This window comes from Bubalus bubalis, chromosome 7 (genome assembly GCF_019923935.1).
Source record: "Bubalus bubalis isolate 160015118507 breed Murrah chromosome 7, NDDB_SH_1, whole genome shotgun sequence".
NCBI lineage: Eukaryota > Metazoa > Chordata > Mammalia > Artiodactyla > Bovidae > Bubalus > Bubalus bubalis.
The window spans coordinates 59,352,633-59,640,990 of NC_059163.1; the positions used below are offsets into that span (position 1 = coordinate 59,352,633).

Consider the following 288,358-nt stretch of genomic DNA (forward strand, 5'->3'; position numbering starts at 1 on the left):
CTGGACAACATATTAAAAAGCAGAGACATTACATTGTTTGCCAACAAAGATCCATTTAGTCAAAGCTATGGTTTTTGCAGTAGTCATGTATAAATGTGAGAGTTGGACCATAAAGAAGGCTGAGTACCGAAGAACTGATACTTTTGAGCTGTGGTGTTGGAGAAGGCTTTTGAGAGTCCCTTGGACTGCAAGGAGATCAAACCAGTCAATCCTAAAGGAAATCAATCCTGAATATTCATTGGAAAGACTGATGCTGAAGCTGAAGCTCCAATACTTTGGCCACCTGATGCAAAGAGCCGACTCATTAGAGAAGACACTACTGCTGGGAAAGATTGAAGGCAGAAGGAGAAGGGGACGTCAGAGGATGAGATGATTGGATGGCATCACTCACTCATTCAATATGAGTTTGAGAAAGTTCTGGGAGATGGTAAAGGACAGGGAAGCTTGGCGTGCTGCAGTCCATGGGGTTGCAAGAGTCAGACATGACTGAACGACTGAACAACAACAAAAAATACTCATTTACATATTTTACTTCATTTATTATCTCGTGTTTGAGATATTACTTCATTTATGTCTTGTAACTGCTCTGTGAGGTAAGTTCTAGTATTATCACCCTGATTTTACAGATGAGAAAGGTAAGGCACACAGAGGTTTAATGATCTACCCAGTCACACAGCAACGGCAGAACAGGGTTTGAACCTAGACCGTCTAAACTCTAGAATCCACACTCTTTGCCTTTCATTACTCTCATGCAGTTGAATCTTCGTAAAACAAGAAAAAGAGCCATCTAGCCAAGGGGAGAAGAGGTGCTCCAAAAGCCCCCCCCCGGAGACCCCAGGCTCTGAACTCAAGGTCCCAGATTTCTAGCTTTCCCTTTCCAGCAGGGGGCGCCCATAGTTCACATATTCTGGGTTCCCTCTTAAAGCCTGATGCCTCCGCATTGAGAACCACAACTCATGACCCTTCCGCCGAAGCCCTGATTTCAATGTTGTGTATCATTCTCGAAGTATTTATAGTGCATTAATCAAGGCAATGACCCAATACGTGGAAGTAATCAAGGGAATGATCCAGTGTATTTCTTGGAGGACCTGCAATGGGCATTACTGTTGTTATTTAGTCCTTGAGTCGAGTCTGACTCTTTGCGACCCCAGGGACCGTAGCCACCAGGCTCCGCTGTCAATGGGGATTTCCCAGGCAAGAACACTGGAGGCTTCTCAGTCTAGAGACAGCAACAGGGCTGATGGCCCTGGGGATGGAAGTTTCTCCAACATCCTGCATATTCTCCAGTGCCCGGAGGAGCCCTTGCCGGTTTCAGGGGGACCCTCCTCAGCTCTGCCAAGTCATCCTTTTTCTGTGTATACTTTGATATTAGAAATCTGATTCCAAATTGAATGAGAGAGAAAACACTAGAGAAATCCCCCAGGCCAGCCTCCAGGAAGGTGACTGTCTAACACCTCTGCCTGAGTGACCCTGGACCTTCCCCACCCAGGGATCAAACCCATGTCTTCTGCATTGGCAGGCAGATTCTTTTTTAAAATTATTTTAACTGGAGGGTAATTTCTTTACAATATTGTGGTCGTTTTTGCCACATATCGACATGAATCACCCATGGTGTATATGTGTCCCCCATCCTGAACCCCCCCTCACCTCTCTCCCCACCCCATCTATCTGGGTTGTCCCAGAGCACCGGCTTTGAGTGCCCCGCTTCATACATCGAATTTGCACTGATCACCTATTTTACATATGGTAATATACATGTTTCAGTGCTATTCTCTCAAATCATCCCACCCTCCCCTCCTCCCACATAGTCCAAAAGTCTGTTCTTTACATCTGTGTCTCTATTGCTGTCTTGCATATAGGGTTGTCGTTACTGTCTTTCTAAATTCCATATATATGCTTTAATATACTATATTGGTGTTTCTCTCTCTGACTTACTTCAATCTGCATAATAGGCTCCAGTTTCATCCACTTCATTAGAACTGACTCAAATGCATTCTTTTTCATAGCTGAGTGATATTCCATTGTGTATATGTATCACAACTTCCTTATCCACTCATCTGGCAGGCGGAGTCTTTACCACTGAGCCACCAACGGCCATGTGTGCGTGTTTAGTCACTCAGTCGTGTCCGACTCTTTGGGACCCTGTGGACTATAGCCCACTAGGCTCCTCTGTCCATGGGATTCTCCAGGTAAGAATACTGGAGTGGGTTGCCATTTTCTCCTCCAGGGGCATGGATAACCACAAACCCAGTAAACCTGCAGAAACCCCAAGCAGATAATCCACAAAGACACTTGAGGCAGGGGTTTTTCTTATCACACTCAAAAAACTAGCCCCAGCTCTCAGGGTGGCCTTGACCATGTGAGTCCTACCCCCACTACTTTAGACTGTTATGGTGAGGGGCCATGCTGTGCAGGCTGCCTCGCCCTTGTGAAACTTGTGCCCAGGTGTTTTCTCTCTAGTGACCTTTGTCACATCCTTTGCAAGAAATTAGCTCCAAGGAGCAACTACAGAAAACCAAACTTCAACCTGCACCATAAACAGAAATGCCAGGAGACCAGATTTGGCAGAATTTGTATGTTTCACAGTGTTGGGGAAATAACTCTGAGAGGTCTATCCCCAAGCCAGATGCTCCCTCCACCCTCAAAATAATCTGCAGTAAAGATCAGGTGAGGGGCCTCACCTTAACTGGCGGCTTCTCATCTAGGGACAGCGACAGAGTTAGTGGCCCTGAGATGCATGTTTCTCCAACATCCAACACATTCCCCAGCTGGCCCTGAGGAGCCCTCGCAGGTTTCAGGGGGACCTTCAACAGCCCCTCCAAGTCATCCTTTTCCGTGTATATCTTTGTATTAGAATTCTGATTCAAAATTGAATGAGGAGGGAAAACACAGAGAGAAATCCCCGAGGCCAGCCTCCAGGGAGGTGATGGTCTAACCCAGGAGATTGCCTGGGTTCAGATTCTAGCATCTGCCTCATAGAGGCTGAGCAACCCTAGGGCAGTTTATTTACCCTTTATCTGCACCATGGTTTTCTCATTTGTGAAATGAAGATAATAAAATCCACCTCCTAGGGTCGTTGAGCACCTCCAGTGAGTTAAGGCAGGTAAAGATTAAACACAGTGCTTGGCGCCCAGGAAGCCCTCCATCAATCAGTCTGAGCTGCTGTAATGAAACCTAGTCATGCAGGCAGCTCCGGGCAAGAAAGGGTCTTGTACTCTTTCACAACTGCAAATTTCACTGGGACCAGGGCGGTTTTTTCTGCTCTGAGTGACACTGGGACGCTGCCTGCCTTTCCCCCAGAACTTAACACCCCCTCACCTCCACCAGGCTGCAACCCCCTTCCTTCAAGGTAGTTAACTAGAGGCCACGTGGAAGTTTTCTCTCCTGGAATCGGTTCCTGAGCATTTGTTCTCATGACTAACTGGCTGGGAGCGGAGGTCAGTTGAAGTTCAAGAGGGCCTCTGTTCTGACTTTTACTGCTTATTGATTTGTGGCATTTATAAGCCTGAGCTCTGGGCCTCCAGGGCCAAGACCGCAGGCACAACAATGCCACCCTTCTCCAGTGGCCCTGTTTACCTTCCGGGAGCAGACAGGGTGTGGCCAGAACTTCTGGGGTGGTGAGAGCGCAGCACAGGGTGTGGTGAGGATGCAGGGTGTGGCTGCCCAGGACAGGCCTTGGGGAAGGCAACCGGGGAAACCAGCCAGGGCAGCCCAGGTCTGAGTGCGGAGGCCCTGGGGTTACTGCTCTGTTGTGGAGCAGTTGTGAGGACTCAGGTTCTCTGCTCCTCAAACATGATGACTGCTATAATAATACCTGTGTAGGTTGCTCAGTCGTGTCCTACTCTTTGTGACCCCATGGACTGTAGGTGCCAGGCTTCTTGGTCTGTGGAATTCTCCAGGCAAGAATACTGGAGTGGGTAGCCATTCCCTTCACCAGGGGATCTTCCTGACCCACAGATCCAACCCGGGTCTCCTGCATTAAAGGTAGATTCTTTACTGTGTGAGCCACCGGGGAAGCAATAATAATGGCATCCCTTTTATGAGTACTTCTAGCCACAAGTGGCAGCCTGAAGCTTTCTCTTAATTAAGATTATGGGCTGTGTATGCCTCACAGAATCACTACCACTAGCTGAATGACCCTGGAGACTTGACTTACCTTTTTCTTCCACAGCATCCTCACCTGTATGGTAGGGGGTGGGGGTGGTTAAAGGCACTTTCCTTGAGGGTAGAGCAGAAGGCGCCCAGCTAACATCACAGCCAAGGTGCTGGAGCCTGGTGGTCCCTGGAAGGGGCAGGTGGAATTATATCACACGATATTGGAGGAAAGGGATTTATCTTGGTGACTTTAGGACGCTGGTTCCAAAGGATTTAAAATAAGATTTGATATGAAAGTGCCAACCTTGATCTTGAAATAAATCAATTGGCAATGGCAGACTGAGTCCCGAGCATAGAAAATCAATATCTGACTCACTGAAATCAGTGTGAACAAAGTTGAGATCAACTACATAAAACATTTTATGGACCATAGAAGACTTTCAACCAAGTAAATAAAGTATGTGGGGGAAAAAAGGCACCTTCCTTTTCAGATCGTATGAGGATCAAGTGGAAAGCCCTAGAACAGCCTCTGGCCCCAGAGGCTGTTGAGCAAGCATCAGCAATCACTAATGTAGATTTCACATGTGTGATTTCATGCCATCTCATGGCAATCCTGTGAGGTAGTGCCTTTACTGAGGAGTGGCCCAGGGCATGCAAAAAGAAGCAAGCAAAACTGGGATTTGATTCTGGGATTATCTGACTCTGAATCCCAAACTCTGGGGCCAAATAGTTATGCCTCAGTGCTTTTTGTTTACCAACTCCACGTGAAGAAACACTGGTTGAATGCCTTACTATGAGCCAAGCTGTTGTGACGGTTTTTAATCCACTGAAAGTTCCAATAACTCAATTCATAACCACACACAGAGCTCAGCCAGCTGGGGACTGCGCTGGGTCCTGGATCTACCTCTGTGAGCAGAACCTTGGTCTTGCCCACAAGGAGCTCACAGGCCAATCTGCAAACGAAGAGCCCCTACGTTGGCACATTTACACGTCTAATGACTCTTTCTGCTTGCAACTCCATCTGGACAATTTCTTTTTTATTTTTAAATCTTTTTTTTGACTGTGCTGCATCTTCCTTCCTCTGCATGGGCTTTTCTCTAGTTGTGGCTATTGGGGGCTACTGGACTTCCCTGGTGGCTCAGATGGTAAAGCGTCTGCCTACAATGCGGGAGCCCTGGGTTCAATCCCTGGGTTGGGAAGATTTCTGGAGAAGGTAATGGCAACCCACTCCAGTACTCTTGCCTGGAAAATCCCATGGACGGAGGAACCTGGTAGGCTACAGTCCATGGGGTTGCAAAGAGTCGGACACGACTGAGCGACTTCACTTCACTTCTCCAGTTGCGGTGCAAGGGCTTTTCACTGTGGTGGCTTCTCTTGTTGTGAAGCACAAGCCCTGGGGCTTGCAGGCTTCAGTAGTCACGGCACGTGGGCTCAGTAGTGGCAGCTCCCAGATTCTAGAGCACAGGCTCAATAATTGTGGCGCATGGGCCACAGGTATGCAGGTAGCATGTGGATCTCCACGTGTGAGATCTTCCCAGAACAGGGATGGAGCCCGTGTCTCCTGCACTGGCACATGAATTCTTTACACTGAGCCACCAAGGAAGCCCCGGACAATTTCTTGAGCTCCCTTATCTCTTTTGAGGGCCGTAACTAAACCATCAACCCCTACTTTGCATGAAATTCCCATTTCTAGGTTGAGGTTTTAAATGGACTGTTAAATAGGACAAGGAAAGAAATTAGAAGAGATATTGGTCACCTATTCCTGTCTTCAGTTTATCCTTGAAAGACTAGGAAGATTTGATAAGGGCTTGAGGAAAGGAAAGACCACTGTAGGGTACACACACCTCTGGACATGGGTCTTCTCTAAGTTGTGGGCTTTAGGAAATTGCTTCTAGGTCCTAGAAACGAGGTCAGGAAAATATCACTCACTGAAAAATTAGGAAGAAAGTCATTGATGAGATGGACTATCTGCAAGTGTTCCCCACTCCACAAGATGTGCTGCAGGGGGAGACTTGAAACACCAAGATCAAACGCTTGCCTTTATGAAACAGATATTTACAGAGTACTCTATAGGCACTATGTGAAACAGTGGGGATTTAAGGATGAAGCAAACCCCCAACCCTGCACCCCAGGTGCCTCAGAGTGCTACCTGGAACTGGATGTAAACAAGAAAGGCATAACGTAGTCAACTGAATTAATCTGAGTGGGTAAACCCTTGATGTGACAATAAAAATACACAGCCAGCATGGTGTCCTAGAAAGGAAGCATTCAAGCCCATTCTCTTAGTCTTTATCCAGCCCCCAGGAGGGCCCAAGATCCCATCAGGAGAGGTGTGAGCTGTTTGGGTCAGAGAAAGCTTTTTAGGATTCTCCACACTTGGGTAAATCTGTCGTATTAGTACTTACAGAGGCTTTCTCTGTGCCCTGGGCTGTTCTTAGCACTTGACATCTGATGGTCCATTTAGTCCTTGCAATAGATCTATGGAATAGGTATACCATCCCTCCAACAATTTCAAAATTTGATGCCTTGAGAGGTTTAAGTAACTTACTGAAGGCGACCATACAGCTGGTCAGGTAGCAGAGAAGGGCCACGTGGCATCGGGGCCCCTGCTCTTACCCACAGCACTAGTAGTCCTTCTGTAGGGACAAAAATAGTCGTCTCATGAGTGGTTTGGATTCCTCGGTCACTGGATCTTGGGTGGGTAGCACACAGTGCCTGCAGGCCTCTCATTGTGATTTAATTATGTGGCATTGGGTTTATAGCCTGCTGCTGCTGCTGCTGCTAAGTCGCTTCAGTCGTGTCCGCCTCTGTGCGACCCCATAGACGGCAGCCCACCAGGCTCCCCCTTCCCTGGGATTTTCCAGGCAAGAACACTGGAGTGGGTTGCCATTGCCTTCTCCAATGCATAAAAGTGAAAAGTGAAAGTGAAGTCGCTCAGTCATGTCCGACTCGTCTCATGTAAATATCGGCCCCACATTTCCTGGAGCCTGAAAGCCTCAAGGTGCTCCAAGAAAATAAAATTCTCTCCAAAGGACCAAACCCCAAAGTGAATGGGTCAGGGTGCCCTCAAAGAACTGATGATACTGAAACAGATCAGGACCCTATGGTCCTTTCCCCCATGTCCTCTGCCTGCCTTTTGTCTGTGGAAGACTTTAGTCAATGAATAAGTTTAATCAGAGAAACGAGAACACATGGAAACAAAGGGAAACAGTCAAAGGAGACCAAAAAATAATAACGTAGTCATTAAGCTTAGTCAAGGACCTTTGGTTCTTTCTCAAGGGCTATAGATAATATTCTGAGCCATAGCCTGTGAGCGTCCTATAGAGACTAATACCAGGTGGAAGCAGTTAGCTACACGATAACCACACTGTACCCACAACACAAGCAGCTACAGTTCTGAGAACTGGACTCAGAGATATGGGAACAAACGGACCCTGGAACTGAAGATTAACTGTACCTAAAGCAATCAAGATGATGCTGGTCAGACCACCGATGACCAATTTGAAGATGACTGTCAGAGCTGACTGTGCTGTTCCTGCATATGGCCCCCTCCTTCTGTCTATAACACCTTTTGCCCCACTGGTTGCCAGCTGGGAGGAGTTGGCTTTTGAAAAGATGCCTGCCCTTCTCCCTGAGTTGTTGGCATCTGAAATAAAGCAAACTTTCCTTTCCACCAACCTGGCTGTTTATTGGCTTTTGAGCAGTGAGCAGCCAGATCCACACACCCTTTCAATAACAATACAAGGACACGCAGCAGCAGAACCAGGGGTAGAACTCAGTTGCCTTGGCTTCATCACAGTTCTTTATACTTGGAAAGGAAAAAAAAGGACACAAAATGCATAGGAATCAAGTTCTGAGGATGTCTAAACCAACTTAGAAACATACTTTTAAAGTATCCCACAATTGGGGACTTAAGTATGTGTCACAGAGTGTGTTTCCTATCAGCATCCTTGCTCCCTCAGGGTGGGGACTTTGAGGCCCCTGCAGAGTGAGGGGAAGCCCAGAGCCCAATGAGAATGGAGCCTGGTTTGGAATCTCCAGGTAAGTGCTGAGCCCAGAAGGCGGACTCGAGGAACATACAACCTTTTGTAGAGATTTGGAAGTGGGTTGAGTTAAACAGAAAACGCCTGCTAGGCCACCAGAGTTCTTAGACTTCTCTGTTAGAGTCTTAGGACTGTGTGTGGTCAGGGAGAGAAGGCCTGGGGCCCTAGCAGTGTTGTCCTGGACCTGGCCTGGGATTTTACTAATAGAAAATTGACGGCAAGGCTCCCAACCCCGCCCATTTCCAAGCCCTCGAGATAGTACAGCAGGACCCAGAGGATGCAGTTCTAGTCAGAAAGGATCTTACATTTGACCCTATTGATGAAGTCGTACAAGAATAGGGCCTCCAGGTTTTGGGAAAAAGTCCCTCTGGAATCAAGAAGATCTGAAAGAGCCAGAAAGTATTCACTGTTTTGATTCAACTCAGTTCAACTCAGCTCAACTCAACTGAATTCAACATATTCCACTCAACATTTACTGTGTACCAGGCACTGTGTTGGGGCTGCCTCCATAGCTCAGTTGGTAAAGAATCTGCCTGCAATGCAGGAGACTGGGGTTCATTTCCTGGTCAGGAAGATCCTCTGGAGAAGGAAATGGCAACCCACTCCAAGAGTCTCATGTGGAGAATCCCATGGACAGAGGAGCCTGGTGGGCTACAGTCCATGGGGTCACAAGAGTCAGACATGACTTAGCAACTAAACCACCAACAACCAGGAGCTGTGCTGGGAGCTAAGAATACCACAGGGAAAAGATAGGTGAAACTGCCTGCAAGAAATCATAGTCTAAAGTGGAAAAGAGCTGCCTTTAAGACAGAGTCCTCCTCCTCCGAGGAAGTGACTCTTTCTCTGCAGCTCGTGGGATGAGGGGCCCCTGGGGAGAGTGGCTGCCAATTTAGCCTGCAGTTCTCCTGTCTTCAGAATCAGCACTGCCCAAGACTTATTACTTCATTCAGCCCTCTGACGCTGTTGAATGATTTTTTTTTTTAATCATATCTAGATTTTCCAGTTTTTCCTGGCAGAAGCTTTGGTCTCCTGTAGGCTGCTGCTGCTGCTGCTGCTGCTAAGTCGTTTCAGTCGTGTCCGCCTCTGTGAGACCCTATAGACGGCAGCCCACTAGGCTCCCCCGCCCCTGGGATTCTCCAGGCAAGAACACTGGAGTGGGTCTCCTGTAGGCTACTCTGTTCTAAATGGAAGTGGAAGTCACATGACTTTAACTTTCATGTCCTTTCTCAGTTGTTTTTTGATGATTTAAATGGGAATCCAAGGTCATAGTTACGAATATCAAATCTCTTACCCTCCCACAGTGTAGAAATAAAGGCTTCTTTTTTTTTTTTAAGAAGGAAAACCGTCCTTAGGTTTTAAGGAGCTTCCTTCCTATACGCTGTAGGTGGCTGGCATTGATGTGCTCTCTCACCTCAACTGTCTGGGAGATGTGTGGAGGTTTTATAACAGGAAGGAGACCAAAGGTTTCCAGTTTCTAAGTGGCCAGTCCAAGATTCCAAGCGATAGATTCAGTTCGTGACTTAATGTTTGCCTGGGTAGTAGGAACTTAGAGGAAAATGCAAAGTATGTGTGTGTGTGAGTGTGTGTGTGTGTGTGTGTATGTGTGTGTTGTGGCTTATTTAAAAAGGGTCTAAATATGTTTAGAACAGATTTGTGGTTGCCAGCGTGAGAGAGGGATGGATTGGGAGTTTGGGGTTAGCAGATGCAAACTGTTATGTATAGGATGGATAAACAGCAAGGTTCTACTGTACAGCAAAGGGAACTGTATCCAATACCCTGTGAGAAATCACAGTGGAAAAGAATATGAAAAAGTACATATACGTATAACTCAATTACTTTGCTGTACAACAGAAATGAACACATTGTAAATCAACTATACTTCAATAAAATAAGTTTTTGAAAATGAATAAATGAAAAGGGTCAAAAAGAGAGTAAAAGGAGAAGCAGGTTTGTGGCAGAAAGTCAGTGATAGCAATTTGAAGAAGCTGGTCCTGTCACCATTTTTTGAAAAACGAGGAGACTTTAAAAGATGATAAGTGGCTCATTGGTTGCTGGGACCAGCCCCAGGGTGATTTTTTTTTTTTCATTTAAGATGAGATAATGAGGGCTCAGGGGGTGCTCTCTGTCCTCTCCCCGCTCCCTTCTCCTCGCTGACTTCACCCCACCCCACTTGGCTTACAAAGACACCACTTCCTTTTCCACTCTTGAGAGGCCTTCGAGTCTGTATTCTCTAACCAGGTCTGCAGCTGAACAGGATTGTCAGCCAGGTTTGCAGCCCTACAGAGTCCCAGGTGGATTTGCTGAGAAGCCAAGGAAGTTTCCAGGGCTTCACTAGCATGGGCTCTTCCAAGTTCTCGGGGAATTGTGATGGGGGGAAAGTGGCACCAGTGTCCTGGTCCCTCAACATCTGCTCTTGTGATATTTGCAGAAGTATAATGCTTCAACTAAGGTTGGTCAAGATGGCTGTCTTCTTCCTTTGTGACTTCGACTTAGGTTATAGGATAAGAGCAGCTTTGGATACTTTGGGGATTTGCTGAAAGGACTACTAACTGAGGAATTTCATTTTTGGGGGCTTAAAAGAATGTAATTTCTGGTTTCTTTCTTTCTTTCTTTTTTTTTTTTTTTTTTTGTTACTTTTGTGCTGTGTTGTTGTCAATGTGGGAATAACATCCAGGAATATTTTTATCACCCACAGGGCTGGCTCAACCTGGTGGCTACATGCAGCTGCAGGGCCAGAGGTTGTAGAGCAATAAGAGAAGATCCTTCAGCATCTGGCCCAGATGTGCCAGTGGAAGAGAAGTGAGGTGTGAAATGTACAGGGTCAGAAGCTAACCCAGGGGAAATGCTCCCAGGCATCAGGCGTGCAGAATCCCAGAGATAGGACTCAGTTCTCCTCAATACATGATCCAAAAAAAAGTTCTTTCCTGTCAAGAATCTACTCAATAATGCAACGAGTATCATTCTAAGTGAGGCATAACATGCCTTTTCTTTTTGATGGCATCACATGAAATAGATGTTTTTCAGAATTTTTGTATTTATAGGGCACAAACCTGTAATATTCTTACAAAAGCATGTATATTTGTGTGTGAAGTCATACATACATCCAATGATTAATAATAAAAATCTAATTTTAATCAACCATACCAGAGGAAAGACTGACTTGTCTTTCTGTTCTCACTCTATAAAAAGTTATGAAATTATTATCATAGAAAAAGCTATGCAGCCAAAAACAATGTAGAAAAGCAAGCATTGCTGAAATGGTCAAGATGGTTTGTGAAGAGACGGTATGATATTGTTAGAGATTTTGTAATGTTTAACCTATCTATGAGCCTCTGAAGTTTACTGAGATTTCTTTTATCATTTGATATAAATGTTCACAATCATAACTGATTTCATATTTTAAAATTTTTGTATTTGTGTTCATAGTTTTATGTTTTTTTAAGCCTCTCCCCTCTCAAATATATGTATCTCTACAAAACTGTATCTACTTGAGCCAATTACACTGCATTTCTGAGACTCATTTTCCATATGGCTGCCAGCCCATCCCTCTCTCCCCACCCCTTCCAATAAGGTTGTATTTCTCCCTGACTTTTTTGTCATTCTCACTTGCCAAGATAATCTCTTATTTAATCCCAGCCAACGTGTCTTCCCATGTCTTAAATTCTTGTAAAATCAGCAGCAAAGATCTTTGCAATGCCTGGCAGGCAAAATACTTGTAGGCATATTAAATTTGGTCTAATTAAAAGCTCAAATGCAACCAATTGTTTCACTCCATGTTTTATTAGGGAAGGGAAGCCTTTAAAAGAAATGAGCCAGACGATTCTTCTCATTTCGAACACTCAGTTCAACTATTTCCTTAACTGTTATTTGTAGTAAAAAGAAAGCTCTGGTTAGGAAGGTTCAATGTTTCTGCTGATTGAAAAAAATATGTACAGTAAACCTAGTCTTGGTGGCACAATCGTACATGAGTCTTGGAGGTGGTGCTGGGGAGGGAGCTAATGACTGGTCCATGGGTTGCTAGACTAAACATTTGACAAATGTTTTTTTAGTCTAATTTTTTCTTGCATAGAATTGAGTACTCATGTTTAGACTAGTGCTCTGAGCTGAAGTGTAAGTTGTCTTTCTTTCTTTTCCCCCCTTTTCTCCCTTACTTTCTACTGTCATTCTTCTCCATCCAATATACACACTTTAAGTCATGACTTTAAATACGTCTATATTCATATAAAACATGTCATTTTGTTTTGTGTGCATACGTGCATCTATTTATATGGATGGCATGCGTGAGTGCTGATTTACTTCAGTCGTGTCTGACTCTGTGCAATCCTATGGATTGTAACCTGCCAGGCTCCTCTGTCCATGGGATTCTCCAGACAAGACCACTGGAGTAGGCTGCCATGCGCCCCTCCAGGGGATCTTCCTGACCCCAGTGATTGACCCTGCATCTTTTATGTCTCCTGCGTTAGCAGGCAAGTTCTTTACCACTATTGCCACCTGGGAAGCCCCATATGGATGGCATGCAATATTAATATTGCTTCCTACTTTTCTCACTCAACACTGATTTTGAAGTCTACAATAATGGTTTATATGTTTTTTTGTACAGTTTTTATATAGATACTAGAAGTATCTGTTTTGTTAACTATTGCTAACTTTGTTGAAAGAAATGAATTTTGGTACTGTGAAATCCACTAAAATTTTGCCATATGGTTTATATATTTCCAGTCTCGTTCATAAAATCTCTCCCTACCTGGAGCTCACAATGATGGTCTCCTACACGTTCCTGTTAGCATTTAGCTTTTTTTCTTTTACATCAGACATTTGTTTTTGTATATAAGCAGAAAATCTAGCTTATTTTTCTCTGACTAGTGTTCCTGTTTTTTCTAATCATTTTTTAAATAGCTTTTCACCTCTTGAGAGGTCCATGGTGGCCTAGTGGTTATTCCAGGTTTTCACAGCTGTGGCCTAGGTACAACCCCTGGTCAGGGAATTGAGATCCCACAAGACATGTGAAATGGCCAAAACAAACAGAAACAAAAAAAACCCAAACCTTTTAATGGGTGTTATTATCTTTCTTATGTGTGATATTATCTTTCTTATGTATCAGGTGCATGGGTCCAATGGTGAATTCTAATGGGAACCAAAAGCAGCCTTCATATATATATATATATACATATACATATATATTCCTAATTTTATAAGTAAGTCTCCTACATATAAACCTTCAAGTTGCCAGCTTTCAAAGATGAGCATGGGTGTTTGCATGTCCAATCACGTGAGTCAGCTCCTGTGACTGCGTGCATCATCACGTGTGTGCATCCTCTACAAGGGTTGTGCTTTGTGCCCTTTGCGTGGCTTACTAATGAAGACCTTCTGGGATTGGAGGTCCAGACAAAGGATGAAAAGCAGCAAGAGGAAGAAGAGTAACTGGGGAACCAAAGAGATTCATGATGCAGGAAATGGCAAGGGGATTTTCTTGACTTGAGGAGGCATTATTAGTTTTTGTGGAGAAGGAAATGGCAACCCACTCCAGTATTCTTGCCTGGAAAATCCCATGGACAGAGGAGCCTGGCAGGCTATAGTCCATGGGGTTGCAAAGAGTCGGACACGACTGAGCAACTTCACTTTCACTTAATAGTTTTTGAGGCACAAGACCCAAATCTAGAACTGTACATGAGGGTTGCAGCAGCCATTTAGAATGCAATCCAGGGCTACTGTGTTATCTATGATGAGAAAGAAAGAGATACTAGGCAGACATCACTGGATCGTTTTTTCAAGAGGGTAGATAGAATTGAATCCAGCAAGGAACCAGGAACCATCAATGTCAGGAGTGAGTGAAACTGCAATTTGCCCCCTCCATCTCCTATTACTGACGATCCTTCAGCTCTACCATCGGCCACCTCCTCTCCCTCCTCCAGTGAGTAACTCTTCTTGCCTGTTCACTCAGTGCAAGCCCCTGTATGCCAGCTGTTGTACTGTACGACTGTATTTTTTAAGGTACTGTATTGTATGATTAAGCATGTTTTCTTTATTTTCGTATTTGTTTTTAACCTATTATTTGTGTGAAAAGCATTATAAATTGATTACAGTATAATACTATATGTGTGCTAAGTCACTATACAGTCAGTAGTGTTTGTTGGGTAACTATGCTAACTTTGTTGGATTTATGAACAAATTGGACTTACAAATGTGCTCTTGGAATGGAACTTGTTTGTGTGTAGAAAACTCACTGTATATTAATAGCACATATAGTATGTATGTATGTGTGTATATATATATATATATATATATCATGGCTCCAGGAATCCTTCAGTAACATTAGCCTTGTCTTGCTCTTTACAGGAGATTTTCCACTATGAAAAATACAAACCAATATCAAGAATCTTAAACACAGGGACTTCTCTGGTGGTCTAATGGTTAAGACTTGCCTTCCAATGCACGGGGTGGGGATTCAATCCCTGGTGGGGGAGCTAAACCCATATACCTTGCCGCCAAAAAACCAAAACATAAAATAGAAGCAATATTGTAATAAATTCAATAAACCGCCCCCGCCACACACACACATAAAAGAGTTGTGAGCACAGATCTCTTGACTTTTTGTGTGTTTACACCTACTAGTACCCAAGGGCATGTCCATGTCTTCTACATATTTAAAAGGAAGGTAACAATCTTCATCCCGAGCGCCTCCACTCACCGGTCAGATGGGCCTGATGGTGCGTGCATTACATTATGTGGCTTACCCTGTCTTTGTGCCAAAATTTAGGGAACCCATTTAAAGCAAACAGAAAGAAATTCGTAACTTTAACAATACATTGAAAAAATAAACAAACAAGGGAAGCTGAAAACAAATGTTAGGCAGTTTTCTCAGAAGTTAAAAAATAGCAACACAGCAAACCCAACAAGAAGGAAGGAAGTAACAAAGAAACTAATGGAATCAGATACTAACCAAACTAACACAAGAGTCCCAGAAGATTAATTAACTAAACATATTTGGCTGTTTGAAAAATTGGAATGATAGATTTCTGGCAAGGTTGATCAAGGAAAGAAAAAAAAGACAGAAATACATAAAAAGTAGGGTTATGGAGATGAAAATGGCTGTGAAATACTACCATGATGAACTGTTTCAAGTAAATATGATAACTTAGATGAAGCAGATATGTTTTTGGGAAAGTAAGAAAGGCAAAAATTGGTGGAAGAACAGATAATTTAAATAGTGTAATGATTATTTGGTTATTTAATGACTATTGAAAACAAAGACCTCCACTGTCCAGGATTTGGCCTGGGTAGTTTCTCAGGGGAATTTTCCCAAACTTTCAAGAATCTCTATCTTCTATAAGTTGTTCCAGAAAATTGTAAAAGAAGGAAAGCTGCCAAAGTCAGTGAAGGGTCTAAATATACAAACAGATGATGACCAGATCATATATAAAAATAGAACTCTGACCCGAAATAGGCAATAATTGGCCCAGGAAACTAGTCCATAATCTACAGTAACCAGCCTAGGAAGCTAACTGACTATCTCCAAGTCAGACTTATAGAAAGTTAGACCACTGTCTCCAGCAAACAGTCCAGGAAACCAACAATAACTTTTGCAATCATCAGCTCTGAATAGCCAGGACTTGATTAATAACTAACAGCTTCTCTAATTTTTGTCCCTATTTCTAATTTAGGACCAACAGGAGAAAGCCAAATGTGTACCCCTAACCCATCACACAGAAGGGCCCACTAGTTAGCCCTCCTACAGCCTCCCCGTGTCAACAATCTCCAGGCAGGGCAAACCTTCAGCCTTTCATCTTTTTCACTAAGGCTTTCCCCCTCTTCTGCCTGCCTTTGAGTCTTTCCCAAATGCAAGTGATGGTGGCTGACTCTCTTGCTTCAGCAAGCTCTGGATAATAACCCTGTCTATTCTCATCTGGTTGGTCTTTGTTTATTTCTACACAGTTTAGGAAGTAAATGAAACCTTAAGCAATTATAGGATCATTTCACTTATTGTCACAGATACAAAATCTTAAACACATTTTACATTTTATTAAAATATGCATATTTGTATATCTTGTGCATAAGCAGGATTTATATGAGAAATGTAAGAATGGTTTCACATCAAAGAAATTTATCACTGTAAATTACCATGTTAATCATCTAAAGGAGAAAATCCATAAGGGTATCTAAGTAGATGAAGGAAGAACATTTGTTGAAGTTTAACACCTATTTACATAAAAAATGCTCAGAAAACCAGAAGAGGAAAGGAGCCTCTGTGCCTAGATAAAGGCAAGTATACTAAAAATCCTACAACAGAAATCATGCTTATTGAACAAATTTTTATATATTTCCTTGAAGATAACAATAAATAGGATGCCACAGGGTGCCACTATTACCTACCACGATATTGCAAAATTTGGCCAACATTGTAAGAGGAGAAAAGCATATGAGCTATGAGGATTGAAGGAGAAAACTAATAGTTAGTACTGAAGTTATTATAATTATCTTTACTAAAAAAACAATTCAGTAGTACTTCAGAAAAGGAATAGAACTAGTAAGAAAATTCACCTTGTTTTCCAGATACAAGATCATTTTTATAAAACCAATGATGTTCCTTTAGGACAGAAACTAAAAAATATGACAGAAACTAAAAAATATAACAGAAATAAAGAGGGATTGAGTAGGCCTACTCCAAATATTTGTGGCATCTGGGACAAGAATACAAAATGAAGACACATCAAATATTTAAATATCTAAAATTAAAAATCAAAGCTAGAACATCCCTGGTGGTCCAGTGGTTAAGAATCCTCCCTGCAATTCAGGGGATGCAGATTCAATTCCTGGTGAGGGAGCAAAGATCCCACATGCTGAGGAGCAACTAAGCCTGCACACCACAGCTACTGAAGCCCACGCACGCCAGAGTGCACACGTCACAACTATTGAGCTTGGGTGCCACAACGACTGAGCCTACGCTCCACAGTTAGAGTCTCCACACCACAACAAAAGATTCCACCTGAAGATCTTCTACGGTGAAGATCTGGTGTGCCATAACTAAGACCCGATGCAGACAAATGAATAAATATTAAAAAAGCAAAGCTATTTAAATTAAGTTACATAAAAGACAGGAGTACATTTAACGATATCTACCAGCAAGCTCACCATTCGCTTGTCTCACTACATCACGGTCTGAAAGTGGAGACAGAGGACCAATGTTTCTTTCTGCCATCAGGCCAATGGCACATAGCTGGGTTAGGCTCCTGGGAAATACACTCCAAGACAGAGATTTGCATGTAGGTGGTTTAATGGGGGAACAGAACCTCTAATAGAGAATGGGCCCTGCATGAGAGTGTGGGAAACAGGACTGGGCAGATGGGCAGGTGGAGAAGTTTCATTTAATTTTTAGAAATTACACGAACTATTATTAAATGTTTTCATCAGGAAAACCATTTACAATTCTAGTCTTTATTATTTATCTGGTTGCCAATGTAAAAATTCTGTATTATGTCTCATCCATGTTACGTCTAACCCTGGGTTTTTTGTTTTGTTGGGTTTTCCCCTTTCATTTCAGCAGTTTGATTATGCTGTGTCTGGGTGGGGATTTCTTTGGGTTTATTGTTTTTCAAATTTAATCAGCTACTGGAATCGGGAGTTTGCTTTTTTTTTTTCTCCTTTCTGTCTTGCAACAAAATGGGGAGCTTTTACACTAAAAAGAAACCTGGGTTTGATCCCTGGGTTGGGAAGATCCTTGAAGAAGGGAATGGCAACCCATTCTGTATTCTTGCCTGGAGAATTCCATGGACAGAGGAACCTGGTGGGCTACAGTCCACGGGGTTGCAAAGACACGACTGAGTGGCTGACATGCACATGTTAAATTTTCTCTATCCTCTGTGATCTCTGTAATTGAGCTTATCCAGTGAATATTTTTATTTTGGGTATTGTATTTCTCAGTTCTAAATTTCCATTTGATTTTTTTTTTTTTATATCTTCTATTTCTTTGCTGAGATGTTCTAGTGTTCTGTTTGTTTCCAGAATGTTCATAATTGCTTTTTTGAGAATTTTGATGAAACTTCCTTAAAAATCTTCATCAGACAATTCCAACACTTCCATCTTTGGGCATTAGTATCTGTTGATTTCTTTTCTCACACAAGATGAGAGTGTCCTGGCTTTTACTATACCAAGTAATTTTGGACTGTATTTTAGAAATTCTGTGTATTATGTTATGAGACTCTTGTTCCTCTTTAAATCTTCTATTTTAGCAAGCAGTCAACCCATTTAGATTTAGAACACACATCCTGGCCCACTTTTGTGGGCTGTGGTTTGAATGTTAATTTAACTTTTAAACTTTTGCAGTACTATTCTGGTCTGCCCCACTGTGTACTAGTGAGAGGCCAGTCTGAAACCTGGGTGGTATTCCACACTGTGGTTCAGTTTGCAAAGCTTTTGATGTGTTGATTCAGGTCAGTTTAATGCTTGAGCCACTCAGAGATGAGCCTGGGACTTAGATTAAAAGGTCTTTCTTTTACTCCCTCCTTTCCATAATCCTTTCCTGACTCTAGCTGGGAGGGGAAGGGGATGTTGCCTCTTTGCTGCTTAGTGCTGGGTGAATACTGTTAACAGGGCAATACCCCACCTCTCAGCACCTTGGTTGGTGGGAGGAGAAGTGCTGCTTCTGTGTGTTTATTTAATGCAGAGCAGGGAGCATTGACAGAACTCCTCCCCACTGTCTCTCAGGAAGGGAAGGGGAGCCACTTCTTTGCTTGACCTTCATTTTGTGCAGAGTGGGAATGGTGACGGTGGGCAGCGGGGTGGTGTGGGGGCTTGTTTCACCACTTTTGGTATTTGCCTGGATTAGGTCTGTTAGCGTAAAAAATGTTCCATCCTGTAGTCATCCTCTTGGTCTTTGTTAAGAAAGAGTTGTTTTCTATTTTGTTTTTTTTGGTTTGTACCTGATGGTGGTTCCAGGTAATGGGTTGCTCTAGGTCCCAGGATATATGACAGGATATTAAACAAATAAAAAAACTACTCAAGAAACTTACTGCTGGATTGTCCCTTAAGTCCTAAGTTCTCCAGCTGGTTTACCATCTTCCCACTACCTTTTAGAGTCTACTTATAGTTGCTTTTATGTTTTACTCTAGAGTTCTTGGTTGTAATTAGCAGGAGGAATAGAGTGGAATGCATTTATTCATATCTGACCTGAACCAGAGGCTCCTTTCTCAGGGCTTTGATTAATCCCATTATGTCTGTAAATATACTTATTTTATATTCTTTCTGACAATTCCACCATATGACTTGCTTCTGTTGTATTGTTTGTAGTGACTGCTGACTCTTGCTTGTAGTGGTTGTTCGTTTGACTTATGGACTTAAATAAGTAGGGCTTTCTCTGTGTCATGGGTTAAGGGTATGTTCTTCTAAAAGTGTTTTGCATTTTGCACTTACTCATGTCCATGGATTTATGTAGAAGATCTTGGTTTCAGCTGCTGTAATCAAAATTGTGTGATATTGGTGAAAGGATGGGCATATAGATTAATGAAATACAAAATCCAGAGATTGACTCATGCATATTATAGTTAATTGATTTTTTGACAAATATGCAAAGGCAATTTAATGAAGAAAAAATGGTCTTTGAAAAAATAATGCTGGAACAATTGGATATGTATATTAAAATTTTGATCTTGACTCATACATTATATACATAAATTAATCCCAAATGGATCATAGACCTAAATGTAAAACCTGAAACTATAAAACCTCTAGAAGAAAAAATAAGAAAAAAAACTTTGTAATCTTGGGTTAGGCAAAGATTTTTTGCTGCTAAGTCACTTCAGTCATGTCCGACTCTGTGTGACCCCATAGATGGCAGCCCACCAGGCTTCCCCGTTCCTGGGCTTCTCCAGGCAAGAACACTGGAGTGGGTTGCCATCTCCTTCTCCAATGCATGAAAGTGAAAAGTGAAAGTGAAGTCGCTCAGTCGTGTCTGACTCCTAGCGACCCCATGGACTGCAGCCTACCAGGCTCCTCTGTCCATGGGATTTGCCAGGCAAGGGTACTGGCGTGGGTTACCATTGCCTTCTCTGAAAGATTTTTTAGGACATAAACAAAATATATAGATAATCCATAAAATAAAAAAATTGATCAACTAAGCTTCATCAGTACTGAACACATCACTATTCAAAAGATACTGTTAAGAGAGTGGAAAGACAAGCCACAAGCTGGGAGAAAATATTAGCAAACGGTCTTCAAAGGTCCTCAACGGCCTCCTCTACCACAGAGTTCTTTAGAAGCCAAGTCCTTGGGCTGATGAAGTTCCTGAGTGTGACAGTCAACTTTATGTCACCTTGACTGGGCTGTAGTTGTTGTCGTTGTTCAGTCGCTCAGCCATGTCTGACTCTTTGCAACCCCATGGACTGCAGCATGCCAGGCTTCCCTGTCCTTCACTATCTCTCGGAGTTTGCTCAAACTCATGTGCACTGAGTCGATGATACTATCCAACCATCTCATCCTCTGTTGCCCCCTTTTCCTCCTGCCCTCAATCTTTCCCAGCATCAGGGCCTTTACCTGACTGGGCTGTAGAGTGCTTGGATTAAACAGTGTTTCTGGGTGTGTCTGTGAGAGTGTTTTTTTGTGAGATTAGCATTTGAATCTGTGCACTCAGTAAAGCAGATTTTTTCCCTAATTTGGGTGGGCATCATCCAATCGGGGGCTTGCAGCAAACTAAGAGGTATAAGGAGAAGTTTGCTTCTTTTGCTTCCTGTCTTCACAAGCTGTGACATTGGTCTTCTCCTGCCCCCAGACTGGGATTTTCACCTTTGACTACACTGGTTATGAGGCTTTTGGACTAGAATTAATCATTGGTTTCCCTGAGTCTCTAGCTTGTAAATGGCAGATCATGGGACTTCTCAGCCTCCAATTCAACACTGACAATCTCTTTATATCTACACTTAACATTTCTATATGTCCTATTGTTTCTGTTTCTCCAGAGAGACATGACTAATACACTGAGTCTTGAGAAGAAAGAAACACTGGATATGTTCAGTGTGAAAGAGAGATACAGTCTAGGAACCTGCAGATCCAGTTTCTGTCTTCTAGATCACTCAGGATACCTACAGGGAATGCAAAACCAGAACAAAACAAACAGAACTCAAAGCAATAAGTATGTCTAGATTTGGTGAGAACTTATTCCCCACAAGAAAGGAATAAGCTTAAAAAGAATTCTAATTACTGCATGCATCATTTTAACTTGGGGATCACACTCTGCATATGCAGTCTCATTCAGCCACCAGGTCTGTTATTGGCTCAGATAATAGGAAGTGGTAACAGGTTAAGTTTATATATCTTAAAATAAATGTCAAACCTAAAGGAAATCAACCCTGAATATTCATTAGAAGGACTGATGCTGAAGTTGAAGCTCCAATACCTTTGGCCACTTGATGCAAACAGCCAACTCACTGGAAAAGATGCTGATTCTGGGAAAGACTGAGGGCAGAAGAGGGTGATAGAGGATTAGATGGTTGGATGGCATCACTGAGTCAATGGACATGAGTTTGAGCAAACTCCGGGAGAGAGTGAAGGACAGGGAAGCCTCGTGTGCAGCAGCAGTCCATTGGTCAGAGTCGGACATGACTGAGCCAATGAACAAGAAAATAAATGTACCCTTGAAAGGCAATTTATTGTTTTGTGTGTACACACAGGTCACTTTGGTCTGTTCGTTCAACTCAGACACCTATGCATGTATGCCTGCTCAGCAGCTTTAGTCGTGTCCGACTCTTTGAGATCCTTTGACGGTAGCCCGCCAAGCTCCTCTGTGGGATAATACTGTACAAGGCAAGAATACTGGAATGGGTTGTCATTTACTTATCCAGGGGATCTTCCCAACCCAGGGATCAAACCTGCATCTCCTGCATCTCTTGCATTGCAGGCAGATTCTTTACCCATTGAGCCACCTAGTTGGTGTTTTCACTACTGTCTGAACCCAACCTTTCCTTAACAGAACCACTTCTTTCCTTGAAGGCATACTAGACTTGATAACTTGCCCCCAGCAAGGCTCCTAATCTCTTCCTCAACCTTACAGCATATAAAATATTGGGCAATGGTTGTATATTTGGTGTGTGTGTTAAACATCTTAATTTGTTCAACCATTCCTCAAAGAATTTAGTTTCTCATAAAATCTGTATTTGTCATCATTCTGATCACTCACTCAGGCAGATTTCCTTAGACGACTAGGTCGCATTTTCAACCCAGCAGGTAGTATCATCTATCCCATATGTAGTGGAGGACTGCAACCAATCATTTGGACTAATTCAAGGTGACATCCCATTAGAATGCAATAGTCACATAAAATACTTTTAGAGCTTGCAGTCAACTATCACAATATAAAAGCAGAGAAGTTCCCTGGAGAACGCTGATGGAGAGTACTCGAAGGCTGAATTCAGCCTCTCCCCATCTTCCTTCCCCCATCCAATCCGTGAAGTTGTGACTTGTGACCAGCACCAGTCAGACATTATTTTATGTTCTGCTAAGATGAAGTCTGCTGGAGGAAGCTGTTGAGAGAGCTAAAAAGCCAGCTTCAATTACATTTAGGGGTTCTGAGAGGTTTTGTCTTAGAAACTCTAAATGCGAAGGACACAGCAGTGTCCACAGACATGGCTTATTGAAGGCTTAAAGAAATCATGTTTATCCAGATATAATTCCTGACTCCCCACTGTCCAAGTTATGAATTTTGATCTTTTATTAAAAAATTTAAAGTTCTTACACACATGAAACTGAAAATTCTTTTTGGAGGTAGGTAGGGTCATAATAGGGAGAAGGAAATGGCAACCCACTCCAGTATTCTTGCCTGGAGAATCCCAGGGACAGAGGAGCCTGGTGGGCTGCCATCTATGGGGTCGCACAGAGTCAGACAAGACTAAAGCGACTTTGCAGCAGCAGCAGGATCATAATAAAATATTCCACGAATGCACTAGGTGAGGTTCATACTGGCTTGTCTCCAAGTTTATGGTTTGTACTTAGAAAATTTCTTATCAGAAGACCAGGGACACAGCTTTAAGGTTGAGTTAATGCATATAGTGTATCCCCCAGTTAGAGCTGCTTTTCTTTCCCTCCATTAATGACTGCCTATTAAAAGATGATTTACTTTGAAATTTGTAAGGGTCTCTTTCATGTTACTTGGCTAATAAGTTTTGTTCCTAGTGATCACTGTATATATAGTAACCACATGATCACATTTAATATTCTGATGGTTTTATTAACAAGTATATAATACATATATTGCATACTGTATATAGTATATGAGGACTGTACAGTACAAATTTATGTTCACAGTTTGACATGACAAAATGTCATTACTGAATTCCCATTGGACTACAGAGTAGAAACAGAGAAGGAACATTAAACATTCACATCTTTAGTAAGAAAGATTACCAAAATGTTTCAGTATTTGCAAGTATACTAATGCATGCTAAAAACCTTTACCCATTCAGTCTTATTAGCTTATAAAATATATTACACTTTATTAAAAATTTCTGCATAGTTTATACAAGTATTAAAGTACTGTAAATGTAATAATCCTGCTATATTTGCAGGTATGGTTTAAGAGATGCTAAGCAGAAAGATTATTTTGACCCTCTAACACTAAGTACATAACAGCAAAAAAAAAAGTGCTAGTATTTGTAAAACATAATATTGTTGTAGCCCTCGTTTAATGCATGTAAAATGGCTTTGTAAATGTATTATTTAAGTGAATTGGCAATCATTTAGAAATTGTTAACCTTGACCAAGAAGAGAAGAAAGACCACTCTGAGCAACTTCATGCATGACAGTGATTCCTTCAAGATGACTGTGTATTTTCAAACCAACCAAATTATTTTAAAACCTTAGACCTTTGAGATTGTCTTTTAAACAATCTAATCAGGAATGATGTGCAGATATACAGTATCAGCAATACAGGTTTCCAAATTCCACATTAGTGCAACACTGATAGTGCAGATGGGTGTTTAATAAAATGTACACATACATACAGAGTTCCCCTGTAAATGTTCCAAGGCTCTTGAAACTTCTGCTATTTAGCCATTTCCTTAGTTGAACATAGCTATGCTGCTAACACATTCTCCAAACCAGGTGATTTAGAATGTTAATGCCCATTTATGATGTAGGTTCACATTTTAGAACTCTAAAATTATGATGGTTGCAGATATAATTTTTCTGACTTCTGCCCCAGGATGACACTTGGATAATCACCAAAGAAATTCTATAACCAAGAGAATTTATACAACACCAACTTCATGTTTACAAATCATTCTCATCAATTTAAAATATTAAAAATGAAAATCACCATTGATAGTAACATGGCGTATCATTAAAACCACACGTTCAAGGGTACCTTATCTTGTATTGGAGGTCTTCCACAATAACAGCTAAAAATTACTAAGATACTAAATTTCTCAACTATCATATTAAAATACAAATATATATAAAAAAGGAAAATTTGGTCAACAGCCAATTGGTAACTGAAGTATATAGGCAAGCATGGGAACAGAAAAAGCTTCCTGGGTTGCTTTATTTTCAGAGTTGAAGTGTTTCCTTGTTATGAAGTGTATCTTTGTTACCGTATCTAATCAGGTTGAATACTAATGTAATAAGTCTTTGCAGGGTCCTGCTTGCTTTTTTGAAAAAAATTTAAATATGCTATAGCAAACATAAATTAAATTTCATGAGAACCCATGAAGCTTTCTATCAGCTGGACTTTGACTCAAAGCTAATTATGCAAAGATCAACTTTCTACCCTTTTTTGACTCTTTTCCCATCCTCAAGATGGGTTAGAACATGCACAAACTGGTTAGCTCATTAAAAAAAAAAATGTTCTCTGCACTCCAACTTTATTCTTCGGTGTGTTGTGGAAGAACCATTTCAAGCTATCAACACTTTGGCATGAATGTGACTAAGCATCTACAATATAGACAATACCTACTTTTCCAAGAGCCATTTTTTAAAAAAAATCCCTCAATTCATGTCATAGTTACAGGAAAAAAAAAAAAAAGCCTCATAAGGATGGTTTAATATTCTAAACAAATTTTGCAGTGCTTAAGAAAAAAATAAAGAAAATAAAAACCAAGTGCCACATAACAAATTACTCTGCATTTCTCAACTACATCTCCTTTCAGTTGGATCCGAGGGCTGGTAAGCGGGATCTCTTAGGTGCGCAGTCCCTACAACTCACTTTTATTAACACGGCGCCATCAAAGTAAGCTCCCCACACGATTGCAGGCCTCCAGAATCACTCATGCACTGATGTTTTAAAAACAACTGAACAGTATATTCCTCCCAGTTACGGTTGCGTTGGATCCTGAGTTGTGGCTGGGATGAATCTTCAGGATTCCGACCTTCTCTCTGCTCCTCCTTCCTTTATCGAGGGATGAACGCGCATTTACTTACATGCACCCACATTAGACCACCGTCGCCCACTTTCTTCAAATTTAGGACCAATGGCATTTCTATGCGTAGATTATTTTTATTGGCATTTACACTATAGTGCTCAAAAGCCTGCTTTTGAAAAACTTCCCCTAAAATAATGGTGCTATTAATCTTCAACATAAACACGAGTCATTTTCAGTTTGTTCTTTCCTGATAGGATATTTGATAATGACAGGAGATTGCCAGCTCCGACAGTAAACATTTGGGAATTTGAGCTACATTTATGAATCCCTGAACTGTGGTTTTCCAGATTTTTCAGAAATCAAGAAAGGTATGTGTGCTTCACAACTATTTATATTTACAAATAGTGTCACTCAGGTCTTAGATCGAAGGAATCTATTAAAGCATTAGCAGATGCTTGTTTATGATATGTGTTTTGAACACAGATGACAGCCAATTAGGCACTTTGCAGCTCAAACAGAAAAGTTTCCATATGAAGGTTCCATGATTAATTGGATAGGGGAATACAATTACCACTCAAAGTTTTCCTGTTTGCAAAAAAGCTATTAAATAGGTGGGGTAAAAGAAGGCCATTCATATCCTTACCCAAAAGATTTTTTTTTTTACCATTTCTGGGCAGATATTTTTGTGGCATTCCTATGATCAATGCTTGGTGATCCACATTAAGGACATTGTAGAAACGGAGATAGGTGCATGGAGAAGTCCACTGTATCTGGCTTTGCAATAGGATTCTGCACAGCTGAACATGCATAGAGACTGAAATTCTGGGAATGCTCTGCCCAGCTACAAAATGATGAAGTCTCACCAGAAAGCCCTTGCCCAGCAGGAATAGACGGCTTCCTCCTCTGCCCACCCTGCTCTGCTTCTGTTCCATGCCTCTTTGCTCCAACTCCATGCTAGGCAAATAGAGCATCCATCCCCTCAACTGACAGACATCACCCACCTCAATCAGCAGCTCTGGCTCCCTTCCCAGTGGTGGCAAAGACCTCCCAAGTAGCTGCAGGCACAAAGGAGGTTAAAGGATGTACATTTAGATGAAGTGACAAATCCAAGTTGACAAGCCAGATAGGTGAAGGACAATGGAAGAGCTGACTGTACTAGCCAGACAGCTGGCTGCAAGTCTAGCTAATCTGTGAAAGCTGATGCCCTTCTTTTTGCTGTGGAGCACCAAACATGATCACAGGGCACATAGGTCTGGATGTCTCTGGCAAGGACTAGCAGGCTGGATACTGTACTTCTAATACATTTACTTTGATGTTCTCTTGAGGAATACATGGAGAAACCGACAATTGGTTATGTTAGTTTACATGTTCCCTTGTTTTCATTACATTAAACGTATCTCTAAGAAGGGTTTGCTTAGCATCCCCGGAAAAAAAAAGTGTTCACATTCTTTAGGTCTGACCCGTGGTAAGGAGAGGGAGGATTAGAGGATATTTACTACTGACCATATGGAAGTTTGAATGATATAAATTCAGATTCAGACCAGCTGAATCGAAATTAAAATGTACATGTAAAAAATGAGTTAGCTGATGGGAAGGAGGATAGAGAGAGAGCTGGAGGGTGGGGGGCCACGCTGAGGCGGGCGGCGGAGGTGTTCACACGAGCATGTGGCGCTTCCTGTGCAGAGCAAGGTGGTCGGAGCGGGAGAAGCTGCGGTCACAGTCTGGACACTGGAAAGGTTTGATTCCAGTGTGTTTTCGGAAATGTCTTGTGAGTTCATCAGACCGAGCAAATTTCCATGTGCATCCTTCCCACGTACATTTGTAGGGTTTTTCTCCTGCAGAGAGGTGGGGGAAAGGAGCTTATTTTTTTTTTTTAGTAACAAAAGGATATTAACAATTAAAGACAGCAAATATTTTTGAGGTAAAGCTCTTGACAATGGGGAGGGAGTTTGGGGGAGGAATGCATATGTGTATATGTAAGGCTCAGCACCTTTGCTGTCCATCTGAAACTATTACAACACTCTCAGTAGGCTATGAGCTTAGTCACTCAGTTGTGTCTGACTCTTTGTGACCCCATGGACCACAGCCCACCAAGCTCCTCTGTTCTTGGGATTCTCCAGGTAAGAATACTGGAGTGGGTAATCATTCCCTTCTCCTGGGGATCTTCTCAACCCAGGGATTGAACTCGGGTCTTCTGCATTGCAGACAGATTCTTTACCATCTGAGCTACCAGGGAAGCCCATGTTAACAGGCCGTACTCCAATATAAAATAAAAAGTTAAGAAAAATAGCTCTTGACAAACATTATTTCCAAGATATGATCATACAAGATATCCTCAATAATAGTGCTGTATGAATGAACCACTAGGGGACAGACAAGAAAAAGAAACTGTCTTAATATGTAATTGGCTTTCTGGTCCCCAAAAGGGGGGAAGGGTGGATTTTAAGAGTTCTTAAAGCATATTGCCTGGAGAATCCCAGGGACGGTGGAGCCTGGTGGGCTGCCATCTATGGGGTCGCAGAGTCGGACACGACTGAAGCAACTTAGCAGCAGCAAAGCATATTTATGGCACTGAAATCCACTCTAAGGGGCTACCAAATAATTTTGGGTTTGCCCTCAATATTAGCGACGAACTTGTTCTTAATACACAGTGATCTGTATTTGCCAACCTTCAAGTTGTAAACCTATTTAGAAACTTAGCTACATGAGGCATTATCCATTCAATGAGAAGCCCAAATTCAAAGTCTATGGGATTTTCTTATTCAATAGTTTTCTAAAAATGTAAAGTCCCTTAGTCCCTATGAACTGAAATATTTGTCAGGGATTTCAACATTCTGCTTTTTGATTAGACACCACCACCAATGCCTAAGTATAATGCTTTAATGAAAACAGAGTAATTTCTCCCCACCCTGTCAGGGGATGTCAGGTTTCTGCAACTCTCTCCTGGGCGAGGATAATTCACAAGTGAGAAAAAGAAGACCCTTGTTGGGGAGTCAAAGGCTTAGTTGGTAAAGAATCTGCCTGCAATATGGGAGACCTGGGTTTGATCCCTGGGTCGAGAAGATCCCCTGGAGAAGGGAACGGCTACCTACTCCAGTATTCTGGCCTGGAGAATTCCATGGACTATATATAGTCCATGGGGTCGCAACGAGTTGGACGACTAACCGAGCGCCTTTCACTTACTTACTTACTTGTGGGGAAGTCACAAGGACAGTCAGTATAAAGGTCTTTACTAATAAAAAGGCAGCTAATGGCACTTTTACCTGTTTAAACTAGTAATAATGGGTAATGGGCATCACAGATTCATTTCCATTTACGGTCTCCTCAGTTTTCCAGAAACCTTAAAGGACTGCCATTCCTTAGAATTTCGATGATACTCAGAATTTGTCCTACCTACTTTATTGCACAGAATATACATGTAAGAGATAATTTTTCCTACACCTAAATTGTTATCCAAATACCCAATGTCTTTTTAATCTTATGCTGGCATGTGATAACATCCACCTCTCAGGTCCCATTCATGCCCCTGGGGAGGCATTCCCGAATCTGTTTGGCACTGCCCTTTGGGTGATCCCCTAACCGCAAGGTTGTTGCCCTCAGCTCTCTCCACAGTAACACTGTGAAGAAACCGAAGGACAGTTGTGTGCAGGATGGATTCCTCTGCCTCCTCTGCAGGATGTACTAAAAAACTTCACTTCCACTCTGCCAGACACTTTAGTTCCTTTCTCTTCCGAATCCCAGATTGTTCTTTTTGTAAATATTTCTAACCAGAATGACTCATAAGGCTCCAAAACCCCTACATTCTGTGTAAAGGAAATGTACAGAGAGGCAGATGACTATTATGCTAGATTTTCACATCGAAGACTTTAGGTCATGTCAGATGAGGCCTCCCATAAACATTAATCACCACTGCTAACTGCAATTAATCAGGTTTGTTTAAAATAGTTTTGTACGAATTCCTTAAGATGTTTTGTTCATGAGCCCAGGGGGCAATTTTGTTTTCTTCACCTATTTAACAGTTTTTATAAGATCTGCCTTGCCTGCTCTACATTCAACACCTGGCAAGCTGGAAAATACCCTAGAACAAATATGGCAGACAATGGCATACAAGCTCCCTCACTTTTAGAAGATGATAATTACCAATATTTCTTTACTTTTCTTCCCTTCAATGACTTCCATTTCCATTTGAATTCCATTTCTGTTAACTGTTGCATTTACTTGTTCTGCATGAAGAACTATTCTTTAATGTACAACACTTATTAAATGACAGCCTACATGGAGGCCACGTCTTGGGTAACATAGGCCCATGGTTAAGGGCACTTTCCCCTCTGCTCCCAGTGGAGTTGTCATGCCCTTCTCTCCCTCTTACTACACAGACCACAGAACTGCACGTGGTGAGAGGCCTTGTTGTGTAGATAACCCTGACTATGTTCTATTATAAAAACACATCATCATCATCAGAAACTTCATTCTTCACAACTGACGAGAGACAGCTGTAGCTGACTATGGTAACTTTCAAGATGCCTGAAAAAATCTCTGTAGTCATCTCTCAAAGACAGAACATTTAACACTCCATTCCAGTACTTCTTAAGAAGGTAAATGAAGTGAGTCTCTTAATACCTGTATGTGTTCTTCTGTGTGCTTTCAAGTGAGAGCTTTTAGTGTACACTTTGTTGCATCCGTCATAATCACATCTGTGTATTCTCCGCTTCCTTTGCGTGTCTGGAGATTCCACAGGTAAAGGTCTCTTCCCGGGCTGCACGATGACTGAAGGGTGATTCCTAGGAAAGCCAATGTCAAATGCAAAATGGTGAGCTGCAAGATCCTTGTCTTCAGGCTACCAAAAGCATTAACAACACCGGGCAGAAACAAACAAACAAAAAACCCAACAAAATAAACAGAAAGAAATTAGCTGATCAACCCAAGAAGCACTTTGCTATATTCATTCAACAAACATGGAGTGAGCACCTACCATGAGCCAGGCACTGTGCTTGGCACCGGGACACAAAGATGAATAAAAACAGGGTTCCTGCCCTGGAGGAGCTCACACTCTAGGGGGAGACAGACATGTAGATAAGTAATGACAGTCAGAAGGGTTAGGTGCTATGCTAGAGGGAGGTGCGGAGTGCTGGGAGGGTCTTTCCCTCAAAAGAAATTTGCTTTGCAGAATTTGGTGGTTGGAGGCTAAACACTGTACTGTGTCTTCTCACAGGCAGCTCTGGTTTCTGTTTACTGTTCTTTCAGGGAAAACATGAGGTCAAACTCCTAAGTCTCAGGCAACCACACTGTAGGATGTATCTATATTTTATCCTCTATGTAACTGGCATTTAGTTTGAGTCTCTTAAAGAGGCTTACATTTGATTTTGATCTTCAAAAAAAAAAAAAAAAGTTGGCATGCTGTCTTAACAAACTCAGACCTTTACTGTCACTGGTATTCCTCCTTGGGAGAGAACTTGAGGCAGGGCTAGTGGTCAGGCGAGGGAGCACCTCACCCAGAACCCAGGTGCAGCTCCAGGGCCCTCAGCAGATGCCCGCCATCCTCCCCACCTTCCTGGCTCCTCTCCCACACCCGCCTTTTCCTGTGCCTTCATACCTTTCCGGGGTGGGGGAGGGGTTTGAAATAAAATCCTGCTAAACATCATTACTATGAACTTCCTCTTTTTCAGAAAGGAAGTTGGTGGAGAGAAATGGCAGATGAAGAAGAGCCAGGAAAAATCTGTAGTTTTCTCAGGCTTCTCCTGTTGATTGATGTAAGTAATTAACAAGTTCTAATCCATCCATTCGCTTCCCTAATGACTAATTACTTGATACATTACAAGCTTATGTAGTTGGTCTCTAACTAGGACAAAAGACTTCTTTTTCTTTTAAGTGTGAATCTAAATTTCTTAAAATGTTATACAAGAACATAGGGGGCGGGTGGGGGGAAAGACTGGTGGAAAGGAAAATAAATACTTAGTTCCTGAAATAAAACTTTTTTATCTTGGTAAAAATATATTAATAAATACATCTCTTATCAACAACTTTTTCAGGCACCCAAAGAAGTGACTAGGAAGAGAATAAAAAGGTTCATTTTATCTCGAGTGACCTTACTTATTTCTCAATTATTAGCAAAGAAAACTGTGTTTTTTTCTATTTTTTTTTAAACTGTCAGTTTTGAGTATCACTTAGTACTCTTGCCTGGAAAATCCCATGGACGGAGGAGCCTGGAAGGCTGCAGTCCGTGGGGTCGCTGAGGGTTGGACACGACTGAGCGACTTCACTTCACTTTCACTTTACCTTCCTACCCTGATGCTTAGAGGGATGATACGGAAGAATGATGTTTAGCCAGTTTAGATACATGGAAAAGTGAACATGAACTAGTGGGGGGTGGGGGTGGGGTAGGGAACAAGGACTTCAGTTATATAAATGTATAAGTCACAGAAAATAGATAAGTGAAGAGATTTATGGACAGTTTTTTTTAAATATAAAAGCCCATTATTAGGATCCTTCAATAAAAAAAAGTTTATCAGTTTACTTTAAAATTTCAACTTTAATGTCATGACTCAAAATTTTCATCTTAAGAGAACTTTAGGAAATAAAGTGCTGAAGGAAAAAAATGAACAGTTAAATGTATCTTATGTGCTTCTGGGACACTGGGAGAGAATCCCAGGTGAGTTCAGAAGTCTCTCCCAGTTATTAGATTTTAAAGGTTGGGAATCTAATAGTTTCTGGGTAGTAATTATGATCACTGCTTCAGTTACTCACTTTGTAAAAATGTCAGGCTCAAAAAAGGTACCCTAAAAGGCTGTGAGCTTCAGCTGTAAATCCCAGCTCTACCACTGATGGTAGACCCCAGGCAAGGTAGTTACACTCTCCGTGCCTCAGTTTCCTCTCTGTAAAATGGGTATATTAATTGGATCTCAGAAGGCTGCTGTGAGTGATGCACACAAAGCACTTAACCTTTGGTCCAGATGAAAAATCTGCTCAACGGTAGCTGTTGATATTTCAAGGTTCAGAAATCCACTTGCAAACTTCGTCCTTACAGTTGTCTAGTCTTGAGGAATTTTTGGGGGGATGTCCTAACACCAGACCATGAATCTCTACTCTAGGGTCCAGAGATGCTGGCAGCATCGGAAGGCAGTAATACTCTTGAGAGGGGTCAGCAGTCCATCTTGAAAGGGCCAGACATTGGTGTAGGTTGAGGCTCAGGGTCTTGGGATTTCATTCATCCTTGCTCTCTTCACGGCTTATTTTTAAGGAGGTTGTTTTGAGATCTTTATAAGTAGGAAGTTAGAATACCTAGTAAATACCAGAGACCTGGTCATTGTTCTGAATTAAGCTGATCCCTCTTTTTAATTTTTCCGCTGTTTATTTATGGCTGCACTGGGTCTTCACAGGCTTTCTCCAGTCATAGGAGAATGAGGGCTGCTCTCTAGTTGGGGTGCAAGAGCTTCTCTTTGAGGTGGCTTTTCTCACTTTGGAGCACGGGCTCTAGGGTTCGTGGGCTCAGTAGTTACGGCCCACAGTTGCCATGAAGCATGTGGAATCTTCCTCGACCAGGGATCGAACCTGTGTCCCCTGCATTGGTAGGCAGATTCTTAACCACTGGACCATCAGGGAAGTCCAAGCTCATTCGTGTGAAGTTTGCTACAATTTCATGCACACAACTCAATGGGGAAATCTGATCTTCAAGATTTTGTTCTAAATACACTTTCATACATGTAAATAAGTAACAAAAGGAATCCGAGTGACTTTATAAATATTTCTAAAGCTACAACTTTATGATTAAGCAAAATGGATTTCAAAGCTGTAGTCCTCCCCTGAAAAGGAATGGCTTCCTAAGGCAAATATTGGGGCTGCCTCATTGAAATGGTACCAGGCATTTGGTTTCTAGTGATTCTTTCCTGGCTAGCTGGTTTCCTATGTGGGCTGCTACTGGGCATACTCCAAGACATTACTTAATCACATCTGTGAGAGAATTACTTGAAGAGTACATGTTCCAGTTGTGGCTACTCTGTTCAATTTTCTGAGAGGCAAAATGCATTCTTAGATCAGCATTAGAAGAAGCACATTACTCATTAATCATTAAAAGCCATTTAACTTGAGATCATCAAAAGAACATTACTTAAAAAAAGAGATGCTTTCTTTTCAGCAGCATTCAGAGCACAGAATATTGCCTTCGAATATTCTTCTTCGGAAATGTGTTACATTGTAATTCATAATAACCTAGACTTTGGAATAACCCCTTATAGTCAATGGACCCCTCCCTTTGTGAGCAGCTGGCTTTAGAGCATCTTTTTTATCATCTGTTCACGAACAATTACAAGTGCTAAGCCATGTTACCAGTTACCTTGCAGAGACATACCTCATTCTAAAAAACAGGCAATTCAGCCTCTTTTGGTTTGTTGTTGTTGTTTAGTCACTAAATTTCAGCCTCTTTTGGTTTGTTGTTGTTGTTTAGTCACTAAATTGTGTCTGACTCTTTGCGACCCCATAAATTGTAGCCCACTAGGCTCCTCTGTCCATGGGATTTTCAGGCAAGAGAAGTGGGTTGCTATTTCCTCCTCCAAGGGATCTTCCTGACCCAGGGATCCAACCCATGTCTCCTACATTGCAGGTGGATTCTTTACCACTGAGCCACCAGGGAAGCCCCCCCCATTTTGGTTGGTCTGTTTTTCCTTCCACTCAAGTACAGAAGCAGATGCAACTGGCTAGATATGATCTAAAACTGGCAGGAAGAGCACACATCTGGAACCAGGAGATCAGCCCAGGTCCCTTCTGCTGTTGTTAATGGTGTGATTACAGGAGACTCACTATGTCTTGGCTCATCAGTTCTCTATTTGCTCTAACTCCCACATGCTTGTTTTGGGAAAATGAAATAACTCCTTTGAAAACACTTGGAAAAGTTCCTTTTTTTTTTTTTTAAATTTTGTGGGAAAGGAGTGCTATACAATTGTGAAGGGTAACAATGAAAAGACCATCAGATAGTCTCCCTACTGGTGCAGCTGGGGCAGGAGATTCATTTTCTTCTTCTCATGTATCAGAGAGTGGATGAACTCCCCCACACCCCGCAAAAAAAAAACAAACTGATTTGGTTCAAATGATAATTAACTCATGAGCTATTACGAATGCACCTACTTGGGTTGAATGTAGATACAACCAGAATTTATTTGAAGTTCCAGAAAACAGCTGTTCTAAAACCAGAGAATTCATATTCTGTTACAGAATTTGTTATATAAGGGAGAGAGGAATGCAGAAGATAAAGTAGAAAGGGGGGCAGAAAAGCTGGAGAAAAAGTGATATGGGGAGGAAAGTGACAGAAGGGAGTCTGAGGAGACAATAACCGTTGTACTTCCTCTGTACTAGGCAGCTGGTCCTTAAACCCAATGTTGAAAGGACCATAACATAAGAAAAAATAATTATAACCAATAACGTAAATAAAAAGAGAGCAGGGGCAAAAGACTAAGTGGCTAGGCCAAGGTCACACATATGGCGGAGAGCAGAGCTGGGATCAAAGATGTTGGGCCTAAAGATGATGTCTGTACCTACTGCAAGCTCAGCCCCCAGTGTAAACCCTGGGAGAAGTCAAGGATAGTGCAAACCACAATAATGATGTTATATAGCCTGTGTGTGACGCCCTCATATGACAGCAAGTTAAACCACTGTTCAGGTGCCCGGATACTGATGGATATACAGTGTAAACTTTCTACTGGATGGCATTCTAAAGCAGACTGAACATTCTAGGGCACACACAATGAAAAAGACTGGAGAAGGAGTTCTTTCAAAGCCAAGCTTCTCTGAGCAACATCGTCAACTTTCTGTTGCCATAGGACTGGTTTTGGAGAGTCTTTCCTGGGCTTTGCGGTTGGCCTGAAATTTTTGATCAAAGCCATACCCCATCACAGAAACACTGTGCTTTATGAGAACTGACAATAGGAAGGACAGTGATCCCATAAAGAGTTTTCAGGATCCAACCTTAAGTGGGATATCTAGAACACCAAATTCAATCCACATTGGGATAAAGATGATGGGAGGACTATATACACATAGTCTGGAAGGACAGAAAAGAACAGGATAAAAACGATTTAAGGGGTAAAGTGGCAAAATGAAGGGTGACCGATTCACTGAAAAGTGACACAAGGAGTATAACAGAGCACATTGATTCTGGAGAGATTCCATCTGGCCCAGGGGCTGCCCCAAACGACCAGGCGGTCCTAGCAATCCACACCACATCCCTCGTCGGAAGCTCGGGCTTCCATTCCAGTTCTGAGATGCACGCTGCTATGCAACTGCCGGGTAGACCTCAGTATACTTACTCTTGCAACAATGCTTGCGGGGGGGACACTGAGTTCATTAAAGGGGGTGACATTTCTTCGGGATAATAATCTGTCCTCTGTGGTTCGATCCCAGGTTCTATTTTAATTTTTTTCTGCAATATAGGCTTCTCATATGATTCAATTACAGGTACTAAAAAATAAAAATAGAAAAGTTACTCTATGTACACTTTACCAATGTCAGCCTTTAAAAGTTTATCCCATAGCTTCTAGCTACCACACTCTCGTGTGAGTATCTACCTTTGGCAAAATGACAGCAGAAATGAACCTGGGGGTGGAATTCTTACTTTGTTAGCAACACTATGTAGGAAGTTGGACTTTTAAGACATAGTCCCCAGGGGATTTCTTCCTTACGACTTTTGGTTATCTCCTTTTACAACAACCTGCTGCCTCTGACCAATCAGTAAACAAGCTGGCTTTTAATAGCAATTAGTTATCACATGGTCTAAAGCAGCCATCTCCAATCTTCGTGGCACCAGGGACTGGTTTTGTGGAAGACAGTTTTTCCATGGACTGGGGTGGGGAGTGTGGCGTGTGGGTGAATCAAGCCCGTTACATTTATCATGCACTTTATTTCTATTATTATGTCAGCTCCACCTCAGACCATCAGGCATTAGAGCCTGGAGGCTGGGGAGCCCTGGACTAAAAATAATTCTTAGCAGCCTTTTGCACCTAGAACCATGCTGGCATTCAATAAAGCAAAATGTAAAGTCAAGATTCTTGTTATCCCAAAGTTGACAAGTACATAGTGAAACTAATCGTTTCATGGCATTAAACAACAGACAGCCTGATTCTTGGGAGCTCTTCCAGGATCAACACTTAGAAAAAGGAAATGCCTTAGGCAGTCTCTCAGTCGAATATTTCCTTTTCAGAGTACAGCAGTTCTCCGCCCCTTGCTTCCTCTGCTCCCTCAGACTCCCTGGTAGTAAAGACCTACAAGTCCGGATTAATGCGGGGTGGAGAGCGCGGGGGCGGTAGCAGTGTGGATGAGTTGCAGAACAGAAAGGTACCTTGCATGCTACTACTGGAATTTTCCATCTCCTCCGACAAGGAGACCATGAGCGGCTGCTGGAGGTGGCTGGTGTACATGAAGGGGACAGGCTGCACGACCACGGGCTGGATGACGGGCAGGATGCCCGGGCTCCGGATGCCGTGGCGGGACAGGGCCGCGGCCATCACCGGCGGCATGGACAGCGGCACGCTGAAGGGCTGCACGCCGGGTGGCGGCGGCGAGTACTTCTTCCCCGGCGGGCTGGACGAGGGCAGGCTCAGCCCGGGCGAGGCGCGCCTGTGCGAGGACTGGAACTTCAGGGAGGACGGCGAGTTCCCGGCCGAGGGCGGCGAGCTCCGCTTGTTGACTGTGAGGTCCACCGGCTCCATCTGCATCCCGTGAGACAGGCCTTCCGGCGTCTGGAAGAACTTATCCGACAATGGCGTGGAGTAGATGACGCCGTACTTGTTGGGCTTCATCGACTCCATGTAATTAGACGGGTATGACTATTAGAAAAGACAGAAACGTGTCAACGGACAGGTGTGTTTGCGTGAAACATGAAATAAGATGAAAATACACAACAAGGCACATTCAGTTACATGGACCTTCATAAATGGTTTGGATTTAGATATATGCTTGACACTAAAAAAAAATACCATTAAAGTGTTGGTCTAATAAACGTAGGCACTAAAGTTAAGGTGGTAACTATGTCACACACAAAAAATCTCAAGTTTAATTCTACACACTGCTACCACCCCTGCGCTCTCCACAGTGATGGCCACATCCAATGTTAAGATTGATGATGACGCCTGGAAAAATTCTAAAACAGGTTATAAAAGGCTTATGGGCCTTCTCATTAGGAGTTGGGATTCACCAAGAACCAGCCAAGCCAAGGAACCTTATTGCTTTTCTGATGGGGTTTCTTAACTGGCAGGAAATACCCTCCCTGGCTTTAGTGTGCTCCACCTGAGCATAAAGACATAGAACATTTCCCATATGCTCGTGGATAACATGGACAAACAGAGCCACGTGGTGGTGCCTTGGGATGCTCTCCAGCCACTGACCAATCCATGCTAAGGTGACCACGAATCCTGCTTTAGTGCTAAATGTCTGACATCTGAGGAAATGCCTCAGTATCATGCAACTCAGGATGGCTAGTCACCCCACACACTTATATACAGAAGGCCACCCACACGAAGGTGATCATGTCCTTGGCCCCGACTTGTTCAACAGATTTATTCACAATTTGAGACACTGTAGAAGATAACTTAACCTCCAAATCTGAGGATGACACAAAACTACAAGAAAGAGCAAATATAATAGGACTCAAATAAGGACACATGATATTGGAACAAGCCGAGGCTTTGTCCTCTCTCCTTTCCACCTTGCTACTCCTTCATCAAGAGACTGGGGGACAACCTAACAAGATACTGGAGGTGAGATAAACAGTCCTCTTCTAAATCTAAGATCTTTTCATAACTGACTTAATTTATCTTCAAATATATTCCTTTCTTATAATATCAAGATAATGTAACTCTCATTTACCAGGTTGAAATATTAATCAATTGTAATTGCACACTATGGGTACTGTCCTTGGACATGGAATTCATTAAAATTACTTCTATTTCTTAAGTAAAATTTAAAGTCTGTGGTAGAATGTTTAAAAAAAATTAAACTCAACATAAACCCTTTACTTGCATGCATTTTAGGGGAACATATTTTCAGTGGTAACATGTCAAGTCTGCCTGCAGAGGATTACTTCTATTTGAATGTTTTATAGTAAGGGTGAAAAATAACATACTGTGCCTCTCTCCCGGCTCTAAAGTTCGATGCATTTGTGATTCTGAAGCAACACTAGCTCACAATGCAACTGAGAAAACCCACTAATAGGAACTTATAATTAAACAGCTTAAATGCACTATTAATTTCTGAACCTCCCTGGCCCCTTCGGTGGCCACTAATATGAGTTATTAATAACTGTGGGACAGCAGTGGTTTTGACTGGGATTACTGAGATCACATCCTTTCTTCTCTGGGCCTCATCGGGTGAATCTCCACCTGGCTATGCATCCAACTCATCAGTGCGGCTTTAAAATCCCATTCCTGCACTTTCAAAATAACTATTATATTCAAAAGCAGTTCTATAAAAAAAGGCAAGAAAAATTACTAAATAAATATTAGACATGCAAGTGTCATGAGGATATGTCAAAACTGGATATTCATCTTCTAGGAGGCTGTGATGTTAAGATTAGAATTGGACCCAATGAGATGCCTGTGAGATGAACTTAACACACACAGTGGTCCCAGAGTCTTTTCTTCCTGCTGTATACGACAGGTGTTTACTTCAGTGGGCTTTGATGTTATCAGGTATTCTTCAGACTTTACTAAGCACACAGATTCACCTGGGAATCTTGTTAAAATGCAGATTCTGAGTTACTGGGGAATGACTCAAGATGCCCTAGATTGGCCTTGGACTAGCATGGCTCTAAGTGATTAGATATAGAATAAAAACACCAATTTTTATTTCTAACATTTGGTAAATTATTTAAATGCAATTTAAAGGTGGGGAGGGAGAATTTTCACTAATAATACTGCTTAAAAACAAGGACATGAGGATATAAAATCAGGAAACACAAAACAAATTGTTGTTTTTAAAAATAGTTTTGAATTATGTATCGAAGATCAAATGAAGACTATTTCTACCTTTCTTTAGAATAAGACACACATAGGTGCAACACAAGATGAGAGGCTCAAAATATACAGTAATATGAATATGCAATAGATTGAAACTGAAATATTAAAGGAGGCAAAAGCAAGAGGCACAAGGTTTGTGAACAGAAATTACACATTATGTACAATGAGGGCTTAAGGAAGTAATTAACTACAGGAGGAAAAAAGATTTCTCCTAGTTCTAAAGTTTAGCCAGCTTGATATAATTTTCTAAAGGGCAAAAGTTCTGGTACAAGAAACAAAAACTCCAGGAAATGGGAGGCAGTGTTCATTGTTTCTACTCACAGAAATGTAGCTTCTCCCTTATTTTCAGCCCTAGTCTTCAAAGACATCCCTATGACCTAGATTTTAATACCAAGTTATTGGCAACCACATCGGAAGCGAGACGAGGACAAAGTTTTCTTGCTGTCATTGCTGGATTTTTCTATCTGTGGGGTGAGTTTAAGGAGAGCAGGAATTTAGAACCTGGGGGATTTGCAAATTTAATAACAGTCTCAGGTTTCTCAAGCCATAAAGAAACAGCCACACAGAGCTGAATTTTATAAACATTATGCACAGTTTTGCTGAGAGTCTTCCCTCCCATGAATGCCCCCTGTCCCCTACACTGGACACGTGGTCTTTGGAAGGCTCCGGGGCTAAAAGCAGGGGGGCTGTTTTGTGTGCAGGGGCACACCACTGAGTCCAGTGTTAACTATTTCTGGTCTGCCTGCTTCGCCTGAGGGTGAAGAAATGTGGTTCTTCAAACTGTCTCACTAGCAAACTTCATAGCAACGTTTACCAGAACCTTCTATGAGGCATGTTTACTTTAATCATTTGGGTGGAGCACATAAGCCACTGCAATCAGCTTGCAACAATCTGGTTCTCCACAGCACAAGGACTGACACAGGGCTTGCCTGGGGTGTGTGCTTTGGGTGGATACACACTGGTAATAGTTGCTTCCTCTCTGTTCCAGAGCATTCCTGTGTTCTAATGAAGCAATGCAAATAGGTATGCCTGCACCAGCAAAATCCACATCAGCTGCATGTAGTGATGAAGCAGAAAGGTCCTCTGGCCACTGCTGGGCATCCATGGCCCTACTGACTCCAGCAAAGGTCTCCTCCATTCCTGACCCCCACTAAGGGCAGCAAGGGGGTTACTTTCCCAAAAGGTCTGTTATTAAGAAGGGTTCTTTCCCTCTGTGGTAACATGCATTCAAGTGTTCACAGCTCCATGCCGTGGGTCATTTAAGTGTCAGTGGAGTGGAAGACGATGGTCCAGCCCAAGTGCTCAGAGAACACTGGATGAATGGATGACGTGAATCAACATGCTCTCTGAGCAAGCTTTTACCACTGACTAGGCTCAGCATAACAATTTTTTGATTCTCAAAAAAAAATTTTTTTTTAAGTACGATGAGGAAAAAGGCACAGGGTTTGGATAATTTTCCAATGCTATCACTTCCTATGAAAGTGAGAACTAATAGTTTCTCATTTTATTGGCAATAGGTTTGGTGAAGTTTTCCATTACAAGATGGTTTAAGTGGACGGAGTGACTGCATGAAACGTGGGTGAGTCTCTGTTTCACTATTCATTAATATGAAAAAAAAAAATGCGACCGTCCGTGACAGGGCGATGGCAAGTCAAAGGAATCTTCATACCAAGGGTGGAGTTCCAAGTGCAGGAAGGCGCGGTACATTTATAAACAAACTCTTTGGAAACAGCAAATGTCATGCCCCTCTGTGCAAACAAAAGTAGAAAGCTCTCTTTCTACCAGGCTCAGAAAAGTCATGAAAAGTTTCTGTGAGAACACTGCAGAGGGACTACTGATTTTAAGTACTTCTTAATCTGTAAGGAGTCTGTTAGATGATAATTTTCATTAAAGAAAAAAATACACCTTCTTCAGAAGTATTCTTCCTTTAGGAACAGAAGAATATGAAGGAATACTTTAAAAATTTTTATTTTTTCATTTCCTGAATTAAATTCTAGTTTTCAACCTCTTTGGCAGTATTGGTAAAAACAACTCCTTTACACGTGCATTTTATATACACCTGCCATTTCATGTTTTACATATACGTATCTCCAATTTTATAAATAAGAAAAAAATAGGAGACTCAGGGAGCTGCTGATGGCTTTGCCAGCAATCATTGACAATAAGTAGCAGAGATCTACAGCACAGAATGGGCGGGGGCGTACTCTGCTCCCCGTTCTTGCAAATCTTAATAGGATCGACAATCCAAAGTCTAGTCTGCCTCAAGGCACAAGGTTTAGTGAGCAGTATGAAGGTTTATACTTCAGTAAGAGAAAAATGACATTTCCTCACTTTCTCTAAATTATAGCAAAACACCAACCAGGCAGATTATTTTTACTCTTCTTAACTTTTAGGGAAAAGGGGTGAGAGAGGGGAGTAAATCAGAGTAAAATATTTTTATTCATATGTGGAATTGAAGCAAAAACCAATCTTACATGTTACTGCTTCATGTTTAGAACACTGACCTGAATAAACAAAGACCTCAACCTTTAGGTCAAAGGCAGAATGAAAAAAAGAAAAGGAATAAAGGAACAATAAATCAGATTTCATATACTTCACCTATGAAGGTAGGAAAAATAAAATTTGAAGATTTAAGAGTGGAAACAAAGAAACTTCATTGTAAGGACTGGAACTCTGTTTTGGTGAAACAATATAATTAAATTCTATAAGCATCAGCAGAACCTGAAAACTAGAGCATGAAGGAGAAAAAGACTATTAATTGCAAAAATACTTCCACATATTTTAACTCCATGCATTAATATGTTACAGCATTACAAGTGCAACTATTACAACAAATTCATTTTATTTCCTTTTTTTTTCAGCTAAGTGCATTTCCTTGTATGGTGAAGTTCATTTTAGCTTTAAATTAGGCTCTTGTGACACATTCTCATGCTTGATTAAAAGCTCTGGAAGTATACTGAATAGTAAAATGCATCACTGATGGGCCTACATCATTTACCAAATTAATCATAGTCTCTGGTACTAAAACCCTATTCATATTTCAAGGATACAATTAATGGGAACATTTTATACCTTAATATTCCTCCAGTATGATCATGCAATAGTTGGGGGAAGGGGTTGATGACAAAATGAGTACCATTAGAAGCCAATTTAGCTTTTTGATTAATAAAATTCTTATTGCTCTCTTATTATCATATGGTTATACAGTTGTTAGGCAAGAATGTAAATGCTGTTTCCTTAAAGTCACTCTGACTTAACTTTTCAGCGTACACAGTGGTAAACACTGGCGCAGACATCTCCATGGCAACTCAGTTCCAAGGGCCTTGGAGTGACCCCCATGTCTCGTATAAACAGTTTTGGCAGGAACCTCCATAGCCAGCGCATAAGGATGATCTAATTTTTGCAAGCGTGTCATTACCAACCTTCAGAGACACAGCTCAGGCCAAGTTTTTCCCCTTGTGAGTATTTTCCAAGCCCGAGGAAGAAAAGAGCAAGACAGAGTTGAGAGCGTGGCCGTGTTATTTCATATTCACTAAACCAGATCCCCTCAAGTCTCAACCACTCCCGGCTTTGCAGTTGGACACCTTTCTGTTGTCAGCCCTGTCCAACCTCCACAGTGCTGGTGTTGAACCTCTATAAACAATTGGACTCATTACTCCTTCCCTGGTGGTCGACAAGCATGAAGACCCGGCTAGCTTAGCACTAAAGTTGTTGAAAGAGACGGTGAATGTAATTGTCTCCCAGCCACCACAGACTCTTCTGAGTGAAACAAAATTCTATTCTCAGGGTCAAGTTCTTTCGCTAGTTTCTCCCAAGTCACAGCTCCATGAGGCTGCCTGCTTGGAGTTTAAGCAAATCATTTTATTCTTAGTATATTTTTACATGCAAAATGATCAAAGATTTTTTTTCTCCCAATTTTCATCTTTTTAATGAGTTTTGTGAAGGATATCCTAAGCACTACGTGAGGCAAAATGGAGTCTTTTTTTTTTGGCTTCCAATCCAAAGAAAAAGATTAACATTCACTAACATGTTTAAGAAACTCCTCTATATAGTCTGGGTGGTCATCTTGAGTGAAAAATACCTCTAAGTAAACTCATTCTTGATGAAGATTTCTTGTAGGTACATTTGAAAACTGCTTCCTAATCATGATAAACATTGTGTACAGGTTTTTTTTTTTTTTAACGTTCCAAATGCACATTAATTTTTAAAAACTAGTCTGGTCATTTTTTTTTCTTTTTGCCAAAATCAATAATCTTGAGAGCTCAGACTAAAAAACTGCTAACTAAGGGGTTTCTGTAAAACTATTTCTATTGTGAGCAGATGTACCCGTGGCTCAAGTTCTGTGATGACATCCTGGGGGTGGGTGGGGGACTGGGGCATAGCGTTTAAGAAAACATGGATCCTGTTTAAAAGTTTGCCTATCAAATGCCTGTCAGGTAATGAGTACTTTTAAGGGATAACACAACACACAGTAAAGTTATTACCACTTGGAATAAACAAGAGGTGTTTAGTTTTGGAAAACTTACCACCGAGACAGGGTCCATGGCCTCTTGCTTGACAGGGACTGGGTCAAACATGAGCATTCTTTTAGTTATGCTTTCTAGGGTGCTCTGGTGTTTAGCCTGGAAAACAAAACAAGGTGTCTGTCTAAATCCTGAGGTTACTTTCAATATAAACTATTGAAAAAATTTTTTTCCTCACCCTGCTTCTCTGGTCCTTCCTCTCCCCTGCCCCCAGAATGGCTGGAATTTGTTTTCCTTACCTATGAAAATGCCGTTTTATATAATTAAGACCAGACTCCATGGTCATAACCAGGGGAGAGCCAACTGGCATTTCTAACTCAAATACATAAACCCTGACGTTTCTGGAACAATAGGTACAGCCCTCCTGAGCAGCCAAGCTTGTTTAATAAGATTACTGAGCAGCTCAATAGAAGTTCACATTATATACAAATGTTAAAAAAACCTTCCTTTCCATCTTATGTCATAAAAGAAAAATCAGGCAAAAAGACAACACAGAAACAATTACCACGACTATCTTTGTTTTTATCCCTCCAAACTCTTTTTAAATGGATTGTAATATGCATACTATATAGCACCCAGAATTTCACTTAACAATTACTGGGAAAATGTTTCTTTTCTAGTAAGTATGGTTTCGCACCATCAAGTTCAGTGTGTCACTGTGTGAACCAATCAGATTTTTTTTTGACCGTGCTTAGCAGCTGGTAGGATCTCAGTTCCCCAGCCAAGGATGGACCCCGGGCCCCATGCAGTGGAGTGCAGAGTCCTAACAACTGGAGAACCAGGGAAATCCCCAGATTTTTTAAAAATTCCTCTTACTGGGCAGATTGCTTCTAAATTTTCACTATTACAGACAGCAATGAACATTTTAATATTTACATCTTTGTGCATGTCCTTAATTAATTTTCAAGATAAACTTTATGAAGGGGAGTTCTTGAGTGAAAAGCATGTACATTTTCCAAAGCATCTGCTGTATCATCTAGCAAAGATACTCTGTAACTGCCATCAACAAAACAGAACCTGTTTCCCAACATCTTTACTGGCCATGTGCGTGATCATTTAAGAAAAATTAAAACCCCGCGCCTCTTATTGTTTTCTGAGTACTTTTTTAATATGAAGAATATTAGCTTGTATTCACCCTCAATTTCTCCTTATTAGGAAATAAGCCGATTTTTAGCCTAATGTAAAGACAATGTCCATCCTGACCCTGTTTGATCTTTCTCTTTTTCTTTTCTTATTCATGTGTTATCCCCTTTCTTCTATGTTCTGTACTAGCCTGCTATTAGTACTATATCATTCCAACTGCTTCCTCACAAGACAAAATATTCAGTCTGATGAACATTTATTAATAATTGCATTTCACAGGTTATGGAATAACTGCCCATGTACTACCCAGACCTTCAACAACTTGCTTCAGGCCCCTCTTATCCAAATTTGGTTTAAGTGTTCAGCACTTTGGTTAAAAGTGAGGTCTTTATATATCACCTTTGTTTGGGTGGGAAGGTGAACGAGCTCTAGATTGAGTTCCACCTGAAAAAGGTATAGAAACCCCATGTATTTCAGTATTTAAACTCCCCACCCCCACCTCCCTGATAGCAATCCTGTCGATAGTGATGTCCATGCTCTATGGGTTAAACTAAGATATCGTCACACACAATTATAAAAGTAATACTGTGTAGTTCTTGTGCTTCACTGCTTTGCTGAAGAAGGACTGTCCTCGGTCTCATGACAACACGTGAATATCATCATTAACTTAACATAAGGCCCTGACTTCAAAATTATATTTTCCTACATCACAGGACGTATTATAATCTGCAAACACAATCTGAAACCAGGCTGCTCAAATCAATGGTGCTACCACCCTCTTCTGTGTCCCAGTAAGAACAAACCCCATAGCAAGTGAAAAATGGATGGTTTCATAATGAAGGATGAAAACCCCTTTTGTGTCTTGGGATCTATTATTAACCAGTTCCCAGCCTAGCAGCTGTACAGATGGATATGGTGCTAAGAATTGCTGTCCAGGGCCCCGGAGCAGACCATACACAAAAGATGTGAGATCGCTTGCTTATATCAATGAGGTCAGATGATTCAGCAGCCTCGACCCATGGCCGGTCATCCTCCCCCCAAGCTTTTTAAATTTAATTTACTCTTACAGATTCATCCACTCCACTAGATGCTGCAAATCCTTCTAAATAAAAGCACTCATATTCTCAGGAGTGCAGTGGAAGAGTTCTGATCTTGAAACTCAAGCAGGAGATCTGTACTTGACCCTCTCCATGGGGGAGTGGATGCGGGGAGGCCCTTTTTTACACGCAAAATACAGAGGGCACCTCTTTTGTCTCCTTCCTAAAAGATTTATCTTCAAAGTTTTGGGGAAATTAAATGAGATTAAAAATAATAAAACCAAAAAAAAGAAAAACTTTGTTTATCTGAATATGCACACAATTTTTGAATCTATAATACTATACACACAGTACTAAATTTGTTGATTCTGATCTCTGGAACAATGTCAAGTACCTGCCTCTTTCCTAGAATATTGAGCCTTAGTGGTCAACATCACCCCCTCCCCAACACACACACCCTTAAAAAACTCAGACTAAATTCAGTTTAAAAAGTAATGGCTGCTTTCATCCTGTCTGAGATCTCATGCAGGACCTGTCCCTTGATAATCGCACCATCCCAATAGTTTCCTATTATCTGTACACCTTGCCTTACCTGGAATCCTTTACTACCAGTAGGAGCAGCACAGTGGAATTAAAGATGATGGGGTCTGGAGCTCATTTTGGTTTAAATCCTAACCCCATCATTTAGCTCATAAAGCCCTTTTCAAATGACTTTTTCAAATGTCTACAGCAGTAAGTACTGAACCCATTCAGAAATGAATGATACGTTAACTTGCTATAGTTTGTGTCATTTTAAGACATTAGTGAAATTACTTTGTTAGTTTTTATGTTTTATCTAAATTTAAGGAAATTAGTGCTTTGAAACACTTGTAATCTTAAGAGAAAAATTCATCTAGCATAAAGCATCCCTCCTAACAAAACTGGATTCATTTTTATTAAAAAATAATTGTAAGGGTTGTTTATTCAGAACTGTACCTCCAAGAGTAACTCCCACTGATGAAGGGATACTTCTCATACACAAGGATTTCAGCTAATAAACAAGTAATGATAGAATTTAGAAGACCTCATTCCTAACTAAATAAAGCATCACTTGACAATAAAAGGTCTGTGCAAAATTCAAATGTCACTGTGGGCAGAACCACACTCACTGTCCACTCACGTGTTTAACAGCACTTTGCTCTCAATCTTGTAGCTTCTAAAATGACTGATTATACTTTCAGTGAAAGTCAAAGGCTATGGAGGACATACACACCCTAATCTTTAACAAGGAATTCTTGGGAGAGGTGGGGGCAGATTTACACATATCTGTGTGCCTATTTTTAAATTTATTAATTCTATAGTTAAAACTTTTAATAAAAATAACAGGGAAGCTAGAAGAAATCAAATTTAGGAAGAGACTCAAAAACATTAATGCAAATCAGACTTTTGTTTACTTATCTGCACAAGTCTAGACTCTGTACCTACTGTTTCCATCTCCGAATGGACCACTTTTGCCAATAGCATTGACCTTATCTTTGGGTTCTGATCTAGAATAAGAAGAGTGACTGCAATGTCACTGAGAGGCCTTCCATATAACTCAGCACTGGAAGAAGTGGGGTCTCAAAACTTAGTGGCTTTTGTTATGCATGGGCAACTCTGAGCTCTGGGGCTACTGAAAGTAAACTTAAAATGCTGTAGAAAATCGATTACTACATAACCCTGACAGCAGTTCCAAGTACGACCATTAGGTGGCGCGCTAAAACAAGTATTTAAAGACTAGGACACAGGCAGTAAATCGAGTTTGCCAAAGTCAGGGTCTTTAAATCTAGTGGGTTTTAACTAGGCTCAGGAATTCTTATCACAGAGATTAAAAGGCCCCCAAAAGTGGTTCTGTTTTTCTTACAACTAGTTCCCAAACATTAACAGGTTTTAATCTTAGTTGTGTTAAACTAGCTTAGGAGACATACATTCTAAACTAGTAATCCCAGGATAACAACACTGCATTTACAAGAGGGAAAAAACAGGCGAAACAGGTTTAAAAAAAAAAAAAGTCTAAGTTATCAAAGTGCCTAAAAGCAAAAATATAGGAAATAATACAGGAAATAATCGCCAAAATAATTTTCCATCACGGAACAAACGTCTTCTTCCCCAACTGTTATTTTGCTGGGAAGGGCCAATACAGAATTTTCCTTCAAAAGGAAGAAATAGATTTTCCTTCACACTCTACTTATACTTCTGACTTCTCAGCTGTCATAAGAAGACTCAGATTTTTGTCAAGATGCAGAACTGCATGTTTATGTCTTAAGAAGCTTTGGTGAATCACTTACATGAAGTTTCACAAGCAATATAGTTCCCTCTCACATGGTCCTTTTCAGCCCTCCATGAGGCCTACTTGACAATTGCTTCATGAGGGTACAAATGAGCTGCAGAGCTTAGAAATACACACAGGCCTTAATGTAAGAGGTTACATTAAATGTAATGGCTTGTCTTGAAGCTATGGCATTTTATTACAGAAACCACCTTATAAATAACTGCCCCTTCCTTAGAAGAATGCGGGTGGAGGGGAGAAAGAGAAAGAGGGAGGTGTGTGGCAGGGGATGGAGGGAGTTCTGGAGAGAGAATGTATCTGAAATAAATTTCTTGGCGATCTATCAGGATTTGCTCTGACATTCTCCCTTCTCCTCTCCTGTCTAATGCACTCAAAGGGACCCTGGATTCTTCTCCCCCAGCCCAGCCTGACCCTAAGCTTCCAGACTACCTGCCTCCTTCAAAGCTGATCTTTTGTTTTCTAGCCGACCTCAGCCAGGTGTAAGGAGAAACAGAGGATGGCCAATCAGCACACCATCTGTAAGTGCCCCTTTCAAACCATCCAAGCCTCTGGGCTTTAAAGGAGGACGCATGCTGCCTCCTCTCACCTCTCACTCCCAAAAGGAACTTCAGGGAAAAAAATTAAAGATAAATTAAAAAAAAAAAAAGGTGCGTGGGTGAGTGTGTGTGTGTGTGGGTGTATGTGAGAGAGATTCTCGGTCAGGAGGAGGACCAGGGCGGGCAGGTAACATCCCTAAACTTCCTCTCCAAAGAAACTTTTCTTTCTTTACTTTTGTACCCGAACCTTTCAAGAGCTCCAAGGAGTTGCGTATTTAATGGCAGCTGCTGTGGTCAGAAATCCGAGGGGCCGGGCAACAGATGGAAGTGGACATTTCTAAGTTGGAGCCTCCTTTCAGAACAGCTGAATGCTGGCACCTACCTGGAAAGGCGTCTCGTTTTCATGTCACTCGGTGCTTTTTCTCCTACCTCAGTCTTCTACTGTTGGTGTGAAAGGAAAAAAATTCCGTGGAACACTTCTAAATCTTTGCCCCTCATAAATTAGTTATTTTGCATCAAAATGTTTTGTAAATGGGAAAGAAGTTAATTATTTAGTTTCAGATTAAATATAATGATCCATGAGCAAACAATCCGCCCTCTCTCCTCTCTGGGCTAACAAGCCACCCAATTTTACTTTCCTGCCTCCACCCATCTGCTCCACCCTATGGAGAGTTGCCAAGGCAGTCCAACTTGTCCAAACAGGACATGGCTTCAGATAAGATTCTGCCCACACCCTGTACTTCGGAAAGACCAAGTGAAGCAATTGATTTTGCATGTAAATAAGGACAGGTGCAAAGGTAACAACCAAGCGAAGTCCCTCCACTTTTCCAGACTAGGGCCCAGCACAACAGGGGTGGGGGCGGGGAGACACAAACCCATACCCTTTAGATGAACTCTCAAGTTCAATGCCACTTAGTTAGTGGCCTACCACATCTTTCTTAGAGCAATTTTAGCGAACACTAGTCATTTTCCCTATTAAGGTTATGTATGCAGTTTTCCTCCCCATGCCGACAATTTTTGTTTTTTAGTTTTAAGGGCCAGCGACCCCAACCCGGTTGAAAAGCACCCCTTGTGCGTAGTCCTGCTGTGTATATGGCTTACACAGCCTGCCTTGGCCCTCAGTTTTCTCCTATGATGTGTTATATAATCAAATCCAGAAGGGCTGTGTGAGGCCACTGCCTCTCCACCCGGTGCCCTATCGCTGGAGACCCACCCCACTCCACCCTGAGGGGCCTCCACCCATGGGGCCCCACCCTCGGACTGCGAGGCTGGGAGGGACCAATTGGCTCCAGCCAGCTGCCAGTTCCTGGAAATTCCGGCCTGAGCAGCGGCGGCTGGAACCTTGCAAATAACCAGGAAGAAATGGCACTGCTTCTCCCAGCTCCTGAGGATGCTTCACTAAAAGCTTCACAGAGCCGCAGAACCTCTGCATGCGCACACATGAGCTGTTGCTGACCTCTCCCTTCAGAAGCTAACAAACAGAAAAGCACTCTGAACCACTGCTGTGTAAGAGAATTCAACATGTCCCCAACCCAAATCCTCCTTGTCCCCAAAAGGCTGTGCCCCACAACTGCTTTATCTTCTGGCCACTCACCTCAGAATCCTAGAGGTCATCTTTCAAGCTTTCCTCACCAAGTTTTCTATTTCTATTACTGCCATGGCCAGGCTCTCATACCTCAAGACTGTGTTACTGGGTCTCCCCTCCATGGGTCCTATGCTTGCCCCTTGAACCCTCCAAGCCATTCTGACCATTCCTCCCCCCGACCTGCCACTTGCCACGTATATATCACAAAGCCCTCTTCTCAGCGAGTCTTTTCCAAACTCCCAAACTTTCCTCCAAGGGACATCCCTAGGGCTTGTAGAGCAGATTCAAGCACCATGCTCAGCGCCCCCTTTCCTACCAGCTGCCCCCTGCTCCACCAGGAGCCCTCCACGCTGACTGCCGTTTCCCCCTCCACCCGCCCCCTCTCCCCAAAGCCTTTGTTCATTTTTGGCCCTGATGCTGGGCAACCAGAGTGGAATGCCCATCCCCTTCCGGCTTATCTAAATCCTCCTAATTCTTCAAAGACCAGCTCAAGGCCCTCCCCACTCAGTGCAGCCAGCTGATTGCTCCTGGGCCCATGTGAGGCCGCCTCCTCTTACCTAGATAGGTGGGCCTTTCTACCTTCCAAATAGGCTGTCCAAGACCACCACCGGGACGGGAAGCACCTGAGCACAGGCTTACTTCCTAGTTCCTTAGAGGGGTTCCCTTCCTGCTCCCCAAAGGAGATCAGGCACACCCACTAAGTCAAGGTTTTGCCAGGCATAAGGAATGGATATAAAAGCCCTGAGCTATAGGAGTCTCAGTCACTTCCCTTTCTCTTCAAATGCACTTGAAAATCTCCCTTAAAAAAGTAACAGGAGTGAGGGGACTAGGGGGCCTATCCTAAAGGAAACCTATTAAACGAAACTTCCTCAAAAACCTATTTCTCCTAACCTTAACCCTTTGTTATTTATTACTCACCCAGAGAGCTCTTCTAAACAAGTCTAGTGTCAAGGTCTCGATTTTAAAACCTAAATTAAGGGCGGGGGTGGGGTGGGGTGGAGGACAGTGAGAGAGAAAAGAATGTGGTAACTTGAAGTGTGTGTGCGTGCATGTGTGCATATGTGTGTTAACAAACATTAGGTTCGTTTTGTTTCAATGCTACTTCTATGGACCAAGGAAAACCAGGAGCTCAGTGATGTCACAGGTTTCCTACTGATTATCACCACCTTCACAACTGGCACTCTACAGGTCCCATTCTTTACAAGGACTGTGTCATTTCATGCCTACGATACGGGAGATACTACCTTCTCATTTTACTGCTGAAACAGAGAGGCAAAGTAATCTGCCCAAGATCACACAGCTGTTAGAGGGGTAGAGCTGGGATGCAAACTCAAAGCAGTATGATTTCAGGGCTGGTGGTGACTTGGCTCTCACTTCCACTGCCTCCTGCAACAGGGCATGACCCACAGCTAGAGTGGAATGGAGAGTTCTGCAGGTAGGTCCGTCCATTGTGGATCCGGAGCCAGGGGCAGTGGATGTATGGGAGTGGCGACATCAACTCCTGCCAGCTGGCCCCTGCTGCCTCCCCCTCTCTGAGTGCAGGCTTGGATGCAACATCAAAAGACACAGTCTGAAGGCCCCAATTTAGGCAAACTATTCTTCCTGGGCAATGCACCTGCAATTGGTTCATAAAACTGCTCAGAAAAAATTGGCAGCTTCACCCAAGTAAATACGGAAATCCTCATAATAACTGTACAAAGGTGGAAGGGTCAGGTCCTCATCCCCATTTTAGAAATGAGGAAATGAAGGAACAGAGGTGAAATGACTCGCCCAAATTCGCAGAGCTGGTGGGAGCTGCAGCCAAGAACAGAAGTGTGTCTGCTGCAGACCTAGGCCTCTTTCTGTTCTTCTGCTCCACTCTGTGCTGTGGGACCCACTTTGAAGTCAAACCATCTTATACTTGGGCATCCTCCCAGGGCTGGTGGGGCGTGGGATGTGTGTGCTGCCACACTGGTCCATGGGAGGCAGTGCCATGGGGAAGTTCTGGCTGGCAATTATGATTTCAAAATGGCTTTTCAGGTTAGATCACTTGGGACCTACTCCATCCTTGTGGCATAACTGAGAATAATGACCGCACGCAATCTGAGATTAGCTCTAATGAGTAGGTGCTCAATAAATACTTGTGGGATGAATACATGAATCGATGTCAAACTACCTTTCTCACATGCTAGGATAAAATGAAGGGCAAGCGCCTAAGAGTGACTGTACATCAGGTGTCACACAAGGAAAATCTGCCCAGGGGCCAGTGGAACTAGTCTGAAAATCATCTTCTGAAACACAAAGTAAATGTGAAAACCGTCGCTTGGGAGACAAAACACCTTTGCTTGGAGAACTGGAATAGGAACTTGAACTTACTGATGAAAGCGGTTCTGGGGCTCAAAGCTTTGTAAGGGACCAGGGCGTATAGTGCAAGAACAGATAAAGGAGGGGATTTCAGTGATCAGACTCAGAGAACAGTAGTTAAGAGAACTAGAGCATATGGGCCAAAGGAGAAAAACTCCACACTGGACCACTGGTCGCTCTCCTGGGTAGAAGGCACTGACCTCAGTGTCCGCTAGATCTCTTCTGTCTAGATTTGGCCAAACTCCACTGATCTGGCCTGAGACTAGCTCCAGGCCATCCCTGGAAAGCCCCAGGCCTTCCAGAGATTGGCCACCATCTTGGACATGTCCCAGATTAAGCTGGTCCTCCTGAAAGGGGGCTGCATCTCAAAGGAGCACCCCCTTCCCAGGAGAGGGTAACAGCGAAATCCAGGGTTACATAGAAGCTGAAGGGCCATGTAAGTGACTGCATTTGGTGTCCGGCTCCCCTTAATAATGAGATGGGGAAATGGTAATGTATTCGACCTGCCAACACAATGGAATGAGTTTCCAATCGCTCTAGGAACCTACTTTGCTAGAGAAAGGACCTTACTATTTATTAAATACTCTGACCAACAGACACAAAATATACTAATAGTTTTTTCTAATGTGCCATTAAACTATGGTGACAATCCAGAGAAAGCAGAGCCAGTTTTTGCTTTGGGAGAAAACAGTCTTAGTTCTGGTTGAGAAACCGCGTTTGTAGTATTGTATCTCTTTTATTGCTACTAAATTTCAAGGAAGGAGAGTTGAGGGGGAAGCAGGGCTCCCTCCCTTAGACAATGCCCTCCCTTATCAGGGCAGACTGCAGTCTGGTTTCCTGTCTCCAGCGGCGGCATTACTGTTTCAGATGAGAAACCGGGTCTAATAAGGGGACAGATCAGGCTTGAAAACGAGAATGCTAGAAGTCACCACAATCCTTTCCTTCCAACTTACTCCAACATGAATTCTGGCTGGAATACTACCAGATATCAATTGTTTTATGACTCTAGGGATTTTCTTTTTTAAAGTTAGCACCATAGATACTGAAGCACTTCAGAAAGAAACCCAATTTTCAGAATAATGTAATTCCTGGTATTTAAAGGGCAAGGTTGCTTTTATTTATTTTTCTTAAACACAATCGGGTGTGAAAACAGAGTAAGAAATGCCACTTTAAGATAGCTGTTCATTTTATAGCAAAAATGTTGATTTGCACACACAAAGAAGGCAAATATCTCAAAAAGGGGCTGGAGGTAGATGATTCACTTGGCTTAGAGACTACCTTCTCTATGTAGACCTTCCACCCCCGCCCCACCACTTTTTTTTGGTGATTATAACAACTATCAGATTGGTACAATTTTCCCTAATTGTTTGGCTTACATTTAAAAGCTTGCAGAATACTTCCTGATAGAATAATATTAGATTCTAATCATCTTTATTAACCACCTCCCTCTCCCCATAAATACGGAGGAAAGAATGATTTGAAAGTAAGCCAAATAAAGACTCTATCTACCAAATCTAGTTGGATTGTTAACAACTTTGGAGCTAAAATAAAAAATCTTACTTCAATTTGGGTTACTTATGAATTCAGTTTAAAGATCTGTTGTCCCACAAGCAACTTAATATCGCAAGTCTGATTCCTCCAAAGAAGAAAGGAAAAATCTTATTGAAATTTTCCAAACTGCCATCTTTTTTTCATGGAAGGTTATCAATATCCTACTATTTGACTCTAGCAGCTTTCTTAATATCATACTGTATATTTTCCTTTTTATCCATCAAGGAAAAATGTGATGGGTTGAGATGCTAAAACCAAAACATTATTATTATGATGATTATCACCAATTTGGGGAAAGAATAAGGCCTGATGTGCTGCCTCAGAAACTTTTTCCATTAATTCCATTAGAGAACACTGTAGATAATTCCTCTAGATTTTAGAGAAAATCCCCACATAAGAAGTTTAAGGGAGAAATTTGCCAAAAAACTTTTCTTTTCCAACCATTTTATGCAAACTTTGTTTCTGGAGAACCAAGAGAAAAGAGTTTGTTAAAGTAGGTTTTAAATAGTTAACCCAGAAATCTGCTTACTCACAACTGACAGAATATACCAAAGAAAAAAGGGGGTGGGGTGGGGCGGAGATTATGAGAAAGTTGCTATTGTAAAACAAAAACAAAGAGCATTCTCCTTCTGTTTTCAAAATATTAGGTTAAACATTTCCAAACTATCATTAAGATGAACTTATTCCAGTTCTCCTTTTCTTTGAGCTTTTTATTCTTAAAACAATTTGGAAATCAGATGTAGGATACAGTAAAATCTTTGTCCTTAAAAAGAAATAATCCTGAAGTGCTCTCAATACATCTTATAATTTGTTTCAATACAGTTTCTCCCTTAAAACATAAGCAAGACTTCTTTTAAGTGAGTACAAGCAGTCCAAGACTGCTTGAGTTCTCCGTTCAGTGAAGCCTCCTATGCCTAGTGTCCAGTGGTAGATGCAATATGAGCCACATCCTTCAGATCCTGCTAGATCTTCTGAACTGTAAGGTGTAACCCCATCCAAAACTGACAGCTCCAGGGCAGAATGCCTATCACCAAACCAATACTCAAAACAAGAAGGAAAAACAAACAAAACAACCTTCTTTAGATTTCCAGCCAACACACACACACACACACACACACACACACATTTCTTGAAATCGAACTGATGAACTAAAAAAAAAAGGTAAAATTACTTATTCACCCATATAAACACATTGGAGCAAAGGGTGTACGTAAAAAGGTTAACTGACTTTTGTCATTATGACATAACACAGGCATCTTAGGCAATCCTAAGTGTGTGGAGACATGATAACTCCCTGGGTGGGGACAGGGAGTTTAAGGGCAGGGACCATGGCCTGGTCTGGGCTACTGATCTACCAGAAAACAGCCTGAAACAGGAAAGAGCACACATATGCCACTTGGAATGTATGACGCAAACCCCAGCCTTGAAACAAAGAACAGGAAACAGCTCTGCTGGCTGTGCTGGAGAGAAAGCACAGAGAAACATTTAGCCGGCCCTCCCTGACCCTATATTCATGAGCAGCTGGAGTTTTTTAAGACAACAACAGGGGGGTGGAGGTGTTTGTTCTATGGGTGTGAATAATAACACCAGCTTTATACAGGAGACCTGCCCTATTTACAAATAGGAGCTTCCACATACAGTAAACATCATAAGTGAACATGTGATTTTATCATATTCAAGCAGCAGCAACCTTCCTAATTAACACCAGCCTCCCTGCCAATTTCTTTTGTCTCTTTCTCCCCCATCCCAATGGCTGGTCTCTAGCTACAGTCAAATTCTGAGTTGGGGTAATGCATACTGCACAGTCTCGGAGCATCAGGAGGAAACGGAGAGAGCACTGCAGCTGAGAATTCAGATGACACTGGGTCATCCCACATAACCGAAATGGGACCAATTTTAAGTGTTCCTGAGCCACAGAACTAAATCCCAAGACAAAGAGTGTGGAGACGTATAGAGTCATCCCAAATTTTCAGTCTTTTTCAACTGCAGAGTTACAAAGATATTTGCACACCGCTGCACATCTGTTCTACATGTACACACATCTACAGAAATCCACCTTTTGAGAATACAATTCTGTTCCTGATATTTCATTTAATCCAACTGAAAAATTGTTATACAATCTGTAGAATAGAGTATCGATTTTTATAAGATGTTCTAAAATGTCTATTTTCCTTTAGGTATTTGTAAGATAGCAAAATCCATTCACTAGTCCTCTCCCCATTATTTCTCTTTATTTTGTTAGCCAGTACTGTTTAACTAGGTTCCCATTAGCAGAGATTTAAGAATCTGTGTGTAGATATAACTACAGGTAAAAAGAAAAAAAGAAAAAAAAAAAGGCATCACTGTGTCCATAGCAACCAGAAGGTTGGGTTTTAATTTAGAAACTTTGCAGTGAAAAAAACAATAGCTTTCTCCAAAGCTATGTTGCCATGTTTTACATCTGACAAGGTTCTGTGGTCTAAGCAGTTAGTTTTGTTATCCTCACGTTAGGATTTTCATATTTGCATTTTCCTTCAGGCAGGCAGAATGCTCCTTATAGTCTATTTTCATTGACCTCACCCATGGTACATTAGGCTGCTTTTTTCTAACAGTTCTGCAGCAAACCCCACTGACTGTAGAAATTGAGATATCAGCTTCTTTAGGGAACTGAATGAAATTAATCAAACATCCCATTTAAGGTTTCTGTGAACAGAATAAAGTCAACTTCCATACCCCATGTTTCAAGCCACAGAAAAAACACATCCACTCTTTAAAAAATACTAACTCACAAAATTTTCAAGATATTAGTGTCATAAAATTGTTTTTCAACTAAAAGCAAGTCTTCTCTTGGGTTATGCAGATTATCATCCAGATGAATTTCTCTTTTAAAAATGCTCCTCAAATTCATACATATAAAGCACTCAGAAAAAGACAGCACAAAACTGTTCTGTGAAATAACCTATAATGAACAACTGCCTTATACCTTACTTGATTTTGTTTAATAATTAGACACTAAATCTAAATGAAGTCATAATACCACTTCATACTTTTCTCTATACACCAGACTCTTCTGAGAATATAATCAATGTTTAAAATGTCTTGGATGACCTATCGAAAAATACATTTTGAGTCAGTGAAAAACAGATTCAGTGTACGTTTATTTTAGTGAAATACAAGAAGGTGAGCAATTACCAATTTCCCTTTAACCTGGCTTAGGAAAAAAAAGTCCCCTTCACACGGTCTTCATCTAGTTTTATATACTGCAGTAAAATTTAAAGTAGAATACTGTTCTCGCTTTTATCTGCCAAAGAAATAGCTATGACAATTCCAGGTATTGTCTGCTATCTCCAAAGGTAGGTCCCAAGCGTCCAGGTCCAGAGTTCCCTCCCTCGGCCCCCACCCGGCTCGGGTCCCTAACACTGCAGGCAGTCGCCTAAGGCGTTCTCCGCCTCCAGCCACGCTGCAATCCTTCCTCCAGACACTGCGGCAGGTTCTCTCCTTGCACCCGAGGACGACTCTCCAAACCCGGCCAGCTCTTTCCCCTGCCCTCAGGGATCCAGACGTCCTGGCCAGCTCCAGGACTCCAGGACCGAGAATGGGATGCTCCCTCCACTCCCGATCGCCCCAAGTTTCTTCCCAGAGGGCCCGCCAGGCTGCTCCAAGTTTGCTCCGGCGACGGGTGAGCGGCAGCGCGCCCGGTCCGAGAAGGGGGGCGGCAGGGGGCGCAGGCGGGGGGCGGGGAGGAGGAGGGCGCGGGGGGTGGGGGACGAGGAGGGGGAGGAGCAGGAGCGCGCGGCCTCGGCGCTACCTTTCTCCAAACAACGTTGCCACACGCGGAGAGCACTGAGATTTCTGGGGCTTTGGAGGGAATCGCGAGCGGGCAGGCGGGAGGCGGTCGGGGGACCACACAGGTGAGCCCCCGCCCGCGCCCTATCCCGGGCCCCGGCGGGCGCCGCTGGCCTCGCTCGTCGCTCCCGCAGATCTGCACGGCGGTTCTCCTCAATCCCACACTTTCCACCGCTGAACCCGGGGCCCCCCTCCCCCTCGCCTCCTCTTCCACCCCCGCCCCCGGCTGCGAGGAGCTGTTGCACTTTCCCAAGCCCGGGGGCGCCCCCACCTCCGCGTTGCACCCCCAGCCCATTCACCGCACGTCCCCCCCCACCCGGGGAAAAAAAAAAAAGGAAACTGGACTAGCCGAAAAGGGGGGCAGCGGGAGTCAGGGCGAGAAGGAAAGGTGAGAGAGAGGGGACTTACTTTTCGAGGCGCGGTGCTGAGCGCTGCAGGCGAGAAATAAAGGCCCGGATCCGGGCAGCCTGGAACCCCGCGGATGCAGTGGTGTCAGCGCTCCAGTACGGGCGGCGGCCGCAGGGGACAGGGACGGGGACAGGCGCGCGTGCGGCGGGCGCGGCTCGGCTCGGCGGGCGCTCGCGCTGCGCTCCGGCTCGGGCCCCGGCTCCGCGCGGCTCCGCTCCTGGCTCCCCTCTGGCTCCTGGCACCAACTCCGGGCAGTCACATGACGCCGGCGCCGCTCGCTCTGCGAGCCTCCCAGGGCTGGCGGGGTAAGTAGAGGCTGGGACCTGGGGTGGGAGGGTCAGGGAGGGGAGAGGGAGCCGCCGCGGCCGCCCGGGCTGGGCGGGTCCCCACCCACTTGGGTGGAGGCAGCCGCCGGAGGGGTCGGCCGAGTCACTCGCGCAAACACGCACCCCGCCCTGCGCCCTTCCCCCGCCACCCCCACCTCCCGCGCCGCCTCCGCCCCGCCCCGCCCAGTCACCCGGGGACGGCCTGACAGACACTCATTATTCCCCGGAGCCGGGCGCCGCCCCGCCGGCCCAACCTGTCCCGCGAGGCGCGGCGCGGCCGTGGGGCTGGGCGTGCGCGGCCCCCGCCCTCCGCCTCCCCCTCCCCCTCCCCCCCGGAGTCCCCGCCCGCGCCCCCTCCCGGCGCCCTCCGCCCTCGGCCCTGGAGCCCGCGGCCCCGCCCGGCCCGGCCCCGCCGCCGCGCCGCCGCCCGAGCCCGGGGGGAAGGAAGGGCGGCGCTGGCCGCTCCGGGCGTCACAGGGCAGCAGCCCGCTGCGCCGCTTCCAAGACACACAGCCGGGCTCGCGGGCGAGCCGAGGCGGGGGACCTGGGGCGGTCGGGGCCATCAATCAGACGGCTCCGGCGGGAAGGGCGGCCCCGGGCGCGGTGGGAAGGGCTGGGCCCAGTGGCCAGAGCGGACAACTGTCTTAAAGAAAAACCAGAATAAGACACCGCTGGTGTTGCAGCGGGGGGACCCGGACAGATTCGGGAGAGACAGAGCGGCGAGGAAAGGGAGGGCAGTTGGGGTGACTGCAGCCCTAAAACGGTGCCGCGTCTCCAAGGTCATTCACCATCCTCCAGCGCGCTTTCTTTGTGCCCGGGGCGCCGGGTCCCCCTTGTAGTCCGCCCCGGGGGGTAGGTGCGGCCCGGCCGGTGGCGCCCCCGGCTCCCGGGGACTGCTCCCGGGGACTTTTCTCTGAAGGCCCGGATACCCCCGAGCAAACTTCCCACGGCCGGGCCTGCAGCTGGAGCGAAACGGCGACCGGGCGCAGCGGCGTTTGCTCAGCCGGGCTTGTCGAAAAACTTGGCAAACTTCGGTCCAGATCCTCCCGCTTGGAGGGAGACCTTGGGGCGAGCCGAGGGCTAAGAGTGGCGACATTTCCTTACAAGTCGCCTCCCCAGGACCGAGGGCGAGCGTCCTCAGGGGCCTTCCCAGGAGCCAGGCCCCCGGGAGGACTTTGCAGAGCTTAGTACCCGAGTTGAATGCTTTTTGAATTTCTTTTTAAACAGTATTAATGTAATAAAGAATGCAATAAAAAGAACAAAAGACAAATTGGTTCAATTGTTTTAGTCCTGTGCACTGTTTAAAAACGCCCCTGCTGCAGTCCATGGCTTGTTATTGCTTCAAGATGTTTTAAAGGCCCTTTAAGTTCACCATTTTCACTTTGATGCTTCATCCAGGCATGGTACTACTTAAAACAGAGATACCGTATATTCGGAACTCCAGCGTGTAACTACACAATATTATAAAATTAGTACCGGGAAACCTCAAGTAGTGAAATTGCTTATTGTAAAAAAAAATGCATATACATAAAAGACCACGTGGAAAACACCCAGAACTGACACCAGTTTATGTGCCATCCTACTGTCCCATAAAATTAATCTTTAAAATGTAAAAGGACGAGGGTTTTTGTTTTGTTTTTCTTAGTGAATAAAGACAAGTGCAAGGAAAAAAGTTGGATTTGTGTCAATTACTAATCGCAACTTATTGATCATTGACATCATTAAATGTCTGATCGGATGCCTTAGATTTGTATTAGCTGAAAAAACATTAGTGACGACTGATGAAATTGTTTTGCATTTCCATGCCTGGCTCATAGTAGAGACTCAAAAACACAGGCTTCACTCAAGGGACACAGAATGATGAAAACCTGAAGAGTGAAATAAGTCTAGCTGAAAAAAGCGTTATTCAAGATAAGTAGGGAGTGTCTTTGATGTGAAAGATGCAGGAGGGAAGAGAAAAGTCGTAAAAAAGGTTAGTTAATGAACACACCATGTTCAGTGCCCTGTGGGAGACTGCTCAAACATAACTTGCCCAAAAATGAATCCATCCAGTGAAGGACACCACCATCTCTCCAGGTGCCCAAACCAGAACTGCCTGAAGTCATCCTTAACTCCTCTCCTGCCTTGCTGGTCACAGCCCTGCGGTTCACTCAGTCCCAGACCTCCTCAGTCCCCACCCACTCCTTGGCTACCACCCGGTCCAACCCACTCCCACAGTGTCTTTTTGGTCATCCTGTTTGCAGCGCGGCTGAACTTTAAGTTAGGGATTGGAGCAAAGGATTAAGACTGCGTTTTTCTAAAAGGCAAACCTAAACATGTCAAACCCTTCAGTGGCTTCTCTGCTGATAAAATCTGAATTTAGCCTCCATGTTGACCTGGCCTCCACTTATTATTGTAAACTCATTTCTCCCTGTTCTCCCCTTCCACTCTTTTCTCCAACACTTTCCTTTCTTCCGGCTCTCTCTCTCCACCTCTGGCCCTTTGCACCATGCTCATTTTTTCCTAGATGGACTAGCCTCAGCTTCTCCCGGACTCCTTACCTCCACTCTCATTTCCCTAAATTTCTATTCATCCTCTAAATAAATATTAAATTTATTTAGTTATTTAGTTAAATTTATTATTTAATAAATAAATAAATATTAAATGACATTTTCAATAGCATGTCTTTTCTTACTGCCGTCCCTTTGGACAAGTGGAGGCGGCTCCTTAGTGCTCTGAGAGCACCCAGGCTTCACCTCTTGTTAACACTTTTTATTCTTTCTTGTAATTGACTATTTAACTCTTTATAGCACTGAACTAGAAACTCTGTGAGAGCATGGACCGTCTTTTTAGCAAAATTGTATCCCAATGACTCAGATGCTCGATGAATATTTGTAAAATGAATAAATATGAGGCATGAATTGAGAAGAAGTCATTCAGGCTGAAAAGATGAGAGGCGGCTTCAGGGTGGCAAGTGGCCGTGTACCTCTGAAATAGTAAGGGGGAGGGTAAGGGAAGTAGAGTGAGATGTACAAGTGGTGTCTAAGTCTTCTTTTTATTCCTAACACTAGCACAATGCCTTACGCAAGCTGAGGTGCTGGATGAACCCATAAATCCTAGGTAAATGAAATATCTTGTGCATGGTCCTTGCAGTAACTATTTCACTGTTGCTCTTTGAGGACAGCAGGCCAGTTTGGTTTAGATTTGGGACAGCATGTGCTCAGGGAAGGATACCCCTTCCTAGCCACAGCATCCTTGCTCCCAGCCAATCATTGATGTCTTTTGGGGGAGTGACTGTTCGGAAAGTAGATATGTGATCTTGTTCTAGCCACCAATGGGACCTGAAGGGAAGTATGCTGGGGCTTATGGGAAGTATGTTTCTTCCTGATGAAAGGAAACTCTTGTAAGGATAAACCATCAGACCTACTTTGGAAATTATGTGAGGATGTGATGCTTGAAGCTATGGCACCCATCTTGTATTAATAAGGAAAAGGCATGGTTTCAGATTTCCATACACATAGCTCTTTCTTCAATATTAGTTTTCAGCTCAAATATAACCTCTTTAGGAATGACCACACAATCTAAAATATCCCTCCTTTCCTCATTCAATGTCTAGCTGTCCTTGATTCAAACAAACAAACAAAAAAACAACCCAACTTTTTCCCCATTAGAACCTGGGATCCATGAGAGCAAGGACATTGTCTTCTTCACTTCTGTTTCCCAAACTTCTGGAACAGTTTCTGGCAAATATAAGTTTTCCAAAAGTATTTGTTGATTAATGGATGACAACTAAACAATAACACTATGCTGAGATTGATTCAGAGCCTAATGGATACAAGTCACTATAAACCTCACTTTCTCTTTCAGGGCTTATATCACAGTTCTGTTTCAGGCAATCTCTTTCTGACACACAAACACATATTCTTGAGATTCTTTCTTCCTCCTCTGCTCTCTTTCAGAGCTTTTCCATGTTCCTCCCAGGAAAGTTTCTTCTCCTTGTGTGATGATGGACCAAATTATGAAGGCAGAAAAGTGTCATGTGCTTGTGAAATTATGAGCAACACAGACACATCTACCCTAAAGGAGAACATGTTTTCTTTCTTGTTTCTTTTTATTCCAGCTTTATTGAGATGTTGTTGGTTTATAACACATGTAAGTTTAAGATGTACAGTATGGTGATTAGATAGACATGTATATTGCAAAATGGTACAACAATTACAATAAGTTAGTTAACACCTCCATCCTTTCACACCCTTTTTTGGGAGGTGGTGGTGATGGTGATAACATTTAAAATTTACTCTTAACAACTTTTAAGTATAGAATACAATTTGTTTATTGTCTACACCATGCTGTACCTTTGATCCCCAGACCTTCTTCGTCTTAGAGCTGGAAGTTTGTATCCTTTGAGCAGCATCTCTCCATTTCCCCCATCTCCCAGCTCCAGGCAACCATCACTCTACTGTTTTTATGAGTTTGGCTTTTTCAGGTTTCATTTGTAAGTGAGATCATACAGTATTTGTCTTTCTCTGTCTGACATTTTGCTTAGCATAATGCTCTCGGAATCCATCCATGTTGTTGCAAAAGGCAGAATTTCCTTTTTTTTTTTTTTTTTTTTTTGCCTGCATGGGATCCTAGTTGCAACACACAGGATCTTCTCTGTGTTATGTAGGATCCCCCACTGAGTCGAATAGACTCTCCAGTTGCGGTACATGGGCTTACTTGCTCTGAGGGATGTGGGATCCCAGTTTCCTGACCAGGGATTGAACCTGTGTCTCCTGCATTGCAAGGCAGACTTCCAATCACTGGACCAGTAGTGAAGTCCCCAGGATTTCCTTCTTTTAAAGGGCTGAGTGATATTCGTGTGTGTGTGTGACATTTTCTTTACCCATTCATCTACTGATGGATACTTAAGTTGTTTCTATATCTTGCCTATTATAAATAAAGATGCAATGAACATGGGAGTACAAATATCTCTTTGAGAAAGTGATTTCATTTCCCTTGGATGTATACCCAAAAGTGAGATTACTGAATAATATGGTAGTTCTATCTTTAGCTTTCTGAGAAATTTCCACACTGTTCTTCATAGTGGTTGTGTCAATTTACATCCTCATGAATAGTATACAAGGGTTCTCTTCTCTCCAGTCCTCACCAACACTTGTTATTCTTGTGTTTATTTATAATAACCATTCTGACAGGTGTGGGGTGATACTCACTGTGGTTTTGATTTGTATTTCCCTGATGATTAGCGATGTTGAGCACCTTTTCATGCCCTTGTTGGCTATTTGTGTATCCTTTTTGGAAAAATGTTTACTCAAGTGCTTTGCCCACTTTAAAATTTATTTTTTGTTTGTTTTTTGCTATTGAGTTATGTGAATTCCTTATATAATTTGGATATTAACCCATTATCAAATAGATAGTTTGCAAATGTTTTCTTCCCTTCCATAGGTTGCTGTTTCATTTTGTTGATTGTTTCCTTTGCTGTGAGAATCTTTTTAGTTTGATGCAATCCTTCTTGGGAATTTTTTCTTTTGTTGCTTGTGCTTTTGAGGTCATAGCCAAAAAATTGTTGCCAAGACCAGTGTCAAGGAGTTTTTCCCTTATGTTTTATTCTAGTAGTTTTATGTTTTCATGTCTTATATTTAAGTCTTTAATCCATGTAGAGTTAACTTTTGTGAGGGATATAAAATAGGAGGCCAGGCTATTCTTTTGCATGTATGTATCCAGTTTTTCTAATACTTTTATTTAAGAGACTGTACTTTCTCCACTGAGTGTACTTGACTCCTTTGTCAAATATTACTTGACTGTGTATATGTGAATTTATTTCTGGCTTTTCAATTCTGTTCCATGGTTCTATATATCTGTTTTTATGCCAGTACCATATTGTTTTGATTACTATAGCTCTATAATATACTTTGAAACCAGGAGTTGTGATGCCTCCTACTTTTTTCTTTCTCAAAATCGCAAATCCACATGTTTTGAAGTAAAATTAGAAATGCTAAACTAAGGGCCACTCATCTTGAAAGCATTGCAAAGGTTGCAGAGTTTCTCTTTAGCATCTCTACAAGTTTTCACCTATATTATCCATCCAAACATCCAATTTAGGAATGCCAGGAAATACTGAGGTTGAGTTAGGTGACCATGACTTTTAATAAAGATCAAACTGGACATATGTCCTGGACTCCCACTCCAGGAACTCTCAGCATTTCTTGTGTAGGTGGACAACTGAAATTGTCCTGGATTATGTTTGTCAAAACAATATAATTGAAGGACAGTAGTACCAATGGCAACCCACTCGAGTACTCTTGGCTGGAAAATCCCATGGGCGGAGGAGCCTGGTGGGCTGCAGTCCATGAGGTCGCTAAGAGTCGGAGACGACCGAACGACTTCCCTTTCACTTTTCACTTTAATGCATTGGAGAAGGAAATGGCAACCCACTCCAGTGTTCTTGCCTGGAGAATCCCAGGGACGGCGGAGCCTGGTGGGCTGCCGTCTATGGGGTCGCACAGAGTCGGACACGACTGAAGTGATGCAGCAGCAGCAGTAGCAGTACAAAAATAGTTGAAATGTTGGATCTTGGAATCTAAGTTGGAGAGATAAAACAGGAGGAGACTCTGGAGATCTGGTCAAAGGATCAGTGAACTGAACATTTCAAATAAGTTGAAGAGTGATGTGTTGGGAATAATGAAGTGAATGGTCTGGAAGGTTAGGTGCTAAGTAGCCAGAGAGTGGGGATATGTGAGTTTAACATTTAAAATTGTTGCAGTCCCTGGGGATAGCATGGGTCAGGGTGTGCCGTGGGAATGGAAGGTGAGAAGGGGGTGGAGGATATACCTGGAAATGAGGAGACGAGGGAAAGAATGAACGGGATATTAAACATGGTTCCATGTGGATCTTGAAATTACTCAGAATTGAGGCCAGACTTGGGAATCAAGATCAAGACCCAGGTCCTTGGGCCACATCTTCATTTCCCAAGAGACTGGTGAATGTGAGCAACCAGGAGACAATGATTTGATAGATCATCCATTTCATATAGTTAAATCTACTTTCCTTGAATCATGATTATTCAAGTTAAAAATAATCACTTATATTTGGTTGTTTTTATTAGTTATTGTACTAGTGAAATATGTAAGTAATTTTTCTACCCTTTCTTGCAACATACTATTTCTGCTTCATTGAGAGTTGAACTTGGCTTTGGGAGACTTATCGGGGGTCTTAAACACTATTTATAATATGATTTCCTTCTTTTTAAATATTTATTTATTTGACTGCACCAAGTCTTAGTTGTGACATATGGGATCTTTAATTGTAGCATGTGAATTCTCAGTTGCGGCATGTGGCATATACTTCTGCAACCAGGGATTGAATTTGGGCCCTGTGCATTGGGAGCATGGAATCTTAGCCACTGGACCACCAGGAAAGTCCCTATGATACTATTTCAAAAGGAAATCAATTGTAATTTCCAAATCAGTGACCTACACATACAAAGGTGTAGAATGTAACTTATTTTTATTTTGGGGAATATCTAGATTTCTCTGTTCTAGGAGGCAGAGATTAGAGAATGGGAGACCCACAAAGTAAGATAAACTACTTCCCATTTTTCAGCTTGTTTTGGAATGAGGCTATGTTTCCAGTCCTCTCCTTTGCATTATGGAAATTTTACTGGCCTTTAAATCCTGGATGGAAGTTAGCTTGCTAAGTATTGGTTGAACATTCATGATCTGAGGTGGATGTAGAAGAGTTAGAAATATATATATGATCTCTGTATTCAAGGGATTTGAGATAATATGTATATTTGTTTAATTATTACACAGTGTAGAATATAATGAGTAAAATTTAGAAAAGAATCATGATATGGGCCCTAAAAGGATAAAAAGGTAAATTGCTTCATTCAAAAGCTATGAGTATTCTTGCATGGTTTGGGCCCTGTCTTCAAGGAGGTTTGCAAAAGAAATCACATTGGTCAGGAAATTCCCAAAAATCTGCATGGAGGAGGTGATAACAGTGCTATAACTTCATTACTGGAGTTAGAGGGGGGCTCCACACTGCATTTTAGAGTCTGCAGAGGGGCCGAGGGGCCCAGGGGCCCTGGGGTGGGGTGTGTGGAACACTCAGGTGTGGTGTAAGGCAAGCTAACTAAGGTCAGCTGAGGCTGCACGGGGGTGGGGAAATGCAATGCCAAGTAGATGCAACTTTTTCCAGCAGACTTTGGGAATCCATGGAAGGTTTCTGAACAAGGGAGTTGCATGATAGCATATAAAATGAGATTAAATACAACTCTAATGGAAAGTTCCAACAGTGCAGTGCAGAAGGCAGTAACTATGGGACAAGTACCGTGGGGAGAAATATATACATCAGATCAGATCAGATCAGATCAGTCGCTCAGTCGTGTCCTACTCTTTGCGACCCCATGAATTGCAGCACACCAGGCCTCCCTGTCCATCACCAACTCCAGGAGTTCACTCAGACTCACGTCCATCGAGTCAGCGATGCCATCCAGCCATCTCATCCTCTGTCGTCCCCTTCTCCTGCCCCCAATCCCTCCCAGCATCAGAGTCTTTTCCAATGAGTCAACTCTTCACATGAGGTGGCCAAAGTACTGGAGTTTCAGCTTTAGCATCATTCCTTCCAAAGAAATCCCAGGGCTGATCTCCTTCAGAATGGACTGGTTGGATCTCCTTGCAGTCCAAAGGACTCTCAAGAGTCTTCTCCAACACCACATATATATGTACACCATCTCTGTGTCTCTTACTCTACACACACACACACACACACATGTTTTCTCCCTTCAGTAACCAAGCCAGCAGAGGGATGGTGTGTGAATTATACTCTTGGGAAGAGGCCTTGCCGCCTTCCTTTTTCTGCTGATGCAATTGTGTGTTGCATACTTACAGCCAAACCCTGAACTGTGACATGTGAAGCATTTATCTCCATGTGAAAGCCCAGTTGCACCAGTTTCCCTGGTACTTATTGGGGAAGAAGGTTTCAACTTTGATTCCTTAGTTTCCCAACCTGGCAAGCCTGTCCACACTCACAAATGCTTTAGAAGTTTGCTGATATGTCTAGAAAAATAATAAGCATATGGTGGAACCACATGAAGAGTAGAAAATTCTTCATTGCCCTTGTAATACAAAAAGACTTGCAAACAGCAGATGATATTAAAATCATGATATCATATCAAAGTGATAAGAGTGAGGGTAGTTTTTTTTTTTTTTTTTTTTTTTGCCTTTCAGTGCTCTTCTGTGTTTTTTTCTTTAGTGAGCATGTATTTGTGTGTGTGTGTGTGCTCAATTGCCTCTGACTCTGAGTATGTATTACTTTTGTAATAAGTGTGCTTTTTCAAATAGCTAAGAAAGTAATGTGCACGCTATGTGTAATTAATTAAATGTAGGGCCTGAAGCACAGTTTTACAAAGTGGCCCCTTGAAGGCACCCAGACCCAGAGGTGTGGTTCGGCGCCTTGGAGTTTTAGTGGGGTGGTGGTGGGAGAGGAGGGGCTTTTGGAGGTGAGGCTGTGAGAGAGGGTGACCATCTCCCTTTATGACTCTTTGTCTTTTTAACTACTGCTTGAATAGCTGGACCTGTGCAAGTTCTTGGAACCGAAGTTCTTCCTCAAAATCACATGTATTTACTTTAAAAGACGCTCCAAAGAGCAAAAGTTAAAAAACAAAACCAAACCCCAAAACCAGAAAACCCAGCACACTGGACTGAATAGAGCCGAAGTTCCTATTTCTCAAGAGATAGAAATATACTTCCTGGAGCACAAAGTCCACTCATCCGCTCCCTGTGGTCTTTCACCAGGATCTGTTGATTCAGCGGGAAACAGAAGTGTCAGCAGTTGCGCTGGGTGTGAATATGTGGGAGATTATCTTCACCTCCCCAAGCTCCATTGATACAGGGGGCTGTGCGGTCCCAGCCAGCCGAAGGTAGCTTCTCTTGGGCTTCTTTAAGCTCCGTTTGTTTGTCTGTTATTGTTCTTAAAGTTTTCTGGGTAACTATAAGCAACAGACCTTGTTAGTTCCTCTTGAGATTGCCCACTACTCCCCACCCTTATTTCTCACCTCCTGGCATCCTGTTTGTCTCCCTGACTCTGTCCCCCGCCCCATCCCCACCCCTACTCAGTTACCAACCCTTTTAGCCATGTTTTTCTTCCCTCAGTTAGTTACTTTTGAATTTCTGTTTTTATGTGTTCTCATACCAAAGGAGGCATGCCATACGTTTAATTTTTAATTCATTGCTTTGTACTTTCTTCTATCACGAATACCTCTAAATTATGTCTCAGCGTGTATTCCAAGGTTCATCTCCCCTCACCCCTTTTCTTGAAGACACTGTATTTCCAGGAGGGGATATTCTTGCCTGGAGAATTGCATGGACAGAGGAGCCTGGCAGGCTACAGTTCATAGGGTCGCAAAGAGTGGAGCGTGACTGTAGCAACTTAGCATGCATGCACACGTAGAAGGAAATATGGAGAACTTTGAACTGTGGACAGGACTTTTGGGGTGATCTTTGTCTATTTAAAGTTACTTACTTATGATAGAGGCAAGAAAGATATAAAAATGTATATTGTGTTCATGCTTGTATCAGTATAGTATTTAGTTTGTTACAGTTTAAAGAATATTTCAGCCACTCAGTTTTATATGAACTGCTTAGATTTACATTTCAATTTTGTTCTTTATTGTTGCAAATGGATCTGTTGCTTATTGAACATTATGGATTTGCAGTTGTGTCCGACTCTTTCTGACCCCATGGACTGTAGCCTGCCAGGCTCCTCCGTCCATGGGATTTTCCAGGCAAGAATACTGGAGTGGATTGCCATTTACTTCTCGAGGGGATCTTCCTGACCCAGGGATCGAACTCAGGTCTCCCATACTGCAGGCAGACTCTTTACCGTCTGAGCTACCAGGGAAGCCCAGTATGGAGTCTAGTACTTCTTAAGTTTAGCAGGTTTATCAGAAATATTGAAAAAATTTGAGGGACTTCCTTGGTGGTCCAGTGGTTAAGAACCTGCCTCCCAATGCAGGGGATGCAGTTAGATCCCTGCTCTGGGAAGATTCACTATGCCTCGGGGCAACTAAGCCTATGTGCCACAACTACTGAGCCCATGCTTTAGAGCCCAGGAACCACATCTATTGAGCCCGTGTGCTGCAACTAATGAAGCCCGTGTGCCCTAGAGCCTGTGCTCTGCAACAAGAGAAGTAGAAGTGTTAGTCACTCCGTCGTGTCCAACTCTGTGTGAACCCATGCCAGGCTATTCTGTCCATGGAATTCTCCAGGCAAGAACACTGGAGTGGGTTGTCATTCCCTTCTCCAGGGGATCTTTCTGACCCAGGGATTGAACCTGGGTCTCCTGCAGTGCAGGCAGATTCTTTACTGCCTGAGCTACTGGGGAAACCCATGACTAACGTGTGCAGCAACTGAGAAAGCCCATACGCCCTACAGCCCATGCTCTGCAACAAGAGAAGCCACGACAATGAGAAGCCTGCACACCGCAGCTAGAGAGTAGCCCTTGTTCTCTGCAACTAGAGAAAGCCCTCGTGAAGCAATGAAGACCCAGTGCAGTCAAAAATAAATAAATAAAAATTTAAAAGATTTTATTTGCAATACCATCATAAAGCAAGCCATCAGTACCAGTGAATATATAAGTCTGCCTAGTGGTCACAATATCTTCTAGGAGAGGAAACTCACTTTCTAAAAAAAAGAGGGAAACATTTCAAAACTCATGGAATACAATTTTTGCTACACAGTAATTTATCTAATCAGTTTTCTTTTCTGTGCTGGAGATAAGAAAGATGAAGATTTAAAAGAAACTGAAATTAATAATGGTTGAATCCTAAACTCATTTCCCTTAATATGTTGTGGATTTATGAAAAATTTCTTCCAGAGTCACACAAATTCTTCTCCTTTCCCATATGTTCGTTTATTTGGCAAAATTTTCAAATACAGTTCACTATATTTCACTTAGTCCTGAGAAGATGAGGGCATGTTAAAGAAGTTCCTAGATTCAAGAGGAGACAGAAAAGGTCCTGATGAGGATTTATTTACCATGTTTTAAGGAATCAAGATTGCCGGGAGAAATATCAATAACCTCAGATATGCAGATGACACCACCCTTATGGCAGAAAGTGAAGAGGAACTAAAAAGCCTCTTGATGAAAGTGAAAGAGGAGAGTGAAAAAGTTGGCTTAAAGCTCAACATTCAGAAAAGGAAGATCATGGCATCTGGTCCCATCACTTCATGGGAAATAGATGGGGAAACAGTGGAAACAGTGTCAGACTTTATTTTTTTGGGCTTCAAAAATCACTGCAGATGGTGATTGCCGCCATGAAATTAAAAGATGCTTACTCCTTGGAAGGAAAGTTATGACCAACCTAGGATAGCATATTCAAAAGCAGAGACATTACTTTGCCAACAAAGGTCCGTCTAGTCAAGGCTATGGTTTTTCTAGTAGTCATGTATGGATGTGAGAGTTGGACTGTGAAGAAAGCTGAGTGCCGAAGAATTGATACTTTTGAACTGTGGTGTTGGAGAAGACTCTTGAGAGTCCCTTGGACTGCAAGGAGATCCAACCAGTCCATTCTAAAGGAGATCAGTCCTGGGTGTTCTTTGGAAGGAATGATGCTAAAGCTGAAACTCCAGTACTTTGGCCACCTCATGTGAAGAGTTGGCTCGTTGGAAAAGACTCGATGCTGGGAGGGATTGGGGGCAGGAAGAGAAGGGGATGACAGAAGATGAGATGGCTGGATGGCATCACCGACTCGATGGATGTGAGTTTGAGTGAACTCCAGGAGTTGGTGATGGACAGGGAGGCCTGGTGTGCTGCGATTCATGGGGTCGCAAAGAGTTGGACACGTCTGAGCGACTGAACTGAACTGAAGAGAGATACTTAAAGAGATACTTGTGCTCGGGGCAGGAGCATGGCTGAGAGGAGCTACCCCGGGCCAGAAGTCGGGGGCAGTGGCTGAGACAAGCCACCCCACGTCAGAGGTAAGGAGTGGCGGCTGCCCTTTGCTGGAGCAGCCGTGAAGAGAGACCCCGCCTCCAAGGTAAGTGAAACCCAAGTAAGACAGTAGGCACTGAGAGAGGGGATCAGAGGGCAGACAGACTGAAACTACAATCACAGACAACTAGCCAATCTGATCACATGGACCACAGCCTTGTCTAACTCAATGAAACTAAGCCATGCTGTATGGTGCCACCCAAGACAGCCGGGTCATGGTGCAGAGGTCTGACAGAATGTGGTCCACTGGAGAAGGGAATGGCAAACCATTTCAGTATTCTTGCCTTGAGAACCCCATGAACAGTATGAAAAGGCAAGAAGATAGGGCACTGAAAGATGTACTCCCCAGGTCAGTAGGTGCCCAATATGCTACTGGAGATCAGTGGAGAAGTAACTCCAGAAAGAATGAAGGGATGAAGTCAAAGCAAAAACAACACCCAGTTGTGAATGGGACTGGTGATAGAAGCAAGGTTCGATGCTGTGAAGAGCAATATTACGTAGGAACCTGGAATGTTAGGTCCATGAATCAAGGCAAATTGGAAGTGGTCTAACAGGAGATGACAAGAGTGAACATTGACATTCTAGGAATCAGTGAACTAAGATGGACTGGAATGGGTGAATTTAACTCAGATGACCATTATATCTACTACTGTGGGCAGGAATCCCTTAGAAGAAATGGAGTAGCCATCATAGTCAACAAAAGAGTCCAAAATGCAGTACTTGGATGCAATCTCAAAAACGACAGAATGATCTCTGTTCATTTCCAAGGCAAACCATTCAGTACCACGATAATCCAAGTCTGTGCCCCAACCAGTAACGCTGAAGAAGCTGAACAGTTCTATGAAGACCTACAAGACCTTCTAGAACTAACACCCAAAAAAGATGTCCTTTTCATTATAGGGGACTGGAATGCAAAAGGAGGAAGTCAAGAAACACCTGGAGTAACAAATTTGGCCTTGGAGTACAGAATGAAGCAGAGCAAAGGCTAATAGACTTCTGCCAAGGGAACACACTGGTCATAGCAAACACCTTCTTCCAACAACACAAGAGAAGACTCTACACATGGACATCACCAGATGGTCGACACCGAAATCAGATTGATTGTATTCTTTGCAGCCAAAGATGGAAAAGCTCTATATAGTCAGCAAAAAGAAGACCGGGAGCTGACTGTGGTTCGGATCATGAACTCCTTATTGCCAAATTCAGACTGACATTGAAGAAAGTGGAGAAAACCACTAGACCATTCAGGTATGACCCAAATCAAATCCCTTATGACTATACAGTGGAAGTGAGAAATAGATTTACGGGACTAGATCTGATAGAGTGCCTAATGAACTATGGATGGAGGTTTGTGTCATTGTACAGGAGACAGGAATCAAGACCATCCCCAAGAAAAAGAAATACAAAAAAGCAAAACGGCTGTGTGAGGAGGCCTTACAAATAGCTGTGAAAAGAAGGGAAGCAAAAAGCAAAGGAGAAAAGGAAAGATATACCCATTTGAATGCAGAGTTCCAAAGAATAGCAAAGAGAGATAAGAAAGCTTTCCTCAGTGATCAATGCAAAGAAATAGAGGAAAACAATAAAATGGGAAAGACTAGAGATCTCGTCAAGAAAATTAGAGATACCAACGGAACTTTTCATGCAAAGATGGGCTCGATAAAGGACAGAAATGGTATGGACCTAACAGAAGCAGAAGATATTAAGAAGAGGTGGCAAGAATACACAGAAGAACTGTACAAAAAAGATCTTCAAAACCCAGATAATGACGATGGTGTGATCACTCACCTAGAGCCAGACATGGAATGTGAAGTCAAGTGGGCCTTAGGAAGCATCACTAAAGCTAGTGGAGGTGATGGAATTCCAGTTGAGCTATTTCAAATCCTGAAAGATGATGCTGTGAAAGTGCTGCACTCAGAATGCCAGCAAATTTGGAAAACTCAGCAGTGACCACAGGACTGGAAAAAGTCAGTTTTCATTCCAATCCCAAAGAAAGGCAATGCCAAAGAATGCTCAAACTACTGCACAATTGCACTCATCTCACACGCTAGTAAAGTAATGCTTAAAATTGTCCAAGCCAGGCTTCAGCAATACATGAACTGTGAACTTCGAGATGTTCAAGCTGGTTTTAGAAAAGGCAGAGGAAGCAGAGATCAAATTGCCAACATCCGCTGGATCGTCGAAAAAGCAAGAGAGTTCTAGAAAAGCATCCATTTCTGCTTTATTGACTATGCCAAAACCTTTGACTGTGTGGATCACAATAAAACTGTGGAAAATTCTGAAAGAAATAGGCATATCGGACCACCTGACCTGCCTCTTGAGAAACCTGTATGCAGGTCAGGAAGCAACAGTTAGAACTGGGCATGGAACAACAGATGGGTTCCAAATAGGAAAAGGAGTACATCAAGGCTGTATATTGTCACCCTGCTTATTTAACTTATATGCAGAGTACATCATGAGAAACGCTGGGCTGGAGGAAGTACAAGCTGGAATCAAGATTGCCAGGAGAAATATCAATAAGCTCAGATATGCAGATGACACCACCCTTATGGCAGAAAGTGAAGAAGAACTAAAGAGCCTCTTGATGAAAGTGTAAGAGGAGAGTGAAAAAGTTGGCTTAAAGCTCAACATTTAGAAAACTAAGATCATGGCATCTGGTCCCATCACTTCATGGGAAATCGATGAGGAAACAGTGGAAACAGTGGCTGACTTTATTTTTTGGGGCTCCAAAATCACTGCAGATGGTGACTGCAGCCATGAAATTAAAAAACACCTGCTCCTTGGAAGAAAAGTTATGAACAATCTGCTGCTGCTGCTGCTGCTGCTGCTAAGTCGCTTCAGTCGTGTCCGACTCTGTGCGACCCCATAGACGGCAGCCCACCAGGCTACCCCGTCCCTTGGATTCTCCAGGCAAGAACACTGGAGTGGGTTTCCGTTTCCTTCTCCAATGCATGAAAGTGAAAAGTGAAAGTGAAGTTGCTCAGTCGTCTCTGACTCTTAGCGACCCCATGGACTGCAGCCTACCAGGCTCCTCTGTCCATGGGATTTTCCAGGCAAGAGTACTGGAGTGGGGTGCCATTGAACAACCTAGACAGCATATTAAAAAGCAGAGACATCACTTTGCCAACAAACGTCTGTCTAGTCAAGGCTATGGCTTTTCCAGTGGTTATGTATGGATGTGAGAGTTGGACTATAAAGAAAGCTTAGCACTGAAGAATTGATGCTTTTGAACTGTGGTGTTGGAGAAGACTCTTGAGAGTCCCTTGGACTGCAAGGAGATCCAACCAGTCCCTCCTAAAGGAGATCAGTCCTGGGTGTTCATTTGATGGACTGATGTCGAAGCTGAAACTCCAGTATTTTGGCCACCTGATGAGAAGAGCCGACTCATTTGAAAAGACCCTGATGCTGGGAAAGATTGAGTGCAGGGGGAGAAGGGGATGACAGAGGATGAGATGGTTGGATGGCATCACTGACTTGATGGACGTTGGTTTGGGTGGACTCCAGGAGTTGACGATGGACAGGAAGGCCTGGCGTGCTGCGGTTCATGGGGTCGCACAGAGTCGGTCACGACTGAGCGACTGTACTGAATTGAACTGAACTGAACTGAACTGAAGAGAGATACTGTTGGTAGACTCTGTTTGATTTCCCTCACCAGATATCTCTAGGCATTCCCCATTCTGCTACATTTGAAAGAATTTTTCCAAAGCCCAGCCCTTGGCCCCCTAGTGGTTTTGATTGGGTGGTAGTGCTATTAAATGAGTTGTGCCATTAGCATGACAAAATTTGTTATATATCTTGATGTGTTTCCCTTGTCTTTGTTCTGTAGTTGAAGGAAAAGTACATTTAGATTTTTAAAAGGAAAAAAATTCCAGTTAATTTAATCTAGACCATTTGGTACAGATTACCCAGCAAAATGCATTGTCTGATTCAGACACAGTGATTGCTATGCCCGATGCCCTCCCTAATAATGCTGTTGATTATGTTATTTCAGTTCTAGGTAGCCATCTTTCTATTTCATAGTCTTTAGAAACTAAAGCAGGAAGGCAAAGTTTGTACAGCTTGTTTTAAAGTATACCTTTCCTGTATCATTTTTTTAATGTGTATAATTCAAATTTTCTTTTTGAATCTAAAAAAAAATTTCAATAAATTTTAAAAATTGCTTTTAAAAATGCAATAGAATTTTAAAATTTAAATTAAAAATTAAATTAAAAATTAATTAGTTAATTAAAATTAAAATTAAAAATTAAAATTCTATAGAATTTCCTCCTTTCTTAGCTCCCTGTGCAGTTTATATTTATTTCTAGTTAGCTGGAACTCCAGGAGTTATATGTAGTATTAGGGTAAGGGCTATATCTTTTTATAGTTCCTATTTCAACTCTTTATATTTCATGTTGTCGCTATTCATTCAATAAGTCATGTCTGACTCTTTTTGACCCCATGGACTGCAGCATGCCAGGCTCCTCTGTCCTCCACTGCCTCCCAGAGTTTGCTCAAATTCACGTCCATTGAATCAATATCGTCCTCACTGCCCCCTTCTACTTTTGCCTTCAATCTTTCCCAGCATCAGGTCTTTTCCAATGAGAGGACTCTTCGAATTAGGTGGCCAAAGTACTAGAATTTCAGTCTCAGCATCCGCCCTTCCAATGAATATTCAGGGTTGATTTCTTTTAGGATTGACAGGCTTGATCTCTGCTGTCCAAGGGACTCTTAAGTCTTCTCCAGAACCACAGTTTGAAAGCGTTATACTTAATGCATGCTAAGTTGCTTCAGTCGTGTCTAACTCTTTTCAGTCCTATGGACTGAAGCCCACCAGACTCCTCTGTCTATGGGAATTCTTCAGGCTTGAATACTGGAGGGGGTTGCCATGCCCCCCTCCAGGGGATCTTCCCAACCCAGGGACTGATTTCGAGTCTCTTAACATCTCCTGCATTGGCAGCTCAGTTCAGTTCAGTTGCTCAGTTGTGTCCGACTCTTTGTGACCCCATGGACTGCAGCATGCCAGGCTTCGTTGTTTATCACCAAATTCAGGAGCTTGCTCAAACTCATGTCCATTGAGTTGGTGATGCCATCCAACCATTTCATCCTCTGTCATCCCCTTCTCCTCCTGCCTTCAATCTTTCTCAGCATCAGGGTCTTTTCCAGTGAGTCAGTTCTTTGCATCAGGTGGCCAAAGTATTGGAGCTTCAGTTTCAGCATCAGTCCTTCCAATGAATATTCAGGACTGATCTCCTTTAGGATGGACTGGTTGGATCTCCTTGCAGTTTAAGGGCCTCTCAAGAGTCTTCTCCAACACCACAGTTCAAAAACATCAATTCTTTGGCACTTAGCTTTCTTTATGGTCCAACTCTCATATCCATACATGACTACTGGTAAAACCATAGTTTTGACTAGACAAACCTTTGTTGGCAAAGTACTGTCTCTGCTTTTTAGTATGGCATTGAACAGGTGGGTTCTTTACCATTAGCACCACCCAGGAGTCTCATTATATTTGCTTAGTTGCTCAGTCGTGTCTGATTCTTTGCAATCCCATAGACTGCAATGTCAGAGGAGCCCGCCAGGCTCCTCTGTCCATGGCAATTTCCAAGGCAAGAATACTGGAGTGGGTTGCCATGACCTCCTCCAGCAGATCTTCCCAATCCAGGGATCGAACCCAGGTCTCTCGCACTGCGGGTGCATTCTTTACTGTCTGAGCCACCAGGAAGCCCATTATACTTATCAGAAAATTCTATATTATTCCAACAACTAATTTCCTTGACCATGTAAATGATCTTTTTATGTTTGAATTTATTATCTATAATAGGATGTCAATACTCTGATTTATATGGTATTGATTTTTATTTTGATATTTTATACATTATTGCATATCACTTGCTTTAGTATCTCTGAGTTATACTCCTGAAAATACAAGCTTTACTCAAAATAGTGTTATTAGAGTCTAATTTCCCAAAGAAAATATTGTAATTAAACATTATATTTAAACTATTATCAATAAAAATTCCATTCAGAATGTCCTCTTATATCACATAAAAATGGAGAGAAAGTTAGACTGGGAATTAAGTGAGCAAAACATTAAAATAGTGGAAGATAGTGGCATCCATACTTACCTGTGAGGTTAGGACCCTCCTTTCTCCTATTATCTTTATCATTATTGTCTGGTTCTATTTAAATGAAAGAAGTATAACAGCAGGATTCTGTAAAGGTCATATGAAGACAAGATCAAGTGGTCTGAAAAGAAATTAAGGAATATCACACTCATTTTTCCTAGAGGTTTTGTGTTAAATCAAGAGAAAAGACCTTTCCTTACATTGGGTCATGTTTCATATTAATATCATATCATATCATATTTTCATACCAGAAAAATGACTGATAGTATTTAATTCTATGCAGTGTTTCTTTTGCCTATGATTGCCATAAACACACTCTAGTTGCTTCCCAAGCCCACAGAGGCAGAGATCAACCGTATTTCCACATCATGCTGCTGATTTGGTTATCTAAGGTGTCTAGTTGATCCAAAAAAGACAGTCAGATGAAAGAATAGTAATAATCCTTGGAAAGGAAACTACCAGCATTAATCAAATAGACATTATTAAAAAATAGGGCCTGATCCACGTTTATTAGAGTGGTGTTAATGCTGACATTAATGACACCACCGTTCTCCATTAATAACTGCTGCTGCTGCTGCTGCTAAATTGCTTCAGTCGTGTCCGACTCTGTGCGACCCCATAGAGGGCAGGCCACCAGGCTCCCCCATCCCTGGGATTCTCCAGGCAAGAACACTGGAGTGGGTTGCCATTTCCTTCTCCACCATTAATAACTACAATTCTCCATTTCTCACTTTTAGTAGGACTTGTGCCCAAGTTGTTAAAGAGACTCGGATTTGCCACTGCCTTCTCTGGCTCTTTGTACTCAAGCTTGGGCTTCTGTGTAAGTGCTGACAATGCTGTTTTCCAGTGATTTAACTTAAAAATCTACAATATTTGCTGGACCTCTTCTTAGATAGGGGCAGAATTAAGTAATTTACAACATTCTTGTTTTCAGAGACTTTCAGTCTAAAATGGAAACCAGAAAGGACTCTTCATGCAAAGATAACTGATGGTATGAGGAACTAGATGATGTGTTTTTTTAAAACAGGTAGTCCAAATAAAGAGTGGTATCACTTTGGCTTCATAGGGTCAGAAGAGGTTTCGTGTGTGAGGAGGGGTTTGAACTGAGCGGGGTGTATCTAGAAGGGACGCAGAGAACACAGTTCAGTTCAATTCAGTCACTCAGTCTGACTCTTTGCAACCCCATGGTCTGCATGCAGCACACCAGACCTCCCTGTCCATCACCAACTCCCAGAGTTTACCCACTCATGTCCATTGAGTCGGTGATGCCATCCAACCATCTCATCCTCTGTCGTCTCCTTCTTCTCCTGTCCTCAATCTTTCACAGCATCAGGGTCTTTTCAAATGAGTCAGCTCTTTGCATCAGGTGGCCAAAATATTGGAGTTTCAGCTTCATCAGTCTTTCCAATGAACACAGTTCAGTTCAGTTCAGTTGCTCAGTCGTGTCCGACTCTTTGCGACCCCATGAATCACAGCACACCAGGCCTCCCTGTCCATCACCAACTCCCGGAGTTCACTGAGACTCACGTCCATCGAGTCAGTGATGCCATCCAGCCATCTCATCCTCTGTTGTCCCCTTCTCCTCTTGCCCCCAATCCCTCCCAGGATCAGAGTCTTTTCCAATGAGTCAACTCTTCACATGAGGTGGCCAGAGTACCGGAGTTTCAGCTTCAGCATCATTCCTTCCAAAGAAATCCCAGGGCTGATCTCCTTCAGAATGGACTGGTTGGATCTCCTTGCAGTCCAAGGGACTCTCAAGAGTCTTCTCCAACACCACAGTTCAAAAGCATCAATTTTTCGGTGCTCAGCCTTCTTCACAGTCCAACTCTCACATCCATACATGACTTATAGAAAAACCATAGCCTTGACTAGACGGACCTTTGTTGGCAAAGTAATGTCTCTGCTTTTGAATATGCTATCCAGGTTGGACATAACTTTCCTTCCAAGGAGTAAGCGTCTTTTAATTTCATGGCTGCAGTCACCATCTGCAGTAATTTTGTTGTAACACAGTAGTTACAACAAAATGTGGAAGAAAGAGGTTGGAAAAACAAGTGAGAGCTTTAAGTACAGTACTTCAATTTAGGTCAAGGAGTAGGGGCATCAAACAGTTGGCAACTTACTGAAGCAAAACTAGATTTTCCTAGACCAGCTTGAATTTCATGACATTTGCCCTTTTCAATTGAGGTGATTGTTAAGTGTGATTTCATATTAAACGTTTTACACTGCTTATACAAATATACTTACATAACTTTTTTTTTTTTCAGCCGATGTCCTGGTTTGATCTTTGGGAAATAGAATCATTTATTCAGTCTTCAAATATTTGCTCAATATTTTGTGCCAGGTTCAGGAATGAACATTTGTGTAAAAGTTCAAAAATTACTTATTAGGTGCTTGCTATGTGTCAGGCTCTGTTCTAGGTGCTGAGGGTACATCACTGAACAAATGGAAACGAGAAATCTCTGCTCCCATAGAGCTTTTATTTCAGTGATATGTTAGTTTTCTAGAAGCGCCACAGACTAAGTGTCTGGCATGTGCGTGTGTGTGAGCTCAATCATGTCCGACTCCTTGTGACCCCATGGACTGTAGCCTTCCAGGCTCCTCTGTCCATGGGATTGCCCAGGCAGGAATACTGGAGTGGGTTGCCATTCCCTTCTCTAGAGGATCTTCCCAACTCAGGGATTGAACCCATGTCTCCTGCATTGGCAGGTGGATTCTTTACCACTGTGCCACCTGGGAAGCCTAAGTGTCTTAAACAACAGAAATTTACTTTCTGACATATCTGGAGGCTGGAAGTATGAGATCAAGTGGTCAGTAGAATCCGTTCCTTGTTAGGGCCATGATCTATTCCAGACCTGGATCCTTGTCTTGTAGGATGGTCTCTCCTTATGTCTTAACACTGTCTTCCCTCTTTCCTTGTCTGTGTTTAGATTTCGCCTTCCTATAATGACAATATAAGGATATAATATATAAGGAATATCCTTATATTGGATAAGGGTCCACCCTAATCCTCGTTTTAACTTAATTACTTCATTAAAGATCCCATCTCCTAATATGGTCATATTCTGAAGTAGGACTTCAGCATATGGATTTGGCCAGGGGGATGGCCATGGGACGCAATCTGGGCCATCACAGGTGAGCACGGATGCAGAGCAGTGAATGATGCCTAGAACGCAGGAGTTCCTTATTGCTGTGTGGCAGGCACTGTACCTGGCACAGTCACACACATCATTGCATTAGGTGCTGTAGCAGCCCGTGAAGTGAGTATTGCTAGCCCCACTTTATAGCGAGGAAACTGAGGGCACACCGCATTTAGTTTGCATGGAGGTTTGCTTCAGTGATACTGTGTTTAATGTTTTCACTAGGTTGAAACCTTGGAAATGGAAAGTGAGCCATGGCTAAAAGTATAGAGCATGTATTTATGGCTTTTACAGATGCAGAACTGACAATTTCTGGGTGTGAGTATAGAGAGTGGAAATTGTTTTTTTGTTTTGTCTTTTTATATTGGGTTCTAAGAATGAAACCAAAAATAAGAGCAATCTTTGATAATTATCTTTTTATCTCTGTAGATCGTTCAATAAGTTGTATTATGTAATAACATATTATTACAAATAAATGTAATTATTTATAATATATATAAACACTAGATAATTTTATATATATATATATGTATATATATATCTCCATCCATCCATCCATCATCTATCCACCCAACCTTCACTGAACATCACCCATGTCCTTGGCACTGTTATGCCCTGAATTGCTTACTTTTCTATCTTCTCTCTCCTCTCCTTCTCTCTCCTTTGACTGCCTTAACTTCTGCCCCTTTATTTGATTCTTGGATCTCCAATTTTTGACCCACATCTTCAATATTATGCCCTTCTCAAGTCCTTTCTGTTATTCCCTTCTCTCTGGTTAAACTATCACTTATCTTATTTTCAACAAACAGATTGTTTCCTCCACATTCTTTTGAAAATTTTCTAATCAGGTACAAGAAAATGAGTTTTTTGGGGTATGTGTGTGTGTTGTAGTAAACTGATTATAATTTCATGCCTTAATAAAGAAATGCTGCTAATATAAAACAAAATCTAAATATTTATCTGCATCTATCACCTATCTATATTTTGGATCATTTCTTTCTTTTAATTATAATCTCCTGGAGAAAGTCAGTTTGATCTGTTTAATTTAATATAGCATCTGGCACTTGTGGTAATCACTTCCTAAACTTTTAAAAGAGGCAGTCCTTTTTGGGTCTTCTAATATGTTTGTTGCACCTCTGATATAAATGCAGAAATGAATTCAGAAATGCACAGCTCGAGATTAATGTGATTTCAGATAATGCCTATAAAGTTATCTCTGTCTTTTCTGTCATAAGCTGGATATGAGAAATCCAAGTCAGCAATAATACAGTAAATCATTGACTACTTAGGCAGAGCCATCAGGAAAGGGCTTGTATTTACCCCGCTGTTTCCACACAAGTCACTTCAGTTCAGTTCAGTTCACTCGCTCAGTTGTGTCCGACTCTTTGCAACCCCATAAACTGCAGCATGCCAGGCCTCCCTGTCCATCACCAACTCCCAGAATTTACTCAAACTCATGTCCATTGAGTCGGTGATGCCATCCAACCATCTCATCCTCTGTCATCCCCTTCTCCTGCCCTCAGTCTTTCCCAGCAGCAGGGTCTTTTCAAATGAGTCAGCTCTTCGCATCAGGTGGCCAAAGTATTGGAGTTTCAGCTTCAATATCAGTCCGTCCAATGGACACCCAGGACTGATCTCCTTTAGGATGAACTGGTTGGATCTCCTTGCAGTCCAAGGGACTCTCAAGAGTCTTCTCCAACACCACAGTTCAAAAGCATTAATTCTTCAGTGCTCAGCCTTCTTAATAGTACAACTCTCACATCTGTACATGACTACTGGAAAAACCATAGCTTTGACTAGATGGACCTTTGTTGACAAAGTAATGTCTCTGCTTTTTAAAATGCTGTCGAGGTTGGTCATAACTTTCCTTCCAAGGAGCAGGTGTCTTTTAATTTCATGGCTGCAATCACCATCTGCAGTGATTTTGGAGTCCCCAAAAATAAAGTCAGCCACTGTTTCCACTGTTTCATCTATTTGGCATGAAGTGACGGGACTGGATGTCATCTTAGTTTTCTGAATGTTGAGGTTTAAGCCAACTTTTTCACTCTCCTCTTACACTTTCATCAAGAGGCTCTTTAGTTCTTCTTCACTTTCTGCCATAAGGGTGGTGTCATCTGCATATCTGAGCTTATTGATATTTCTCCTGGAAATCTTGATTCCAGCTGTACTTCCTCCAGCCCAGCGTTTCTCATGATGTACTCTGCATATAAGTTAAATAGGCAGGGTGACAATATACAGCCTTGACGTACTCCTTTTCCTATTTGGAACCAGTCTGTTGTTCCATGTCCAGTTCTGACTGTTGCTTCCTGACCTGCATACAGGTTTCTCAAGAGGCAGGTCAGGTCAGGTGGTCTGGTATTCCCATCTCTTTCAGAATTTTCCACAGTTTGTGGAATTTCCACACAGTCAAATGCTTTGGCATAGTCAATAAAGCAGAAATGGATGCTTTTCTAGAACTCTCTTGCTTTTTCGATGATCCAACAGTTGTTGGCAATTTGATCTCTGGTTCCTCTGCCTTTTCTAAAACCAATTTGAACATCAGGAAGTTCACGGTTCACATATTGCTGAAGACTGGCGTGGAGAAATTTGAGCATTACTTTACTAGCGTGTGAGATGAGTACAATTGTGCAGTGGTTTGAGCATTCTTTGGCATTGCCTTTTTTGGGGATTGGAATGAAAACTGACCTTTCCAGTCCTGTGGCCACTGCTGAGTTTTCCAAATTTGTTGGCATTCTGAGTGCAGCACTTTCACAGCATCATCTTTCAGGATTTGAAATAGCTCAACTGGAATTCCATAACCTCCACTAGCTTTGTTCATAGTGATGCTTCCTAAGGCCCACTTGACTTCACATTCCAGGATGTTTGGCTCTAGGTGAGTGATCACACCATCGTCATTATCTGGGTTTTGAAGATCTTTTTTGTACAGTTCTTCTGTGTATTCTTGCCACCTCTTCTTAATATCTTCTGCTTCTGTTAGGTCCATACCATTTCTGTCCTTTATCGAGCCCATATTTGCATGAAATATTCTCTTGGTATCTCTAATTTTCTTAACGAGATCTCTAGTCTTTCCCATTCTATTGTTTTCCTTTATTTCTTTGCATTGATCGCTGAGGAAGGCTTTCTTATCTCTCTTTGCTATTCTTTGGAACTCTGCATTCAAATGGGTATATCTTTCCTTTTCTCCTTTGCTTTTTGCTTCCCTTCTTTTCACAGCTATTTGTAAGGCCTCCTCAGACAGCCATTTTGGTTTTTTGCATTTCTTTTCCATGGGGATGGTCTTGATCCCTGTCTTCTGTACAATGTCACAAACCTCCGTCCATAGTTCATCAGGCACTCTGTCTACGAGATCTAGCCCCTTAAATCTATTTCTCACTTCCACTGTATAATCATAAGGGATTTGATTTAGGTCATACCTGAATGGTCTAGTGGTTTTTCCCCACTTTCTTCAATTTAAGTCTGAATTTGGTAATAAGGAGTTCATGATCTGAGCCACAGTCAGCTCCCTATCTTGTTTTTGCTAACTGTATAGAGCTTCTCCATCCTTGGCTGCAAAGAATATAATCAGTCTGGTTTTGTTGTTGGCCGTCTGGTGATGTCCATGTGTAGAGTCTTCTCTTGTGTTATTGGAAAAGGGTGTTTGCTATGACCAGTGTGTTCTCTTGGCAGAAGTCTATTAGCCTTTGCCCTGCTTCATTCTGTACTCCAAGGCCAAATTTGCCTGTTCCTCCAGGTGTTTCTTGACTTCCTCCTTTTGCATTCCAGTCCCCTATAATGAAAAGGACATCTTTTTTGGGTGTTAGTTCTAAAAGGTCTTGTAGGTCAGTTACATTCAACAAATGTTCTTTGGAAAGTCTGAAGAGCTAGAGTACACTATCTAGAAGATTCCACTTATCAAAAGATAAGTAGAGGGTTTTCCCTTTCAAGGCATGTTGGAGCAACAAGGACCAGACCTAACTGCTCATCATAAATAATTATGGTTGGATAAAATTTGAAAAGATGGTTTTCAGACATTAGACAACAGTCTGCATAAGACTGTGATCCTTGAGAGAAAAGAAACAAAGTGAACTTGATAATTACCCTGGCTTTCTGCCTGGAAGCAATTTCTAGAGTGTAGATTCAGACAGATCCTGGCAGCCTTGCTGAGTTGATGAGCTGGAGGTCAGAGTTTGGGGAGGCTAAGGTGATTAGAGGTAGTGTGGGATGGAATTCTGGGAAGGAGGGAGCTATGAGAAAAATGTAGTGTCAATATGTAGCGAAGGGCGTCTTTTGCTGAACACCATGAGAGAAATGTATAGAATGGTACTCCACAGGGCTGGACAGAAAAGACTGGTGAACTGCCAGTTGAATAAATCCCAGGGCACACATGAAATGAGAAAATGTTTGTGGCTTCAAGAGCCAAATGGGTAAGTCCTTGTTCATCCTTGGAATATTCAATGGAGACCCTAAAGTAATTATACATTAGTAATGAGTCTGAACTATCCTTGGAGTGAAAGATCCTCTAGACCAGGGAAATATTTTCTTAAATTTACGGATAGCAAATATTTTTGGCTTGTGGGTCATATGGTCTCCATCACAACTACTCAGTTCTGCCATTGTGATGTGAAGGCAGCCACAGGCAGTACATTAGTGAATGGGTGTGACTATGTTCCAGTAAAACTTTATTAACAAAAGTAGATGGCCAACCCGTGGGTTGTAGTTTGACCTCTGCTCTAGACCAGCATTGACCTATAGAAATATAATTAATGCAAGCCACATATGTAAATTAAAATGTCTAGTAACTGTAGTAAAAAATTAATGATAAATAGGTTAAATTAATTTTAATAATATATTCTATTTAACCCAATATATCCAAAATATCAATTGAACATATAATCAATATAAAAATTATTAATGAGAAAGTTTGCATTCTTTTTCTCACATTAAGTTTTCAAAATTTGTGTATTATAGATGAAGCAAAACCTTTATATTTTATACCTATAACACATTTTATTTCAGATTAGTCATAGTTCAATAACCATACAGTAATTGCCATCCTGGATAGCACAATGCCAATCTCTTAAAAACAAGTTTTGATAGAATGAAACTGATGAGCAATTAACTTCACCACCTATCAAAACCAAACCCAAGGCTCTTTAAAAGAAGACAGCACAATGCAGACATTTGTCAATATCAAGACATGCTAAAAAGTGGACCCAAAAAACCCCCAAAACACCAAAAAACAAAAAACAACCCAATAACAAAGAGAAGAACTAGCTAAGATAAAAAGATCTAGAAATGAGAAGATAATATAATTAGCAGACGAGAATATTAAAATAGGCTTTATTATTATGTATAAGTATTTAATGGAAAACATTAAAAGAATCAGAAGAAAAATGAAAAATATAGAAAAGAACTAAATGAGATGAAAAAATACTAGATATAAAAATACTAGAGATAAAAAAAATACTATCTAAGATGAGGATTTCACTGAATGGGATTAATAGCAGATTAGGCATTATAGAAGAAAAGATTAGTAAACCTGCAAACATAGCAATTAATTTGATACAAGGTGAACCACAGAGAGGAAAAAAAAGACTGAACAAAATAAAGGAAAAGAGGTTCACTGATCTGTGGGATAATATAAAATGATCTACCATAAATGGGGAAATGAAAAGGGGGTAGAAAAAATATTTGAAGATATAATGCCTTAAACACTTTAAGGTTTGATGAAAACTATATTTCATAAATCCAAAAGCTTAAGAGCTCATTTAAAAAAAAGAAGTTAAGACACATAATAGTCAAATTACTAAAAACTAGCATTGAAGAGAAACTTAAAAGCAGTTTGAGAAAAGTCCACCTTACACACAGAAGAACCGACATGTACATGACAATAAATTTCAGTTCAGAAACTTTGCCAGCCAGAAGACAATGAAATAACATCCTAAAAGTGCTAAAAAAAAAAAAAAGTCAACTTATAATTCTGTATTGAATGAAAATATCTTGCAGAAACAGAAGTGAAATAAAAACTTTAGCATACAAACAAAATTTCAGGAAATTTGTTGCCATGTAATATATACTATAAGAAGTATTAAAGAAAATCATTCAGGCTAAAACAAAATGATACCAGATGGAAATTTGGAATATAGTGTGCCAAAGGTGCTAAATATGTGGATAAATAGACAATATTTTCTTTAAAAATTTCTTTAAAAAGTTAACCTCACTGTTTAAGGAACAAATAATTACAATGCATTTTTGAGATGTATCAAACAATTAGAAGTAAAATATATGACAGTTGCTTGAAGAACAGGGTGGGGAAAATGGCAATCCATACTCGTAAGGGTTTTACATTATACATGAAGTGGTATAATATTATTTGAACATATATTATGAATTAAAAATACATATTGTAAAGTGTAGAGCAATCACTAAAAATTTAGTAAGTTAAGAAAAAAAATAACACCAAGAGTGCTATGTATAAAGAGAATACTAAGAATATCAATTAACTCAAAAGAACCAAGAAAAAAGGAAAGAGTAACAAGTTGAGACAAATAGAACGCAAATAGTAAATGGCATATTTGAACTTAACCATACTGATAATTATATTAAATGTAAATATTCTAAATAGTTCAATTAAAAATCAGAGATTGTCGGACTAGATTTAAAACAGTAAGTCTATTACATGCTTTGTGTGAGAAAACCACTTTAAATATATAGACAAGATAAGTTTAAATGAACAGGATGGAAAAAGATGTGCTATACAAACACTAATTACAAGAAAGCTGGAGTGGCTATATTAAAATCTTGTTGACGAGCAACATGTTATTATATCCTTTGTTCAGTTCAGTTCAGTCGCTCAGTCGTGTCTGACTCTTGGTGACCTCATGGACTGCAGCACACCAGGCCTCCCTGTCCATCACCAACTCCCAGAATTTACTCAAACTCATGTCCATTGAGTCAGTGATGCCATCCAACCATCTCATCCTCTGTCATCCCCTTCTCCTCCTGCCTTTAATCTTTCCCAGCATCAGGGTCTTTTCTAATGAGTCAATTCTTTGCATCAGATGGCCAAGTATTGGAGTTTCAGCTTCAGCATCAGTCATTCCAATGAACATTCAGGACTGATTTCCTTTAGGATGGACTGGTTGGATCTTCTTGCAGTCCAAGGTACTCTCAAGAGTCTTCTCCAGCACCACAGTTCAAAAGCATCAATTCTTTGGTGCTCAGCTTTCTTTATAGTCCAACTCTCATATCCATACATGACTACTGGAAAAACCATGGCTTTGACTAGATGGATCTTTGTTGGCAAAGTAATGTCTCTGCTTTTTAATATGCTGTCTAGGTTGGTCATAACTTTTCTTCCAAGGAGTAAGTGTCTTTTAACTTCATGACTACAGTCACCATCTGCAGTGATTTTGGAGCCCAAAAAATAAAGTCTGTTACTGTTTCCACTGTTTCCCAATCTATTTTCCATGAAGTGATGGGACCGGATGCCATGATCTTCATTTTCTGAATGTTGAGCTTTAAGCCAACTTTTTCACTCTCCTCTTTCACTTTCACTAAGAGGCTTTTTAGTTCCTCTTCACTTTCTGCCATAAGGGTGGTTTCATCTGCATGTCTGAGGTTGTTGATATTTCTCTCAGTAATCTTGATTCCAGCTTGTGCTTCATCCAGCCAAGCATTTTTCATGATGTACTCTGCATATAAGTTAAATAAGCAGGGTGATAATATACAGCCTTGTCGTACTTCTTTTCCTATTTGGAACCAGTCTGTTGTTCCACATTCAGTTCTAACTGTTGCTTCCTGACCTGCATATAGGTTTATCAAGAGGCAGGTCAGGTGTTCTGGTATTCCCATCTCTTTAAGAATATTCCACAGTTTGTGGTGATCCACACAGTCAAAGACTTTGGCATAGTCAATAAAGCAGAAATAGATGTTTTTCTGGAACTCTCTTGCCTTTTTAACCCAAACGTTATTGACTGCAGTGTTTCAATATCACTTACATAACAAATCACTGACCACAGGCATTAGTTTCTGCAAATCCCCTGGTCAATAATGTTAATATTAGACAAAGCAGACAACGTAAAAAAGAATATTGCAACAAATGAGAAGGGATCTTTCATAATGATAAAGAGATCAGTTCATCAGGAAGATGTGATAATCTTAAATATAATAGTACTTCAAAATACATGAAGCAAAACCTGATAGAATGAGTCAGAGGTCTGGAAATCATTTAAATTCATTGATATTAATCAGTTGTGTGGCACTGGGGAAATTATTTGATCTAGGAGTGAAAGCTTGCTCCCTTATAAAAATGATAGCATGTATATCATGAGAATTTTATGAAAATTAGATAAAAGTACACGTGAAATTTTTTAAAAATCCAACTTGATGAACTAAAGGGAAATTTTAAAATCCACAATTTCAATTGGATTAGTCAACAGTCTTCAGTTAGTAATCAAGAAAGAAGACAGAACATCCACAGGGATATTGAAGACTTGAATGACACCATCCGTGAACTGGATCTAATTGGCATTCATAGAATACTTTGCCCAACAACAGTAAACTGCACCTTCTTTTCAAGGTCACGTGGAACATTAACCAAAATAGACCATATGTTAGTCATAAACAAGTGCTAACGAATTTAAAAGTATTGAAATCATAGAATTTGTCCTCTGACCATAGTGCAATTAAATTTGAAATTAATAAGAACTATTTGGGAAATCTCCCAATATTTAGGAATTAAACAGCACACTTCTAAACCACACACAGTTCAAAGAAGAAATCACAAGGAAATGTAGAAGTATTTTGAATGAAAATGAAAACATATCAAAATTTATGTGATGTTAAAGCAGAATCTAGTCAAGGCTATGGTTTTTCCAGTGGTCATGTATGGATGTGAGAGTTGGACTGTGAAGAAAGCTGAGTGCCAAAGAATTGATGCTTTTGAACTGTGGTGTTGGAGAAGATTCTTGAGAGTCCCTTGGACTTCAAGGAGATCCAACCAGTCCATTCTAAAAGAGATCAGCCCTGGGTGTTCTTTGGAAGGAATGATGCTAAAGCTGAAACTCCAGTACTTTGGCCACCTCATGCGAAGAGCTGACTCATTAGAAAAGACCCTGATGCTGGGAGGGATTGAGGGCAGGAGGAGTAGGGGATGACAGAGGATGAGATGGTTGGATGGCATCACTGACTCGATGGACGTGAGTCTGAGTGAACTCCGGGAGATGGTGATGGACAGGGAGGCCTGGCGTGCTGTGATTCATGGGGTCGCAAAGAGTTGGACACGACTGAGTGACTGAACTGAACTGAAAGCAGAATCTTGAGGGAGCTATATAGTTAAATGTTTATATTGGAAAAAAAGAAAGGCCTAAAATCAATAATCTAAGATTATAACTTTAAAAGAAAGGAAGAACAAATTAAACACAAATAAAGTAGAAGGGAGAAAATAAAGATACAGGCAGAAATTAATAACATATAAGACAAAAATAATAGAGAAACTCAAAGAAATGAAAAGCTGGTTGGTAAATTTCAATAAATGGTATAAACCTCTAGCTAGACTTATTAAGAAAAAAAAACATAGATGACACAAACTGTCAATTCAGGAATGAAAATGGGATGTGCTGCAGATGCTGCAGACATCATAAGGGTGATAAATAAATACATGAATAATTTTATGTAGATAAATTCAACAATTAGAAGAGTGGGAAAATTCCTTAGAAGATACAATTAACCAATATGACTGAAGAAGTAGGAAACCTGAATATCCCAAATCTAGTAAAGAAATGTGTAAATTAAAAAATTTCCCACAAAGAAAATTTTAGGCCCATATGGCTTCACTTGTGAATTCTAGAAAATATTGTAAAAAGAAACATACCAATGTTTCATGAACTCAGAAAATAAGAGGATGGAGTACTTGTGAACTCATTTTAAGAGACCAGTATCACCTTGACAGTAACATCACAAGACAGAGAGAGAGAAAGAAAAACAAGTAGAGACCAATATGCATCATAAACATAACTACAAAAATTCTTAGCAAAATAATAGCAAGTTGAATTCAGCAATCTCTTGAAAAAAATAATGCCTTGTGACCAAAGGGGTAGGGGTTACTTCAGGAACGTAAGAAAGTCTAGAGGAAAACCATTGAAGGTAAGGATGTATGCCAATGGGAAATAAAGATAAAAAGGGAATATCACAAGCTCCAATAGTCTTGATTTCCATTCTTATTTATAGCAGCTGACATTTCCGAACATTTATCACATTCCAGAAAGCATTTTCAGAGTTGTATGTGAATTAATCTCGTTTAATCTTTGCAAGAACCCCATGAGGTAGGCACCGTTTTATAAATAAGTAAACTAAAGCACAGAATGTTAAAACTAACTTCAAAAAACTAAGATCATGGCATCTGGTCCCATCACTTCATGGCAAATACTTGAGGAAACAATGGAAACTGTGACAAACTTTATTTTCTTGGGCTTCAAAATCACTGTGGATGGTGACTGCAGTCATGAAATTAAAAGATGCTTACTCCTTGGAAGAAAAGCAATGACAAACCTAGACAGTGTATTAAAAAGTGGAGACATAACTTTGCCTACAAAGGTCCATATAGTCAAAGCTGTGGTTTTTCCAATAGTCATGTACTAATGTGAGAACTGGACAATAAAAAGGCTGAGTGCTAAAGAATCGATGCCCTCAAACTGTGGTGCTGGAGAAGACGCTTTAGATTCCCTTGGATTGCAAGGAGTTCAAACCAGTCAATCCTAAAGAAATCAACCTTGAATATTCATTAGAAGGACTGATGCTGAAACTAAAGTTCCAATCCTTTGGCCACCTGATGGGAAGAGTCTACTCTGGAAAAGACCCCGAAGCTGGGAAAAATTGAAGACAGGGGGAGAAGGGGAGGACAGAACATGAGATGGTTGGATGGCATCACTGACTCAATGTACATGAGTTTGAGCAAACTCTGGGAGATCGTGAAGGACAGGGAAGCCTGGTGTCCTGCAGTCCATGGGGTCGCAAAGAGTCAGACACAACTGAGTGACTGAACAACAACAAAAAGCACAGAGAAACTTAAAAACTTGTCCATGGTCCCATAACACTTGGACTTATACTGTCTGTCTCCAGATCCCTGTGGCTCAGATGGTAAAGAATCTGTCTGCAATTCGAACCCGGAAGACCTGGGTTCGAATCCCTGGGTCAGGAAGATCCCCTGGAGAAGGGAATGGCTACCCACTCCAGTATTCTTGCCTGGAGAATTCCACGGACAGTCCATGGGGTTGCAAGGAGTCGGACACGACTGAGAGACTAACACACTTTGCTAATGTACTCTTTATACAGAACTGCTCATTTTCTGTGCTTTTGCCTAGCAAGACTGTTTTCATCATTCCCGAAGTGGCTCATCAGTAAAGAATCTGCCTGCCAATGCAAGAGACATATGATATGTGGGTTGGATCCCTCAGTCCAGAAAATCCCCTGGTGGAGGAAATGGCAACCCACTCCAATGTTCTTGCCTAGAGAATTCTATGGACAGAGGAGCCTGGTGGGCTACAGTCCATGGGGTCGCCAAGAGTCAGACATGACTGAATATTCATACAACACAACAAAAACATTTATGACTTTTTCAGCCCATAGTTAAGAACTACTTTCTGAGTCAAAGTATTAAGCAGTTACAAATGCAAAATATATTTTAAAATAAAAGTATGTTTATTAAATTATAAAACTCATGATACTAGAGTGGGAGATATGCTACTTTCAGATCAGATCAGATCAGTCGCTCAATCGTGTCCGACTCTTTGTGACCCCATGAATCGCAGCACGCCAGGCCTCCCTGTCCATCACCATCTCCCAGAGTTCACTCAGACTCATGTCCATCGAGTCAGTGATGCCATCCAGCCATCTCATCCTCTGTCGTCCCCATTTCCTCCTGCCCCCAATCCCTCCCAGCATCAGAGTCTTTTCCAATGAGTCAACTCTTCGCATGAGGTGGCCATAGTACTGGAGTTTCAGCTTTAGCATCATTCCTTCCAAAGAAATCCCACGGCTGATCTCCTTCAGAATGGACTGGTTGGATCTCCTTGCAGTCCAAGGGACTCTCAAGAGTCTTCTCCAACACCACAGTTCAAAAGCATCAATTCTTTGGTGCTCAGCCTTCTTCACAGTCCAACTCTCACATCCATACATGACCACAGGAAAAACCATAGCCTTGACTAGACGGACCTTTGTTGGCAAAGTAATGTCTCTGCTTTTCAATATGCTATCTAGGTTGGTCATAACTTTCCTTCCAAGGAGTAAGCGTCTTTTAATTTCATGGCTGCAGTCACCATCTGCAGTGATTTTGGAGCCCAGAAAAATAAAGTCTGCCACTGTTTCCACTGTTTCCCCATCTATTTCCCATGAAGTGATGGGACCGGATGCCATGATCTTCGTTTTCTGAATGTTGAGCTTTAAGCCAACTTTTTCACTCTCCTCTTTCACTTTCATCAAGAGGCTTTTTAGTTCCTCTTCACTTTCTGCCCTAAGGGTGGTGTCATCTGCATATCTGAGGTTATTGATACCTCCTAAATTTTTATGTGACTACAAATGTTGCCATCTCCAAGAAGTGGAAAAGATACTTTCCCCTTTCTAGGTGTAGAACAAAATGCTTGTGCTTTTCCCCCTGTGTAGACTAGATTTCAGTGCTGGCACTGTGACTTGGGCAAGGTCTTTAAGCCCTGTGGGCTTTAGCTCTCAAATTTGCAAAATGGAATAGGATAGTGTGAGGATGAGGAAGATATCCAGGTATTCTTTTATTCTCTCTGATTCTCCCTAGCTTTTCTCTTCCACAGTGCTTGAATTTCAGAAGTTTGACCTTCTCCAGAAAAGCCTTTTTCAAACTTTTTGGACCATTGTCCACAATAAGAAATAACTTTACTTCACAAACCAGTAGACACATGATGCACATATATATGTAAAATGGAAGTGATCACCTAGTTTTTTGTACACACTAGGAAAATTATTACCTTTGAAAGTAACTGTGCTGCACCTATGGATTGAAGTCAATGGCTTTTCCATGGTTCAAATAAATAGATTATGGCTTGTATGTGTAAGATTGTGACTGCAGCCACAAAATTAAGACACCTGCTACTTGGAAGAAAAGCTATGACAAACACAGTTTATTAAAAAGCAGAGACATCATTTTGCTGACAAAGGTTCGTATAGTCAAATCTATGGTTTTTCCAGTAGTCATGTATGGATATGAGAGCCAGACCATAAAGAAGACTGAGTGCTCAAGAAGTGATGCTTTCAAATTGTGGTGCTGAAGAAGAGTCTTGAGAGCTCTTTGGACATCAAGGAGATCAAACCAGTCAGTCCTAAATATTCACTGGAAGGACTGATGCTAAAGCTGAAGCTCCAATACTTTGGCCACCTGATGCAAAGAGCTGATTCATTGGAAAAGACCCTGATGCTGGGAATGATTGAAGATAGGAAGAGAAATGGGAAACAGAGGATGAGATGGTTGGATGGCATCACCAACTCAATGGACATGAGTTTGAGCAAACTCTGGGAGATCATGAAGGACAGGGAAGCCTTGGCGTGCTGCAGTTCATGGGGTCACAAAGAGTCGGACATGACTTAGCAACTGAACAGCAACAATGAACCAAAATGTAGATAAAGAAGCATCTCTAGTGAACATTCTCTATGATATGTATACAAATATTAGTAAGAAGTAAACCCCATTTACTGTGATCTAGTAGCCCCTATGCAGCCGGGGTGGAGACTTCCGGGGAGGGAAATGAGGGAGTGTTATTGGGAAGGTTGATATTGATGAGGATAAGATAATAAAAGTTGTGTGTGTGTGCACACTTGGGTGTGTGTACATGCACCTAACCAGTCACAGAACCCTGCCATCACTCCTTTCACCTCCTTCCTTCTAGCCCTGCTTTTGTCCTTCCACATGTTCCTCTTAGCCTACAGAGTTTAAGATCAGCGGTTCTTAATATTTCTTGGACCTTATCCTGAGAACAAGGATAAGGATGTATGTAACAAATCCATCACACACAGAAAATTTCATATGTATCAGGGGTTCTGGAACCTTAGATTTAGGAATATCTGACCTGTAGAGTTTGTAAAAAGTTAATTCATAGATAAAACTATATTTAGCCAATAAATATATGAAAGATGGTCAAGCTCACTAGCAATGAGTTAAAGAACTCTATTAGAGAACTCATAAAAAGATCTGTGTTACATATAAATGCTTTTGTATATATTTAGAATATATATGCATTTGCCTATTAAGACATCCTCAGCTGCCTAACACTTATCCTGTCCTTCAAGACTCAGTTTTAGCATCACCTTTCCCAGAACCTTTGGTCCACTAGCCACCTCCAGCCCAGTGGGTAGGGTGCTGCTGAGGGCTCCGTGTTCCAAGGTGTATTTCCCATATTACACCATTTTTTGTGCCCTCCTGCCAGTTTATTTTAGCGTCTGTTTCCTTTAGGTAAGAATACTCTGAAGATAGAAGCAGGGCTTTGTGTCACTGCGTCTCCATTGCATAACCCAGTGCCTGGCCACAGGAGGCTCCCACTAAGTGGCCATCTGAGGGTAAAATGCCCACACTCGCTTTCTGGCATCCTTAAAGAACTATGAGACACTGAATTTTTAAAATTTCTTGCCAATTACCTTTTTGCATAGAACCTAGATTGAAATTTAGAATCACAAGACTACTGTACTTTTTAAGTGAAAATGACTTAGGAGGAGTTGTTTGTTTTCAATTAAGTGTCAATAGACTAGTGCAAATTCTCACACTCAAAGGAAAAATGATAAAAATATGAGCAATGGAGCAGATTTAAAAAAAAATAGGTTAAATGATGCTTTCTTATTCTGATATTATGTTTCCCTTTCATTTTAAGGTTATTTTTTAATTCTATGCTAGTATTTTTTGAAAAGTTCTATTAAATCAAAAATTCTGGAAATTTCCAGCTCTAGTGTCTTTCTGCTCAGAACTAAAATCCAGAGAGATTGTGATTTTGCCCATGGCCAAACCAAGTAGTAAACATTTCAGTCCAGTATCTTTCTGCTATTATGTTTAATGCAATTGTGTACATTTAAAATTTTTACAGATATGTTTGGTGCAATTGGTTTTCTGTTCAGCCTTTTAAATTTAGAAATGAAACGGTCAGTTAATATGTTTGTTGTATTATAGTCAGAAACAGGTTTGCTCTCTGAGAAATATCTATAACCATATGATATTGCTGACTGTCAGTGTTTGGTGAGGTTTTAAGAAATGTCAGAATCTTCAAGTTATATATATATATCTAATATTACTATTGGGGCTTCCCTTGTGGCTCAGATGGTAAAGAATCTGCCTGCAGTGCAGGAGACCTGGGTTTCAGGTCTTGGGTCAGGAAGATCCCCTGGAGAAGGGAGTGGCAACCCACTCCAGTATTCTTGCCTGGGAAATCCCATGGACAGAGGTGCCTGGTGGGCCACAGTCCTTGGGGTTACAAAGAGTCGTACACAACTCAGTGACTAACACTTTAATATTGACTTTGATATGGAATTAAAGACTGTTTCTTTCCATTTTTGGATGTGTCTTAATTTTGAAGGTGTTGTAAGCACTTAAAAAAAGAAGAGATTTTGAATTTGGCTATTGCTTTAATTCTGATTTTAAACATCTGAATACTGTCCATCTAAGAAATTCCACTTCTAGGAGCTCATAGAAAATAATGAGATGTGCAGAAATGCATGCATAAATGTGTTCATTAAAACATTTATGTTAATAAAGATTAGAAAAAAGCATAAATACCCAATAATAAAGAATTGGTTAAATACTTTGATATAGTCATTTTATGGAAAGTGCTTTGGTTATTAAATATGGCTGTATTTTATCTTCTTCTATATACCTGTATTTCCTAATTTTTATCAATCACAAATATTTTATACTTATGTAACTTATTTGAAAAGTTTTAAAATTTGCCCAACTCAATATTTTGTCTGAAATTATGTTCCTTACTTGTTTTTCTTATGCTTTTTTCCAATTTGACATTTTAATTGAATAGCCAAAGTTCAGTGTATGTGGACTCTTAAGTTTTAATTTTTCAATTTTACTTTTACATCTTCTGTGTTTGTGTAGTTTAGCTTAACTTCAGCATCTGACACTGAGCTGCTTATAGAACAGCACAGAATCCAATGAAAAGCTGTCATTTTTGTCTGAACACTATGCTGTCCTGCAAACTCATATCTGAGGCCTGAACATTCTAATTCTTGATAATTTAGTATCAAGAAGGACAAGCACAACCATAAACTCAAAGATCTAGGAAATATTTGAAGATGTAATCAGTTCAAATATTCTTTTTCTCCTTTGTAGTTGGCTGCATCTTAGCTCAGAGTAGAAATTCTGGCTACAGCTTTTTGCCAGGATTGCAGCCTGCTGGCCTAAAAGCCAGTTTGTATAGTATCTTTAGCATTTACAGCTCAAAAGTTGCCTCTTTGAAAGAGGAAGACAAGTGGTTCCTGATTACATCATAGCTAAGTATGCCTGTGTGCGTCTGTGTGCATGTGTGTGTCTGAGAGAGGAGGAGGGGGGCAGGGAGGGGATGGAGGAGAGGGAAGAGAGTGGGATGGTATAAAGGCTTTCTGTTACCTTTGGCACTAGGTTCATTGCCCATGTAAAGTTCTTGTAGACTCCAGTAGTTCTTCTTAGTAGTTGTAATACTTTAATTAATTGTTTAATGTCTGGCTCTCTTTCTAGAAGTCAAGAGATATCAGAGCAGGAACCATGTCTCCACCCACTGCACTCTCTTTTTGCTTAGTTTCCAACACAGTGCTTTTTGCATATGTAGTGAGGATTTATGAATATTAGTTAAGTAAATGCATGCATGGGTCTTAGAAAACTTGATTTGTTTATTTTCTACCGTGTGTAACAGTTTCTATGGTTGCTTTAGCTCCCCCTCCTCCTCTTTCTTCCAGTTGCATCTTAAAGCCATGTTTAGAATGGGGTGGAGCAGGGGCAACCATTGCCTCAGACTGAAGGAGGTGCCTGCTGACACTCCATCCATTTGTGAGCTTCCTAAGGTGAGACCTGGGCTTCAACCCTGTTAGGATCAGTGTTTGTGCTTCCCTTCCTGACTCCAGATAGTGTGATAAAAGCCAAGCATCTGTTTTACCATCTGCAGTAATACAGAGGTGTAGCCTGCATTGGAGAAGGAAATGGCAACCCACTCCAGTGTTCTTGCCTGGAGAATCCCAGGGATGGGGGACCCTGGTGGGCTGCCGTCTATGGGGTCACACAGAGTCAGACACGACTGACGTGACTTACAAGCAGCAGCAGCAGCCTTTTTAGGACAACAGATTTGGATGCCAGTGTGACTATGGGAACTCCAGCCCTCTCATAGACAAAGTATACAATCATCTTTAGTTTGTGCAACATGCTATGCTTTGCCTCAAGAAGGCTTGGTGAAGGTGGCATTTCTGTCTGTGTTGTTCATTGCCCCATCTTCATCCCTAAGGACAGGGCTTGAATGCCCACTCTGTGGGCACTCAGTAAATATTTGTTGAATGAATGATGAATGATGAAATATCCTCATAGCTGATGAATGTCATCTTGTGTTTGATGTGCCATTTTGGCAATAGTTCCAGTTAAGCTGGCTGGTTAGCTCAGTTGGTTAGAGTGTGTACGAATAATGGCAAGGTCGTGGGTTTGATCCCTGTATGGGCCATTAAGTCTACTTTAGGGCTTCCCAGGTGGCGCTAGTACTAAAGAACCTGCCTGCCAGTGCAGGAGATGTAAGAGACACCGATCTGATCCCTGGGTCGGGAGGAGGGCACAGCAATCCACTCCAGTATTCTTGCCTGGAGAATCCCATGAAGAGAGGAGCATGGCAGTCTCCAGTCCATAGGGTCGCACAGAGTAGGACATGATTGAAGTGACTTAGCACACCAGTTAAGAACTTGAAATGTGTGCTCTTTATGAAAAGGCAACCTTTTGCTCACCCTTCCCCCACCCCCGCCCCCACCCATTACTGTTTCCATGCTCCCATACTCTGCTGCATGAGCCTTCCAAACAAGATGTCAATTCTCGCATTTTCCTTTATAGAACAGGCCAAACCATTCATGTTGGCAATCATGTGCTAGTGAGTATGTTGTTACAAAATTTCCAAATCTTCTGATCAACCCACAGACTTTACTAATATAATAAATTCATTTTTTTTGTAAAATGCATTTTCAAATCAATGTTTTCCATAAGAATACTGATTTTTGTTGTGTGGATTCAGAGAACAAATGGTGATAACATATGCTAAAATTAAAATTGGTCTGCCTCCTTTTATAAACCAGAATCTTATCACTTCCCAGTTTACCTTGTCTCTCAGGAAGCTCAGAGGTAGGAGTTATGCCCACTCGTGCTTACCCTCAACTTTCTGAAACAGGGATTTCATCTCTGTTTTCCTTCATTACTTTGTTTCTTGAACATGAAAAATATATATGGTATTATGCTTTGTTGAAAGTAGCCTCAAATTCTTTTTGGTAGATGGGAAATTATAATTAATGAAAAGAAAAATATTTGACTGTTCACAGGTGCTTTTCAAAGCCTGCCTTCCATGATGCTATCAATGCCTCCATCTAACTCACTGGGTATGGACCCTCTTCCGGAGCCCGATTTTTCCAGTGTAGAGGCACTGGGAAATAGAGGTGTTTTATATTAAAACATTAGCATTCAGCAGAAAGAGCCCTGGTTTGAAGTCAGCAGAGCTGGGTTCTTATTACAACTCCATGAACTGCTGGAGTGACCTTGGACAAGTCATTTAACCTGTTTCTCTTCTATACATCGAGTATAAAGTCACACGCTGTACCAACTACCTTGGGTTCTCCTGATGTTGAGGTAAGACATGTTCACATGTTTTGTTAACAGTTACAGTTGTCTACACGTCTGTGTCCCCACAAGTCTATAACATTCTTTAAGATCAGGGACTGCATCTTGTTCATCTTTGTGTCATCAGGGCTTGGCTTGTTGACCTGAAGATGCGGAGGGCATTGAATGTGGGTGACACTAACTTACTCATTGTTTTCTTTCAGCAAAGTTCCTCTGGTGTCTGTTCGTCAATAAACCTTCATTGGTCAGCTGATCTTAACTGAATACTTTCTGCATGCTTTCTACTACCCCTCAGATATTTAACTGTGGAAGAAGCACAGAGGATAAACACAGAAAAATGAAAATGCACACACATGCACACATACACACACACCCCACCCCCATTATAGATTCCTAAATGTCAGAGGTCACAAAATAGTGGCTTAAGGGCTAAGTCTGCCTTTAAATGTGCTTTCTTTGGCTCAAACATGAATTTTTAAAATGTAAACCAATAACTTAAAATCCAGACGTGGATTTTGCTTCTTTGTGAAGTTGTGAACAGCTGGTCACACCAGGCCAGCTGCAGTGTTTGCAGGGACAACTGGCAAGGCAGTGCTGGCCATTACAGGCATTTCCTTGATGGGCCAGCTCAGATACAGCCCTGTCAGTCCCCATTGTCTCTTGAACACCAAGGTAGATAGGAGCTACCATTTTTGATCACATTTATTATGCTTGCACTTGGGTGGCAGCATTTACTGTGTACCAGGCACTATTCTACGCTCTTTGCTTACCTATTCATCTCGACTGTTGTTGTTTAGTTGCACAGTTGTGTCCGACTCTTTGAGACCGCATGGACTGTTGGCCTGCCAGGCTCCTCTGTCCATGGAATTCTCCAGGCAAGAATACTGGACTGCGTTGCCATTTCCTTCTCCAGAGGATCTTCCCGACCCAGGGATCGAACCCACGTCTCCTGCATTGCAGACAGTCTCCTGTGTTACAGGTGGATTCTTTCTGACTGAGCCACTTTATATACCCAAGAATGACAGGTAGGGAAACTGAGGTGCAGTTAGTCTGTGGTGGATAAGGATTCAACCCCAGGCATTGGGCTCCCAGGTTCCGGCTCTTCATTGCTCAGCTAGCTATATAATATCTTGGTGGGGAGGGAAGGATATAAAAAAAAATCATACCTAAGAAGTGATTTTGTAGAGTTTTAAAGGTATAAAGAGTCATGAGTCCAGGCAGGTTAAATGTACCGTGCAGAGCCCTGGCTGGAGATCTGAGCACAGTCTTGGTTAACGCCCAGTGCAAGAGGGTGCAGACAGGAGACAGGCAGGAGGTGATGTGTGGCGGCAGGGGACTGGGAGCTTGGGTCTGACTCCCCAAGGAAGGGGATGGCCCTAGGCCTCTTAGGGTGGCCTGAGCTAAGGTCAAAGTCCTGTGACCCACGTGGTGTGGGATGAGTCGGCATTCTTATAGGAGTTCTGCTGTACTTCATTCATTGCTTTCACAATAGAAGAAAGTCGATTTTGAAACCCAGGTGTCCCTATAATACTGGCCTGACTGTTTACTTCTGCTTCGGTCCCTGAGTATATGAGCAAATACTTCAGGCACTACAACGAGCAGAAACTTGAGACAGAGCTTATCTTGTAATGCTGGGTTTTGCATCATATCCAGGGTGTGGTGTTACTTTAGAAGGCAGGTTCAATAATTACGTGTTTACGGATTGAGCAAACTCTGCATGTGCCTGGGAGGGCTCAGGATTTATACTTTTAGAGCCTAGGGAACTTATTTAGCTGGTCGGCAGGCTTAGTACCTGGATATAACAAATGGTCACAATATATTCAACACATTTATGTGTGTGTATATGTATTTACATTGAATATTTATGTAACACCTGGTATTGAATCATACTTATTTACAAAAGAGCCTAGGGAAGCTTGGAGATAAGTGAATCAATTAAAGCTAATCAGGCAAGCCCTGATCATTGACCCACCTCATGTGTCCTCTCTTGTTACATATGATCTATTAAATAGCACATTTTGTGTTTTTGATGTAGCCTAATGATATAATAAAGGGACAAAAAATGAATGTTAAAAGCATTAGGGTCACCAAAACTGCCTTCTTTAGAAAATAAGGATGGCTATTAAACAGTTACACTCTTTGTTCTCTTGCCCTATTATTATGTCTCTCTTTAGGAGAGAGATTGAAAGCGTGTTTATTGCTCTGTTCTTAACCAGGCTTGTCAACTACTGCCATACAGTACGTGTTTAAAGCATCTGTAATAATGAATTGCAGCCCACACCCCTGCCTCATCTCTGTTTCCCTGCTTTATTGCCCTTTGATAATTTCTTCCATTTCTATTTTTGCATTTTCAAGGACAACACAAGGCAGAATAGTTATATGATTCAGGACTTTTAAACACACTTGAAATATGGCAATCACTTGTTATTCTTGATAACAAACCTAAAGGCAAGCTTTCAAGCACTGACTTGTCTTCTCCCTCCTCATTCCAGCTACTCAGACTTAAAGAGAAGGACTTTGAAATTATCTGCTTAATTGGGTTGCATGTCACTGCTGTTGGTAAAAGTGGCTTTGGGATACCGGTGTTGGTTTTGGGGGGAGGGCTTTGCTGTGGTTTTACATGTCTTGTCTTCATTGCTTTGCTATCTTTGAGGACCAGGCAACATCCTTGGCTTGTTCTATTCCCTTCGAGGTTGATGCCATTTGAGTCTGGCCTTTCGTTGCTCTGGCTGTACAGGTGTTCTGGACTTGATATTCTGCTCCTTTTGGAATGGACATCAGAGGTCCACATACAGGCTTTTGGTGCACTTAGAGTTATGCTAGGAGGAGCATGAAATGACTTCCCAAAGGATGTGGTTCCCGCCCCCTTAAGAACTAAAAAAGGGAAGGTCATGGTTGGACCAGTAACCCATCCTACTTGACTGTCAGTTTCCTTATCTGTAAAGTGTGAGAGTCAGACAAGATCATCTCTAACATCCTTTTCTGCTCAAATATTCTGAGCCAAAGCAGGCTGAGAACACATCTACACTGAGAATTCTGTAATTTTAATACTTTTCTGGAAAAGCACGATGGTGGTACCAGCTAACAAGACTGAGACAGAGTTTGCAGTCAAATGGAATTAAGAATAAACCCAGTTCTGCCAGTTTTGTTTTTTTTTTTTTTTGCTCTGTAACCTTTAGGATATCACTTTTCTTTGAGGCTTATGTTTCTCATCTTTAAATGAAAATACTACTACCTACCTAGCAGAGTTGTTGTACAGATTTAATACATATATTAGCATGCATAGCCGACACATAGGAGTCATTCTGTACATGGTGGAAGTTACTCTAATGACAGTAATCTTATGAGTATGTGGTTTGGGGAATACTTGAGGGTTTGGAATAGGTTCAGTCTAAGGAAGATGGCATATGGAGAAGTCTTTGAAGTTGAATGAGTACTAAGGATGATTTTGAGGGTAGGGTAGCTGCTGAAGGAGATAATGCCAAGGATGTGATAAGAAACAAGTGAAGGGCACTGATGGGCAAGGTCATTCATTCACTTAATTCCAGTACTTGCTACAGGTGTAGGTACTTTCAGTGAGATCATCTCCTCGTGATCAGTGTTGTTTTGTGCCTTGTCCAGTATATTATCTTCCAGACACAGAGTCAACCTTTGTGATTGAAGATGGTGGCACATTGATGACATGTTGTCATCAATGGACATGGACATGTCTGAAAAGACCAACTCAAGATAAAACCCAAATATATTCCAAAACCCAAAGATGGAGACTGTTTTTTATTTTGTAGCTACTGTCAATGCATGTAGAGCCTGTCACTTACTATTTCTGCCGACATCTGGATTCTTGAAAATTTCACTGTACTTTAGATCTTCTTAACCTGGGCTCCTCTAGTCCAGCGGATTTTTGAAGTCCTTGAGATTCTTTGCAGAGCTGCATGTATATGAGCATGTGTGCATTCTGGGAGGGGTCAGACTTGAAAAAGCCAACAAAGCTGCTGAAAGTGACTAAGAAAGAATTAAAATGATTTTACAAGATGAAAAAATGATCTAACACAAACACAGAGAGGTCCCCAAATACTTGCTTGTTTCCACAGCTTTGATAGGTCCACACCTTCTTCTTTCCTCTAACAAACAATGCAATGGGTGAGTCTCTTTGGCAAAGTTTTCACATTTTCCAAGCAGCTCTTTATGACATGATCCGGAGTTGAATGGTTTGGAAGATTTCTGGTGAGTGGATGTGGAGACTTTGTGCTTTCTTCATTGTTCCTAGAAAGAGCAGTAACAATTAAAAAAAAAATTTTTTTTGTTTTTTATATTTCTTTAGGAAGACTAAAGACTCAGAGAATAAAGTTTCCAGGAAAAGAAATGAAAATGATTTTGACACCAGCAACCTAAAAGAGTAAAGTAAAAGTGGCAGGGTAATAAGATTTTTAAAGAAAAAGAAGGAATAGTGCTTGTTATCCAGATTTCGTTTACAAAGAGAGTTAGTCTTTTGTGCCTGGCTTTGCCTCCAGGCCTGCAGGGGCCACAGGGCCACTCCTCAAAGAGGGTTTGGGAACCTTCTCTCTTCCTCCTCCCCTCCTCTCCCCCTCCCTCTCCTCTCTCCCTGTCTTTTCTCTCTCTTTCTGTATTTCTGTCTCCTTCTCTCTCCCCCTCTTTCACACACACACACACACACACACTCATCTTTAAAAGCCGCAGCCTTCATTGTATCACCAGTATTAGGATTTGGAACATCTTAAGGAGATGTTGACCCCCACAAATCTAAATTAGGAAAGGAAGTGAATTTTAGTCGAACCTGCTTTGAAAATACAGAACTTCTCTTTTAAGAAACAAGAGGAAATAAATAACTAGATAGAATTTGTTGAGCCTCTGTGAGTCCAAAGCTCCTGTTGAAGCTTTCTGATAGAGTCAAAAGCCCCAAATTCATCATTCACCAAATCGTTACACAGATACAATGATTCTCTTAGATACTGGCTGTGGAAGTTACTCTTTAGATGTTTACTTTCTAGTCTGGGAGACAAATCTCACAAACATGGAACAATTAAGGAGAATAAAGTAAAGTCAGACTTCTGAGAAGGGAAAGCTTAAGTGGGCTGGAAGAATGCATCAGGTCAGCAAAACACAAAAATTGATGTACTTCAGCAGGGGAATGGGTAAATAAAACTGATGGTTTCAAAAGATGGAATACTATTCAGTAGCCAGAAGTATTGAAATAAATCTATATGAGGCCACATGGATAAGTTTCAAAATATTGCTAAATGAATTTAAAGTAAAAAATAAAGCAATTTGTTTAGGATGTGTATAGCATTATGGGTTTCCCAGCTGGGGCAGCAGTAAAGAATGTACCTGCCAGTGCAGGAGACATGGGAGTCTCTGGTTTGATCCCTGGGTGAGGAAGATCCCCTAGAGAAAGAAATGGCAACCCACTCCAGTCTTCTTGCCTGGGAAGTCCCATGAACAGAGGACCTGGTGGACTACAGTCCATGGGGTCGCAAAAAGGTGGACATGACTGTTCATGCAAACACCAGCATAGCATACCACGTATGAAGAAAAACACATAAAATAACATCATTTATTCTTTGTGTGTGCGTGTGTGTATTACTTTCTAAAGATCTGGAAGGAAACACCTTAACTCAGAATCATGGTTACTTCTTGAGGATGGAGAAGGATGACAGTCAAAGCTCCCTTTAGTTTCATCTGTTTCATGCTGCTTTTGCATTTGGTGATTTCCTCTGTTGACTGGGAGTCTAGAGGCCCAGCTTTCTTCTGTAGGAAGCAGTTGAGGGTTTTGTAAAGGTCTTGCCTTCTCCTAATACACCACATGATTTCCTGGTAGTCAGGGCCTCTCTAGGTCTTTTCCATTTTTTTTTTTTGGAGGTTTCCAGCAAAGTAATAAATGAAGAAATGCCAGAAGAATGTTACAAGCACACTGTACATTTAAACTGTCTATGTTTAGCCGTTAAAGATGTGCGATGATGTTTCTTCAACCCTGTCTGGGTATCTCTTGTAATACCATCAGAAGTCTATATTTTAAGTCTCAATTGTCCCCTTGCTGTGCTCCTCCAAGTGGCCCCAGGGAGCCAGAGAAAGGCCCTGTATGGAGCAGACTGATGGACTGACAGTGGGAGGCCTCTGAAGGCAAACTCCAGGGCCTTCGGTCCTTCCCCAGGCTTAAATTCTCCCTTGCACCTGGCATTTGCATCTAGAGGGAGGTCTTGCCTGCAAAATGGGTTGAGTTTCAGCTCTATGTGTGTGTCCTAGAACATCAGATGGAGAAAATTTCACCTTTCCTATTACTACTGAATCCTGCTCCCACAACACTTCCTCCATTCAAGGCATTTAAGGTCAAACAGGCTTTTGGTACAGATTCTGGGCAACTCAGCCTAACTCTGCATCCCCCCATGTCCAAGGAGAATTGGGGCCAAATGGGGCTTATTACAGTTTCATAGGCTGTAAAATGTCCAATCACTTTATTTTTTAAGTAGGAAATGTTTATCCTAAGAAAAAGTTGCAAAGGGGCATAAAATATTAAAACTTGCATCTATTTCACTTTATAAGATGGATTTCATCTTCAAGTCTTTTCACTTGGTGAAATTCTCATAAAGACTTGGAGAATGTGATAGCCTTAGCCAATTGTGAGCACACTTCTGAGCCCTTTTGTAGAGGTTTGTTCCTCTGGTCTCCCTCTTTTTAATATTCTATGGAGAGTGGATGTCTAATCTAAAGCATTCTCATTATGACAGCGCTACTAATCATTTGAAAGAATACATTCATCTAAACAAATACTACACTCCAAGGAGAACCAAATGCTAATGCACATTTTATTAGACGAAAAGACAAACAATATAATTATACTTGAATTTCAGGGAATCAAAGAGTAAAGCAAAACTGACATCAGAGCCCAGAGCCGGGTTTAGGTTAGCCATACATGCATTCACTTTTCCACGTTTGGAAAGTTTGTTCATTCAAGCTAAGGGCTACTTCACCAGACTAACAAAAAGGAAAATGTCTATCAGTTTTTTCTTTTGTTCTTTTCAGATCCTGTTCAAGTGCACACAGAACCAGCAGGTTCACCAGAAAAGCTATTGAGCGTTTGCTGGAACACATTATGCAGGGTAAATTTCTCCTGGAATGTTGCCAAGGGTTTTTTATGCTTCTGTGGTAGGCATTTCTGGAACATTGTCATTTAGCCAAGCAAAGAACATTTGCTTAAAGGATAGAAAATGTTAAAAAATTCTTGTTTGTTTAAAGGCAGGTTAAATAGCAATATGAGCTTAGGGTAGGGCAGCAAAAAGCACTTATTCCTCTAAGTGATCTGATTAGGTTATTTAATTTGGGGGGGGGGTTGGGGTGGTTAAACAGATTTGTAGCTTCTCCTAAAATAATTACATATTAATATTTTTTTTTCTAGAAAGTGTCTTCCAGTGCTTATTTTTCTTTGATGTGATATAGCTTTTTTTTTTCTTTATTTCAAAACTGAAATTTTACTTTAGTGATTTCTCATGTTTGTGTATATAGGAGCTACTAGTAATAGCTAAAAAAAATTCAAAGTGCAGAGCACATGCTAAATTAGAATTTCTTTTTTTACTTATAATTTCAGAACTAGATCATAAAAAATTAAAAAGGAAAACATGAAAATACCTTTAAATTAGAGCAGATAATATTTTTAAAGGATTACAAATTGGAGTAGAAATCCAAAGTTCCAATTTTTTTTTAATTTAAATTTATTTATTATAATTAGAGGCTAATTACTTTACAATATTGTATTGGTTTTGCCATACATCAACATGAATCCGCCACAGGTGTACACGTGTTCCCAATCCTGAACCTCCCCTCCCACCTCCCTCCCCCAAAGTTCAAATTTTGACACATAAAAAAATATGACATAAACTCTCCCCAGAAATTATTTTCTAATGAGTATTAAAATCTAATCCCAAACCACCTCACTTTAACAAAGTTTCATTAATACCAAAGTTAGCATCAGATTCTCTGCAATACTTACTGATATGTAAGGGCTCTTATTAAATGTGGCAAGGAAATATCCTAAATATAAAAGTTTGAATTTTGTCTCTGCCATTTGCTGGCTGTGTGATCTTGGGTAAGTTACTTAGTGTCTCTGAGATTCAGTGCCCTCTGTGTAAGACAGGAATAATGATACCTATTTCAAGGATCAGAGAGGTGTGAGGATCAGAGGTATTTGTAAGGAGTCTCAACAGTGCCTAGCATCTTGTAAAGGCTTAAAAAAGTATACATTCCTTCCTCATCTTCCCCAATCCATTCCACCAGAATAAATCAATTTGGAGATTAAAATAGTCAAAACTGTGATCTAAGTTAGAATTGTGTTGTTTTAGTGTTAGGATATTTCTGGCTGCTTCTTTTCTACTTGGACCTTAAATATACAAGTGTCAATAAGCATTCTTTAACAAAGTTAATCTGTTTTTATTTTGATAGGGCTGATTCCAATACAATGCTTGGAGAACTAAATGACATGCAGGAGAATTTTGTCTTTATAGGGCTGACTCTGTTAATGAAAATGTACTCGGTGAGAAGTAAATATGGTGCTACTTTCACCTACTTAATGTTGAAATTAATTCCTAAGGAAAAATATGGCAATTCTCCTTTTATAACTAAATCCTATGGGAATCTGCTGACTCCTGTATTCAAGTTCGGGTTATGATCTTAAACTTGGCTCCCTTCAGTTGAGTTTTGTTACATACGTGGCATGTTCCCACAGCTGAACCTCCCATCGGTAACTTGTACCTGCAGTTCACGAGATTCAGCCCAGAGACGTCTGTACTTCCGGGCCACTCAGGTACCTACAAGCTCTGGCTGTGGGCTTTCATGCCAGTTTCTCGGCCAGTTGAGACACTGCAAACATTTGGGCGTTCCAGTTTCTGCAACTTTGCTTTGGTTCTTTAAAAACAGCTCTTCCCCCAGCCCTGGCACATCACCATTTCTCTCCAAGGCACTCTTTGTGAAATGGGAAGGCTGGTGTCTGTCATTTGCATTCCAGATTGAAAAGAACAAAATCTAGACTTTCTGGCTCTCTCTCTCTTTGGAGTCATGACAAACTAAAGAGGATATGAGATGTATTTCTTTTTGTGTAAAATGCAGATGTTCATGTTCAATTTTCCTCATTTGCTTTGAGCTGTTTGTATAAACCATAGCCCCAGTTTTAATCGATACATGGAAGGTATGAATTTGGTGGAGATACTGGGAGGAGAAGATGGTGCTGTGGCAAAACTATTTCTTTCTCATTGCCATAAGACATTTAATTCCTGGAAAGAAAATTTTGTTGTTGTTTAGTTGCTAAGTCATCTCTGACTCTTTTGCAACCCCATTGACTGTAGCCTGCCAGGCTCCTCTGTCCGTGGGATTTCCCAGGTGAGAACACTGGAGTGGGTTACCATTCCCTTCTCCAGGGGATCTTCCTGACCCAGGGATCAAACCCAAATTTCCTGCATTGCATTAGGAGCCATCAGGGAAACCTAGAAAGAACATATATAATGACAAATAGAATGTCTTGGTCTTTGGGCCAGAATCTGTGTTATGGATGTGCAGGTGCTGCACACTTAACAGCTGTCATAGCCTTGGTTTCTGTTGTTCTTCCCCCAGCACAGCACATTCTTTCAAGGTAAAGCAGCTTGATGATGGACCAGGATCTTTGGATAAAGAAGAATAGACACAATAGGCAAATTCATAACAATTTCTTTAATTAAAAAACCCTTAAAAAAAAGAATATTAGGAAAGAGTGCAGCCAAAATGGCACTCTTCCTCAAATGGATTCTGGACTGAGGGATGGAGTTGGAGGCAGATGTGATATGATGTAAATGCAGGTTCTTAAATATTTAAAAAAATTTTGGGGGAGGATAGTACTGAGAATCTATGGGTTAATGTAATGCCTTTTTTTTTTCTTTCTTTTTAATTTTTATTTGAGTACAGTTGCTTTACAATTTTGTTTTGGTTTCTGCTGTATAGCAAAGTGAATCAGTTATCTGTGTACATATATTCCATCTTTTTTAGATTTCCTTCCCACTTAGGTCACCACAGAGCATTGAGTAGAGTTCCCTGAGCTATACAGTGGGTTATCATTAGTTAGTTATTAGTTATCCATTTTATACATCAGTATCAATAGTGTATATATGTCAATCCCAATCTCCCAATTTATCCCACCTTCCTGTTGTCCTCCTTGGTGTCCATACATTTTTTTCTCTATGTCTGTGTCTCTATTTCTGCTTTGCAAATAGGTTTATCTGTACCATTTTTCTAGATTCCACATATATGTGTTAATATATGGTATTTGTTTTTCTCTAACTTACTTCACTCTGCTTTTTAACATTGTAAGTTTTGGTTAAGGTAAACCATTGAAATGTGAAGAGTTTACATTTCCAACATCAGTGGTACTTCCCACCTTCCCTCCCCACACCCCCATCTTCTTCCATTCTTCTCTTCTTGCTTGTAATGGGCAGGAAACTTGCCTTCTTCAAGATGCTCATGATACAGTTAAGAAAGCCTCCAGGAAAAAAAATGCAGATAGGCTAGAGCAGAAAGGGCTCTAGAGAAAAAATATATACCTGCCACACAGGGAATTCAGAAGCATCAATCCAAAAGGTTTTCATGGAGGAGGTATCTTGCAGATGACTAGACACACAGGAAGTGTGGAGGGAGTTGTGGCGATGGGATCCTGTGAAACTAGCTCAGGCAAGGGAAAAGAACAAGTGAACACTAATAATAATGAGTGCCTAGTACTTGAAAGTTTATTCTGTGCAGCCCCCTGCCAACTATTTTTCTTGGATTATCTCTTTGAATTCTCACATATAAGTTTTAGGGTAGATTTTATCCCTGTTTTAATCAAGAGAAAATTGAGGCAGACCAAGGTTATGCTACTTCCCCACAGATACATGCTAGTGAGTGGGAGAGTCGGGAGCTGAACCCCAGAACCCTCGCTCTTATCGTCTTCAGAAAGTTGCTGCTGTTTGGGGAATATTGAGTGACTTGATGGAGGTAGAGTCCAGTCTGTTTCTTGTAGGTGTGGTGGGAGATGATTTCATTGTTATCTGGAGAGTAATATGTTTCCTAATGACTTCCCTGGTGGCTCAGATGGTAAAACATCTGCCTACAATGCAGGAGACCAGGGTTCAATCCCTGGGTCAGGAAGATCTCCTGGAGAAGGAAATAGCAACCCACTCCAATATTCTTGCCTGGAGAATCCCATGGATGGAGGAGCCTGGCAGGCTATAGTCCATGGGGTCACAAAGAGTCGGACACGACTGAGCGACTTCACTCACTCACTCACTCACTCAATGACACATCTGGTCAGAATTTGCAAATGTTTTTTCTTTGGGGGGTGGGGTAGGAGGTGAGGAGTGGGAGGGTGTAGTGAAATTTCAGTTTTTAAAATTAATTCATTTTTATTCTTTTGCTTATATTAGTATGGAAGCAAAAATTTCCTTAAAATGTCCTCCATTTTTCTTCTAGGTATGTGTGTTTGTGAAAGGTAACCTGGAGGTAGCCTGGATGGGGGTGGGATGGTAGGGTGGAGGGGTGGAGGGGGTGGGGGAGGTTAGCATACTTGGAGGCAAGGGAAATGATTAGGAGACCCTTGCCATCTCAGATAAGAGACAGGGGTGATGAAGATGAAGATGACAGTTACTGTTTAACTGAGTACTTACCATGTGCCATTACATCCTCAGTTAATCCTCACAGTGGTCTCATGAGATCATCGTACCCTCAATGTACAAAAGAAGGGATTGAGGCTCCCAGAGGTTAAATAACTTGACTAATGTCAGATATGCAGATGACACCACCCTTATGGCAGAAAGTGAAGAGGAACTAAAAAGCCTCTTGATGAAAGTGAAAGAGGAGAGTGAAAAAGTTGGCTTAAAGCTCAACATTCAGAAAACAAAGATCATGGCATCTGATCCCATCACTTCATGGCAAATAGATGGGGAAACAGTGGAAACAGTGAGAGACTTCATTTTTTTGGGCTCAAGAATCACTACAGATGGTGACTACAGCCATGAAATTAAAAGATGCTTACTCCTTGGAAGGAAAGTTATGACCAATCTAGATAGCATATTCAAAAGCAGAGACATTACTTTGCCAACAAAGGTCCTTCTAGTCAAGGCTCTGGTTTTTCCAGTGGTCATGTATGGATGTGAGAGTTGGACTGTGAAGAAAGCTGAGCGTCAAAGAATTGATGCTTTTGAACTGTGGTGTTGGAGAAGACTCTTGAGAGTCCCTTGGACTGCAAGGAGATCCAACTAGTCCATTCTAAAGGATATCAGCCCTGGGTGTTCTTTGGAAGGACTGATGCTGAAGCTGAAACTCCAATACTTTGGCCACCTCATGCGAAGAGTTGACTCATTGGAAAAGACTCTGATGCTGGGAGGGATTGGGGGCAGGAGGAGAAGGGGACGACAGATAATGAGATGGCTGGATGGCATCACCGACTTGATGGACATGAGTTTGGGTGAACCCCGGGAGTTGGTGATAGACAGGGAGGCCTGGCGTGCTGCGATTCATGGGGTCACAAAGAGTTGGACATGACTGAGCGACTGAACTGAACTGAATTGAATGTCACACTGCAGGTTAAAGGCAGAGCTGGGATGTGGATAAGGGTCTGTCTGATTTCTGACTTATAGGGAATGAATGTGTGCAGAGGAAAAATTTGGGTGAGGATGGTGTCCTGGGAACCATTCCACAGAGGGAGATGAGCTTGAGCATGAATGACCCTTAGAAGCAGAGGTGGGGAATGAAGATCCTCCCCCTGGGCTCTGTCACTCCTCCACTGGGTGGTTGTGGACAAAGCCTTTACCCAGCATCTCAGCCTCAGCATATGTGAAAATGTAGGAAACAACCCACTTTCCTAGACGACCTGACAAGAGGTTATGTGATTATCAGTGAGGTGTGGTACATAAACATGTTTTAGGAACTCCAAAGTCCTTTACGATAGAATATGCATGATGGCAAGAAGGGAGCAGTGGAGGGTCTGAACCCAACAAGTGGGCTGAGGATGCTGAGAGGACAGAGCTGTGAGCTTGTACATAGAACAAGCAGAAGTTACTGAGATGTGCATGGGTTTGCATGGAAACCCTGGAAGAAATAACTCTTTAAGGAAGATTTAAAAGTGGGATGAGAGAGAGGACCAGGTAGAAACTCTAAAGAATGGTAGTGATCAGATTGGTGCCAGAAGAGGAGCCTGGTCTTTGTCTCCAGGGTGGGAATTCCTGCACCACCTTGACCCTAACAGGCTTTTGCCCTTTAGCACATTAGTCTCCATTTTGGGGGCTTATGTAAAAATGATGCATGTGGTTAGCATAGATGGACCAAACAGCCCAAACTGGGAATGACAAGTACTGCTTTATCTTACTTCTGGTCTAGGGATCTATGAATGTTGTGTTGAGAATGGGGGTGAAGCCAAGAGATCAGGAGTCAGGGTGGATGAGTGAAATCTGCTGATGGTGTGTGATGGGGGCAGTGCTTCATCCAGGCCTCTGACCCAGACCAGATGAAACAGGAGACTCACCATCCAGGACACTGAGGAGAGCCCGAGGAAAGGCCTCTCTGGAATTCTGGGGACAAGGTAATTACTTGTGAGATGTCAGCCTTGTGGCTTTGTTCCTCTGGGGCAGACCTGGTCCTTTGGGACAAGTCTGTGCTTTGTGAGGAGACTGAGAGAGGGGCGCTGGGAGTGGCCATATTCTTCTGGAAGGTGACTCCTGGGGCTGGGCCAAGAAAGGGTTTTGAACAGGAAAGGGGATTCACAACAGGGCATACTTGAGAGGAATTGTTTAAAGCTTTAAACCCGCTCCAAGACAAGTAACATGAGCCAGACCTATGAGTTACTTTGGATCGCTCCATCCATCTATCTATCTATCTTTCTATCTATCGTGTGTAACTTGAAAATGCCTCCCCTGACAGTATTTGTGTTTCTGAACTCCCAGAGAGTTCCTCTTGTGGAGTGGGGGAAGGGATTCCTCTGGGGACAGACAAAAGTGGGGATGCACTGCTTTGAAGACTGCATTTCCTCCCTTTTTATGCCAGGGTGTAACCAGAGACCAGTGTCAACAAGGAATCTGGCTCAGGAACGCTTTTGTTTGCAGCTCTCCTTGGGGCGTGACTTGTTTTTTTCAGAGGTCAATGAATTGTAAATTGTGTAATTTCAGATTCTTCTGAACCAGAGTAGGGAGCATTTTTGAGGGGGGTGGGGGATGTCACTCAGGCATCTAGGAAACTCTTGCTGTCTGTCTGTAAGTCCAGACCTGGCCATGTGGAATCTTCCCGTTCACAGGAGAAAGAAAATATATGTGGATTAGACTGTTTATGTCTGAATTTGCTATAGCAAATGGATCTTGTGTCAAAACTCCAAAATAAGGTAATATCCGAAGTTCAGAGCAGCGAAAGCAATAAAACCAGTTATTTGGTATGCTTGATAACACTTTTCTGGTTAAAACTATTTGTTGTGGCCTATGAAGGTATATGGGCTTTCTTGGTGGCTTAGTGGTAAAGAATCCACCTGCCAATGCAGGAGACACAGGAGACGTGGATTCGATCCCTGGGTGGGGAAGATCCCCTAGAGAAAGAAATGGCAACCTACTTCAGTGTTCTTGGCTGGGAAATCCCATGTACAGAGGGTGGGCTACAGTCCATGGGGTGGCAAAAGAGCTGGACACGACTTAACAACCAAACAACAACATGAAGGTATATACCCTGTGCTCTGGGGAAGGGTACCAAGCTGGGAGCTTCTAAAGGTCTTAATCATTTTTTCAAAAGCAATTTTATAACTTCCATTTTTTCTTTTTAATTTTTAAATTAATGTATAATTGACATATAAGGGCTTCCCTTGTGGCTCAGCTGGTAAGGAATCCGCCTGCAATGTGGGAGACCTGGGTTCAATCTCTGAGTTCGGAAGATCCCTTGGAGAAGGGAAAGGCTACCCACTCCAGTGTTCTGGCCTGGAGAACTCCATGGACTGTATAGTCCATGGGGTTGCAAAGAGTCGGACATGACTGAGCAACTTTCACTGACTTATAATATTAGTTTCAGGTGTGCAATGTAGTGATTTGACATTTATATACATTATAAATTGACACCATGATGAGTCAGGTAACCATCTGGACTCAACCACTACACAAAGTTTTTATGATATTATTGACTATATTCCCTGTGCTTATATATTACATCCCTATGACTTATTTATTTTATGATGAAGTTTGTACTTCTAGATTTTTCTCACCTATTTTGATATAAATTCCCCTCTAGCAACTATCTGAATATTCATTGGAAGGACTGATGTTGAAGCTGAAACTCCAATACTTTGGCCACCTGATGCAAAGAACTGACTCATCGGAAAAGACCCTGATGCTGGGAAAGATTAAAGGAGGGAGGAGAAGGGGATGACAGAGGATGAGATGATTGGATGGCATCACTGACTCAATGGGTATGAGTTTGAGTAAACTCCGGGAGTTGGTGATGGACAGGGAGGCCTTGCGTGCTGCAGTCCATGGGGTCACAAAGAGTTGGACATGACTGAACTGAACTAGTAACTACCAGTTTCTCTGTATCTATAAGTCTGTATCTATTTTTCTTTGCTTGTCTTGTTTTTTTTTTTTTTTTTTAGATTCCATATATAGTGAAATCATATAGTATTTGTCTTGCTCTGTCTGATTTATTTCACTTAGCACAATACCCTCTAGGTCCATCTGGGTTGTTGCAAAGGGGAAGATTTCATTGTCTGTGATGAGTGAGTAATGTCCTATTGTGTATATAGATCTTAAGCATTTTTAATCTATATTTCTCCTCCTATACAGTAGGATTAAAATTACTCATGCACTCAACAAAAATCTATTCAATATTTAACTTATTCCAACCACTGTCCTAAGGGCTGAGGACATAGAAATTAAACAAACTATTGCTTTCCCCAAACTAACAATCTACTGGGTTGGGCCAGACAATAAAATTAATGTTGTATAATCTACCAAGTAGTGAGAACTGCTAGGAAGAGAAATAGAGAGGGCTCCAGGAGATGGAAAGGAGTAGTGTGTCTGAGGAAGTGGAGTTGGAGCAGAAGTGAGGCAGTGAGCCCTGAGGCTGACTGAAGGAAGCATGTCAAAGAAAAAGGGGTGTCCAGAGAGGGTTCAGGGAAAGTGTTGGAGGTGAAGTCAAAGGGGATACAGAATCATGGGTTGTGCAAATGTTGTAGGGCTTTGTGGGTCACTATAAGGACTTGGGATTTTATCCTGAAGGAGATGGGAAGCTTGTGGAAGGTTTTCATAGAAGTGGGGCAAGATCATTGTGGCTACTGATTTTAAAATAAATTGAATAGGGCAAAGATGGAAGCATGAAAACAGGATACGAGAATCTAAACAAGGAGGATGGTGGCTTAGACTAAGGATTTAACAGATTCTAAATATTTTGAAGGAATAACTGGCAAGATTTTCTGACGAATGGAATGTGAGCCTGGAAAGAAAGGAGCAAAAAATGAGTCAAGGTTTTGGGTCTGAGGAGCTGGATGAGTGGAGCTAAGATGGGGAAGCCTGGAGGAGGGACATATTTGGAAATGGGGGAGCCAGAATTCGTCTTTGGAATTAAGTCTATCTATCAGATGTCTAGTAGAGAGGTCTAATAGACTGTTGGATGCATGAGGGAAGGAGGTAGGGTTAGAGGTATAAATTTGGGAATGTGAAGCATGTAAAAGAATTGAAGCTGTGGATGAGATGATGTCACCTAGGAAGAGAGAATATAGATGGAATGAAAAGTAACCTGAGGCTAGCCTTGGGGATGCCAGCATTAGTAGCTGAGAACATGAGAAGAACCAGCCAAGGTGATAAGGAGGAACCAGTGAGATAGGAAGAAAGAGGAAAGTCCCAGGGACAAGGGGAGAAGCTATTTCAAGAGAAGTGAAAGTGTTAGTCACTCAGTCGTGTTAGACTCTTTGTGACCCCATGAACTGTAAGCCTGCCAGGATCCTCTGTCCATGGAGTTTGCCAGGCAAGAATACTGGCGTGAGTTGCCATTCTCTTCTCCAGGGGATCTTCCTGACCCAGGGATCAAGCCTGTGTCTCCTGCTTTGCAGGCAGATTCTTTATCTTCTGAGCTACCAGGGAAGCCCCAAGAGAGGGCATGTCCTAATGGCTCAGAGGCTGCTGAGAGATCAAGTTCAAAGAGGACTTAAAGTTAGTCATTGTATTTGGAACATGGAAGTTGTTGGTAAAGTTCACAAAAACCGGTTTTAGTGAGATTGTGGGGGTGAAAACCTGATTTGGAGTAGTTTTGAAACAAAGTCAGAAAAGAATAAGTGGAAATTGTGAATATATAGATAATTTTTCAAGAAATTAAGTATAAAGAGAAGCAACCCCTGCACTGCCCCCCCCCCCCACCAGATTGAGGCAGTTGCAGAGGGAGCAATGTATCTCTAATATGGCCCTATCACATGCCAGAAGCTGCTTTTCAAGTAGGAAGTCATTTACCCTTCCAGAAGAGCTATAAGAGTCTATCCTGTGGCTCTCCTATTGGGGCTTGCCAGAGACTCTACCCTGGATCCCTATCTGTCACAGATACCTCTAGTATCATGGGATCTGCCAGATCACAGGAGCCAAGGGCACCTCACATGGCAGCCTGGATCTACTGCAGAGCCCTCTCTTGCTCCAGACCTCAAACGACTTCAGTCACCCAATACATAGCAATATTCCCTATTATAGGTTATATTTCTCCAAAACCTTAAGGGGCTTAGCTAGCATTGTATTTCTTTCTTAGTAGTAGTAAGCCCAACATGTAATAATGTGTTCTTTATCTGTCAGGGGATGTCCTGACATGCCTTAGATCACTGAACTCCTAAAGACTTCACTAGTGTGGGAGACATTGCCGGACCCTTTCTCAAGGGGACCCAGGTTAGGGGTCTGAGTACTGACTCAGATCTGGAAATTATGAGCACATCAACGTTCTTCTTGATAGTGCTTGACGTTTTTTTTTCCCTTCTTGTTATACAAGTCACGCAATACCTTTATTGGCTGATCATCTGTCCCAGTCCCAGGAACACCACGGTCTATTAGCCTTCATCAAAACCTTGTGGGTGGAGGCACCAGACAACAGCTCTGGTTGTCCCTCTGGCCTTGTTGCCTTTGTGTTTTATGTCCACCTTGACTCTGGTGGTGAAGCACTGACTTCTTGGCCTTTGTTATTCTGGAATCCCATCATTCCCCCTGAGTCTAGGGAGCCCAGTTATATGGCAGAGTCACCTCTTCTCACCCTGGCCCACGATGGACAGTTATCTCCAAGCTTCTCAGGGATGTAGTTTCCCCTGACTGACATACTCCTTATTGCCCTAAAGCAGGGACTGTCCCCTGAACCCTCCCAGGAAGCATATGTCTCACATAAATTTATTCTAACATTTCTGTCTCCCTGAACATTCTGATCCTGTCCTCAATTTTCTGCCACGGTAGTGCAGCCTCTCCCTGTAATTTACTGTAAAGCATCATGCCCAAGCTTCAAGGAGCCATTCAGAAATGCAATCATTCTAACTTTAAGGGGGCTCCCAAGTCAGCAACCCCTTCCTCACCTTTGTATTCTGCTCTCCTCCTTCCTTTCCTGTGTATCATCCTTGAACTTGCTCCCACATGTGTCCCCCTAGATCAGGCTGATACATTTTCATCAAATCCTGCAGCTCTTTCTGAGGACAGGATGTTTTCTTCTGGACCAAGCATTGCATTTCTTCACTTGGGCTACCTTGAAACCTAACCCCAGTTATTTGACCAGAAGTAAAGAATGGAGGTGGGGTAGATCATGAGGAAGGCAATATCTTTTCGGCATAGTCACTCTCAAGAATAGTCTCACCCAGATCTGCAGAAGAAAATAGCAACATTCAGGTAAACATCAGGTAACTAATAGAATATTTTGGGTGAAATAGAAGAAGCCAGGGAATGTACCCTCAGGCTCCAGGCTTCTTTCTACAGGATTGGGAAGAAGCTGGTAGTGACAAATTGTGGATGAGGCAGGAGGAGACTTGGGAAGGAGGTTCAGATCTCTGGTTCTTGCAAATGAAACAACATCATTGATTCTTTCATTTGTCTATTAATTCATTCAGTATTTATTGGAAGCCTCTTATGTCAATCACTCTGCTAGGTGTTTGGATTCAAAGACAAATACAACCCTGTCTTTATTTTTCATAAATTCAGAGTGTAATGTGACTGAGTGTAAGTGGACAGAAAAGTAACTAACTATTTTTTGCCTTACACATGATGGGAAAGAGGGATGTACAGGGTGCTATGGGAGTCCAGATGAAATAAAAAAACAAAACACTCTTGCCTGGTGTGTGTGCATATGAAGGAAGAGTTATATAAAGGCTTGTCTAGTTTCTTGTCCCCCCACACTTCCATTCCTCATTTCTAGAGCCACTTGGCCATTGCTGGTCAGGGGTAATTTAAAGAATCCTGGTTTGGTAGCTCAGATGACTATGAAACCAATCTTTCTTTCTATTTTCAGCATCTGTATGTAATTTCTTAATCTGTTTTTATGACCCATGTTCTCTTGTCTCCCAATTCCGTTGTCTTAGATATCTTTTGGCTACTGTTGAGAAATTAGTTGTCAGTTTAATCATTGGTCCTTTGATGGAAATCTGTCTTCTTCCTCTGGCTGCTTTTATCTTCTTTGTTCATGGTCTTTAGCAGTTTTGCTTTAAAGTACCTAAGTTTTACTTTATTTTCAGTTTTGGATTTCTTGAATCTAACAGTTGATATATTCAATTAGTTTTGGAAAAGTTTCAGCTATTATCTCTTCAAGTCTTATTTCTGTTCCATTATCTCTGTCTTCACCCTACAGGACTTCAATTAAACATACATAAAACTTTTCATGGGTCTTTTATATCAGTCCTATGGTCTGAGAAAAGTTAAGTACAAAAATTGAGAGTAAGAATTTTGAAGGTTTTATAGCAACTGACAGAGTAATTTTATGTCTTACAAAACTAATAAAAATTTGGCCTATATTTGAATATGTCTATTACTTATTTCATTGTTCTACTATGATTAAGTGAAGCCAATGCTTAAGAACAAAGAAAGGTATAGAGTAGCTATCAAAAGCAAGCACAAAAATCTCACAAAGAATAACCATTTTGGGACAATAAGTATAGGAACAAGTAGCTTTACCTGTTTTCCTAGACCCTCAGAACATGTCAGAGTCCACACAATGAGGATCATGAATTATTCATAAAAGGTCATATATTGTTTTTATTTCCTTTATTCCCTTTGTTTTTAAAAGATAGGAACCACACTGAAACATATAATGCCCATTTTCTTGTCTTCTTTATCAATGTGTTGTACTTACGGAAGTTTCAGTAGTCTAGAAAGTTATTTTCTCTGGAGCAGTAGTTCTCAAACTACCATGTATCAGAACTACCTGGAGGGCTTACTAAATGCAGATTTCTGGACCCCACCTTCAGAGTTTTTGATTCAGCAGGTTTGCATTTTTAATAAATTCCCAGAGAGATGCCAATGTTATTGGCCTGGGCACTACATTTTGAGGACCTTTTTTTGGGAGCATCCATGTCTCTGATGAATAAAGCATTGCAGTGCTAAAGAACCAGGAGTAGGAATATTTAGACAGAATATGGAGTAAAATAAAATTCAAATGCTTTGCTGTGATATTCAAGGCCCTGCATGATAGAGCCCTTGTCTATCTCACCCACGTTATCTCACACCATGTTTGTTAATTTTTGCATTGGCCTCCATTCTGTTCCTTAAAGACAGCAGGCTCATTTCTGTCTCAAGGGTGTGCTTGCTGTCCCCTCTGCCTGGGGCTCTTCTCTCTCAGGTTATGGCTCTCTCTGTGTCATCACTGAAGGCTCTGAATGCCTCCTTTTCAGAGAGGTGTTCTCTCCTTAAAGAAGCCATTCTCTATCACACTTCTCCTAGTTTATTCTCTTCATGTCACTTATGATCTAAAATTCCCTTTTTATTTCCTTGTTGGAGAATTCCAACATAGCAGACGTCTTGTCTCCTAGTTTCTTTTGCTAGCTCCATTCTGGAGTAGGGCCTGATATGTTTTAGGTTAAATATCTCATTAAATATCTGTTGGTCGGAAACACCGATGTTTAGCATGGGTCTCTTATTTTTTACTCTGTTTCTGAGGGGAAATGAAGGTTACTGGAAAAGGAGCTGAGTAACCCGAGGAATTTAAAATGTGGTCCCTCCTCCATCTGTCTATATGTTATAGCTGCCAGGATTCTGCCTAGCTTATAATGTGAAGGAAAGTGGTCTGTATTTTTCCCTGCCCTTACACTGTCTACCCCTGGTTGCCTCATAAAAAGACAATATGGTGATTTGGGTAGCGCTCTTCATTTTCAGGGATTCTAGAGAGTTGCTAAATGGGTCATTTTCTCATGCATCCAGCACACTCCTAACATGTATAAGTGATTCTTTGCAGGATGGCTAGCCTCTGCCAAGTTGTCCTCTGCTACAGGGAGGGAAGAAGAGCTGCTTCTCTACCTCTGTTAAGTGCCAGGTAGGTTCTGTCTGTGCCTGCTCCCCTCAGGTACCTCCAGCTATTTCAGATTCCAGGTTAGGAATGGACCTGATTGATCCTATTGGAGAAGGCCTGGGCCTCTAAGATGAATGAAAAAGCCAATGTGCTGACTCAGATATTTTAAAACTGTGTTTGTTTTCCTCCCAGTGGTTTCCTCATTAAAAACTGAGTGTCTGTGCCCTTGCTGGCTGTACACAGGGCCTGGACATTCTTCTACAGGCAACTGCTGGTGGTCTGAGCTGACTCATCCCTTCCCTTCCCCAAGGCAATGCCCCTGGAGTCTGCTCTTGGAAGGTTGGTATTCTGGTAGTAGTCTCAGGCTGCTGCCCTGAGCCATAGGCAAAACAGGGCTTTCCTTAGGGAACTCAGGAGTGAGCCTCATGGGCTAGACGCTGGCTTTTGTTGCTGTTTGCGTGAGGTTGGGGTGAGGGTTTATCCCAAACAGGGAGAACTGAGAGACCTTTTGGTTGGGGATGCTCTGGATCCCCATAGCACTAGGGTTGAAAATATTTTTACACAGGTACGTTTTTATTTTATCTATCACTTAGATAAGCCTATAGAACATTCCGACTACACTAACATCTTTCACTTCTGCCCTTTATCTGTGTTAAAGCTGGTTAGAGACACTGGTACTTGATTGATGACTTTGGCATTGCTTGTACTTTTTGTTGTGCTGGGAATGAACTGAAGATGGATTTGATGAGAAGCAGAGGTCGTGGGTGGGAGGTTTTGACAGCTGCCAGAGGAGCTGCCTTGAGTGTTTTGTTAGGCCAGTTCACCTACTTCTAGAGCTTTCCATGTTTGGTGGGAGTTCACACATCAACTTGTTAAGCACCTACTCTAAACCAGGCACTCCTCCCAGTTAGGTGTTGGGGGTACCAACACTAATACAGAATTATCTCTTTGCCTTCAAGGACCTCAGCATCTTAAGGGCACAGGGACCTGTGGTGGTGACTTCAAGATGGCTATACATTCTTTTTACTCCTTCTTTTGGATTTGAGCATGTTCTATCCTTGCTTTGACTAGTAGAATGTGGTGAAAGCAGTGTTGTGTAATTTTCAAGCTTGGGCCTTAAGGGAGCTACAGCTTTGGCTTTTGCCACTTAAAATTGTTCTTCTTAGGAAGCCAGCCACCATGTTAGAAGCTGATCTACCCTAAGCCCACAGTCCGGTGAAGAAGCCGAAGCTAGCCACACAGAGCAGCAACGTGAGAGGACCGCTGAGGACACGTGAGTGCACACGTCATGAGCCTTCTGTTCTGTCCAGGGGCTGAATGAATTCAGCTGAGTGAATGACCTCAGCTGATGCCATGTGGAGCAGAACCACCCAGCTAAGCTTTGTCTAAAAACTTGACCCATAGCATTTTGAACAAATAAAATGGCTATTCTTTGACCCCATTAAGTTTTGGAATACATTGTTATGCAGCTCTAGATAATTAGCATATACACTTATTTCCTTTCCTTTTTTTTCCCTCTTTTTGGTGGGAGTTTAGTTCCCTGACCAGAGACTGAACTTGGGCCCTTGGCAGTGAAAGTGCAGAGTCCTGATCACTGGGCTGCCAGGGAATTCCCTACACGTATTTTCTTGAAGGAAGTATGCATGGGATGTTATAGGAGCACAGAAGAAGATACCTGAGCAAGCGTGTGTGATGAGAGGATGGACATGGAATGCCTCCCAGAGGAGGCTGGCTTGAGTAGAATCTTCTCTAAGGACCCAGATGTGAGCCAGGCTTAGGGGAGGGTAAAGTCTGTCTAGATACAGGGGAATTGAGAAAAATAGCATGGAAGTAATTAACAGCATGGTAAAATATGTGGCAAGAATACACAGAAGAATTTTACAAAAAGATCCTAAAGATCCTGATAACCTCAACTATATGCTCATTCATCTGGAGCCAGACATCCTGGAGTGTGAAGTCAAGTAGGCCTTAGGAAACATCTCTATGAACAAAGCTAATGTAGGTGATGAAATTGCAGCTGAGCTATTTAAAATCCTAAAAGATGATGCTGTTAAAGTGTTGTACTCAATATGTCAGCAAATTTGGAAAACTCGCAGTGGTCACAGGACTGGAAAAGGTCAATTTTCATTCCAATCCCAACAAAGGAAGAGAGTGCCAAAGAATGTTCAGACTACCATACAGTTGCACTCATTTCACATGCTAGTAAAGTTATACTTAAAATCCTTCAAGCTAGGCTTCAGCAGTATATGAACCAAGAATTTCCAGATGTACAAGCTGGGATTAGAAAAGGCAGAGGAAACAGAGATCAAATCACAACATTTACTGGATCATAAAGAAAGCAAGAGAATTCCAGAAAACATCTACTTCTGCTTCATTGACTACACTAAAGCCTTTGACTGTGTGGATCACAACAAAATGGAAAATTCTTTAAGAGATGGGAATACCCAGACTACCTATCTGTCTCCTGAGAAACCTGTATGCAGTCAAGAAGCAACAGCTAGAACTTTATATGGAACAATTGACTGGTTCAAAATTGGGAAAGGAGTATGCCAAGGCTGTATATTGTCATGCTGCTTATTTAACTTATATGTATAGTACAACATGTGAAATGCCAGGCTAGATGAATCACAAGCTGGAATCAAGATTGCTGGGAGAAATATCAACAACCTCAGATATGCAGATGATACCACTCTAATGGTAAGAAAAAGTGAAGAGGAACTAAAAATCCTCTTGATGAGAGTGAAAGAGGAAAATGAAAAAGTTGACTTAAAACTCAATATTAACAAAACTAAGATCATGGTATCTGGTCCCATCACTTCATGGCAAATAGAAGGGGAAGAAGTGTAAGCAGTGACAGATTTTATTTTCTTGGTCTCCAAAATCACTGTAGATGGTGACTACAGCACAGAATTAAAAGACACTTGCTCCTTGGAACCTATGAGAAACCTAGACGGCATATTAAAAAGTAGAGACATCATTTTGCAAAGTTTGCATAGTCAAAACTATGGTTTTTCCAGTAATCATGTATGGATGTGAGAGTTGGACCATAAAGAAGGCTGAGTGCCAAAGAATTGATGCTTTTGAACTGTAGTGCTGGAGAAGAGTCTTGAGAGTCCCTTGGACAGCAAAGGAGATCAAACCAATTGATCCTAGAAGAAATCAACTCTGAATATTCATTGGAAAGACTGATGCTGAAGCTGAAACTATAATACTTTGACCCCCTGATGGGCAGAGCTGGCTTACTGGAAAAGATCTTGAAGCAGGGAAAGATTGAAGGGAACAGGAGAAGGGAGAGGCAGAGGATGAGATGGTTAGATAGCATCACCAACTCAATGAACGTGAATTTGAGCAAACTACAGGAGATAGTGGAGGACAGAGGGGCCTGGTATGCTGCAGTCCATGGGATTGCAAAGAGTTGAACGTGACTTAGCTACTGATCAACAACAACAACATATGTGAGGGTACTTCAAGGTCTGTAGACGGGGAGTAATGGACAAGGTTTCAGAGATGTTCTTCATCATTATCATTGTCATCATCATCATTATCGTAATTGATTACATTTCTTGAACATTACTATGTGCCAGATACTGACCTATGGTTGTATATATATTAACTCATTTAATTCTCACAACTCTATATCATGATTCCTTTATTACATCAGAAGAAAATCAGACACAAAGAAATAACTTGTTCAAGTCCACATGGCTTGCAAGTGCAGCGTAGAGATTTAAGCCCAGACAAGACCTTGGAGAATTTTGTGTGCCTCCTGAAAGAGCTTGGGATTTGTTCTGTAGGTGATGGGATGTGACCCAAAGGAAAGGTTTTAAGTAAGGGAGTGACATGGCTGTGTTGAAAGGTTCTGTAGTATTTGTAATTTCCCCGACTTTGGTTTTTTTCCTTTGCCTGCTATCTATTTCTCTACAGTGACTAGCAGTGAACTCTATAATAAGCAGAGCCTGTGAGCTTATCTATGAAGGCTACAAGGAAAGAGGGAGGTATGTGGGACATGCACTACTCCACAGCTGGTCATGGGGGTGGAGGGGAGGACAGAACGCCCAGGGAGAGAATGGGTGTGGTGGCCACCAAGAGAGAAAGTGGGCTGTATCCTTGACCCCATGGCGGGAGAACAGCAGCATATGGGAGCCAGCCTGTTCGGAAAAGATGTGTTTAGGCGGAGGCACAGATAGGCTTATGGCTGTGCAGACAATCTGCCTTTCTCTCTTTCCTCCTCCCCATGGCCTTTCAGGTGATTAGCATCAAAATATTAAAAACAGCTGTTGAGTTCCCAGTGGCGGTTAGCAAAGAAGAGTGTGTTTCACATCGGTTCAGAAGTGCTCATCTGGCCGCGGCCATTCCTTTATGAAGAAGCCCTCCTGGGTGAGCCACTGAATAGTTCCTCCTTTGCACACACCACACCCAGTTTCTCCCTGCGCCCTGCTCTGTCAACCATGGATGGTAGAACTGACTCAGTAGAGTCGTAATCTGTAGGCAGCCTCCTCATGTTCTCACTTCAACAGATTTTGTGCAAGGAAAGACGAGACAGAGTGAAGAAGAAAGAAGTCTGGTTTAGGTTCTAGCAGAATCTAGGAGATCCAACCCTCAGACTTGGGTCAGCTCACACTTGCTTTGTGTGATAGGGACAAATGTCTGAAAGTCTCTAGGTCTCAAGATCCTCGTCTGTAGTAGGAGAGTGTTGGGTGAAGACTCATCTCACCACAAATAATGAAAATAACCATAGCCAGTGTTTACTGAGCAGATACCAAAAGTCTGACTCTGTGTTAAGCATTTCATGCATCTTATTTATTTAATCTGCACAATAACCCAAGCTCAATGAAGCTCACTGAAGCCTTTCCTGATCATCCTATCTAAAACTCTCTGTATTAATTATTTATTGCCATGTACCAAATGGCTTCAAATCTTAGTAGCTTAAAAACCACAGTAAAAATGATAGTCTTATAGTTTTTGTGGGTCAGAATTCCAGCACAAATTTGCTGACTTGTTATGGCTTGGAGTCTTTTATGAATTTGCTAGGGTTGCAAGCATCACTTTCAACATGGCAGGTAGGCATCGGCTATTGGCAAGGTCAGTACTAGCTGTTGGCAAGGTCAGCACTAGTCTTTCATCGCCACCTTGCCATAGGATTGTCTATGAAACCATTTGAATGTTCTCACAACATGGCAGCTGGCTTCCCCCAGAGTAAGTGACCCAAGAAAGAGTGAGATAGAAGCTGCAATGTCTTTTGTGACCTGTCCTTGGAAACCACACACCATAATTTCCATAACATCCTATTGGTTACCTCAGCCAGCTCCATTCAGTGTAGTGAGAGGTATACAAGGACAGGAATACCAGGAGGCGACCATCATGAATGCCCTCTTTGAGGCTGGCTAGCACCTCCTCCCTAAGTTTACCTTATATTACTGTGTATTACCTTTAATAGCAATTCTCTGAAATTATCAAATTGTTTCTTTCATGCTCATTTCCTTCCCACTGGAATATAACCTTGCTAAGAATAAGAATTTCATCTTTTTTTTTTTTTTTTAAATTCTTGTATCCTCTGTACCTAGAACAAGGTCAGGTGCATGGTTGATGCTCAATATTGAGCATAGGATAGATACCATCATCATGCCAATTTCAGATGCAAAGGCTCAGAGAAGTTAAATAATTTTTTCCTGAAGCCACAGAGATAGTAAGTGTTAGAGCTGGGATACCAATTTATTCATAGGGACTGATAACAGTCTACATGGATAGCAGTCAATGAATAATTGAATAATTACAATTGAACTGGATAATTCCAATGCTGCAATTATGCAAGTGGAATTATCTGTAGAAGTGAAGAGCAGGACAGCATGCAGGAGGACTGGGAGAATTCCTGGGTAATTGGGAGATACTAGGAGGAAATATGGAAGTGTGTATTTAAATGGATGTGTGCATATGGTTGAGATGGTCGTGAGAAATAAATAGAGATAGGTAGGTAGGTAGATGGGAGAAGGCAATGGCACCCCACTCCAGTACTTTTGCCTAGAAAATCCCATGGATGGAGGAGCCTGGTAGGCTGCAGTCCATGGGGTCGCTAGAGTCGGACACAACTGAGTGACTTTACTTTCACGCGTTGGAGAAGGAAATGGCAACCCACTCCAGTGTTCTTGCCTGGAGAATCCCAGGGATGGGGGAGCCTGGTGGGCTGCTGTTTATGGGGTCACACAGAGTCGGACACGACTGAAGTGACTTAGCAGCAGCAGCAGCAGGTAGGTAGATAGGTAGATAGATAGAGAGGATATGTGGGCATGGTAGCTGGATCATTAAAGGGGAGATAATGTACTCAGAACAGTTGTTATGACATAGACCTAGAGATAATTCTTTGACAGTCTTATTTGCTGCAAAATTTTTGAAAAATTTGTTTCCCAGGAACATTTTTATTAAAATGACTAAGTAAATTTTCCTTTAAAAAATCCCCAAAGCAATTTAAGTCATTATTTAACTAGAAAGCATATTGCCAAATTATACATGGATTGCTAACTTGATTATGTTTGTGGGAATTATCCATTTTCTGGATTACATGCCAGAAAATAAAAGCACCGACTGTTGGCCACCCACTCTCTTTTCTTCTTCCCAGCCTCTCGAGGGAGGGGTCCTGGTATTTGTCAAACATACAATGGGTCCTCTTAGAACAATGCCTCATCCACCCCCTCTCTTGGCCTGGAAGATGGAAATTTGGGGAGGAATGGAGGGAAATGGTTATAAAAGTCCCTCACTTACTTTTCCTCCTCCGAAGCATTCTGCATCATGAGTTTGGAGGCAAGGGGTCTTTGCTCTTAGGGCAAGATGAGAGTGAGACTCAGGGGAAATGCTATAGAAGGTTGATTCTGATCTAGCCTGGAAGCCAAGGTGGTGTTGGTCCCTGAGTTTCTTCAAGGTCCAGCTCAGTTCACCACAGCAAGAAAGCAGACAGTGATTCTACACCAGAGGCCCACTCAGGAAAACAAAAAGAGTTTGAGTTTAGCTTGAAAGAATCCTCTGGAACCTGTGGGCAGCTGTGATTAGTTGGAGCAAACCAGACCTGGCTGAAAGATTGAAATAAGTTTCCCCTCAAATGACTGAGTTTCTGTTTATGAGCAGTATCTAGACAGAGACCCCATAGCCTTGTGTGAAGGGGAATAGCATTCCCTGAGCCTTCCACTGAGACTTGCCACTTGCTTTAGTCAAAGCAGATTTTGGAGGGCCCACCTTTCCCTTTACCATGATTCCTTTAGGAGCGGGTATTTGTTGTTCAGTTGCTAAGTCTTGTCTGACTCTTTGCAACCCCATGGACTGCAGCACACCAGGCCCCTTTGTCCTCCACTATCTCCTGGAGTTTGTTCAACTCTTGTCCATTGAATTGGTGATGTCATTTAACCATCTCATCCTCTGTTGTCCCCTTCTCCTTCTGCCTTCAATCTTTCCCAGCATCAGGGTCTTTTCTAATGAGTCGATTCTTGGCATCAGATGGCCAAAGTATTGGAGCTTCAGCTTCAGCATCAGTCTTTCCAATGAATATTCAGGGTTGATTTCCTTTATGACTGACTGCTTTGATCTCCTTGCTGTCCAAGAGACTCTCAAGACTCTTCTCCAACACCATAGTTCAAAAGCACCAATTCTTTGGCTCTCAACTTTTTTATGGTCCAACTCTCACATCCACACATGACTAGTAGAAAAACCATAGCTTTGACTGTATGGATTTTGTTGGCAAAATGATGCCTCTGTTTTTTTAACATGCTGTCTACATTTGTCACAGCTTTCCTCCTGAGGAGGAAGCGTCTTTGAATTCCATGGTTGCAGTCACCATCTTCAGTGATTTTGGAGCTCAAGAAAGTAAAATCTGGCACTGTTTCCACTGTTCCCCTTCTATTTGCAATGAATTGATGGGGCTGGATGCCATGATCTTAGTTTTGTTAATGTTGAGTTTTAAGTCAGCTTTTTCACTCTCCTCTTTCACTTTCATCAACAGGCTCTTTAGTTCCTCTTTACTTTCTGCCATAAGGATGGTGTCATCTGCATATCTGAGGTTATTGATTTTTTCCCCTGCAGTCATGATTCTGGCTGTGCTTCATCCAGTCCAGCATTTTGCATGATGTACTCTGCATATAAGTTAAATAAGTAGGGTGACAATATACAGCCTTGACATAGTCCATTCCAATTTGGAACCAGTTCGTTGTTCCATGTCCGGTTCTAACTGTTGCTTCTGGACCTGCGTACAGATTGCTCAGGAGGCAGCTAAGGTGGTCTAGTATTCCCATCTCTTTAAGAATTTTCCACTGTTTGTTGTGATCCACAGAATCAAAGGCTTTAGCATAGTCAATAAAGCAGAGGTAGATGTTTTTCTGGAATTCTTCTTCACTTTCTGCCATCAGAGTGTATTATCTGGTATCTGAGGTTGTTGGTATTTCCCCTGGCAGTCTTGATTCCAGCTTGTGATTCATCTAGCCTGGCATTTTGCATGATGTACTCTGAATGTAAGTTAAATAAGCAGAGTAACAACATACAGCCTTGATATACTCCTTTCCCAATTTTGAACCAGTCAGTTATTCCATGTCTGGTTCTGTTACTTCTTGACTCGCATACAGGTTTCTCAGGAGACAGATAAAGTAGTCTGGTATTCCCATCTCTTTAAGAATTTTCCACAGTTCTTTGTGGACCACACACAGCCAAAGGCTTTAGTATAGTCAATGAAGCAGAAGTAGATGTTTTTCTGAAATTCCCTCATTTTCTCCAACAAATGTTGGCAGTCTAATCTCTGGTTCCTCTGCATCTTTGAAACCCAGGTTGTATATCTGGAAGTTCTTGGTTCATGTTCTGCTGAAGCCTAATTTGAAGGATTTTGAACATAACCTTGCTAGCTCGTGAAATGAGAGAAACTATACAATAGTTTGAACATTCTTTGGCATTGCCCTTCTTTGGGATTGGAATGCGAACTGATCTTTTCCAGTCATGTGGCCACTTCTGAGTTTTCCAAATTTGCTGATATATTGAGTGCAACACTTTAGCAGCATCATCTTTTAGGATTTTAAGTAGCTCAGCTGCAATTTTGTCACCTATACTAGCTTTGTTCATAGTAATGCTTCCTAAGGCCCACTTGACTTCACACTCCAGGATGTCTGGCTGTAGGTGAGGGACCACACCATCATGGTTATCTGTGTCATTAAGACCTTTTTTGTATAGTTCTTCTGTGTATTCTTGCCACCTCTTCTTAATCTCTTTGGCTTCTGTTTCTTACTATCTCTCTCCTTTATCGTACCCATTCTTGCATGAAATGTTCTCTTGATATCTCCAATTTTCTTGAAGGGATCTCTAGTCCTTCCCATTCTATTGTCTTCCTCTATTACTTTGCATTGTTCACTTACAAAGGCCTTATCTCTCCTTGCTATTCTCTAAAACTCTGTATTCAATTGGGTGTATCTTTCCCTGTCTCCCTTGCCTTTCAGTTCTCTTCTTTACTCAGCTTTTTGTAAAGCCTCCTCAGACAACCGTTTTGCCTTGTTGCATTTCTTTTTCTTGGGGATAGTTTTGGTCATCGCTTCCTGTACAATGTTACAAACCTCTGTGCATAGTTCTTCAGGCACTCTGTCTACCAGATCTAATCCCTTGAATCTATTTGTTACCTCCACTGTACTATCATAAGGGATTTGATTTAGGTCATACCTTAATGGCCTAGTGGTTTTCCCTACTTTCTTCAATTTAAACCTCAATTTTGCCATAAGGAGCTCCTGATTTGAGCCACAGTCAGCTCCAGGTCTTGGTTTTGCTGACTGTATAGAGCTTCTCCATCTTCAGCTGCAAAGAATATAATCAATCTGATTTTGGTATTGACTATCTAGTAATATCCATGTATAGAGTCATCTCTTGTGTTGTTGGAGAAGGGTGTTTGCTATGACTAACATGTTCTCTTGACAAAACTGTTAGTCTTTGCCCTGCTTCATTTTGTACTCCAAGGCCAAAATTTCCTGTTATTCCAGGTATCTCTTGACTTTGTAATTTTGCATTCCAATCTCCTATGATGAGAAGGACATCTGTTTTGGGGGAGGAGAAGGGTCTTGTAGGTCTTCATAGAGCCTGTCAACTTCAACTTCTTGAGGTTTAGTGGTTGGGGCATAGACTTGGATTACTGTGATTTTGAATGGTTTGCCTTGGAAATGAGCCAAAGTCATTCTATTGTTTTGAGATTGCAGCCAAGTACTGCATTTTGGATAGTTTTTTGATTATGAGGGCAACTCCATTTCTTCTGATTCTCTGCCCATAGTAGTAGATATTATGGTCATCTGAATTAAATCACCCATTCCTGTCCATTTTAGTTCACTGATACTTAAGATGCTGATATTCATTCTTGCCATCTCCTGCTTAATCATGTTCAGTTTACCTTGATTCATGGGCCTGACAGTCCAAGTTCCTATGCAATATTGTTCTTTATATCATTGAACTTTACTTTCACCACCAGACACACCCACAACTGAGCATCATTTCTGTTTTGGCCCATTTGCTTCACTCTTTCTGGAGCTATTGCCCTCTGTTCTTCCCCAGCAGCATACCGCTCACCTTCTGATCTGGGGAGCTCATCTTCCAGTGTCATATCTTTTTGCCTTTTTGTACTGTTCATGGGGTTCTCGCATCAAGAATACCATGTGGGTTGTCGTTCCTTCCTCCAGTGGATCATTTTTTTTGTCAGAACTCTTTACTATGACCTGTCCATCTTGGATGGTCCTGTATGGCATAGCTCATAGCTTCACTGAGTTACACAAGCCCCTTTGCCACAAGAAGGCTGTGATCCATGAAGGGGATGAAGGGGCATAGCACGGTGGTTAGAGCAAAGGCTTTAGAGTTTGCTTTAGTTTGTGCCCTGGACTCTGGCATTTACTATGTGGCCTTAAGCAAGTTACTTAACCTCTCTGTGCCTCCATTTTCTCAGATGTAAAATGGGAATGATGATTGATTTTACTTCATAGAGTAGTTGTGAAGATGAAATTGGGATGATATATATAAAGCTCTTATAACAGTATGTTGCATTAAGTATTCATTTAACAAGCATATATGGAGCAATATACACCGCTGTGTGCCAGGTGCAGGAGAATAGTGACAAAGACCTGGTTCTGGCTCCCAGTAAAATTGCTATTTCAGTATGTGTGGAGGGTGGTAGGGAGAATAATGACCCCTGCCTCCAAGATGTCTGTGTTTGAATCCCCAGAACTGGTGAATATATTAGGTTACATGGGCAAAAGGGAATTAAGACTACAGATGGAATTGAGCTTGCTATAAACTGGCTTTAAAATAGAAGATTACTTTAGATTATCTATATGGGCCCAATGTAATAACGAAGATGGAAAGAGGCAGAGAGTATCAGAGTGATGCCATGTGAGCAAGACTTGACCTGCTGTTGCTGACTTAGAAGATGGAAGGAGGACAAATGCCAGGGAATGCAGATGGACATTGTGAGATGACAAAGGCAAGGAAATGAATTCTTCAAAAGGAACACAGCCCTGCTGATATCTTGATTTTAGCCCAATGAGGCTCATTTCAGACATTCAACCTCCTGAACTCTAAGATAATAAGTTTGCATTGTTCAAGCCACCAAGTTTGTGGTAATTTATTACAACAGCAATAGGAAACGAATAGTAATGCAGACAAAAATAAATCAGCGAGTGAATATATATGTAATTTCAGGTAATGATAAGTACTAGGAAGAAAATGAAGCAGATTGTGATTTGGGAGAATGGCATTGAAACATGCATAATATCATATATGAAACGAGTCGCCAGTCCAGGTTTGATGCACGATACTGGATGCTTGGGGCTGGTGCACTGGGACGACCCAGAGGGATGGTACGGGGAGGGAGGAGGGAGGAGGGTTCAGGATGGGGAACACGTGTATACCTGTGGTAGATTCATGTTGATATATGGCAAAACCAATACAATATTGTAAAGTTAAAAAAAAAAAAAAAAAGAAAATGAAGCAGATTAAAGGGATAGAAGGTGATGGGGGTGGGAGCTCTTTTAGATGGTCAGGGAAGGCATCTTTGGGAAGATGACATTTGAGAAGAGGCTTGAATGAAATGAGAAGGCAAGCCATGGGTCTATACTCTAGGCAAAAGGAATGGAGCCTACAAAGGCATCAAGGAGGAAAGGACTTTGAATCACTGAAGAAGAGTCAGTGTGGCTAAGGTATAAGGGGCAAGTGGGAAAGCAGTAGGAGATGAGATCAGATGAGGCAGAAGTCAGATCTTACAAGCCCCCAGAGTTTTGATTTTATGGTAAGAAATTTAGATTTTATTCCCAGTGCAATAGGAAACCATTAGAGAGGGAACATTGGAAGGGTGATATGAAGTGATTTAAGTTTTACAAAGCTCATGCAGGCTGCTGTGCAGGAAATAAACTGGAAGGAGTTAAAGAGTGGAAGTAACAGGCTAAATCAGGAGGATGCCATGAAAAACAATGGACTAGTCTCAGCTGGTGTGAGAAGGAGGTGGAATCTAGGCATATCTTGGTGATTAGAACTGACTGGACTTTATGTTGGTTTGGATGTGGGGTTAGGGGAAGGAAACAAATTAAGGACACCTAGCTCTGGGCCGGAGAAGCTGGATGAATAGACATGCCATTTACTTACATGAAGAAAACAGGAGAGGGACAGGTTTGGAAAGTAAAAGTCCTGAATGTTCACCTGATAAATGCTTAAGGATTATTTTTGGTATCTGATGCTCCCGACTCACTGATCTCTTATTATTTCTTATCTGTATCTATGCTCAGGCTTCCCTGGTGGCTCAATGGTAAAGAATCCACCTGCCAATGCAGGAGATACAGGAGACACAGGTTCAATCCCTGGGTTGGGGAGATCCCCTGGTGGAGGAAATGGTAACCCACTCCAATATTCTTGCCTGGAAAATCCCATGGATAGAAGAGCCTGGTGGGCTACATTCCATGGGGATCACAAAAGAGTGGGACACGACTTAACAACTAAACAACAACGACAGCATCTATACTTATTATATTTCCTTCATCTGGAGCTTCCTCCTTCCACTCTGTTGTCTCAATTCATTCCCATCCTTCAAGGCCCATGTCCAATGTCATCTGTTGCCTACTTCTGCTATACAGGAGACCACTCTTGACTTCACAGAGGCTAGTGTTTGGGTCTCTGTTATCAGTTTGCTTTTGGACCTCCTCTGTAATGCCTTATCTTCCCTGCTGGGTAGTAATCTCCTTGAAAGCAGGGATGTACATTTCTCTTCTTGGATTCTCTGCTGCTTAATGACTAGCACATAGGAGGGGCCCAGTAAATTATTGCTGAACAGAATGGATGTTATGGAGAAGGCTGTGTTGTGTAAGGGAGTTGAACTAGGTGTTCTCTAAGGCTAGTTTCTGCTGTAAGAGTTCATGATTCATCTGAAACCATGGTTCAGAGGTTTCCAAGTTGCCTAGTTTTGCACTTGATTAAGGATTGTATGGAGAATGAAATCTTCCTTCAATGCCAGCCCAAGGAACACTTTCATTAAGGAAATTTTGGGTTTGTATTAATAGATACATTAAATGATGGTTTTCTGAGAGCAAATACAAATGGTTTCAGATTGTGTACAGTTTTATGCTATACAATAGCCACCCTTTCTTTCTGTTTCTTCCCCTCTCCAATTAATGGGGACAATCTTATAATAGGTCAAAATTGGGAAATAAAAGTAGGATTCCAGTACTGCCTTCAATTATTCCATTTCCACAACTGTGTAAGAGTCTCACACGTACATGTATTTAATGATTTAATTTTGGCAGCACACGTATGTATCCATTTCTAATGCCAAGATTGCTTAATGAAAGTATATATTCAAAGATTGCTTAATGAAATGTGGTTAAGGGAAGTTATTCTTAGCAACAATTTATATGGGAAGTTGTTCTTAGCAACAGATTACATTTATGCATGTATCAGTTAGCTTTTGCTAGATGACAAATAATCCCAAAACATCATAGCTTAAAATAATAGTCACTAATTTAATTCTTAATTCTGTAGTGTGCAGTTTGGGCTGGGATAGCCAAAAGTCTGGTCTGGGTTGGCTTGGCCAAGTCCACTGTGTATCTGTGATCAACTCATGGGTTGGTCAGGCCTGGATGGTTTGATGGCTCAGTAGAGGTGGTTGGGAAAACTGAGTTACCCTCCAGTTTTTCTCCTCCTGCATAGGCTAGCCTGGGCTTCTTTATATGGTGGCAGCAGGATTCCATAAGTGAGAAACCAACTGTGTAAAGCCTCTTCAGGATCAAGCTCTGAACTTTTCAACATTGTCCAAAGCAATCACAAGCCCATGTTCAAGGGGTAGAGAAATTATCTCCTGCTAGAAGGAGAAGCAAAGTTGCATTTTGCACAGGCCATAGACACAGCGAGAGGTGAAGAACGATGGCCATGTTTACAGTCTGTCACTATCCATTAGGGGGCTTCTGGCCTAAGTAACAGAAAATTCAATTCCAGTTGCATAAACAATAAGGACACATTATCTCACAAAATAAGAAGTTTGGAGGAAAAGTGATTACAGGAGTATTTCAGCTCCTTAGCAATGCTATCATGGATCTAGGCTTTTCTTTCAATCAACTTTCAACTCAGTCATTCCCAACATGTTCATTTTTGTCCACATTTTAACAGTATGTCCATGACAGTTTCAGGCTTTATTTATAGATGACAAAATCCAGAGAAGAATGGAATGTGTCTCCTTATAGAAATGAGAAAATCTACCCAGAAAAGGAATCTTGCATCTCCTTTTAGAAATGAGAATCTACCCAGAAGCCCTTGTGGTCTTCTTGTTGGATCCCATTACATCATATCCCTGTGCCTGAGGATTGAATAGCCCTGCTTATCAATCTTATACTAGGAGCTTTTGGGCAGGAAAGATGGGGATTAGAGGTGGTGAGCTGGGGATACATTTCCCTCAATAATTACAGAAACTTAGGAATGTTGAATGGAGGACAAGTAGTTCTACCCAGAAAGTGGTTTTGGATTTATCATTCTGCTATTCTTACCATTTTCAGTGATTCCTTTCATAATAATAATGACAACAATGACAACAGCAAAAATAGATGGTAAACATATGTGCAAGCATAAAACTAATTCAATTGGTAGGACATCTTTGACTCAAGGCAATTTCAAGTAAATTAAAACAAACAAACAAAAACTCTTGTTAAGTGAGCCTTATTTTGACTACTTATGTGTGCTTCTTGAGCCATGTAACACAAAGTATAATTCTTTAAATCTTAGAGGTCAGTGATAAAATCTGATTTTCACAGTCTTAAACAGTCAAAGAGTGAAGGAATGAAAAAAAAAACAGCCACCATCTAGGAAACTTTAAAGCTTTTGTTTACAAAGTACATTTGTCCTTAATTTAATTAAGTCAAACAACATCTATTAGTTCTCCTGTCTTTAAAATTTGACCTGGAGTGACATAAATGGCAGATGCAAGTATCGTTTTTCTAGAAAGTCGTGAGTAAAATATACCTCTCCTTTAACTATGCTCCATAAATAAAATGTCTTGTAAAAAGGCTATCACCTTAGCAACTGTCAACTGAATCAGCTTTATGAAGACAAAGTAAAACTACAAGTAAACCTGCAGATAAGGCCTGAGTAATTTTTTTTTACCATTAAAGAAAGTGAATTTTTTAAAAAAAGTGATGTTTGACCATGCTTTGAGAAAGATTAAACTAAGTAATTTTAAAGTAAACACAGTTTTCAAAAAGAAGAAGTTACCCTGAAAGGCAAGCTTGAAAATCGCTTTGTTCTACAGTTTCCTCCCATTTATGATTTGTTTGACTATCTATTTTCTCTCCATGTTAAACTGCTTACACTTCAAAAGCTTTTCCTCTTTCTATAAGTATTACCATTAAAGTGAAATCAGCCAGAGCATTTAGTGAATCCCACACTTTGGATTTCTTTTATAGTGTTGTGATCCTTTGGTAGGATTTTGTCATGAGCATGCTTGTGCATATGGGGAATTGGGTTGTCAACCCTCCTGCCCAAACAACTTAAATATCTATGACAGGACTTTCAAAGGTAAACCACAATGATTTTAGAAAAGTATGAGCAACTTGGGTAATTGGTAATTGGTCAATGATCTAATGTATGATCGACTTTTTTTTTTTCCACAATCACATATTGCAAGGGTGATGTACTTCAGACACCAGGGTGTGATGCTGTTTAGGGGAAATTTTTGGGTAAATTTCACCTTAGAATATTCTTTCCTAAGAACAAAAAACTGCACTGAGAAATATAAAATCATCTTTTGCACGCTCACCCCCAGTGTATAAGCACGGAAGAAAGCCCGAAAGCACTGCCTCCAAACTGTGTTAACTGTGATTGATCTCTGAGGTGATTCCTCTTTGGGAATCCCCACTGTGTTGAGTTTTGGTAGAGTACCGTGCCCTAGTTGTCTGTGGAAGTGGAAAGTGGAACCTCTTCAACATGCTCACAGCCTAGCAACTAGAATGTGGTTGTATGAATTGGGCTTGTACACTGGAGCTTCCATCTGGAACTTCAAAACTTGAGTGTGTGTCACAGGACCTGGGGTAAGATGAGGCAAATGAGGCATCGAGGGTGTTAGAGTGTAAAATTTAAGGAAGCACACATTTTCAAAATCTTTGAAGTGCTGATATGCATTTGTATGACCCTTAGGGTATGTGCCTCCTTAAATGTGGTTTCCTAGGCACTTGACTTGCATCCTCAAGTCCCAGGCATGGTTTGACATCTGGACAGTCAGAAAGCAGGTCATCACAGTAGGGGTGGAGGTGATGGTAGTGAAACAGTGATGGGGTTGTGCTTGTGACAGAAGAAATGATGATGGTGGCAGCGGCTATGGTACTGCTGACTCCATTGGTGGCATCTTGTACCTTGGGATGAGCTTGGCACTGGATCCCATGGGAAGGACTGCTGGTTCTTCTGCCTTTGGATTTGTCATTTCCTTAATAATCCTTCCAATACATTACGTGCATGCTAAGTCACTTCAGTTGTGTCCGATTCTGTTCAATCCCATGGATTATAGCCTGCTAGGCTCTTCTCTCTATGGGATTTTCCAGGCAAGAATACTGGAGCGGGTTGCCATTTCCTTCTTCAGGGGACCTTCCCGACCCAGGGATCCAACCAGCAGCTCTTACATCTCCTGCATTGGCAAGCAGGTTCTTTACCACTGGTGCCACCTGAATGGAGTGTTAGTCACTCAGTCATGTCTGACTCTTTGCAAACCCACGGACTGTAGCCCGCCAGGCTCCTCTGTCCATGGGGTTCCCCAGGCAAGAATACTGGAGTTGGTTGCCATTCCCTTCTCCAGAGGATCTTCCTGACCTAAGGATAGAACCCAGGTCTCCTGCATTGCAGCCAGATTCTTTACCATCTGAGCCACAGGGAGATCCCTGGGCTATAGGGAAGCACCACTTGGAAGGCCCTCAATAGATTACATTTCTACTTAAATGAACCAGTGTTGGTTTCTATTGCTAGCAACCAAGAACTCTAATACAGTGAGATAGCGAGCAATTTATATTTTGTTCTCCTTTATCCTTTTCTGTGTTTTCATGTTTCACATACTTATAACCAGATTACTCTTTCATGGAAGGCCAGATATTTTTATCAACTTGTTCTGTCATCAAGTTGACCAAAGTGTGTAGGATGGGCTCCAGAGTGAGTTAATCCAGCATTTCAATGATGTTAACATGAAGAACCTACATTCTTTTCATCTCTCCACTGTTCCATAGTTGATGTTGGCTTTATCTTCAGGTTAGTGGCAGCCTGACAGTAGCAATTCCAAGAATTCCATGCAGAAATGACAATGTCTAGAGGAAGAAGAGAAAGGATCTCTTTTTATGGTTCTCCCCCAGGAATGAGGCATGGTCTTCCAGAAGCCCTACCAATTTCACTCTCATTTTTTCGGTCCAAACTGAGTCACATGCCTAAGGATGGCCTAACTCCTGACAAGGGCAATGTTCTCCTGAGACCAATCACACCCATTCCTGGAGCTGAGGTTAGTTTCCCCTGAGGCACGTGACACTGTAGAGGAGAGAAGAGTAACTGAATAAAATGAAAATTCTCTTAGGGAAGAAGAAAGATTGAATGAAGGTTGGATAGTCGACCTGCAGTATCCATAATTTATTTTGATTGCTTGTTGAATACTTTTGCTCACTTTGGGGTGTGTGGCTACAGTCTGAGCATTACTGTATATGTGTTCTTTTAAGCAAGAGTTAATCACATTTTCTGAAACCAGCTTGAAAATGCTGACCAAATCATAGTAAAATAGTGCAGTCACTGTGGAAAACAGTATGGCAGTTCCTCAAAATATTAAACAGAATTATCATATGATCAAGTAACTCTACTTCTAGGTATTCAAAAGAATTGAATACAGGGTCTCAAACAGAAATTTGCATACTCATATTCATAGCAGCATTATTCACAATAACTAAAAGATAAGAGCAACCCACGTGCTCATGAATGGAGAAACAAAGTGGAGTATATGCATGTAGTGGGATATTGTTGTTGTTGTTCAGTCACTCATTTGTGTGTGACTCTTTGTGAGCCCATGGACTGCAGCACACCAGGTTTTCCTGTCTTTCACCATCTCCCAGAGTTTGCTCAAACTCATGTCCATTGAATCAGTGATGCCATCCAACCATCTCATCCTCTGTTGCCCTCTTCTCCTCCTGCCCTCCATCTTACTCAGCATCAGGGTCTTTTCCAGTGAGTTGGCTTTTCATATCAGGTGGCCAAAGTATGAGAGCTTCAGTTTCAGCATCAATTTTTCCAGTAAATATTCAGGGTTGATTTCCTTTAGGATTGATTGGTTTGATCTCCTTGCAGTTCAAGGGACTCTCCAACACCACAGTTTGAAAGTATCAATTCTTTGGCATTCAGCCTTCTTTATCTCTCACATCCATACACGGCTACTGGAAAAAGCTGAGTGGGATATTACCCAGCTTTAAAAAGGAAGGGAATTTTGACACACACCAAAACATGGGTGAACCTTGAGGATACCTTGAAGTAAAATAAGCCAGTCACAAAAGGACAAAGCTTGTTTGAGGTACTTTTTTTGTGTGTGTGTGTATGTGTGTGTGTTACTCTCTCAGTCATGTCCGACTCTTTGCGACCCCATAGACTGTAGCCTGCCAGGCTCCTCTGTCCATGGGATTCTCCAGGCAAGAATCTGGAGTGGGTTGCCATTCCTTTCTCCAGGGGATCTTCCTGACCCAGAGATTGAACCCTGGTCTCCTACATTGCAGGCAGATCCTTTACCATCTGAGTCAGGAAAGCCTACATGTATGAGGTACTTAGATAGTCAAATTCAGAGACAGAACATGGAACAGCTTTTGCCAGGGGCTGGAGGAGGGGGAAATGGGGAGTCACTACTTAATAGACACGGGGTTTCAGTTTGGCCAGATGAAAAAAATTCTGCACAACAGTGTGAATGTACTCAATGTCACTGAACTATACACTTAAAATTTATTAAAATGGTAAATTTTATGTTGTATGCATTTCACCAGAATTTTAAAAACCACAAGTTAAAAAAAGAAAAAAAAGCCCTTTGTGAGGGTTAATTTTACTTGTCAACTGGCTAGGCTATTGCACATCAGTTGTTTGGTCAAATACCAGTCTAGATGTTGCAGTGAAGATGTTTTTTAGGTCAGATTAACATTTAAATTAGTGCCTTTGGTTCTGTTTCTCTGGAGACTAATACCTTAGGTTTTTCATAAGCATTATATGGTATTAACAGAAATTTTATGATTAAACAAATGCCCTCATATTTGTGACTCTAGGATGTGGGACCCATGATTGTGAATCCCAGCAGGGCTGGACCTAATGCCCATGGAATGGGTAGAAGTCACATAGGAACAGAGGAGGAAGTGTGTGTGTTGGGAAAACCCTGCAGAGCTTTACCCTTGGCCTGGAAATCCCTTGCCTTACACAGTCCTCTACTCTGTTCTTTATGAAACTACTCAAAGCAATAGCTGGTATGACGAGCACTCAAACTATGTTCAGTTCAGTTCAGTTCGGTTCGGTCACTCAGTCGTGTCCGACTCTTTGCGACTCCATGAATCGCAGCACACCAGGCCTCCCTGTCCATCACCAACTCCCGGAGTTCACTTAGACTCACATCCATCGAGTCAGTGATGCCATCCAGCCATCTCATCCTCTGTCATCCCCTTCTCCTCCTGCCCCCAATCCCTCCCAGCATCAGAGTCTTTTCCAATGAGTCAGCTCTTTTCATCAGGTGGCCAAAGTATTGGAGTTTCAGCTTCAGCATCAGTCCTTCCAAAGAACACCCAGGGCTGATATCCTTTAGAATGGACTGGTTGGATCTCCTTGCAGTCCAAGGGACTCTCAAGAGTCTTCTCCAGCACCACAGTTCAAAAGCATCAATTCTTCGGCGCTCAGCTTTCTTCACAGTCCAACTCTCGCATCCATACATGACCACTGGAAAAACTGTTAGTAACTTTTATTATTATTTTAGGGGAAGATGTCTCTTCCCCATTCATAATATTTCCTTTTATGTGGAGAAAGCTCTACAAGGGAAATAATCTGGCCTCTCCTTCCTCTCTTCTCACAGATGGTTAATTTAGAAGAAGAAATGGAGTTATTAGTCTCTGAGAATTGTTGTAACAAATTAGCACGGGTTGAGTGACTTAAAACAAGAGGAGCTTATTCTTTTGCACTTCTGGAGGCCAGGGGTCTAAAGCAAAGTTGTGGACAGTGTTGGTTCCTTTCAGAGGCTCCAAGGAACAGCTTGTCCAGGGCCCTCTCCTCACTTCTGATGGTCATCCACAATCCTGGGCTTGTAGGTATATCACTTTATTCTCTGACTTTCTCCTCTCTATCTTCCGTCCTTTTCTCCTTTTTGGGAAAAATATTTATTTATTTACTTGTTTGGCTGTGCTGGGTCTTAGTTGTGGCACATGGGATCTTTAGTTGCAGCATGCAAAGTCTTAGTTACAGCACTGGGATTTAGTTCCCTGACCAGGGATTGAACCCAGGGCTCCTTCATTAGGAGCATGGAGTCTTAGCCACTGGCCCACCAGTGAAGTCTCTGCCCTATTCTTTTAAGGATGCTTGCCATTTGATTTAGGGCCCACCCTACCACAGGACTGATCTCATTTCAAAATTCTTAATTACATCTGTGAAGAAGGTTTTTTCCAATAAGGTCACAGTCATAGATTCTGGGTGGACATATCTTTTGTGGGCCAGGGGCAGGAAGGTCACCATTCAACCTGCTACACCGAGCATGTATATTTCAGCCTCCTTCTCCCCGTTTTTTTTTGTTTCCTGAAGCGGGGTAGGGAATAAGCCTGCCTGCTGAGAATATGTGTTCTGCTCTGATTCTCCTATTGTAGGTTTTATCAGAGTTTTGCTGTCCCTCAGAAAGCCTGTGTGGCAATGCAGTCCTTGTGACTGTATGGATAAATCTAATTCAGGGTTTAGACTTGAAAACCCACTTACCCACAGTCATAAAGCCTTATTCTTCAGCATCAACTTCATCAAGTAAAGGTGATAGTTTGGTCTCCTATCTACCCTATTCTTCTATTTCAACTAGTTTAGTATTTAGGAATAGAGGTAAGGTGCCCTTTATCCAGCTCCCTTGAAAAGTCAATTAATATTTCTTAAGGCTCCCATCAGATGTCCACAACTTTCTAAATTGTTCCCTTACTCTCACAGGCAGAATTAGTCATCTTTTCTGGGCCTTCACCCTCCTTTGCATTATCTTTCATTAGTATTTTTTTCTTGAGATTACAGTTGTTCACAGACCAGCTATTCCCCATTTTGCATCGCCTGAAACCCAATTCCATTGAGGTCTATGGATAAAGGATTGGGGCAAGCAGGGACTATATGTTGAGAACCCAGACATCTTCTTAAGAATACTATAGCATCGCACACGTGGTTAGCCACCACCCCATTATTCTGTTATGCTTTTGATTTTATTGTCATCTTTGTTTTCTTAGCTATTACAGGTCATGAATAAGAAAAGAAATCTCTATTTTTTACTGGAAGCAGGATCCAAAGTATTTTATATATATGTATATATATACATATATATAAATTTAACTAAGGTATTTACTTTTGGCTGTGCTGGGTCTTCGTTACTTTTGTGTGGGTTTTCTCTAGTTTCGGAGAGCAGGGTCTACTCTTCGATGCAGTGCACAGGCTTCTCATTGCAGTGCTTCTCTCACTGTGGAGCACGGCTCTAGGGTGCACAGGCTTCAGTAGTTGCCACACATGGGCTCAGTAGTTGTGGCTCGCGGGCTCTAGAACTCAGGTTCAGTGGTCGTGGCACACAGGCTTAGTTGCTCTGAGGCATGTGAAATCTTCCCAGACTAGGGATTGAACCCGTGTCCCCTGCATTGGCAGGCAGATACTTATCCACTGTGCCTCCAGGGAAATCCCTCCTGTATTTTTTGTCAAACCAATTTGTGTGTTTTACCTACTAAGAAAGGGTAGTCTTTTATGCTATTTTATATATCTTACAATTGAGGTGTGTTTTTTTTTTTTTTGCCTTTGAAACAATGAGAAGTAAAAAAGTGCATACGAAAGAACATAAAACTCACACATCACCCCATCATCCAGAAACCTTGTTAATTCATCTTTCTCAGTTCCAGAGGTGAATGTATAATTAATTCACTAATACTATATAAGTTATATGTACTGATTTTTATTTAACATTATATCAGTGAGCATTTTTCTTTGTTATGATATAGTCTCCAAATCATGATCCTTTGGAAGGCTGTATAGTATTTCTTATAAATACAATTTATTCAGCTATTTTCTTCTCGTAGAGGTATTCAAATTGCTTTTAATTTTTTTTACGTATGTAAAGTAACTTTCAAAAGGTGCCAACAATTTAATAATTGTTATAACATTTTGTCTGACATTATTTGTAGCAAAGTTGAACAGCTGACATAGTCAAACTCAAGATGGCAAACAACACACTAGCACATTGTTCTGGAGAAGAGTCAGCTGTGATTGCCAGGCTGAGCCACACCCTCTTCCCGTGCAAGCTGCTGCAGACAGTGCTCTATACGTGGGTTGACTTGATGTAAGTCAGAGCCCTGCTTCCTTGGTTATAGCACATTGAACCGAGAACTGAACTTGACCCAGAGGCAGTGGTACTCGGGATGTCCAATAGCCAATGAGACTGGCTGATGCAAGAACTCCGCCCAGCGTGGTCACTGTATCCGGATGATGACTGGCCAATCAAACAAAGCCTCTTTCACACAATTTGAATTTGAGGCCTATTGGGAGTACTAAGCCGAAAGGTTGGGCAGAAATGGCCAGATACCCAGAGAGGAGTCTGGAAGCCCTGACTGCAGGCAGTGGGAGCCGTGACACAGCAGGAGCAATGGAGTAGAGAAAGAACTACAGAGAGGCTGTGGCAGCACGAGCAGAGGAAGCAGAGGCAGAGTGTAGCTGAGTCACCATATTGGCAGAGCAATAGAGAGGGAGCAACAGATGCCCACTGCTGAAGCAGTGTCAAGAAAAACAGGTGGCTGGAGATATACTATGTCCTGAGTGACATTCCCAGCTCCGCCAGGCAGCTGCTAAAACTGCTTCCTGCTCTTTCCCACTTCCTCGTGTATCCTTACAACACACCACGTTCAGGCAAGTCACCAGAGCCCGTCTCTTCTCCTGGCAACCTGAAAGAGCCTCATCAACACCATGTAATATTCATATCTCTCTTATGGCACATATCAGGTGGCATTATAATGATTTGTTTTTATGATTTGTCCTGACTAAACTTCTGAGGTCAAGGACTATGTGCTCTATGCCTTTTTAAAACATCCTCTGCGACTAGGATATACATTATCACATAGTAGGTGCATATTAATTGTTTCATGAATGAATGACTGGTGAGGAGTATGAATGTGCAGGTGGGCAAAACAGCCTTCAAAGCACAGGGAACTCAATTAGAGAACATTTCTCTAAGGGAAGTACATTTCTGGTTTTTTATTTTGTCTGCTGTTAATAGGGGTATCAAACATTTTAATCTCATAAATTTTATTTGAAACAATGGCTAGGCAAATATTATCCTTTAATTTTGGTGTAAATAAAAAACATGTTTAAAAAAATATGTTTATTCACTGAACATTTATTGAGTCTTCCTCATATCAGACATGGCCCTAAGCTCATAATATACATTGTACTAAGCTCTGTGGGAAGAAAGTACGTAAGGCAAAGCACTGATGCTTTGAGGTTTTCAGTCTAGGAAAGGAAGAGTGCCATCCACACCAAGATAAATAAAACAATGTAGAATGCCTACAGTATTGCTGACAAAGTGCTGAGGAACTATATTCCTGAAATGTGATTTTAGGAAAGGCACTGGAAGGTTAGCTCTTAAGGTGATGGCATTTTTTAAAACAGTGGTTAATAGTACTCTCTACATTGTCAGTTTAATAGGGCATGATCCTTAAATTTCAGATTTTTCAAAGCTATTTGGAATGTAATAGATGGTGAGCACCAGAATATTTTTCCTGTTTTAGGGAAACTTTGATCCACTGTCTAAGTGCGGCAAGGAGATGTTTTTCTGTTTCAAATGAGACAAGAAATCACTAATTATTTTTTTCCAAAGGAAATTTGGCAATATAGTACTTTGATGCAACAGAGTCACATCAGCTTGCTGCTGTTTTTACATGAGCTGAATGAGCTCAGTTTGGCCGTGTGGGGTTGCAGTATCACCGTCACACTCACTGTTGTTGATAACCTGTCAGCAGTTAAGGTGAAACTTAAAATTGTGACTCAAATTGCAAAGCATTTATTTTGTTGTGTTCAGACTTTGAACCACAGTTACTGAGATATCTGAGTTTAAAAAATGATATTGAATGGCTATCAGAACACAAATGTTGGTGAGGATATGGAGAAAAGAGAACCCTTTGTACATTATTGATGGGAATGTAAATTGGTGAGCTACTATGAAAAACAGTATGGGGATTTCTCAAAAAACTAAAAATAGAACTATCATGCTGCTGCTATTGCTGCTGCTGTGTCGCTTCAGTCGTGTCTGACTCTGTGCGACCCCATAGACGGCAGCCCACCAGGCTTCCCCGTCCCTGGGGACGTCTTGCCCCGTCCAGGCAAGAACACTGGAGTGGGTTGCCATTTCCTTCTCCAATGCGTGAAAGTGAAAGTGAAGTCGTGTCGGACTCTAGCGACCCCATGGACTGCAGCCTACCAGGCTCCTCTGTCCATGGGATTTTCTAGGCAAAAGTTCTGGAGTGGGGTGCCATTGCCTTCTCCGAAAACTATCATATGACTTAGCAATTCCACTCCTTAGCACATATCTGAAAAAAATGAAAACACTGAGTTGAAAAGATACATACATCCCAATGTTCATAGCAGCATTATTTACAATTGCCAAGATATGGAAGCAATCTAAATGTCCATTAACAGATGAATGGATAAAAAAGATGTGGCATATATATATATATATATATATATATATATATATATAAAATGGAATACTACCCAACCATAAAAAAGAACCTAATTTTGCCATTTGCAGCAACATGGATGGACTTGGAGGGCATATGTCAAGCCTATGCTCTTTCCAGTTGTCATGTACAGTTGTGAGAGTTGGACCATAAAGAAGGCAGAGCACCAAAGAACCGATAGTTTCGAACTGTGGTACTGGAGAGGACTCTTGAGAGTCCCTTGGACAGCAAGGAGATCAAACCAGTCAATCTTAAAGGAAATCAACCTTGAATACTCATTGGAAAGACTGATACTGAAGCTGAAGCCTGAATACTTTGGCCACTTGATATGAAGAGTTGACTTACTGGAAAAGACCTTGATGCTGGAAATGATTGAAAGCAGAAGAAGAGGGTGACAGGATGAGATGGTTGGATGGCATCACTGATGCAATGGACATGATTTTGGGCAAACTCTGGGAGATGGTAGGGCACAAGGAGGCCTGGTGTGCTTCGCAACATAGGGTTACAAAGAGTCAGACACAACTGAGCGACTGAAAAACAGCAATGCTAAGTAAAATTAGTCAGACAGAGAAAGACAAATACTGTATGATGTCATTTATATGCAGAATCTAAAAAATATAACAAACTAGTGAATATAACAAAAAATAAGCAGACTCACAGAGAATAAGCTAGTGGTTACCTGGGCTGGAGTGGGAGGGAAGGGGAAAGGGGCAATATAGGGGTAGAGAATAAGGTACAAACTATTGGGTATAAAATAAACTACAAGGATATGATGCATAATACAGGGACTATAGCCAATATTTTATAATAACTATAAATGGAATATAACCTTTAAAATTGTGAATCACTGTGTTGTACACCTATAACATAAAATATTATATACATCCACTATACTTCAATAAAAATAAATGAATAAAATAAATGAAAATATTGTTGAATTTCTCATCATATACTGCAGATAGATTTGAAAAACCTCTTCCCAGTGAACACTTAAATTAGCAGAGGAGACTCTTCACAGTAGAGGGTAATCAAACTTTGAATTGCCTATCACTCAAACTTTTGGCCTGCTTTCAAAATCTGCACAAATTTATTAAATAATTTAAAAGTATCCTAAATGTTCCAGTATGCTGTTTGAAAAACTTACTATTTGTAACTACTCACCTATGTGAATCAAGATTTTCTCAATACCGTGCAAATAAATGCAGAAGCAAACTGCAAGTTAAGGCTGATGCAAGCCTGCACTTGTCATTCCTTAACCCAAATTTAGAACATTTGCATATTATTTGCAAATTAGAGTAGACTGTTTTCATTTTAACCTGTCCAGCATCTTTCCTTCTTCTCCTGGCAATAGCACCTTGGTTTTCCTCTGAGATGCCATCTGTCCCCACTCTCAGTTCGTGGAGACTCTGGGAGGATGAAGGACCCACCATGACCATTCAGTGTGTATCATGGTCCAGAGCACAGTGAACAGGTCTGGGGATGGGTGTGTGAGTCAATCAGGCCATGGAGACTTAGTTCTGAGATTGTGTTGGGTTCTGTTAAGAAGGAGATTGCAACTCGTAAAGATTGTTATAAGCCTAGATCTGCTGGGGACTGCCACAGGGAGGACACCCATCTTGAGAATGGAGCCGCCAACATGGAGGGACATGGAGCTGAGAAATGGACAGAAAGCTTTGATGATATTCTTTCAGCCCCCTCCATCAACTGATTGCAGAATCCCAGAACCACTTCTAGATTTACATGAGTTTATGTATCTTTCTCTTCCCTCACTTTTTGTTTTTCTTCCCTGAGTTAGTTCGGCTGGGGCTTTCTGTCATTTGTACTTGATCGATGTGCAAACGATTACACTTTTTTCTCATTAGTTAATTTAAGAATAAGCAAATGCAGTAAAGTTGAGATTATAAAAGTAAGTTTGCATTCATAAAACATCACTTCTCTTTGTTATATGGGTTCAAGTTCCTCATAATAATTGCTTGACAATGTAAATATTTGAAGTATAAAAATTTAAAAATAAATATGGAACAAATATATGAAATGTTTACAATTTGCAGACCACAAAATAAGCTCAAATACATGTGTTGCGAGTCATCACAGGCCATTTGCAGTCTCTCCTGACTTTTCCAGTCTCAGGCCTTGAATTCCCTTCACGTCAGAATTCTAACATTCTCTCTCTAGCCGCCTCTGCCTCTCAATCTTCTGAGTCTTGCTTGGCTCTTATCCTCTGCTCAGAATACCACCCTTTTCTAGATCTTGAATTTTTTTTACTCATTCTTTATGGATCAGCTAAATAGTACTTCCTCTGTAAAGCCTTCTAGAATATTTCCATGTGCACTTAGTTACTCTTTCTTCTGTTTAGTTCTCATCACAGTTGGACCTGTACTGTGACTGGGAACGCATAACTGACTTCCTTCTCATCTGGAGTTTCATGGGCTGGGCCTGCTTCTTACTCATCTGTGGATACTTCCTGCTTAAGCTCTGTCTGGCACCTGGTAGATGCTTGATGCATATTGTCAAATAAAATTTCAGTGCCAGGGCTGGGGGTAGGTGTTGCTTTTATTTTCTCTCTGAGGGGGGCTTCCCAGGTGGCACAGTGGTAAAGAATCCACCTGACAAGGCAGGAGGTGCCAGAAATGCAGGTTCGATCCCTGGGTGGGAAAGCTTCCCTGGAGGAGGAAATGGCAACCCACTCCAGTATTCTTGCCTGGAAAATTCCATGTACAGAGGAGCCTGGCGGGCTATAGATTATGGGGTCGCAGACATGACTGAGCATGCACAACCTCAGCCTCTCTCTGGGGTACTGCAGGCCCTTCTCGTTTAGGGTGTAGAGGGAGCTGTGTGTATTGTACTTAGGAGTACTACTGTCAGCATTCACAATCACCAAACACCGTAAATGACCCGTGTTCCATTCATGCAGAGTCCTGGTCTAAGGGTGAGTCTTATTGGCTCTATTTATTGGCTCCTTGATTTTAATGGGGCCTTGAGCCAAACTTAGAAATGCACAAATCAAAAAGCTCCAAGGCCATTCAGTATTGTGGATGGTACCATTCTTCATCAGTTTTTATTTTGGCTTAGTAGTTTAGTATATTTTTCCCTTGGAAATTTCCATATTTCACAAAAATGGAAGATGCTTACCCAAGTAGTTTGCAAGTATTTCAAAACACATTTAGCTATCAGGAGGCTTGCTTTATACCCAGCCACACTGGGCGCGTCAACTTCTTTGGGCATCATTCATGACTCCTGTCACCTTCTTGGGCTGTTTAATTGACCTGTATGCTTTGGGCCATCTGACCTGGTAGTGACTTCCCATGTTGCTTTCCTGAGTAACTAATGATAGATACTATACCTACAAGTAGTAACCACTCCCAATTTCAGCTGGACTTGTTGAACAACATTAAATGCTCTTAAACTGGCCTTCTTTTGCTGATGGACTTTCTTGGGGATTGAGCACCTCACCCACTACCTCCTTGTTGAGGAAGAATATTGCTATGGACCCTTTACCTTGTATCACAGGATGCCTTCTATCTTCCCATCTGGAAGAGAATGCAGAGCCCATTCTATTGACCAGTGGGTAGTTAACTGTGATGACCTAGTTCCTACTGAGTGATAAGGAACATTTTCTTTGTGGAAACAGCCATGCAGAGGGGAGTGCCAATCCAGATGCTAGGGTTGTTGGGCTGGCCCTGGGCCAGTCCACAGATATCAAGACTAAGTTCATCTCTTTGGGATTGAATTCTGCTGGATTTTCATGGGGAATAAGGAGGAAGATGGACAACAGAGGTGAAAGGTTCTGTTCCCTTGGGCCTTCCTACTTTGTCGGACAATGAAGGCAAATTATAGACTGGAGAACACTGTTTGGGACGCATGATGACTTGTTAAAAAGAGTCAGCTACTCTGATAATCCTGAGTAGGAAATGACAACCCACTCCAGTATTCATGCCTGGAAGATTCCATGGACAGAGGAGCTTGGAGGGCTATAGTTCATGGAGTCACAAAGAGTTGGACATGACTGAGTGACTGAACATGCATGCACCCTGCTTTTCCAGTAGTCAATCCCATCATAAACCATTTTATTTTCAAAATGACCTTTTCTGTTGATTTGGTTGTCTGTTGATTGAGTTTACCCAGTTGCCCCTTCCTAGCATTTGGGGCTAGGTGAGCTTTACAGGAATCATAAAATCAAAGAAAGAGAGTGTGTTTGGAGTAGATATGTTGCTTTTCATGATTAAAGTCTGAAAAATAAAGAAAAAAGACTTTGCTCCCATTCTCTAGAACATTTTTGTGTTGTTTTCCTGAAAATGTAGAATTACACATATTTTAGAAGGTAGGATAAACTGATTAAGAAAATATGATCATAAATGTCTACTCTGGATCTCTGGAATGCAGTAAGGGACAATCTGCTTTTATGGAAAGTGTAGGAGCCTTGGGGTCTGCTGGGAATGAGTTCAAATCCTATCATTGGCTCCTATTGCTGTGAATAGAAGGATTACTATCAGGTTCAGAGAGAGAATATGTAGCAAAGAATAAGATTTCTAATAGTGTAGTTTATTGTATAATAAGAACATTTTAAAAAGTAAAATTAAGTATTCTTGAAACTTTTGTCAGTATATATACCATGCAAAAGTAAGCTGCTTCCTATTCCCAGGGATTCTGTTAGTTTTGTAAGAAAAAGTGGGGGTGGGCAGCCTTTTCTTTGTTTGCAGCCTTTCTCTGGTGCATTTTGATCTTGAGATTGGTGGATGTCTTCCTGTATCCTCCAAGGACTTTCGGTTTGGTGGACATTGAGAGCAGTACCCACTTGTTTCTACAGAGATGGAAACAAGGGGCTTATTGGCCATCTCACTCAAAAGGCTCTAGACAGAGAAGGAGAAAGAGGAAGTGAAGAGGTTTAGGATTTGGAAGGAGATGAGTGCTCTCTGTATCTGCCTGGCAGAGTGAAAACTCCTAAGTACAGAAAACATAATGACTGCCTTTGTTGGCTGGAAGGTTGCTGGTGCCTTTGGTTGTCAAGTTTTTGCCTGCTTCATAGAGGCAGGCAGAAAGCAAGAGATGCTAGATTCCCTTGAGTTAAGCACTTTGTAGTGCCAGGATATTAAAAAATTTTTTTAATTTGTTGGAATGCAAATTCAAGAGAAAAATGTGAAATTGTTGCATAAATGCATGCCATTTTGAAGTCTAATAAGTCCAAAGCATTATAACTTTGTGAGAAAACCATAAAACATAAATGCTATTAACCTAGCAAAGTCATCTTAATTATGTGCACTAATAATATTGCAAACATTTGTCTTCCCTCCAACTACATTTCTCTTAAAAGTGGGAGAAGGTACAGAAATGTTTTTTTCCCCCACCTTTATTCATTAAAACATTTTAGTAGCTCCCTTTGTATAATTGATTATTGTATGAAGGTAAATGCATGGATGTTGCCTCAGTTTGAGTGCCAGCTCCACCTTTTATAAGGAAATCCTTTAACCTCTCAGTGATGTGATTTCTTTTAAAATGGGATTATTGTAAGTATTAAATGAGTGAATACGTGAAGTGTTTGGCAAGTAAGTATTATGTAAGTGTAATACTTTCTTTCTCTTCTTATAGGCCAGTTTATCTGTGAGGAAGACAAAGTAGGAGTTACTAATGTCCTGTGTGGAATATAAAGCTCAGAATGACAGAGTACCTTCTGTGGGATCAAATATTTAGTAAGCTAAAAAAGTGGGATTCAAATTTAAGCATTCTAGCTTTCTACTCTATCTTCCTTAACTTCTAGAAATTTTACACTCTTGGTCTTCTCCTTAATGCTCTGGGAGTGAATTGAGCACAAGTATTGATTGAATATGTCTTCTTCAAATATATATTTATTAATTGAATAGAATGACTAAGAAGGAGATATTGCCTACAGGAATACTAGTAAACTTTCTCTGATATAATAACACAAGCATTCAAGCATCTTATAGACTTTTCCCCCCTTAGAGTAACAAAGTGTTTTGTTATTATTATTTTCAGATAAAGTTGAATAAAGACAACTGATGCTCAAGTTATCACTATGCCAAGTTCAACAACCAAGAGTGAACAAGTCCTCAGTTTGTGTCATTTCATCAGCATAAATTCATCATGCTGATGAAATGACACAAAAGCCATGTTACAAATGATGCAGTCATTGAAAATGAAGCATTTGCACAATTTGAAAGTACGGTTAATCTTACAGGAAATCTATTTCCATATCTTTTGTCCACATGTGGCTATCATTGCTTTTAATCAAAACACTGAAGCATGAATCACCCTGAACAACAGCATATAAGACTGAGAACAAGATTTCAGAAGAAATCCCTTCATTTTATCAATGTGTCTACTTGGAAGCTGTAGGAGTTGGAGAGGAGGAGTTGATGGCTATATTGTTTTGTACATTGTTATGCTGAACAGTTATAGAGGGGGCAGGGAGAGGAGATTGATGATAACCTGGAAGAGCAAAGATGAAGGAAAAGAGCTGCTTAGGGCACAGTGCTTGTTCACTTCAGTTCAGTTGCTCAGTCCTGTCCAACTCTGCAACCCCATGGACTGCAGCACGCCAGGCCTCCCTGTCCATCACCAACTCCCAGAGTTTACTCAAACTCATGTTCATTGAGTCGGTGATGCCATCCAACCATCTCATCCTCTGTCATCCCCTTCTTCTCCCACCCCCAATCTTTCCCAGCATCAGGGTCTTTTCCAATGAGTCAGTTCTTCACATCAGGTGGGCAAAGTATTGGAGTTTCAGCTTCAACATCAGTCCTTCCAATGAATATTCAGGACTGATTTCCTTTAGGATTGACTGGTTTGATCTTGCAGTCCTAGGGACTCTCAAGAGTCTTCTCCAGCACCACAGTTCAAAAGCATCAATTCTTTGGTGCTCAGCTTTCTTTATAGTCCAACTCTCACATCCATACATGATTACTGGAAAAACCATAGCCTTGACTAGACAGACCTTTGCTGGCAAAGTAATGTCTCTGCTTTTTAATATGCTGTCTAGGTAGATCATAATTTTTCTTCCAAGGAGTAAGCGTCTTTTAATTTCATGACTGCAGTCACCATCTGCAGTGATTTTGGAGCCTCCCAAAATAAACTCAGACACTGTTTCCACTGTTTCTCCATGTATTTGCCATGAAGTGATGGGACCAGAAGCCATGATCTTAGTTTTCTGAATGTTGAGTTTTTAGCCAACTTTTTCACTCTCCTCTTTAGTTCTTCTTCACTTTCTGCCATAAAGGTGGTGTCATCTGCATATCTGAGCTTATTGATATTTCTCCCAGCAATCTTGATTCCAGCTTGTGCTTCATCCAGCCCAGTGTTTCTCATGATGTACTCTGCATATAAATTAAATAAGCTGGGTGACAATATACAGCCTTGACATACTCCTTTTCCTATTTGGAACCAGTCTGTTGTTCCATGTCCAGTTCTAACTGTTGCTTCCTGACCTGCATTCAGATTTCTCAAGAGGCAGATCAGGTGGTGTGGTATTCCCATCTCTTACAGAATTTTCCACAGTTTGTGGTAATCCACACAGTCAAAGGCTTTGGCATAGTCAATAAAGCAGAAATAGATGTTTTTCTGGAACTCTCTTGCTTTTTCAATGATCCAATGATGTTGGCAATTTGATCTCTGGTTCCTCTGCCTTTTCTAAAGCCAGCTTGAACATCAGGAAGTTCACGGTTCACGTATTGCTGAAGCCTGGCTTGGAGAATTTTGAGCATTACTTTACTGGGGAAGGAAATGGCAACCCACTCCAGTACTCTTGCCTGGAAAATCCCATGGGCGGAAGAGCCTGGTAGGCTACAGTCCATGGGGTCCCAAAGAGTCAGACATGACAGAGTGACTTCATTTTCACCTTTTCACTTTCACTTACTAGTGTGTGAGATGAGTACAGTTGTGAGGTAGTTTGAGCATTCTTTGGCATTACCTTTCTTTGGGATTGGAATGAAAACTGACCCTTTCTAGTCCTGTGGCCACTGCTGAGTTTTCCAAATTTGCTGACATATTGAGTGCAGCACTTTCACAGCATCATCTTTTAAGATTTGAAATAGCTCAACTGGAATTCTATCACCTCCACTAGCTTTGTTCATAGTGATGCTTTCTAAGGCCCACTTGACTTCACATTCCAGGACGTCTGGCTCTAAGTGAGTGATCACACCGTTGTGATTATCTGGGTTTTGAAGATCTTTTTTTGTATAGTTCTTCTGTGTATTCTTGCCACCTCTTCTTAATATCTTCTGCTTCTGTTAGGTCCATACCATTTCTATTCTTCATTGAGCCCATCTTTGCATGAAATGTTCCCTTGGTATCTCTAATTTTCTTGAAGAGATCTCAAGTCTTTCCCATTCTATTGTTTTCCTCAATTTTTTTGCACTGATCACTAAGGAAGGCTTTCTTCTCTCTCCTTGCTCTTCTTTGGAACTCTGCATTCAAATCTTTCCTTTTCTCCTTTGCTTTTCCCTTTTCCAGTGCTTGTTAGGAGTAGATAAAGTTGCCATAAGGAAGTTTGTTTTAGTTCTTTTAAGGTTTTAGAAAAGATTTTTAAGTTAATTTCATAGAATTTTATTACTGAGAAGAATTTTAGAACTTATTTGCCAGAACCTTTTCACTTTTTTTGGTCAGGTAGACAATTGAGCTGTCTCTCTCTCTCTCACTGATGCAATGGACATGAATTTGGGCAGAATCTGAGAGATGATGAGGGACAGGGAGGCCTGGCATGCTGCAGTCCATGGGGGCACAAAGAGTCGGACATGACTTGGCAACTGAACAACAATACGCAATTGAGGTATAGAGGGATCAGTAATTCCTCCAATGTCACAAGTTGAGTGTAAACCAAGTCGTGATCAGGTCTTTTGATTCCCCTTTTAGCTCACTATTGAATCCTGTACCTGATATGTTGCTGGTATTCTGCAAATATTTGATGAAGGAAAGAAAGAAAAAAAATGAATGAATGACTCTATCTCTCATCCCTTTGTTTTTGGACCATTTTGTACCCCAAATTAAGAACAAGTCAAAAGAGATTGTCTTCTGCTTTGTAGTTGGGCATGAAGATGGGGAAAGCAAAATTTCTAGTTCTGACACAAACACATCAGAAAAATGACCCCATTTCTTTTTTATTTTCCTCTTTCTCAAGGGAGGAATCATTCAGCAGAAATGTGTCTGCTGGGAGGGCCAGGTTCTGAAGTCAGCCATAGGATGAAAATTACAGATAAGCAAAACTTACCTTGAGGCTATCTTAGGGAGGTACCATGCTGGAGCCTGGTGGACTATTTCTCAGCCAGTTTTCCCTCTGTCTTTGGAGCAGACAGCTGTTCTCTAGATTGAGTATCAGTGAAGCAGTTAGCTTAAATTTTGGGGTCATATATATGAAAAATGTGTCTTTTAAGCAAAAGACTGCACAGGGAAGGGTCTGTAGGCATGGAAACAAACCTAGGGCAAGACATATATGCTGGTGGTCTGTCTCATGTTCACTCTGGGGCATATGCTTTTTAAGATTGATATTCTCTCTCTCTTTCTCTCGCATATAATCCAATATATATAAATTTAACGTATGTAAGATTTCACTCCACCATTATATCTAGTACACTGGAAAAGCTGAATTAAACACTGCCCCAGTGTCTAGAATTAAGATCCACATTAAAGGTATTTCTTTTATCTTGTAGAACATCTTAGATAAAGATGAGATGGCTAAACTCTAGAATTAGATAATTTTGCTGACTGTGCTATAAATTATTATTACTTTTTTTTTTTTTGCTGTGGAGGCTTAAAAAGGAATTTTTGGTATGGATATGCTTGGGAAAAGGAAAATATATTATATGATGACTGAATTCAGAGAAATTTAAATGCAAAAGGCAATCAGCTTCTGCCACTCTTGTCCTCTTCCCCCATCTCTGAAAAAAGCAAAACAAGATCCCTGGTTTGCTCAGACTCCCTCTTTAAGACTTGGTTCAGACATCCAAGCTTTCTATCTTCAATAGGCTGTTTGTTGCTTTTTATGCATCTCTCTCTCACTTCCTACTCATCTCTACTCCTAAATCTCCATTCCCATTCTTTTTTATGCTGCAGCTTCACCATGGACACAGACCATAGTATCAAGGAGGCTTTTGTGAGAATTTCTTAAACTTACTAAAAAGTAATCAACTCTTGCAGACATTACAAAGGAGGCCTTTGGACAGAGACACCTAGCTGCTTTCCTGGAACAATACCTGGGGAATTATTTTTTGGCTCCAAGAGGATAATATTTTAAGTTGTTATATATTTGCTGATCTTGGGGGGATGCTTGGAACCATCCAGGATGCACAGGCAGCTTGGGCTCTTGGCCCATTTGGCTCAGTCTAAATATTTGGAGGATGAATATTTGAAAATGCATTTAAACATTTAGAGCATTCTATTTGTTTTTCTAATGAGTTGCATTGTTAGTGCAATACGCTTCTGAAGCAGGATTCTGTCTGTGGGAGGCATGAACCTCCTGGACAAGCCCAGGCTCGAGTTTCATCTTAGGCCTTGGTGTGAAGCCAGAGATGTGCATGTCCATTGGTTAATGTCCACACCCATGAAGTGGGTTATTATTATAATCAGTCACCTTCAACGCCTGTGTTCTAAAGTCATGCTAAGGGTCTGACCCAACTCTGTACTGAAGCCAGGAATGGAACTTCTCACATACACACGCACAGACACATACAGACACACACATAGACACAGACACATACACACACATGCACACACACACACTTCATTTCTCAAACCATTTGCTGCAGTGTTTCCCTCCTTTTGTTAGTGCAGTAGCTTTGTAATTATTGCCAACTTTCTACTCTACACTGTGAGCATCTGTGGTCAGCTTTCCTCTCCCACCTACTAGAAGATATCTTTGGACTGGTATGTGCTTAGAGAATTTAAACTAATACAACTGCATTAGATTATGTAAAACATAATTAGGAAAGCAAATTTGCTGTAAAAGCAGCCTATGTGTTTATAGAACTTGGAACCAATTATAAGCAACTAGGGGGTTTTCCATGTTCTTTAGACCCACAGATATATCCAAGGACCTCAATTATATCAACTATTTGCCTATCTCAATCAAGTGATCTAGATAATTGCCAAATATCTACTTTGCTATGCTGTCGCATCCTAGACTCTCATTGTCTCGGTAGAATGGGAGTGAGTGTCAGCTTCACTTCTGAAATTTGAAGTAGAAAGGACTGGGGAGGCCTGGTGGGGTGGGGTAGCATGGGTGTGTACCAGGCCTGTAATTACCGTGGTAAGGTGTCTTAGACAACCAGATAATAACCCTCTCAATAGAATTGGGGACGCAGTAGCAACAGTAAAAATTATATTAAACTGGGCCCGATGCCCAGACTATCAGCCTCAGATAAACAAAGGGTAAGAGAAACATTTCAAGAGGGACTAGCTTGTGAATCAAGGAAGCTAAAACAGACCAGAGAGGTGCTCACTTGAGGAGCTTTTACCTCCTTGCAAAAGCTCTGCCCAAACTAATTAAAATGCCCAATCTAATTAGAAATCTAACCATAATCCCCCTGGTGGCCCCTCACTCCACCCCCTTCCATTGTCAAGATGCTAATAGGGTCGCCTGGTTGAAAAAATTATTGAACCGGTGACTATGTGAACACATACACATAATCCCCCGCCTACTGAGTTGGACCAAAGATGCTAGTGATTTGTACAGTGATGGTGTTGTCTCCCTCAGCAATGATGTATGACATGGATTAATGCAGAGCGGCCATCTGCTATTGAGGAGGGTGATAGAATCTGTTCCTCGGTGGCAGACGGCTCCACAGCGCCAGCCAGCTGGCTCAGGGTGGACAAAATTGGACCCGGTAAGTGATTTCCCAGCAACCCTCTGGGGAAGTAACTCCAGGGCCTTCCCCTTAGGTGCCTATATTTGTCCCCATTGGCTTCATGTGTTCATACACATCATAGAGCTGATACAACACAATCCACGTTGGAATGTGGAGAAGAGGAAAGAAGCACATGCCCTCCATGAAGGTTAAAAGTTGCTGGTCTAGAGCATGAGACGTGCCCTTGAGTTTCATGGTTGTTGTTCAGTTGCTCAGTCCCGTCTGACTCTTTGCGACCCCATGGACCACAGCACTCCAGGCTTCCCTGTCCTTCACTATCTTCCGGAGCTTGGTCAAACTCATGTCCATTGAGGCGGTGATGCCATCCAACCATCTAGTCCTCTGTTATCCCTTTCTCCTCCTGCCTTCAATCTTTCCCAGCATCAGGGTCTTTTCTAATGAGTTGGCTCTTGGCATCAGGTGGCCAAAGTATTGGAGCTTCAGCTTCAGTCCTTCCAATGAATGTTCAGGACTGATTTCCTTTAGGATTGACTGGTTTGATCTCATTGCAGTTCCATGGGACTCTCAAGAGTCTTCTCCAGCACCACAGTTCAAAGCATCAATTCTTTGGCACTCAGCCTTCCTTATGGTCCAACTTCTTTATGGACAAAAAGAGGAAAACTGATAAAGCATATGGCTCATGTTATCTGGGAAAAGAAAAATCAGTTTCTTAGAAGAAATAAACTTTTTCTTACTTTTTCACATTTGACTTCATAAAGAGGAGAAACTGAATTTCTCAGGGTGTTTATTACAAAAACGTCAAATTGATAAAGTGCTTGGCCTATTGACAGAGAAAGGGCCTGAACATGGGCCTCCAGTGACCAATGAAAAATAGGTAGCCCTCTGCAAGTCCCTAATAGGATCATGATTTTTACCTTTTGCTCTTTGTACATCTGTGTATTTTCTAAAATATCCACTGTGAACATGCATAATATTTTCTTTTTTTAAAAGCTTTTATGTATTTATTATTTACTTTTGACCATGCTGGGTCTTCATTGCCACGCGGGCTTTTCTCTACTTGGGGCAAGCTGGGGCAACTCTCTAGTTGCAGTGCATGGGTTTCTCTTCATGATGGCTTCTCTTGTTGCAGAGCATGAGCTCTAGGGCAAGCACACTCCAATAGTTGCAGCTCCCAGACTCTAGAGCACAGGCTCAATAGTTGTGGTATACAGGTTTAATTGCTCCACAGCATGTGGGATCTTTCTGGATTAGGGATCGAAATGGTGTCTCCTGCATTGGCAGGTGGATTCTTTACCACTGAGCCACCAGAGAAGCCCCTACAAGACATTTTCATGCAGATGGCCTGGTTTTGGGTCTGCTGGACCTGAGATCCATTCCTCACCCTTCCTTCCGGAGGTGTATTCAGGAGGCCTAACCCTTCAGACCGATGTTCTCAGGCCCCATGTCAGCTGGCTCCCAACTAGGTTTGGTCCATGAAGGCTCTGGTGGGAGTTTGGAGAACAGAAGGGAGGGAGAAGTCGAGGTATTTCTCTCTGTCTCTCTCTCTCTCTGTACTGGGTGATATCTCTGGCAGCTGCTACCTCTCTTCCTTGGCTCCAGCTCTCACAGGAAACCTGCCATAGTTCCCGCTTCCTCTGGGTAATTCCAGGCCCAGGGCTTGGGTAGCATCACCTCCTCCCTTTGTCCCTCCAGCCTGGGAGTGGCAGCGGCTTCCTGCCATGGTTAGTCTTTGGACTGTCTCACCGTCCCTTGTTTGGCTTTTAAGTTTCTTTCATCTCAGTGCATTAAACTTCCTCTGTTTTAAATATTCAGAGTGGTTTCTGTCTTCCTGGTTGGGTACTGACACAAAGAAACAAAAAGGTGTTTGAAACAAAAATGAATGGGGCAAAAGAATTTAGAGGACCATGAGTTGGGAAAATAACCAAGGAAGCAAAAGACAACAGATCATGGCAGCAGACACAGAGCCAAGTCCAGTCTTTGTATGCACTAGCTGGAAGGGACTTCCGGTCACGTAAGGGCCTTTTAAGGCACATTCACACACACAAATTAAAACTTCACTTTAGAGTTATCAACTCCTGAAGTGAAGGATAACAATATGTCTGTTTAGAGAAAAAACAACCCCACCCCAAACCCCCATAGGATTTAGAGTCCTAAGTCTTTCAAGTCCCATAGAATTCAAGTCCTGGCTTGTGGTGGACTCTGCAGCCTCCATTCCACCCTTCCTGAGTGGCATAGCAGCCATGGAATTTGGAGAGGACCGATCCAACCTCCAACTTCTGGGTTGTGGCCTTGATTAACATGGACACGGGTTCCTGTACTCCAGGCTTGAGCCAATCAGTACATGGCATTCCCCTGGCCACTGGTGCAGTAGAAACGAAGCCTGGGTCCCATGTTTGATGACTGGCGAGATAAAAGTCCTTTCTCCTTCTGGGTAGTGTTGTGGGCCCTGAAACTGTTCCAGCATTTGACTACTAAACTGACAAAGAACCTGAGAATAGAGCTGATGCAAAAAGAAGGATAAATTCAAGATAACCAAAGTAAAACAGCTGGATTTCTGATCAAACTGTTCCCAAAGCCCACTGTACCACTGAACTTTTTTTTTTTTTTTTAAACTTTACATAATTAGTTTTGCCAAATATCAAAATGAATCCGCCACAGGTATACATGTGTTCCCCATCCTGAACCCTCCTCCCTCCTCCCTCCCCATCCACTAAACTTTTCTATTACAGAGTTTCTATATTCTATTTACTGTTTGCTGCTGCTGCTAAGTTGCTTCAGTCGTGTCCGACTCTGTGCGACCCCATAGACGGCAGCCCACCAGGCTCCCCCTGTCCCTGGGATTCTCCAATCAAGAACACTGGAGTGGGTTGCCATTTCCTTTTCCAATGCATGAAAGTGAAAAGTGAAAGTGAAGTTGCTCAGTCGTGTCCGACTCTTCACGACCCCATGGACTGCAGCCTACCAGGCTCCTCCACCCATGGGATTTTCCAGACACGAGTACTGGAGTGGGGTGCCATTGCCTTCATTTTTATTTGTATTTTCTGTTACTTGCAACCAAAAACATGTGGTTCAGTGGTTAGGACTCTGCACTTTCACTGTTGAGGGCCTGGGTTAAATTCCTGGTTGCGGAATTAAGATCCCACAAGTCTCACAGTGCTCCTCCCTCCAAACAAAACAAAATAAAAACATGCTGGTTGAGACACAGAAATGTTGTTGGCTGTGTGGCCTTGGGCTAATCACCGAATCTTTCTGACATCACTTCCCTCATCTATAAAATGGAACTATCAAGACAATTTATCTTAAGGAATTTTTGTGAGGATCTAATGAGGTAATAAATGAGTAGGTGCTTTGTAAATTGCAAGCAGTTATTTGAATCTTATCACATATATAATTTATTTCAATTGTTAATGCAGTTCTATATCTCTCCTATATATAAAAAATCAATTTTATCAAGCATAAAGTTCTATAATACCCACCTCATTGCTGTATTGTGAATTTTCACCAAGATTAATCAGTAATAGCCATTATTTCACTCTGGTGGTGGTTTAGTCGCTAAGTTATGTATGACTATTGCAACCCCATGGACTGTAGCCCACAGGCTGGCTCCTCCATCCGTGGGATATCCCAGGTAAGAATACTGGAGTGGGTTGCCATTTCCTTTTCCAGGGGTCTTCCTGACCCAGGGATCAAACCCAGGTCTCCTGCATTGCAAGCAGATTCTTTGACTGAGCCACCAAGGATTTTACTCTGTGTAGTCCTACATAGCTTACTTATTTGAAGTCCTGGATGACCTATGTAAACTTGAAAGGATTTACCTCAAAACCCTCATGAGTGGACATGAGCTGAGTAAGCCCTCTGCGTGACCACGCATCACTCACTCGGAAAATGTGTGGTTTCATTGCTCCCCTGGAGCAGCTGTGAAAGTGGGTATGTGACATTCCTCTCACGGAGTGAAAGTTCAGGCACATCCAAAATGGACCAGCTGGTCAGTTCTGCCCTTGCATTTTCTTGGAGTTGGTGCCCTGAGGTTGTTTGGTAACCTGAGAGAATGGTTTAGGCTTGAACCTTTAAAAGGGCTGCAAAATTGAAAGCTTCCAGGGAAACAACACTTAGTGTTTAGATTTTTGTAATTACAATAGATTAAGAGTAATTAATTTATTAAGCCTAATTAGATAAGCTGTCTAACATTTAGGGCAATGAAAATAAAAGTGCAAAAGAAGTATATTTGTTTGTCTTCCAATAATGGTATATCTTGGGACAGAACTTGGGATGGTCTTGCAGGCTATGATGGATCAGGACAGACCCATAATGACTGGAAGTAAGAACTTGACCCACCTACCCTCAGGGTTGGGACAAGCCCAGAGAACAGGAATTGCAAGTTTAGACTTGATTTTTCTCACCAAGTACTGTGAATTCTACCTCCCAATTTGACCTCACGTCTCTCCCTTCTCTGTCTGCCTCGTAACTGAGCTGGGTCAAGAGCTCATTACGTGTCACCTGGGTTAATCTCCCTGCCCCCAGATTCAAACCCCTCAAGTTGCCCTCAACTCACCTCTATTCATCCTCCACCCTGCTATAGGAGTCATCTTTTAAAATTATACTATGTTGCCCCACCCCCTTCTTCCCTTAAAGCTTTTCACTGGCTCCCTATGGGCTGATCCTATAAAGCCCAGAGCCCTTAGCATGTCAAGGAATTGTGTGGGATCTGACTTCTCTTAACAATCAATCTAGCTGCTTTCCTTCCTACCTCCCTTTCCACTCCCCCCACCCCCCTCTCCCACCACCAAGTTCCTTCCTAACTGAATCAGAGACCTGGGACAGCTCTTCAAGGCTGTGGTTATCAGGATTTGGCGGTCGTAAAAATTACTTGATCCTGTTTAAAATACAAATTCCTGGGCCATATCCTCACATGATTATGATCCAAGGGGCCTCCTCTAGGAATGTGAACTTTCATACGAACTTTGGTAAAGTCAGGTGCAGCTGGGAAGACTTGAAAGTCCAGGCTCAGCTGGGAATGTTGATTGAACACCTACCTGTGGCCCCTGGTGCGGCTGGATTCTGAGAGGGACCATCTGGAGATGGAGCTCTGGAGAGTAAGTGCTGTCAGAGGACCAGGCAGAAGCAAGGAGACCTCCCTATCTATAACCTGCCTTTAGAGGCAGGCAGCATCTGCCAACTACCCTTCCAGTGAGTGGCTAAGGCCAGCACCAAGCCTAGAGAAGTGAATGTACACTTCACCTCTTATAGGCAAGCTCACCTAAATGCATTTCTGGAAAATGCAATTTGCCACAACTGACTATTAGATGGTATTAATAAATGATTGTCATTTTTTTTTCTTGTCCTGTTTTCATGGATTTTTTTTGAAGTGCTTATTGAATTTGTTACAATATTGTTTCTGTTTTTTATGTTTTGGTCTTTTGGCCACAAGGCATGTGGCTTCTCAGCTCCCCAACAAGGGATTGAACCTGTACCTCCTGCATTGGAAGGTGAACTCTTAACCGCTGACTTCCAGGGAAGTCCCTTGGATTTATTTTTTAAAAAGTCCTTGATATATTAGAGAGTCATGCTAAGTATTTATGAGTGAGATGATATACTTGATATTTGCTTTAAAATCCTACAAAAAACTACCTGCAATCATAATTACTCGTGTTTACACAGTTGTTGTTGTTTAGCCACTAAGTCATGTCTGACAGTTCTTGCAACTCCATGGACTATAGACTGCCAGGCTGCTCTGCCCATGGGATTTTTCCAGGTAAGAACAACTGGAGTGGGTTGCCATTTCCTTCTCCAGGGGATCTTCCTGACCCAGGGATTGAACACACATCTCCTGTATCAGCAGGCAGATTCTTTACCACTGAGCTACTAGGGCAAGTCTTGTTTACATAGTATCATAACTTAAATGTGTGGTAACTTATAATTTCTGAACATTTACATTTAGAGCATTTTCAACTTTTTGATATTAAGCTTATTGACTGGGATAAATATCTTTGTTTCAATATTTAGTCTCAATTTTATTTCCTTAAGGCTTCCCTGGTGGCTCAGAAGTTAAAGCTTCTGCCTGCAATGCGGGAGACCTGGGTTCAATCCCTGGGTCGGGAAGATCCCCTGGAGAAGGAAATGGCAACCCACGCCAGTGTTCTTGCCTGGAGAATCCCATGGACGGAGGGGCCTGGTGGGCTACAGTCCATAGGGTCGCAAAGAATCGGACGCGACTGAGCGACTTAACTTTCAACTTTAACTTTATTTCCTTAGTGTAGACTCTAAAGCTACACATGGTATTATAGTGAAAGAACATGACCTATAAAATGACTCTTGATATATTGCCAGATTTATTTTCAAAGAGTTTCTGTTCACTTATGGTTTTCCTCCTCATCCCCAGAATGTAGGAGTATCAAGTCTTAGGTGATATCTCAATCTCTCATGCTCGCCTATTATCGTTCCAAATGAACTTCAGAATAATCTAACTAAGTGAAAAGAAAGAGGAAGAGGGAGGGAGAAGAAGGAAAGAAAAAGAAAGCTGGGAGAATTCCTATTAGGATTTTCATTGGGTTAAAAAAATCCTGTGGTGCTTAAAAATCTCATACATAATGCATGAATACATACCTCCTTAAGAAATCAAATCATAATATGGAGAGGTAAACATTCATTTCTATTTACCTCCCCTCTCTCTATTGCTTTTCCCTCCAGAGATACAATTTTTAATGCCTATCATACCAGGCTTAAAAAATCCTTATGATTTTATATTTATATATGCAGACACATATACTTATTGTTAGATCGATTTTTTGTTTCTTGCTTCTATTTTATTCATACTATCTCTATTCCTCTAATAATTATTCTTAAAAACCTAGTACATTTATTTATACATTTTATTCATTCAATGTCTAAAGTTAAACCATAGTTTTGTCCTTGCCAAATAATAAGACAAATGTCATAGGAAGTTCTTACTTCTCCCTTCTCTCCATTTCCTACCATAAGGAAATCATCTGGGGTTTTAATTCCAGATTTCATTAATTTATTTACATTGTATATCAGAACTATTTATACTTAAGTACCCATCTTTCTACATAAGGTTTTTTAAAAATATATATACGTATATATATATTTATTGGCTGCTCTGGGTCTTAGTTGTGGGATCTTAAATTGTGGCATGTGGGATGTAGTTCCCCGATCAGGAGTTGAACCTGGGTTCCCTGAATCAGGAGCTCCAAGTCTTAGCCACTGGACCGACCACCAGGGAAGTTCCTACACAAGGGTTTTTTGTGCCCCATTTTTTTTTTTTTCCTTACAAGTTTTCATTTGTCTGAAATATATTCTCAAGTAATTCTTTCAGAAAGGAGCTGAACATGTTATACTTTCATGTTCAAGAAAATCTGTTTTTTCCCCTCCATTTGAATGCTGGCTGATGGGGTATATAATTTTAGATTAAAATTCTTTTGTCTGAGAATTTTGAGGATTTTCTCTATTTTTTTCCATCATCCAGTGTTGTTGACAAGAAGGCTATTACCAATCAATTTTTTTATGGTTGTTGCTTAAAACAAGTGATTGCCCCTCTCTGTCATCTTTCCAGCTTTATTTTCATGGTGTAAAGCATGGATCTCAAAGTGAGTGCCTCCTTACATCTCTGCCCTTGGCCCACCACCGAAGCCAGGCACCGCACATATGTTCTCTAGAAATAATAGAAAACAAGGTAGACTCGGTCTCTGTCTGCATGGAGAATATATTTGAGGGTTGGGGTTATGGAAAACAAGACTGTAAACAAATGCATAAACAAAGTAATTGATGTGAAAAGAAGGAAAGGAATATGTTGTTATAAATGAGAACAATGGATTGGGTGTATAGCTTCTTAAGATGAAGGAACATTTAGGAACACATAGAATTAAAAAACAACAACAACTGTATTTGATGGGTCTCTTTAATTCGAAGACTCGTGATTCACTTCAGCTCTGGGAATTCTCATTTTTGTTCAAAAAACTTCCAGTTTTGCTACCATAGGGATTTATTTGATTTAGAACTTTTGCGGGGGCGGGGGAGGCAACTTTAAAAGAATATTTATTTGGCCGTGCAGAGTCTTAGTTACAGCATGTGAGATCTTTTAATTGTGGCATGAGGGATCCTGTTCTCTGACCAGGGATTGAGCCCAGGCCCCCTGCATTGGATGTGTGGAGTCTTAGCCACTGGACCACTGGGAAAATGAAAGTGTAAGCCACTCAGTTGTGTCTGACTTTTTGCGACCCCATGGACTATGCAGTTCATGGAATTCTCCAGGCCAGAATACTGGAGTGGGTAGCTGTTCCCTTCTCTAAGGGCTCTTCCCATCGCAGGGATAGAACCTAGGTCTCCCACACTGCAGGCGGATTCTTTACCAGCTGAGCCACTAGGGAAGCCTGGCCACTGGGAAGTCCCTGTTCAGTGCAGTTGGCTGTCCTTCCTTTGGTCTACAATGGCATATCTATTAGGATTTTTCATTATACCCTCTGTCTCATGTTCTCTTTTCGTCTTCAACCTTTTGTTTTGCCATGCTACACTTTGGCCATTTTATTCTTATGTATCTTTTAGTCCACTAATTCTTTACTGCTTTGTTTAATCTGCTGTTAAACTTGTTTTAAGAACGAAAGTCCTTAATTTTGGCCATTGTATTTTCAGTTCTAGAGTTTCTATTTGATCACTTTTCAAAGCTGTAGTGTCACTTTTATAATTTACGCATCTTTGCCAACATTTTAAAGCTTATCCTTTATCTCCTTGAACATAGTAAGCATTGGTGTTTCAGAATCTACGCCATATCTACTAGAACGTGGAGCATCTCTGGGTCTGTTTCTGTTGTCTGTTATTTCCGTTGGTTCTCACTCGTCGTGTTTTGTCTTTTTTGTGTGTCTAGTTATTCTTAATTGTGTCCCAAACATCTTATTCTAAAAACTTGTAGAAATAATTTGAGAACTGAGATATTTTCTTTTTACCAGAAGACAAGTTTTATTTTTGTATCACGTGAATGTATTAGCAGTCTGGGATCACCTTAATCCAAGTATGCATTGACTGATATTTTTTAGCCTCTGGATGTTGTAAATCTGAGCTGCAGTCAGGGTGGTGGCTGATTTGCTTCCAGTTTACCTTTACACTCAGTGTGCAGGTCTTCAGGGTCCCACTTCAAAGTACTGGGAGAGCATACATTTTATCAGAGAACTGAGCTGACTTTGTTTTCTGACTTGTTATTTCTTGTCCCTGAGAGGCTGTCAGCAGTGGCTGTGTCTTTCCAGCCTTTTCTTCCAGACTGGCGCATGTCCCCTCCATAAAAGCGATTTGAGTGGCAGAATCACTTTCCTGGCTTCATTTCTTTTCCCAGATCTTGTTTCTTAAAGTAGAAGTCTTTCTCTGGTAAACTGAAAGACAGTTTTCCTGGATGAAAGGAGAATAAATTCTCCCTATGTAACCTCTCTATGAAATGAGAACTCCTCTTGCATTGTAAGCAAAGGCTTCCAAACCAGGTAATTAAGAGAATCACTAGAGGAACTTTTAAAATGGCCCAACTCTGGGATGTGTATATGTCACTGAGTGAAGACTTTCTCAGGATTTGTGACCACAAATGATTTTAAGGTAATTTACAGATCCCTAATATCCATAGATACCTTTCCCTTAGAAGCCACCTGTGCTTAGATACTCTCTTTTCCAGAGCCCTTTTCCTATTAACAGCTACCTGGGTGGACATTGAAACCAATCAGAGTTCTCAGTCCTCCTGGTATTCATAGTTTTTATCTGCCCATGAAACGGAATCAAGGTAAATCAGAATCCTACCTGGGATTTCTTTTTAAGGGCCATCAGAAAAGATTTGTACCTTCTGGACTGTGATTACTGAGGTGGGGTGGATGTGAGTCTGGCATTGCTAGTGGTTATTTTTCTTTCTCTACAGAAAGTCTGTTTAAGAAAAGAAGAAAGGAAGAGAGAGAAATAGACTGCTGACTACATGATGAAGCTTCTACATCTTGTGCTGGATACCAGTTGCATCCCTGGACTCTGTAGTTAACAGACAATACATCCCATTTCTTCTGCTTCAGCTAGTGTGAGTTGGGCTTGTATCACTGGCAAACAATGAATGCTCTGTCTCTCCATTCCAAGGAGACTGGTGTGAATAGGCAGGTTGCCAAGACAAGAATTTGGATCCAGGGAAAGAAGGCAGGTACTTAGCTATGATACCTGGAACATCTGGGATAGGACCCGAAGCACAAGATTGAACTGGGAGGATATAAAATAAAGTCAGTGCATAGATCCATCATCTCTGTCCTGTACTCATAAAAGACATCACTAACTGATCACAGCATTCTTTATACCAAGTCAGGACGTCATTGCAATCCTACTTTTAATACTGAGCATCAGGCAATGACTATTACTGATTTGAATTTAATGCCTGGAGACTGAGATTTATTTGTCCAAGAACTAGGCTTGAGCTTGGAGATTAACCTAATTTTAGTTGGGGTTTCTTTCTTGTGGATACTTTCAGAGTATGCCTGGTCAAGTATTATTATTATTAAAAATACTATGAATATGTATGATTATAAATTATTGAGCTTTCTTTTTATATATTTTAAATATTCTACATGAAACTATAAATCTGGGCTTTCCTGATAGCTCAGATGATAAAGAATCTGCCTGCAATGCAGGAAACCAGGGTTCAGTCTCTGGGTTGAGAAGACCCCCTGGAGAAGGGAATGGCAATCCACTCCAATATTCTTGCCTGGAGAATACCGTGTTTACAGCAGTGGGTGGGCTACAGTCTGTGGGGTCATAAAGAGTCGGACACAACTGAGTGACTAACACACACAGAACTATAAGTCTGGTTCCTGGATCCATGTCTTCCCACTGGTATCTTTGTTTCTTTTAGTTGTTCTAGAGAAATGATATTTTCAGTTGGTTTTGAAAGTTGTCAAGCACTGCTGGTTTTGGAATTGTCTCTGTTCTTTACAGAGAAAGCCCAGGAGATCTTGAAGTGGACACAATGGTACATCACTTGGCAGTTACAGATTTTCTTCCTGCTGTGACATAATGCTTCCTTTTGCTAACCATCTTAATTTCCTGCCCTTATCAACTTGAAAATCAATGATACGTTTCTATTATGTGGGTTTTCATTGAATCTTTTATGTTTAAATTCAACCATTTCTCCATAACCAAGCAAACACGATGTCCTACTCAACGGATTCAATTGCAATTGCTAACTGTGGTGATGGAGAAGACTCTTGAGAGTTCCTTGGACAGCAAGGAGATCAAATCAGTCAATCGTAAAGGATATCAACCCAGAATATTCACTGGAAGAACTGATGATGGAGCTGAAGTTCCAGTACTTTGGCCACCTGATGGGAACAGCCAACTCATGGGAAAAGACCCTGATGCTGGAAAAGATGGAGAGCAAGAGGAGAAGGGGCAACAGAGGATGAGATGCTTGAATAGCATTACTGATTCAATGGAGTTTGAGCAAACTCCAGGAGATAGTGAAGGACCGGGAAACCTAGTGTGCTCCAGCTCATAGGGTCCCAAAGAGTTGGACTTGACAGCCACTGAACAGCAACAAGAGCATTTGTAACAGAGTTCCATGGGCTTTAGCAAAAAGTCAATACAGCCAAATATCACTCAAGTCTCTACTATTTCTAACCCTTCTTAAAATTTATTTAATATTGCAGAAGAAATGTCAACTGTGTTATTGTAGGAATAGTAGCTTTTTTGTCTCTGGATTACAACTTACTGATAGATGAAATTTAAGATGACTTAGGACAAAATATAAAAAATCATCCAATACTTAAAAAAAAGTGAGTACATCAAAAAGATCCACATAAAATGTTCAATGACCATGTTGAAAGTGCATTCACTTTGGCTAATTATAGTAGTTACTATGACTCATTATCATCAACCTCAGCTTTAATAGCTAACATTTATTTAGCATTTACTTTTGCTAGACACTCTACCAAGTGCTTTACTTGAATTATTATATTTAATTCTCACATAAGAAGGATATACTTTTATTCTGTGCTTGAGATATGGAGAGATTTGGGAACTTACCCAGTGTTACAAATGTTAATTAATATACGTGAACGTGAAGTCTCTCAGTCATGTCCGACTCTTTGTGACCCCATGGACTGTAGCCTACCAGGCTCCTCTGTCCATGAGATTTTCCAGGCAATAGTACTGGAGTGGATTGCCATTTCCTTCTCCAAGGGATCTTCCCAACTCAGGGATTGAACCTGGGTCTCCTGCATCGTAGACAGATGTTTTACTGTCTGAGCCACCAGGGAAGTCCAAATTAATATACAACTGCATTCAAACCTAGATTTGTATGAGTGTGGAGCCTATGAATAAAATGTGACTATGAAGACTTGCATATATATTCTTTAGGATCAGACACAAGGCATAGAAAAACTCAAAATGACAGCAGGTTAGTTTATCCATTTCCCTTGTGTTTAAGGAGTCTGGAGAAAGTCCAGACCTGGTAAGGCATTCCATGGTGTATGGGACTTAAGCTTATCTTGTTGCTCTGCCAATGTGTGTCTTCTATTCCTGAAATCACCTTATGGATCAAAATGGCTGCTGGAGCACCCGTCATCATATCTGCATTCTAGAAAGTAGGAATTCACACATGAATTGTATTTCATGTTTTTGCTTTGAAGTTAGTCATAGGGTCACACCTAGCTTCAAGGAAGTCTAGGAAATATAGTCTCCATCCTGGGCAGCCATGTGTCCAGCTAGAAGTCAGGAAGAAGAAAGAATAAATATGGAGAGTAGCTTAAATAACAGTTTTTATAACATCATATTTTCAGCTGCTTTCTCATAATTCATGTGAATACAGTAATTTTATATTTTTGCATTCAATACTATTCAGATTATTTTTAAAAATCAAGAACTTTGTTAAACTTTTGCTTATTATCATACATTCAGACATGTCACAAAACAAATTAAAATTCTGAATTTAACATGACATGAAGCAAAAGCTTGACATTATCATTTGTCTACTGCACAGGAGTCAGTGTTGCCTTGAATACTAACATGAGAAGGGGCTCTGTTATTGAGAAATATATATATAAATATATTTAATTTTATATTGAAGTATAGTTGATTTACAATGTGTTAGTTTCTGGTGTACAGCAAAGTAATCCAGTTGTATATACATGTATATATGAATACATATGTATATATATTCATATTCTTTTCCATAATGTTTTATTACAGGATATTAAATATAGTTCCCTGTGCTATATAGTAGAACCTTACTGTTTATCTATTTTATATACAGTAGTTTGTATCTGCTAATCCCAAACTCCTTATTTATTCCTCCCCCACCCTCTTTCCTCTTTGGTAACCATAAGTTCGTTTTCTATGTTTGTGAGTATGTTTCTATTTCACAAATAAGTTCATTTGCGTTATATTTTAGATTCCACATATAAGTGCTATCATATGGCATTTGTCTTTCTCTTTCTTATTTCATTTAAAGTGATAATGTCTAGGTCCATCCATGTTGCTGGAATGGCATTATTTCATTCTTTTATTTGGCTGAGTAGTACTCCATTGTGTATATATACTACATCTTCTTTATCCATTCATCTGTCAATGGACATTTAGGTTGCTTCCATGTCTTGGCTATTGTAAATAAAGCTGCTAAGAACATTGAAGTGCATGTATCTTTTTGAATTAGAGTTTTGTCTGAATATATGCACAGGAGTGGGATTGCTGGATCATATTGCAACTCTAATTTTAGTTTTTAAGGAACCTCCATACTATTCGCCATAGAGAACATGCATTCCTACCATAGTGCCAACAGTGTAGGAGGGTTCCCTTTTCTACAATGGAATATTTTAACCAGCATTCTTTCATGCTCTGTCTGTAATTTTTTTTTTTTCCTGCTTAACCATCACTAAAAGCCATGAGAGAGAAAAATTTCCTAGTTGTTCACTCTTTCCTTTATACTGTGCCAAAATCTGAGCTGGAAAGTGTATTACTTTAAACATTCATTCATTCAATAAAAAATTCCAGGGACTTTGCTGGGTGTTTCACTAGTAGCAGTAATACTAATATAATTCTGTGCTCTTGTTTACTTGTCAAAGGTTTTACACTCCTGCCATCTGCTTTGATCCATGTATATGGGAATATAAATGTCATAATCAGAGAAGTCCTGGAGCAATGATCGAACATTTTTTTCACTTACTTATTAAGCTCTCACTAGTCTTAGAACTGCTTAGACACAGAGAGAAGAGATCCAATCGATGATGACTCTTCCCACTGCTGAGTTCAGAACTAATTCAGAGACAAAATAAAGGAGTAGGGCAGACAAGGATGAAATGCATCTTTATGACTGATAAAGTTTATGTTAGGATGGGCCTAGGTTTGTGACACAGGACCCTCAAGCTCAGTGGGCTTCATACATAGTCTCAGGCAATGCTAGTGATCAGTATGGGGCTTGACCTTGTAAAACCTGTGGGATGAAGGAACCAGCCAATAGACTGGACTGAGATTTTCTCTGTGTCCTAGAAGAAGGCTGAGGTTATACCAGTGGAGTGGAGACATCAAGAGTGAGCAATGTTTCCCTCATCTGTCTCTACCCCCACAGAGATCAACCTAGAACCATCTGGAAGCACCCCATCATCTACAGAGGAACTGTTTCCTGTCTCTCCAGCTTTTCCCTTCACCATCCTCCAGCTCCTCTGATGGAGGCAGAGGTTTCCTAGAGGTTGAGGTCCTCTTTTCGCCTCCAGGTACATCAACTGTGTATCTCTCAGTTGGTTCACTGTCTCTATTGGCTGGCTGACCAGTCTCCTTCTACCATCTTTCTCCCTGATCCTCTTTCATTGAGAGGCGGTCATGTGACATTTTCAGTTTGGGATACTGAGGTGCAAGTGTAAGTTCTTGGGGGAGGCTGCCATTCCCAACCTACAGGGCAGAACCTTTCTAAAGGAGAAACTTTTGTGAGGGTGGGCCCTTCATTGTTCTTTTATTTTCATGCCTGGAATGTGAAGATGAGGTCCAGAGGAACAATGAGAAAGCACTTCATAAAAGAATGAGAAAAGGCCCCGTGTTAAGAACGTGGAGCAGAGCTGGAAAGTGCTTGGATCCCTGATGACACTGTGAAGTGCCTTTATGAGATCTGGACCAGTTACCTCAGAGATCCCCAAATGAGACACACTGCGTACTATGGTCTGAATGTCCGTGTCCCCACCAAAGTCATATGTGGAATCCTAACCCCTCAAAGTGAAAGCAAAAGTGTTAGTCACTCAGTCCTGTCTGACTCTTTGCAACCCCGTGGACTGCAGCCTGCCAGGCTCCTCTGTCCCTGGGATTTTCCAGGCAAGACTACTGGAGTAGGTTGCTATTTCCTTCTCCAGGAGATCTTCCTGAACCAGGGATCGAATTCGAGTCTCCTGCATTGCAGGCAGACTCTTTGCCGTGTGAGCCATCAGGGAAGCCCAGTTCTCCGGGGTGATGGTACTAAGAGATTGGGAGGTGATTGGGTCATGAGGGCAGAACCCTCATGAATAGGATTAGTGCCCTTATAAAAGAGGCCCAGAGAGTTCTCTTGCCCCTTCCACCATGTGGACATAGCAAAAGGGACAGTCATCTATCAACTAGGAAGCTTGTTGTCATCAGACACTCTGAATCTTGGACTTTCTAGCCTTCAGAACTATGAGAACTAAATTTCTATTGTTTCGAAGCCACTAAGTCCATGGTATTTTGCTATAGCATCCCACATGAACTAAGACATTGTATATCAGAGCCATAAAAATCCTGAATTTTGCTTATCAGAAGCTATACTTAATTTATAAAATATTCTTTTGGAGATAGGTATTTGACTGGATGTGTTCTGATGTTGAAGGCAAATATATGCTTTTGAAGTTAAATATTCATTAACTTTATTCTTTGAAGCATGTGTTTATACAAGCTGGTATAGCAGATGGGGATGGGGATGCATAGGTTGGAGACCGAGAACAATGAAGAACGGACCTCTACATCCAGCATCTAAATACCCTTAATGTCCAAGCCAGATGGGAACCTGGGGAGCTTCTAGTCTAGAGATCTCAGACTGTTTCACCAGGTCCTTGGACTTCCTGGAGGTGCTTCCAGGGCCGTCTTGAGGGGATGATAGGAAGTAGAGTAGACAGGCTCTAGCCTTCACCCTGGTTTAACCAGACATCTCTACATTTATCTGTGCTCTACACTGGGATTCCTTGTAAAATTCATTCAGGAGGAAAAGGTGGAGAAGGTTTAGGTTGTTAAATTCAGCTTAAAGTTACTTGTTTAGTCAAAATTAAGTTTAAAAACAAACATGTTTCCTAACATCCTTATTTTATAAATAAGGAAGCTGACACCCAGCGAAGTTCAAATGATTTGATCAAGTGGCAGACTACAACTGAGTTCCTCAATATCCTCCCTTCCTGTTAACAGTATATTGCTATTCTGAATTAATGCTCAATTTCTACAGATTGTGCAAAAGAGAATTTCCTCCAAAGGTTCATCTCTGCAGGAGTGGATTTCCTTGGGACAGCTCCACGTACAGGAACCTCACATTAGGAAAGTCTTAGCATTGTAAACCCCAGTCATCAAAAGGAAGGATGCAGCCTGAAAATTCCAGATGTAGATGGGCTTCAGATTTGGTTTGATCAGAGCTCTCATCCTGTAATCTTCCATGGGCTAACTCAGTCTGATTCCCCACATGACAGATGTCTGAAGGGACAAGCATAAGCAAATCCCAACCTTTGCTCTGGACCATCTATGAACCAATAACTGCAGCAAGCTGTCTTGGTTGCTCAGGACAATTACCTTGCATTGTTGGTGTCTGCCTAATGCTTGTGCAGGCATTGATCTTGCCTGTGCTTATTACAGTTTACAAGTATCTCTTTAACTCAACGATCTTACATGATCTAGTGATCAATTTCCTTATTTCGCTCCATTCTTCCTTTTCTGCTAAAGCATCACCTGCGGTGTTTTCTTCTTAGTACCTCATGATTCAGAGCCCCACATTGTGTCCCTTTAGTGCCAGCTTCGTTTTTAACATTGTCCAACCTGAAAATCGAGGTGGGATTGCTCAGCTTTTGCAACTTTCACCATTCAAGTGATCTGGAGAGTGGTCTATTCATCTTCCCTAATTGATGCTGGTGAGTTTGTATTCCCTGTGCACCATTTCACGAGTATCCTCTCCATGGAGATGACTGTGGCGTGTGAGAAACACAGCAAGCATCGTGGTGAGCTGAGGTTGCTCAGGGACACTCATATCACCAGATCTCTCTGACTTCAAACACTGTGTTTTCAAACCCCCTTCCCCACTTCCCCAGCCATGAGTAGGGACTTGGGATTGGGGCTGTGGGATATGTCCCAGACTCTGAACTGTCAGGACATCCCTGCACTTTCTATCTTGTCTGGATTAGCAGCTAATCCATTAAATCAAAATGACCTGAGTCTTTGTTCCTAAGGATAATGAAAAAGGATGAACCTGGCTTGAGGAAGAGGAACCTTAAAGCATGAGTGAGGGGTGATGAGGGAGGTTGGCTAGGAGAAAGGGATGAGAGTAAGGCTCCACCAGAGGATTTGGGAATGGAAGACCTGGGTTCTTGACAGAGTTCTTGGTTCTGAGGGTATGTAATGGGAGGATAAAAGAGACAGTTGGGGGCTTTGGGGAAACTTTGAGGAATATTTTAGTCAAAACACCACCCAGTTATAATTTCATTTGCAAGAGGTTTAACTTCCCAGGTGACGCTAGTGGTCAAGAACATGCCTGCCAATGTAGGGGACATAAGAGGTAAGGGTTCGATCCCTGGGTTGGGAAGATCCCCTGGAGTAGGAAATGGAATCCACCCCAGCATTCTTGCCTGGAGAATCCCATGGACAGAAGAGACTGGCAGGCTACAGTCCATGGTGTCACAGAGGAGGACACGACTGAAGCAACTTAGCATGCGTGCAAGAACTAAACAAATACACCGAAAGAAAAAGATCCCATAAAAGCAACCATTTTTTTTTAGCAGTGTCTATGTAACTGTACACTGTATTTTCTGACTGCTACTGCTACTGCTAAGTCGCTTCAGTCGTGTCCGACTCTGTGCGACCCCATAGACGCAGCCCATGAGGCTCCCCCGTCCCTGGGATTCTCCAGGCAAGAACACTGGAGTGGGTTGCCATTTCCTTCTCCAATGCATGAAAGTGAAAAGTGAAAGTGAAGACGCTCAGTCGTGTCCGACTCTTAGTGACCCCATGGACTGCAGCCTACCAGGCTCCTCCATCCATGGGATTTCCCAGGCAAGAGTACTGGAGTGGGGTGCCATTTCCTTCTCCGGTATTTGCTGAAATAACCAAAAAAGAAAGAAAGAAAGAAAGAAAAGCATTTTTTGAATACCTAAGGACAGAGAAATAATAAAGTAAGATACCAATACTATGAAATATTACATATCCATTGTAAGAAACACATATAATGAGTCTTTAGAACTGTGGTGGCCTATAGTGGAGTCATTTACCCAGAAGTGGCTATCTACATTTGCATTTAAATAAATTAAAATCAAATAAGATAAGAATTCAGTCCCTCAGTTACATTAGCTCCACTTCAGATGCTTAAGAGCCACATGTGGCTAGTAGCTACCATTCAGGAGCAGGTATTAGGCATTTTCATTATCACGGAAAGTTCTATCGGGTTGCTCACTTTTTTCAGTGATACTCTAGAAAGCTATAAGTGTTTAATGTGACCGTTCACATGGAACAAAAGAAGCATAAGAAGCACATGCACTGATTATGCCAACATAAAAATTATATATATGCCTGGATACATATTAATCAAGACAAGGAAGCACTGAAATTATTTCCACAAGGGAAATAAATACACAAGATGGATTTAAAAGTTGCTTTTTAGAATGGTTTAGAGTTGAACTACTAATATATGAAATTATTAAGTACTAGATTAATTTGGGAAGCCAACTGTTCCTGCTCCTCCTGGGCTAGACACTGAGAAGTTGTAGAGGTGATCTCAGAACATGGGAGTAAGATCCTTTTGCTAAAAGAGCTCTGCGATGTCATAGAAGTCACTGCAAGTCTCCTGGTTTCTTTGGTTAGTTAGTCTCTAAGACCTCTTCCAGCTTAAGGGAATGGTTGTATTTGTTTTCCACAAAGGGCACATGTTCAAGGGACCTGTTATACTAGTCCTTGAGAAGCTGTACGAATGGAGAGATGGGGGAAAGTTATCAAGAAGCAGGGGAGTTCAGCAGAGTCTGGGGATAGATCTGTAGATCTATCTGTAGATCTAGTCTGTAGATCTCAGGGACAAAGGAAGAGATATAGAAAGGATTACTCAGGATTGAGAAGCTGGTCATTGACAGGATGGGGATTTATAGTCCCGACACTAAAGACCTATAAGAAAAATTGCATCTGTTCTTATTAATTGTTAGAGATGACTTTTATCAGAAGCTAAGTGAAACTGCAAACTCAGCTGAGAAAATCCCATTTCTGTCTGGTTCCTCAGAAACTCCACCCCCTCTTTTTCCGGCTGGGTCTCTAGTTACAAGTGGTTCACCAAATACCTTCCCATTGCCTCATTAATAACACTCCAAGGCAGGGCGATTCTTCCATTTTTTCAACAATTTCTCTGATGTCAGATCATAAAATAATACTTCTTGAAAATCGCTTATTCTTGAATATTTCCTCTCTGAATTGACTGTACAGTTATATCACTTTATTTAAATCATTTTATATGTCTTTTTAAAGTAGAAAAGTATGCAGTGTCTCATCTCATTTCCCTCCTTATATATTTTTCTATTAAACATCACATGGAGAAATGCTTCTACAAAATAAGTGATGTTATCATCTACCTTTATGAGTTTTGATGCATAATAACTACACATTCACATGTCTTTGAGTTGCCTCATATGGTGTGATTTCCTGTTTGTACTTTTATTGTATATATATGTGTGTGTGTGTATGTGTGATCTACACATTCACTGAATAATGAGCCACCTACTATATGCCATGCCCTGTGGGAGATAGAAGTTGAAAACACATAGTCCTGTCTGCCAAGGAGCTTATAATCAAATAGACTAATACTTTGATCATTTCAGAACAGTCTCCAAATTTAAAAAAAAGATTGGGTCCCCCCCAATTTTTTTTTTTTTTTTGGCTAGGTAGCCTGGCAGTTCCCAGACCAGGGATCAACCCTATGCACCCTTGAGTGGAAATGCGGCATCTTAATCACTGGACTGTCAGGGAAGGCCCCTCCAAATGAATTTTAAAGCCAATATTTTGGAATCCATAAGAATTTTTCTTTATAAAAATTTTACACATTTAATAGTTTTCAAGTTCAGTCTCCCTCAAATGACTGAATACATACTGTACTCTGCCTGAGTACAGTACAAGCTGTATTTAGTATAATTTAATTACCTATTACTTACTGATGTACCTTGTGAGGAACTAGAATACAAAAATGTGTAAGACATATTTCTTGCTTTTAGGTAACCGATAGTTCGGTAGGAAAGGCAAATCAGTAAACAGGTAAGTTCTAATAGGCACAAAGGGTGCCAAGTTGGTCTGGGAAACTTCCTAGTGAGCACTGATTACCAACCTACCAAGTTCCAAGTTTCATGGACACCGTTGTTTAGGGACGACATAGGAGGCTTGGAACACATTTTCTACTGGCAGAGCTCTGATGGTGGAAGAGGAAAAATCCATTTTTCTTACTCTTCAGACCTGCTGGTGAGGCTGTGGAGATGCACAAGCTCCAAGGTAGTAGGATCATAGCCCAGCGCAAAGGCTGAATGATCTGTCAAACCAGGACTTCCAGTGCCATCGTGCAGACTAACTTCCTGTTTTCCCCTTACCAGGAGTGACCCCTGGTTTTCTTCCACTGACAGCACCATTGAGTCCTTTCCTGGCTCACTGTGCAGCTAAGAGTAGCCTAAGAAACCCATAAGAACTTCTCACTGTCTTTAGGATAAAATCCAACCTTCCTTCAGGGCTGGTCCTCGTCTACATCTCCATCTTCCCCAAACCACACCCCATTGTGTTCTCTTTTCTACAGTCATGCTCCCTTCTCTGCAGTGCCTTCAGCTCTGCGCTCTCCAGTCTTTTCTCCAATCTCTTAGTTATACTCTTCCTTTGACCTCATGACTTTCGCTCCTGCTCTAGGACAGAAGCCTAGTCATTCACCCATCCTCAGCTTACAGGTCCTCTTCTTAAAGAGCTCTTCATTGATCACTATGAGGGAGCTTCCAGGTGACCGGGCACCTCCCTGACCTTAGTCCTCATCACGCTTCAGATGATTATTCCTTTCACTCCTTTCTTCTGTGCACTCTAGAGGAAGGACAGAGACCACATGTCTAATTCCCCACTGCATTCCATCACCTGGTCCATCATTTGATGGATGCAGGATAGACTTCATGGGCGTGCAGCCTGGGTAGTTGCACCAGGTTTCATACTCACAAAGGTGAGTTTAATGCTTGATTTAATGGTTGCCATTGCCATCTTGGAAATTCTTAGTAACGCAGAACAAGTGGTCCCCATTTGAATTTTGCAGCAGAGCCACTCAAATTGTGAGGCTGATCCTATGTGGATAAATAAGTGAATTAATGAATATGTATATCAATCTTCAGAATTTGTTGAACTAAGGCAATTAAGATTTCTGAAGTCCTGACTTCAAACAAGAAAAAATATTTTAGGAAGAAGTTTCAGTGTGTAGTTTAGGTATCTTTATGATCTGTTTTGCCACATTTTACATATTGTTTGTTAGAGAGGCAGTGCCTGAGAGATGTACTTCCTTGTTTTGTGAGAAGTATTTTCATTTAAAATTACTTTTTATTCAACCATAACATTTATGAATTTCCAGAATGATTTACTTTGTCTTGTGTCTGTTTCATTCTAGTAATTGAAAAGATGAGTCTAACTTCTTAGAAAAGAAAGACAAGGGAGCTGGAAAATTCTACAGAGAGTGAGTGCTACCTAGATGGTACCTCTTTAGGATGCATGAGCATCAGCAGGACTATTATAATTTGAGTAGTAAAAACAGTATTAGAAAATAATGAATCTAAAAGGAAAAAGATGCAAAGTGGGAACATTCCATTCATAAACTCAAGGATATCATTCAAGAGAAACAATGTCTGGGACTGAGCTTTCAAGGTCTGTAAAGGACCTTGTGGTAAACTTTGTGAGGACGGCTGGGGAGTCTTCTAGTTCTTTTATTAAGGGCCTTTCCTAACCTTCACCACCTTCTCTAGCAACCTGTGACTGCCTTTACTATCTTTGACAGACTATGGAGAAAGCAGCTCTTCGGAGGAAGGAGGATAGAAATATGGATTCCAGCAGAGAGGGACCTGGAGCTCTTCCCCATTTTGAGAAGCTAATTTCTTCTTACTCTTGTAGGTCCAGAGACCCAGCTTCAGGTCTGGCTATGCTGATCACTCGCTGTACGACTTTAATGATTTCTTGCCTCTGTAGTTCTGCTTTCTTGTGTGTAAAGCCAGAAGTGGATTAAGATTTCACATCACCTCCCACCTATCTTTCCAGTACCCCCAGTCTCCACTGAAGGACGTTCCCTTCCCTAGCCCCAGGAGCTTGGAACTCACCTCCTGATCTTGGGCTCTGGGTTCTTGCTCATCAGATCTCCTTTTGCCACTTCCTGACCCTCTGTCCTTTCTTGGATGTGCTGTGGTCTCTGTCTCTGTATCTTACTGAATAATCTTCCCTGATCTCCACACTTCTTGATGTACCTGCCTAATACCTACACATCCTTCAAGAAGTTAAATTCCATCCTGCTCAGAGCTCTTTTCAGCTTCAGCTGCTAGTCCACATTCTACCTTGTCCTGCACTGATTCCCATATGTTCTCACAGCCGACACTTTCCACTTTCAGCTCTCATCACACTTTATTGTTGTCTGTTTCCTTCTGGAGTCCCAGAGTTCTTTGAGAGCCCAGGTTATGCCTCTTCAACATGCAGCACAGTCAGTCAGACACAGTAGGTGTTCAATCCATGTTTGTAGAATGAATGAACCTATGAAGGAAGGAATGAGACTTCATTATCATTCATTTGGCTTTTAGAAAGCAGTATGCATTTAACTGGGCCTCCTGAAAACACAGTGTCTTAATGAAGGAGGGCCAAGTTGTAGAGGTTTGGGCTGAGGCAGGGAAAAGGGGTCTCTCTGCCCCTCAACTGGCCCTTCTGCTTGGCCTCAGCCCACCTGGCCCAGCTCATAGCACAGTTGTAGGGAGTAGCAACAAGAGGCATCAGGAAGCTCCTTGGGTTTTATTGACCTTGCCCACATTTACTGGATGTTTTCACCCTGTCTTAATGGTACTGGCAGTAGGAAGAAGGGAAGGGGAGCAATTATCCCCAATCACCGTAGCTCCTGTCAGATTGGCACAATTCCTTTCTCAGACGTACCCAGGGCTGTATGTTAGAGACATGATCTTCAGGCTTGGTGAGGAGAGTGATGGAGCTGATGGAAGTTATGTTTGCAGCAAACACACAAGCAGCAGGCTCTGTGCTGGTGCTGGCATAGGTATGCAAGGACCAGACACAACTCCTGGCTTTGAGAAGCTAGAGTCTATTTGGGGAGCCAGGCAGAAACACTACAGTGGAATGACTATTATGTAAACTTTTCTTTCCTCAGTATGTAAATAGCTAAGAGAAAGAGAAAGATATACCCAACTGAATGCAGAGTTCCAAAGAATATCAAGGAGAGATAAGAAAGCCTTCTTAAATGAAAAATGCAAAGAAACAGAGGAAAAAGTAGAATGGGAAAGACTAGAGATCTCTTCAAGAAAATTGGAGATATCAAGGGAACATTTCATGCAAGGATGGGCATGATAAAGGACAGAAGCGGTAAGGACCTAACAGAAGCAGAGAGATTAAAAAGAGGTGGCAAGAATACACAGAAGAACTATACAAAAAAGGTCTTAATGACCCAGATAACCATGATGGTGCGGTCACTCACCTAGAGCCAGACATCCTGGAATGTGAATTCAAGTGGGCCTTAGGAAGCATTTTTATGAAAAAAAGCTAGTGAAGGTGATGGAATTCCAGATGAGCTATTTCAAATTCTAAAAGATGGTGCTGTTAAAGTGTTCCACTCAATACATCAGCAAATTTGGAAAACTCAGCAGTGGCCATAGGACTGGAAAAGGTCAGTTTTCATTCCAATCTCAAAGAAATGCAATGCCAAAGAATGTTCAAACTACTGTACAATCGTGGTCATTTCACATTCTAGCAAGGTTATGCTCAAAATCCTTCAAGATAGGCTTCAACAGTACATGAACCAAGAACTTCCTGATGTTCAAGCTGGATTTAGCAGAGGCAGAGGACCAGAGACCAAATTGCCAACATCTGTTGTATCATAGAAAAAGCAAGAGAGTTCCAGAAAACATCTATTTCTGCTTTACTAACTACGCCAAAGCCTTTGACTGTGTGGATCACAACAGACAGTGGAAAATTCTTAAAGAGATGGGAATACCAGGTAATATATTTTACCTGCCTCCTGAGAAATCTGTATGCAGGTCAAGAAGCAACAGTTAAAACTGGAAATGGAACAACAGACTGGTTCCAAATTGGGAAAGGAGTACATCAAGGCTGAATATTGTCACCCTGCTCATTTAACTTAGATGCAGAGTACATCATGCGCAATGCTGAGCTGGATGAAGCACAAGCAGGAATCAAGATTGCTGGGAGAAATATTAATAACCTGAGATATGCAGACGACACCACCCTTATGACAGATTTTATTTTCTTGGGCTCCAAAATCACTGTAGACAGTGACTGCAGCCATGAAATTAAAAGATGCTTGCTCGTTGGAAAGAAAATCTGTGACCAACCTAGACAGTATATTAAAAAGCAGAGACATCACTTTGCTGACAAAGGTCCATATAGTCAAAGCTATGGTTTTTCCAGTAGTCATATATGGATGTGAGAGTTGGCCATAAAGAGGGATGAGGGCTGAAGAATCAAAGGTTTCAAACTGTGGTGCTGGAGAAAACTCTTGAGAGTCCCTTGGACTACAAGAAGATCAAACCAGTCAATCCTAAAGAAAACCAACTCTGAATATTCATTGGAAGGACTGATGCTGAAACTGAAGCTCCAGTACTTTGGCTACCTGATGTGAGGAACTGACTCACTGGAAAAGACCCTGATGCTGGGGAAGATTGAAGGCAAAAGGAGTAGGGGGCGACAGAAGATGAGATGCTTGGATGGCATCACCCACTCAGTGGACATGAATTTGAGCAAACTCTAGGAGATAGTGGTGGACAGAGGGCCTGGCCTGCTGTGGTCCATGGGGTCACAAAGAGTCAGACACGACTTACTGACTGAACAGCAATATAATAGGAACAACTGGACATAAGAGTTGCAAGTTCTAGCCTGGGGTGGGGTGGCTGGTTAGGAGGAAGTTGAGACAAGATGTGGAACTCCTCTGGGCATAGGGAGAGACCTGGGTCCTACTCTGACTGCAGAGGCCTGGATGGGAAAGGAGGCCAGACGGTTTAGACATAGTGGGTTCAAAGGGCAGTGTGTGCTCCAGCCAAGGATAGACCAGTGTTGGCACCCATTGGCATCAGGTAGTGTAATCCAGCAACTGTACTTTGGCCAGGATATTAGACTGTGGACCAGAGCATAGAAGCCAGTATGGGGCTATGGCCAAGACCAAGTCTGAACGCAGACCCTCCTGATCCTCTTCCCCCAGCTTCCCCAGCAGAGCGTGGGCAGCAGTGCTCCAAGGGGCTCCAGGACACCCAGACTGCAACTCTACTTGACTCTATGTCTGAGTTCTTAGGTCCTTGGTATAAATTGGAGGCCACTGACTTCTTGCCCCAATCAGAAACAGAGGCATGTCTGGGCTTGTAAGTAAATGCAGCCAATAGGAGAGCTAGCCAAGGGTAGGCAAAGGCCAGGGAAAGAAGGAGGGGCCTGGGAGTACATGGGATAACTTGCAATTAAGTGGCAGAGTAAATTGCTCAGAAGACAACATTCCTCAACCATTCCAAAATGAGTTTACTGTAATTCCAGATAAAAACAAAACTTTCAGAACTGATACTTAGACACTTAAGTCAAGGTTGGTTTGTTTTTTTTCTTCTACAGTTTCAATATAATTCAGCACTTTCACTTTGCGAAGATAGACCTGACCTTTATGTGGTCTGCAGATGCTGATTCAACATCAGGGTAACCAGTGGTGCAATCATGACATGAAACAAGACTGGTGGTTGTCAGGGTTTTTAAACCTCCTGACTTGGGTTATCCCACGATCTCTTAACACTCTGACTTTATCAGAAACTAGAATCCTCACTAAAGCCGAGGGCTGGGTATGCGCACGTTCATTTGGAACCATTTTTTAAAGGAATCTGTTGTATTTTATAAGAGGTAGAGTGCTGATGTGATGCAGGTCTTTCTTCCTTTTCTGTAGTAGCTGGCAGCTGAAGGGCTGATGAAAGAAGAAAAGGGGAAGGAAGAGGAGAGAGAAGACGAAGAGGGGATGAGGAAGAGGAAGGGCCAACAAGGAAGGCTCACTTTCCTTCCCTGGAAACCTTGTGTTCATTTCCAAAACTCTAACTTGAGGTTCTCCTGGAAAAGAAAAAGGCTTGGGTTCTTCTGCATGCTTGATTGTGTGATTTTTTTTTTTTAATCTGGATTGATTTTATGGTTTCTCTGGAATCAAACTGGGAATTGAATTATTCCCCAGGCGAAAAACATAGACAAAACTTCTACAGTGTTCTCCAAAACACAATGCAGTACCCACCCCTCACCCCTCCACCATACACCCACACTTCAAAGCTTCAAATTGACGTGTTTGACATACTTACCGTAAATCAAATCTGCTGTGCACACCAGTACATAGTGCCAGTAAGCCCAGTGTAACCAATTCACATTTTTCAGCCTTGACCTCCAATGGTGAGAACAAGTGAATGCTGACAGAGAGAAAAAGGCTGAGGCAAGGATGCCACACACATGCCCTTTCAGAAGGCAGGAGCACCGCTGGAGTCGGGGAGGAAGGGAGCCTGAAATCAAGGCTGACCTAGTACTCCTCGGGATAGGCTGGCAGAAGCCAGACTGGGTCACATGGCCTCAGGGTGCTCCTAGTAGGTTCTCTGCATTTTCTCTGCAAGAGCAGAGTGAACGCTGATGCAGATCAAAGGGAAGATGCGAGAAGTGACCTGTCTTCTGGCTGGTGGGACCCAAGCCTTAAGCAGCAGCCCCTGATCCATGTCTTCTCACTTGTCCTAACTCTCACACCCCAGCTCTGGTCCTTCTTCTAGAAACTTGATTCTTGCCTGAGTCCTTAGTTCACCTCTTGTGTCGAGTTGTGTCCTGGGTGCATACAAATTGAGACATTCTTCCCTGATGCTCACCACAGCTGCTGCTTTGATCCTTCTGGTTCTGCTTCCTCCCTGTTCTCCACTGCTGTGCCATCTTCCTTTCCTGCCCCTGGTGCTCCCCATATCCAGCATTGCACCTCCCTCCAGCTGAGTCTCTTTAGGAACAAATATATAGGTCTATCGTTGCCAGGCCCCTTTACTCAGTACCCCTCCACAAAAGGTTTATCTCATTTCATCTTCTCCATAAGGAAACTCTTCCATCTCCTGACACAGCATGCAATCTGTGAAAATAGAACTCTCAAGTCAAATCTTGCGATCTGAATCACTTTCAGATTCCTCTTAATGTATTACAGACATATTGTTAGTAAAGAAAGAAGTTTTGCTCTGTAAATTCAGCTGTGGAGTTGTTTCTGCCATTGTGCCTGGCATGGTACCTGGTGTTCCACAGCACTTGCTTTGGGAAACATCATTCTTCCTGCTGCCGGGCAGCGCGGTAAGAGGCTGAGTGACTTGCTAGGGGACCGTGCTGCTTCTTATAGAATCACCTCGGGTGAGCTAATCCCATCTTCATCTGGAGATCAGGCTGATCATAACATATTGCTTTGTAAGGACACAATGAGATCACTGAAGCAAGGTGCTTAGAATATGACTAGAATATTGTACCCACCCAATAAGTGACATTAGTTATTTTTCTCATTTTCTTTTGGGCCACCTCCAGTTCTGTAGTCTACAATATTTTCAAGGTGCTCTTTTTTGGCAATAAGTACCACTCTGGGGTGCTATCCCATGCAAACATTTTAGATAATTTCACTATAATTTATGACCTTACATGTGTATACAATAAAGTCTCTTAGCCATATTTTTGCTCACTTCTGCAACCTCAGGAGGTTTTTCTGCACTTTACTTAGTCACTTGAATAATGCTTCAGTTTAAACAAAATCTCCATGATAGTTGAAGGAAAAAAATCAGCTTGTGTCTCTCCCACAAAACAGATGGCAAGTGATTCAGAACAAGACAGTCTCTAGAGTTACAAATAGTGCCCTTTCTTTTGGAAGAAAGAATGACTTATTTTTTTGTGCCTATGCCAAAGTCTGGGACAAAATTAAGTTACTCCTTGTTTATTTCCTTTTTCCTATGTTATCTCCAACTGTCTGGCGACTCTGCCCACTCTGAGTGAAACGTCCTTTCTCCACTCAGAGGTTGTAGCTCAAAGGAATAAAACACCTCTTTTAGAAACAGACAAACACAGATAGATAAACAATTGTCCATGTGCCTGAAGCCTCCCGAATAATAAATTAGAAAACCTACTTTATTCTTAACTACAAGTGACACATCAATGTATTCTCTTACAGATAAATCTGAAGTCCTCATTGACTGTCAACTCAATCTCAGGACTTAGTTTGCATGTACACACACACATACACACACACACATCATTGTCTTGTGTTTGCTTTTAAGTAAACTACATCCAGTTTTATTTTTCAGCCTATCAGTTCAGTTTAGTCACTCAGCTGTGTCCAACTCTTTGCAATCCCATGGACTGCAGCACACCAGGCCTCCCTGTCCATCACCAACTCCCAGGGTTTACTCAAACTCACATCCGTTGAGCTGGTGATGCCATTCAACCATCTCATCCTCTGTCGTCCCCTTCCTCTTCCCGCCTTCAATCTTTCCCAGCGTCAGGGTCTTTTCAAATGAGTCAGTTCTACACATCAGGTGGCCAAAGTATTGAAGTTTCAGCTTCAGCATCAGTCCTTCCAATGAATATTCAGGACTGATTTCCTTTAGGATTGACTGGTTGGATCTCCTTGCTGTCCAAGGGACTCTCAAGACTCTTCTTCAAGACCACAGTTCAAAAAGGTATTTCAGTCTATAGCCTTTGGTTAAAAAAAACGCCTCTCAAATTTATTTAAGTGATTCATGTGTTAGCCCCTATCATTCAGAGCTATAACTTCATCCAGTGAAACTGCATTCCAAGTACTAATAATACCATTGTTATTGACATTATTATCTGCAACAACCTTTTATTAGATTGCATAGATCAGTTTTTCTCAAACTTTGTTACATATTAAACTCATCGGGAAACTTAAAAAAAAAATCTTAATACCCAGGCTTCACCCAGGGCCAGTGAAATCATTTCTAGGTATGGGCGGAGGCATCAGTGGTTTAAAAGATGACCAGGTAATTCCAATGTGCAGCCAAGTTTGAGGGCCAGTGGTTTAGGAGATGTCTGAATTCTGCCTCCTTAAACCTGATTCCTATCACCTTCAAATCCATGTTTAGAGAGGCTCTGAACTGGTCCAGGCTCCCAGGGATGAAACTTGGTTGGCCCAGGCAGACCAGGGGAACCTGTTCTTCTCTCCTAGCCACCATCAAAAATAAAAGCTGAGCACTAGCATTTTGCTGTCATTTCTTTTCTGATAATTTGGAAATATTGTAGCAGGTTTCTTCTGAGCCACCAATGAAACCTTCAGGAATATTCTGGGATATCTATGGAAGTTTTTCACCTTTAAAATTTACATACCCAAAGAAATTTGTTTTCCAGAACTCTGGGATCAGTCCACAGAACTATTCATTTAAACTCTGCTTTGGTTACAATACCATAGATCACAAACAGCACCAGAGAATGGAATTACAGATACCCCGCTCATATAGGCAATGAAGGGGTAATGATGTAAAACGTTATGGAAAGCAGAATAGTGAAGAGCAAATGCAAGGACTTAAATTTAGACAGACTCACATTCCAGTATTGGCACAGTCACTTGATCTGTGCATGTGTGCATGCTAAGCCTCTTCAGTCATGTCCGATTCTTTGCAACCCTGTGGACCATAGCCTGTCAGGCTCCTCTCTCCAGGTAACCCTGGTCAAATTACATCATCTTTTTGAGGTTGTATTCTCAATTGTAAAATGAGCATACTTTTGTCTACCCCATATATTTGTATAGATATGATTGTCACAAAGTTTGTTAGAGTACCAAATATTTATTGGCACACAGGGGCAGTCAACAAAAGCTCTCTGATATTTCCATATCAAAGTCTGAAAGTAACCCAATAACCAGTTTTGTGATCTAAATGGAATCTGAATATTGGTTCCCCCTTGCCCATATTTGCATTCCCTAATTTAAAGAGTGGTGAGATGGTCCACAGGAATAGGAAATAGATTCTTTTTAAAGCAGAGGGGGTTGAGCCAGAGATGAAATACTTAAGTATCACTGGTTCTCGCTTTGCCTGGTTCTAATATGGACACTCTGAAGGAGATCAGCCCTGGGATTTCTTTGGAAGGAATGATGCTAAAGCTGAAACTCCAGTACTTTGGCCACCTCATGCGAAGAGTTGACTCATTGGAAAAGACTCTGATGCTGGGAGGGATTGAGGGCAGAAGGAGAAGGGGACGACAGAGGATGAGATGGCTGGATGGCATCACTGACTCGATGGACGTGAGTCTCAGTGAACTCCGGGAATTGGTGATGGACAGGGAGGCCTGGCATGCTGTGATTCATGGGGTTCGCAAAGAGTCGGACACGACTGAGTGACTGATCTGATCTGATCTGAATAAGGACAAAATTCAGTTTATCACAGTTTAGTTCAATAGCACCAGATCTCAGTGACACAGTTTAAATTTCAGTTACATGATATATTGAAGAGTGTTCATCGCTCAGCTGTGTCTGACTCTTTGCGACCCTGTGGACTGTAGCCCGCCAGGCTCCTCTGTCTGTGGAATTCTCCAGGCAAGAATACTGGAGTGGGTAGCCATTCCCTTCTCCAGGGGATCTTTCTGACCCAGGGATTGCACCTGTGTCCTCTGCTTTGCAGGCAGAGTCTTTATCATCTGAGTTGACAGGGAAGCCCTGTATGAAATTACAAGCTTTGCTGCTAGTTCTTTAGTCCACAAATTCCTACATAGATAACATGTGCAGTATGACCATGAACAATCACATCACTTCTTTCAGAGTCTGTTGTGAATGGTCACTGGGTATCTGTTGTTAAGTTCATATACTGACAGCAAAGTCTTCAGTTGCGTTGCTTCCTTGTCTCCAAGTGATAAACCCATATGACATGTTACAAACATGGATAATCAGAAGAAGGAATTGGCCAACAAAAATGAAAGGGAAGCAAGAAAACAACAACAACAAAATAATGCTGGAAGTGAATTCGAATTGCATATAAATAGAAGAAATAGCTGAATGTGAGAAGTTCTAGACATGCAGCCAGAGAAACTTATTGAAGGGGAACTTATTAACATTAAACGAGGAATGTGGCTGTGATTAAAAAGATGAACGAAGATATCTGAGAAGTGAGGGTAGCGAAAACTACAGGAATTCTCAGATGTGTTTTGTAACATTGAGAATGCAAAGGAAGAAATGTTGGAAGCTAATCTAAACTTAGAAGTACAACAATGTGCGAAGGCATAGGAAAACAGGCTTGTACATCTCTATTATAAAGTTACATGATGAGAAGACAAGCACATTCACATGGCTCTTGAGAATTTTTTGACAAAGAAATAGAACACTTAAATTCCCAGTGTCTCTAATATTTTAAATTACCATCTACTAAAACAAGCATGTGAACTCCGGGAGTTTGTGATGGACAGGGAGGCCTGGCGTGCTGCGATTCATGGGGTCGCAAAGAGTCGGACACGACTGAGCGACTGAACTGAACTGAACTGAAAACAAGCATTAGCTTTAGTATGTTTACCTATACACTTAAAACGAGTGTTTTCTTGTTTCCCTATATGCTTATGGTTGACAGTATTTTTAATGTTTTGACAAAACATTTAAATATCACAAAATTGACATCATTTCCCACTGATTATTAAGATTGCTCAGCACTGTTTCATCTTGCATGGTCTTTTTTATGGTCCCATGCTGCCATGCAAAGCCTGTGCTTCCAAACTGTTTGAAAGAGAACTTGTAGTTGAGTGAGTGAGATTAAATGTGATCAACAGGAAACCTGGCTCCTCCCTCAGCTACTTCCGGGAAGGTAAATATGAACACCTGTGCCCCTCCAAAAGTCACATGTGAGAGGAGCCCATGGAAAACTAGCTAGATTTTTTTTAATCCTTTCCTTTGAATTTCTTTATGGTCTGTACTATGAACTATTACATCTGCTTCTGCAGAACCATCAGCTTCCAGAGTTGCAGGCAGGATTTGGCCAGAGTACAAGCATAAAGCACTTGCATTGTGCCTGATACGTAGTATGTGTTCAATAAATTATTATCAAGAATCTTGCTGTTTGACTGTATGCTGACTGATTGTCCCAGTTTGTCCAGCAACCTGGAAGTTTCCGGGGATGCAGGATTTTCAGTGCTGAAACTGGGACAGACCCAGGCAAACCAAGATGGTTGGTTACTCTATTTGAGTCTCTAGATCTGGGCCAGATAAAATACTGAAACTACTGTAAGAAATTTTCTTGGGATGTAGGAAGTAATTGGAAGAGAGAAAATTCCTCATGCATAATTTCTGGATTAGAACTTTAGGGGTAGAAAAGATTTTGCAGCCTGTGCTTCAATATCACACAGCAGGGCCAATTCCTCCCATGCAGACTCTGTTTTTGAAAGCCTACAAGGGAAGAAAGTAAATGACATATTCCATTGATAAATATCATTGAGCAATCACTCTGCCAAGTCCCGAGGGAAACTAAGTGAATGAGACTCATTTCCAGCTCTATTGAAGCTTACATCCTAAATAGACAAAACACCAGTTATATGCACCATGAATTATCAAGAAACCACCCTTGACAAAGAACTGACACCATGCAAGGTGCTAACAAATGCAAGATCTCATTTGTTAATTAGTCACTCAGTCATGTCTGATTCTTTGTGACCATGAACTATAGCCTATCAGGCTCCTCTGTCCATGGAATTCTCCAGGCAAGAATACTGCAATGGGTGGCCATTCCCTGCTCCAGGGGATCTTCCCAACCCAGGGATTGAACCCAGGTCTCCTGCATTGCAGACAGATTCTTTGTGATCTCATTTAGTCCTCACAATAATCCCAACAAGGTATCAATATTATTCCATTTTACAGATGAGGAAAGTAAGGTTCAGAGAGATTGAGTTGTGCAAATTCATAAAGCTAGTAATGAATTGGTCTCAGGACCCAGAGCATGAGCTCTGGATTCTGCTAATACGTGTTTGAATCCTGATTTCCACTGTCTTGCTATGTGACAAGTGCCTGTGAGCTGCTATTTCCTCCTCTGCAAAATTGGACAAATAATAATATTCACTTGTGAGAGTTGTGAAGATTAAGTGAGAAATGCACTTAGTATGTGCTTAACATATGGTGTGTGTATTGTGTCTGACTCTTTACCAACCCATGGACTGTAGCCTGCCAGTCTCCTCTGTCCATGGAATTTTCCAGGCAAGAATTCTGGAATGAATTGCCATTTCCTTCTCTAGGGGATCTTCCTCACCCAGGGACTGAACCCATATCTCTTTCATCTCCTGCATTGGCAGGTGGATTCTTTACTACTGGGCCGCCCAGAAAGCCCCTAACATATGGTAAATGTTCAAAAATATTTATCATTGTCACCATCAAACCAAAGTCAGAGTTTTCCCCCGTAGCAGGTGGCCTCTTCCATTTCTAGGCAAATCCTTAGGGGAAAGAGAAATCAATGGAATACTTCAAGAGTTCAGGGGTGAAGATGACTGTTTCAATTTGTGGTGATAGATGAAGACCTCCTATACAGTGGAATTTGATCTTCATAAATGAATAGACCTCAGTATGTTGAGGTTGGGGCAGAGAGAATATTCCAAGCAGAGGGAGGGATCTTAGTTGAGGCAAAGAATCAGGAAAGCACAATGAGTTTGGGGAACAGTAACTACTGATGGTTGGAGTGTAGGCATCTTTTAGGAGACTGGTGGAGAAAAGGCAAAAAGAGTGAAAGCCTCATAACTTGGGTGATGTTCTAGGAACCATTACATGGAACTTTTCCTTCAGAAGCTGCTTTCACTGTCTTGTTAATTCTGGGCTCTCAAATGGACTGAGATCAAGACTTGGCTCACCTGGGCTTGCCTGGGACAACTCCCCTTGACCCTGCTATCTCACTATCTTGTCTTCATGCCTCTTGTGGTGTGCGGAACAATGGTGTTAGGTTCCACCTTCTCCAGGGTGTTCGCAGATAAGTTCACAACCCCTGCTGACAGACTGGGGTCGGGGGTGGGGCAGAGACTGAAAGAGGGTTTCAATGGTCAAGTCCGTAGGAGAAAGACAAGAAAAACAACACTGATTTCCAAAATGGACAAGTTTCAGGTTTCTTGGCTTTTTCTAGAGGGTTAGGTTGAATCAAAACACAACACGACACAGCCGCCTGTGGTGTGTATTGGCGGCATGTATATTTCTCAGAAGGTCTGTTTCTGGAAAGATGGTCCTGAGTGCTCATGGGAAATTTAGAAGGATGAGCTTCTATGTCTAGAAAGTGAGGATTACATTGGGGAGAAATGTTTGGAAACAGAAGGAAAGGAACAAAGGCAGTGTTATGATCTGGAGTTATAAGTGACTTTTCTAATAATGTAGGGCTTCCCTGATAGCTTAGTTGTTAAAGAATTCACCTGCAATGCAGGAGACCATGGTTCGATTCCTGGGTCTGGAAGATCCACTGGAGAAGGGATAGGCTACCCACTCCAGCGTTTTTTGGGCTTCCCATGTAGCTCAGCTGGTCAAGAATCCACCTGCGGTGCAGGAGACCTGGGTTCGATCCCTGGGTTGGGAAGATCCCTTGGAGAAGGGAAAGGCTACCCACTCCAGTATTCTGGCCTGGAGAATTCCATGGACTGTATAGTCCATGGGGTCACAAAGAGTCAGACACGAATGAGCGACTTTCGAATTTCGCTTTCACTTTCTAACAATGTAGGCAGAAGTTGTTCTGCATGGAAGGTATTTTGTGCTGGATTATGTTCCCCCCAAATCTGTATGCTGGAAATGTTACTGTGTTTGGAGATGCAGTCTTTAAAGAGGGAATTAAAGTTAGTGAGGTCACTTGGGGGGGGCCCTAATTCACTATGACTGTTGTCCTTATTAGCATATGCAAAGGGGAAGGCAGAGATGGTCATCTACAGGCCAAAGAGAGGGGCCTCAGAAAAAACCAACTCAGATGACATTTTGATCTCAGACTTCCATTCTCCAGAATTTTAAGAAAATAAATGTTTGTCATTTAAACCACCCAGCCCATGATCTGTTATAGCAGCCCCAGCAAACTAATACAGAGGGTAAGGGAATATTGTCAGTTCTGCTCCAATAGCATCTATTTAATTTGTCAATTCTTTTTCATTTCTCTGTAATATGCTCCAAAAGGACTTTAAGGAATTCATATGTTTATTTTTCAGAATTCTTTCAAAGATAAAAATGAAGAAAATTAATTCCCTCCACCCAGCGGATGGATCCTGATGACCTGCATAGCCAGGTGCAGCCCCTACAGGAGCGGCCCTGAAGCAGGTGCTGTATAGCAGACCTTGGCGATTTCACTGAGGACCATAAGGTCTGAGAGGGTGGAGTGTGGGTCTATTAAAAGGTTTCTGACCCTTTAGGCCTCTTCTCCCCAGGTCTTTGTCTCCACCCCTTCTTCAAGCAGCACCTGGACCTCACCCTGCTGTACTCAGGGTGATTTAGCCTGCCTACCCACAGCCCCTGAAGGCTCTGCCTCTCCGCTCGCTCACTGATAGTGTTAGTTGCTCAGTTGTGTCTGACTGTTTGTGACCCCATGGACTGTAGCTGCCAGTCTCCTCTGTCCATGGAATTCTCCAGGTGAGAATACTGGAGTGGGTTGCCATTTCCTTCTCCAGGGGATCTTCCCGACCCAGGGATTGAATCCAGGTCTCCTGCATTGCAGGCAGATTGATTCTTCACCATCTGAGGCACCAGGCACCCTCTGCTTACCACCAAAGTGTTGACTCAGCACAAGTGGGTCTTTCCTGGGAACTTATTCTGCTACTGAGGAAACCATGATCCTTTTCTGTATGCGTATCTCCTGCTGGGCTAATATTTGCCACCTTGGACTCATCTATCAGACTTTCCTCTGTAAGAAGTGTGAGAAGAGAAAACAAGACCCAAGAGTCAGCTCTGCCTGGACTGTGGAAGGGTGCCTGGCGGGCCAGGCTGACATGGGAGGCACTCAAACAGGAGGGATGGTGACTCACCTGGAAGCTGAACAAATGGGCTGAATAGGAAGGCGGGATATGAAGAGGAGTTCAGCCAGGAGAGGGAGAGGGAAGGTTGGCCATGGATCTGAGGAGGGAAGAGTGGGTTCAGAGACCCTGTGGTGGGAATAAGCTGGCGTGCTAAGGGCAGGGGTCACGCAAGGACGGTCCATGGACAGGTTCACTTCAAGCATCAGAACCTCAGAGGCCTGAGGCGTACTCCTTACCTCCCATCCCTAAACCCGCACAGAAGCCTCAGAACCATGTTGCTCAGTTGCATCCCCTGAAACAACACTTTCCACCTTCGGGTACTTCCTCCTTCCAAATGAACTTTGCCATCAGGGGAGAATCTGGGAGCTCCCTGCTCCCTGGTGAAGTGGTTTTTTTTTGTTTTTTTTTTTTTTTTTTCTATTTTGCTATAAACACTCCCTTAGGCCTGATTTTCAAAATTGTGTTTACATAGCTAGGAGTAGCTGCGAAGTCTTTCGAGTCTGTCACAGAAGGGTCTTTGGCCTTTCTGTTGCTGTGTGGTCAGAAACCTGCTGTATAGAAGCCAGCCTCTCACCACACCACCGTATGCTCGTTTGAGGGCCAGCAGGCGTTCTACCACAGAGAGGCCTCTGTGGCTTTGAGGTCTCATATAATCCCTAATACCAGAACCTTGCAAACGTTCCACTAATTTGTTGCTTCTCCACCTTGGGGTTGTGGGCCAGGTCTGCAGCATGCCTGCTGTGTAGTCAACCTACAGCTCAAGGCCTCCTCTGCAGTCCTGGCCTGCTGTTCTCCCCGAGTGTCTGTAGCCTTGGTCAGCACTTGCTGGACAGTCAGCCCACGAAAGGATTCCAGCCCTAGGTACATGCAACGGTGCATGGCGGTGGGGCGGGGCAGGGGGGCGGTGCTTGGGAGAGGGCTAAGGAGCAGAATTTAGTCTCTTCAGTGGGTCTCCTGTCACCTTCTGGGACAGAATCCAATTTCTCAAGGACTAAGGTGCTTCCATCACCAGTCTACACACTGTCCATTGGCCTGGGATTTTCTGAGAGAGTTTCTGGGAGAAAGTGTGCAGATATTGCATACACTGACACATCCGGATGACCTTTGGAGGCAGTCATCCCAAAGCAAGCATCATTTTAGAGCTCCCATCCACAGGTGTGATAGATCTGACGATCCTCAGGATGGCGCCAGCTTGTCCTCTGGTCTCTCCGGCCGTCAGGTTGAAGGTGCCCACCTTGCTGTCCTCAGAGGATAGTTTAATCTGAACTAGAACTGACTCCTCTGCCCTAAAGATCCGGGGTGGGACTGAGAACCATAGCCCAAGTATGGTCGACTTCTCACAGGAAGCCCTGGTTTCACTCCAAGCCAACCACAAATTTTGTCAATACATTTTCATATCTCCAAAATGAAATACAGAGTAACGTGTACAGAACATACAGTAATGTAGATTACACTCAAAAGTTAGTGAGGAAGAGGAGAAAAGGGCTTATGTGGCACACTGTAGCAAACAAAACTCTCTATCAACCACTTGGTTTTTCACACCTCCAGCCCATTAATTCCCTCCTCAGCCAATAGCTCCTTGCTCTGCCCACCCCCACTCCCTCGTGCTCTCTCTGAACCATGTTTCACGTTTATATTCTGCAGTTGTTTGATGGATTGTCCCATCGAATTTGCCAGTGAGGCCAAATTGGTGGGCAATGCTGTTCAAATCTTCTGTCACCTTCCTAGGGTCATTTTCCAGCGGTCTTTTGCTCTTTCTCCCCACACTATTATTAGATCTGTTTCTTCTGAGTTCCTTGTCCATGTGTTTATTTGGGGTTTGGTCTCTGTCTCTCACGGTTATTTTCCTCAAGTGTCTGCTGATCCTAGGTTGTCCGTTTATATTTGAGTTGAGGATGAAGCACTAGCAAGGTGGTGGAGGCTCTGTGTCTGCACAGGACTTGCTGATCTATGGGCTATCAGGTGATTGAATGGACTCAGATGGGGAGATTCACAAATGCCTGTATTTCTGGGTCTTTTTAATTTAAAGTTCTATTTCTCTGGAGGATAACTCTCTGGGGTCAAGAAGGGGAAGGCAGAGGAGTCTCTCCATTCAATGTGCACTTAACCCCCTTGACATCAACACGGAGCTCCCCACTCAGCCCACTCTGTCCACAGAAAATTCCAGTTGGTTTCTCTGGAGAATAAACCCAGTAGGAGAAAGGCAACCTTCACACTCTTCTGGGTGAAGGTGGGAATCTAGGTATCTTGCTACCCTGTATTGAGGTTTTGAACCAGTCTTGGTATTTGCAGCCCTCAGTTTAGTTCAGTCCAGTTCAGTCGCTCAGTCGTGTCCCACTCTTTGAGACCCCATGAATCGCAGCACGCCAGGCCTCCCTGTCCATCACCAACTCCCAGAGTTCACCCAAACTCATGTCCATCGAGTCGGTGATGCCATCCAGCCATCTCATCCTCTGTCGTCCCCTTCTCCTCCTGCCCCCAATCCCTCCCAGCATCAGAGTCTTTTCCAATGAGTCAACTCTTCACATGAGGTGGCCAAAGTATTGGAGTTTCAGCCTTAGCATCACTCCTTCCAATGAACACCCAGGGACTGATCTCCTTTAGAATGGACTGGTTGGATCTCCTTGCAGTCCAAGGGACTCTCAAGAGTCTTCTCCAGCACCACAGTTCAAAAGCATCAATTCTTCAGCGCTCAGCTTTCTTCACAGTCCAACTCTCACATCCATACATGACCACTGGAAAAACCATAGCCTTGACTAGACAGACCTTTGTTGGCAAAGTAATGTCTCTGCTTTTCAATATACTATCTAGGTTGGTTTCTCAAGAGGCAGGTCAAGTGGTCTGGTATTCCCATCTCTTTCAGAATTTTCCACCATTTATTGTGATCCACACAGTCAAAGGCTTTGGCATAGTCAATAAAGCAGAAATAGATTACCCTATATATATTTATATTATATATATTTATTAATAAATAAATTTATTTATTTATTTTATTAATAACTACAAAATGGTCACTGAAGTGACCAGTCACTGCAAACTGGTCTTGCAGTTACTGAGTCTTTCCAGGGTGCTGTGATTTGAATGGGTTTGCTTTTTATGTTAATGAATAAGTTTTATTTTATATTGTTAGCATATGACACATCATGATGATCTGGGCAATTCCTTTTGTTTTCTCCTAATTATGTATAATTTATGACATAGACTGCCAAAAACCAAAACAACAAAGTACAAATAATAACGATTTTTAAAAAACAAAACTGAAGAGTAGATCTCAAAATTTTGGTTTCAGGACCTCTTGCAACTCTCTCTCTCTCTCTTTTTTTTGAATGGGTTTGCTTTTATTGGTGCCATCCCTTGACCCAAGAGAGTTAGGTTTCAGCTTTCTTCACTTTTTATTTTTCTTCATTTAAGAAAAATTGGATGTCTGGCCAATAATGCCATCAATAGATGATGGAGAGAGAAGAGAAAAGGGGGCTTTGAAAGGTTTGCAAATGAAATGGCATTTTGATTGGGTCTTGAAGAAGTAGTAGATTTTGACTATAGTTTTATTTTTGGGGGCTCCAAAATCACTGCAGATGGTGATTGCAGCCATGAAATTAAAAGATGCTTACTCCTTGGAAGACAAGTTATGACCAACCTAGATAGCATATTCAAAAGACGAGATATTATTTTGCCAACAAAGGTCCGTCTAGTCAAGGCTATGGTTTTTCCAGTGGTCATGTATGGATGTGAGAGTTGGACTGTGAAGGAGGCTGAGCACTGAAGAATTGATGCTTTTGAACTGTAGTGTTGGAGAAGACTCTTGAGAGTCCCTTTGGACTGCAAGGAGATCTAACCAGTCCATCCTAAAGGAGATCAGTCCTGGGTGTTCTTTGAAAAGACATGCTAAAGCTGAAACTCCAGTATTTTGGCCACCTCATGCGAAGAGTTGACTCATTGGAAAAGACTCTGATGCTGGGAGGGATTGGGGGCAGGAGGAGAAGGGGATGATAGAGGATGAGATGGCTGGATGGGCATCACCAGCTCAATGGACATGAATTTGGGTGAACTCTGGGAGTTGGTGATGGACAGGGAGGCCAGGCGTGCTGCAATTCATGGGGTCACAAAGAGTTGGACACCACTGAGCGACTGAGCTGAACTGAACTGAACTGAAGACTGGCTGGAGTATTAGTATGTATGAAAGAAAATTCTAAGTCAAAGATTTTTTTTTAATGCTTTTATTTAATGCTTTTATTACTATAATATCAGGGTGTTTATGGGGAAGTAAACATTTTGAGTTATGAGGTAGATAGAAATTCCACTTGATTGTCATTTGTTTCTTTTATTTTTTTATTTAATTAATTTATTTATTTTAATTGGTGGCTAATTACTTTACAATATTGTAGTGGGTTTTGCCATACATTGACATGAATCAGCCATGGGTGTACATGTGTTCCCCATCCTGAACACCCCCTCCCACCTCCCTCCCCATCCCATCCCTCAGGGTCATCCCAGTGCACCAGCCCTGAGCACCCTGCCTCATGCATTGAACCTGGACTGGCGATCTGTTTCACATATGATAACATACGTGTTTCAATGCTATTCTCTCAAATCATCCCACCCTTGCCTTCTCCCACAGAGTCCAAAAGACTGTTCTATACATCTGTGTCTCTTTTGCTGTCTCGCATATAGGGTCATCATTATCATCTTTCTAAATTCCATATATATGCATTAGTATACTGTATTGGTGTTTTTCTTTCTGACTTACTTCACTCTGTATAATAGGCTCCAGTTTCATCCACCTCATTAGAACCGATTCAAATGCATTCTTTTAAATGGCTGAGTTAAGTCAAAGATATTACATGAGCAAATGAGGAGCAAAATGATTTAGGTTAAATGATTTCTTTAAGGTAGTCATCAGCTTCACCATTTGCTTTCCATATGCAAAATTTGGACAGCTCTGGCCCACTTCTGTCTCTTCTCCTGAACTTTGGCCTTCTTCCATTTTTTATCTTTCCATACCTTTACTGTCAATTTAATAGGGCTTGGAAGTAGGGCAGTAATGAATGCAGTTTTTAATCCAGGGCTTCTCAACCTCAGTACTGTTGATGTTTTGGGCCAGATGGTTCTTGATTGTGGGGAAAGGGCTTCCTTGTGCGTTGAAGAGGTTTAGCAGCATCCTTGGAGGCCAGCAATTCCTACCCGCAGTTGTGATAACCAAAAACATCTCTTGCTGCTGCTGCTGCTGCTGCTAAGTCGCTTCAGTCGTGTCCGACTCTGTGCGACCCCATAGACGGCAGCCCATCAGGCTCCCCCGTCCCTGGGATTCTCTAGGCAAGAACACTGGAGTGGGTTGCCATTTCCTCTCCAATGCATGAAAGTGAAAAGTGAAAGGGAAGTCGCTCAGTCGTGTCCAACTCTTAGCGACCCCATGGACTGTAGCCTACCAGGCTCCTCCATCCATGGGATTTTCCAGGCAAGAGTACTGGAGTGGGGTGCCATTGCCAGACATTACTAAATGTCCCTTTTTGGGGACAGGGGGGTAGGAGGTGAAGGATTGTCCAGTTAACCACTGGTTTAATCCACTGTCTTTATTGGATGTCTGGTAAAATAGATTTATGAGTCAGTGATGGTGAGAGGAAAGAATAGCGGTTCTGGAAGTCCTACTAAATGCATTTTGACAGAGTTTTGGAGAATAAGTCAGATTTTGAGGATGGAAAATTGGCTAGTGTTAGAATGCAGGGAAGGAAATTCTAAGTCAAAAAAACTATGTAAATGAGGGGGAGCAAAGTGATTCAGGTTAAATGGTTTTCTGTAATCTCTGGGTTGGGTCAAGTGGTGGGGAAAAGGCTGCAAAAGTAGGAGGGAGTTTACAAAGGCTTTGACTGCAAACATCTGGAACCTGGCCCTTATCACACAGTGATGTTATCACATCTTTGACCAATGACTCTTAACTTTAGAAAATGAGACCTGAGGGCTTGGGATGAGTTAGGTGTTTAGGGCAATAGTCGGGGATATGGAGCCTGACTGGGGCAGTGGAAATTGGAGCTAGAATCTTTAAGTGTCTTCATTTTCATGATAATTAAAGGGACTGAAGGGAAGCTGGGGGATGAGTTCATTATATATTTGCAGATTAAAAGAAAAACTATGTCTTCATTCAAGGAAAGTACCTTAACCAGTGGGAATTTCAGGGGGTGGATACCCCCAAAACCACACCCTTGAAACAGCAGCCTGCTTTATTGGTATATTGTCAGCCCAGGGGCCAATTATAGTAATTGCCTATCACAGATGGCATTGATGCTTGAGGTTAAAAAGGGAACTAATACTTCCTAATGAAGACCGTTTAAATTTGCATTTGAAGGCAAGATGGTCTACAGAAGAGGTGAAATGCTTTCGGAGGGAACATCACCCCTGTCACCCTTGACACGTCAGTTCCTAATCTTAGTAAGAGAAACGGAACTACCCTTTTATCTCAGGTCTGCTTGGAAGATCAAGCCAATTTGGCTTTCTGACAGCTGCTGCTATTTTTTTTTTTAAGGTAATTGTAGAAATTGTCTTTGAATCATTTTGCTTACAAGTAACAAATTCGTTAAAAGCAAAGAAAAAAAAAAAGAGGGTGAGAAGAAATTGTTTGGAGATCTTGGAATTTGGTGGGTAGAGAAGAAATATTTATAGAGGCAGCCATCCTAGAGTTAAACTTGTGTGTGAATAATTGGAACATTGGGTGGTCCTTCTAGGGGTCAGGGGAGGTGCTGTGACCACACCCCTCCAACTACCCTTCCCACTTTCAATTTCTCCTTTCTACCTGTCCAAAGGTTTTGAAATTTCGACTTCCCGGGTAGATCAGCTGGTAAAGAATCTACCTGTAATGCAGGAGACCCCAGTTCTATTCTGGGTCAGGAAGTTCCCCTGGAGAAGGGATAAGCTACCCAATCCAGTATTCTTGGGCTTCCCTGGTGGCTCAGACAGTAAGGAATCTGCCTGTGATGTGGGAGACCTAGGTTTTATCCCTGGGTTGGGAAGATCCCCTGGAGGAGGGCATGGCAACCCACTCCAGTAGTCTTGCCTGGAGAATCCCATGGACAGAGAAGCCTGGTGGGCTACAGTCCGTGGGGTCACAAAGAATCGGACATAACTGAGTGACTAAGAACAACACATTCACACTGTCCTCCTCATTAACGAAATGATGGGGAAGTTTTGGTGTAAAGTGAATACTTCCTGATTTGAGTAAAATCATAAAAAAGTACAAAAAGGATATATGGTTTTGAGAGCAAAGGGAAACTGACTAAATGTGAAATCTTTGGCGGCTATATTAACCTGGGAACTCCACTTGGAACCTCATGTTGCAGGAGGTTCTTGGAGACACAGATGCTGAGATTCTCACATCTCCCAATGAACTGAGGAACCAGGCCTGATTTGTGTCTCCATGTGACACCTTCACCTTAGACTGTGTTTTCAGGCCTGGCTTCCGACTGGAAAGTGTGTCACACATCTGACTATTACAGGGTAAGAAATCTGTTCTATCAATAGAGAAAGAGACAATCAACTTTGAAGATTCCAGTAAATCTTCATAGAAATCTGATAATGTTAGCAATGACTTGCTGCTAGAAAGGATGAAACATCACCTATTGGAAGATATGTGTTCATTTAATTTCATGTTATCTCCTTGGAATTAAACAAGAAGAGAGCAGATACATTTAAACAAATGATTCATCTAAGTCTATTCTCCTTCCATATAAAATAGCCAAGGCAATTATATATATGCATATATATAATTTTCTACAAATTGTAGTCATACTCTTCAAAGTTCATCTTTTCTTTCAGCTCAGCAGAAGTTTTAATTGTGGTGCACTATGCTATATCCAGTAGTTATGTATGGATCTGAGAGTTGGACGATAAAGAAGTCTTAGCACCAAAGAATTGATGCTTTTGAACTATGGAAAAGTTTGAACTCTTGGAGAAGATTCTTGAGAGTCCTTTGGACTGCAAAGAGATCAAACAAGTCAATCCTAAAGGAAATCAACCCTGAATATTCATTGGAAGGGCTGATGCTGAAGCGCTAATACCTTGGTTACCTGATGTGAAGAGCTGACTCATTGGAAAAGACCCTGATGCTGGGCGGCTCAACAGTAGCGCCACATTGATGGTACAATGCCCTGCTGGTTGCAGATGGGTGGAGATACAACAGTGTACATCTGCAAGTCGCCCAATTTGAATTGATTATTGGTATAATAAGGGATTATTATACCCTTACTGACATTGTTGACAATTCTATTTGCAAGAACAATTTGCCTATATCAAGAAGAGTACTGTCTTCTGAAAGTAATTAAAAAAGAAGTAAACCTGATACAAATTAGACCTGAAAAGAGCAGAACATATGTTGGTAAACTTTGTCACAATCAACAAATGCTCTTTTTATGTCTTGCAGTTGCTTGGAGAAGGCAATGGCAACCCACTCCAGTACTCTTGCCTGGAAAATCTCATGGACGGAGGAGCCTGGTAGGCTTCAGTCCATGGGGTCGCTGAGTTGGACATGGCTGAGCTACTTCACTTTCACTTTTCACTTTCATGCATTGGAGAAGGAAATGGCAACCCACTCCAGTGTTCTTGCCTGGAGAATCCCAGGGACGGTGGAGCCTGGTAGGCTGCCGTCTATGGGGTTGCACAGAGTCGGACAAGACTGACGTGACGTAGCAGCAGCAGCAGTTGCTCAGAAGGAGGGCAGTCATCATTTAAATAAATAAAGTGTAGCAGGAAACCCTAACATCTACATAGACTCAATCTATCACTTGCTAATCGTTGCTGGACTTCAGCTGGGTCAGGTACCATGACTTTGATAGATACATTGAGAGGAATAATATTACTAGATGGTCAATTTCTCCTTTTGTTCTTTCAGGATTCTCTAAATGTTAATCATTAAAGTCAGTAAACTTCTTGAACTATTATCTTTTCTCATGATATTTTGAGGTGTTGATGGGAACTAGATCTTGACTTGTTGAAACCTGGAGAACTGCCATTTGGAATACTGAAGGCACTTGATGCCTGTTTGATGGAGTCTACAGTCTGTCTTTGGTACAGATTGGTTTGACTACATCGTGGAACTACGTGTCAGGCCGATACTAACAATAATGATAGCTAACATCTCCGCAAGTGTGTCAAGCAGCCTTCTAAGTACCTTACATGTGTTAATTCATTTGTTCCTCAAATGGGCTGTTTGATGAGATATCCCCAGCTTGCAGATAAGGAGGCTGAGGCACAGGGATGTTAAAAACACTGTCTGCCAATGCATGGTGCCATCCTCATTCTAACTATAGGTATCAGCCATTTCTAGCTACATTTCCCTTTCAGCTCCAATTCCTCCCCACTTCTTTTTTTAAAGTTTCATAAATATGGTGTCAGAATCCATCTTGGACACAAATATCAATAAAGAAAGTCAACCTGAAGCAAATACAAAAATAAAAACATTGTCTGTCAATACACGGTAGAGCCAGAGAGCCAGCATTCAAAGCTAGGCTTCTCCATGCCTAAGTCTGCACTCCTAATATGGTGAAAGATATTCCTCTTGAGATAATGATGTCTGGGCAGATAGGATTATGGCCAATCAAAGGCACCAACCAGGACAGGCTTATGGAATATGGACTCCCAAGGATTCCAAGAAATAAGTGGGCAAGAATAGAGCATGGGAAAGAGAATTAGGAATGCCCCATGTTTGAAGGAAGACAGTGATTCCAACTATTATAGAGGCATTAGGGACTGGAAGGGTTGAGGGTATCTAAATTATGTATGTTATTATAGTCCACGTTCTATGTGACTTGTTTTTAAGCCGGAAGCTGGATGCACAGGGGGTGCTCAATGTAGGGAGAAAATGCAACTTATAATTTAATGTGCTCACTTATTCAACAAATACCTGTTGAGAGTCTAGTGTGCTCTCTGTACCAGAGAGTTACACAAAGCAGAGGACACTGCAGCATTTCTCTGGGGGGACGCAGTCAGGATCTGGGACTCTGGTTTCCTGTGGCCTTCTCAGTGAGTACAGCAGGTCTAGTGTAGCCCACCCTTCCCCCTCTTCTGTGCTGGGACCATGTTCCAGGGAGCATCCTCGGGTGTTGACCACCAACACAGACAGTGGTGGTCCCTGGTAGGACCGGGGAAGGTGGAGGGAACACACAAAGCCGAGGGCACCCACCCAGAGAGTGACTTAGAAAGTACTTACCATAAAACCGCTCCTTTCCAGGTACAATTCTCAATTCCTTACCTATACTTCTAATGGGCCTAGGGGCAAGGGGGGCTCATCTTTATTTGGCAACAGTACTTGACCTGATAAGGGACTGTTTCCTCTATTTATTCCATGCAGTGTAAATTTTTCTGTTTTGCAATGGAAATTTTAATATATTTGATTATGTGACCTCCACCCAATCCCACCAGGTGTGAAAATGGATGATGTGCACACCAGATTCCTAGGCTAGATACCTTCTGTGTGCCCACATCCACTCTCTTTCCTTTTCTACTTTCCTTGGTCCCTGGGAGGCAAGTCATGTGGATACTTCAGTGGGTACCTCTTGCTCTTCAGCTTCTGGTTGGGATCAGCCAATGGGAGGAATCAGATGAGGCCAGAGAGCAGGAGGAGAGGGAGATGGGGTATCTATGCCTCTGGTTGCCTTGCTGCTGGACCCAGAGGTGGCAGTGGCCCAGGACCTCTGTGAAAAGCTACAGCTCTGGTCAGATAGCCTCTCCTAGAGCTACAGTCCCAGTCCTCTCTGCATTCCTGTAACCACACCTTCCCCTATCCTTTCAGGCCTATGAATTACTAATGTGCTGGGATACTTAAAATATAAGATACCATTATACAAATTCAGGCATCATCTAAAAATTACCTAGGCTGGACAGTGAAATAAGAGGAATTCTAGCTTGGAATGTGGACTGAACTTTTTGGCTCAGGAGAAGAAGAGAAGGAAGAAGTGGAGAAACAACCAAGTTCAGAGAATGGTCATTCACGGAGCGTCATTCACGGAGTCAGGTTCATGTGCGTTTATTATCTTGCTTAATTCAACCAACAGCCCCTAGAGATCTGGTATTATTCCTGTTAGAGATTAGGGACTTCATTGTGGTTATGTAGATAGCAACTCCTGCTAATTAAGCAGCAGGGTCTGAGCTTGACTATGTGTGTCAAGAGGGGATAAAAATGGATCCTTCTGCCCAGGCATCTCCTATGATGCCCATTCTTGGCACTGTTGGACTAGGAGCAAAGGGTACAGGAAAGGGGAGGCTGGCATGTCATGATGACAGATTCCAGAGATCAGAGCCTTTCCTAAGTTGGCAGAGGGTGAGCTAGAATGAAGGGGGCTGGGTAGGAATTACCCAGGAAAGTAATTACCTCTGGAAAGGGTAAAAACATGCACCGAAAGCTGCCCACAAGTGTATCTTTGTCAAGTCTCCTCTAGACTCACCCTGTTACTTTCAATCATATTGCAAAAATAAGAGGGAAGGTCGTCAGGTTCTTTTGTTTAATGGAAACCATGAGTGTGAGACTGTTGGCCCTATTGATAACCTAGAAATGCCACACAAACTTTATTTTATAGAAGATTCATACCTAAAGGGTCTTTAATTGACACCATTATTCTTTAGAATCAAGGGTCAGAAAGTGGTTGTCTATTTTTAAGAAGCAAACGCAAATACTTCTCCCATTAAGAATTCATACTGTTCATCTGATAATAGCACCTAGAGGGATAACTGCATGGTAGTTAAAACATGGTTTTATTAATAGAATCAGGCAGAACCGGGTTCAAATTCCAGTTCAACTTTGAAATAATTTGGGATGTAGGTTGGCTATTAAAAAAAAAATCCAAATATCAGAGGTTTCAGCAAGAGAGAAGTATATTTTTTCCATTACTTAATAGCTCTGAGGTAGGTGACCCAGGATGGTCTACACCACTAGGCTCCCAAGAACCAGGCTCGTTTGATCTTATTCCACCATCTATAGGATGATGCCTTCAACTGTAAGGCCCAAGATGTCTTACTCTTTTAAAATTTCCAGCAGGATGAGGGTGGAAGAGGAGAGAGCAGGGATGCTCCTTCCCTTTAAAGCCAAGACCAGGAAGTTACTCAACCTGTACCATTTCTCCTCTTAGCCCATTGGCCGAATCTTTGTTTGTGTCTGTACTCAGCTGCAAGGGAGGCTGGGAAATGAAGTCTCTATATTCTAAAAGGTTATGTTTTCAGAAAATCAGAGGTATGATTACTATGGGACCAGCTGTGTGACATTGGGCTAGTTAATTAACTTCTGTGCCTCAGTTTCTGTATCTGTAAAATGGGAATAATAAAGTCTTCCCTCACAGAGTTGATTGGTGATTAAAGAGGAATGTGTTTAAGCACTTAATAAACTGAGTTATGTTTATTAGTGGCTTCCTGAGATTGGAAGCAGTGATGACACAACCCACCCAGCTTGCCAGGATCCTGACCTTTTCTTTTCAGTGAAAGCTCATGTCTGAATCTTCTAAAGACTTTTCTGATTAGAAATTAGTGACCAAAAAATTACCTTCTAACGATGATAAACAAGGGTCTATTCCACATGATTCCTAGGAGAAAAGGAGTTGGCAGTGGCTATGGTTTCTTTGCCCTGTTCACTAGCTCACAGAGAACCATGGACTGGGGTAGGGGGATGGAGGTGAGGGGCAGAGTTTGGCTCCATCTTCTGCTGCCCAGTCATGCCCAGAGCTTACCTTTCATTTCCCCAACCCAGCACTCCAGTTTCAAGCGGAAGTATGCCAACTCCCCACACAGCGCTCTCAGCTCCATTCTCCCGGGCCTGGACCCCTGCCAGCCCGCCACAGAGCCAGTCACATTTAGCTGGAAGCTAAGAATTAATTATTATTAGAAAATAATTTTTATAGTTGCCCAGTTTGCCTTTTGCTGGCTATGTTTCAAGAGGCTGGGTAATAATGCAGGTGCTAAATCAGATGAGAAGGAGAAGCTTCTTTCTTCCAGAAGAAGTATGGCCTCTAGAACCTTGTTGGGGAATGCATTTGCACTGTGACGTGGCTAATCCACGTTAAAAGGCCCTGTGTACACCCGTGGTGGATTCATGTTGATATATGGCAAAACCAATACAATATTGTAAAGTAATTAGCCTCTAATTAAAATAAATAAATTTAAATAATAAAAAAAATAAAAGACCCTGTTAAATATTCGGAGTTCAGAGAAGCCACCTGAACCTCTCTGAAGGATATTAGCGCTGTAGTTTATAGACTACTAGCTCTTCCTTACATGTGACTTACAGGCACGTGTTTTCAGGTAGCCCCGGTTTTGCCGCACATCCTCATTTCAAGGTCTGCAGCCTACTCTGTTCCAAACTCTTTCATAGCCCTTGGGCTCCCACCTTCCGGGTGGTGGGGGCACTGTCAGCCTGCTTTGCGGATGAGCAATCTGACCACTTAGCACAGCTCAACCTCAGAATTCTGTGGTCGTTCTTACTGCATTCTAGGATGTTGTTTCCTTGTCCCATTCCTCCTCATGGAAAGAATTATCTCCTTAACTTCAACACTACATCTGGCAGCAAAGGCTTAGAGCCCAAGGCAGTTGAAAGCATGCATGTATTTTCAGTCCACAGGGGATGAAGTTCTTCTTGGCTGTAAATCATCAAAGAATTCCTCAGCTGCAATGGTTCCATTGTTATCACATAGAGATACTCATGAAAGATGTTATAAGTCAATAGTGTTTCTTATGTTCCTTCCTTTTTCCCTCCCTTTTCCCCTTTCTCCTTCCCTCCCCTGCTTCCTTCCTCCTTCTCTCCCTCTCCTCCTTCCTTCCAGTTCTCCATCTTTTCTTTGCTCTTTTTTTCTGGGAGTTGGGGTGGGGGATGTATAGACATCACTGCAATTGCAATGAACAGCCTAGATTGAGGTTTCAGCAAGCTAAGGTTTACAGATCACTAATCACTAGCTTGTCCTCACTACAGTAAACTTATTTGATGCTCTCTGCACAGTTAAGGGAACCAAAATGAATTCTACTCCACACTCTGGTTATCCACAACGAGAACCAATGCCTTGAGATGCATCACTTATAATAAAAATTTTGGTTTTTCAAATTGATTCAATGTCCCTCAATTCCATCTAGATAATCGAAGTTGTAATGTAGAACAAAAGCAACTCTGGTTTCTGCATAGAATAAGGGCCATGTGTGGAACTGAAACCACTCCTTTTCAATGTAGCTTGTTTTCTAACAGTTTGGGCAATCTCTGTTTGTGATAGCAAGGAAAACTCTCCCAAGGCAGCAAAGATTCCCTCCTCCCATTCTTTAATATTTTTATGTTGATTCTTTACTACTTAGACCTAAGGAAATAATTTGGCTTAAATATAATAGTTATGCATTACCATAACCCATTGCTTGGTGTGGTTTTAAAGCAACTTTTATTTTTAATATATGTCCTTTGATAACAAAGTAACATGATCCTTCTAGAAATTAGTAATGCTTTTCAACAATCACTCTCCCAAAGGAACTGGCATAACTCTGCAAGTATAGTTAAGTTTCATGTTAGTATTTGTACATAGATACAGGGAGGATTTTATAGACAGGCAGAAATACTACTCTTAACAACACAGAAACCAATATGACCCCCACTGGAAAGATTCTTGTTCTCCTGTTAGATTAAAAAGCAAAAGCCTAAAAGAGGGCAATCTATATTTTTAATTGTTTACTTACTCAAGAAAAAGGTCTTATTTCTTCAAAGAAATATAAGACAGAACATACAGATGGTGGGTAACTTGAAAGAACAAGACTGTTCTTCTAAACTCATGGAAATTGGTTTCCACTACTTTCTTTTGTATTTTTTAAAAATGTATTTACTTTTACTTTTGGTTGTACTGGGTCTTTGTTGCTGTGAGGGCTTTTTCTTAGTTGTGGTGCTTGGGGTGGGGGGGTGGGGTTGCAGTGTGCAGGCTTCTCCTTGCGGTGACTTCTCTTGTGGACACAGGCTCTAGATGCGCAGGCTTCAGCAGCACTGCGGCTCTGTAGTTGCAGCTTGTTGGCCCTACGACACGGGCTCAGAAGTTGTGGCACACAGGCCTAGCTGCTCCGAGGCATGTGGGATCTTCCCAGACCAGGGATCAGAACCTTGTCCCCTGCATTGGCAGGTGGATTCCTATCCACTGTGCCACCAGGGAAGTCTTCTTTTCTGTTTTTTTCTAGACAAAAAGACCACTTTCTATCATGTGATAAAATAACTGATAAGGCTTTATTCAAGGAATAGAGAGAAACATTTCATTTTAGTTGACTTTAACATTGAAATGTGCATAGGAAATGTTCATAATTTAAGTGAAAGAAAGCAAAATGCCAGATCAGGAGCTCAGTTTTGTAAAAACTGGGAACACACGCATTAAAAAGATTGAAAGACTATGTACTAAAATGTTAGCATTTGTTTTCCCTGGATATTGAGATTATTTTGAGGCGATATTTACCTTTTTTAGGGGCTTCCCCGGTGGCTAGGTAAAGAATCTGCTTGCAATGCAGGAGCCACAGGAGGGGCAGGTTTGATCCCTGGGTTGGGAAGATCCCCAGGAGGAGGGCACGGCAACCCATTCCAGTGTTCTTGCCTGGAGAATCCCATGGACAGAGGAGCCTGATGTGCTACAGTCCAAAGGGTCGCAAAGAGTAGGACATGACTGAAGCAATTCAGCATGCACGCACACACACCTTCTTTATTCTTTTGTGCTACTTTTTATTTCTATAGTGATTAAGTTATATCCTTTTAGGGGCTTCCTTGCTGGCTCAGAGGGTGGAGAATCTGCCTGCAATGAGAGGGACCCAGGTTTGATCCCTTGGTCAGGAAGATCCCCTGGAGAAGGAAATGGCTACCCACTGCAGTATTCTTGCATGGGAAATCCCATAGACAGAGGAGCCTGGAGGGCTACAGTTCATAGGGTCGCAGAAAGTTGGACATGACTGAGCAACTAGAGAAAAATATGAGTTTAAGAAAATACAAAATAATGCAAGGCCTCCTTTACCAATAGAAATAAAGCAGGAAAACATTGGAAAAAAAATTCTTTCAGAAAGTGAAACTTTGGGTATTTTTTTTTTTCTTTCTTTATTCCAGGAGTTGACAAACTTTTCTGTAAAGGATCAGTAGTGGATATTTTATGCTTTGCGGGCCATCAGCCTCTGTTGTAGAAAATTTACCCAGTCATTTTAGTACAAAAGGCAGTGTGGACAATACATAAATGAATGGGCATAGCTGGATTCCTAAAAAACTTTATTTTTTGACACCAAAATCTGAATTTCATATGATTTCATATATTATGAACTATTATTCTTCTTTTGATTTATCCCTTGTATTTAAAAATATAAAAACCATTCACAACTGTGACTCACATAAAAACACATGGCAGGCCTGATTTAGCTTTCAAGCCACTCTGTGCCAGCCATTGCTCCATTCTATTCTGCTGTGTTTTCCCCCAAAATGTAAACAGAGACGCATTCATTTTTTTCCAGTTTTTTTACTTTTAAATTTTAATGACATCAAAACACATATCCCACAGACATAGAAAACAAACTTATGATTACTAAAGGGGAAAAGGAGAAGGGAGGGATAAATTAAGAGTTGGGGATTAACATATACACATTATTATATACAAAATAGATAACCAACAGGAACCTACTGTATAGCACAGGGAAGTACACCCAATATTTTGCAATAACCTACAAGGGAAACGAATCTTGAAAAAATAATATATGTATGTATAAAACTGAATCACTGTGTTGTACTCCCAATACTAACAAGACATTGTAAATCAACTATATAAAAACATGCGGCAGGCCCAGTTTAGCTTAAAAAAAACTTAAAAAATAAAAACTAAAAATGATTGCATATACTCAGGTCACTCACAGTACAAAAGTTTATTCCTATGGGTAGAAACTAAGGTGAGTTCTGCTCCAACCGAAATCCTAAGTCTGGGTGGTCAAGTCTTAGAATTCTAAAAAGTGGCTGGCATGGCTTCACTGTGCTGATGAAAGGGAAGGGGGTCTTTCCCCACAAACGTAGCCATGGCTAAGCCTCAGAAGCCATTCCTCTGAAGGTATCTCATGATGGTGTCAGTGACACTTCCTGAGGACCTCGGCGTGGAGGACACAACCATTCTCCCATGATCACCACAAAGGCTGAACCAGGAGTACTTCCCCCACTACAATGAGTCAGAAGTAACCCCACACTGTACCTCACTGGTTCAGAGACGATGTTGTTTATAGGAGAGGGAGTATGTAAACCAGAGGTCAGTGTGGCTCAACGTCAGTAATTCTGTGGCCCTTCTGAGTGACTGTTGTCATAAGCTGTGGTGACTTGGGGTGGGAGGGAGGGAGAAGAGTCAGACCTCAGTTGTTTATTTTTCTCAAATATTAGTAGACTGTTTCCTGGAGTCTTTTGTTATTAAAAAATACACCACCCCCCTCCTTCAACTACTTCATTACCTAGTTCAGTAGAGAACAGAATCATCTTAGCAAGGTCAATGTAACTGAGGAGAGAGGGACAGTGGGTGTTTGGGGGGAGGGGCACAATTGTGGGAAATCGTGAATGCCATGAACCCAACAGAGATGGATCAAGGGAGGCAGGGCGTGTACTTCATATCATCAGTCAATGCATCTATTGCAGAGCACTCATTACTTACCTGCTGCTGCTGCTGCTAAGTCACTTCAGTCGTGTCTGACTCTGTGCAACCCCATAGACGGCAGCCCACCAGGCTCCACCATCCCTGGGATACTCCAGGCAAGAACACTGGAGTGGGTTGCCATTTCCTTCTCCAATGCATGAAAGTGAAAAGTGAAAGTGAAGTCACTCAGGCGTGTCCGACCCTCAGCAATCCCATGGACTGCAGCCTACCAGGCTTCTCCGTCCATGGGATTTTCCAGGCAAGAGTACTGGAGTGGGGTGCCATTGCCTTCTCCGCATTACTTACCTACTGTGCTCTAGATGTCTATGGCCCTGGTACATTCTGTCTGCTATTGTATACCAAGGACGGTGGCAGTGGTTTAGTCGTTAAGTCGTGTCCAACAACAGACACATATGCTTCCAGGACTGATGGAAGGTCCATCAGCTCAGAAAAGTACAGGGAAGATTTTTTTTTTAAATACAACTTTGCAGCTTACCGTAGACTCAAAGATCTGCTTATCAGAAAGGGGCTTAATATATGAGACATTATAAAACTAATTATAGACAAATAGATTCAAGGGATTAGATCTGATAGACAGAGTGCCTGAAGAACTATGGACGGAGGTTCGTAACATTGTACTGGAGGCTGTGATCAAAACCGCCCCCAAGAAAAATAAATGCAAAAAAGGCAAAATAGTTGTCTGAAGAGGCCTTCCAAATAGCTAAGAAAAGAAGAGAACCAAAAGGCGAAGGAGAAAAGGAAAGATACATCTATTTGAATGCAGAGTTCCAAAGAATAGCAAGGAGAGATAAGAAAACCTTCCTAAATGATCAATGCAAAGAAACAGAGGAAAACAATAGAATGGGAAAGACTAGAGATCTTTCAAGAAAATGAGAGATACCAAGGGAACATTTCACACAAAGATGGGCACAATAAAAGACAGAAACGGTATGGACCTAAGAGAAGCAGACGATTTTAAGAAGAGGTGGCAAGAATACATGGAAAACTATACAAAAAAGATCTTAATGACCCAGATAACCATGATGGTGTGATCACTCACCTAGAACCAGACATCCTGGAATGTGAAGTCAAGTGGGCCTTAGGGAAGCATCACTATGAACAAAGCTAGTGGAGGTCATGGAATTCCAGTTGAACTATTTCAAATCCTAAAAGATGATGCTGTGCAAGTGCTGCACTCAATATGCCATCAAATTTGGAAAACTCAGCAGTGGCCACAGGACTGGAAGAAGTCAGTTTTCATTCCAATCCCAAAGAAAGGCAATGCCAAAGATTGTTGAAACTACCGCACAGTTGCACTCATCTCACACTCTAGCAAAGAAATGTTCAAAATTATCCAAGCTAGGCTTCAACAGTATGTGGACTGAGAACTTCCAAATGTTTGAGTTGGATTCATAAAAGGCAGAGGAACCAGAGGCCAAATTACCAACATTTGTTGGATCATAGAAAAAGCAAGAGAATTCCAGAAAAATCTGCTTCATTGACTATGCTAAAGCCTTTCACTGTGAGGATCACAACAAACTGTGAAAAATTCTTCAAGAGTTGGGAATACCAGACCACTTGACCTGCCTCCTGAGAAATCTGTATGCAGGTCACAAAGCAACATTTAGAACCAGAAATGGAACAACGGACTGGTTCCAAATGGAGAAAGTAGTATGTCAAGGCTGTATATTGTTACCCTGCTTATTTAACTTTATGCAGAGTACATCATGCGAAATTCTGGGCTGGATGAATCACAAGCTGGAATCAAGACTGCAGGGAGAAATATCAATAACCTCAGATATGCAGATGACACCACCCTGATGGCAGAAAGTGAAGAACTAAAGAGCCTCTTGATGAAAGTGAAAGAGGAGAGTGAAAAAGTTGGCTTAAAGCTCAACATTCAGAAAACTAAGATCATGGCATCTGGTCCCATCACTTTATGGCAAATAGATGGGGAAACAATGGAAACAGTGAAAGACTTTATTTTCTTGGGCTCCAAAATCACTGCATATGGTGATTTCAGCCATGAAATTAAAAGATACTTACTACTTGGAAGAAAAGCTATGACCAACCTAGATAGCATATTAAAAAGCAGAGACATTACTTTGTCGACCAAGGTTCATCTAGTCAAAGTTATGGTTTTTCCAGTAGTCATATATGGATGTGAGAGTTGTACCATAAAGAAAACTGAGTGCCAAAGAATTGATGCTTTTGACCTATGGTGTTTGAGAAGTCTTAAGAGTCCCATGGACTGCAAGGAGATCCAACCAGTCCGTCCTAAAGGAAATCAGTCCTGAATATTCATTGGAAGGATTGATGCTGAAGCTGAAGCTCCAATATTTTGCCACCTGATGTGAAGAACTGACTCATTGGAAAAGACCCTGATGCTGGGAAGGATTGAAGGTGGGAGGAGAAGGGGACAACAGAGGATGAGATGGTTGGGTGGCCTCACCAACTCAATGGACATGAATTTGAGCAAGCTCTGGGAGTTGGTGATGGACAGAGAAGCCTGGTGTGCTGTAGTTCATGGGGTTGCAAAGAATCTGACACAACTGAGCCACTAAACTGAACTGATAGAACTAATTAATATCCCATTGTGTAAAGATATGCTTTTTAATAGTCCATGTTAAAAAAAAAAAACACAAAAGCATGTCTCCAGTTTTCCTATCTTATTTGGTAGAGAAAGTTCCCACAGTACAAAGACATACCTTATTAGGATCTGGACAGAAGAACAGATGAATCCAATTCATTGGCTGTGGAAGGAGTCCTGGCAGTGTGTGCTTCTCTGCTGATGATCTTCTGACAGCCATCACCATGTTCTCTGTGTTCCTAAAGGACATCCAGACACCACCGTGGCAGGAGACTGAACTAGAGTGTGAGCCCAATAGCCCAGAGAACCTGAAGCATCATAGATGCCCTCCCTCCTTGACAGATCTGCTCTTTTATTTCACATTAAACCAGCAAGAGCTATAAGTGATAACTTTAGGAGAAGAAATAGATTTAGGCCCTTGGGCCTCTGCAGGATCTGGATGAGGGGTCACAGGAAGAGGTTAAAGCTGCTTCACACCTTGTCCTCTTGTGGCCTGGGCTTAATCCCTTGCTGGCTGCAAAGCATAGCACTACTCAGGGATGAAGGACATTTCAACTTTTTGAATTAAATATTTTTTCTTGAAGTCAAAACATTTTGTGAGGACATAGCTCTGGAATCACAAATGGGAAAATCTGACTTGTTTTGCAGAAATTGACTTTTTTCAGGGACATTTTATTTTCTTTTAATGCAAGTCACTACTATGTTATTATTCCCATCTTAGTGAATCTCATGATTTCTGGAATTTTTTAAGTTAAGTTGGAAGAGGTGGTCAAAAAGAAAAATGGCAGTATGTGTGTGTGTGAGCACGCATGTGTGTCTGAATGAATGAGAGTTGCTGTAATACAAATAATTTATGTTAAATAAAAGATTGGTGAATAGGATAGACACAGGTTAAAATCCTAACTAATTCCAGTTATTTTTAATGAAGTGATTTGGGACAAATTAGATGACCCCGTTTTTTCATCTGTAAAGCTGGTATAACCTTAACTGTCACAGAGGAAGTAGGTGCTCAATGAATGACAATGTTCATTATTACATACAGTGCAATTATTACATACATACAATTATTACATTCATATATAACAATTATATTGCTATATACATACAATTATTGTGTTCATTATTACATACCTCAGAAAAAATTGTATGGAACTCATGACCCACTTCCATAGTTTCAGAAGTTCTATAGTTTGATTTTGTTGTTGTTGTTGTTCAGTCGCTCAGTCATGTCTGACTCTTTGCGACCCCCATGGACTGCAGCACACCAGGCTTTTTTGTCTTTCACCATCTCCCTGAGCTTGCTCAAACTCATGTCCTTTGATTCGGTGATGCCATCCAACCATCTCGTCCTCTGTCATCCCCTTCTCCTCCTGCCTTCAATCTTTCCCAGCATCAGGGTCTTTTCTAATGATGAGTTGGCTCTTTGCATCAGGTGGCCAAATTACTGGAGCTTCAGCTTCAGCATCAGTCCTTCCAATGAATATTTAGAATTGATTTCCTTTAGGATTGACTGGTTTGATCTCCTTGCAGTCCAAGGGACTCTCAAGAGTCTTCTCCAACACCCGAGTTCAAAAGCATCAATTCCTTGGCATTCAGTCTTATTTATGGATCATATTTGGATCACAGAGGAAGCAAGAAAATTTCAGAAAAACATCTACTTCTGCTTCATTGACTATGCTAAAGCCTTTGACTGTGAGGATCACAACAAACTGTGGAAAATTCTTAAAGAGATGGGAATACCAGACCACCTTACCTGTTTCCTGAACTGTTGATTACTTTACCCAGTTGACTAGCAAATCTTCATACCTGTTAACTTCAGTTTCAGGACTCCAGATTTTGAAACATGTCTAGTGATAGGGTTTCAAAGGGAAGCCCAGACCCATGGGTTAGGGATATGAGGGTGGGCCAACTTACTCTGCAGATCCCACATCACAGCTCTTAAGGTGGTCATTCTTGATGTCTAACAATGCCTCTATTTAAGAAAACTTGGACTAACTAAAGTTATTTTTGTTTTCCAGAGTGAATGATTAAGAAAGAGTATACAATGTCTGAAATTTACTTACAGGCAGGAGAGGGCCCAGAAAGTGAGTCCTGGACAACAGTTCTGGGGATCTGGGCAGAAGAAACAGGGAGCAGGGGCGAGAGTGGAAAATTCCTGAAGTCAGTGTTGACAGGGAAAGCCACCAGGCTCCTCCATCCATGGAATTTTCTAAGCAAGAGTACTGGAGTGGGTTGCCATTTCCTTCTCCATCATATTATCTAGGGAAGCTGCTAACCAAACATGTTAGAATTGTGGTTCACAATCATTCTCCCCTTTGGCAATTGACTCTTTGATCTTCTAAACGTCCAGCTTCAAGGTGTCCAAGTATTAAAATGTATGTAATTCTTAGGTCAAGAAAATTGAGAACTAAGAGCCCAGAAACATAAAACATGGACTAGAGGGTAGGCCAGCCCATTTGGTACATGGTAGCCTCACAATTCTTATATTACAGAGTTTGAATTAAAGCCCAAGGGAATCTACTAGGTATGGAACGGCAGAAACAACCCAGATCTCGGAGACCTGGGTTTTAATACTGTCTCTCTTATCAGCTATGTGATCTGGGGTCAGTTTGGATCTCTGTTTCTTTAAAAAATAAGGGAGATGGACTAGATGGTTTAGAAAGCTATGAGATATTTTGAACAGAAACTTATATAGAATTACATAAAATTTAGAGTGCCACCCACTTGAATAACTTCTACTCCTTTGCCATATTTCCTTCTTAAGATACTTCTGCAGCCTCTTCTGAACTCTGGCCTAATCCCATTCTCCTCTCTTCATCCCCAGAAACAATCGCTATCTCTTTAGTGGGGTTTATTGTTCCCATGCATATTTAAAAAAATATATTTGTTTATTTATTTGGCTGCAATCAGTCTTAGTTGCGGCATTCAGGATCTTCGATCTTTGTTGCAGCATGCAAATCCCTAGGTGGGGCATGTGCAATCTAGTTATCTGACCAGGGATCAAACCTGGGCCCCTAAGGCATGGAGCCTTAACCACTGGACTGCCAGGGAAGTCCCTTCCATGGGTACTTTTGATACTCTACACCTGATTGTAAACAATGTCTCACATCATTTTGCTTGCTTTTACACTTGAAATGAACGGGATGGCTATTCTTATCCTTTTTCAGTTTCCTTTTTAAAAATGCAATTCCATGTTTGGAGGTTAATGGATGTTGATGCATGTTGTTCTGGTTTGTTCTGTACAACATCCTGTTAAACAAATATACCATCTGATTTAGCCATCCTTCTGAGCTGGATCTTGAGTTGTTCAGAAAGAGAAATTCTAAGGTGTCCTCTAGTTCTAACGTTCTAGGATTTGGCATAAAAATACAATTTTTTTCTGAAGAAGTTTTGCAGCAACATCTTGGGCTTTTCCCATTGTTCTCAGGTGTCTGCTTTTTCCAGTGATACCTTGTGGGTGTGTGTGAGATCACTGGAAGCCTGATCTTGGACCAGTGAGGTCATCCAAATGGTTAGTAAGCACCAGAGAGGTTGCATCATGCAGTGATTAAAAGCACAGACTTGGGAACCAGTCAGACTGTCTTACATCCTAGTTTTGCCATCTGTGCCCTGAATGGTTTGGGCAAATGATGTAACCTCTCTGAACCTGAATCTCCTCATCTGGAAAAAGGGGAAAACAACTTCTATTCCATATGGTTGTCATGAGGATTAAAAAAAGATAATGCATGTACAGTACTGGGCAGCATGCCTGCCACCTAGTAAGTGCTAGACAAAGTGATAGGCGATATTATATATAGATCTATAAGATAGATAGGTCTAGATCTATATATAGTGACAGAGAACACTCTGCCAAGATCAGAGCTCATGTTTACCGTATTCTCTAAGGAATTTCCAGCTCAGCATGATGCCTAACACATAGTTTACACTTAATAAATATTTGCTAAAAAAAGAATGAGTTTCTTACAAAATTAAATGTAAATTTACTCTATGATCTGATTGCATTACTTGGTATTTACTCAAAGACATTGAAAGTCCATGTCTTCACAAACACCTACACATGGATGTTTGTAGGAGCTTTCTTTTATACTTGCCAAAACTTGGAGGCAACCAAGATGTCCTTCAACAGGCAGATGGATAAATTTGGTGCAGTCAGACAATGGAATATTATTTAGTGCTAAAAAGAAGTTGGACCATAAAGAAAGCTGAGTGCAGTTGGAGAAGACTCTTGAGAGTCCCTTGGACCGCAAGGAGATCCAACCAGTCCGTCCTAAAGATCAGTCCTGGGTGTTCATTGGAAGGACTAATGTTGAAGCTGAAATTCCAATACTTTGGCCACCTGATCAGAAGAGCTGACTCATTTGAAAAGACTCTGGTGTTGGGAAAAATGGAGGGCAGGAGGAGAAGGGGATGACAGAGGATGAGATGGTTGGATGGCATCACCGATTCAATGGACATGAGTTTGGGTAAACTTTGGGAGTTGGTGATGGACAGGGAGGCCTGGTGTGCTGCGGTTCATGGGGTCGCAAAGAGTCAGACACGACTGAGTGACTAAACTGAACTGAAAAAGAAGTGAGCTACCAAGCTATGGGAAGAAATGGAGGAAACGTCAATGCATATTCCTGAGTGAAAGAAGCCAACCTGAAAAGGCTACATATAGTATGATTTCCATTCTAGGAAAAGGCAGAACTACAGAGATGGTAAAAGACCAAGGGGAGAGCCGGAGGGAGGCCTAGGGTGGAGCACAGAGGATTTTTAGGGCAATAAAAATATTCTGTATGATATGATAATGGTAGATTCAGATTATGCATTTGTCCAAACCCACAGAACAAATAACACCAAGAGTGAATCCTAATGTAAACTATGGACTTAAAGTGCTGTGATGTGTTAATGTAGGTTCATCAATTGTAACAAATGTACCACTCTGGTGGGGGATGCTGTTAATGGGGGAGGCTGTGCACATGGGTGGGCAGGGGGAATATGGGAAATCTCTTCCCCTCAATTTTGCTATGAATCTTACACTACTCTAAAATACAGTTTAACTTAAAAATAGAATAACCAAATATGTAAATATGTAAGTGACACTATAGGAAAGTGTATTTACCAGTAGGATTGTAAAAAGCGCAGTCTATGAAATGACACAGAAGAGTCTTCCAGAGGTTCCTATTAGTAGCCTTTGAGTCAGAAAAGGTGAGAGAATTTTTTCTGAAGATCAAATATTCTGTTGTATAAACCAGTCATTTCTTTCAGTCCCCGCAAACAATCTTGCTTAAGCTCTAGGCAAAGAATAGCCACAGCCTACAGCTCAGATATTACCTACAGTTTCCTATTTGTCACTGTCGCAGCTCCTGGCTCTAATTGCTCCATCCTGTCTGATCAGAGTTCATTCTCGAGACAGCCTGACTTCTTAAGTGAATGTCCACGTTTACCCTGGAACAGCAGGCACTTCCTGGCAGGCTCCTTCCAGACAAGGAGCCTCTGTTCGCCTTGGGACTGGGGAGGAAACAGCCTCTGACTGTCCCAGCTGGTGAGTGAGGAGCCCCAGCCCTGAGACAGCAGACTTTACATACATATTTTTGAGTCGTGGATGGGAAGCAAACCAATAGGTTACGATGCCAGCCTTTTAAAAAAGTAGCACTCAGCAGTAGTGTTCACAGGCTAGCCTTTAGGACAACAAAAATGCCTATCTACCAGGAATTCCTTTTCAGTGGTAGAGAGTTTGCAAAGGTGCGTGGTCTCTGAATAAAGAGCTTCTGACAGGAGCTCGTGCTGAAAAAATGGTGGAGTACTGTCATGGTTCTCTGCTACTTTGGAGGCTGTGTTTTTATACAGCTTCAGGCCTTTAAAAACACTGTATATAATTTTGAGACTAGTTTACTTGGCTTCTATTTAAAAAAAGAAAAAAACAAGAAAAGGAAGAAGATAACTCGTGTTTCTGCCTGACTTTGGGGTTAGTAAATTGAATGTGGCGGGTTTGTGGTCTTTGGTCTGCTCAGCGAAATAGATTCAAATCCCCACTTTGAATCAGCTTTTGCCTGCTTTGAGGGTCAAACTGAGGCCTTTTGTTAGGGGGCATCCTGAGTAGGGGGAGGGCCAAGGAGGTGGAGGAATGACAAGTATTATAGGATTGCAGGTGGCTATTGTCTCACAAGCAAGAGGGGGAGCTGGATGAAGCTGGAGAGTGAGCTCTGGGGGCTGGGGCGAAGGGAGGAGAGGTGAGAGGGGCTGTGTAGCCCCTGAGACCTGCCTGCCCCTCCCTGCTACAGTCTCACCCCCACCCCTCACCCCATCGCCTTTCCGCTGACCCAGAGAGGGACCACAGAGACGCGCTTTGCCAGTACAGAGCGCTAACTGGCAGTGGCCTGCTTGAGCTGAGGCTATTTTCTAAGCCACTCACTAATCAGAAGTGACTAGGCTCTGAAGAGAATAGAGCCCAGCCTGGGTTCCACCCTCCATGCTAATGAAGAAGGCAGTGAGGTGGATAATTAAGGGCAGTGATGTGAATAATTCCACACTGATAATCCAGAGGTAATGAAATGCATTATGAGGTTTGGGGACAGCAGATTTCCTTTACCAGCCGAGGCTGTTTCATGATAAAATGAGCTTGCTTTTTCTAAGCCCAGAGCAGCTGACTCTGGGAGGAGCCACCCTGGGATTCAGGATTCAGCAGCCATTAAAAACAACATTTAAGAAGCCTGCATAGCCATACAGGGAAACGTGTGTGATGAGATTTTAAGTGAGAAAATGAAGAAGCGTGCAAAGTGAGTATTTTGGACAACCACAGCCAGGTACAAAACAAACAAAACTAATACCAAGCAAAACATTACATGCAAAGAAGAAAGACTGAAAGGAAATACACCAGAATATTAACAATAGTTAATGTAAGTTAAGTAGTGGGACTGCAGAAATTGCTTTTATTCTTCTCTCTGTTAATTTTCTCTAAATTTTACGTTAAGTTAAATTATTTCCTTAATGAAAAAAGGGAATGCACTAAAAAAAAAAAAAAAAAAAAAAAATGGCTTGGCAGAATTCTTCCCCAGAATCGACATTGGAGAAGCAACTCTGATGCAAATTTTCTGACTAATGCGTATGGGTGTCCAGGCTAGAATTCACTGCACAAGCTGTTCCAGGTCCCGGCAACCCTCTTCTGGATGAGAACATTTCCTCTGTCAAATTCAGACCGTTTGTGAATCTCCTTGGCCCTGCTTTTCTGAGAATCGAAGAGATGTTTTCAGCGGCACTGGCTTTTTGGCTACACAGTCTTGGTGTAACCAGTTCCTACCATACTTAGTGGAACCTCCTCCTACTTAATGTTTCTTTCCCCAGTTTTCTGGTTTATAGACTCTTTTGGAAAATAACACTATCATATTAAATGGATTTCTTATTTCACAGAGTCATGGGACTGTGGGTTTTATAGTAGGTATCCAGGAGATGTGGAGAAGGCAATGGCACCCCACTCCAGTACTGTTGCCTGGAAAATCCCATGGATGGAGGAGCCTGGTAGGCTGCAGTCCATGGGGTCGCTAAGAGTCTGACACGACTGAGCAACTTCACTTTCACTTTCCACTTTCATACATTGGAGAAGGAAATGGCAACCCACTCCAGTGCTCTTGCCTGGAGAATCCCATGGACAGAGAAGCCTGGTAGGCTGCAGTCCATGGGGTCGCACAGAGTCAGACACGACTGAAGCGTCTTAGCAGCAGCAGCATCCAGGAGATGACTCGTTATTCTTCACTCTTACTAATGAGACAGATGTGGGAGAGTTGGTAGCAAATTCTTTGTTTCATTAAGGTTTTTAATTAACAAAGAGGCTCTGACAGCCAAAAATAAAAGCCATACTTCTACAAATGTTTGGGTGTTAAAATCCTCAGGGACCCTCTGAATACTCATTCTTACAATGTTGCTTTTGGCACTCAAGCTGCCGGATGTTTATGCTGCCGTTGGCCAGGCCCTTCTTCAGGGTGGGGTGGGTGCATTGCTGGAGAGTTAAGGTCCCACAGTCTAATGGAGTTGATTGCATTACTTAGAGCAATTTTATATCATCCAGATTTTTCAGTCTTGTCCTCTTAACATTCAAATTTGTGCTAATGTATCATCATTTCATACAACCTGGAAAATGAGGACAAGGATACCTTCAGTTATTCAGAGAATTAATGAAACGTGTGAAGTGATCAGCACAGTGTTGAGCAGACAAATTCTGTACTGGACCCATCAGTCAGGTTGTGTGTGAGTTATGGTGCTCACGTGGAGGGAGCCAAAGTACTTACAGTGCTCACAGCCCCTCCTGAGCACGGCCTTGTGGAGTGCTGTGAAATACTTATGTAGTTCCTTATGTAGTATGGAGGCTGTAACAGGGTTTTTAAATTTTCTTTTTTTTGGTGATGGGATAGTTTTTGAGGGATGATAATCCAAGAGCTTAGTGGGGAGAAATATAAACCTTTGGGTATGTAGAATACAAAGTTGGAAACAGTCATAAAAGGGAAATTCTGAAACAGAAGCTTAAAGGGGCTTTACTGTTTCTTCTTTTGAAATACACCACTGAATACCGTGTCTTCAGCATCCTGCAGCATCTCCTCAGGACAGATTGAGGAGATCATTAGAGCAAGGCTCCAATTCTTCCAAATCCGCTTTTTCTGCGTTAATGTATTCTTGAGTGTGGGCTAAACCGCTTCAGTCCTGTTTGACTCTTTGCGACCCAGGCTCCCCTGTCCATGGGATTCTCCAGGCAAGAATACTGGAGTGGGTTGCTGTACCCGTGTCTCCTGTATCTTCTGCATTGGTAGGCGGGTTCTTTATCACTAGTGCCACCTGGGAAGCCCATTAACGTATTCTTGGTTAAATGCATTTACTGATATTTGCTTCTAAGAAGCACATTCGCCAAATTGACCATGGAAATAACACGTTTCCTGGAGCTCCCCACGCACTGGCTCCTGTCGCCTTCTGCTTGCTCAGCCCCAGATCCTCCAATTCCCTGGCACTCTACACCCTCAGCCACACTAACCCAGAAGCTGGAGGGGGCAAAGTCGTACTGGCTTCTCCTGCATTTTCCTGACCTTTGCTGGCAGGTCAGGCGACCCTGCTGGGCTGCCAGCCTGGCCCAACTGCTCGCAGCGCAGGTCAAGATCACTGTGTCCTGATGGCCACTGCCTAGGTGTCTGGGGTGCAATGTTCCTCAGTCCCCAGGTGCACAGTTCACTTCTCCACACTCAGCCTGTTGGGATGTTTGGAGTTCTGCAGATGAAACTTTCTACATTTAAAAAGTTTATATAAATTACATGAATTGTAGTTTTCATATTAATAGAAGTCCTAGGCCAAAAGAAATGCCTAAACAACATTCCCTGGTGGCTCAATTGGTAAAGAATCCACCTGCAATGTGGGAGACCTGGATTTGATCCCTGGGTTGGAAAGATCCCCTGGAAAGGGAACGGCTACCCATTCCAGTATTCTGGCCTGGAGAATTCCATGGACTGTATAGTCCATGGGGTTGCAAAGAGTTGGACACGACTGAACGACTTTCACTTTCAAGCAACATTCCTCATTTGCTCAAGGCCGCTGAATGTCATGGATATCAATAACAATGAAAAAGCTTGTCTACGGCAGGCAGAGGGAGCAAAGATTTCAGCATGGTATTCTATAAGCCAAGATTGCAAACCACTCTCACTATACAAAAGTTCTAATGACGTACAGAGTTTTGTATAGGATACTCTTGTGCTTCCGGTTGGCACATCACCTACTTATCAATATGTGAAATTAATACAGAGGTTTTTGAGAGGTTGTGCAAACCATTGTATTTACAAAAATGGTACAGAAGTGAATTGGGTCGATGTACATGCACACTTCACTCACATCTTCAACAACAAAAGTTGTCAACACTACACAACTAAGAACACTCGCTCCAACTGCAGCTGTTAAACCAGAATGGGCAAATATTGTCAAGTAACATTTTCTGTTAAAGCAGAAACAGGTTGACAGTGTAGCCTTGCCTGTGTTCCAAGTCATGGCCCCTTGTCTGCTGCTGTTTGGATCAGAGGAGACCACCAGACCTGAGAACGGTTCTTCTAGAGGCTAATTAATAGCTTATGAAGCTCTCCTCATCTCTGCCCATCTGGAGTACGGGCAGCTCCCTTTCTCAGTCAGCTCTCTCAGTGAGCTGGGACTCAGGATGTTCTTGGAGGGTCAGTGAGCTGAAACAGTAGAGACCAAGTCAAAGGGGAACTAAGTCACTGAAAGGGCTGTAGCTTTTGTCTGCTCAGCTTCTTTTCCTGTGCCCCCTTCTGGAAACAGGCCCCAACCTTCCGGTCATAGCTAACCAAGCCGTGTCAGAGGTCTTTCTCAGCTTTTCCTAATTTAAGTTCTCTTCCTTCTCTGGGAAGGAGGTCCTATGGACTCTGGCTCTACAAGCAGATGCCTGCCAGACTGGTAACTTCAGTGAGAAGTGTTCAGATGGGGGGGAAAAAAGTGGGGCTGTAGAGAGCCTGTGACCAATGAGAAGGCATGTCTAAAGGCAATCAAATTAAAGAAGAATTGACACCTGACCACACCTGTCTTGGCTAATAAAATAAGTCATACCTTTCCCCCCATTTTATTGAGACATATTTGACATACAGCACTGTCTAAGTTTGGGCTTCCATGGTGGCTCAGTGATAAAAAATCCACTTACAATACAGGAGATGTTGGTTCTACCCCTGGGTCAGGAAGATCCCCTGGAGGAGGGCATGGCAACCCACTCCAGTGTTCTTTTTTTTTTTCCCTTATGTCTGTGAGTCTGTTTCTGTTTTGTTTTGTTTTTTTAATTGAAGGATAATTGCTTTACAGAATTTTGCTGTTTTCTGTCAAACTTCAACATGAATCAGCCATAGGTATACATATATCCCCTTCCTTTTGAAACTCCCTCCCATCTCCCTCCCTATGCCACCCCTCTAGGTTGATACAGAGCCCCTGTTTGAGTTTCCTGAGCCATACAGCAAATTCCTGTTGGCTATCTATTTTACATATGGTAATGTAAGTTTCCATGTTACTCTTTCCATACATCTCACCCCCTCCTCCCCTCTCCCTATGTCCATAGGTGTGTTCTCTATGTCTGTTTCTCCATTGCTGCCCTGTAAATAAATTCTTCAGTACCATTTTTCTAGATTCCATATATATGTCTTGCTGCTGCTGCTGCTGCTAAGTCACTTCAGTTGTGTCTGACTCTGTGCGACCCCATAGACAGCAGCCCACTAGGCTCCTCTGTCCCTGGGATTCTCCAGGCAAGAACACTGGAGTGGGTTGCCATTTCCTTCTCCAATGCATGAAAGTGAAAAGTGAAAGGGAAATCACTCAGTCATGCCCAACTCTTAGCGACCCCATGGACTGCAGCCTACCAGGCTCCTCTGTCCATGGGATTTTCCAGGCAAGAGTACTGGAGTGGGGTGCCATATGTGTTAGAATATGGTATTTATCTTTCTCTTTCTGACTCACTTCACTCTGTATCATAGGTTCTAGGTTCATCCACCTCATTAGAACTGACTCAAATGCATTCCTTTTCATGGCTGAGTAATATTCCATTGTGTATATATACCACAACTTCTTTATCCATTCATCTGTCGATGAACATCTAGATTCCTTCCATGGTCTAGCTATTGTAAATGGTGCTGCAATGAACAATGGGATACATGTGTCTCTTTCAATTTTGGTTTCCTCAGGGTATATGCCTAGGATGGGGATTTCTGGATCATATGGTGATTTTATTCCTAGTCTTTTAAGGAATCTCCATACTGTCTTCCATAGTGGTTGTATTAATTTACATTCCCACCAAAAGTGCAAGAGTGTTCCCTTTTCTCCACACCCTCTCCAGCATTTATTGTTTGTAGATGTTTTGATGAGGCCATTCTGACCGATGTGAGGTGATATCTCATTGTAGTTTTGATTTGCATTTCTCTAATAATGAGCAATGTTGAACAACTTTTCATGTATTTGTTAGCCATCTGTATGTCTTCTTTGAAGAAGAAGACATTGGAGAAATGTCTGGTTAGGTCTTTTTCCCACTTTTTGATTGGGTTGTTTTTTTTTCTGATATTGAGTTGTATGAGCTGCTTGTATGTTTTAGAAATAAATCTTTTGTCAGTTGATTCATTTGCTATTATTTTCTCCCATTCTGAGGGTTGTCTTTTCACCTTGCTTATAGTTTCCTTTGCTGTGCAAAAGCTTTTAAGTTTAATCAGGTCCCACTTATTTACTTTTGTTTTTATTTCCATTACTCTAGGAGGTGGGTCATAAGAGGATCTTGCTTTGATTTATGTCATCGAGTGTTCTGCCTATGTTTTCCTCTAAGAGTTTTATAGTTTCTGGTCTTACATTTAGGTCTTTAATCCATTTTGAGTGTATCTTTGTGTATGGTGTTAGGAAGTGTTCTAATTTCATTCTTTTACATGTAGCTGTCCAGTTTTCCCAGCACCATTTATTGAAGAGGGTGTCTTTGCCCCATTGTATATTCTTGCCTCCTTTGTCAAAAATAAGGTACCCATAGGTGCATGGTTTTATTTCTGGGCTTTCTATCTTGTTCCATTTGTCTATATTTCTGTTTTTGTGCCAGTACCATACTCTCTTGATGACTCTAGCTTTGTAGTATAATCTGAAGTCAGAAAGGTTGATTCCTCCAGCTCCATTATTCTTTCTCAAGACTGCTTTGGCTATGCAGGGTCTTTTGTGTTTCCATATGAATTGTGAAATTTTTTGTTCTAGTTCTATGAAAAATGCCATTGGTAATTTGACAGGGATAGCATTGAATCTGTAGATTGCATTTGGTAGTATAGTCATTTTCACAATATTGATTCTTCCTACCCAGGAACATGGAATATCTCTCCATCTGTTTATGTTGTCTTTGATTTCGTTCATTGCTGCTGCTGCTGCTGCTAAGTTGCTTCAGTCGTGTCCAACTCTGTGCGACCCCATAGACAGCAGCCCACCAGACTCCCTGTCCCTGGCATTCTCCAGGCAAGAACACTGGAGTGGGTTGCCATTTCCTTCTCCAATGCATGAAAGTGAAAGTGAAAGTGAAGTCACTCAGTTGTGTCCGACTCTTAGCAACCCCATGGACTGCAGCCTACTAGGCTCCTCTGTCCATGGGATTTTCCAGGCAAGATTACTGGAGTGGGGTGCCATTGCCTTCTCTTTTCTTTCATTCAGTTCAGTACAGTTCAGTTCAGTTACTCAGTTGTGTCCGACTCTTTGCAACTCCATGAATTGCATCATGCCAGGCCTCCCTGTCCATCACCAACTCCCGGAGTTCACTCAGACTCACATCCATTGAGACAGTGATGCCATCCAGCCAGTGATGCCATCCAGCCATCTCATCCTCTGTCGTCCCCTTCTCCTACTGCCCCAATCCCTCCCTGCATCAGGGTCTTTTTCAATGAGTCAACTCTTCGCATGAGGTGGCCAAAGTACTGGAGTTTCAGCTTTAGCATCATTCCTTCCAAAGAAATCCCAGGGCTGATCTCCTTTAGAATGGACTGGTTGGATCTCCTTGTAGTCCAAGGGACTCTCAAGAGTCTTCTCCAACACCACAGTTCAAAAGCATCAATTCTTCGGTGCTCAGCCTTCTTCACAGTCCAACTCTCACATCCATACACGACCACAGGAAAAACCATAGCCTTGACCAGACAAACCTTTGTTGGCAAAGTAATGTCTCTGCTTTTGAATATGCTGTCTAGGTTGGTCATAACTTTCCTTCCAAGGAGTAAGCGTCTTTTAATTTCATTGCTGCAGTCACCATCTGTAGTGATTTTGGAGCCCAGAAAAATAAAGTCTGACACTGTTTCCACTGTTTCCCCATCTATTTCCCATGAAGTGGTGGGACCGGATGCCATGATCTTCGTTTTCTGAATGTTGAGCTTTTAGCCAACTTTTTCACTCTCCACTTTCACGTTCATCAAGAAGCTTTTGAGTTCCTCTTCACTTTCTGCCATAAGAGTGGTGTCATTTGCATATCTGAGATTATTGATATTTCTCCCGGCAATCTTGATTCCAGCTTGTGTTTCTTCCAGTCCAGCGTTTCTTATGATGTACTCTGCATATAAGTTAAATAAGCAGGGTGACAATATACAGCCTTGACGTACTCCTTTTCGTATTTGGAACCAGTCTGTTGTTCCATGTCCAGTTCTAACTGTTGCTTCCTGACCTGCATACAGATTTCTCAAGAGGCAGATCAGGTGGTCTGGTATTCCCATCTCTTTCAGAATTTTCCACAGTTTATTGTGATCCACACAGTCAAAGGCTTTGGCATAGTCAAGAAAGCAGAAATAGATGTTTTTCTGGAACTCTCTTGCTTTTTTGATGATTCAACCAGTGTTGGCAATTTGATCTCTGGTTCCTCTGCCTTTTCTAAAACGAGCTTGAATATCAGGAAGTTCACAGTTCACATATTGCTGAAGCCTGGCTTGGAGAATTTTGAGCATTACTTTACTAGCATGTGAGATGAGTGCAATTGTGCAGTAGTTTGAGCATTCTTTGGCATTGCCTTTCTTTGGGATTGGAATGAAAACTGACCTTTTCCAGTCCTGTGGCCCCTGCTGAGTTTTCCAAATTTGCTGGCATATTGAGTGTAGCACTTTCACAGCATCATCTTTCAGGATTTGGAATAGCTCAACTGGAATTCCATCACCTCCACTAGCTTTGTTCATAGTGATGCTTTCTAAGGCCCACTTGACTTCACATTCCAGGATGTCTGGCTCTAGGTCAGTGATCACACCATCGTGATTATCTGGGTCGTGAAGATCTTTTTTGTACAGTTCTTCTGTGTATTCTTGCCATCTCTTCTTAATATCTTCTGCTTCTGTTAGGTCCATACCATTTCTGTCCTTTATCGAGCTCATTTTTGCATGAAATGTTCCTTTGGTATCTCTGATTTTCTTAAAGAGATCCCTAGTCTTTCCCATTCTGTTGTTTTCCTCTATTTCTTTGCATTGATCGCTGAAGAAGGCTTTCTTATCTCTTCTTGCTATTCTTTGGAACTCTGCATTCAGATGTTTATATCTTTCCTTTTCTCCTTTGCTTTTCACTTCTCTTCTTTTCACAGCTATTTGTAAGGCCTCCCCAGACAGCCATTTTGCATTTTTGCATTTCTTTTCTATGGGAATGGTCTTGATCCCTGTCTCCTGTACAATGTCACGAACCTCATTCCATAGTTCATCAGGCACTCTATCTATCAGATCTAGGCCCTTAAATCTATTTCTCATTTCCACTGTACTCATTAGTGTCTTATAATTTTCTGTGTACAGTTCTTTTGTCTCCTTAGGTAGGTTTATTCTTAGATACTTAATTCTTTTTGTTGCAATGGTGAATGGGATGGATTCCTTAATTTCACATTCTGATTTTTCATTGTTAGTGTATAGAAATGCAAGTGATTTCTGTGTATTGATTTTGTATCCTGCAACTTTGCTAAATTCACTGATTAGTTCTAGTAATTTTCTGATACTATCTTTAGGGTTTTCTATGTATAGTGTCATGTCTTCTGCAAACAGTGAGAGCTTTACTTCTTATTTTCCAATCTGAATTCCTTTTATTTCTTTTTCATCTCTGATTTCTGTAGCTAGGACTTCCAGAACTATATTGAATAATAGTGGTGAAAGTGGATACCCTTGTTTTGTTCCTGTTCTTAGTGGGGCATGCTTTCAGTTTTTCACCATTGAGAATAATGTTTGCTGTAGGCTTATCATATATGGCCTTTACTATGTTGAGGTAGGTTCCTTCTATGCCCATTTTTTGAAGAGTTTTAATCATAAATGGGTGGTGAATTTTGTCAAAGGCTTTTTCTGCATCTATTGAGATTATCATATGGTTTTTATCTTTCAATTTGTTTATATGGTATATCACATTGATTGTTTTGAGTATATTGAAGAATCCTTACATCCCTGAAATAAACCCAACTTGATCATGGTGTATGATTTTGTTGTGTTGCTGAATTCTGTTAGCTAAAATTTTGTTGAGGATTTTTGCATCTATGTTCATCAATGATATTGGCTTATAGTTTTCTTTTTGTGTGTTGTCTTTGTCTGGTTTTGGTATCAGGGTGATGGTGGCCTCGTAGAATGAGTTTGGAAGTGTTTCTTCCTCTGAAATTTTTTGAAAGCGTTTTAGAAGGATAGGCATTAGCTCTTCTCTAAATGTTTGATAGAATTCTCCTGTGAAGCCATCTGGTCCTGGGCTTTTCTTTTTTGGGAGATTTTTGATCACAGCTTCAATTTCAGTGCTTGTAATTGGGTTGTTCATAATTTCTATTTCTTCCTGGTTCAGTCTTGGAAGACAGAACTTTTCTAAGAATCTGTCCATTTCTTCCAGGTTATCTGTTTTATTGCCATATAGTTGTTCGTAATAGTCTCTTTTAATCCTTTTTATTTCTGCATTGTCTGTTGTAACTTCTCTTTTTTCATTTATAATTTTGTTGATTTGATTCTTCTCTCTTTTTTTCTTGATGAGTCTGGCTAAAGGTTTGTCAATTTTGTTTATCTTCTCAAAGAACCAGGTTTTAGGTTTACTAATCTTTACTATTGTTTCTTTCATTTATTTTTCACTTATTTCTGCTTGGATCTTTATGATTTCTTTCCTTCTAGTAATTTTGGGGGAGGTGTTGTTCTTTTTCCAGTTGTTTTAGGTGTAAGATTAGGTTGTCTATTCGATGTTTTTCTTGTTTCTTGAAGTAGGATTGTATTGCTATAAACTTCCATCTTAGAACTGCTTTTGCTGCTTTCCCTAGGTTTTGAGTTGTTGCTTTTTCATTGCCATTTGTTTCTAGAAATTTTTTTATTTCCCTTTTGATTTCTTCAGTACCCTGTTGGTTATTTAGAAATGTGTTGTTTAATCTCCAAGTGTTTGTGTTTCTTACAGTTTTTTTCCTTGTAAATGATATCTAGTCTCATAGCATTGTGGTTGGAGAAGATGCTTGATACAATTTCAATTTTCTTAAATTTACTGAGCTTTGATTTGTGACCCAAGGTGTGGTCTATCCTGAAGAATGTTCCAATTGCACTTGAGAGGAAGGTGTATTCTTCTGCATTTGGATGGAATGTCCTGGAGATATCAACGAGATCCATCTCATCTAATGTATCATTTAAGACTTGTGTTTCCTTATTAATTTTCCATTTTGATGATCTGCCCATTGGTGTGAGTGAGGTGGTAAAGTCTCCTACTATTATTGTGTTACTGTCAGTTTCTCCTTTTATGTCTGTTAGTGTTTGTCTTATGTATTGCGGAGCTCCTATGTTGCTGCTGCTGCTGCTAAGTCACTTCAGTCGTGTCCGACTCTGTGTGACTCCATAGACAGCAGCCCACCAGGCTCCCCTGTCCCTGGGATTCTCCAGGCAAGAACACTGGAGTGGGTTGCCATTTCCTTCTCCAATGCATGAAAGTGAAAAGTGAAAGTGAAGTTGCTCAGTCGTGTCCAACTCAGCAACCCCATGGACTGCAGCCTACCAGGCTTTTCTGCCCATGGGAGTTTCCAGGCAAGAGTACCGGAGTGGGTTGCCATTGCCTTCTCCTGCTCCTATGTTGGGTGCATAGATATTTACCATTGTTATGTCTTCCTCTTGGTTTGATCCCTTGATCATTATGTAGTGACCTTCCTTATCTCTTGTAATCTTCTTGAAGTTCTATTTTGTCTGATATGAGGATTACTACTCCAGCTTTCTTTTGCTTCCCATTTGCATCAAATATATTTTTCTAGCCTCTCACTTTCAGTCTATATGTGTCTTGAGGTCTGAAGTGGGTTTCTTGTAGACAGCATATATAGGGGTCTTGTTTTTATGTCCATTCAGCCAGTCTGTGTCTTTTGGTTGGAGCATTTAATCCATTTACATTTACAGTAATTATTGATACATATGTTTCTGTTGCCATTTTCTTAATTGTTTGGGATTGATTTTGTAGATCTTTTTTCTTCTGTTGTATTTCTTGACTGTATAAGTCCATTTAACATTTGTTGTTAGCTGGTTTGATGGTACTGAATTCTCTTAACTTTTGCTTGTCTGAAAAGCTTGTTATTTCTCCATCAATTTTGAATGAGATCCTTGCCAGGTACAGTAATCTTGGTTGTAGATTTTGCCCTTCCAGTACATTAAATATATCCTGTCATTCCCTTCTGGCCTGCAGACTTTCTGCTGAAAGATCAGCTGTTAAGTGTATGGGGTTTCCCTTGTATGTTACTTGTTGCTTCTCTGTTGCTGCTTTTAATTTTTCTTCTTTGTGTTTAGTCTTTGTTAGTTCTATTACTATGTGTCTTGGTGTGTTTCTCCTTGGGTTTATCCTGTATGGGACTCTTTGTGCCTCTTGGACTTCATTGACTATTTCCTTTTCCATGTTGGGGAAATTTTCAACCATAATCTCTTCAAAAATTTTCTCATACACTTTTTTTTTTCCTCTTCTTCTTCTGGGATCCCTATAATTCGAATGTTGGTGCATTTGATATGGCCCCAGAGGTCTCTGAGACTATCCTCAGCTCTTTTCAGCCTTTGTAATTTATTCTGCTCTTCAGAAGTTATTTCCACCCTTTTATCTTTCAGCTCACTGAAAGATATCTGCTTCAGATATTCTGCTATTGATTCCTTTTAGAGTATTTTTAATTCTAGTAACTGTGTTGTTTGTCTCTGTATGTTTATTCCTTAATTCTTCTAGGTCTTTGTTAATTGATTCTTGTATTGTCTCCATTTTGTTTTCAAGGTTTTTGATCATCTTTACTATCATTATTCTAAATGCCTTTTCAGGTAGTTTGCCTATTTCCTCTTCATTTATTTGGACTTCTGTGTTTCTAGTTTGTTCCTTCATTTGTGTAGTATTTCTCTGCCTTTTCATTTTTTTTTTTTTTTTTAAGTTACTATGTTTGAGGTCTCAGGTAGTTTGCCTATTTCCTCTTCATTTATTTGGACTTCTGTGTTTCTAGTTTGTTCCTTCATTTGTGTAGTATTTCTCTGCCTTTTCATTTTTTTTTTTTTTTTAATTTACTGTGTTTGAGGTCTCCTTTCCCAGGCTTTAAGGAAAGTTGAATTCTTTCAAGGAAAGTTGAATTCTTTCCTTGAAGAAGGTTGAATTCTTTCTTCCTTTTGGTGTCTGCCCTCCTAAGATTGGTCCAGTGGTTTGTGTGAGCTTCATTTAGGGTGAGATTTGTGCTGAGTTTTTGTTTGTTTGTTTTTCCTCTGATGGGCAAGGCTGAGTGAGGTGGTAATCCTGTCTGCTGATGATTGGGTTGGTATTTTTGTTTTGTTTTGTTGTTTAGATGAGGTGTCCTGCACAGGGTGCTACTGGTGATTGGGTGGTGCAGGGTCTTGTATTCAAGTGGTTTCCTTTGTGTGAGCTCTCACTGTTTGATACTCCGCAAAGAGTCAGACATGACTGAGCAACTGAACTGAACTGAACTGAGGGTTAGTTCTCTGGTAGTCTAGGGTCTTGGAGTCAGTGCTCCTACTCCAAGGCTCAGGGCTTGATCTCTGGTGAGGAATGAAGATTCCACAAGTGGTTTGTTATGGCATTAAGAGAGATTAAAACAAATATCCAAAACAAGAAACTAAAGATGAACCCCAAACAAATGGCTGTTACAAAATCAGGCAAATAATAATTAAAATAATGGAATATACACATATGCATATACACCCATGAGCAAAGTGAAAACAGTCCACCAAAAATAAAATACAGTAGATTGACCCAGCAAAAAAGGAAATCAAAAATTATATTCATCAGTTAAGAACAAAACTAACTTAAGCACAAACTGGAAAACAAAACTAAAGCAAGGTGCCAAGTGGGGAATAAAGAAATAAAAACAAAACTAACAAATATGTTGAAAAGAAAGGAATGAAAGAAAGAATATATATGCAAAGTTAAATAGAGGTAGATGAAGAAGATTTATAAACATTAAAGATTAATTGCAAGGAAAAAAGAACAGTAGGAAAGGCAAACAAAGGAATAAATGTGGAAACATATGATAGGTTTAAAAAATTAAAAATTAAAATTATGAAAAAGAGAAAAGAAAAAAAGGAAGAAGAAAGAAAAAAAAAAAAAAAAAGGAAAACTCCATAGAACTGCAAAAGCCAAACATAGAGGCAGAGGTTTATAATAACAATAGAAAGTATGACTGAATATACACATATATGCCCACAATCAAAATCAAAACGTCCAACAAAAATAAAGTACAATAGATTGACCTGGCAAACAAAGGAAACCAAAAATTATATCTATCAGAACAAAACTAATTAAAGCACAAACTGTAAAACAAAACTAAAGCAAGGTGCCAATTGGGGAATAAAGCAATGAAAATAAAACTAACAAATATGTTGAGAGGAAAGGAGAGAAAGAAAGAATAGATATGCAAAGTTAAATAGAGGTAGATGAACATTTATATGTGTTAAAGATTAACTGCACGGGGAAAAGAACAGTAGGAAAAGCACACAAAGGAATAAAGGTAGAAAAAATAATAATAGGTTTAAAAAATTAAAATTAAAAAAAGAGAAAAGAAAAAAAAAAAGAGAAAACTCCACAGAACTGCAAAAGCCCAATGTAGAGGCAGAGGTTTCTAACAACAATAAAAAATGTGACTGAGAAAAAAATAAAAGAGCTCAAAGGCTTAATTGGATTTTTTAGTGCCAATAAAATCGACAAGTACAACAGAGGGGAGAGAAAGGAAATAAAGAAAAAAGAAAGAAAAATCCAAAAGAATCTACAGAACAAGTCAAAAATTAAGAATAATAAATGTTTTTCTTGAGTCGCTACTGTCAGAGTCCTTTCCCTTGCTGGGAGTCACAGTCCACCTCACCTCCCTAGGATGTCCTCCAACACTGTGCTGATCTCTGGACCTGCTGGCGGGACAGCTCAGATTCTAATCTGGTCCTACTCTTGTGTGTTCTTGCCTCCAATGTCCACAGCTATCAGAGCTAGTATGTTTCTTTTGTGGGAGCTCTCAATGACCTTTTATATATTCCATTGACACAGAGTCTTCTTAGTTGATCATGTGGATTTAATCAGCAGCTTGTACAGCTGGTGGGAAGGTTCTGGGGCTTCTTCCTTAGCCACACTGCCCCTGGGTTTCAATTGTGGCTTTATTTCCACCTCTACATGTGGGTTGTCCACTGGGGTTTAGTTTCTGAGGCTGCCCTGGAGGGCTTGGGTTTGCCCCTATGAGGGCCAGGTGTGGAGGTGGTGCAGCTGCTTGGGTCACAGGGGTTCTGGCAGCACCAGGTACTCAGGGGAATTGGTGGCTAGGGCAGCAGGAAATATAGTGCTCTAGAAGGGTATGGCAACCAGTATTGGCCACTACACTTCAGTATACTTGTCTGGAGAACCCCCTCTCTGACAGAGAAGCCTGGCAGGCCACAGTCTACAGGGTTGCAAAGAGTCAGACATGACCAAAGCGACCCTGCATGCATAGATGCAAGATTTTATTTTGCCTGTGGCAGCTCTGCCCCAGTGAGAGTTAAGTGTGAAGGTGGCTTGGCTGCTTGGCTTGTGGGGACCCTGGCAGCACCAAGTGTGCAGGGACACGGACTGCCTCCGACACAAGAGTTATGGCCCTCAGTTCAGCTCAGTTCAGTTGCTCAGTCGTGTCCGACTCTTTGTGACCCCATGGACCGCAGCACGCCAGGCCTCCCGTCCATCATCAACTCCCGGAGTTCACTCAAACTCATATCCATTGAGTCAGTGATGCCATCCAACTATCTCATCCTCTGTCATCCCCTTCTCTTTCCACCTTCAATCTTTCCCAGCATTAGGGTCTTTTCAAATGAGTCAGTTCTTCATATCAGGTGGCCAAAGTATTGGAGCTTCAGCTTCAGCATCAGTCCCTCCAATGAATATTCTGGACTGATTTCCTTTAGGATGGACTAGTTGGATCTCCTTGCAGTCCAAGGGACTCCTAAGAGTCTTCTCCAACACCACAGTTCAAAAGCATCAATTCTTTGGTGCTCAGCTTTCTTTATAGTCCAACTCTCACATCCATACATGACTACTGGAAAATACATAAATTTGACTAGATGGGCATTTGTTGGCAAAGTAATGTCTGCTTTTTAATATGCTCTCTAGGTTAGTCATAGCTTTTCTTCCAAGGAGCAAGTGTTTTTTAATTTCATGGCTGCAGTCACCATCACAGTGATTTTGGAGCCCCAAAAAATGAAGTCTTTCACCATCAGAGTCTTTTTTTGAGCCTCTTGTAGCTGGCAATCAGAAGGCCTCTTTGACCAGGCTTTCTCTGTAGGTCCGCCCATTCAGGCACTTAGAGGGCTCCGTTGCCTGGGGTCCTTCTCTGTTGTTCGACTTGTCAGTCACATAGAGGGGCCCCCTGGCTGGGATTCTACTCCGTAAATCAGTGCATCAGGCACTGAAAGGAGCACCCTGGGTGTAGTCCTTCTCGGTAGTTCAGTGCGTCAGGCATTTGATGGGCCAGTTGCTTTATTGTTCAGCTGCCGATGCTGGTGTGTGGGGAGAGAGAGGCTATGGTAATGGCTTCACCTGCTAAGTGTGACTCAGCAGTATCACCTTGCTTCTATGGCTGCCTAGCTTGCCTCCACCAGCATTTCCCACCACTATCTCCTCCGTCACATCCCCCCCGTCCGTCTCTCCACAGTCAACATCAGCTCTTGCCCTGGGATTGCTCCACAATCCCTAAACTCCAATCCCAGCCACTGTGCCTTCCAGGAGACCAGCGTTCCTGTTTGGGGTATGTATGGTTCAGAGGTTAAAGCGTCTGCCTGGAATGCAGGAGACCCGGGTTCAATCCCAAGGTTGGGAAGATTCCCTGGAGAAGGAAATGGCAACCGACTCCAGTACTCTTGCCTGGAGGATCCCATGGAGGGAGGAGCCTGGTAGGCTACAGTCCACGGGGTAGCAAAGAGTCGGACACGACTGAGTGACTTCATGACACGACGACATGGCTGCAGCAAGGACGGTCTGATTCTCATTCCATTTATGCTGCCACAGATCAGCTGTTTCACTCTCAGCCTTAAATGGTTCTCCTCTGATTCAGACAATTGCCCTGCTGTGGGGATCGGACCCCTGCTTCAGTTCCCCCACCCGCTGAGGACAGGTCCAGTCCTACTAACACTCCTGTTTTTCCTCCTAGTTCCTTCGTCCTACCAAGTTTTGCATGGTTTTTATATATTCTTTTCCACTGGTCAGGTACTCCTTCCACCCTTAGCTGGTGTTATGTATGCACTCCTGTGTCTGAAGGTGTATTCTTGATATATCCGTGGAGAGAGATGTACTCCACGTCCACCTACTCCTCTGCCATCTTGTTCTCCCACTCCAGTGTTCTTGCCTGGAAAATCTCATGGACAGAGGAGCCTGGCAAGTTACAGTCCATGGGGTTGCAAAAGAGTGAACATGATTTAGCAGCTAAACAACAACAAACAACTAAGTTTAAGGCATAAAGTGTAATAATTTGACTTACGTGTATTGTAAATAAAGGAGGTCTTAACATGGCCCTTGCTGGGGATTTACTGCCCCAGATGTCAGCTCAGAAGCCCAGGTCTCATTCACTCACCCTATAGATGGACTTTCTCCAAGAAGTGGCCATTGTGGAGGATGTCATGGGCCAAATATTTACATCCCCCTCAAATTCATAAGCTGAAATTCTAACGATCAGGGTGATGCTATTAGGAGATTGGGCTCTGGAAGGTGATCAGGTCATGAGGATGGAGCCCTCATGACTGGGATTAATGTCCTTTTAAAAGAGACCTCAGGGAGCCTGCTCAACCCTTCCGCCATATGAGGACATGGTGGGAAAGTGTCATCCAACTTTCAGTTTATAAATTATTCAGTTTATGGTGTTTTGTTATAGCAGCCTGAATGAACCAAGACAGAGTAGTTACTCTGTGTTTGGTGACTGGCTGTCTAAGTATTAAAGATGAAAATCCTAAAGGAATAGAAATATTTAACCGAATAAAAGAGATAAAACCTCTGTAAATTAATAAATAAATTATAAGGCAAAAGAGAAACTAAGAAAGTACTTGCAATACACATTTTTTTGGTGCTGCCAACTCTAGCTGAGCATGAATGCCACAGGCCATTTCTCTTTCCTTCTGCAGTTTGTTAACTTACTCAGGCTGGCAGATACAAACACCTCTCTCTGTGAGGTGACAGAGATCTATTAGCCTGTGGGTCGTCTTTTCTACTTCGTCTGAACAACTAATCCCCCAAATCGGTCTGGTTCTAAGACTGAGGGGGAAGTTAAATATTTCATTTTTGAACTTTTAATTGTCATTTCTATATGGTATCTCCAAAGGGAACTCTTAGATATTTTGAGGTGAACTTTGAAAACTTAAAGTTGTTTTCTGATGTTTGGTCTTCTTGGGATATAACTCAGAACACCACTGAATGATGATGTCATCTCTGAGCCCCTGGCTCTGAGTCATATAGGATTGGAAGGGTCATGATACCTCCATGCAAAAATGAATGCTTCTGTGTAAGAAATACATTTAAGTTTAAGTGAGCCCAGTTCAGAGAAAACTCCCACATTTCCTGCTTCTCTTGGTACTATCTTCTATCCTGTGAGACTGAAGTAAAGTACCTGGGTTTTAAACCAGCAGCACCATTTCCCAGCTATGATTTCCTTTGTGACCCGGTAAACTCCCTAACTTATACATCTACTTCATAAAATTAAAAATACTTATTAATATCAAACAGTAGAAGCCATTGCTTTTCTTTTGAATGCACTTGACCTTGTAACCTCATCCATAATATCACAGACCTTGAACAACTTTGGAAAATAAGCTGTGAATGGGATGTTGGAAACACTGTTTTAAGGAAAGATAGAAGTAGAATATATACTCACAGAGATAATCCCACTAGCAGGGATTGTCTATTGGGGTATTCTTAAAACACAGATATTTTAGAGACATAAGACAAGAAAATTCATGGACAAGCAGGGGAAATCATCACTTCTTTTTTACAGATAAGGTAGGGCTAATTCATGTTGGAACTCTTAGGAAGATCCCCTTTGGTTATGGGGACCCTAATGTCAGCATTCAAGAAGATACCTGAGAAGGGGAAAGGAGAATAAATCACAAAGGGGGAAAGAAAGCCATCATTCTAATCATCTTGTTGCATAATAAGCCACATGAGAAGTTTGTGACATAGCACATCAATTCATTATTCTTTCTCATGATCCTTTGTGTTGACATGGCTGGAAGAGCTAGGGGCAGTGGGGCATTGCTGTCCATGTGACCTCTCTACATGACAGGATGAACTTCCTCATAGCCTGGTAATTGATTTTTTTTTTTTTTACTTTTTTTTTTTTTGGCAGGTGGGTTCTTTACCACTAGTGTGCTATGTGGGAAGCCCATCTTCAGTATAACTAATTCTAATTTTTTTACAGGCTTATATAATGTGTTCTCCAAGAGGCCAAGGTAGAAGTTGTCAGTCCTGTTGAAGACTGGTCCAAACCAGCATAGTATCTCTCTGCCATTCTGTGTTGGTCAATGGCTAGACACAGGCCAGCCTAAACTTAAGAGGAGGGGAATTTAATCCCACTTGGATGGAAATAGTGTCAAAGAATTTGTTACCATATTTAATCCACCACCACCATCAAGATAATCTTGAAGGATGAAAGAAGAACCAAATTAGAGCCTGAAGGAACTAAGTAGAAAGGATGGCTTTTCCCTCCCACCTACTGAGCATGAGGGTATGTAGTTGTGATTTTGATAATAGGGGAGGGAGGTAAGAAATTTGGAGATGTTTCAGAGAGATGAGGACCCCACAGCAATGATTTAAATGTTGAAAAGTGAGATCTGTAAAAGGGATTAAATGACATCAGATTGATTTGGCCTCAAGCAGGGAAGAGTAACTGAGGAGTAACTGAATAATCATCTTCAAATACATGAGGGTTATTACAAAAAAGATGCATGAGCACTGAAAGTTGAGCAAAATGGGACTGGGCTGAAAACACTAATGATTTCCCCACCAAGAAATGGGTATCTTTGGGACCTGGAAGAAAATCTGCTTTCTGAAGCTATTTAAGGAGAACACATTATATTATAAGCCTGTAAAAAAATTAGGATTAGTTATACGGAAGATGGGCTTCCCACGTAGCACTAGTAGTAAAGAACCCGCCTGCCAATGCAGGAGACATAAGAGCTATGGGTTCCATCCCTGGGTCAGGAAGATCCCCTGGAGGAGGGCATGGCAACCCACTCCAGTATTGTTTCCTGGAGATTCCTATGGACAGAGGAGCCTGGCAGGTTACAATCCAAGGGTCACAAAGAATCAGATACGACTGAAGTGACTTGGCATGCATGCACACATGCATACTGAAGACAGGAATATTAGACCAGACCTTTCTTTTTCTTCGTAGAAGAGCGATTTTTTCAAGAGAAACCTTGCATGAAACAGATGAATGAAAAGTGATGCTGTTTGTGTTAAGCCAATGGTATGGCCCTAGTGACATTTACTCTCTTCCCAACACTTAATATCCCAGGTGGCCCAAAGGTCACCATATGAGACACAAGGACCCTGTTAAAATTTGTTTGAAAATAACTAAAACCAATAAAGAGCTTTCTAACTTTCTACAGAAAGTTATGGGTGCTTGGAGATCTTTTTTTAATGGCAGTTCAGCCTTGAGGATTTCGTGAAAGTGCCGTATTCTTTCCTTGGTTCATTTTTGTTTGTTTTGTTTTGACTGTGCTGGGTCTTCGTTGCTTCATGGGCTTTTCTCCAGCTGAGGTGAGTGGGAGGCTACTCTCTGGTTGCAGTGCATGGGCTGCTCATTGAAGTGGCTTCTCTCGTGGAGCACAGGCTCTGGAATACAAGCTTAAGAGCTGTGGAGCTTGGGCCTAGCTGCTCCTCAGCATATTTGATCTTCCCAGATAGGGACTAAACCCATGTCTCCTGCAGTGGCCAGGCAGTTTCTTTACCGCTGAGCCACCAGGGAAGCCCCTCTTGCTTTAAATTTGTGAAGCAGTGTTATTTCTGAGCTTAAGTCCTATCCTTCTGTGTATTGTCAAATGGCGCTCTGGTATCCACTCTCTTAGTAGCATAATTGTTACTAAGAGTACCAATGTATAAGGGGAAAAACAGTTGAAAATTTTAATTTTTTTGTAAATTTATTTAATTTGCTTAAATAAAGTTCCAGTAAATGAAATTAGCAGTTTCACTTCATTAATGGTCAATGAAATTAAGTGTTTATTTTATTAACTCTTAAAAAAAAATTCTTTACAAAAAGGAGAACATCTTAAAACCACCAAGACTAATGGTACTAATGTCATCCTAATGTTACTTCATAAATAATCATTTACTTTGGAAGTCTCTCTATACAAAAGGAACAAAATGTATTCTGGCATCTCTTTAACACACATGTATTATTATGGCTTAATAATTTATAAAGTTTACACGAAATTTTTAAATATATGAAGATTTCATGGTTGACAACTTCTAGCTTCATGATGGTGAACTGATCACCTGCCCTTCATACCAAGGCCAGGTAATTGGTAAAAATATTATTAAAGTGCACACAGCTGCAGAAAAATCAAGCACAGTCTTCAACTTAGGATGGTTCAACTTACGATTTTTTTGACTTTAGTATGGTGTTGAAGTGATAATGCATTCAACAGAAATCGTACTTTGAATTTTGATCTTTTCCTGCGTGATAGGTGGTACAATCTTATTTCATAATGCTGGGCAGGGCAGCAAGTCACAGCTCCGAGTCAGCCACGTCATTACAAGGATAAACAACCGACACACTGCTTATAATATTGCTATACCCAGATCGCCATTCTGTTTTTCACTGTCAGTACGGTATTCAATAAATAATAGGAGACATTTAACACTTCACTATAAAACAGATTTTGTGTTAGATGATTTTGCCCAATTAGGATAAAAGAAGTGTTCTGAGCACTGAAGTGTTCTGAGATTAAGATTGGCTACGTTAAGATAAGATGTTCTGTAGGTTAGTTTTATTAACTGCAACATCACATACAACTTAGTGACTGAACGACAGCAACAATATAACAATAGTTTTAACTTAGGATGGGCTTATTGGGATATAATCTCATCATAAACTGAGGAAGATCTATACAGTGAGATTGTATTTAAAAATATACCTACATTTTTTACAAGAAATAAATAAAAATAACACAGAACAGTTGAAAATACAGGAATGCAGCAGCTATTATGGAAAACAACATGAAGATTTTTCGAAAAATTAAAAATAGAACTACCATATGATCTAATGCTTTCATTCCTCATGATATTATCAGAAGAAAACAAAAAACTATAGAAAATATATAAGTACCCCTATGTTCACTGTAGCATTATTACAATAGCCAAAATATGAAAGCAACATAAGTGCCCATTAGTAGATGAATGGATAAGGGAAACCTGGTATATATGTATATGATGGACTATTACTTGCCATGAAAAAGAATGAAACCTTGCCATTTCTGACAACATGAATGGAACTAGAGAGTGTTATGCTAAGTGAAATAAGTCAGATACAGAGAGACAAATAATGTATTATTTTACTTACATGTGGAATAAAAAAGAACAAATGAAAAACATAACAAAATATAAATACAGTTACAGATACAGAGAACAGGTGGTTGCCACAGGAGAGGCAGTTAGAGGGAGGGAAGAAAGGGTGAGAGAGATTCAGTATCAGTTCAGTCATTCAGTTGTATCTAACTCTTTGCAGCCCCATGGACTGCAGTACACCAGGCCTCCCTGTCCATTACCAACTCCTGGAGCTTGCTCAAACTCATGTCCATCGAGTCAGTGATGACATCCAACCATCTCATCCTCTGTTGTCCCCTTCTCCTCCTGCCTTCAATCTTGCCCAGCATCAGGGTCTTTTCAGATGAGTCAGTTTTTAGCATCAGGTGGCCAAAGTATTGGAGTTTCAGCTTCAGCACCAGTCCTTCCAATGAATATTCTGGACTGATTTCCTTTAGGATGGACTAGTTGGATCTCCTTGCAGTCCAAGGGACTCTCAAGAGTCTTCTACAACACAACAGGTCAAAAGAGTCAATTCTTCAGTGCTCAGCTTTATTTATAGTCCAAATCTCACATCTGTGCATGAATACTGAAAAAACCATAGCTTTGACTAGATGGTCCTTTGTTGGCAAAGTAATGACTCAGCTTTTTAATATACTGTCTAGGTTGGTTATAGCTTTTTCTGCCAAGGAGCAAGTGTCTTTTAATTTCATGGCTGCAGTCAGCATCTGCAGTGATTTTGGAGCACCCCAAAATAAAGTCTGTTACTGTTTCCCTTGTTTCCCCATCTATTTGCCATGAAGTGATGGGACTGAAAGACATGATCTTAGTTTTCTGAATGTTGAGTTTTAAGCCAACTTTTTCACTCTCCTCTTTCACTTTCATCAAGAGGCTCTTTAGTTCTTTGCTTTCTGCCATAAGCGTGGTGTCATCGGCATATCTGAGGTTATTGATATTTCTCCCTGCAGTCTTGATTCCAGCTTGTGCTTCATCCAGCCCAGCATTTCTCCTGATGGACTCTGTGTATAAGTTATTTAATCAGGGTACATAAAAGGGTGCAAATAAGTTAAATAAGCAAAGTACAGCTTTGACATACTCCTTTCCCAATTTGGAACCAGTCTGTTGTTCCATGTAAGGTTCTAACTGTTGCTTCTTGACCTGCACACAGATTTCTCAGGAGGAAGGTAAGGTGGTCTGGTATTCCCATCTCTTGAAGAATTTTCCATAGTTTGTTGTGTCCACATAGTCAAAGGCTTTGGCATAGTCAATAAACCAGTAGATATTTTTCTGGAACTCTCTTGCTTTTTTGATGATTCAACGGATGTTGGCAATTTGATCTCTGGTTCCTCCATCTTTTCTAAATCCAGCTTGAACATCTGGAAGTTCACAGTTCATGTACTGTTGAAGCCTGGCTTGAAGAATTTTGAGCATTACTTTGCTAGAGTGTGAGATGAGTGCAATTGTGCGGTAGTTTGAGCGTTCTTTGGCAGTTTGAGATCATAGATGTTCACTAATCGTATTGTGATGACCACTTCATGACATACGTGACTCAAATAATTATGCTATACACCTTAAACTTATATAGTGCTGAATGTCAGTTATATCTCAATGAAACTGGAAGAAAAAGAAGAGGTAATCATAAAGCTAAAAACCACAGGAATTAAAGAAAAATTTACAAACTGCATGCTAACCACCCTTATGGCAGAAAGTGAAGAGGAACTAAAAAGCCTCTTGATGAAAGTGAAAGTGGAGAGTGAAAAAGTTGGCTTAAAGCTCAACATTCAGAAAACGAAGATCATGGCATCCGGTCCCATCACTTCATGGGAAATAGATGGGGAAACAGTGGAAACAGTGTCAGACTTTATTTTTGGAGCCTCCAAAATCACTGCAGATGGTGACTGCAGCCAGGAAATTAAAAGATGCTTACTCCTTGGAAGGAAAGTTATGACCAACCTAGATAGCATATTCAAAAGCAGAGACATTACTTTGCCAACAAAGGTTCTTCTAGTCAAGGCTATGGTTTTTCCTGTGGTCATGTATGGATGTGAGAGTTGGACTGTGAAGAAGGCTGAGCGCCAAAGAATTGATGCTTTTGAACTGTGGTGTTGGAGAAGACTCTTGAGAGTCCCTTGGACTGCAAGAAGATCCAACCAGTCCCTTCTGAAGGAGATCAGTCCTGGGATTTCTTTGGAAGGAATGATGCTAAAGCTGAAACTCCAGCACTTTGGCCACCTCATGCGAAGAGTTGACTCATTGGAAAAGACTCTGATGTTGGGAGGGATTGGGGGCAGGAGGAGAAGGGGAGGACAGAGGATGAGATGGCTGGATGGCATCACTGAATCGATGAACGTGAGTCTGGATGAACTCCGGGAATTGGTGATGGACAGGGAGGCCTGGCGTGCTGCGATTCATGGAGTTGCAAAGAGTCGGACACAACTGAGCGACTGAACTGAACTGAATTGAACATGCTAACAAAAAGACTAAGCAATATTAGTGGTCGTTTAGTCACTAAGTCGTGTCCGACTCTTGAGACCCCACGGACTGTAGCCTGCCAGGCTCCTCTGTCCATGGAATTTTCCAGGCAAGAATACTGGAGTGGGTTGCCATTCCCTTCTCCAGGAGATCTTCCCATCCCAGGAATTTAACCCAGGTCTTCTGCATTGCAGGCAGATTCTTTACCAACTGAGCTACAAGGGAAGCTGTCAGACAAAATATAATTCAAAGTGAAAAGACACTATCAGACAAAAAAGAATTCAAGGATGAAAAAAGGTACTTCATGTTAAGGAGAGTAACAAGTCACTGAAAATATATAGTATCATGTGCTTTTAATGCACCTGATAATGTAGCTTTGACAGACAGACAGGTTTGAGGACATAGGTCATAGCATTGTTGATGGTTATAAAACATAAATTAAAACAAAATTGAAAAGAACCTAAAAGCCCATCCGCTGTTGATTGGCTAAGTATGCTGTGGAATATTAACACTTTGAAGTATTTTGTAACAAAGAATGAGGTCAGTCAATGGCCTAACATAGCTGGCTCTCTAAAATATATTGTTGCCTGAGAAAGCAACTTTGCAGAAAGATGTGTACAATAATATAAAACCACTTATGTTAACACACACACAATGTTGCTATGTATTTACTTTGGATACAGAAGTCTTTATGTAAATAAATAAGAAAAAAAATCAGAAAAGAATGGTTACAAAAGACATAATTGTCATAACTTCTGGGGAGGGGAAAAGAAGTAGACTTGGGTTGGGATGCTTAATCAGTAGGGAGTCAAGGTTTTATCTGGAATGCTTCCAAAGAGAAAATAATTTTATTATTACTCATGTTATGAAATTTTAAAAAAAGATTCCATGATTTCAGAAAGTTTTGAAAGCCCTGTACTAGTTGATATGTCAAATTGGATGCCTTTGGATGCAAATACCACAAAACCTAATCTAAATGATAAAGCTTGAAAAGTAGTGCAGTTTATATTATTTTGTGTAACAAGATGTTCTGTCGAGTAGAGGGTTAATTGAGTACAAAGTTCACCTGTGTCATGGAGGACCCAGCTTCTATTAATTTGCTTCAACACATTTTGAAGAAATTTACTTCAAATTCTCTTTGCATCTCTTGAGAATGCTTAATCCTCAGGCTCAAAGCAAGATCATGCCAGCAGTCTCAAGCAACAACATTCATAATAAAATAATAATAAACAACAGTTATACAGTGTTTTCTGCATGCAAGTGTTTTACATATGTTAATCCATTTTTTGTTCTCATAACTCTTTTTGCTGATGAGAAAACAGAGGCACTGAAATTTGCAGAATGTTACATAATTATAAGCAGTAGATTCAAATCCAGTTAGTCTGGCACAAGAATATGTGCCAATCTCTGTACTTTATATGTTTTCCCTGTGACTTTTTTTTTCTTTCTTGTCTCTTCTTGTAGTTTTCTCTAAGAAGTAAGGAAACTTTCCGCAGAAAGACAGCAGACAATTCTACATCTCATTGCAGATGCCCACTCCTGAACCAATAAATTACCCTCAGCCCAAACAGACCACCCCGGGAATAGAGAGTGGGATCACCTGCCCCCAGGGACATTGCTGTGTGGGTAAGTGCAGGCACATGAACCAAATCTGGGCCCTCTTTGGACAGAAAAGGGAGCTGAGGGGGCTGATGCTGAAAAGATAACCAGCAGTCTCTAGTGAAGGTAACTTCTATTGGTCCTTTGTAGCTCAATGACTCATTCATTTGAATGCCTGTTATGTTGGGCACACAAGTGAAAATTTCCAGGAAGAATATATGATTTGAATCTTGAGGAGGAGAATCTAGGCTAGAGATAGAGATCTGAGTATTGCCAATGCATAGATAATAATTAAGTCAATAAGACGGAGAGAATTCCTACAGAAGATAGTCTAGAATTTTGAAAGAAGAGGGTCTAATATAAGATTTAGTGTTTGCTAAGATTTACTGTTTCCTTCTTCTACGTTATTAGATTAAAAGTAGTATGATTAAAAAAAAGCTTTAACTGCATCTAGTATACTTAATTGCTATTAATAAAATACCCACTCATTTATTCATTCATTTAATTTGTTTATTATTTACTTTATTCTAAACATCATAAATAATCTTGTTCTTCACAAATCCAAGATGTTGAAGGGTCCAATAATCACACTTTCATAAAAGTAACCTAAAGCTAAATACAAAGCTAAATCCCTAGCTAAATACAAAGGATGAAGTAATATTGCAGCAGATATGACAACAGAGTTGTATTTGGTACATGTAGCCTATCAACTTTGCCTTAGATGTTTCCTGTACTCATCCATATTGAAGAGATAACTCCTCAGTGGGTGTTAGTTGGGCTAATCTATGGGAATACCAGACCACCTGACCTGCCTCTTGAGAAATTTGTATGCAGGTCAGGAAGCAACAGTTAGAACTGGACATGGAACAACAGACTGGTTCCAAATAGGAAAAGGAGTACATCAAGGCTGTATATTGTCACCCTGCTTATTTAACTTATATGCAGAGTACATCATGAGAAACGCTGGGCTGGAAGAAGCACAAGCTGGAATCAAGATTTCTGGGAGAAATATCAATAACCTCAGATATGCAGATGACACCACCCTTATGGCAGAAAGTGAAGAGGAACTAAAAAGCCTCTTGATGAAAGTGAAAGAGGAGAGTGAAAAAGTTGGCTTAAAGCTCAACATTCAGAAAACGAAGATCATAGCATCTGGTCCCATCACTTCATGGGAAATAGATGGGGAAACAGTGGAAACAGTGTCAGACTTTATTTTTTTGGGGCTCCAAAATCACTGTAGATGGTGACTGCAGCCATGAAATTAAAAGACGCTTACTCCTTGGAAGGAAAGTTATGACCAACCTAGATAGCATATTCAAAAGCAGAGACATTACTTTACCAACAAAGGTTCTTCTAGTCAAGGCTATGGTTTTTCCAGTGGTCATGTATGGATGTGAGAGTTGGACTGTGAAGAAAGCTGAGCGCCGAAGAATTGATGCTTTTGAACTGTGGTGTTGGAGAAGACTCTTGAGAGTCCCTTGGACTGCAAGGAGATCCAACCAGTCCCTTCTGAAGGAGATCAGTCCTGGGATTTCTTTGGAAGGAATGATGCTAAAGCTGAAACTCCAGTACTTTGGCCACCTCATGTGAAGAGTTGACTCATTGGAAAAGACTCTGATGCTGGGAGGGATTGGGGACAGGAGGAGAAGGGGACGACAGAGGATGAGATGACTGGATGGCATCACTGACTCGACAGATGTGAGTCTGAGTGAATTCTGGGAGTTGGTGATGGACAGGGAGGCCTGGCGTGCTGTGATTCATGGGGTCGCAAAGAGTTGGACACGACTGAGCGACTGAACTGAATGGAACTGAACAAGCCCCATAGCTCAGTGGCTTAATCCAATACTGGTTTATTTCTGGTTTACACTGTAGTCCAGCTCAGTATGGCAGGGATCAGTTCCTTCCATTCAGCAGCTCCACTAAGACATTGAGCCCCAAAGTCTGCCCCTGGATCCTCATCATTTGGCTAGGAAATGACAAAAAAGAGAAAGAGCATAGAGAATTGCATAGGAGGTCTTGTGGGCCAAGCCTTGGTGTGGTAGATACCACTTCTGATCCACATTCTGTTGACCGAGGCTCAGTCACATGATCACAGTGAGTGCAAGCAAGTTTGGGAAATTTAGTTTGTAGCCATGCACCAGGAAGAAGAGGAAAATGGGGTTGGTGGGTACCTGGTTAGTCTCTGACATACAATGGATTGAGTGAAACACTTTTTACCATGCTAAAATGTAATGTTTTTGTTTATTTGGTAGTTTTACTGTTTCTCTGCAATATCTTATACTCATTTAGGACATCTTTCTTATGTTGTATTCTTCCTTCCTGATTATATATATATATATAGATATAGATATATATAGATTGATCATTATTCGTATTTCATGCTTTTAATTATTTGGAGTCCTCCCAGTTTTGCTTTTGCAGTCTCTAGGTATTTTCTTCTTTCTTTAGTTTTCTGCCTTCCATATTTTGGACTTGCATTTCAGTCAGAATACATTTATCTTTCTTCCAGTGCTTCAGTGAAATTTTTTTCTGTTTCCTATAGTTTTTACGTATGGATCAGTTATTTCATGCATCATAAAACTTTTAAACCTTGCAGTAAATGGACATTCAAAATACATTATTTGATTAATTAAATAAAACCTCAGACATGCACTCAACTCTTAGAAACACCGTAACGTACTACACTGAGTTCAAAGCAGATAAATTGTATTTAACATTATGAATTGTGGAAATTATAAGCTTGATTTTGAAAAGATTAAATAAATGCTCAGGAACACAATCACTCTTGAGAAACAAGCATTACGTACCCATCAACTGGCACTGTTAGCATTTAAAAATTAACCAACATGGTTTTCATGTAATCCTGGCAAGATCAGGTAAAAACCACACCCAGCCGAACCTCGGAGAAACATCCTTGAGCAATTCAAATATATTGATTTTATTTTTTCCATTGCTGTCATTACTGTCAAGATCAATGAGGTGCTTAGGGACAGATAAAGCCATAGCTGTTGCAACTCATTGTACCCTTTAGCCTCAAGAAACAAGCCCCAGCAGTGGCGACCAGCATAGTCCCAGGGAGTGACAAGTCCTAACAAGGGCACCTTGGCAGAGCACTCTCTGGGTCCCTCCCTGAAGACAAATCAGTAGCTTGATTAGGTGGGGCTGGGGCCAAGCTTCCCTGGGGTGGGGCTGGGGCTGGGCTTGGGCTGGGCCTGGGCCTGGGTGGTGGCAGTCTCTTAAGTGCTGGCTTTCATTGGCTTGGCTACTCTCCACTCTATTACTCTACCTAGGTGACTCGACTCAAAGCCAGGTGAAGCAGTTTGGGAACCACAAAGAGGGCACCTGGTAATTAGCTACCATTTTATAAGAGTGAGTTGTAGGGTCATCAGTCCCCACTTTACAGGCCTGTGTGAGTTCGTGCTGTTACTTCAGTTGTGTCCAGCTCTTTGCGACCCTGTGGACTGTAGCCCACCAGACTCCTCTGTTCATGGGATTCTCCAGACAAGAATACTGGAGTGGGTTGCCAAGCCCTCCTCCAGGGGATCTTCCTGACCCAGGGATCAAACCCGCATCTCTTATGTTGGCAGCGGGTTCTTTACCCACTGAACCTGCTGGGAAGTCCTTTAGCAGACCTCCTGGCTCAGTATCAGAACAGCAGGGAGTGGTGGCTGCAGCTCTTCACAGCACAGCAAGCATGGCAATGTTAGATTTCACTGAAAATTGTGACCCCCGTTCGCCCAGTACTGGATCAACATTTGACTACTCACATCATGTCACACGAATGATGTGTAGTATATCTTAGGTTTTTTTTTTTTAATTCGTTTAAACGATTTGTTTTATGGTTTGCTCTGAAGCCAGAATTAGATTCTTAAGTGCTGTATGAAAAGAGTTCTAAGCAGAATTAAGTCTAACCTGGCTATTTCATTATCTGCTAGATTTAAGTATGTCTTCCTCATATTGTTCTCATCTCAGTGAGATAATTAATTAGCAATTCCAGGAGGTAATTGTGGAAAAGCAAGGTTTTGGGGGGTGGGGATCCTGTGCCAAATGCCCAAAATGAAAAAGAAGAGTTCATCATTTTATCACCTGTCTCTTGGAAAAGATAAACCTTGTTTTCATGTAGCCAGATTTCCTGGAGGCAAATAGGAAACCGGGAGAATCAGATGGAGATGTTAGCTAACAGTTTAACCCTGTGTACCAATCCCTGAGGGAGGGGAGAGTGGGAAGGAGGGAGAGGGGAGGGGGAAATGGGGAGAGGAGAGGGGATTACCCTCATGTGCAAGGTGCTTGATCTAGAACAGTGTTTCTTTATGCCATTTCTTTGTAGATGGAGCCTGCCAACTCGGACTCCTGACTACGCAACACAGTCATTCAGCTCCCATTAAACAGGTCATTGCCAAAATGAGCAAAAATAGACATTATTCTGGGTTGAAAAGGGAGAAGAGTTGGAAAATTGGGGTTGGTCTTATGGAACTTCAGCCACTTGGAAAGCTCAGTGCCAACTCAAAAAGTGTCTTTAAGCAAAATGACGTGAATATGGATGTAAGTCAAGAAGGGCCCAGGATCACGCATCTGCCTTTAAAGGTAAAGTTACAATGTAAGTGACCCAACTTGGTAGAACAACATTCAGAGATGGGGGGCACACCAGAAGGTTAAGTGATTGAGTGGGATATGCAGTAGCTATGGTTGGGCTGCTTTGGGAAATTCTGAGCTTTTTCTTCTGGGGGCTGAGGGTGGGATTGGGGCTCATGAATCAGGGCTTGGCTAGGCAGTCTCTGAGTCTCTTAACTTCTATAGATAGTGCCCAGGGATGGGGAAGCTACATCATGAAAATTTCTGACTGTCAACATCAGGGTGTTAACTGGTTGCTTTCCCTTTAACACCAATTAAGTGTTCACTTGGATGTTTTAACTTAGGAACCTCTGAAACTTTACTGTTTTAGCGTCATCAAGGTAGTATTTAGCAATTTTGATGCTTTAAGAACCTGGCTCTATTTATGTCTAAAAAGCTTTACAGTGCCTTTTAAAATGTTCTCAATGAAACACTTGAGATTATATCAGCACTACGTATGTCATCCCCATGAATATCCTTGGAGTCTCACCGTGAATAATGTGATTAACAAGCATAATGTGTGGCCACCTGGCGCATCAGGTGCTTCATCAGCCTGACTCCTCAGCTAACTTCCTGGGAGGCACTGCTGTAAACATCCTCCAAGATGGCCCCGCTCTTGCCTAAGAATTTTCACTGGCAAAGGAGATGAGACTGAGAGGTCCTTCCGACTTTCAAGCCCTATGATGAAGGAACACTAAGGATTTAACATTTTTATTTCGCATAGATCTTTTTGTTTGTAATGCACAGAGGTAAATGTACCCTTTGAGAGAAGACCTTGGGAGGCAACCGAATCAGTCTTTCTGGCTAGTCAATCCCTCTCCTTCTCCAGCCACACAGAAAGAGGTGGTGGTTGCTGGGGGGGTGGGATGGGGTGGGGGGAGGAAGAGCATCACAATAACCACCACCATTTTCTCTAACCTCTGGGCTCACTCTGACCTCCCAGCGTCCTGATGCAGGAGAAGGCAAACCTGAATCCCTAGTCAAAATCTGTCAAAGAGGTTTTGCTTAGCAAATGAAGATAGATACTCCAACCTCTCCCTAACTCCTTAGAACCTAAGGATAATGTAAACTATGAAGCTGGTCACATTTATAGGGGGCCAGATCCTGGTAGAAAGCAAAGAGGAACTGAAGAGCCTCTTGATGAGGGTGGAAGATGAGAGTGAAAAAGCTGGCTTGGAGCTCAACATTCAAAAAACTAAGATTATGGCATGCAGTCCCATCACTTCATGGCAAATAGAAGAGGAAAAAGTGGAAGCAGTGATAGGTTTTATTTTCTTGGGCACCAAAATCACTGTGGACAGTAACTGCGGCCATGAAATTAAAAGACACTTTCTGCTTGGAAGGAAAGCGATGACAAACCTAGACAGAATATTAAAAAGCAGAGACTTTGCCAACAAAGGTCCATCTAGTCAAAGCTATGGTTTTTCCAGTAGTCAGGTATGGATGTGAGAGTTGGACCATAAAGAAGACTGAGTGCCCAAGAATTGGTGCTTTCCAATTGTGGTACTGGAGAAGACTCTTGGGAGTTCCTTGGATTGTACAGAGATCAAACCAGTCAGTACTAAAGGAAATCAACCCTGAATATTCCTTGGACGGACTGATGATGAAGCTCCAATAATTGGGCCACCTAATGTAAAGAGCCAACTCGTTGAAAAAGACCTTGATGCTGGGAAAGATTGAGGGAAGGAGGAAAAGGGGGAGACAGAGGATGAGATGGTTGGATGTCATCACTGACTCAATGGACATTTTGGGACATAGTGAAAGTGAAAGTCACTTAGTCATGTTCGACTCTTTGTGACCCCATGGACTATACTATACAGTTCATGGAATTCTCCAGGCCAGAATACTGGAGTGGGTAGCCTTTCCCTTCTTCAGGGGATCTTCCCAACTCAGGAATTGAACCCAGGTCTCCTGCATCACAGGCGGATTCTTTACCCGCTGGGCCACAATGAAAAGGTCAGTTTTCATTCCAATCCCAAAGAAAAGCAATGCCTAAGAATGTTCTATCTACTATGCAATTGCACACATCTCACACGCTAGCAAAGTAATGCTCAAAATTCTCCAAGCAAGGCTTTAACAGTACATGAATCATGAACTTCCAGATGTTTAAGCTGGATTTAGAAAAGGCAGAGGAACCAGAGATCAAACTGCCAACATCCATTGGATCATAGAAAAGGTAAGAGAACCAGAAAAACATCTACTTCTGCTTTATTGATTATAACAAAGCCTTTGACTGTGTAGATCACAACAAACTGTGGAAAATTCTTCAAGAGATGGGAATACCAGACCACCTTTCCTGCCTCCTGAGAAATCTATATGCAGGTCAAGAAGCAACATTTAGAACTGGACATGGAACAATGGACTGGTTCCAAATTGGGAAAGGACTCTGTCATATAAATAAGCTCTATATTATCACTCTGCTTATTTAACTTATATGCAGAGTCAGTCATGCAAAATGCTGGGTTGGATGAAGCACAAACTGGAATCAAGATTGCTGGGAGAAATATAAAAAACCTCAGATAAGCAGATGACACCACCCTTTTGATAGAAAGCAAAGAAGAACTAAAGAGCCTCTTAATGAAAGTAAAAGAGGGAGTGAAAAAGCTGGCTTAAAACTCAACATTCAAAACACTAAGATCATGGCATTTGGTCCCATCACTTCATGGCAAACAGATGGGGAAACAATGGAAACAGTGACAGACTTTATTTTGGGGGGCTCCAAAATTGCTGCAGATGGTGACTGCAGCCATGAAATTAAAAGACTCCTTGGAAGAAAAGATATGACCAACCTAGAAAGCATATTAAAAAGTGGAGACATAACTTTTGCCAACAAAGGTCCATCTAGTCAAAGTTAATGGTTTTTCCAGTAATCATATGAATGTTAGAGTTGGACTATAAAGAAAGCTGAGCACTGAAGAACTGATGCTTTTGACCTGTGGTGTCAGAGAAGACTCTTGAGAAGCCTTTGAAATGCAAGATCAAACCAGTCCATCCTAAAAGAAATCAGTCCTGACTATTCCTTGGAAGGACTGATGCTGACACTAAAACTCCAATACTTTGCTACCTGATGTGAAGAGCTGACTCGTTGGAAAAGACTCTGATGCTGGGCAAGTTTGAAGGCAGGAGGAGAAGGGGATGACAGAGGATGACATGGTTGGATGGCATCACTGACTCAATAGACATGAATTTAAGCAAGCTCTTGGAGTTGATGATGGACAGGGAAGCCTGGTGTGCTGCAGTCCATGGGGTCACAAAGAGTCAGACACAACTCAGCAACTGAACACCAACAACAAATCCTATATGCTGCCATGACAATGTCTGGTTAGAGTTTGGTTCACCAACCTCCTTTATGGAACATTTCCCCATAGTTCCACCTACTCCCATTCCTATCTTCTACAAAATTCTTCTCACTTTGAATTTAAGGTCAAAAGCTTAGGCTCCCATTATGATATATTTCATCAAAATGAAAGCAACAACAGCAGCAAAATGTTCAAACGAGCAGCAATAGGTAGTAAGAGTAAGATCACTTCTGGAACAGAGAAGTCAAAGTCACGAAGTTCGCCTTTTTTGCATCATCTGACACAAATTTTCTACTCTTACCCTACCAAAGAACTCTAGTGAGAGTATAACCTTCCATATTTAAAGTTAGTGTTCACTAAGCACTCACTATGTGTCCAGTGTCTACTGGGTTCTCTACCCTCTTTTCCTCTATCGAGTCTCACAGTATCCCTCTGGAGCCTATAAAAAGCATGTTTTATTGGGTTTGCTACTGTATAGATGAGAAAACAGAGGTGTAAGGTGATTGGGGATCTTGCTAAGAGTCGCCATGGCTGATCCTTGGCTCCCCAGATCTGTGAGACTCCAGGTCTATCCAAGTTCACACCCTTCATTTCTACCAGGTGGCACTGAAGTCTCATGAAGTGATACTTTCCATTGAGGGTCATGGAGGTTAAAGTCAGCAAACTGAGAGAAGAAGCTGATGGAGAGTTTGATTTACAATTCCGATTTTTGTTTCTTGGTTCTTTCTTTCCCCCTTCAACCCAGATGTCTTAACAAAACCAGCTGTGTAATTTTGCCCAGTGCAAAATGAAAATGTGGGCTTCTTCAAAAGTTATGAAAAATTTCAAAATGGTGCCCATGAAGCTGGCTCTTCGTCTAGCCCTGATTAAAGTTGGCTATTTCTAGTATTCTGTCTCTAGGACTCTCAAAACCCCATTTGGGAGTACTTTCAGAAGAGTGGCTCCAGGAAGTAGACATCTAGATGGAGATGGAGATATTGCTGAGTGAGCGTTGGTAGTATTTTTTTCTTATGTCCCAGGTCAATGAAGCTTATTCATGTTGCCACCATTACTTTGGCAGCAAAGTGATGTTATACACCTTTTAAATCTAAACACTTAAATGTAGTTTTTATTTGTTAATGTGTATATCACCTTGCTGACAAAGATCCATATAGTCATATCTATGGTTTTTCCAGTAGTCCTGTATGGATGTGAGAGTTGGATCATAAAGAAGGCTGTGCACTGAAGAGTTGATGCTTTTGAATTGTGGTGCTAGAAAAAATTCCCGAGAGTCCCTTGTAGAGCAAGGAGATCAAATCAGTCAATCCTAAAGGAAATCAACACTGAATATTCATTGGAAGAACTGATGCTGAAGCTAAAACTCCAATACTTTGGCCACTTGATACCAAAAGCCAACTCACTGAAAAACACTGTTGCTGGGGAAGATTGAGGGCAGGAGGAGAAGTGGACAGCAGAGGATGAGATGGTTGGATGGCATCATCAACTCAATGGACCTGAGTCTGACCAAACTCCAGGAGATACTGAAGGACAGGGAAACTAGCATGCTGCAGTTATGGGGTCAACAAAATAGTTGACAATAGCTAGGTCAATGGATTCTATAGATGAAATGGTCCAAACTGATGTCTCCCCATTTAGTAAAAACAAACAAACAAAAACCACATCCATTTATTTTATTTAGTTCATGCAAAACAGCTTTGCTTGAGTGAAGAAGGAACATATCTGAGGCACCACCCTAGCTCTGAGTCCTCCTGCATGGCCCAGAAGGTGGCTTAAGTCATGGAGAGGCATTTTCACAAGCAAAGCCCTAAGCAAGAGCCAGGTTCACCTAAGGAAAGACCTTTTTTGCCAAGACTGGACCTGGAAAGGGTGTGGCTCCACCAGGTAAGTTGAGCTTCAGGACAGCCTCTAGGCCCAGAAAGCAGCTGGGCCAGCATCTCCCTGGGCTGGGCAAACTGGTCAGGGGAGGTTACGGAAGGCCTGAAGAAACACGCAGGAAGACGGATGCCACACATCATCAGGGTGGAGACCCCTAAGGGACTCAGGAAACCAGGGCAGGACCTGGGTGGGGTCAAAGCCGCAGGTGATGATCTGTGGGCCTGCAGCTATTAATACTGTTTCATACTGAGGAAGCATTAGAGTGCCAAGCACAGTTCTCTAAGCACTTGAAATGCATTAACAAACTTGGCGGTTCTCAAACTTGAGCATATAGCTGTTAAGACAGATTGCTGAGTTCACTTTCAGGGTTTCTGATTCGGCAGCTCTCTTTGTCTCTTTTTTCTTCCTAAAGCCTCTCCTTTATCCATATCCTGTTTTGGGTCCCTCCCTCTCTGCAATCTCTTCCCTGTCCATGCCAACTCTGAGTTATTTCTCCTCTGAGCCCTTCTATCTCCAAGCATATTGGTTAAGGGAACATCCCAGATCTGGGTTTGAATCCTGGATCTACCACTTTACCAGCTCCTTGGCTGTGCCTGTGCGTGCTCAGTCATGTCTGACTCTTTGTGACCCTATGGACTGTAAACCGCCGGGTTCCTCTGTCCATGGAATTTTCCAGGCAAGAATACTTGAGTGACTTGCCATTTCCTTCTCTGGGGGATCTTCCTGACCCAGGGATCAAACCTGAGTCTCTTGCATCTCCTGCATTGGCAGGCTGATTCTTTACCAGCTGAGCCACTGGAGAAGCCCTTGAGAACAAGTTATTTTATGGCTTCACTTCCAAAATATAAACTCAAAGATAAAATTATTAAGAATTTCAAGACAGCAACTGGTGAGCATTAAACACCAGGCAAGAGGCCCTTCTGAGCAAGGGGCCCTGAGCAATTGTATGGGTCAAACACCCCTGAAACTGACCCTGGTTGCAAAGGAGAGAACTTACCGCAGCTCAGAGCCAGTGAAGACAGTCTGGGTGTGAGTGGGAGGATCAGGGAGCAGGTTCTGATAGAGATTTGGGCTCCCACTAGATTGGAAAGACTTGTCAACAATCTAATTATCATAGGAGAGAAATGCTCTGAATATTTAATTTTAGCATTCAGCCCAGGTAGGTAGGATAAAGGAACAAAAGCTGAAAGTTGGCCCTGTGAGTTGTGCTACCGCTCTGAGCTTAGGTACGCATGATTTAGCAAAATATACTCGGTAAGCTCATCCAATTTTAGTCTTCTGGGAAACTATTTTTCTCTTTCCTTTTTTAGTTTCATTAGTAAAAATTTCTTGAGCGAACTGCCCATCTTGATTTGGCTGAGCAAAGAGAGCAAGGAATTTTTCCACATTGAGCTGGACAGACAGGGCTTCAGTGCCTCTCTGGAGGCCAAATGCCGGGGGAGGCTGGGACTGACTCAGCCTAGAAGAGGGGACCAGCATGACTGGACAGGTGGTGTGGCATCCCAGAGACTGGGGACATATTCCACTGTGGGTGTTGCTCCCGCTGACCTGGTGACCATCACAGAATGACAATGATTTGCAGCCTTCTCAAGCAGGCTACACATGGGAGAGTATTTTCCCTCCCAGGAGTCATTCTGAGTCTATGCACACACTCACTGATGATCCTGAAGGGCAGTGTGGTAGAGCAGAAAGAATGTGGACTATCAAAGGAGTCAGACCTAGACCAGAATCACGGCTTTGCTGCTTTTCAATTTCTCCCTCCTTTCTTTCCATCCTTCCTCTCTTTTTGCTTCTTCCCTTTGCTTGCTTTCCCTCTCCTTCCTCCCCTCATTCCATCAATTCACTCACCAAACATTGATTGAGTTGTTATGCTGGTCTGTGCCAAGTGCTGAGGATACAGTGGTGAGTGACCAAGGCAGACACACAATCCCTTCTCTGATGGGACCTGTAGTGGAGAGGCTGTTGAACAGTTATTATAAGGGATGTGTGTGTGTAATTGACAGGCCACCAACCCAGGGTGGTGCGAGGATTTAGCAATGGGGTTTGACCAGGGCAAGGATCATGGGCAAGGTACTCAATGCTTCATTGTCCTCTGCTCTAAATAGTGATAATTAATGGGTGTAAAGTGTCCAGCACCAGGCTTGGTCCACAAAGACATTATGACAACTCAAGCCAGCTTTGGGATTCTTCTTGGAGAACTGTTACCACAAGGAGTTTCAAGCCCCATTCATGGTCATTTCTTAGGGCATTGTCCTACTTATCTTTCCACCCTGGTGCTGCCTCTCTGGGTCCAGGGTTCCCCAGAAGGCAGAGACAGCAATTACCCTCTTTCAATCTATGGAGCATCTACAACAACGCCCAGTACATGGTAATGGCTCAGTAAATGTTGCTGGATGAAAAGGAGCTGAAAAATGAAAATGAGTCCCAGAGAAAATACACCAGGCAATCTACAGAATGAGAACATTTTACAGAAAGAAATTAGAACCCATACAGCTGTTCTGATACTATCTTTATGACCTCTAGGGAGAATAAAAACCAACACATATCACACACTTTCTCTCATCGTTTCCTCTGCTATCAGGCAGGGAGCATTAATAAAAGAAAGAATATTTAGTTGGGATTTTACTCCAAGGGATCCTTCTTAATTAAGTGGTAAGGCATTAATTAAAAATCTAATTAATCATCATAAGCTGTCACTGCCATGCTTGACAGTCAGGTGCAGGCTTTCTGACAGACATAAAGTTATAGTAGCTCTGAGCTGTATGTAAAAGAAATATTCACTCACCCTCCAAATGGTGGAGAGTCACCGAGCAGGCCATCCTTCTGTAAGCCTCTTACAGGCTAATATACAGAGATGGACTTAACATGGAGACAGTGAGGCTTAATCTTTGGGCCCCTCATTTTCATAGATCTTATCCAGGTCATGGTATGGGACCTCAGTGTATGTTTCGTTATATATTAACACACACACACACACACACATATATATGTATATCAGATCAGATCAGATCAGATCAGTCGCTCAGTCGTGTCCGACTCTTAACAACCCCATGAATCGCAGCATGCCAGGCCTCCCTGTCCATCACCAACTCCCAGAATTCACTGACACTCACGTCCATCGAGTCAGTGAAGCCATCCAGCCATCTCATCCTCTGTTGTCCCCTTCTCCTCTTGCCCCCAATCCCTCCCAGCATCAGAGTCTTTTCCAATGAGTCAACTCTTGGCATGAGGTGGCCAAAGTACTGGAGTTTCAGCTTTAGCATCATTCCTTCCAAAGAAATCCCAGGGCTAATCTCCTTCAGAATGGACTGGTTGGATCTCCTTGCAGTCCAAGGGACTCTCAAGAGTCTTCTCCAACACCACAGTTCAAAAGCATCAATTCTTCAGCACTCAGCCTTCTTCGCAGTCCAACTCTCACATCCATACATGACCACTGGAAAAACCATAGCCTTGATACATACATACATACATAGATTTTGGGGGCGGGGGGACAAAATTTGCAATGGTAAGATATTTTTATACTCTCTTTCTTAAAGAGGGTGCCTTTAAGGTTCAAGTCAATAGATTTAGATTTCTGCTACTAATAACATGTCTCCTAGAAAAGGTCTAGGGGGTAAGATGAAGCCCAGGTGGAATGACATTAATAATGAAGATGGTGTTGATGATGATAATGTAGGTTGTGACTGTACAGAGAGGAACTGGAAAGAAGGGCAGTGCAGAGCCCAGAGAACTTGTGGAAAATTGTTTTGGATCAAAATGAACAGCAAAGGCCTCATCAAAGTATCTAAAAGTCAACTGACCAAGGTTAGAAGGCATAACTTAACCTGATCTAAACCCAGGGTTCATGGAGGGGCTCCTAGGGCTCCATGGGCACCTTGAGTCTGAAAGTCATTCAGTCATGTCTGACTTTTTGCAACCCCATGAAGTATACAGTCCATGGAATTCTCCAGGCCAGAATACTGAGTGGGTAGCCATTCCTTTCTCCAGGGGATCTTTCCAACCCAGGGATAGAACCTAGGTCTCCCTCATTGCAGGTAGATTCTTTACCAGCTGACCCACCAGGGAAGCCCCCGAACTGTGTGCAAATTATCTCTATATGTGCATTTTTTCCTAGTAACAGCAATTCTATTCACAAAGATGGGAAAGTCTGAAATGGACATAATTGACAATGGATTTTGTAAGATTATACTATTCTACAGAATAGTACATATAATGGTTGGAGGAAATAAAATTTATAATAAAAATAGTGTGTTGAATAATCTTGGTTCTGTCTTCTCTGTATCATGTTTGAGTCCATGTTCTGAGGCAGGTGCAGGAAGACAGGCTGGATGGAGGCTACCTCCAGCTTTGTGGGTAAGGGGTTGAGATGGGGAGCTGCAGTCCTAGAACCAACCTAGGGGTCAGTCTCCCAGGCTACCTCCATATGAGGGTCAAAAGGCTCATGGCCCACCAGAGAGGAGGCCAGAGAAGGGTGGGGGGACAAAGAGAAAGCTGTCTCCCAGGGGTCTTGTGGTATGAGCTGATTGAGAGTTCTAAGATTCGGGATGCTGACCAAGTCTTCTTTATGTCATGATCTCTTCCTATGCATAAAGGTTAGAGCCAAGGGTTCAAATAGTAAACTGAGAGAAAGATTTAAAAAAAAATAATTCTTGATAACAAGATGGTACCTACCACCTAGAGATTCATCTTTACTAGAGGTTGAAACCAGAGTCTGGGGTCCAATGAGGAAAGAACTCAGGAAGGGTCCTTATAAGCCTGATCAGGAACAGGAGTAGGCTTGATCTTAGGCACAGAGGATGAAATTAGGAACAAGCTAGGAGAAGACTCTTGAGAGTCCCTTGGGCTGCAAGGAGACCAAACCAGTCAATCCTAAAGGAAACCAACCCTGAGCATTCACTGGAAGGACTGATGCTGAAGCTGAAGCTCCAATACTTTGGCCGCCTGATGTGAAGAACTGACTCATTGGAAAAGACCCTGTTGCTGGGAATGATTGAAGGAAAAAGGAGAAGAGGGCAGCAGAGGAGGAGATGGTTGGATGGCATCACCAGTTCAATGGACGTGAATTTGGGCAAACTCCAGGAAATGGTGAGGGACAGGGAGGCCTGACGTGCTACAGTCCATGGGGTTGCAAAGAGTGAGACACAACTGAGCAAATGAACTGAACAATAGCAATCAGGAGCTATGGCAAAGCCAAAATCACAAGATAAAACCCAGACTGAGAAACGGGCTAGGAAGAGGACTCCTTGGACTCCAAGGCAAGAGCCAGAGAGTTCATGGTTTATGGGGTCAGGGAGTGGCACTGGATCAGAGCCAAGTGTGTAGCCAGAAACCAGGTGCCTATCTGTAGTTCCCACCTACACACCCATTCGAGCCAGGTGCAGCTGTGTCCCTGCCAGCACCTGCAAGGCTGAGGCTGGCTGAGCCCAGGGTCTGGTCCCACTCCAGCTGGAAGGATGTGAGGGACTTCCTGCCTAGGGCAAACATTTGGCTCTCAACCAATTTCTCCTGGCTATTCTTCCCTTGTCTCTGTCTGCCCAGTCCTGCCAGCTCTCTGACCCTTCATTGCCCCCGACGCCTGGTCCTAGAATTCTCCCAACTCAAGCCAACCCAAGCCCCAATGTTTTGTCCCAGCTTTTTTGGTTCCAGCCTTTTGCACTCTTTCTGGGATCCTTCAATCCCATCCTTGCACATACAGCAGGAAATAAGGCTAGTCTCCAATGCTTTCACTCAGGATAAGGGGTGGGGATACCTGAGGAGAAAGAGAATAAGGTAAAGGCTGTGGCTTAGGTAATGCTGGTAAGAGAAATTGTCCCTTTATCCCCCAAGAGTGTCATTAACATGTTAATTAAAAATCCGAGAAGCCAAAGGGGTGGAGGAACCTATCAGGTGGATGCATTTTGTCACTCCTGGCCCCCAGGGAAAGAATAAGGGACGGTCAGAAATTCTTTATAATGTTCTGAGAGCACCTATCACAAAAGTCATTCACTCAGGATCTATGTTATATGTCTCTGAGGAAAGAGTTACTGCTTATAGAAGCAGAGTCTATCCTCTTTCTGCAGCACGGGGACTATGTGCTCAATCTGGGCAAGGGTTAACCATTGCAGGAGATTATATCGAGCTTGGGTTTAACTTTTAAACAAGATGCTAGGGGACATGTCTTAACTTCATGCTGCATTGTAAATTTAGAGTTTGGGTGTGGAAGCTCTGCTCCCTGCTTTATAATCTACACAGGTGTGCAGAGGACTTCAAAGCCAGTTCTAGAAGGAGGCTGTTGAGAATTACCTTTGGGGGAAAAAAAGAAAGAAATCTCACAGAGCAGATGACAAGAGAAGTGAACTAAACCCTCCTGTAGTAATTGCCTTTGCATTAATTTACAAATTTCAAAATCTTTTGTGCTTTTGCTCAAGAATGGGGACTTCCCCATTCCAAAGAATGATTTCAGATTTGATAACCTCTATTCTTTTCTGAAAGTGACTCAAATTGAAAGTTTGCCCAGGGAAATTTTGCCAATGAGGACACATACTCTCAGTCCAGCCTAGTACATGCTACCTTCTCAGACATTGTTTCTTGCCATTATACTAACCATGAGCTATAATATTACAGTGGAGAACATATGTTATATGTGGTCACTTAGCCTTTGCTGCTCTCCTTTAAAATCAATTAAATTAATGAGTCAGTCAGTCAGTTCAGTCACTCAGTCATGTCCGACTCTTTGCGACCCTATGAATCGCAGCACACCAGGCCTCCCTGTCCATCACCAACTCCCAGAGTTCACTCAGACTCATGTCCATCGAGTCGGTGATCCAGCATCAGAGTCTTTTGAAATGAGTCAACTCTTCACATGAGGTGGATGGATGGACACATGAGGTGGATGGATGGACATGAGTCCAGCCATCTCACCCTCTGTCCTCCCCTTATCCTCCTGCCCCCAGTCCTTCCCAGCATCAGAGTCTTTTGCAATGAGTCAACTCTTCACATGAGGTGGCCAAAGAACTGGAGTTTCAGCTTATCATCATTCCTTCCAAAGAAATCCCAGGGCTGATCTCCCTTAGAATGGATTGGTTGGATCTCCTTGCAGTCCAAGGGACTCTCAAGAGTCTTCTCCAACACCACAGTTCAAAAGCATCAATTCTTCAGCGCTCAGCTTTCTTCACAGTCCAACTCTCACATCCATACATGACCACAGGAAAAACCATAGACCTTCGTTGGCAAAGTAATGTCTCTGCTTTTCAATATGCTATCTAGATTGGTCATAACTTTCCTTCCAAGGAGTAAGCATCTTTTAATTTCATGGCTGCAGTCACCATCTGCAGTGATTTTGGAGCCCCCCAAAATAAAATCTGACACTGTTTCCACTGTTTCCCCATCTATTTCCCATGAAATGATGGGACTGGATGCCATGATCTTTGTCTTCTGAACGTTGAGCTTTAAGCCCACTTTTTCACTCTCCACTTTCACTTTCATCAAGAGGCTTTTAGTTCCTCTTCACTTTCTGCCATAAGGGTGGTGTCATCTGCATATCTGAGCTTATTGATATTTCTCCTGGAAATCTTGATTCCAGCTTGTGCTTCTTTCAGCCCAGCGTTTCTCATGATGTACTCTGCATATAAGTTAAAAAAACAGGGTGACAATATACAGCCTTGACATACTCCTTTTCCTATTTGGAACCAGTCTGTTGTTCCATGTCCAGTTCTAACTGTTGTTTCCTGACCTGCATACAGGTTTCTCAAGAGGCAGGTCAGGTGGTCTGGTATTCCCATCTCTTTCAGAATTTTCCACAGTTTTATTGTGATCCACACAGTCAAAGGCTTTGGTATAGTCAATAAAGCAGATATACATGTTTTTCTGGAACTCTCTTGCTTTTTCCATGATCTAGCAGATGTTGGCAATTTGATCTCTGGTTCCTTTGCCTTTTCTAAAACCAGCTTGAACATCAGGAAGTTCACGGTTCACATATTGCTGAAGCCTGGCTTGGAGAATTTTGAGCATTACTTTACTAGCGTGTGAGATGAGTGCAATTGTGTGGTAGTTTGAGCATTCTTTGGCATTGCCTTTCTTTGGGATTGGGATGAAAACTGACCTTTTCCAGACCTGTGGCCACTGCTGAGTTTTCCAAATTTGCTGGCATATTGAGTGCAGCACTTTCACAGCATCATCTTTCAGAATCTGAAATAGCTCAACTGGAATTCCTTCACCTCCACTAGCTTTGTTCGTAGTGATGCTTTCTAAGGCCCACTTAACTTCACATTCCAGGATGTCTGGCCCTAGGTGAGTGATCACACCATCGTCATTATCTTGGTTGTGAAGATCTTTTTTGTACAGTTCTTCTGTGTATTCCTGCCACCTCTTCTTAATATCTACTGCTTCTGTTAGGTCCATACCATTTCTGTCCTTTATCGAGCCCATCTTTGCACGAAATGTTCCCTTGGTATCTCTAATTTTCTTGAAGAGATCTCTAGTTTTTCCCATTCTGTTGTTTTCCTCTATTTCTTTGCATTGGTCGCTGAGGAAGGCTTTCTTATCTCTTCTTGCTATTCTTTGGAACTCTGCATTCAGATGCTTATATGTTTCCTTTTCTCCTTTGCTTTTCGCTTCTCTTCTTTTCACAGCTATTTGTAAAGCCTCTTCAGGCAGCCATTTTGCTTTTTTGCATTTCTTTTCCATAGGGATTGTCTTGAAAAGGCAAAATGATAGGATACTGAAAGAGGAATTCCCCAGGTCAGTAGGGGCCCAATATGCTACTGGAGATCAGTGGAGAAATAACTCCAGGAAGAATGAAGGGATGGAGCCAAAGCAAAAACAATACCCAGTTGTGGATGTGACTGGTGATAGAAGCAAGGTCTGATGCTGTAAAGAGCAATATTGCATAGGAACCTGGAATGTCAGGTCCATGAATCAAGGCAAATTGGAAGTGGTCAAACAGGAGATGGCAAGAGTGAACATCGACATTCTAGGAATCAGCGAACTAAAATGGACTGGAATGGGTGAATTTAACTCAGATGACCATTATATCTACTACTGTGGGCAGGAATCCCTTAGAAGAAATGGAGTAGCCATCATGGTCAACAAAAGAGTCCGAAATGCAGTACTTGGATGCAATCTCAAAAATGACAGAATGATCTCTGTTCATTTCCAAGGAAAACCATTCAATATCACAGTAATCCAAGTCTATGCCCCAACCAGTAATGCTGAAGAAGCTGAAGTAGAATGGTTCTATGAAGACCTACAAGACCTTTTAGAACTAACATCCAAAAAAGATGTCCTTTTCATTATAGGGGACTGGCATGCAAAAGTAGGAAGTCAAGAAACACCTGGAGTAACAGGCAAATTGGCCTTGGAATATGGAATGAAGCAGAGCAAAGACTAATAGAGTTTTGCCAAGAGAATGCACTGGTCATAGCAAACACCCTCTTCCAACAACACAAGAGAAGACTCTACACATGGACATCACCAGATGATCAACACCAAAATCAGATTGATTATATTCTTTGCAGCCAAAGATGGAGAAGGTCTATACAGTCAGCAAAAACAAGACCAGGAGCTGACTGTGGCTCAGATCATGAACTCCTTATTGCCAAATTCAGACTTAAATTGAAGAAAGTAGGGAAAGCCACTAGACCATTCAGGTATACCTAAATCAAATCCCTTATGATTATACAGTGGAAGTGAGAAATAGATTTAAGGGACTAGATCTGATAGACAGAGTGCCTGATGAACTATGGAATGAGGTTCGTGACACTGTACAGGAGACAGGGATCAAGACCATCCCCAGGGAAAAGAAATTAATGAGTAGAGCATCCTTTTTTAAAAAATGAGATGATTTTGCTGAATACTGTTCAATAGGGTATGTACACTTGGAGGTGTATTTTTCAGTAATAATGTTAAGGCTTGATTGCAGTTATTGTATAAAAAGAATTCCTCCTTCTAAATGTCAATACTTGAGTCCTACTAAAAGCTAAGGGGGAATTTATGCATTCAGCCTAAAGCATATTTTACTTCTTGGTATTTTTGATGATTTGTGGCCAATGAATCATGAAAATGAAATCTTAAAACCTCAAGAAACCACCAGAAACCAAGCTAGGCAATTAGCATATTTCACAGTAATTATTCCCATCCCACTCCAAAATGAAAATGTTTTGTTTTCCCCAATTTGTCTGCTTTTTTCAATTATTGACACTTGGGGCATTTTCAGATGAAATTGCCCATTCTACCGAGGGCAGGATCACTGACACTGGAGTTTGGAAAATTCTGTTTTGATCAGTTAATCTCTTTCTTTCTCCGAGAACAGGAAAGATAGTCATTTTTGTCATTTCATAGAGGTTTCTTACCTTTTTTTTCTTGGAAAGATGACTTCTACTAGATTGTTTCATAACTATAACATATAGGACTTAAAAAAACATTTAACGTCTAACAACTTTCCGGTGGAAGGCTCCACCAAGTTTAGTCATTCACTTTCTAGGCAAAGACTATTCAATGCATATAGCTATTTGTCGTCATTACGTTCTAGCTCACCCCATAGCTGGACTACCAACACCCTATTTAATATTTTCCACCACTTATTCTTAGCAATTTTACTTATTCTTGCTAATTATTCCTAATTTCTTTTAATTGGAGGGCCTTTTAATTTTTCAGTTTCTTATGGCAGACTCTTAGTTTTCTTTCTGTGTCAATTCTCCCCTTCTTCCTGATAATAGCACCTACTTCCATTAGAGCAAAATAGTGTTCCACCCTCTTTTCCTTTCCCCAAAGAAGAATTACATTTCCCAATCTCCCTTGCAGCTAGTTGCAACCATGTGACTAAGTTCTCACTAATGGATATAGCAGACGTGTTGAGCGTGCGTTGTATTTGCTTCCGTATAAGAACACTTGTTCACCTACCACTTCTTCTTCAACATAGGCTGGGACCTGGATGTGGCACTGATGAGCCAACTGTAACCATACATAAAGACAACATCCTAGCTGACAGGAAGACCTTGAAAGTGAAAGAAACCTTAGTGCTTGAATAAGCCACACACCTCTCCTGGACCATCTGCCTGTGGTCTTACCTGCCTCGACTCTTACACGAGAGAAAAATAGATATCTCTTATTTGAATGTGCGTATCTCGAAGTCTCTGTTACAGTAGCATAGCTGATACCCTAACCCTGACTAATATATTTTTTAAACAAAAGAGAAGGTGCTCCCACTGTGCTCTGTGCTACTCAGATCTTACTTGGAGTGTAAGTGAATCACATTATAAGAGCATAAATACAAAGCCTAGGTTTTTCAGATAAAATCAACAGGAATGGTGAGGGAGTCATAGAAGAAGAAACTGGAAGAGAAGTCTCAGAGTACAAGTGCTATTTTTAGTCAGCCAAAGGGCTAGCATGCAGAATGATTCCCCTCATTCTGTATGGTTTCAGTGGGTAGAAGGAGGACTCAAGGTGAAAACAGATTTTGCTTGAGACAAAGAGCATTCCTGGCTGTCAGCTCTGCATAGAAATGAAAAGGGCTACCCTGGAAGCATTGAGCTCCCTGCCCGTGGAGACATCTTAATGGAGCATGGCCAGCCATTTGGCTGGATTTCATAATGACTGTGTGTCATTATGACGTAATGACGTAAGTCATCTCAAATTCTCAGAATAACACTAAAAAATATACATATTTTACCTCCATAGGTTAGAAAGCGAGTCTAAGTCTCAGGCAGGTTAAAACTTACCAAAGGTCACAGAGCTAGTTAGTAGCACAGTGCATTTTCTTTCCACCAATCACTATTAAAGTTGACTTACAAAATGGCTTAAAGGATTTTTTCCCAAACCTGACATTCTATAAGTTCTCTGGAAAACTGTCTTTCCAGAATTTGTGCTTAAATTCTGAGGACTCAGAGCCAGACATCTCCTAAAGGTCAATGTGCCTAATCTCCTATGTTTTAACCCAGTTGACAACTTACTTCAAGTCTTCCATTTTTAGGCAGAGATTGCCAGTCAGTCACCAACCTTTTTTTCCTTCTTTTTTGGCACACAATGAAAAGGCATTTTTCAGTTTCCCTTGCAGTGGAATGTGAGCAAAAATGAGGTGGGCCACTCCCAGAGCTGGCCCGCAAAAACCTCTCATATACTTTTTTCTGCTGCTGCTGGATATGGGCACGTGGAGTGACCTTGAAAGCTGAATGCTGAAGTTGGAGAACTTCTGCCTTAGTGTTAAACAGAGCCTCCTGGCAAGCTGAAGCTGCTTTGGACTGTGTGATGAGGGAGGCATAAGCTTACTGTGTTTGGGCCATCTTGGTCTTTAGAGTCTATTGGTAATAGCAGTTAGCCTATGTCTGTACTGCAGGCTTCCCTGATAGCTCAGTTGGTAAAGAATCCACCTGCAATGCAGGAGATCCTGGTTCAATTACTGGTTCGGGAAGATCCCCTGGAGAAGGGATAGGCTACCCACTCCAGTATTCTTGGGCTTCCCTGGTGGCTCAGGTAATAAAGAATCAACCTGCAATGCAGGAGACCTGGGTTCATTCCCTAGGTTGGGAAGATCCCCTGGAGAAGGGAAAGGCTACTCACTCCATGGAGAATTCCATGGACTGTATAGTATAGTCCATGGGGTCACAAAGAGTCGGACATGCCTGAGCAACTTTCTCCTCTGTAATACTCTTCATTTTCAGCCACTAAATTTCAAGAATTGTTAACTCAGTCATAGGACTATGCCCAAGGTCATGGTGTTTATCAGCAACTCTACTAGGCTAATCCTTTTGACACTGCAGATATTCCACACTTTCTGACTTAAAAAAAAAGTAGAACTTTCATATAGACTGAGTCACTTCAGTCATGTCCAAATCTTTGCAACCTCATGGACTGTAGCCTGCCAGGCTCTGCTGTCCAGGGTATTATCCCAGCAAGAACACTGGAGTGGATTGCCATTTCCTTCTCCAGAAGATCTTCCTGACCCAGGGATTGAACCTGTATCCCGTACTCTTGGCAGTCAGATTCTTTTACCGCTTGGACCACCTGGGAAGCCCAAACTTTAATACGCTGCTGCTGCTGCTGCTGCTGCTAAGTCTATTCAGTCGTGTCCAACTCTGTGCGACCCCATGGACTGCAGCCTACCAGGCTCCTCCGCCCATGGGATTTTCCAGGCAAGAGTACTGGAGTGGGGTGCCATCGCCTTCTCTGAAACTTTAATATAGTTCAACCTAAAATAAGAGAAGATAATCTGATGCCTTCTACCTCTCAGTGTTTTGATCCCCCACACAACCCAGCTCAGCTGATAAAGAGGGATCACCTTCTTTATAGAACAGTGCCAAGGAAGCTTCAAATACAGACTACCCTTGATAAAGGTTTGCCGCATGTTTGCTAAATGGAGTCCTATGGTCCAGTCCACTGGTTTATGCTACTAGATTCTTTCCTTTTCCTTTCTTTCTCTCCCTTCCTTCCTTCACAATCAATTTGAAAACCAATTGGACAGTTTCTTAGAAAGTTAAATATCCACCTACTCAATGATTCAGCCATCTTATTGCTGCATATACAACAGAAATAAAAGCATATATCCATACAGAGACTGGTACAAACATGTTTCTGGTACCTCTGTGTATAATAGTCAAATAGATAAGAGAACTCAAAGATTCATCAATAGGTGAATGGATAAACAAGTTGCAGTATGCTCGTACAATGGCAAATTTCTCAGTCATAAAAAGAAATGCATTAGTGATACACACATCATGGGTGAATTTCAATACAATTGAGTTAATGAAGCCAGACAAAAAGAATGTACCTACAGAATGATTCTATTTGCATAAAATTCCAGAAAGTGTGAACGAATCTGTAGTGATTGAAAGCAGATCTTTCTATCTGACAGAGGTCAGAGAGGGGTGGGAGTGAGAGATTACAACGTTGCACCAAAAAACCCTTGGGGGTGATTAATACATTCAGCATCTCAATTGTGGTGATGAGTTCATAAGTATATATACTTTAAATATAGGCAGTCAATTGTATGTCAATTATACCTTAGTGAAGTTAAAAAAATTTAACTAGAGCTGGATATGGCAAAAAATGGATATTGAGTGATGAAATTTTGGAAACACAGCCCAAGATTATTATTTGTTGCTTTTTTTTTTTTTTGCCCATCCTTCCTATCTTGTTCTTTTGTTCAGGCCCTTCCTTCTCTTCTCTCCATGGAACAGTTTGTGTAAGATCACCATGTATAAGTTGTCTATGGCGTCAATATAATAAAGGACTTTCTGACATTTTCTGTTCTCAAAATATGCAAGGGAATGAGCTATTTCATAAAATAGGGAAACATCTATCTCTGGGATTCCCCAGCATAGACTAAATGAATACTTGACAGGGACAGAGTAGCATCAGACATGATGCTGGGCCAAACAGTGGCTTCAATCTGGTTTTTTTTTTTTTTTTTAATATATGTAAGTCATAAAACTTTTCCTACAAATGAATAAAATCTTAGGTGGAAGACAAATATTAGAGAAGATGAAGAAGCATTTCTTAAAAACAAATTTGAGTTCTCAGAGCCCTGCCTGCTTGGCCCCGTTTTTTACCTACCGTTGTAGCATCTTCTTGAGTGGATGACTCTTGTTTGTTCCATCTCTTAAGTCCTATGAACATTTAGTTTCAGTGAGAGTAACTGAGGGCCGTGAATGAAAAGTTTTTAGCCAAACTACCCTAATTAGAGCAAAGGGTTGAAGTGAGGGTCTAACCACATCTTAGTCATCTGAGAAAGTGTCACCACTTGTAATAGAGGAGGTACATTCTTTTCAAATGAATTATAACACTGATAAATTTTTTTTTCCCAGAGGGAGTGTCATATAGCTACTATTTATCCAGATGTACCAGTCCTTTTTCCTCTTTGCTTTCTGAGAAAAAAACAGTGGTTCAAATAATGGTTTAGGTTAATAACAGTTTGGTCATTTTTGCTACTCTTTATTTAGACCATGCAATTTTTTCCCCCTTTAACTCTGAACATGCCAATTGTGTTTGAATACATTTGAGCCAATAAGAGAAAGAAAGCTCTTTTTTCATACTCATAAGAATGATACAAAGTAATCATAGTATTCCCTGGTTTGCTGTGCTCAGTTTCTCAGTCGTGTCTGACTCTTTGCCACCCCATGGACTGTAGCTCACCAGGCTCCTCTGTCCATGGAATTTTTCAGGCAAGAATACTGGAGAGGGTTGCCACTTCCTATTCCAGGGTCAAACCTGCATCTCTTGCGTGTCCTGCGTTGGCAGGTGGATTCTTTACCACTGTACCACCCGAGAAGCACTTACTAAGTGCCAAGCACTGCACAATAGTTAATTTTTATGTGTCACCTTGGCTACGTACCTAGATATTTGGTTATACATGATTCTGGATGTTTCTGTGAGTTTGTTTTTAACATTTCAATTATCAATATTTCCTTGAAACAGTCTACTCCTCATACAGCTAAGTCAAAGTCTATTAGTTTAGGAAATTGGATTGTCCCAAACAATTATACGTTGATTACAAACTTAATATTAATCTTTTCCAAGTATATCCATTTAAATGTTTTATACACCTTAAAAAGCAGAAACATAATAATATTGTTATAATGATTATAAGAACACCATGGACACAAATTTATTTCTATACTATCTATGTCATCATTCTGTCCCCATTTCTGCTCTTTTTTTCTAATACTTATTGTGGTTCTTTTTAAAAAATGGATATATAGTCAATGTATGACATTATGTTAGTATCAAAATATGCTACATAATGATCTGACATTTGCATACATTGTGAAATGATCATCACAATGTATCTAGTAACCATCTGTCCCCATATAAAGCAATGCAATATTATCAACCATATTTCTTATGTTATATATTATATCCCTACGACTCATTTATCATATAAATAAAAGTTTGTACCTCTAAATTCCCTTAACCTATTTTGCCAGTCTCCCACACCCCTTCCTTCTGGTAACCACTCACTTATTCTTTGTATCTGTGAATGAGTTTTCATTTTGTATTGTTTGTTTATTTATTTGTTTTGTATTTTAGATTCCACAGGTAAGTATTATCATATAGTATTTGTCTTTCTCTGTTGGACTTATTTCACTTAGTGTAATACCCTCTAGATCCAACCGTGTTGTCACAAATAACATAATTTCATTTATTATGGCTAAGTGACATTCCACTGTACATATATATGTATATACACACACACACACATCTATGTACATATGCCATACACCACCATTATGAAGGCTCACATACACCACATATTCTTCCATTCATCTATCAATGGACACTTAGGTTGTTTTCATATTTAGGCTATTGCAAATAATGCTGCGATGAACATGGGAATTCATATATCTTTTAAAATTACTGTTTTCATTTTCTTCAAGTAAATATTAAGAAGTGAAATTGCTCAATCATATGACAGTCTTATTTTTAATTTTTTGAGGAATCTCCATACTGTTTTCCACAGTGGCTGCACTACTTCACATTCCTGTCAACAATACATAAGGATTCCCTTTATTCCACATCCTCACCAACACTTGTATTTTTATTGTCTTTTTGATGATCAGATCAGATCAGTCGCTCAGTCGTGTCTGACTCTTCGCGACCCAATGAATCGCAGCATGCCAGGCCTCCCTGTCCATCACCAACTCCCAGAGTTCACTCAGACTCACGTCCATCAAGTCAGTGATGCCATCCAGCCATCTCATCCTCTGTCGTCCCCTTCTCCTCCTGCCCCCAATCCCTCCCAGCATCAGAGTCTTTTCCAATGAGTCAACTCTTTGCGTGAGGTGGCCAAAGTACTGGAGTTTCAGCTTTAGCATCATTCCTTTCAAAGAAATCCCAGGGCTAATCTCCTTCAGAATGGACTGGTTGGATCTCCTTGCAGTCCAAGGGACTCTCAAGAATCTTCTCCAACACCACAGTTCAAAAGCATCAATTCTTCAGCACTCAGCCTTCTTCACAGTCCAACTCTCACATCCATACATGACCACAGGAAAAACCATAGCCTTGACTAGACGAACCTTTGTTGGCAAAGTAATGTCTCTGCTTTTGAATATGCTATCTAATATGCTTTTGAATATGCTAGCCTTCTTCACAGTCCAACTCTCACATCCATACATGACCACAGGAAAAACCATAGCCTTGACTAGACGAACCTTTGTTGGCAAAGTAATGTCTCTGCTTTTGAATATGCTTTTTGATGATAGCCATTCTGATAGGTGTTAGATGGTGTCACACTGTGGTTTTAATTTACATTTCACTAATGGTTAGTGACATTGAGTATCTTTTCATGCATCTGTTGGCCATCTATATGTCTTCTATGAAAGATGTCTATTCATAGTCATGTCCTCTGCCAATTTTTTAATCAGGTTTTTTTTGGGGGGGGGGAGATGCTGAATTGTATAAGTTCTTTGCATATCTTAGATATCAACCCCTTGTGAAATATACCATTTGCAAATATCTTCTCCTATTCAGTAGGATACCTTTTTGTTTCATAGTTTCTTTCACTGTGCAAAAGCTTTTTAGTTTGATGAAGTCACATTTGTTGATTTTTACTTTTGTTTTTCTTGCCTGATGAAACAGATCCAAAAATATACTGCTAAAACTGATGTCAAAGAGTGCACCGCCTACATTTTCTTCTAGGAATTGTGGTTTCAAGTCTTATGTTAAAGCTTTTAATCCATTTTGAGTTTTGCTTGTTTGTATATGGTGTGAGAAAGCAGTCCCATTTGATTCTTCTGCCTCTAACTGTTGAGTGTTCCCAATACCACATATTAAAGAGGTTGTCTTTTCCACATTGTATATTCTTACCACCTTTGTTGCAAGTTAATTGACCATATAAGTGCGGGTTTATTTCTGGCTCCCTATTCTATCTCATTGATCTATGTATATGTTTTTGTGCCAGTAAGATACTGTTTTGATTACTGTAGCTTTGATGAATAGTGTGAAATCAGAGTGTGATACCGCTAGCTTTGTTCTTCTTCTTCATTTTCTCTTTTTTAAATTGGAGGATAATTGCTTTACAATGTTATGATAGTCCCTGCCACACATCAACATCAATCAGTCATAATTAAATATATATTCCTTCCCTCTTATGCCTGCCCCCCTCTCCATTTCACCCCTCTGGGTCATCACAGAATGCTAGGCTGGGCTCCCTGTGTTATGCAGCAGTTCCCACTAGTTACCTATTTTACATATGATAATGTAGTATGGCAATGCTACTCCCTCAGTTTGTCTTACCCTCTCCTTCCCTTGTTGTGCCCAGCAGACCATTCTCTATATCTTTGTTTCCATTTCTTCTCAGTAAATAACATCAGTGGGCCTTCCTTGGTGGCTTAGATGGTAAAGAATCTGCCAACAATGCAGGAGATTTGGGTTTGATCCATGGGTTAGAAAGATCCCCTGGAGAAGGCAATGGCTACCCACTCCAGTATTCTTGCTGGAGAATTCCATGGACAGAGGAGCCTGGAGGGCTATAGTCCATGGGGTCACAAAGAGTCGGATATGACTGAGAGACTAACACTTTCAGTACTTTTTTAGATTCCATATACATGTAATAATATGTGATATTTGTTTTTCTCTTTCTGACTAACTTCACTCTGTATAATAGGATAAAGAAGTTGTGGTACACATATACAATGGAATATTGTTCAGCTATAAAAAGGAATGAATTTGGGTCAATTGTAGTGAGGTGGGTGAATCTAGCTATGTTCTTCTTTCTCAAAATTTCTTTGACTATTTGGGGTCCTTTTGTGTTTTCATACAAATTTAGAATTATTCTTTCTATTTCTATGAAAATGCCATTGATATTTTGTTAGGGATTGCATTGAATCTGTAGATTGCCTTGCGTAGTATGGTCATTTTAACAATATTAATTCTTTTAATATATAAATATGAATTTGTTTGTGTTTTCAATTTATTTCACCAAAGTCTTACAGTTTTTTGAGTATAAGTCTTTCATTTCTTCTGGTTAGATTTATTCCTAGGTATTTTATTCTTTGTGATGCAATTGGAAATAGAATTTTTTTAATTTCTCTTTCTGATAGTTTCATATGGGAAGGCTGGTACCAGACTTTGAATCCATCTGGGGTTCTCAGAGGCCTGTTGTGAAGACTGATGTCATGAGAGCAGAATAGCAAATCTCACTTCCTTTTGCTGGTAACTGCTCCAGAATATACATAATCCATTGTAGAGAACAAATGCATTTTCCAACTCCAAGGACTGAATTTTACAAAACTAGAGAAAGCATAGACTTCTGTTTTTGTATCATTTGAAATCACTTAATTAATGTATAAAACCAAATTACTAAAGAATAAAGTGTGTGTAAAGAGGATACTTTTATATTCTGGAGGAAAAAGAAACCTGAAGAGAGGAGAAATTCAGAGTTTGAGCAATTGTTCCCACTCCCCATCTTGTGCGTGTGTGTGTTTTTTAAACAACATTTTAGATAAAGTGCAGACTTCTACAGTTGAACTTAAACAAAAAGTTAAGGCAACAGGAAATCAATGGGAATCACATCTTAATGATGTGATCCAAGAATAATCTGAGAATCCATAAGGGACTCATTCTGTATTGGATTTCTGAGAGTCGGCAGAAAGGACCCGAGCTTGTAACCCAGTGACTGATGCCTGCCATCACCAGCAGGTCCATTCCTTTCCTTCCTTGGAGGCTGAGACAAATTTTGCCTCATTCAACAAGCTCTCAATCATTTTCATGAAGTCAAGACTTCAAATGGGGCATGATTATAACTCTAATAGCTTTTCCAGGTAGAACTGATTCAAATGATGTGGGATCTTGGCAGAAGCTTAATTACTTCAGGGTAATGATGTGAATCTCAGTGAGGGGCCAGTTTGGGCATTGCTGGCTATTATATGCAATAATTAACACGACTAAGTGTGCTGCTTTAGAAACTCTTTAACCCCCCTCTTTGTACTAATATTTGGAGCTGGTCTTCTGAAACTATTGTTGAGCAATGTTTCCTTCTCCTCATTTCCCTTTGTAGGGCAGGATACTTTCCTGAGAATACAAGTATCTCTATGCACTGATAAAAAAAGATTTTCTGAAAATATTTTTTCAGAGATAAATCCGAGGAAGGACTTCTTTGTTCTCTTCATCATCTTTCTCTTGTCTCCTTTCCATGTTTATTTGTTTTTGCTGCCTTTTCCATTTCTGTGTGATTCTATGCCTCTTCAAAGATGAATTTAAGTTTTTGAGCACTGATGTAAAGACTTTAGCCAATGATAATAACAACTTATGTCTAGGCTGATGACCTACTGTGCCAAGAATTGCTGTAAGTGCTTTACTTGTCTTATTTTATCTCATCAAAATAACTATATGATTTTCATCTTGCAGATAAAAATATAAAAGTCCACATGGATTAGGCATCTTGCCCATAATAGTAGAGCTAGTAAGTAACAGCACAGGAGTTGAATCTAGGTGGTCAGTGACCCCACAGTGGGAGCTTTCCCATACTAACTTCTACTGAATCTGGTAGTTGTGAAAAGCACATATCTTTCTCAAAATAAGTCATTCCTGAAAATGGATATCCTGCAACTTGCACATGTTGGGGTTTATTATGTGCCAGGTCTACCTTGAAGGCTCAGGGAACAAGATCTGCCTCCAGCCCTCAAGAAGTCATGTCCTTCTGGAAGCAATTATAGGAGTGGGAGGTAACTCTATGGTGGGAAATCCCTGAAAATATCTTTTAAAATGTTAATGTGGTCAGTAATAGGGATTTGATATGTGTCTGAAAATCCAGGCAATTCCAGCTACTAGATTGCTTCCTGCAAAAGTATGAAGATGAGCCATGGGCTATTACATAGATGATAGCTTCACTCTTATCTCCCATGTATATCCTGTGGTCAGATGAAAAACTTGTGAGTTCTAGAATCCATGGACCTGGCTTGACATTTTTGCTGAGTTCTTTACTTGCTGTGTGACCTTAAACAATTTACTCAGACTCTCTGAACTTCTGTGTCCTCACCTATAGAAACAGTTGATAACAGATTTTACCTTCTCTGCTTTAATTTTTAGACAGCTAACTTTTTCTATTCTGTTTTAAAAATTGTTTTTGGCTGGGCTCCATCTTTATTGCTGCATGTAACCTTTCTCTAGTTGTGGCAAGCAGGGGCTCCTCTTTAGATGTGGTGCACAGGATTTCTCATAGTGGTGGCTTCTTGTCGTGGAGCACAGGCTCTGGAGCAGGCTCAGTAGTTGTGGCTCATGGGCTCAGTTGCTCCTAGGCATGTAGGATCTTCCAGGACCAGGGATCTAACCTGCATCCAATGCACTGGCAGGCACACTCCTCACCATTGGAGCACCAGGGAAGTCCTAGTAAACTTTTTCTTAGAGAGAAAGAGTAAATGTTTTAGGTTTTGCTGGCCATGCAGTCTCCACCACAGCTACTCAGTTCCACCAGTGTAGTACAAAGCTTGCCATACACAAAATGTAAATGATGGATGTGGCTCTGTTTCTGTAATGCTTTATAAGAACTGCTGCTGCTGCTAAGTCACTTCAGTCGTGTCCGACTCTGTGCGACCCCATAGACGGCAGCCCACCAGGCTCCACCGTCCCTGGGATTCTCCAGGCAAGAACACGGGAGTGGGTTGCCATTTCCTTCTCCAATGCATGAAAGTGAAAAGTGAAAATCAAGTTGCTCAGTCATGTCCAACTCTTCTCGACCCCATGGACTGCAGCCTACCAGGCTCTTCCACCCATGGGATTTTCCAGGCAAGAGTACTGGAATGCTAAATTTGGCTCACAGGTTATAGCTTGCCAATCCTGGGATCACAGCACTAAATGAGATGTTGAAAGGATAAAACAAAAACAAAAACAAAAAAACACCCAACACATAAGAGTTTTTGGTATACCCCACTCCAGCACTCTTGCCTGGAAAATCCCATGGATGGAGGAGCCTGGTGGGCTGCAGTCCATGGGGTCGCTAAGAGTTGGACACGACTGAGCGACGTCCTTTTCACTTTTCACTTTCCTGCATTGGAGAGGGAAATGGCAACCCACTCCGGTGTTCTTTCCTGGAGAATCCCAGGGACGGTGGAGCCTGGTGGGCTGCCGTCTATGGGGTCGCACAGAGTCAGACACGACTGAAGCGACTTAGCAGTAGCAGCAGCAGCAGGTATTTAATAACTGTTCATTTTCCTTCCTTCTTGCAATTTATTCCAATAGATCACAAAGCTTCAAGCAATCATTGGATCTTTCTCTTGAGGTGCTCATAGGCCACTTGGAGCAACGAGACACAAGTCGCTCAGTCGTATCCCACTCTTTGCGACCCTGTGGATTATAGCCTACCAGGCTCCTCTGTCCATGGGATTCTTCAGGCAAGAATACTGGAGTGGGTTGCCATTTCCTTCTCCAGGGGATCTTCCCGACCCAGGGATTGAACCCAGGTCTCCCACATTGCAGGCAGACGCTTTAACCTCTGAGCCACCGGGGAAGCTCTATAGAAATATATACAGCAATACAATTTTGCAGGTGCCAGTTGTGAGGGCAACAGAATAGCCATCAAGTTATAGGAATTGACTGGTACAGCTACCATAAGAGAAATGGTCACTGTTAAGCAAGGAAAGAAGAAAGAACTTCCAGGTAGGAAGGGGAATGCTCTAAATATTTTCAGAGGAAGCTGAGTGGAATTGTTTGTCTGGGGAAGACAGGTGCATACGAGAAGAGTGAGTGGAAGCCAAGTTTAAGTAGGGAGATGGGGGGCTGAATGTTGGGTTCAGGAGCTTGCATCTTAATTCCATAGATGTCAATCAATGGTAGTTGAAGAGAACATAGAAGGCACTCAACAGATATTTGTTGAGTGAATGAATCCATTGGAAGTGAATTTACATGATGGTTGGGCAGAAAATGGCAAACAAAAGATCAGAGGATAAGGATTCAGACCAAGCTGATGACAATGAGAATTGGCCAGAAAGGATGTATGGAAAAGACACTAAGAAGGAAGAACTGACATGACCTGATGACTGAACTGCAAGCAAGAGAGAGGACTAGATAGTGGTGATGTCAAGTAAAGTCAGGTGGCCAGGAGAACTAAGTTACCATGATAGAATAAAGGGTAGCAGCGAGACTGCTTTTTGGAGGAAAAGTCACAAATTAGTCTTCAGTACTTGAATTTAGCATCCCTGAGGAACATCCATGTGGAAATGTTTTGTACAATACGATGGGCTCAAGAAAGAAATTGAATCAGGAAGCAGAGATTTAGACATCAGCCTCATAAAGTGATGGCTCGTGAGAATGGATGGACTCGACTCTGGATGAGATCTAAAGGTCAAAATAGGGCCCTGGTGTAGGGACCAAGTCAGAGACAAGGGCTTTCTTCAGAAATTTAAAGTCATCCCTCTAGTTCATTGTGAATTGTATTGCAATAAAAGCACAGAGAGATTGCAAAGTCTCACAGCACTTTTTAAAACCTAAAAACAAAGATCAGGAAAAGAATTAGATAAACCTTGAGATTCTGATTCCAGAAACTACTCCCATGCAATCCTGAGGAAAAGACACTTTATGCGCTTCTGAACTCTTAAAAGTTCTGATACGTTAAGACTAGAATAATTTCTTTGAGTTCATTTAATAGAAGACATGAAATTTTGTCACCAATAATGATGATAAAACAACTCTAAGAATCTCAACATTTCTCCAATATGCACTTAATCCAATCATTACTTAGCAAAGCTACTTTCAGATAGAGTTCTGGATAGGTTGCTCTGTTAAAAGAATACAATTTTATGTTGAATCTTCAACAGTTCTCAGGAGATCTCATGTCTGTTTCTCTTGTCTTGCAACTTATGCTATGAGGAGGGGATTCCCCTTGACTAGAAAGAGTCGTGATCCAAAGAGCAAGAGAAAAGGATCCTTCTAGAATAGAGTTGTTGTTATATTTTCTCCAATAAAATCATAAAGTGTCACCTAGAGACATTGCACCCAACTTTGTTAGGACACCAACTTTTTATTAAATCAGTAAGTTATGGAGAAACATGTCACCATCGGAAACGGTTTTTGAAGCTGTTTATTTTCCTCTTTCTATTTACCTACTTCTTGAAGCCAATGAACTACATTGTATTTATGTCATTGCTGGGTCAAAGCACATATTTCAACAAAGGAATCACAGAATTTTAAAATCTGTGATTTTAAAATCTTTTAGCTCCCAGAGCTTGCCAAGTTTAAACTTCTAATTTTTCAAAGAGTGAAAACTTAGACCCAGAGGGACTGAATGCCTAAAGATGACTCAGTCAGGAAGCTGTGGAGCCAGGTCTGGAACCAGGAGTCCTGGCTCCCAGCCTGTTATTTTAAGTGCATCTTTCCATAGATTCACTGTGGGCATGGGTGATTCTCATTCGATAGTGGGAATTTATAAAAAAGCATTTAAGCCACAGCCACTTTAAAGATGGAGGATTTATAATGGGAATGTATCCACTAGGCCCACGTTTTAACAACACCTTCTTTCGAAGGATTGGGACAGCATCTGAAAGCTCTGTTTACAGACCTGGTTACTTCAGAGGGAAAAGCAGAAATCTAAAGAAGTCATGCATAATCCATTTGCCTGGGAACACGAAGGGGACCTGAGAGCCAGCCCTGAAACCTTCGTATTTAAAGCAGTTGTCCGCAGACATAATGCCCTTAGCTTGATCAAAGGGCCGGGCCACACAATCCCAGGAACAGGAAGGCTGACAAGGGGGGAGGGTCCCTTTGTCCTGGAGGACTGAAGGCCTGGAATCCGGATGCCTAAGCAGGCAGGGCTGTGGGCCCGTGCAGGGAGGGGCTGAGGCCCAACCTGTCCCCCAGATTCCTCCCCCTGCCCTCTGCCGACACCAAGAAGTCCCGCGGTCTCAGAGCCCTGCCCTCTCTCCCCGTCTCCTCTCACTCTTCTTCAGCATGTCAGTGAAAAGAATTCCCCCAGCCCAAAGGCTTTGCTTGAACGATTGCCCTTTCCTTCTGCAATCAGAAAAGGTAAGCGCCCCAGTTTAACTCTTTCATAGGTCTTTCTCCCAGCACGTGGTTTCCTAACCAAATATTTCACGTATCGTTCGGGTCACATTCTTGACCTTGTTGTTTCAGGTGCCTGATAATTCTGGGCTAATAACAGCCCAGGCCGCACACTGGCGGCCACTCTCCCTTTCCTCCCCGGTCCCTGGACAGCTTTCCTGGGCCCATTTTTGTGCTGGCTTCTTCCTGGTGAATTGCTCTCCCCCTGCAGCCTCTCTTTATAAACGTGCCTGCACTGAAGGCTTACACCTCAGATTCCTGCCCCTGGTGCCTTTGGCCTGTTCATTATTTAATTTTTCTTTCAGACCCCTGCCTGTCTGGTAATGTCTGCATGCTGTGATTGTTTTCATTTTTCCAAGCCTCCAAACACCCATCGTGGACAGCCTTGAGGAGAAGCTTTTAAGGTGTAACACTTCCCCTGCGCCTGCGCAGATGGACACACAGAAGCACATTAGGAAGATGTGCTTCAGACCCACCCACATTCTTCGAAGCACAGAATTTCAGCGATGAAAGGGCTTTAGGCACTGCTCTTTGACCTTATCAGCAACACCACCTTCATACCCGCTCTCCTGTTTTGCAAGTTGTTGGGAAGGGCCTTTATTTTTCTCCAGTTACTCAAACATATACACAGAAAGTAACTTCTGGTTACTTAGTGAGGGCCCCAAACCTGGTGGTTTGGGGTCCTTCTAAGAAGAGGGACTTGGGACACAGGCATGTGCAGAGGAAAACCATGAGAAGACACGGAGAAGAGAAGATGGACGTCTGCAAGCCAAGGTGGGAGACTTCAGATGAAACCAACCCTGCAGACACCTTAATCTCAGATTTCTGGCCTCCTGGTCTGTGAGAAAATAAATTTCCTTTGTTTAAGCCACCCGGACTGTGGTACTTTGTTATAGCAGCCCTAGAAAGTGAACACAAGCTTTAATATTCAAATGGTGTTAATTCTATATGGACAATGAAATTAATCAAAGAGCACTTTCTGGGCAGGAAGTGGTTCTTCTGTCCCTGTATGGGTTTTTAGGTATGGAATTCTCATTTGTTGACAAGCAGTAGATATTCAGCATGTGTTTATTGGGTACCTAGCACATGCCTGGCAGTGGGCAGAGACTCAGAAGTCAGTGACTCTGTCTAGATTCTAGATGAGGTTAGCATCTCACTCTGGCAATGGATGTGTGTTGATGTGGAGTCCCAAAGACACCTCCTCCCTAGGGCCTAATGGGTGCATCGTAACAAGGTTTTTCTTCTTTGGTTGCTAGACTGTTTGCTAAAGTATTGCTGTTATTCAGTCGCTAAGTTGTGTCCAACTCTTTGAGACACCATGGACTGCACGCCAGGCCTCCCTGTCCCTCACCATCTCCTGGAGTTCACCCAAGTTGATGTCCATTGAATTGGTGATGCCATCCAACCGTCTCCTCCTCTGCTGCCCTCTTCTCCTTCTGCCTTCAATCCTTCCCAGGATCGGGGTCTTTTCCAATGAGTTGGCTCTTTGAATCAGGTGGCCAAAGTATGGGAGCTCTAGCTTTAGCATCCGTCCTTCCAATGAGTATTCAGGGTTGACTTCCCTTAGGGTTGACTGGTTTGATCTCCTTACCATCCTAAAGTATTAAGTGCAACTATATAAAATTGTTGTTGTTTTTTAGCATAGGTTAAAAAGCCCTACTAAATATGAGTTTGCTAGATTGCATCCTGAAACAGAAAAAAGAGACTAGTGAAAAAAATTATGAAATCCAAATAAAATAGTTTGGTTAGTAGTAATGTACTAATATTAATTTTGTAGTATGCCAAGTATGCCATGTTTATGTAATCTGTTAACATTAGGGGAAACAGTGGGTATATACAGAATGCTTTCAGACAATTTTTGTAGCTTTTCTATAAATTTTTTTCCAAAATAGAAGTTCATTTAAAAAAATATTTGAATATTAACCATTTTACATAATTTAATAAAGTCTAGAGGCCTTGAATATAAAGTAGATTGCTGATTCAATCTCTTAATTATACAGTAATGAGATTTATGTTTGAAATTTAAGTTTTACCTATAGTTGTTTAAAAATGATTGACTAAGTATTTGTACCCTGGATGCCTGGTCAGTCTAGGTAAGAGAAGTACATAAGCTGACCTTCAAAGACAGAGAGCCCAATGGCCACTACCAAGGGACTGTGTTGAGCAAGACCTGCTGTTCAGCTTCTCTGTCCTCCCTGATTGCCTGAGAAAAAAGCCAATTTCTTGAGGACTCTATGCTACTGGAATGACTGAGTCTCTCTGCTCTTCTTGGCAGTCAGTGGGCACCCAACATGGCCTCATTCAAAAAGAGAATATCACTTTCAACTCCCTTCTTCAGCTGAGATCCTGTTTTTATTCCCCATCAGGTCATGAGAAGATAGAAGATTATGCTATACCCCTTTATGGGGAGTCTAGATTCTCCTTTAGAGGAAAAAAGAAAATTTATCCTTAATTTATCCAGACCAATACCACATGAAATACTTGTTTTGTTCAGCTGGCAAGCATTTAAAATTTTTATGAATTATTTACTACACTTTTAAATTAGGAAGCCTCACAAAAGTATCTGGATATTAGGCTTTTCTTGAACCATCACAAATTCTAGCAACAGAGACCTGTATTCCTACATGGGAAAGATTGGCTGGAGCCAAGGAACCACTGTGCCCTTTCAGAGGCAATATGCCCTCCATTTCCCATAATCCCACACAGCTCTTTCTATTCATATATGCTACTTGTTCCATGGCTTCAAGCATTTGAGCTTACAACCTAGATCAGTGTTTTTCAAACTACAGATTATGACCCCTTTGTGAGTCATGAAATCAGTATAATAGATAGCCAACACTAAATGAAGGAAAAGGGGAAGGAAGGGAACGAGAAAGAAGAGGAAGAGGAAGAAATAGAAGCTATCAGAATTTACCACCTGCAGTAAGGGTTTGTTGTATTGGATGAAATTTTGTTTCTATGGTTTTTTTTGTTGCTTGCACATAGATTATATTAGAAAATGTATTTCTCCCTATGAGTTGCAATAACATGTTTGAAAGCCAAGACTAATGAAAATTTAAATAATTCAACTTTTTGGTTAAACAGTTAGTTTGCTATATTAGTGTACTCTTTGTGTAACAAAGTTTTTCCTTAAATTACCTGAATACATCAGGAGTGGGGCTTTATTTGTTATATAATCATAACTACAGAATTCAAACCAACATGATAATATCAGTTCAGTTCAGTTGATGAGTCATGTCTGACTCTTTGTGACCCCATGGACTGCAGTATGCCAGGCTTCCCTGTCTATCACCAACTCCCAGAGCTTGCTCAAATTCACGTCCATCGAGTTGATGATGCCATCCAACCATCTCATCCTCTGTCGTCCCCTTCTCCTCTTGCCTTCAATCTTGCCCAGCATCAGGGTCTTTTCCAATGAGTCAGTTCTTTGCATCAGGTGGCCAAAGTGTTGGAGCTTCAGCTTCAGCATCAGTCCTTCCAATGAATATTCAAGACTGGTTTCCTTTAGGACTGACTGGTTGGATCTCCTTGCAGTCCATGGGACTCTCAAGAGTCTTCTCCAACACCACAGTTCAAAAGCATTAATTCTTCAGCACTCAGCTTTCTTTATAGTCCAACTCTCACATTCATACATGACTACTAGAAAAACCGTAGCTTTGACTAGATGGACCTTTGTTGGCAAAGTAATGTCTCTGCTTTTTAATGTGCTGTCTAGGTTGTTCATAGCTTTTCTTCAAGGAGCAAGCGTCTTTTAATTTCATGGCTACAGTCACCATCTGCAGTGATTTTGGAGCCCAAGAAAATAAAGTCTGTCACTGTTTCCATTGTTTCCCCATCTATTTGCTGTGAAGTGATGGGACCAGATGCCGTGACCTTAGTTTTTGAATGTTGAGTTTTATAACATGGATCCCTATGAATGCTTGTAAAAGATCTGTAATAAAGGAGTAAAGCATCTAGTTGAAATGGAAGAAGAGATCAATCTTCTTGGTATTTTAAGACTTAATGATCTAAGACCTATGATCCGCTAGATTGCATAGTTGCATGTTAGATCATATTAAATAATAATCGGACTTATTTACATAGATTTTGGGGGCTCCCCAGGTGGCACTAGTGGTAAAGAACCTGCCTGCTAATGCAGGAGACATAATACAGGTTCAATCCCTGGGTCAAGAGTATCCCCTGGAGGAGGCATGGCAACACACTCCAGTATTCTTGCCTGGAAAATTCCATAGACAGAAGAGCCTGGCGGGCTACAGTCCGTGCAGTTGCAAAGAGTCAGACATGACTGAAGCAACTTAGCACACACATCGATTTTTAGAGCAACTACTTTAGACCAGATCAGCACCATACAATAGAACTTCTGTCAGTGGAAAATTCTGTATCTGCCTTATACACTCGAGAAACAGCTAGCCACACATGGGTCTTTATTATTCAAAATGTACCAGTGTGACTGATGACCTGGATTTTTAATTTTAATCAACTTAAATTTAAGTAGCCACATGTGTGTGTTGGACAGCGTAGCTCTAGACTTTAGAATGTGTATCTTGAAAGAAGGTTGGCTCTTTTTCATTTTCCACACTAGAATGTCCATTGGCCTGATAGAATCTAATTCAGGCATTGAACCCTAAAGAGCAAGGCAGGCTGCCACTCAATATGCTCAGAAAAGTTTACTTTTTTGGGTCCAGATCATTGCTAGAAACAAATTTATCCAGCTTTTACATGTGAACCCTCTAAGTTCTTTTATTGTTGTTGTTCTTTTTTATTTATTTTTAATTGGACTATAATTGCTTTTAATATTATATTAGTTTCTGCTGTACGGCAATGTGAATCAGCTATATGTATACATATATTCCCTCCCTCCTGAGCCTGCCACCCTGCCATCAGGTTCTTATCCCCACTGATTTGTGCTTTTTCAGATTAAAAATTGCTTGAAGAAGATTATGTGATTTTTTAACTATACAGACAAAAAGATAATAACTATTATTTAATAATTGCAATAGTAATAATATAAGTAATAAATAGTAACAACAGTAGCAGCCACTTATTAAGTGCTTACTGTGTACTTGGTGGAGAAGGCAATGGCACCCCACTCCAGTACTCTTGCCTGGAAAAATCCCATGGACGGAGGAGCCTGGTAGGCTGCAGTTCTTGGTACTGTGAGAAGCACTTATCCCACTTATTCACATTAATTTCATGAGGGTGCATTATCCTATATGAAGAAACTGATGCTTGTGAAGGTTATGTAATTTACAAGGTCACACAAGTACGAGTGAATGAGGCATAACATGACTCTGGTTCTGTCTGCTACAAACCGCTTACTGTAACCACTGTGCTATCCCAGAGGATGCTAATAAACTGTGTTTTTCATCAGAACATTATTTCCTTGATAATAGCTGAGATAAATTATTAATGGCAGTGCTAGACCAGGGCCTACCTCTTATGATTTCAAGGCATGTGCTCTCCACTGCATTCCCCTTATCATAGAAGCTGCTTTGGCCATACTGCAGGAATTGGCCTGTATGTTGCACTGAGACAAGCATTTTTTAAATTTGGAAACCCATTTCCTCTTTAATACTAAAAATTACATCTTACTCTATTGGTCTGAAGAGGTCTTTCCTGGTGTCTCAGACAGTAGAGTCTGCCTGCAATGTGGGAGACCCAGGTTCAATCCCTGGGTTGGGAAGATCCTCTGGAAAAGGGAATGGTAAACCCACTCCAGCAGTCTTGCCTGGAGAATTCCATGGACAGAAGAGCCTGG

The 288,358-nt window shown here is 41.6% G+C and overlaps 2 protein-coding genes and 2 long non-coding RNA genes across 9 annotated transcripts; 3 read left to right on the top strand and 1 right to left on the bottom strand.

Moving 5' to 3' along the window:
* Positions 1-23,328: 23,328 nt before the first annotated feature.
* On the bottom strand, positions 23,329-58,811 carry KLF3 (Kruppel like factor 3). Of its 2 annotated transcripts, XM_025290181.3 has the most exons (7): positions 58,674-58,811; positions 49,344-49,402; positions 44,001-44,096; positions 36,801-37,287; positions 35,773-35,923; positions 30,098-30,258; positions 23,329-27,312 (listed from the first exon to the last, which is right to left on the bottom strand). In XM_025290181.3, exons 3-7 carry the CDS (start codon positions 44,055-44,057, stop codon positions 27,131-27,133), a joined length of 1,038 nt encoding a protein of 345 aa, XP_025145966.1. In that variant the 5' UTR covers positions 44,058-44,096; positions 49,344-49,402; positions 58,674-58,811; the 3' UTR covers positions 23,329-27,130. The 2 variants fall into 2 exon arrangements, with proteins under 2 accessions (XP_025145966.1, XP_025145965.1); XM_025290180.3 differs by lacking the exon at positions 49,344-49,402.
* Positions 57,903-187,587, top strand: LOC112586211 (putative uncharacterized protein FLJ13197). Of its 4 annotated transcripts, XR_006552279.2 has the most exons (4): positions 58,888-58,978; positions 168,651-168,800; positions 173,328-173,472; positions 185,121-187,587. XR_006552279.2 is itself a non-coding variant. In XM_044945988.1 (3 exons), the coding sequence occupies exons 1-3, from the start codon at positions 58,747-58,749 to the stop codon at positions 168,690-168,692; spliced, it is 351 nt and encodes a 116-aa protein (XP_044801923.1). In that variant the 3' UTR covers positions 168,693-169,010. The 4 variants fall into 4 exon arrangements, 2 of the variants coding, with proteins under 2 accessions (XP_044801923.1, XP_044801922.1); XM_044945988.1 differs by lacking the exons at positions 173,328-173,472; positions 185,121-187,587 and adding an exon at positions 107,071-107,147 and having other exon boundaries at positions 58,747-58,978; positions 168,651-169,010; XM_044945987.1 differs by lacking the exons at positions 168,651-168,800; positions 173,328-173,472; positions 185,121-187,587 and adding exons at positions 107,071-107,147; positions 108,767-110,053 and having other exon boundaries at positions 58,747-58,978.
* Positions 187,588-246,262: 58,675 nt separating this feature from the next.
* LOC123334435 lies at positions 246,263-256,669 on the top strand. 2 transcript variants are annotated; one of them, XR_006552281.2, is made up of 4 exons: positions 246,263-246,553; positions 247,721-247,882; positions 252,183-252,439; positions 256,366-256,669. It is a non-coding gene; the product is annotated as an uncharacterized LOC123334435 (long non-coding RNA). The 2 variants fall into 2 exon arrangements; XR_006552282.2 differs by lacking the exons at positions 246,263-246,553; positions 247,721-247,882 and adding an exon at positions 251,258-251,370.
* Positions 256,670-279,805: 23,136 nt separating this feature from the next.
* On the top strand, positions 279,806-283,471 carry LOC112586212. The gene is made up of 2 exons (XR_003110646.3): positions 279,806-282,564; positions 282,906-283,471. It is a non-coding gene; the product is annotated as an uncharacterized LOC112586212 (long non-coding RNA).
* The last annotated feature ends 4,887 nt before the right edge of the window (positions 283,472-288,358 follow it).

Bases quoted from the DNA above. Each gene is read 5' to 3' on its own strand.
- LOC112586211 (XM_044945987.1), top strand. From the start codon at position 58,747: ATGCAGTGGTGTCAGCGCTCCAGTACGGGCGGCGGCCGCAGGGGACAG. The intron at 58,979-107,070 runs GTAAGTAGAGGC...TGTTCTTTTCAG, and splicing joins AGCCTCCCAGGGCTGGCGGG to ATCCTGTTCAAGTGCACACA. The intron at 107,148-108,766 runs GTAAATTTCTCC...ATGTTCCCACAG, and splicing joins GCTGGAACACATTATGCAGG to CTGAACCTCCCATCGGTAAC.
- KLF3 (XM_025290180.3), bottom strand. From the start codon at position 44,057: ATGCTCATGTTTGACCCAGTCCCTGTCAAGCAAGAGGCCATGGACCCT. The intron at 30,259-35,772 runs GTAAGTATACTG...TGGCTTTCCTAG, and splicing joins CCGCAAGCATTGTTGCAAGA to GAATCACCCTTCAGTCATCG. The intron at 27,313-30,097 runs GTATTAAGAGAC...ACCTCTCTGCAG, and splicing joins ACACAGAAGAACACATACAG to GAGAAAAACCCTACAAATGT.